Source organism: Corvus cornix, chromosome 9, assembly GCF_000738735.6.
Source record: "Corvus cornix cornix isolate S_Up_H32 chromosome 9, ASM73873v5, whole genome shotgun sequence".
Classification (NCBI taxonomy): Eukaryota; Metazoa; Chordata; class Aves; order Passeriformes; family Corvidae; genus Corvus; species Corvus cornix.
Genome location: NC_046339.1, coordinates 25,362,393 through 25,645,146, shown reverse-complemented (window position 1 = coordinate 25,645,146; position 282,754 = coordinate 25,362,393). Strand labels below are relative to the sequence as shown.

Below are 282,754 nucleotides of genomic sequence, written 5' to 3'. Positions count from 1 at the left end.
CAGGCCTGAGTGACAGCCATAGGGATTTGCTTACGGTCCACAGGCTGTACCACGGCCTGGTTTTGTGATCAAAGAGATGCCGTGTCCTTCCCTGAAAGAGACCCACAGCCACATTGACCTGTTTTGCTCAGCGTGTTCATCCCAGAGGCCAGAGACCGGGATGGCGGCTTTGGGGAAAGGCTTAGGGCAGGGAGCCCAAAGCTCACAGCTCTTTTTGCTGGGTCAGGAGTGGGGTTTCCCATTCCATACGTTTTACATTTCAAAGGGACACTGGATCAATCTCCCAGAGCTCGTGGGTGTCATCGTGATGTGGAAGAGTTGGGAAAATCCCTGAGCTCCAGGCAAACCTGAGTCACCCAGTGTGGAATTCAGTGGACTGGGTGCCACAGACTCAGGCGTTCAAGGGTTAACAGAGCTCATATCCTCAATGTTCTGCTGCCATGAAGGGCATTTCCCCACCTTTTATCCCCATTCCTGGATCACCTGGTGCTTCTCTGCAATGTCCTGCATTTGCTGTCTCCCAAGGCGTGGAGACGTGCCTTTTGGTGGCTGCTCAAGGGCCGTAGTGACTCAGAGTACCCCAGATCCACCCCAGCAGGTCGGGATAGAGCTCTAGAGGTATTGTGCTCCTATCAACTGCTCTGGGCAGACCAAACTGCCCCCGTTCCCCAGCAGGCTCTGGGCCTTTGTCCTGCTGACTTCTAAGCACGGACACAGCTCAAGAAAGACGTCACTGTCCCTTGTGCAGCTCTCCCAGGCCTGTCCCTTGTCTTCCCCCAGGGAGCCCTGGGATTTCTTTTCTTGCAATTTGCGATTGCTGCCTCTTGCCCTTTGGCAGTGCACCTCTCAGGAGAGTTTGGCTTCATTCTCTCCAGAACCTCCAGGAGGTGGTGGAGACAGCAGCTCCATGCCCCCCTCCACACCTTGCTCATCTCCACCAGGTTGCACAAGCACAGTGCCCTCCGCCTCCCCCCATACGTCGGGTGCTGCAGCCCTTATGTTCTGCCTGGCCCTCTGCCATAAGAGATCACCACCACCTCCCTTGTCCCTGGGGACACCAAATGGGGACACCAACCCAGATGTGGCTTCTGCAGTGCCAAGGAAAGGGCACCATCCATGGGGTGATCAGATCCCAGGCTTGTGGGGTGGGATCTGGAGATGGACAGTAAGCAACTCTCAGGATTAGGGGTGAAAGCTCCCCAGAGGACTCAGAGTGAAAGCTCTCTTGGGACAGACTTTCTCTCTGCTTTCCAGCCCTTCTGCCCCAAAGGGGGGTTCCTTGTCACTGGCCTGAGAGTGCAATGCGGAGCAGGTGGCATTCCCTGCACATACCCGGCCCTGTTCTCTCCAGGCTGCCATGTGGCATGTGCTCACCAGTGCAGGCAGCCTCAATGTCATCTCCTGGTGGTCGTCCCCCTCGAGGACCTGGGAAGATCAGCTGTAGGAGCCCTTTCCATCTCCTGGTAGCTCCCCAGGGGTGCAGGGCATCCCTGGAAGAGCTGTCCAAGAGACGGGGACCTGTCTGACAGTGGCAGTGTTCAGAGGACAATGGCACAAGGCCCACAGCTTCTGGAGGCAACTGGGAAGTTTGTTCTTCTCAGAGCGGGATCAGAGGACTTCCAGTGGTCTCTCCTAATCTCCATTATCCTGGGTTGCCCTGCGTCCCATGGGCCCTTGAGCAGCCACCGAAAGGCAATGCCTTTTGGAAGGCTGCAGCAGCAGCAGCAGCACAGGATTACACAGACGTACGAGGTGGTTTGGGACTGGTCCTAAAAGGTCTGGAAACGCCCCCGACAAAGGCAGAAATTTTGGAGGGAAGAGGCTATGTGCTCTGGTATCCCTGGAATGCCTGAGTCCAGGGCACCGTGTGCACTCATTTCCACATCAGGATGATTCAGGTTTGCCTGAAGCTCATGGATTTTCCCTACTCTTCCACATCACAATGATTCCCACATGCTCTGGGAGACTGATCCATTATCCCTTTGAACTGCAAAATGCATTGAATGGGCAAAGGGATGCCTGGCCCAGGAAAAAGAGCCATGAGCTGTGGGTTCCCTGCCCTCAGCTTCTTCCCCAAGGCCACCATGCAGATCCTGGCCTCCGGGGTGGACACGCTGAGCAAAATTAATGTGTGAGAGAATGGGTCCATTTGTCTTTCTGGGAGAGACGTAGGCACGTGCCTTTGATCACCTTCCTACGTGTTGATTTCCTTGTTCTCTAGAGGATCTCAGCTTCCCAAGCTGAGGCCAGAGCTCTGCTTGTAAAATGCATGAGGGCCCTGCTTAGTTTTCGAGGGACACACAGCTGTGGAGATTCCCTTAGACAAGTCCCTTGAGAGACAGTTTATTGAGTCCTTGGTTTTCTTGTCTTGGTTGTGAATCTGCCTCTCTTCCCCAGGCTCATGGGCAGCAAAAAGCAGGCTGTGGCAGAGACTGATAACAGAAAGCAAGGCCCTCGTGGTCCTCACTCCTCTCAGTGAGGAGCTTTCTCTCCGGCCCACAGTGATCCTACTTTGCCACTGAGTTTTGCCACAGCCCTGGAGAGGTGCGTCTCTTCTTCTCTACGGAACTGTGCAGCCTTGACCTTCCGCCTCACCTTACCCACCGTCTCCTCCTTGCCAAAGTGACCCCCGGGGAGAAATGCCTCTCAGGGCTGGCTTGTGCATCTGCACCAAAAGCACTTGAGGGCTCACTTGAGGTGTCTCTCATAGCTAAATTCTACCGTTGACAGGCGGGCACTGTCCCCATGAAGAGGGCAATGTGACAAAGGCAATCCGTGTGACACAAAGCCACCTCCAATCTTCCTCCACTCCAGCCTCAGACCTCTGAGCCAATTGGCCTTATGCTTCTGGGACACAGATGAATTGTTTTGATGTTGGGACACAGCCCACTCACTTGGCCCTGGTCCTGAGAGGAACTTAAACCACTCAGTCATCTGCTGGCAAAGCGGCACAGGGAACTGCCAGCAGTCCTGGGAACTACTAGAGTGTGTTGAGGACAACATCCTAGCACAGGGGATGGAGAGCCTGACCAGAGGACAGGCACTGCTGGACCTGCTCTTTGCATCCTTCTCTCTAAATAGGAGTGACGTGGATTTTATGAGGGGTGGCCAGTCAGTGCACATGGAATTGGATGGATGGCAGCACTCCAGGACTTGTGGTCGAGAGCTCGATGTCACACTTGAGCAGTGTCCAACCAGTGATGAGTGTGGGTTCTCAGGGTTTGGTGATGGGACCAGGAATATTTAACAGCTTGCTGGGAGACATGGGGGGTGGAAGGGGTGTTAGGGGGGGATTGAGGGCATCCTCAGCAGGTTTGTGGGTGACATTGAGCAAAGTGATGTGGTTTGTGGGGCCGGTTAGCCTGTGGTACAAGAGACAAAGAGAGTCCTCTGGTAAGACAGTCCCTAGTACCAGAGAATTCTTCCAGGTTAGGGTGAGAAAAGAAGTGTCTCCAGAATGCTTTGCGTTGCTATGCTAATGTACTCCAGTTCTGCGTTCCTGGTTGGCCGTTGGCCTCTCTGCCCCCTTGCTACCTTATATGTCCCATGCCCTAGAAAGTTCTCCACTCCAGGTTCCCCCATTGGCCCTTGCCTATCGCCACTCCCCTAGAGCTTTCCTATTGGCTCCCATTCCCCAGTCCCGCCTTTGTACCACCCGCCATGCCCTCAGATCATTGGTCTCTGATGCTCGTCACGCTCCCGTACTTAAACCTGGACTCTCCATTGTCTTTTGTCTTCGTCCCTTCACCCCTTCATGGTGCGGCTGCAATAAACCTTCGCCCATGGAACTCTACACAGAGACTCTCCCTGCCTCTTTGCCATCGACCGATATTACTGGAGCTATCAGTGTGTTTGTGCATGCACACATGTGTGAGTGTGTGCTGATCCTGCCGAGCGGCTTCGCTAAGGAGACGCTTTTGGAAGATCGCAGCACCTCGCGCTATGACACAGAAAAGCCGCAGCGCCTGGAAAGCGATAGTGGTTGGTACTCTAGAGAAAGGGATGCCATCCAGAGGGACATGGACAGGCTGGACAGGTGGGTCTGTGAAAATCTCATGAAGTTCAACAAGGTCAAGTGCCAAGGTCAGGGCAATCCCAAACATGGACACAGGCTAGGCCATGAGTAGATCGAGAGTGGCCCTGCACAGAAGGGCTTGCAGGTTCTGATGGTTGAAATACTGAACATGAGCCTGCACCACGCGCCAGCAGAAAGCCAGTCGTATCCTGGGCTGCATCCAGAGCTGCATGGCCAGCAGGTTGAGGGAGGGGATTGTCCTGCTGTACTTGGCTCTCATGACACCATAGCTGGGGTACTGCGTCCAGCTCTAGGACCCACAGCCTAAGAAACACACCGACGTGCTGCAGTGGGTCAAGAGGAGCCACAAAGACCATCGGGCAACTGGAGCCGTTGCTCTGTGAGGACAGGCTGAGAGGGTTGGGGTTGTGCAGCAAAGAGAAGAGAGGGCTCCCAGGAGACATTCAGTTTAGAAAGGGAGGGACACTTGGTTGGGGTGTGTAGGGATGGGACAAGGGCTACTGGTTTTAAACTAAAAGCAGGTATATTTAGATTAGATATTGGGAAGGAATCCTTTCCTCTGAGAGGAGTGAGACACTAGAACAGGTTCTCCAGAGAAGTTGTAGAAGCCATTTCAGGGTGCTCAAGCTAGATGATTTAAGATCCATTCCATCCCCAGGTGATTCTAAGGATCATTGCAGGATTCGGGGTTGTATGAAGTGGGAGCACAACATTTAAGATGAAAGACGAAGGGACTTCATCAGCAGCAAGGCCTTGCAAGTAGCCACTCCCAGGAGTTTGGATGTTTCACGAACAAGGAATGTTTGTGGCCCCACAGGGCTCTGGGACACGGCATAAAAGGCTGCGCTGCTCCAGGCTCTGCATCCTCCTCCTCTCTGGTGTGCCTTTCCTCGAGGAACGAGGTAAGCCTGAGTCCACTCCATCTCTCCCTGTGGGCTGAACTGCTGTCATGGAGGCTGTCCAGGCTGATCCTTGGGCTTGCCTCAGCTTGGCCCTGACACAGAACTGTTGAAGGGCCGTCAGCCTTTCCATGGGGTGGCTGGGGACAGCTGGGAAGAGGGGGCTTTGTTCCAGCAGAAGGGGATCAATGGGGCTCAGCCGCAGGGGGATGTGCCCAGCAGAATTTGCACCTGCAGTGGTGTAGCAAAATGTCTCCGGACATCTCTAACACAGCCATGTCTGTTCTGGACATGGGCTGTGACCCGTCTTTCCACAGGGGCCTTAAAGCCACTGTGCTGGGTCCTATTCCTGAAGTGGGGCGGCCTTCCTGTGGCCGTTCAACTCACAGGGCACGAGGAGGGATGTGGAGCTGAGGGCACAGAGCGTGTTTTGAAGACCGCATGTGTCCCTGGAGAGAGCTGAGGGACAGACAGGCTGATCCTGAGGCTGGTTGGCGCTCCCTGCCTCTGTGTTGCAGCTTTGCCTCCTGCGCGGAGAGATGTCTTGCTGCAGACCCTGTCCCCCACGGCCCTGCGGCCCCTGTGGGCCCAACCCCCTTGCAAGCAGCTGCAGTGAGCCCTGTGTCGCCCGCTGCGCTGACTCCACGGTGTCATCGAGCCTTCGCCGGTGGTGGTGACCATGCCGGGCCCCATCCTCACCTCTTTCCCTCAGAGCACAGCCGTGGGATCCTCTCTGTCAGCTGCTGTGGGCAGCTCCCTCAGCAGTGCGGGGGTTCCCATCTCTTCTGGGGGCTCCCTTGGGCTGGGGGGGTCAGGCCTGTGTCTGCCTTCCCCCCGCTGCGGTCTGATCTGCTGAAGCCGGCGGCTCATCCCCTCTGTCCTTGGCAAATGGGCCGATCTCTTTCCCTGCCTGTTCCCCGCACGCGTGTCCCTTGGTCTGTGTTCTGTGCCGCTGCTATTGCTCCTTCTCATTAAAGCCTTTGTGCAGCATTGCTGGAGAGTTGTGGTCGTTTGTTCTCCTCTTCCCTCAGCTACCACCTGCTCTACCAGGGAAGATCCTTCCTTCTCCCATGGCAACAAATATAACCCAATGATGGGGCACTGCCCAGTGTTGGTAGAGCTCCTTGCACTGACTGCAGAGCAATAGAACGAAATTGGCAGGGAGGAGAGGAAAAGCCGCAGAGGAAAGGAGCAAGAAAGGAGCAGGACAAAGGACAAAGGTGGGCATACAAGTAATGCCACACAGAGTAACCTGGTGTTTCTGTGGGAATGGTCCAACGTGGAAACAGCTGCCCAAAGAGTGTAGCCCAGTCTCCTGTTATTGGATGCGTCCAACATACAAGCAGAGAGTCCCAGAGCTGCCTCCTGTGCCTGACCCACTTTGAGTGGGTGATCTCCACCTCAGCTGCTGTGTGATTCATCAGAGAGCATTCCACAAGTGAACCAGGAGCAGAGTAGAGCTGTGAGGGTGTCAGCATGCTGAGGGAAGAAAAAGCCAAGGTCCACTGAGATTTGAACTCAGATCACTGGATTCAGAGTCCAGAGTGCTCACCATTACACCATGGGACCTTGTGCATAGGTGACCTCTGGCTCCTGTGCCCAGCCTTGCTCAGCCTTATGCCCCTGGCTGAGGCTGGCTGTCTCTCCATCGCCTTGGACATCCATCACCACGTGCAGCCTTCCTGCAGGGCCTCCAGGCACTCTCTAATCGCGCCACCCTTCAGGGCAGCGGCACAGCTTCTTCTGCTGGCCCGGCGTGGCCTCTCTTACAAGTGCCAGGCTCGAAACCTCACACAATCTTGTCTTTCCCAAATTGCAACAAGCTCTTTTGGACTCAGGGCAGGCCTTGGCAAGTCACCTTCACCCAGCAGAAGCCCCCTTGCCTTCTCTTCTCCAGCCCAAACCAGCCCCGCTCCTTAAGGACTAATAAGAGGGAAACATTGCCCCGTCTCTACAAAAGGTAAAGAAAGACCCTCTGCGGAACCCAGGAAAGGGGCTGGAGAGGCAAGCAGAAAGGACAGGTGAGACAACAAGATGTCTGCTTTTCTGCTGCTCATCTGAAGCACTTCCCATGATGGCATAGAAATTCAGTTTAAAACACAGGCAAAAAACTAAGTGACATGAATTCAAGACTGAAATATTCAACATTGAATCAACTCCAGCAAAGTCAAGCTTTGTATCCTGGAAAAACAAGTCAAACTAGCGGTACAAAAGAAAACTCTTGTACCAGCTGGGAAATGTCACAGAGAAAACCCTAGTGTTCTCCTATTGTGAAAGGTTTCACTTGCACCCACCTCCCTGACTGTGCCCCAGGCAGGTCTGATGCTGCTTCTGCTCTGTCCTGAGCTCTGGCTTTCTCATTTGTGTAAATTTTCTCATTCCTGTGCATGCAAATGTCTGGTGGCCTGGCTTTGCTGGGTGCCAGGCTCTCACCCAGTGCTCTCTCACTCCAGCTCCTCAGGAGGTCAGGACAGGGGAAAAAAATGAGATGAAAAACCTCATGGGTCAACATAAGACAGGGAGATCATTGACCATCACAGGTAAACCTAAACCCCACTGATTTGGGGAAAAATTAACTTACTTCCTTGCCAATCAAAATAGATTGGATGGTGAAAAATAAAGACACAACTAATACACCTTCCCCCAACCCTCCTTATTCTTCCCAGGCTCAGCTTCACTCCTTCATATGTACTTTACTCTTTCCATATCTTCTACCTCCTCCCAGCCCCAGGCTGTTCACAGGGTAAGAGGAATGGGGGTTGCAGTCAATTCATAACAGTTTGCCTCTGCAGCTCTTTCCTCTTTACACTTTCCCCCTCCTGCTCCAGTGTGGGTCCCCTATGGGGGCTCAAATATCATAATCTCAGACATTACCTGTGCTGCAGTTTAAAGTTGTAACTTTTTTATTACTTAATGACCTACAGTAGTGGGAAAGCATTGCAAGAGATAAAAGTCACCCCAGCAGGAACAGGTTCAGACTCCCTCCCCTGAGGCCAAGACTTACTTGAACAGCATTAATAGTTTATCAGGGTTTAAATGGGATCAGCATAGCAAGTGTTCCAAGGAATCCATCCCCTGCTTTTCTCCAGGTGATTTTCTTGTTTAAATCTGCAGTAGTAACTCAGAGCCAGCCTAAGAAGCTGATGCTGTGTGGAGCCTGTAGGAAGGGGACAACAGACTTCCTATACAACAAAGGGCTTCCAAGAAAGTAAGACACTGACCTCTTGGAACAAGTCCAAAGGAGGCCACTAAGTTGATCCCTGGGCTGGAGCTCCTCTGCTCTGGAGACAAGCTGGGAGAGCTGGGGCTGTTCAAGCTGGAGTAGAGAAGACCCAGGGGAGTCCTTAGAGTCCCTTACAGTGCCTAAAGGAGCTATAGGAGAGCTTAAGAGGGACTTCAGATAATGGTCTGGAGTGACAGAACAAGGGGAGATTGTCTTTAGCTGAAGAAGATTAAGTTTATATTAGATACAAGGAAGAAATCCTTTACTATAAGGGTGGTGAAGTCCTCACACAGGTTGCCCAGAGAAGCTGTGGCTGCCCCATGCCTGGAAGTGTTCAAGGCCAGGTTGGATGGGGCTTGGAGCAACCTGGGATAGTGGAAGGTGTCCCTGCCCATGGCAGGTGGTGGCATGGGATGACCTTTAAGGTCCCTTCCCACCCAAACCAATCTGTGATTCTATGATTCAATGGTATTAGAAGTGACCAGCAACAAAGTTTTGTTGTCAGCATTGCTACCCTTTACCTATTGCTGTCTGTTTCTTTCTGAGCTGGTACAATCCTTCCACTTTGGAGGTATTCCTGTGTTCTGATTAAAATCAGAACTTAAAATGGCTACTTAAGAAGTAGCCATTTATATTTCTATTAATTGTTGACTATTAGTCGTCATTACAGAGAGCAATTACAGAGGAATTCCAAAAGAATGATTTACCTCATCCATGAGATAAATGTGAAGAAAATATCTATTTCTCTCCAGTGGTTGCAGATTAATCTTCACTAGGTAAAAGGTAGATTTATGCATTCCATACTTTCAAAGCCAGACATGATATGGTTGTTTTAATATTTAATTACACAGTTTGCATTGATTACCTCTATCTGAATGCCTCTTTCTTAGAGAAGGGCCTAAGATATTTTTTTAATGAATAACAAAATCACCAAGAAAGTATGGAGTCATAAAGGGAAAGATAAATAAATAAATCAGCAAAATGTGAGCAAATGAGGTGACTATTTGCTTGTTTCTTTCTCCCTAAATGATTGTAGAAAAACTAAGTATTTTATCCTAGCCTTTTTTTTCAGATGAGTATGTGGGTGTTTTGTTCATAGTGAATCAGGAGCTGTGGAGTCCCTCAAGACAGAGAGACCTTACAAATAGATCTGGATAGACCAGAGAGCTGGACAACCACCAACTGGATGACATTCAACAACAATTCAGGGTTCTCCACCTGGAGCAAGGTAATCCTCGGGGATTAGAGTCTGGAGAGCAGTCCTGTGGAAAGATATCTGGGGGTTGGGTTAATGGAATCTTGAGCATGATCCAGCAGTGCCCTGGCAGCCAGGAGGCATCTAAAGCTGTCAGAGAGCAGCCAAAAGGGGGACATGTAGATGGTGAAGGGTCTGGAGAAGCCACACAAGGAGTGGCTAAGAGCACTTGTATTGTTCAGCCTGGAGGAGACTGAGAGCAGAGCTTGTGGCACTCTGCACCTTCCTCAAAGCGTGCAGTGGACAGGGAGGTGCTGATATCTGTGACCAGTGACAAGAGCCAAGGAAATGGCTGGAGTTGTGCCAGGGGAGGGTTAGGTCGGATATCAGGAAAAGGTTCTCCCCCCAGAGGGTGGTCAGGCACTGAGCAGGCTCCCCAGGTCATGGCACCAAGGCTGCCAGAGCTCCAGTAACAGCTAGACAATGCTCTAGTCATTTTAGGTCATTCAGCAAGGAGCAGGAGTTGGACTTGATAATCCTTATGGCTATCTTCTGACTTAAGATATTCTGTGATTCATTTTCAAAATGAACCTACCTCTGCTTCTTGAAAGGCCTTTTTTATTATTATTTGAAAATTGCTTTCCTTAAAGGGAAAAAATACACCGAAAATATTCTAATGATGCTAAAAAAATAAAAATAAAATGAAAACACTAATGCCAAGTTCAAAATAAAGTTTTTATTTTACCAGATATCCTTCCTCCACTGCTTTGCTTTTATTGTATTGGTTGTTTAAATCTGCTTTAGCTGGATCAGAACTTCCCACTACTCCTTGATGGAGTTTTTTAACTCACTGGGCAAAATAAAACCCTGGTCATGTATAGGAGAAGTGTCTATGAAGGATGCCTGGACTTCAGGCAGCTCTCTTGAAAGCTGTTTATTGCATAGGCGAAGTTACAGCATTTCAGGGAGCGGGTATCCAGAGCCAGCCCTACAGCTGCCAGCTCCAGCTGTAGGCATACCTGAAGCCACTTTCTGTTCAAGTTACAAAACATTTTATACTTTTCTTTGCTGAGTATCTTAATACATAACAACCAATAAGCACCTACACAATTCCTTTACATTTGCCTATAGCCTATCATAGCTACTACCATCACCATATTATAGTCATTATTATCCAATCACAAGAGTAAGTAAGTTACAATTTAAGCTTACAATGGGAAATTCTCAGACCTTTCTTCTTCTTGCTACATCGACATTTCTTGTTTGCCTGCAATATCTCTCTTTTTGGTAAAAACATGTTTTCTATTTACTTATGCTCTTCTTGAGACTTATTTACTTGGTGAAAAACATGTCTTTGTTTGTAGTCACATACCTTTGCCCTAATCATAAAAATCTCCTTCCAACTCATCTCCAACCTTGGCCTTCTCAGTTATTCAGTGCTCAGTGTTTCAGCAAAACATCTTTTACTCTATGTCAAAACTTGCTTTCATTTCTATCTCATCCTCAGTTTCTACATTCAGAGATCTTTCTGCCAAGCCTACATACCTGTGAAACTTTCTTACCAAACTTTCATCCTCCCCAACAGTCACGTTCACAAAGGCAGTTAAAAGTGTATTCCTCTGGAAACCTCATAATACCTATTTATGAGCAATCACAAATGGCTCTCTAAAAGCAATAAATAAACATACATAGATCATGATCGTGGACATTGGTGTCAGTAAGGGTAGTTGGGTGCACAAATGGAACAAAGAATAGGAGCAGACTTCTTGGGCTGAGTTAAGGTATTATTCATGGACCTTCAGTAACAAAAATGCCTGTACAATCATCATTCACAGAGAAGGAGCAACATGTGGAGGCGATGCATCCTAGGCCCTCCTTGCTGTGGTATGGTCATGTTATTTTTCAGTCTACAAGTGATTCCATTTAACCCTTTTGCATTATCTAGGAATGATAAGTAAAAATTGTGTAAATTGCTACATTGAGTATGTGTGGGGCTGGGGATAAAATGGTAACTTTTATCACTCTATGGGAAATGAACATTATAAAATTACATTCCTATCAGGCTAATGGGCAAGAGACTGAGGGCAGAGATTGTCTACACTGAGATCACTATTCAACCAGCATTCTCTCTGGAGCACCCTCGCCTTTCTCAGACATACATGACCACACACAGAGTTGTCCCAGGGACTTCTAACCAGTGACTTGTATAGTGTGATGCCCAAAACTAGGCAAGAAAATAAAACTCTGTAGTCGACTTGGCTACAGAGCAGGCATTTGTTTATTCAGTGCTGGGAGTGAGGGGGATCTCTCAGCCAAAAACTCACTCAAATCTTCTTTAGCCTTTGGTTACATTTTATAAGTCCTTCTGTGCAACATCACAATTACAACATATCACTAGCATACTCATATTTACATAAAACTGTGTCATGCTTTTACAACAGTTTGTTGCTTCTGTGCATGCGTCAGTTCCTTCTGTGGTGGCCATCAGTCTTCTGGCAGTCTTTTGATGAAGGCTTCTGTAGTCTTCCTCATGTTTGAACTTTTTACCTCTGTCTTCAATGTATGCCCTATGCTTTTTGTTTTTCAGTCTAACTTGTTTTAACTGATTTTGCAGTTTCCAAGTTCCATTATAACTTGCTATCTTGCTTTTGATGGCGCATGCTATCTTGCTTGCTTTCCTATCTTGCTTGCTTTGCTATCTTGCTTGCTTTACCTGCACATCTTGTTACAATATTACTTGTGGTTAACCTTTTGTTACATACCACTTAGGTTTCAAGTGGAAACTTTACTTTCCTGACCCTACAGGAAATTCTCTGCCTGGTATACGGCTGTGGTACACTTGCCTGTTTTCCAAAAGTTTTATATTTTGATTTCACAAATTCACAATTTTTTTTTTTCATTTTGGTAATCTCCTTCTGCTGATCAAATGGTAATGCAAAATCAAACTGAAAAAAATGAATTCAAGAACTAAATTTCTAGCAATATATTATTGAACATTTATTAGTAGAACAAAGGCATATCACAGCGCAGGAGCACTTATCATTACTGCTAGGGGCGTGGCTCCATTAATTTTACTGTGAACTTAAGTACTTCTTTAAACATAGTCCTTAAGTCCAGAAAGTAATTTACACTTCACTCAACTTTTCCCCCCCTCCTGTCTCTGCCCCCTTGTGCCAGCGCACGCCAGCACACCGCCGCCGGTCCTCTGGATAGCTCCAGAATTGAAGGCAGGCACCCCGCTCCGGTGCCTCCTCAGTCTCCAACCTAATTTGTAGTTGACAGATTCTTTGGGAGGTGTGAGTTTTGATGAGATAACAGACTTCCTGGGATGCATGCGGTTCATCTTCTTTGTTTCTTTAAGATGTCTTGGTTTCTGCTGACTTTCGGCGGGGGAAGGCATGCAGACAATCAATGTGATTGCTAAAGCAAGCTTAATTTATTAGCAATACAGAGGCACTTATATAGTGTGAGAGTACATGCTTATCAGTTCTTTAATTAGTTTAAACTTTCAAAAGCGCATTCTTACTTCTACATAATTGGGTTAGATAAAAGACTACATTTGGCAAGCTTCTATTATTTATGTTTTGACTTGAGAGATCAAAGATCTTCCTCCCTTCTCATGGTCAGTACATTTTATCAGCACAGGACTGTACCTCCTTAAAACTCCCTTTCGGTTCTCAGGCCTGTTTCTCACGCAGGCATTTTCTCATGGAGGCATTTTCTTGTGTAGGCTTTTGCTTGCAGGCTTTTGCTTGTACAGTTCTTTTATTGATCTGGTTTTATCAATGATCCATGTCCCTGATCCTCCAACCATTCTCCAACAGGTTTCTACCTCTGTAGTTTCTCAATTCAAAAGACATTTATTACCATGTATTTATTACTACATTTCTTAACATATTACAACTATTTTGAAGTTACAATTTACCTTAATCTTGTTTCTACTTAACTACATTTTACCTTAACACAATTTCTACATAGTATTTTATTATCATTATATAATACTATTTTTACATAGTATATTATTATCACTTATAGATGTTAAAATCCTATATGCAAAAGACAATATTCATCATTCACTCATTTATCACAATACCGTGGTGACTGAATTTCTTCTATTGGAACTTTCCAGCATTCCCAACTTCCAGATTTCACCATTTCTGGTGCCTTTATTTAATTATCTAATGACAGTGACTAGGAGTTCAGTTATTACACTGGTAAGGAAAGTTCACCCTCAGCTTCAGTCCTCCACATATGTTTGGGTTATGTAGCTTTTGTTTATGTCTGTTACTCCACAGTGACTGTCTCAAAGATGCTAAAGAACTTCCTGGAAAAGGAAAAAAATGTTTTTCTCAATGGCATTTGTCTCGGTTTAGAGACAAATTTAAGAGAAAATGCTCTGGAATGAGTGTTTCCTCTAAAGAGAAGGGCTTCAGTAATCCCTTTTGCCAATGAGAAAAATGAATGCCAGTGGGTGAAAGTGAAAAAAACCTGTTTATTGACAATCCAAAGTGCCTGCACGGCACGGGAAAAAGAATTGAATAAATGCTAGATATTGAACTTTCAGAACCTTACCCACACACACCCACACACCCACAGCAGAACCAAACAACTCAAAATGCCAGGGGAAGAAAACAAATACGACCGACCATGTGGCAAAAGGGGGGCAAAATGGTGGCCAGCCCCTGTGCCTCAGGGAAGGAAAAGAAAAAGAATTCATGCAGCAGCTCAGGGAAAAGAGATGGGAACCTGTTGAACTTCTGGCATTGGTCTCCTCCTCACAACAGATGAAGCTGGTAAATTTTGGTGTCCTTTCTCTTGTTGGTTGAGCTTTTCCCGAGGTCTTGGGCTGACTGGAGCGGCTCCCACAGGCTCCCGTTGGTCCTGGTCAATCGTCTCAGTGACCTCAGCCCAAAACCAAGCCACTACAGTTCAAGAAACAAAAACCAAAAAGCGCCAAAAGATTGCTGCTGCAGTCCAGGGAAAGGTGAAAAAAAAGAAACTCCTTGCTTAAGTTACCAAGAAAGAATGAGCTAGCTAAGCAACAAAGCAACCAAGCATGCCTGGGAGAGAGTCTTTGAACAAAGCCCACTCAGGCGCTCCGAGGCTTCCGCCCCTCCCCTGGACCCACCTTAAAGTTTGAGCAGCCATTTCTGGGCATAAAGCAGACAATCAGGAATAGCGTAGCATAATAAAATTACCCCAAGACAGCACTGTATCATTATTATGTTTTTCCTGTCACCTTGTGCAAAGTTTTTACGCTTTCAGCAACGGGTTATGACCAATATGCATGTGACCATATGACTGCTGTGCAACCCTTTCCTTTGCAAAGACTGTACCCAGCTTGGATCTGGGGTGTGGGTGGTAGGATTTATCCTCGCATAAACACTATTCTACTTTTTACTTTGAAAGGAATGAGATAGATTTGTCTTTACAAACAAAGTGTGGGTCTGGTGATAGGTAAAGATAGATACTGATAGATGAAAGAAGCAATGGGAAGAACCATAAATTCCATAGGAAAAGAAAAAGGAGGGTATACATTAGACGGGGTCTGTATTAGGCAATTCGGGAAGTCTGTACCTCTCAAGTACGTCAGCCAATGGGGGAAGAGAGAGGGAAATGTAGCCAGGAAATTGGGATAAAAAGGGGGCTGCATCCTCTAACAATTTGGGAGACCCCAGGGGAATGCCCCATGGCCTTTCCCTTTATTTGAATAAAGTAACAGGAGATTCTTCTGTCTCCTTTTTGGACATAAACCTCTGGTGTTTGTAGATTAATTTACCTGGCAAGTTTAAGCCTCTGTGAGCCCAATGGAGTCAGTCATTTCAGCAGTGAATTTCCATTCTTATTGGATTTGTGCTGCACTAAGGCTTTAATCAACTTTGATAGGCTTTGATAGACCAGTTTCAATCCAATAGATCATCTTAACACCCACTTTCAACTTTCTTATTTATACTCTGAAAAACAAGACTGTGAAAGAGACATTGAAAATTAAAAAGGAACATTTGGTTTTCAAATAATTTTCTGCATAAACCATAGAATCATAGAATTGTTTAGGTCGGAAATTACCTCTGAGATATTTGAGTTCACCTGTTCCCCCATGTCTCGGTTTTGAAAGACAGGTGTCTGCTAAGGAAGGCAGAGGCCCCCCTTGAAGTGGCAGATATAACCCCTTTTCCCTCCAAGTTATTATATTTTGAAATCAAGAGCCTTTAGGCGAAGATGTGGGAAATAGGAATAACAGTTCTTTACTATATATATATATGTATATAACCAGTCAAACAAAACAACAACAACTATGGCAGTAACAGCAATCACAAACCCAGTCCCAGCCTTCTCGGCTGTCGGGCCCTTTCCCCTTGGGTGCAGTTCCGCTCGCAGCCGGCAGGGGCGCTGGCGGCTCCCGGTGAGCAGGGCAGGTGCGATGGTTCCCCCGCGGCTGCAGGGGGCGCTCCGGGGCGAGCTCGGGGAGCACGCGGCACCGGTGCCCTGGGATCCCGGGAAGGGATGGGACAAAGGAGCTTCACAAACCCCTGGGCAGTTGATCCCGGGCTCTCAGGAAACAGCAGGCTGGAACGGCAGGGACGGACGCAAATCCCGGGTGGCAGACGAGATGTATCCAGATGGGAGAACCCCACGGAGGCCCAGGCAGGCAGGGCGAGCAGGGCTACAGCGTAGCGAAAGCTCGAAGCAGCAGCGGGGCAGGGCAGCCACAGCCCGGTCTCCAGCAGGGCAGGGAAAGCGGCTTTTGGGGTCCCGGCATTGTTTCCAGCAGGAAGAAAGAACGGCCAAAAAGAAAGAAGCAGCAGCTCCTTTCTCTGCAGCTTCTCTCTCCGGACGCTCCGAGCGAACTGACCCCACACCCAGGTGTAGACAAAAGAGTAGCCAGGCCCGCCCCACTCCCCTTTTTGTCTTTCTTAAGTACAGCTATTTGTCCCCTAGCAACATGCATATGGGAGAAAATTCCTTTAACAGGAAAAAAACTAAGACTAAACTAAAACCCCAACACCCCAGCACTGCCAAGGCCACTAATCCATGTCCCCAAGTGCCACATCCACATGGCTTTTAAATCCCTCCAGGAATTATGACTCCACCACTTTACTGGGCAGCTGTGCCAGGGCTGGACAACCCTTTCAGTGATGACTTAATTTAGTCCAAGTATGGAACCATCAGAACAGAAAGTTCTCGTAACAAAAATCAGTTCATTATGTTTGGCATCCCATGTATTCTAATTAACTTTAAAGCAATACCTGGAGAGCTGCACAGAAGAATTCTTCCCAGCAGAAGAATCAAAGAATAAAAAGCACGTACAGATCTATTTATCATTAAAGTCACTGGGTATATTTTCCCATTTCGTTGTACTTGCTTGGGCTGGTATAGAGTTAAGTGTCTCACAGTAGCTCACATGGTCCAATGTTTGGAAACATTGATGAAAAATAGTGTTGATAACACATTAGTATTGTAGTTATTATTGCTGAACTGTGCTTATACATTGTTTGCCCCACCAGTGAGTAGGGTGGGGGTGTGCAAGAAGATGGGAGGGGGAACAGCTGAGACACCAAAGGGATATTCCAAAGTTTTTGGGGGACTACCTTTGCTCAGAGACTGATTGGGCTTAGACCAACTGGTGATGAACAGTTGGGAGTTTTTTACATCATTTGTTTTTCTTGATTTTGTTTTACTTTGAGTTGTTTTGTTTGCTTTCTTCCCCCTTTTTCCCTGATTAAAATATTTCCACTCAAATCTTTTTGCATTTTTGCATTTTTACCCTTCCAATTCTGCCCCCCCCCCCCCCCCCCCCCATCCCACAAGGAGGGATCATTTTATGGAGCCAAAGTTTCATAAAAGGACTCAGGAAAATCTAATACTGCATGGCAGTGTGGTGTTTTATGTTAGGATACCTGGCTAACTGTTACTCAGTGATGAGAGGAACGGTGATGAGACACAGAGCACAACCAATCTCATTCATCTGACTCAGCCACCAAAAAACATAAAGGTGTTTCAGGATGTGAAACAATCTTCCAGATGCTATACAAGCTAAGGAGGACTGTGGCATAAAAGTTATTATGGGTGTGTGCACGTGGGGACAAATTTGGAGAACAAACAGGAAATTATTTCATACAGGATAGTTCTTATTGGGGCTGCTTGTAACTTAGGTACGCCCTCACCTTCCCAGGGACCAATGCGAGGCTGACCAGCCTGTAGTTCTCTGAGGCCTCTTACCCTTTTCAAAGACAGGAGTCTTTTGCTTTGTTTTAATCCTCAGGCATCTCTCCCAGTCACTATGATTATTCAAAGATTATTGAGAATGGCCTGACAATGACATCAGCCAGTGCCCTCAGCACTCATGGGTTCATGGGCAGGTTCATGGACAGGGGGATTGGAACTAGATAATCTTTAAGGTCCCTTCTGACCCAAACCATTCCATGCTTCTATAATTCTTTGATTCTATAATTTACCTATGTCTGTTATTCCCTGGCCATATCTTCTTTCACCAAGGATGCACCATTCTTACTCCAGTCTCCCTCTGATCTCTAGGGCCTGGGATTCCTGAAGCCTGGTCTTGCTAGCGAAGACCAAGGCAAAGGAGTCATTCAGTGTATCAGCCTTTTCCATGTCCTGCATCATCAGGTTCCCCAGCTCATTCACCAATGCGCTGTGTGTGCCTTTTGTCACGTGGATACGTACAGAAACCCTCCTTGTCTTTGACATCCCTGACCAGATGCAATTCCATTTGAGCTTTGGCTTTCATAACTGCATTTCGTAACATGCTCAGACAGAGCATGAAGATTTGAAAAATAATAATTCTTAATTAGTTTATGCACTTTTGTCCTGTAAACTGCCAACCAGATGCTTTAGGGAATATACCTATGTGGCCAACCAAAACACTTCCACCCACACCCAGGTGTGCGCAAACATGCATCACACACTGTAGGGGAGGATGATGGAGCAACTGTTCACAGCTATTGCAAAACAAACCAAAATCATTTCAATATGAAAGGAAACCGCAGGTGTTCATTGTTTTATTTTGACAAAAGAGCAAAAACTAGAACAACCAGTTGTACTTACAGAAATGCAGAGCTAGAGCAAGGCAAAACTAATTTTAGGGTTATGCTCACATAGCTTGGGAGCTTGCCAGGCCCAGCAGCATATGGGCTGGATGAGTTGAGCACGGGCATGTCCAACCACACAGCTGCAGCCCCTGACCTGTCAGGGACACTTCTGCCTGCCTGAATCCTCTACGTGGACCATTCCCCAAAAGAACCGTGGCCTGGAGACAGCCCACACTGGAGCAGATTTATCCTGAAGGACTGCTGCCCCAGAGAGGACATACACTGGAGCAGGGGAAAAATGGAAGGAGGAAGAAACAGCGAAGACAAACTGTTACGAACTTACCACAATCCCCCACTGGTCAGTAAAGGGAGGAGATAAAACTTTCAGGAATGAATCATAGAATTCTTTAGGTTCCAAAGAACTTCTAAGATCTTCAAGTCCAACCATTAATCCAGCACTGCCAAGGTCACCAGTAAGTCGTGCCCCCACCTGTCACATCCACACATCTTTTAAATCTCTCCAGGGATGGTGACTGCCCTGTGCAGCCTGTGCTAGTGCATGACAACCCTTTCAGTGAAGAATTTTTTGCTAATATCCAATCTAAAACTCCCCTGGCACAACTTGAGGCCAGTTACTCTTCTCCTATTGCTTGATGCTTGGGAGCAGAGCCTGACCCCCACCTGGCTACAGTCTCACATCAGGGAGTTGTGGAGAGCAAGAATGTCCCCCCTGAGCCTCCTTTTCTCCAGGCCGAGCCCCCCTTAATTGTTCCTGGTGTTCCAGACCCTTCCACAGCTTCATTCTCTTCCCTGGACATGTTCCAGCCCCTCAATGTCTCTCTTGTCATGAGGGACCAAAAACTGACCCCAGGACTGGAGGTGTGGCCTCACCAGTACCCAAGGACACTCACTGGCCTGGTCCTGCTGGACACACTGTAGCTGGTACAGACCAGGTGCCATTGGCCTTCTTGCCCACCCGGACACACCTGGGCTCATGTTCATCTGCTGTCAGCCAGCATCCCCAAGTCCTTCTTCTCCAGGCACTTTCCAACCACTCTGCCCCAGCCGGGAGTGTTCCAAGGCACTTGGTGTGACATAAGCACAGGACCCAGCATTCGTCTTGTTGAGCCTCAAACCACTGGCCTCAGCCCATCAATCCAGCCTGTCCAGATCCCTCTGCAGAGCCTTCCTGTCCTCCAGCAGATCCACACTCCCCCCAATTTTGCCTGCAGATTTACTGAAGGCGCACTCCATCCCCTTGTCCAGATCATCAATAAAAATACCATGAAATGGAGCCCAGGAAAAAAGGGAATGTAGGGGGAAGGTGATGTAGTTTTGGTTTTGTTTCTCACCATCCAATCTATTTTGATTGGCAAGGAAGTAAGTTAATTTTTCCCCAAATCAGTCTGGTTTGCCTACATGGTAATCAGTCAATGATCTCCCTGTCTTTATGTTGACCCAGAGGTTTTTCATCTCATTTTTTCCCCCCTGTCCTGTCCTCCTGAGGAGCTGGAGTGAGAGAGCACTGGGTGAGAGCCTGGCACCCAGCAAAGCCAGGCCACCAGACATTTGCATGCACAGGAATGAGAGAATTTACACAAATGAGAGAATTCACACAAATGAGAGAATTCACACAAATGAGAAAGCCAGAGCTCAGGACAGAGCAGAAGCAGCATCAGACCTGCCTGGAGCACAGTCAGGGAGGTGGGTGCAAGTCAAAACTTTCACAATAGGAGAACACTAGGGTTTTCTCTGTGACGTTTTCCAGCTGTGATGCACTGGTACAAGAGTTTTCTTTTGTACCGCTAGTTTGACTTGTCTTTCTAGGATACAAAGCTTGACTTTGCTGGAGTTGATTCAATGTTGAATATTTCAGTCTTGAATTCATGTCACTTAGTTTTTTGCCTGTGTTTTAAACTGAATTTCTATGCCATCATGGGAAGTGCTTCAGATGAGCAGCAGACAAGCAGACATCTACCAAAAGAAATTTTCCATTTCCAGAATAAATTGGACAAAAGCAGGAAAAAAAACCAGGTCTGTAAGACAAGTATTTACTATACAATTTCTTGCCATATTTAGCTAAGATTAGTAAGCTGTAAGAAAAAGCATTAAAGAATATCCTATTATTACTCTTAACAATTATATCACTTACAACTCTACATGCATAAGGAATAAGGGAATTTTGCCTATCCTACACTTAGACTGCTAGTATGTTCTAAAACCGTTGATAAAAAAAAGATTAAGTAACATACGATTTCATCATACCAACAAGTTGCTGTCTGGAGACCGGATCCTACTGGGAGCATATGAAAATTCAAATAGCCCCACCAGTTTCCTATGGAGCCTTTGGAATCAGAGAAGAGATGCTTCCTCTTAGAGAGGAAAATGAAGGGAGTTGGGTTTTTTTTCTTTCATTCTCTTTATTCATAATTTCTCTTCCTCTCTGCCTTTAGAATTATTGCTCCTTGAAGAGGAGCAATTATTTCTCCTCTTGAAGACAGAGACAAAACTCCACCACTTTTTGTAACATAAGGTAATATTTAATTTTCCGTTCCTCATTCTTAGTTGGTTCCTAAGGCAAAACCAAAACACATATGTGTTTCCATGGTTTATTTTTCTGATTGGAGCCTGGAGCTGCTATTAGATTCTACAAGAGAAATCTATTCCGCCTTTAAGCACCAGCAATATGGATTTTTACATCTGAATTACTCACTCATCCAAAAGCAACAGAAACATCTCTGGCATCAGTATGTTATTTTCAGTGTTTATGATGGAAAAACTTTAATTATACTGACAGTACACTTGCTTATTTCTATTGTCTATAGAAAACTTTGGCAACTTTAGCTACTTATTTTGCTGATAAATGTGTGGAACAAATGAATCACAGTGTCTATACTTTCTCCTCATTTTCTATTTTGTAATTGTTAAGGAAAAGAAAAAGGCATTTTCAGAAACCCTGAAAACCCAGATTCCAAAATCTCAAGCTGTTTTATCGTTATTAATGATGCAGTATAGCTGCTGTGTAGGAAGCAAGAGTTCTCCTTCATCTGGATAGAAGCCAAATCCCACTGGACATACAGATATTTTCATGAGAGTCCAAGCAATTTATTTTCATTATTTGTTTGGAACTTTTGTTGCACATATATATATTTTTATCTCATACATGTGAACCCTGTAAGAAAATGTTAATCCTTAGTTCTCTTAGAGTAAAACTAAACTCCAGGTCTTGTGGGCCACATTATCTTAATCCCAATGGTGTAAATATAGAAAAAGTTATGGTTCTATTGTTGTCTTTCTGTATCTTTCAAAAATCAGCCAAGTATATTTTGGCTAAAACAGTCCAGGAAGTTTCCCAGACAAATAATTCTCTTAGCAGATCTGATGAGATGGCAAATTCCCAGAAAAAGGCAGCAAGGTGTAGATGCTGGTGACCACTTTTATGTGGGCAGCTGTGTCTATGCTGAGCATCTTTTTATTCCCCAGAGCTTATCTTATATAAAAACTCAGAATATGGATTTTATATGATTTGACAAAACAAACAACCAAACACCTCTAGCAGCCTAAACTTGTTTAGGTTTGGATTTTACTTTTGCAGGGTTAAAATGAAATTATATATGTAGGTCACTTCTGCTAGAGTCAACCCAGCAGGTAGAAAGCCACAGGATCTCCATATCATCTGGCCCGAGAAATTAAATCAATTTCAATTCCAGGTATCCAAAAATCTAGTATTTGCATATTGCATACTCACTTCATTAATAATTATACCACCGATCCTTGCATCTTTGAACATCCATGTTAGAAGGAAAGAAATTCTGCATCTGTCTTATGGTATCTTTCTCATCATTAAATATGAAGTGAAGATATGTATCCAAGATATGAAGATATCTAAGCTCCCGCTTAGATGTCTGTAGACATTTAGATGCTGAAGTTAACTGAGAGGAATCCAGCCCATCCAAAGTGAAATTCTGCTGTCTCATCAAAGATACTTCTGTCACTCTAAGGTGAGCTGCCCTTTGGTGGCATCAATTTCTTTCTGTATAAAATGAACACAGAATGGTCATTTGAAATTTGTATGTCTGTCTTCTGTTCACCTAATTTCAGGAAGACAAATCCCAGCCTGTTACTGTTAAAGATGATCTTGAACAGGTTCTCCAGCTGAGATTTTTTTCACAGAGGTCACTGTCATATCCAGCCCAAGTTTCATGACGTGTTTTAAACCTCATTTTGCTGCCCATTTTGCATTTTAGTCCACAAGTCTGTCCCCAGCTGCTAATCCTTTTGTAGTGTGGTCTGCTTTTTTCCCTTTTGGGATGAGACCTGTTGAGGAAATGAAGCCGGGTAACCAAAGCAACACTATTCACTTCTTACTTTTGTATTACCAGGGGCCTAGGCCCTACGGTATATCACCGTGTCCCGCAGCCATAGGGAGGAGGAGGAGAGAAGATCCAGCAGGCAGGAATTGTGCAGCAAGATTGATTTATTTAATGATTATACAAACTCTTTTATAGATTTTTTAGAGGGATTCCTTGTGGAACAGGGGCATATGATCCCCCAGGAGACTCTGAGCAACCCAGGGCTGCTGCAGAAGCACCCTTGCAGGGGCCTCAGACTGCAGATAGGTCAGAAAGACACCTGGCAGCAGGCAGCCTTGAACAGCCTTGGGAAAAGATATACACTGGTCGGCTCCCCCGCTGCTTAGAGGCTGTCCTGTGGGAATAAGGCGTGAATCATCTTTGTAAAGTAGATATAAGGGTAGGTAAACAATAAAGGAGCACGATGCTCAAATCATATCGGTGTTCATATCGTGACTTCGGCCGGCTCCCCTGCACTCAGAACCCCCCCTCCCCCCCGCTAAAGACTTTTTTCTTCATAGTCTAATTGGACAAGGATCAGCCACCCCTTGGGGGTGACTGGCTAAAATCCTAAAACATCCATTGTCAAAATATTTTTCTACTGTACCATAAACAAGACTTTTCAAGGTTGCAGGTGGTTTGGTTGTTTACATAACTGCTACCTCTTCTGTGAGAGAAAAAAGTCTCTCACGGACTTAGAAACTAGCAAGAAAATCCTTGCTAGTAGCATTTTTGTATCTACACTTTTGGGGTTTGCCTTTCATGGCAAGACGCCGGTCCAGCTCTTCACACTGATTTGCATCACATTTGTGGCCACCTTGATAGGGAACTCTCTAACTGTTGTGATCACAACCACTGACTCTGTCCTACACATGCTCATGTGAACCTTGCCTTGACAGATCTGCTACAGGTTGAGCATTATCCCCAAGATGCTCTTGATTCTGCTGGTGGAGGAAAAAATTATTTCCTTCAGAGCTTGTGCATTGTGAGTTGTAGCTCATCTGCGTTGTCCTTTTTCTCACTTGAGAGTGTTTCCTCTGGGGTGCAATGGCTTATGACGGGCAAGTGGCAATATGTCATCCTTTGCAATATGCCACCATGATGAATAGGGATCGCTGCGTCAGGATGACCCTTGGGTCTTGGCTGTCTGGTGCCCCTGTGGCTTTGTGCTTCACCACATGGTTGTTCTCTCTGCCCCTCTGTGGGAGAAACATGGTCAATCATTTCTTTTGTGATGTTTTCCCTGTGTTAATGTTGCTGTGTGCAGACACAGCCTTGTTTGAACTACTGATTGTTATTGCTGTTGTCATAATAGTGATGATTCCTTTTTCTCTGATAGCCATCTCTTACCTTCGCATTATCCATGCTGTTCTTCAGATACCATCAGCTGTGGGCCAGAGACAAACCTTTTCCACGTGTGCAGCTCACCTGTTGGTGGTGGCTCTTTTGTACAGCACAGCTGGCATCATCCACCTGCAACCCAAGGCCAGCATGAAGAAAATGGTTTCCCTGTCCTATGCAGTTATCACCCCAATGCTCAACCCCATCATCTACTGTAGGGTATGCCCAGCCACTGCCCTGGAAGGACGTCTGCTGAGATGAGGAGATTGAGCAATCTCCCAGCAGGACCCCCTCCGGGAAGGCAGCTAACTTTGCAGTTATGGCGAGAAGAAGACAGACCCAGAATCCTCTGGGAGACCCTATGCAGATCTTTTGTAACCCATTGGCCTTTACCCTCTGACACCCACCCCCTGTATCCCTATAAGAGCTAGCCCTCTGCCCCTGCAACTGAGAGAGCACGTCCCAAGTCTCCCCTTCGCTTGGAGTACAGACCAGCAATAAAGCTACTTCATGCGGAACCAGCTACACGGGCCTCTCTTCTCTCCCTGGTCTGGCTGCCTGCGAGGCTGCCCTGCAGAGCTGAGCTGAAATCACGAGCTGACAATCACTAAAGCGCTGACAGCTTCTGCATGGGCCCTCCTGCCAGCAGCTGAGGGAAGACACCGGGCCTCAGGAAGGCGATTCCTTTTGGGACCATCTCTCCGGACTGGTCACAGCTTCCTCGGTCAGAGCTACTGACCCCTCACCAGCTGCCACAACTATCTATAGCTTGAGGAATCAGGAATTCAAGCAAAACCTGAAGAGATGCACTGATGAGTGGTTCCTTAGGAAGCAGGTGGCTGTTTTTCCACTGTCCAGGTGATGGATTCCTTGTAGCTGCACAGAACATGAGAGTTCCCCTTGTAAAAAAGTTAAATAAAATCTAAGAATTAAGTGAAATTCCTTTCAAAGAGACATCTGCTATTTTAGCAATCCTTTGCTCTTAAATCCATAAAATATCTGACCTCTTTTTACTCAGCATGTTAGAATACAGTATAGCTGTACCTCTGACATTGCAAACAAATGAGTAGACCTGAATCAGTGTAGGAACACTACAAAAGTGGATTATGAAATTCTTATCCTCCCCCACCAATCATTATACTTTTATCTCCCTAAGTACGTAAAATCTCTGGCATGGGAATAAGAAGTTTGTTTTCCTCTCTGTCAAAGCAAAAGGGATAACCTGGAACTCCCTCCACCACCATCTCCACCCCCAAAAAGCCCTCAAAAAACTCAGGAATGAGTTTAGAAACAAGCTGAAACCTTATGATTGGAGGGAAGATGTGTCTCCTGTGTGTCCTTCCTACCGATGTGAGAGACTGGGTCCAAGTCTAGACTTCATCTCATTTTTTTCCTCTCAGAGCAGACTTCTTGCACAAAGTAGTAACTTGCTCAGTTCAAACTGGAAAAGGTAAAGTGAAACATTGCCAGATACCTGCAGTAGCTTTGTTCAATTTTTACCCCTCTCATGTAGACTAAAAGCAAGCTGTGGGAGGGGACTGTTCATAACTCACTGAACCTGATATTTCTGACTGATCCTTCTCCTGGCTTGCCAGATGGAGAGTTCAGGAAAGCAAAATGTGACCTGTCTTTATTTTCCCTCTGCTTATTTCAGTGCCAGTTCTGGTCTTGCTTGTATCTGAGCAGCATTTTCTCTTCCAGTTTGTGTGACTAAAACCTATTTTACTGTCTCTTAGACTAGAAGTAATAAAGACACCGTACTACAAACACAAAAAAACACTATGTATTTTCTGTGTATTGGGTGTACAGGGTGAGGTTTTGGTAGGTGGGACCAGCAGCTCATGGAAATCTCACATTAGAGCAGGTTCATCCTGAAGGATTGCAGACCCAGAGGGACACTGGAGCAGGAGGGGGAAAATGTGGAGAGGAATAAGCTGCAGAGGCAAACCGTTATGAACAGACTGCAACCCCCCATTCCTCTTACACCCTGCACAGCCTGGGGCTGGGAGGAGGTAGAAGATTTGGGACTGAAGGAGGGAAGTTGAGCCTGAGAAGAATAAGGAGGATGAACCCCCCGAGCCATCCATAAAAAGTCTGGTGGAAACGATCTCTTGTATCTTTTTGAGAGACTGCCTTGCCTCTCTTGTCAGGGATCTAGGGGATGCTGGACCGCCTTCCCCTTTTAACAGGTTTGCAATAGGAGCTACATCTTCTGTGGTGAGTCCTAACCAGGACCTTAAATAATTCAGTGTCCCACAGATCTGTTGCACTTCCTCTAGTGTTTTTGGGTTATTATTAATGGTGACGGGTGTTGGGGTGATAGAGGTTTCTGTGATTTTGAGTCTGAGGTATTTCCAAGGGCTTGTTCTCTGCATTTTTTCTGGTTGTAATTCAAAGCCCTTGGCCTCTAGGGCCTCAATCACCATGTTAAGTGTCTGCTCAAGATACTGACTATTGGGAGTACATACCAGCACATCATCCATGTAATGTAGGATGATGGCTTTCTCTGCTTTGACATGGATGGGAGATAGAATTTTAGCAATATACTCTTGGCAGAGAGTTGGGGAATTTTTCATACCTTGGGGAAGCACAAGCCAATGGTAACATTCCATGGGAGTTTCACGATTAATAGAGGGCACAGAAAATGCAAATCGAGGGGTGGAGTGGAATATGAAAGAAGCAATCTTTAATATCAAGAACAGCTAAATGCCAATGTTGTGGGAGCATTGAAGGTGATGGCATACTTGGTTGAAGGGGTCCCATGTCTTCAATAACCTTACTGATTTCTCTAAGATCTTGGAGGAGCCTATATTTGTTCGTTCCCATTTTTTTTATTACAAACATGTAATTAAAAAAGTGTATTCCAGGGGCTATTAGTTGGTACAATATTCCCTTTAGCCAGTTGTTCAGCTACTAAAGTTTTGAGTGCCTCTAAGTTTTCTTCTTTTAGCGACCACTGGTTAACCCACACTGGTTCATCTGTTTTCCAAGTTAGCTTTTGTGGTTGGCACTCAGCTCCAGCAGCCGCAAGGGAAAATTTTGATGTCTAGGGGTGATATCAATTTTTGTTCCCCACTCAGACATGGCATCCTTTCCTCACAGGGTGAATTTGGTGTCCAGGACATATGGACAAAGTGTCGCTATTTGTCCTTCAGGACCTTCAATCTGAATGGTGTTTTTGGATTGCTTCATCATTTGGGTACCTCCAATCCCTTGTGTGATACCCTGAGACTGCAATTCCCTTTGTGCAGGCCACTTATCAAATGGAATGACAGACACATCAGCACCTGTGTCAGTCATTCCCATGATACTGATTTTATGTGATCCGTGATGGAGCTTACATTCTACTACAGGTTTATCGTTTCCCAAAACCTCAGTCCAAAGATGGCTGGGATATGACCATCTGTGGGCAGGTATTTGGGCAGTGGAATGGCCTGTGCAAGGACTTGACCCTTTGGCATAAAGTACGGTGGATATATACATTGTACAATTAGGTTAGAACACCCGTTCTGATCCACTTTCATGAGTGTGGGTGTAACCTCTATCCCAGCAGGTGTTTCCCGCGTGTCCCCAGTAACAAAAAGCTATGTAAAGTCTTGCATGTGGTCCACGTTCTGGAATGAGATGGGTATTACAGTCTGGTTGTTGTTGTTGAAATGGTGTGTTTCATCACAGGTTACCTTAAACCTGAGTCCAGAAGTCCAAGTTGCTTTGTCTGCAGCTCTCTTTTTGTCTGAACATGGAACTGTAACGCGTTGAGTCGCTAGTTTCCCTGCTGTTGACCTGGGGAAACAGTCTTTGGAGAGTTTTTATCAGCAGTTATAATCGCTCTGCAATTGTGAGCAACATGTCCCTTTTTCTGACAACGATAGCATATAAGGTTACCTCAAGATTGAGTTTCCCCTGTACCCATAGATTCTCCACAACCTCCCCCACCATCCCCACTTTTTTCAAAAAGGGAACAGCTGTGTTCAGCTGCACCTTCTTTGTACAGACTTCGAGGATGGTTTCAACAGTCGGGGTTGGGCGCAGAGGAAGACTCAGAATGACTTGTTTGCAAGCATCATTCATATTCACTTGGAGCAGTTCGAGTAGGAGCGCTTGTTGGAGGTCAGGATTAGGAAAAAGATAGCTGGGAAAAGATAGCTTCGCGCAAACAGTTATAAAAGTGAATAATATTTTCATTTGGCAATTGTTTGATGTTGGTATAATGAGATGCAGGAGTCTGAGATGGTAGTAATGTTAAGGCCTTTTCAGCAGCACGTGTGATTTCAGTAAGAACTGGATGAGGGATAAGCATTGCTTGTTTTTGAGGATTTGCCATATTGTCACCAGATAAAAGGTCTAATGTGATATAATTGTTGTCAAAGTCCAGGTAATTATGTGGAGTTTGCCACAAAATTTGCAATAAATCAGATAAAATTATTTTCCATTGTTGTTTCCACAACACAAAATCCCCAGGTGTGAGAAGAGTTTGCATTATTGTAATTAGATCATGAGGTGCAAGTAAGTGAGTTGCAAAAGTAGCACTTAAAAGGCTCTTAAAATAGTTACTATGCATCCCAAACTCCTTAATTGCCTTGCACAAATCCTTACTATTGGAATAAGGTTGTCCAGCCAGGTTTCTCTCCTGTGCTAGTACAAGAGAGTGTAGTAGTAGCAGCAGGAGTTACTTCCTGGTAGCCATGGGTTGCCGGATTTAAGGGGGGAGTCACATGACTGTGGGATTCTGGGGCAGGACAATGGGAAGCAGGGGTGGGGAGTGGAGGGGCGGGGGGGAGTGGAGGCGGGGATGTGGTGGGAGGAGGGGAGGGGTTGGGGGTGGGGTTGTGAGAGGCAGGGGCGGTACTTGAGTCATGGGTGGGTACAGAGGGAGGGGTGAAATGCAACGCTGTGGGGGCAGGGTTGAGGGCGGGGACAGGTTCCAACACAGGAGGGGGAGGGGATGGGGACAAGAAGGGATTTGTGGGATGGGGAGAAAGGGATTGTGGGAGGTGTAGTTTGGAGATGAAGAAACGTTGTATCCGCCATTATTGGAGACAAACTCGGAGAAAAGGGGTTGGGGGGAGGGGTTTTTTACGGGATGCGAGCGCATGGCAATGGCTGTCCCTGGGAACAAAGAGGTCAGGGGAGAAGGGGTTTTTACGCGCGCTTAAAACATGAGAGCTAGAAACTGGGGAAAAGGGAGTGGAGAAGAGGTTTTGGAAAGGTCCTGGGACGGGCTCCGGATTCCCGTCCAAGGCAGGGTGCTGAGGAAACACAGGTGAGCCAGGAGGATGATAGCTCTCCTGTGCTAAAAAACAGTCTGCTCTAGGTGTGTTTTCCAGCGTAGGGGAAGAGGGGTCAGGGACACAGGGGCTGGAAGAGTGTGTAAGGGAATTAAAAGAGGGTTTTTGCAGTGGCTTTTCATGTACTGTTTTTTTCTCCGGCAAAGTATAACTTAGTAACAGGAGAGGAAAAAATTTTGAAACTGTTTCATCTCCTGATCCTCTGAGAGAGGAGAGTTTTCTCCCCACCTTATCCCAAAATTCAGAAGAGCTCATATCCTCGGAGGTCAGATTAGGAAAGTACTGGAAAAGTCATTGTACAAAAGATTTAACTAGATTTTTAGGGTATTTATGCCCAGTACAAGAAAGGTAGCTTTGAACTTGGTAGTATATTTCTCTATGGTGTGCAGAAACCTCAGATCCCATGACAAACCTCAGCCCCAAATCGCGAAAAAGAGGGAAAAAAAAAGACAAAATTTGCACCGGAACCAGCTTAAGACAGGAGCCCCTAAATCAGCAGGGAAATACTCACCAGAATTCTGGATTTACCACATGAAAGCAGGTCCAGAGAAAAAAAAAAAAAGCAAATTGGGTCTTCCAATTTCCAGCTGTTCCCTTGCCATGTGGTGTGGGGGAGGGTACAGGCTGAGACTCTGGGCTTGCTGTTACGCAAAAAGTAACAGCTCACTACAAAGAGCTGGCATGGCAGGACGTGCAGAGCTAACTCCAGCAGACACTCGGCTGCAGTGACACCCTGAAAGTCTCTCAGAACCAGAGTTCAGAGATAGCACGCTGGGCGCCAAATGTGAAATACTCACAGCTTTTTACTGGCTAGCGCTCGTAGTTCAATGCCTTAGAAAGCCTCGGGCAGCCTAAAGAGGTAGCACGGGCAATCTAGCATTTCAGTGGCTCTAAAAGGGGCAAATAGTAGCTGCAAAGCTAATACCACTAGCAGAAGCAAAGAGGGAGAAATATAGGTCTTAGCTTAAGCTGTAGTTCGGCTTTCAATAAGAGACAGAGACACACAGATGTTCGCAGAAGGAATGCAAAGCCAAAAGGGCGGGTCCCCTCTCAGGTCCTTCTTTTACTCGGAAAAGGGGAAAGGGGAGAACTGGGGGCAGACCTGGGGTGACCGACCAATCAGACACTGCGAAAGAGTTTGAGTTACATTTGGTTTTGCCCGCGCTTGGAGCAAAGGAGTTCAGAGCACATGGCAGAGGCAAGTCCTGCCTTGTCTTGGAGAGGGGAAAGGGAAGCTCGGAGCAGGCAGCAACACATGACTTTTATGTGCTTCATGTCCACCCTCATACAGGTTTACCTGGTAATACTTGTGCTGATCTTACTGTCATGCCAAATGTTGTGCCTAGTAAGTTTGCTCAGGCTAAGCTGTCTGATGACTTCTTTCATCAGAATGCACGCTCTTTACAAAAGCAATTCCAATTGACTGCCTCACAAGCACGAGACATTCTGCTTTCCTGCCCCTCTTGCCATGGAATTGTTCCTGCTCCTTTGGCAGATCCTCGAGGCCTAACTGCTAATTCTGTCTGGCAAACTGATGTTACTCATGTTCCAGAATTTGGTCGTTTGAAGTATGTTCATGTAACTGTTGACACTTTCTCATGTTTTTTTGATGGCAACTGCCCACACAGGAGAAAAGGCTTGTGATGTTACTCGACACTGGCTGACATGCTGTCATGGGTTAACAAGCATAGTCGCGGAAGTGATTTTCTTGCAAAGAGGTGCTTACAGCTTCCTCTATGGCCTGACAGAACCCATCAGCTGGCTAGTTTGAATATGGACAATTTTTTAAGCCACTTAGAATTTTGACCGCCTCTGTGGTCCACATTTAAGAATGGACAAAGCCCGGGGGAGCTCTGTCTCATTTCCGGTGCTGGGACAGGTAGCTGCAGGGCCCGTACGGGGCCTGCAGGGCCCAGGCTGGGCCCTGCTTGGGCCTGGAGCCGTGCGGCCCTGTTCCACCCGTGGCCCCCCACAGCCCTGCTACGTGCAGATGGCGCGGCCCCCCTCTCCAGTGCGGCTGAAGAATTCAGCTGAAGCTGCCCCGCTGCCCAGCAAAGATCATGTGACCAACAGCGATAAGCGAAATTCCAGCTGCAAGATCCAGGTGAGATTAACCCTTTTAGTGCTGTGAAGAGTTGAAAGCCTGAGGGAGGAGAAAGAGGAGATGCTTAAAGCTGAAATTCTGTTGTAAAGTTATGGTGGTGATGGACTATGATATATCAGAGTACCCATTGTAATTTCATGAAAGCATGGGGGGTGGAACGTTCAACTTGTGCTGGAATAAGCAAATGCTGAAGCAGCTGTAATTTGATGAGAAGTTTGAAGAGGGAGAGATGGAAGCAATGAGGACTCTTGCTCCAGTTGGAAGGAGAAGACATCTGTTCCTACAAATACTTCCAGAGATAGTCCTAGAGATGAAGATGATGAGGACCCTTTTCCTCCCAGGGAAGGGGAGGGCCTCTGTTCTTAGAGATAAAATGCTCCCAGAGATGGGTGAAGAGAACTTTTGTTTCTGAACAGCTCAACCTTAAAATTGTACCCCATTAGCTCAAGATTGGACCCTCGAAAGCAGTTGTGGGAAAAGCTGCAAGTCGTGGGAGGGGACTCTCACATGGTGCGAGTGGAGAACCAGCCCAGGCGGCTGTCTCGTGATACTGAAGCGAGCAGAGAACCAACCCGGGCGGCTATCTCATGGTGATAATGTCTCCATAGCATGAGCAAATGAGCAGTTCCTAAATGAACTGAATAAGGTTATTATGGAAGTGGTAAACAGACTGAACATCTCAAGGGTTGTCTTTTTACATTGTCAGTGGGAGAAGGGAGAAAGGTGGGGGGAGGAGAAGTGTTCTGAAGGTGTGGTATGATTTTTTTTTTTTTCCCTTCTTTTAGGTCTATTCATAAACTTCTTTACATTCTTTCATGTTTTGTGCCTGCCTTGCTTTTCTCCTAATTCTTATCTCACAGAAGGTAAACAGTAGTGAGTATTTTGGACCAAACCACTACCCATGCTTTGCTACTTTGGGCCTCCCAGACACTATAAAGACTGACAATGGCCCTGCTTATGCTTCTGAGCAGACTCACCAGTTCTTACAGCAATGGGATATCTCCCACAGCACAGGTATCCCTCACTCTCCCACTGGCCAGGCAATTGTTGAACGTGCCCACAGAACACTGAAAACTATGCTTCAGAAACAAAAGAAGGGGGAGTTGGAGTGCCCACGATAGGTTAGCAAAAACCCTGTATGTTCTCAATTTCCTGAATCGAGATGAAGCTGGCCAAACAGCATGCGAAAGGCAATATTCTTTTGATACAAAGGCTCACCCAGGCCTCAGGTGATGGTAAAGGACTCAGTAACAGGGCAGTGGGCAGGACCTTTAGACTTGTTAACATGGGGAAGGGGTTATGCTTGTGTCTCCACAGGTCACCACGTGAAATAGGTTCCTACATGGTGTGTGCAACCCTTTGTTGCATCATTCTGATCAGTGAAGGCACTGCAAGTGTCTCACTCCCTACACTGGACAGCGCAAATGTATGTATCACCCTTGCAAATTCTATGCACACTGATACTATGTGCACCTCTATGACAACTGCTAGTGATCCTTTTCGCACGTGCTTGGTAGGGGTACCCATTGACAAGAAATGCTTTGGTAAGCTGTACAATGAAAGCATGCAGCAAAACTGCACGGCCCCAGGTATATTGCAGCCTCTGTGGTGGTGCCAGGACCCCCTGGTGGAAGACCGCAGGACAGGATGAGACATGGTATAAAGATCTGAGAAGGATGCATGACTTTCCAGCTTTGCCCTCACAGCCACAAGAACTAGACATGCTAGGGACTTTGCGTGCTTTGCTGTGCTTTTACACTGATGGTACGTTCGGTGTTTATATGAACAGTGTTAACTTTGATGTCTCTCCTAGAGGTATTTTCAGCAATGCTTCCTTGTGGTGTAATCGGACCGTGGAAAGTCAACTGACATCCAGCATCAGTGCTGTTGCTGTCCCCCCGGACTTGTTCTTAATATGTGGGGAGAGCATCTGAAAAGGTATATCAGGCAAAGCTGTTGGTGAACCTTGCACCATTGGCCAACTAACCTTGTTTCATCCAAATCAGACTGCTCTAATTGTTGCAGCACAGCGTTGCGTTAGGCGCAGCACGCAGGTTCTTAACGAGAAGTGCGATCTGATGGTAACTCTCTGGAACACGGCAGAGCGCATCTCTGCCAGTTTAGTACCAGCAATTGGTACTGCTCACACTTTGGCTTCTTTAAGCAAGCTTGGCTGCTGGCTCGCAAAGGAAGCTAACGCCACTAGTGCCACTCTTTCAGCTATGCTAATGGACATTAAATCGGTGTGACATGCAACACTGCAAAACAGGGCAGTCATTGACTTCTTGCTGTTAGTTCAAGGCCATGGATCCGAAGGTTTTGAGCATGTGCTGCATGAACTTAAGTGATCATTCAGAGTCTATCCATAACAGTATCAGTAATCTGAAGCAGCTCATTAAACAGTTACAGCAACATAATGAGGGTGATTGGTGGGGGGTGTCTTCATGGCTCGACTACCTTGACTTTGGCTTTGGGGCATGGTTAAAACACTTAGCAATGTATGGCATAGTTATCCTTGGTGTGTTCTTAATGATTATGGTATGTATCCCATGTATTTTATCTTGTGTGCAACAAATGATCAATAACAGTCTTAATAAGATAATGGCCATACTGGCACAGACAGTTTTAGCTGTGCAACACTTAAAAAACAAAGAAGGGGGAAGTGTCACCGATAGGTAAAGTTTTGTAAAGGGAAGGCCTGGTAAAATCATGGCTCTGGCCTGTTACTTAGTGTAAGTAGAAGAGGACTGTGGGAGAATGACTCAGCTAGAATAGAGGTAGTGAGGCATGCTGCGTGAATGTCTTGTGCCCGCACCATGGTGTATGGTGGTTGGTTAAATTTGGTTTGCTGTGCCTTAAAACTGTGTAAACTAACAACCAACTAACAGCATAAAAAGGCCAGGTTTTTGTAAATAAAGTTCCTCTTTTGCACCTGCCCGGGGACTCCTCGCTGCTCCCTAGCGTTACACTTCCTGACCCTGAACTGTTCCCTTCCAGACAGGTACACACCTGTCCAGAAGGTTTTCAGTGGCCTCTTGCGGGTTCTGAACTGGGAATTCCTGGATGCCTATGAGAACTCCAGCTCTCCAGAGTTCAGTGTGCTGGCCAAGAAGGTGAAGAGCATGGTAAGAGGTTTCTTGCCTACCTCCTTCTGCAAGCAAGGAATTTTTCTCTTGTTCCATGGCCATGGGCATATGTCATGTAAGATTCCTTGGAGCTTTCCCTGCTCACTGTGACACACTGGCTGGGAGCAGGGACCTTCCTTGGAGCTGGATCTTGACATCCCAGCTCCAGCCCAGTGCCACAGCATCTCCCTGTGCCATAGGAGCTGCCAGGGCATGTCCCAGGATCGTTGGATGAGTCAGGGCCGGGAACTGAGGCAGAAGGGTGTCTGAAGGAGGCTGAAGCTGTGGCTGGTCTTGCCTCTTCCCTCAGACTTGGGGATTCACTTCTCCCAGGGAAGCTGAGTCAGAGCAGGCTGTGATGGGCAGCCCTGGGCTGTGCTGGGGCTCTCAACTCTCCTTCTTCCTTTCTTTGGCTCTGCAGATTCCAGCACCCAGGGATGCCAGGTATGTGCCCTGGTTTTCCTTAAAAGGCCTCTGTCTTTAGCCTTTCCCTTTTCCTCACTTCTGGACATGATGAACACCCCTTTTTAACCCTTTCAGGTGGAGGAGACCTACAGGAATCACACTGATATTGGTCCTTACCACAAAGAGACAATGATCACTGCCTTCAGGTGAGTGTTAGGCACTGCCTGAGCCCCATCTTGGGTGCCAGGATATCACACAGCCATTTATTCTCATTCCCAAGATGCTGGGATGGAAGAACCCCCGTAGTCACCCTAAATGACACAGGAAAGGGTGAGCAGTAAAAAGTGGCCTGAAAATACATTTTGTTTTCTATCAGATGTCTTCAGAAAATCAATGTGTGGTGTAGTGAACTGCAGTGTTTGGTAACTGGCAGCATTGAGAGGGACTCCTGGGGCTGGCAGGGGCCTTTGCTGGGCACTGTTTGCGTAACTTGTCACTGAAACTCTCCCTTCCCTGTGGCTAGGCTCCAAAAATAGCTCATCAAGTACTCTGGCACCATCTTCTAGTGGTACTTGAATCCTCCCATGTTTGTCCTTGCCCTCACGCCACAATTGCCCTTCCCACAGTGAAGGCAGTGTCAGTGACTACCACTGGTCAGAATTCCTTGCGCCCAAGTACCAGGAGGAGAGCCTGGACAGGGCAATGGCTGACAAGCAGAGCCTGGTGCAGAGGTGGAACCCCTGCCTGAGAAACCCCATGCTGAAGGTGGAGTCAGTCATCGTTATCCATGAGTATTGGCTCTGTTGTCCCTGGGCCTCTGTGTGGGATATTTCTCTGGAGGGAGAAGATGCTGGTAGCAGCCCTCTCTTGGGAAAGCCAGCCCTGAGGGTGGTGGTAAGGATGTCACAGCACAGCTTAATGGGATGTACAGCCTGAAGGTGGCTGCACGGACCTGCTCCCCTCTGCTGGAATGCTCTTTGTTCTCCTCTGAGCCCAGGGAAGAGGGACAGGGATGAGTTCTCCCTCTTCAGAGAAGAGTTTTGTTACAGTGTGGATACACTGCAACATGCGTATCAAACAACGAGGCCCATGGAAAAGAAATATATATGGACAGATTCTTGACAGATGTTTCAGAGAGATGTTTATTTCTCCATGGCTGAGGATCTGCCGAGGAACTGAGGCAATCACGGGACCCAAGGGTCCTTGCCCGTGCAGAGGAACACAAAACAACCAATGGGGAACGAGGCTGACCAGGGGCGGGGAAACCCCGTGCCTCCCCCCAGGGCCCCTCTCCCAGGACCCCACGGCAGGGGGGAGGGCCCCAACAGAGTTTGATCCCTCAGTTTCCAGAGGCCAGGCAGAAGCAGCGTCCCCTGTCAATTTTCAAGGAGAGACTCCTCAAGCAAGGCCCGATCAATGAGGGTCCAAGAAACAACCTCGGCTTTGTGCCCAGGGATTTTGCATAGCCCAAAGGGTGATGCCAGCTCTTTTTTCTCCTGCAGCTGTGAACCCCAGCATAGCTCACTCTGCCTGGGACCGTAAGTGCAGTTCTTCTTCCATTTCAGTGGCCTCTTTAGGGTGGTGTTTCTCTTGCAGGATGGGGAAGGATCTGGAGAGAGGTGCTCTGTGTGCAAGGAAGACCCCAGTGTGCTCCTTGGAGCTGTTTTGTGGTTGGACAGACTGTGGCACTTGCTGTTATCCAGGAAGAGCCATCTGCCCTGGGATAGCCTGCAGGATTTATTCTCTGCATCCCAGGGAAAGGCAGGGCAAGCCTTGTTTGCCTTGTTAACTGTTCCCTACTCTCCAGGCAGACAGCTGCATGTTCTCCCTCCACACCAAGGAAGAGGAGGTCACCAGTTTCACCATGCTGGGCTTCCCCAACAGCCCATACCCCAACAATGCCCTCTGCAACTGGGCATTGAGGGAAAATGCCAGCTCCAGCATCAGCCTCACCTTCAAGACCCTGGAGCTGGAGCCATGCAGAGATGACAGTGACTACATCAAGGTGTACAACTCTCAGCCCAGATCCCCACACCTTGGTTAGGTGGGTGTTCCTGTACAACACTGAGTCCAGGGTGATCCTGAGATGTCCTGCTCCTGTCCCTGCTCAGAGCTGAGCTGTGCAGCAGTGCCTCATGGATTCTGTCCCTTGCTTCCTAGGCTTTGTGGGAATTATGGCCCATCTTAGAACCTGACCTTCCTGTCCTCCCAGAATGTCATGCTAGTCATGTTGACTACCAACAAGGAGGGGTGATTCCCTGGCATTAAGGCTGAGTTCTTCCAGCTCTCAAAGACAAAAGGTGAGGTGAGGCGTTGGCCTGTTTCCCCCCCTCTCCCTGCCATGGGCAGCTGTCTCAGTTTGAAAGACAGGTGTCTGCCAAGGAAGGCAGGAGCCTCCCTTGGAATGGAAAATATGACACCCTTCCCTCTGAATTATTACAACGTGAAAATTTAGGACCTTTCAGGCAAAGATATGGGAAAAGGAATAACAGTTCTTTACCAGTATGTGTATGTATAACAAGGCAAGCAAACAACAACAATGGCAGTGACAACAAACAAGAGCAGCAAGCCCAGTGAACGGGCTCTTCCCGCTCCTGGAGCGCTTTCCCCTCGCTGCAGCTCCGCTCGCGGCCGCCAGGGGCGCTGGTGGCTCCCGGCCGGGCGGGGCGGCTGCGGGGATTCCCCGCGCCGGCAGGGGGCGCTGTGCCGCGAGCTCAGGGACCTCACGTGGTCCGTGGCGGACGGGCTGGATGGTGACAATGGCTGCGGCAGGAACCTCGGAGCGGGGCCTGGAAGGGCAGGGCAGCCTCGCCCAGGATAGCAAGCAAGAGGTGGCAGAAACTCTGAAGCTGGGGCAGGAGCCCGGAGGTGTCCCAGCAGGCGGGGGTGCATGGCTACAGTGTAGCAAAAATGCCAGCGAAGTGGGAGAGAAACAGCGGGGCTGAGCAGTGGCAGCCAGGCTCCTGAACAGGGCAGGGAGAGGCTCCCTTGGAGGGGGAAGGGACTCGGGGATCCCAGGGTTTCTCACCTGAGGCACCCTAGCAGTGCCCACCCACACTGCTGCAGTAATTCAATAATGGCATTCAGTTCTTGTTGCATTTGTTTCATATGCAGTCCTTTTATGAGAATACAATTTATGTATTGTAAAATCTGTACCTCAGCAGGTGCAGTATGTGCAGTTGTGTCGAAGTGTGGTGTATTGCTTGGTGACAAAAGGTCTGTGTTTTTATCCTTGAGGCAGACATGTGAAGGTGTATTGGTTTCCTCCCCAGGTAAATGCAAACTGATCTTGAGCAGCAATGGGGAATAGGAATCGTGAAAAACGCATTAGCTACACCAGTCACCATATATTATGCTCCTGGATGTGCCTAAATTTGGTGTACCAGTGTAGTGACCTCGGGTGCAGCAGCTCTTATGGGGGGTGTTTTCTTGTTCAATGCTCTAGAGTCCACAGTCTTTTGCCAGTTATCATTTGACTTTTTTACAGGCCAGAAAGGACTATTAAAAGGAGAGTGTGTACAATGAACAACTCCTGCCTGTAGTAAATCATTGATGGTTGCTTTGATTTCTGCATCTTCTCCTGGGATCTTATATTGCTTGATCCTTATAATTTCTGTAGCTACTGGAATGTCTGTTTCATGTTGTGTAAGTCTCCCAGTGATGCCTCTGGCATGTAGCCACCACATAGTAGCAAAAGCCCAACATGTACCATTAATTTCTAATGTGGCACCCCATAACACATCCATGCCTAGGATATATTCACCGATTGAAGTAATCATAACAGAATAGGTATGAGGGTCCCAGTCCCCAATTTGTAATTTTAATTTGGTCATTTTTCTCACTACAGGTTGGTCACCTAACCCCCACATGTGAGCAGTCATCCCCCATATCTTGTCTGGGTTACCATGTATGATAGTGACCTCTGCCCCTGTATCCACAAGTGCACGGACTCCCTGTTTGTTTACATTTGACCACCAAATGATACATCTGGTAAAGGGACAGGGGTCTCATCGCAACACACTGCAGTCCAATACAGGGGCTTGGTCTACTCCCTATTCAGTTGTTATTTGTCCTTCTGCTGCAGCTACAGCTTCTTTAGCGTCTTCCCACGGATAAAAGAGTGTAGACAGAGTAAGCGCTGGGACTTTTGGTGTTCCCAACCCTGGGTATTCCACCTTCTGCACACTCCTACTCTGGGATTCCTTTATCACGTGGTGCAAGTTTTGTATAGGTAGTCTCTCTATTTCCTTCTTATCTACCCCTCTGTTAAGGAGTAAATGGAATAATTGGGTCTGTTCACTTGGCTCCCCTTTGCCACTTTCAGTTCTCCTCTAAGCCTGGACCGAATCCTCTGAGTTTAGTTCTGGTAACTCACTTAATTGATTTAATTTTTCAATAACTTGTTCAATTGGGTTCCCTTGTTCAGCTAGGAGTACAGGTATAAGATAGGCTTTCCACCCTTTTGGGCATCCCTCTAGGAGAGTGTTCTGCATTCCAGGAGTTAGAGGCTGAGCCATATAAAGCTCAGGAGACCCCATCATGATGTTTACTTTCATGTCTTCTGCTTTGAGCAGATTGCATGCTTGTCTTAAAGTTGTCCATTCTTTGGCCATGACCAGCCAAGCAGCATCATTGGTATACTGATCTGAAAATTTTTCTTCAACAACTCTAACCAGAGTGACACTGTTGTCCTCAATATGGCGTAATGCAGATTGCACGTATTTGTCAGAGGTAAGTCCCATGAACTTTTTAGCATTTCTACTATTTAGTAACACGGTATCACTTCCTTCTTCTACAAGACATACCAGCCAGTTTTTGGGATTTTCCCATGGCCTCTGTTTATATTTTTCCAGTAAATTTTCAACTTTTTTAGAGCTATAATTAGTAAGTTCATCTGTTTGAACAGTCTGTTTATTTTTTCCAGTTACTAGGTTTTTTTAAACACAGGAGCAGCATGAACACCTTTCTTTTTTGCGTCAGACTTTTCCTCAGCAGAGGAATCAAAATTCCAAATATTTCCATCCCAGGTTTCTGGATCCTGGGTTTGCAATGATTGCATGGACTTGTGGGCCAGCTGCCTTTCTATCTTTCTTTTTCCTCATTTCTTAGTAACCCAAACCGCAAACAGTTCTGCTAAAACTGCACATTTTTTCCTCAATCGTTTACCCTGCTCAACAGCAGTTACAAACACTTGCCTTCATAAGATCATATCTGCTCTAAGCTGCTCTGCATCCTTGGCCTGTTCAATTAACTGTTGCTCTAGTTCTTTATTTTTTTTCATTGCAACTTTGTATGCAAATAACAGGCAACCTGTCATTTGGCTAGCAGGAATCAGTTGCTCTTTAAACCATGTCCAAGAAGTTTGCGCAAACTCTCCCCAGTATTTTAACACCTCCAAGGGGTTCTTAGCCTCCCATGGTCCGATATTTGTACAAGTTCTGTCATAATGTATTCCACGGCTCCTGGGTCTACCCAGGTCACTCCAGTGAGGGAGCCACGGCCTGAGGCTTATTTTTCTGAAACATTATTATCACTGCACTCGCACAAGATCGTGATAATGACAACAAAAATAGTAAGGACAATAACTCTGTTCTATTGGTATTGTCTGGCTTCACCACAAACACAGAGGACTAAGGGATTTTTTAACTCAACTTTTAAAGTATTTCAGTCATGTCTACAAAGTCTACACTGAGCCACAACAACTGTATGACGCCAATTACACCTCAGACACAGATAAACACTACTAAGTTCTCACACGACTGGGTACCTGGACTAAATCTTGACTTCCCATATACCACACACACACATAGTACAGCGTCTCTCAGTGCAGTGACGTGCTTCACTCTCCTGGCGCAGCCCCACGCTTCGCTGACTACGCTCTACACACAGAGAACAGTGGTATGCTCAGTCCCCTGGTGCAACCACACAACCCACTGACCACAGAACAGCCTCTCCTGGTTCAGCTATGCGCTTCACTGACCAGGCTCTCTCACATAAACTAAACAGCATTGCAATTTTTAGCAGCCACACAAAAACACCATCGTTTGGTGCAGCTACACATCTTACTGCCCAAGCCCTGTTTTTTACGCACAAACAGCATCTTTTGGAGAAGCTGCTCTCCCAGTCCCCTGGTGCAACTACGTGCCTCACTGCTCAAGCCCCACCCGTGTTAATGTGCACGCACACCAGTGTTAGTTTGCCACACATACACACTCAAGACAGTGTCAGCTTTTGCGCTCTGGGCATCCCATCCTCAATGCTGTTTACGGGTTCAGGAGGATGCCCATGCACAACAAACTCAAGACGCACTCAGGACTGCAAAGAAAATTAATTTTATTAGTTTCATTAGCAATTAATACATACTGACCCCTGGATTCTGGAGAAGCTGCTGAGCAGGAGAAGGAGATGGAGAGGGAGGGGTAGGGAGGTAGCACACCTTCAGGGCGTCTCCTGGATGAAAATGGCGTGCATGTTGTCTTCCTCTCCCCTCCACCCCAAGACCACACCTTACATCTCCTCCTCAAGAGTGGCCAGTTTCAAAATCATCTCATGTGGGGCCAGTGCGTGAGATGAGGTCATAATGGCCCATGATAACACCTCCATGCTAACAACGGTTTTATCGTTATTATTTTCCTTTCAAAGGCTGAATCCTACCAGGTGACCGATACATAACTTCATTTCAGAAGGTTAAAGTCCTACCAACTAACAACAAGGTCTTCTTCCACATTATCTTGTTGACGTGCACAACAGCAGACCAAATATGGTAGGCCTTAGACACAGCTTTGGTCCCTGTCACACTCTGCCATCTGTAGCTGCTGCTTTTCACATCTTTAGAGAGGTGCAAAAGAACTTTCAAGGAAAGGCGTTGTTGGAGACTGAAATATTATAATTTATGGCTTAAACATCTTCATTAAGGACTTTTGCCTATAATAGCAAAACTGTACAAAAGCTGCAGAGAAAACCACCAAAACCCTGAATGGGGCCCTGGACTACTTGTTGATGGAGATAAGATAAAGTAACTCAAGTCTGGGCTGGGGGAGAAGATACATTCACAGCGGGATCAAGCTCATCACCTTCGGGGTGGAGACCACAGCCCCGGGGCTATTAGCTGCCAGGCTCGAACAGACCCTCACACCAAAGGAGGGGTGGAGGAGAGGTTTTGGATGTGTAGTGAAAAAGCCTCTGGTCTGAGGCAGTGAACACCCATCATCCACTGTGCAGACCAGTCCAGCTGCAGGGACTCCTTCACCCTGGGAAAAGCCGCATTCATGTGAAGGAGAGCAGAGGGGGTATCATGGCCCATCAAAGGCCCTCCCTCCCCCCCCAAAGGGTCCCCAGACCCTGCATCAGAGCACTGCAACATGATGCAATAGACCCACAGTGCCAAACTTGCTCTCCCCAGGGAGGCATGTGGGTGTTCTTACCTGGCCCAAACGTATATTAATCCATTGGATTCTATACTTTTCAGTGCAGGGACCCTCACCACCAAGAAGACCAGATGGAGGGGAGCAACAAGAAGTCATTGGGACCCTCAGAAGGGTGATATGTTTCTACTTAATCCCTGTCACTCTCTCCCTGTCCCCCCACCCATGCATGCCTCTTTTTCTCTTTCTTTTCTTTTTCTTTGCCTCTTTTACTATTAAATAAAATATATCAAGTTTTTTGACACCAACGCCTAATCTCGTTTGGTTTTAATCATGCTTTTTGGGTTTATGTTGAACCTTTCTGGGTTTGATCTGTTTTATTCACAGATACTTAGTTTTCTTTACTCTTCTGTGTTTAAACCAGTTCATAACAGGCATATTTGCTTGAAGAGGGAACAGGGAAAGCTGTCAGACAAGGGGTCTCTGGGGAGGGGGGACAGTTATGTCTCTGCTCCAGCTGTGCTTTGTGGAATGACTGCAAGAGCTCAGCAGTAGCGAGTGATGATAGTTCTTGGTTTTAACAGCTGGAAAGAAGATTGTGTCACATTCAAAATGTAGATCAGTAAGAAAAAGACAGTATTTCAGATTGATACAATTTACAGAAGCCCGCCCGGATGCAGGAGGCAAGAGGAACGGCTGTGGTGATGGCCCAGTAGCTGGGAGGTTGCTCAAGGTTGAGCGCTACCCTGTGCTGTGCTCCTCTAAGCACCCTTGGAAACACCTGGAGTCTCCCTTGCACATCCAATCTCAGTAATCTCTGCTTCTCCCTCAAGAAGAACTGCAAGGGTAGAGAGATGATGTATCAGCACTCAGAAACTGTTACAAGAGGGACTAGGAATGCAGAGAACCACTAAGATCTTGTCTATTACTGTGCACTCAGCCAAATCTGTTAAATTGTTCTTATTAGTAGTATCTATTACCCTTTCCTCAACTGAACATTAAACCAAAATAAAACCATCTAACTCAATTCTTCACCCTGGTTTAAGTAAGAAATAAAACCACCAGATGCTAATTTAACTTGTACGATTTTAAATGTTTACTGTAGGGCTGAAAAATGAGATTGTTTGGACACCAGAAAACAGAGAGCACAGACGGAGTTTCTACCATCACTCTCAAGATGCAACAATACACGCAGCAGTGGTGAGTCACAGCATACCAGACTATTTCACAAGACAAAAACAAAGTTTGAAATTGCTTTTGGGCAGAAGCTTCCTATGACATTTGGTGGATCACTTTACGTCAGAGAATGGTTGACCGTGGGCAAGAAGGGATTACATGTTATCAAAAACGTTGCATTTGGAGGGGCCCTCCTTGGGGAGTGCAGTCCCTCATCCTTCAGGGGCAATGGTTGCCATGACCACTTTCCAGAAGGCCTCCAGAGGTGTCTTCCGGACCCGAAGGGTAAAACGCCAGGAAGCCGCTTCCCCTCGCCGCAGGGGTGTGTGCAGGGATGAGCAGCCCACGGAACAGGCTGGAAGCACGGCTGCTTTGATCGCAGTGAAAGGAATGAGAGCCTTGTCTTTACAAACAAGCTCTGGGCCTGCTGGTTGATGAAATTAGCACTGAGAGATAAAGGAAACAATGAGAAGGGTTCCACTGACTGATGAATGGAAAGGGATTTGTCTCTACAAACAAACTGTAGGTCTGCTGATAAATGAAATTGGATATTGAGAGATGAAGGAAACAATGGGAAAACCATAAAATTCAATCAGAACTAAAAATAAGGGGGGGGTTATACTTTAGAAGGGAACCTTAGGTATTAGGCGTTCCAGGAAGTCTGTACCTCTCGCGTACCTCAGCCAATGGGGAAAGAGAGAGGGAAATGCGGCCGGGAAATTCGGATAAAAAGGAGGCTGTGCCCTCCAAAAATTTGAGAGATCCCAGGGGAATGCCCATGGCCTCTCCTTTTATTCGAATAAAATAACGGGACTCCTCTGTCTCCTCTTTGGACATAAACCTCTGGTGTTGGTGGATTAATTTTCCTGACAGCAGGAACAAAACCACGTCAGTGCGGTGTATGTCACTACGCACCAGGTAGCGGCTCGGCCAGCGCTGCCCCCTCCATCCCACACTCACAGTGGCTGCAATGTGTTTACTACCAGATGGGGCGACGCAGCTTCGGCGGCGGGACGGAGGCAGGCGCCGTGCCTCCTCCCCCTTTCCCTTCTTTCTCCCTCCTCCCCCCTCCTTCCGCTCTGTCGCCTCGTTATTCCGTATTTCTTTCCCTTTATAGGAAAAGTATGCGCAGGTCCGGGGGGGCTGCCCTGAGTCACCGCGGGTTGCGGTGCCCGCCCACGCCCAAGGGGTCGGGGCCGCCGCCGGGGCGGGGCGGGGTCAGAGCTGCCCGCCGGGGCCGCAGCGGCGGGGCCGAGCCGCCTGTCCCGGCCCGCAGCCCCGCGGCGGCAGCGCGGGGTTCGCCGCCATGACGGGCAGGTGAGGCCGGGCACAGGGAGCCGGGCGGGGGTCTGGGCCGTGCCAGCCTTCATCGCCCTGGGCAGGCCGTGACGTGTCGGGAACAGCTCCTTCTCGCCCTGGGTAACGCCATGGCGGGGCTGGTTGGAAGGGTCGGGGAGGACGCTTTGCTGCTGTGGGACTCGGGCGGAGCGGGGCGCGCTCCGGCCGGGGGTGCAAGCGCAGAGCTGCTCCGCTGTGCCTGAACCCTGCACGGGGACACAGCGGAGGGCAGGCCAGAGGCGGAACTGGGCGGGAGCAGCTGTAGATGTGAGCAGTGCCTGCCTGCTTAGCAGCCGGGCTCTCTGTGGCCGCATGGTGTGACCCAGGCTGGCAGCCTGCGCCCGGTGTGCCCCGCACCGCTGCCCCGTCGGGCCCTTCTCACTGATCTACACGCAGCCCGTCTGCCCACAGATTCACTTTCCTCTTCTTCGAGCTGGCCTTGGAGTTAACGAGTTCCGGGAGCTGTTTAAATCTGGAGTTTGATTCTCCTCTCATGCTATCTGACAGTGGAGAGCACTGTAAAGCAACTTAATTGACAGTTGTAAATGAGAAGAGGAGCGAGAAAGGCATTTACTGGCTTTTTGCGAGGGTTTGCACAAGTGCTTTAATGTCACTTTTTTCTCCCATCTGTAAAATAAAACCCAGACGTTATAAAGCAGTTTGTAAAAATAAGCTTGCTTTTGTGAAATGTCTTGGAGATGAGAAGCGTGAAGAAGCAGTACTACAATTAGCAGGGTGCCCTTTTTAGGATACTCATCCTCACGAATGCTATCTTACTGTAGTTCTGAAGCATTGCTATTCATGATTAGGAATACTGACATGGATCCAGAGCACTTTGTGTATAAGTATTCACTTTCCTTTTGTGTCAAGTTTTGATGTTTGTATTATGCAGCTTTTTGCGATTATTCAAAGGGGATCCTAATTAGTGAGTTGGGTGTGAGAACCTGCTGAATAATTGTGAATGCTCGTCTATGATTTGGGAATGTGTTATTTTTGGTCTCTGTGATGACAAATTGATGTTTGTGGGTGATTGTACATGCTCTTCTGGGTTTTGCCTCATGTCTTTAATGGTCCCTTTTTAATTTTTTTGACATGTGAAACAGGTGTGTATTTACAAGTTTACATTCATTTTCTTACAACTAGTGGAAGACTCAGGAGCCTTAAATGTTCACAGGTTATGGGTACCCATCCAGGTCTTAAATGGAGACAAGATGGGGAGGACTTGGCAAGAATTGTGGCTGTATGAACCCAGCTGATTTTATTTTTACAGAACTGTGGCATGATACTGTTTAGAATGACAGGCTTGGGTGAAATCACTCAGGAGGACAGTGGGAAGTGCTAGTGCACAGTAATCCTTGTCTTCATGCTTCCACTGAAACTTGCCTGTTAAAAGTGCAACACTATTCAGTGAGAAGCTTGGATGTGAAGTGTGAGCCTGGGCGGGGGGTGGGGGGAGGTTCCAAGGTAGCTGAGACACTGCAAAGTGTGTAGTTCCAAGTGATGCATGACTTCTGTCTCCTTCTCCTTGGGTTTACTTCAGAGGGTTGTTAAAATGAGCAGGCCTTGGCTTTAGCTTGTGAAAAGTGAACACGGGTATTATTTGATGTCTTCAGAAATGTTTGTCCTGGGAAGTTTGTCAGCTATGAACATTTCTAAAGCTATGTCTGCTGTCATTCCCAGGACAGGACAATTAACTGTTCCATCCGAGTTGTTTGTCGCAGCTGTAACTCAGCTGACTGTTTCCTTGTTAATAGTATCGTCCATTCAGGGTTGTAGTTTCCCAGCAAAGCTTTACAGCATCTGTGAAACATTGCACTGCTCAGCACCTTGCCTGGCCAATGCCGTTGACTAGCACTGTGTTCAGTGTTGTTTTTCAGGCTGGGACAGACTCGTATGGCATTGGAAAGAATTCAGCGTTGAGAATGTTCTTCCTTAGATCCAGCTACAGGTCACTCTGCTGAGTGGTACCCAGATGTTGTTCCATGTTTGTTATTCTTCAAGTCTGCTGACATTATGTGGTCAGTTGTTCTCCAGCTTTTGAGACTTGGGATTTTCAGGGCTCTGGGAGGAGATGAACTGCTTCACAGCTGGAGCATCCCCACGATATCCATCAGTGGGAACCTTCCTGAGCCAGGAACGGGACATAAACATGCCTTTGGTCTTGAAACTGTTAACACAGAGAATGACTGTGTTGTTTTACGGTGTGCTAAAGTGAGGAAGATTGGAAAACATGAAGTGCTGAAACAGTATTCTTCTTCACTTCACCTTTCTTGTAAAGTAGAAATACGGAAAGACTCTCTTCTAGGTACTGTGATTACTGATGCAGTATTAGTATTAAAATACATTAAAAATAACTCAATTTTCATCATGTTCTGTCTCATTTGGCTGCAGAGGGCATCTCCTGAATTTAAAAAACTGTGGTGATTTGATTTATTGACTTTTAGCATTAGGGATAAATATAACTCCAGGAAAAAGAAGTGCACATCTTTCTTTTTGTGTACTCATAGAAAAAAATTACTAAAATTAGGTGACTATTTAGCAAGTGAAATGCAAATCTTACACATATCACTAGTTACATTCTTACAGTGTGAGGACTGTGTTTTGAGATAATTGGATTTTAGAAATAGTGTTTGTGACTGCCAGGTCTGGGCTGGGTTATTGGGGAAGTAAAGGAGGAGAACCACCTCCCTGACCTGCTGGTCACACTCTTTAGTTTTATGAGGTTACATGTTGTTTTAACTACATTTAAAAACAAATTGTGTATAAGAGATAGTGTGTTAGATGTAAAACCCGTATGTTTCTCAGCAGTCTTTCTGTATTTTTCACTGTTGATAAATACAGTTGATGTGATTTTTGGAGCATTTAGGAGTTAACTATGGTGCTTCTTACCAATAAATAAGGGAAGACTGCTTCTAGAATTGTATTTGATGTATTTAGTCCATTTGTTCATTTTAACTTTTGCCTTTTTGACAATTGTTGGAGTTTGGGGTGGGGTTGATTATTTTTGTTTGGTTGGCTGAGTTTTGTGGTTTTATTTTTCTTTGTCTTCGTGATGGGCTTATTCCTAAGAAAGAGGATCTGTGAATGACCAGTGAGCAAAATGTTGTCAAATGCCCAAAGTAGAAACTAAACAAGAATGGAAGAGAGTTTCCTTTAAGACTTTGCTGCTGTGGTGTTGATTACAAAACCCAAAGGTAAAAAATGCCTGGACTGTTTTGTGTTGCCTTTAGAAATTAATCTAATACAAAGCCCAAGAAAAAAACATTTCCCAGGTGCATGTTTCAGAGCATAATTATTTTTGTAAGACATTTTTGTTATCACTATACTTGGTCAAATTGGGATCTGGATACGCCTATGTACTTCCTGTAGTTAACAAAAGAAGAGCAGCTGCATTTAGAGATACGCTTACTGACTGTTCCTAATCCAGTGGAGGTAAGAAATAACAGTATATTATTTTCAATTAGGCTAGCTGGTTAGATGCTTTTTTAATTCAGTAGAGAGCTGCTGCTGCTGTGCATGAAGCAGTTGCAAGTAAAATGGTTTGAAGAAGGAGGGAGTATAAAGGACAACATTACAAAAGGTTCTTGGCGCTGAGTAGAAAGTACCTGTATCAAATAAAGAGATATCTTGTCTCTCTGAGTTAGAAGCATCCATTTCTGCTCTTCTGGATTGAAAATGTGGTTTTAATCTTAATCTTTCAATCTAAATCTGCTCTCTGTGGCTCTCTAGATAGAAAGGTCCTTAGTCTGTTCTGGGGCCATAGAGGTGCTTCTCTGAGGAAGAACCTGAAAATGCCTGAAAGAAGTCTGGCTGCTTTCTTCTCTGCTTTGGCCCAGAAAGTAACCACCTGTAAGATTTTGGCATCAACCCTGTCTCCTAAAAGCAATCTATCAAGAGGGAAAGAAAAAACAAACCCATGCATTTTCACTCTTCATGTGTAAAGTGGCAAGAGAGGAATGAGTGAGTGAGCTTGTGTTGAGGGATGGAAAGACAGGATGTTTGCTGTTGTGCTCTTGTTTTTTTCTTTAATCCCCTCATCTTCCCTTTTGAAGAAGATGGTCATAGTTTCCATGGAAGAGTGGTTATTTGAAAACCAATAAAATCATGTCATATGAGTCAGGTAAAAGCTTAAGTGTTTGAGAAAGGAGGGTTTTTGTCAGATTGCTTAAGGATAAGGGAGATTAATGTTTTGGTGATTTAATGTTTTGCTTTGTGCTAGAAGTAAAAAGGTGATTTAATCTTACATTTAAAAAATGGTTTATTGCTCTAAAATTTCAAAGGTCAGCAGAGACACGCAGTATGGAGGACATTTTTCTTTATTCCATTTATATTATAAAATAGAAATGGATAAACCACACTTACAGTCTGAAAGAAATTATAGCGGCACATTGCTGTCAGGTCAGGAGCTGAAACTCCCAAGGAAATGTGAGGTGCATTGTAGATTTTAAGGTTGCTGATTTGTGGTTTTGAAAGTTTATTGTTCTTTATTCATGCCTGTTCTGCTGGGCCTCAGTAAACCTTTCTGTTTAAGAGTCAGAAGAGATTCCTGCTGGTTAATACTCATTTAGAACTCATGAAGTCATCAGTCTTCTCATTTTTTTTCCTCTGTAGCTTGCCAAGCTGTATTTCATGCTCATGCTACAAAAATCCTCTCTTTTTTTTCTTTCCTTTTTTTTTTCCTTTTTCAGTTTACTGAAAAGTGATTTGTTGGTAATGACTCTTATGTTATTTTTCATGGTAATGCTTGAAGGCCAGAGAGCTCTGGAGACTGGAATGCCAAGTGTGTTCTTTCTCCCTGCTTCCTGACTCTCTGCTGCCTGCCGGTGCTGCCAGCTGCAGTGAATCCGAAGAGCAGAAGTCTTCGCAACTTTGTTTCTTGTAATATGCTTTGTCCAAATGGAAGAAACAGCTCTGTTGTTTACAGTATCCTTAGGACATGGTGTGTGTCTTGGTTTGAAAGACAGGTGTCTGCCAAGGAAGGCAGAAGCCTCCCTCGAAATGGAAAATGTAACTCCCTTCCCTCCAAATTATTACAATTTTGAAATTAAGGGACTTTCAGGCAAAGATATGAGGCACGGGAATAACAGTTCTTTACTATTATGTATCTATATGTGTGTAAGCAGTCAAACAAACAGCAATAACTATGGCAGTAACAGCAAACAATCACAAACCCAGTCCCAGCCTTCTCGGCTGTCAGGCCCTTTCCCCTCGGGTGCAGTTCCGCTCGCAGCCGGCAGGGGCGCTGGCGGCTCCCGGTGAGCAGGGCAGGTGCGATGGTTCCCCCGCGGCTGCAGGGGGCGCTCCGGAGCGAGCTCGGGAAACATGCGGCACTGGTGCCCTGGGATCCCGGGAAGGGATGGAACAAAGGCTCCACAAACCCCTGGGCAGCCGATCCCGGACTCTCAGGAACAGCAGGCTGGAACGCAGGGATGAGCACAAATCCCAGGCGGCAGACGAGATGTATCGAACTCCGGAGCTGCGGTGGGAACCCCCGGAGGTCTGGGCAGGTAGGGCGAGCAGGGCTACAGCGTAGCGAAGGCTCGAAGCAGCAGCGGGGGCAGGGCGGCCACAGCCCAGCCTCCAGCAGGGCAGGGAAGGCAGGCTTGGGAATCCTGGGTTTTTTTCTCTGAGGCACCAGAGCGGATGGTGAAAAAGTCCCTCTTTTAGTGAGGTAGGGTGTTAGGGTCCCAGTGTAACAGGCGCCCCAGCGAGCAAGCTCCACTCACGGTAGAAGGGAGGCAGCAGAAAGCAGAAACCTGCAATGGTGACGAATGCTCTCCACAACGCAGCCCTCCTCTCCCTCTGAACGCCGAGAGAACAACAGAGCTAGGGGCTATACACAACCCCTTTTTCCCAGTTCAAATCTCGTGGAGTCCCCCACCCTACACAGAAAACTGCAGGTGAAAGAGAGTGGCCAGTTGGACCCCTCCCCCTGTGGCCAGGTCTTTTTTGTCTCTCTTAAGTACTCAGTAATTTGTCTCATGGCAATAGTATGGGGGAAATTCTTTAAGAGAAAAAGAAAAACAAAAGGAGAACTCCTAAAACCCCAACAGTGTGGTACAGCAGCTTACAGGGAAGCACATGGAGCTACCAGGGTCAGAAACTGATCTGCAGCAAACAAGAGCTGTCAAGAGCTCTAGTAATCTGCTTTGCCTTTCTGCATTTCTCTGTGCGTTGATCAGAAAGTTTTCTTTAATTAAGTGGCTTAATTATGTGAGGACTCAGGATTTATTTTTTTACCTCACTTATGCATTTTTACAGATGCATTCTGCAAGGCTAGCACAGAATGAAATGCTGATGTAGCCCCCAGTGCTGCATTAAATAGGTAATTACTAGTGGAATACAGGAAAGAGATTGTCAGATCTTTAAGAATATGGCAAAATGGCAGACAGGTTGTAAGAAACAGTGCTGGATTGGGGGTCTGTGCATCCTGCTTTAGCTCTTCTAAGATGTAAAGGCAACTCCCCAAAGGAAGGTGACTCATTGAGTATCGGTGCTACTTGTGTTGCTCCAGTTGTGTCCCTGCATTCCCCTGCAGAGGGGCCTTGGGTGCCATGGCTGGCCTGAGGCTCCGGGGGCTGGCAGCCTCCAAGCTTTATCAGCGCCGGCAGGATCGGCTGAGTGGCACAGGGTCACTGCTGACTCACAGGACAGACATGGCAGCTGGGATTCATGGGTATGTCTCTGAGATGAAGGGAATGGCATTGTTAAAGCATTTGCCAGGATTTGATAGATTTTCGGTTCTGGTGGTGGGGTGGTTTTACTTAAAGTGAGAATTGTTTGCACAGAGCCAGAGGGGATGAGGTCTGTTTTTTTTCATTTCCAAGTAGATTAAGAAGGAAAGGACTTTCCTGATGAGAAAGCTTTCAGTTTTTAACAATAACAGGAAAGCAACAATGGAGAACCTTTTCCATTTCGAGCTCTGTGCTAGATTGTTCAGAACCAGCATTAGTGCTTGTGTTGGTTTTGCATGGCCTGGTAGTAGGGGGGCCACAGAGGTGGCTTCTGTGAGAAGCTGCTGGAAGCTTCCACCATGTCTGGCAGAGCCAATCCCTGATGGCTCTGAAGATGGACATGGCACTGGCCAAGGCTGGGCCAATTGGAGATATTGGTAATGCCTCTGTGATAACAGATTTAAGAAGAACATCAAAACAAAGGGCACACAGTTTCTTCTAGCCAGAGAAGAGGAGGAGGTGAGAACATGTGAGGAACAACAACATGGCAACACCAAGGTCAGTGGAGAAGGAGGGGGAGGAGGTGCTCCAGGTGCTGGAGCCAAGGCTCCTCTGCAGGCCGTGGTGAAGAGCTTGGTGAAGCAGCTGTGTTTCCACAGGGGATGCAGAGATCCACCCACAGCCCCTGGGGATCCACGGGGATGCAGAGATCCACCCACAGCCCCTGGGGGAGGTGTCCATGCCAGAATGGGTGGATGCCTGGAGGAGGCTGTGATCCAGTGGGAGATCTGGCGGAGAGAGGTCCTTGCTTCCCGGCTGGAGCAGCCTGGCCTTGGAGGACTGCACCCCGTGGAAGACAGACCCATGGCACAGCAGTTTTGGGAGGACTTGTGCCCGTGGGAGGGGCTCACGTGGCAGCAGGTTTGGCAGGACTGCTGCTCGTGGGAGTGCACCCATGCTGGAGAAGTTCATGGAGAATTGTCTCCCGTGGGAGGGACCCCATGGTGCAGCAGGGGAAGGACTCCTCTCCCGGAGCAGCGGAAGAAAACCTCGGGTGATGAGCTGACCAAGCCCCCGTGCCCTGTCTCCCTGCGCCGCTGTCAGTGGGAAGGAGAGAGGGGTTGGGGGAAGAAAAGGTGGTTTAGGGTCTTATTTTACTTCTCATTATCTTCCTTCAACTCTGTTAGTAATAAACTCACTTTTTATCTCTGAGTTGAGCCTGTTTTTCCCTTGGAGTGTTTTCTCCCAGTCCTTATCTCAATTCATGAACCCTTTGTTTAATTTTTTTTTTTTCCCTCTCCTTTTCCCAGCTGTGGCAGGGGAGGGCGAGTGAGTGGCTGTCAGGGGTGCCTGGTGTTTGGCCCGTGTCAAACCATGACAGTGCTAGTGGTGTTATTGGTGAAATGTTTGAGCACTGTGGGAGTAAAAAATTGTGAAATGCAGTAATTTTTAAAAATGCTGATAAAATTCTATCATTCCTTGGGTTTTAGGGTTCAGTAGTCAATTCTTTACCTACACTGTTAGTAGCAAACTTGTTGATTTTAGTTTTTGTAAATAACTCCAATCCAGCAGAAACTAAAGCTTTCAAGTTAGCTGCTTCATGAGAACATGCAAACCAGAGATTCTTGAATCTGTCCAGACAATTCCATTGCTTGATATGATCATTACTTTTACCATGTTTCACATTAAAATTTTACTTTTGAATTTTCATTAGTTAATTTTGTGCAGGAGGTAAATTAACATGAGTTAAATAAAACTTAGTTTCTTGCATTCTGGGAGAACTGTGAGCTGCAGCAGCAATATTGGATCTGAAGTCTGTGTCACTGGAGAGAGCAGTGAGCATCCAGAGGAGATTTTCTTCTTCTAGCAGTTAGGAGTTCTGAATTTCAGACTTTTCTTAGCAGGAAGTAGGCCTGATGCTTACCTGGAACTGAGGAATTAGTTTGGCCTTTCAATATGAACTGTGCATCCCTTGCTAAAACCCTCCTTTCCCTGCTCTTTTCCTTTTAGCTAATAGCTCTTAGTTAGTTGGTAAATTTTCTATTTTTCCTGCACAAAGCTGTGGGTGTGAATGTATGAGAATTTAATGAGGAGGGGGACTAACAAGGTAGTGAAGGAAATGGTGATGCCATCGAGTGGAGACAATGCTGTTCAGGAGTATTGAGAAGCATGGAAGGGACCTGTGAGGGGAAAGAAAAGTACTGAAAAAGCAGATGTACAGCTAAATTGAGTACATTTTTCACATCATAGTTCCTGAAGAAAAGTAAACATAGAGCCAATATATTTTGGTTTTACTGAACAGGTGACAGTGCTGAAAATTTTAATCCCTTTGAGAAGTTTCTCTCCTGAATTATTGTATTTTATCCATGGGGTTTGAGCTAGTGATAATTTTTGCTTCTCCTTTCTGATAGGCCCTGATAGGAGATGTCCTTTCTTCAGGCAAAGGAGAGTAATCCAACAGTAGTGCTGATGCTAGTTGGTGATAATTGATGAATACATGTGGGGAATGATTTGTGTTACCAGTGCTGGTAAACAAACATCACATTTAAACTCCTCTGAGATAATGAAAGTGGAGAAGAGAAAGAGTAAGTGTGCATAAGGAGTTATTTGTCAAATAGATATTCTGGGTGAAGTGGTACATGCTTGATAATAAAAGGGTGGTTTTCCTGTGTAAGAGGTATAATTTGTTTAATTTCTTTGTTTCTTTTGTTTAATTTCTGTACATTTCTTTATGTTGTTGATGTTTGCCTGTGCTGAGTGAACACTGCTAACTGTGTGTCTTTTTAAGTAATTGGTCATGATTTACTGGCAATAAGTATTGCTTGGTATTGAGAGGGACTCCCAGGTACCCATGGCACAGATTTTTTTTCTGTGTGAATACCAAGAGACTTTCACTGCTGCTGCTGCTGGTCTCAAAGGTCTGCCTGATTGCAGCTTCCTGCAGGTCAACCATACGGACGTTGTACTCTGGTCTCAGCTGCAATATCTGCAATTTTTTTTTAAACCCCCCCCCCCCCCGAGTTTCTACTAATCGCAAATTGCTGTTGCTGGTAGGCCCAAGGAGAGATTGTTTTTTTCCATATTGTGGCCATAAGTTGCATTTGTATGTTCTTCTTAATTTTGGTTGTCCCTGTATTCTAAATAAGAAAGAAAAATGTTTATTTCACTGAGAGTTTGGGGGGCTACAGGATCAAGGAAAATATACTGAGAGAAACACTATTAATTTCTTATTTAGTCAGTGAAAAAATATTTAGAAGGAACTGAAAATTCAATACAAGCAGAAGGAGAAATGCTGAAATGTTAAGCTATGTGCATAGTTTAACAAATGCACAACAAATCATACTTTAAACAAATGGGAATTACTTTTTTCAAACACTTTATGACAAATTTAAAGAATTAACTAAAGAAGTCAATTCAGTTTGGGAAAGTTGTCCTGATAAGACAATTGCAGCAAAGAGATTTTGAAATGATAAGGGTAGCTGAGGGCTGTTTTTCAGTACTAGTTCGTGAACTGACGCCCTTCCTCTTTCTTTTGTCTTTGCATAAATCTTTATCTGTGAAATTAATCATAAAGTCTGGTATTGTCCCAGCTGATTTCATTTGTGTCTTTGTCAACATTGAGGACTTAAAGCCACTAATTCTCAGCTGTGCTATGGGGGTGGGAACCAGCTCCTCTCCTGGAGTGCTGTGATTTTTATCTTGGCTGCTGACATCTGTGACACACACAAGTGGTGATAGCTCTTTCAGTTTTGACTTTTCACTGTCCTATCTGTGTGTACATACATACTAGACATGTGATTGTATTGTGATGTTTTCTGTATACACTTGCTCCTACTGGTAGACCAGAATGAGCAGAGAATACATTTTTAGGGTTCTCCAGCATAGGTTTTGCTGTCTGCTGAGGTTTGGATAATGCCCTGAGTTCTTGTATCTCGAAGTATTGTCTTGCTTTCTTTTTGTAGTATCTGCAAGGTTGTTGGTCACTATTAAAGCAAATCTTTGTTCAACATTGTTGAACTCTATTTGACACTAAAACCAAAAAGCTTTCAAAACCAATTAAAGAAAACTTTTTTTTTTTAACTGGGCTTTTCTGACAGAAGCACTCCACCCTCCTGCAGTTCCTTGCCTTCTCAGGCAAAATCTGAGATTGTTCATCTGTTCTCCTGGTTGTCCAGGTGTCTGGTTCATTTTGTCTTGCAGCCACATTTAAGATAATTAAATCTGCAAATGTGATGGCGAAGGCTGGAGCTCCTCTTCTAATCTCTTAGCAGGCGAATTATTAAATTTGCTTCTTTTTCCTTAACCTGTCACCAGTGGTAGATCTCCGGGAACAAGTGTCTTAAAAAAGAGGTAGTATTGACTTCAGTGATAGAAGAAGGTAAAATGCTTTCAAATATTTCTATAGCACCTGTACATGTGGCACAGAATGGGTCTCCTAGATAATGTCCACTTTTGAAGAAGGATTTTTGTTTCTCTCTTTTTTGTTTCTTTTTTTTCCCATTTGAAAGCAATGGTGGTACTTTATAGTAAATACTTCTGAGAAGTCAAAGCATGAGAAACCTAGTTATAATGGTAAAAGCATAATTTCTGTAAATTAGGTACTTTTTCAAAGATAATTTGTTAAAAATACAGCACACAATGATGAAAGATTGGGAAAAGCGTTGTTTGAATGCTGGTATTTTTTGGGTTTGTGCAGGACAGGATAACTTCAGGATGTTGATCTCATTGTGTTTTAATAGCCTTTCCTGTCTTTGTGTCACCAGCTTATTGTTAAAACAAGATGTATTTTACTGAATAGCAAAAAACCAATGAGCAAACAGAATAGAAGAAGCACTGTATATTGGGGATTGTCCAATATAGGGAAAGATTAAGGTGTAAATATATGATGAGTGGTACAGCAAGTCAAACTTTTGTGGTCACTCCTGGTACCACTATCAAAAGGACGGTGATAGTGTTACTCTTCCTCTCCCCATGCTGCTGGGAGAAGTGCTTTTGCAGCAGTGTAGTAAACTGAATGATAAAATTGCTCTGAATTGGCACAGTGCTCTCTTCCTTCCAGCTTTGGTTAATTTTAACCTTGAGCTAGTTGAAAAAACGCTTGGTTTTGTATAAACAAGAGGGCACACACGGGTGTGTACTTGGGGGAAATTAAGAAATTGGCAAATGTTAAAGTAAAACCTTTGAATAAATGCAAAGTCATATCTTTAGGGCAAGGCTGAAGTGGCAAATTGTAGCTTGAGTACAAAACAATAAAATGTCTTCAGTGAAAACGGATGCAGAGTTATAAATGGAAAAAGAGCAGGGATGCAAAACTCTTGCTGTGATTGTCAAAGAGCCGCAGTTGCTGGTTTGCATTACAGGAGGTACATTGGTCAGGAGCTGATGAGGTTCAGTTGACTCCTGGTAGTCTGGCTCTTCCCAAAAGTTTCAGTTGGATTTTAGCTGAGGCAGAGAACTGAGTCATTTTTTGTACTGGTTCTTTCATTTATATTTTCCTGGACTAATAGTTTCTGTCATCTGCATAATAAGTCACACTCATTAGCTCATTTGCATGGACAGCTCAGACTTTATCATGCTAATCTTTCTTACGCCTTTGAGGAAATCTTAGCAGCAGCAGCATCACAAGGAAGTCCCTGTGTCGTCATAGTTTTTCTTGCCAGGACAGCCATGGGACTTGTGTGGGAGTCTCTCCCAGGACAAGTGTATTCCATAGTGTCTCTCCCAGGACAAGTGTATTCCATAGTGTCTGGTGTGAAGTGTCATGGCTGCACTGCATTTCATGCGGTAACGTGGCTGTGAAGGTTGCAGGCTTTATTTGTTGCAAAATGCTGTTGTGGAGGTGGCCGCTCTGGTCTAGCAGAGTTCACCCTACATGTTGGCATTGGCACTGGCAGGTCCCTTTGGAGGAAGAAAAAAGAAGGAAAATTAGGATTTTTTAAAATGTTGATTTCATATTTATAAAGAAAAAAACCCAACAAGCACAACATGAGATGGTGCTTTGTTGTTAGTGTCTAGCATGTAATACTTGCTGGTTTGCCTGGTTTTCTTCCCAGAGGAGATTTTTCACCATGATGTCAGTTTTTATTAATTTGGGCTGTTGGCTAGCTCAAATCTTGGAATTTACTGAATGAACTGAATTTTTCAACAGAGAAAAAGTACTTGTAGGGAAGATTATATTTTCAAGTCCTGGTACAGATTTTTGTGGTGCAGCTGAAAGAGTGGTGACTGAAAACCAAGCCGATGAGGTGTCGGCTTTGCTGAAAATACTGATATTTCTGTACTATTCCCTTGGTACTGTGTCAGGATAAAAAATGTTTCTTTAACTTATGATTTCTAGTTTATGAAATTGCAGGATTTCCTCTTGTCTGTAATTACAGTCCATGTCTCTTTTTTTACATCTCCTTTGTACTGCAATAAGGAAACAAGTTGCAACAAATTTTTGCTAAATTAGTACTCCATTCTTGAAACTATTGTGATCTCTCTTGGGTTTTGCCTCCTTTGGAATTGCAGCAGTAGAAAGAAAGTCTGTTTTTACTGAGGGGTCACGCCAGGTTACAGCCTAGGATATTAGTGCAGGCTGCAGAGGGGAGACACTTGGCTCAGCTCAGCCAGCTGGAACGCAGGGCTGGTTGTGTTGCGAAGTGGTGGTGCAATGTTTTATTGTATTTTTGTATGTTCTTTGTACCCCAATAGTTCATCCCTATCTCCCCCATTTCCACTCCCAGTTGGTTTGCCCCAGAGCCAAGCCGCTCCCCCGGTGCTCCCAATATGGTTATCCCAATATGGTTATCCCCTCCCTTTGTTCTGGCACCTTCCCTATCAATCACCCAAACCCCTCCCGGAGTTCTGGACTGTTCTTTGCCTGTCACCCGAGCCCTCCCTAATTACCCTTATATGGTCCCCATCAATCCCCCAAAACCCTGCCCCCTCGGATACCGCCCCTTTTGGAAATCCCCTAAACCTTGACGCCCCATTGGGACATGTGACCCCTCTCCCTCCTCCCACCAGGACCATTGGACCAGGTGTAGGTCCTCCCCCCCAGCGTCCCTCCCTCCTGATCCACCTATTGGTCCCTAGTCGGGTTACTCCCCTTGTTCCACCCCCCTTTATAAGGTGTAGCAGCACTGCAACTGTTGCTCATTCACCGTGGATCCCTTCAATAAGTCTTGCGTTATATCCAGTGCCGAGCCTCCCTGCTACTTTTATCTTTCCCTTCATGGCGGGCTGCTGACTGCTGCAGTGCCTGGAGCCTTTGCTCCCCAGGGTAGAGCAGAGGCTTCAGAGGAGCAGCTTTAAAGCTCTGCACCTCCGGCTGCTCCCCACTCCTGCCGCACCCCACTGGAGCCAGCCTGGGCAGTGGACAGCAGCGGTCAGTGCGACATTGCCTCACGAGTGTGAGACTGCTCCCTGCTCATTCTAGTTGTGCTCAGGACATGAAGCCCTGGAATACAGACAATGGCCTGTTTTTGAGGGGGATGTCTCTGACCAGAGGAAAGAGAATCTTCTGCTCCTGGAAAAGCTTATTGAATTACTGTTGTCCGTGAAGAGGTGGGGAAAGTAGCTTGTTGGGTTGTTGAGTAACACTAACAATGGAAATTCAGTTCAGAGTAATTTTGAATCTAAAAAGAAAGAAAAAAGACCTTGTAAACCCAGCTGTCTTTCATTTTATGCATACATTACATACCTCAGGAAGAGTACTATACAAATAGTTTGGAGATTTTTTTAAACGTGGTGGCAATTTTTTATACTTCCACCTATAAAACTGCGATCTTTCCAATCATAGAATTCAAAAAATGCCCAGAAGGCATAAAACAGTTTTTCTATATCTAAAAGTGTAATAATATCGAGGTTTTATACTATTGGATAGTCTGATGGTTAAAAGAAAGATCACATTGCAACAAGAAGCTGAGATGTGCCTTATAATTTTTCCCTCCCAGTTTGCACATGTGGTATACAATTTGAAAACTGCATTAACTTAGCTTGCATGATGGCAAGCACGTAAATTTTGTGAAAGAGGTTAGGGTGATTCCATGTTTTAGGGTAGATAGAGGAAATGTTCTTTACGTGATTTTTAAGTGTGGCTTGGGGGGGTTTTAGCCGCACTTTCTGAGGAAATGAAGCTGAGGTATTGGCCAAGCCCACCAGAGGGGCTTTTGCCTGCCCAAAGCTTTGTAACACTTTGACAGTTTCAACAAATTTGTTAGGAGGACAAGGGCCTGTAGAGAGGGAAATGCATTGTTGCTGCTCACAGTGAAGGGGAGAGTGCAGTGGGATACCAGTGCTTATTACACATCAGAAAATCCACAGGGGTGCACATCCTGAGACCAGAAGGCTGGAGAAGTCAGGATCTTTGGGTTTGCTGCTCTCCAAACGACTGGTTTGTGAAAAATTGTGGATATTTGCTATGAGCTATTAGCAGGATGATGTAATGGGTTGAAATAACGGTGAAGTAGCCAAAAGTGTGTGATCGGTAAGTCTGCTACATGACCTCATCTGCCACATATGAGTTGTCAGAACCTTATTTCTAACCAATGTCAGTGACTCATTGATCTTTTTTGTTTCATGTAAAAGGGAGTTTAAAGCAGCGGGAATGTTGAGCTCCTAAGTGTTCTTACTCTTGTCTTTATTCCAGTAATATGTCTGATGCTCTGGCAAATGCGGTGTGTGAGCGCTGCCAGACGCGGTTCGATCCTGCGGAGAGGATTGTGAACAGCAATGGGGAGCTCTATCACGAGAACTGCTTTGTCTGTGCTCAGTGCTTTCGGCAGTTCCCAGAGGGACTCTTTTATGAGGTGAGTTCTCAGACTGGGTGGCAGAGGTATAGCTCTGGTAAAGTGCAAGGAATTAAGTGAAGATTCTGGCAGAAATATGAATTCTCATCTTTTTTTGCATGTTTCTTAGCTGTAAATGTTTGTTGGCATTTTTTTTGAGGAGCTTCCAACTTAATTTCCCTTTTTTTCTTCTCATGTATTCCTTCAGTAACAGCAAAAGCTGCTCTTTGCATAAGAGGCATTTCAAAAAGAAAAAGTGTTTTGTTAATCATCACAGAATCACAAAATGGTTTGGGTTGGAAGGGACTTTACAGATCATCACATTCCAAACCCTGCCGTGGGCAGGGCCACTTTCCACTGGACCAGGCTGCTCAAAGCACTGTCCAACCTGGCCTTAATATTTCATTAGACATAAGTGAATTTTTGTCTTTATTTTTAGACATATTGTACCAAACTGTTCCGGTTGGGCAACTGAAATAAGTGAATCTGTTTAAAAGCTAGGTTGAATTTTTTTTACAGAATATGCACAAACACATATTTTGATTAACACATTATTTTAAACTTGCTGTACTTTATTTTGACATGAGTTTTAGCCTCATGTAGGAGTAGTAGTTCTGAACTAAACTAAAGCAAAAATGAAGTTAAAGGTAACTATAGGAAAAGGATTGGGGTATTCTTCAGGAGTTTTACTGTCTTGTAGCAGCATTGCTATTAACTTAGCTGTGCAAATTCACCATGAGGCTGAAACCATGTGTGGGTATTTCTTTAAGAAGACCCTTTAGGAGTTGAAAAACAGGTGTGTAGGGTGCTAGAACTGGTCAGCTTGACTGACCTTGACTAAATGGTCATATCAATGGAAAATCATGCCGAACATGATTTACATGTCAAGATGTAAAAGTAGTTTGGTTATTCATGATGCCTTCTTCTCTCTTGTTCTGTTTGCAGTTTGAAGGTAGGAAGTACTGTGAGCATGACTTCCAGATGCTGTTTGCTCCTTGCTGCGGGGAATGTGGTAAGATGTGGCAAATAACAACACAAGGGGTAACAACTACAGGGCTGTGCAAAATTCGCAGCATTGCTGTGACATCCAGCCTTGGGCTGGAATTGTTAGGGTCATTTTAAGGAGCCAGGAGCTCTGGATGGGTACAAAGCATGATACCAGGAGTGATTTGGGGTTATCCGGGTTGTGGGAATAATTGGGGTTTTTCCAAAGTTAGACTGTGATAGTACTTATGGAACTAAAGTGGAAGGACTGTGAAGGACAGTAGATTTTGATAAGACTATTTTCTGCATGCATCTCATGCTTTCCTTTTGCAGGTGAGTTCATTATTGGGCGTGTTATCAAGGCAATGAACAACAACTGGCACCCAGAATGTTTCCGCTGTGAGCTCTGCGATGTAACCCTTGCTGACCTGGGTTTTGTGAAGAACGCTGGCAGGTAAGATGGAGCAGGAGGTCAGAAAGTTTTATCCTTGTGTTATTGATACAGCAGTGAGATGCTGAGGGTGGTCAGTTAGTTTTACACTGAGAAGGAAAGCTTGAAAAGGTACAGAAGAAACTTTAAGGAATAACCTGTTAGGTGGGAAGTTCTTCATCCAATGGAACATGCAGGAACCTCAAATTTTAGTGGCTAGTGGATGGGTTCTGGAAAAGAAAGGGATTTCAGGCAGAAGACTGCATAGTAAGTGAGAAAAAGGGATTACATGATCTCAGGCAGGCTGTTTATCAAGTAAACTGCTGAGCAGGAAATCAAGATGTAGCAAAAGGCCAAAAGAATAGCACAATGATTGCAGCAAAGTCTTTTCAGCCTGTGATTCCACTTGTCTTCAGAAATCATTCATTTTAAATGCAGAAATATTAAAATGAATCCTAGAGGTTGATTAATGCATTTAATTCAGAAATAAGAAATAAAAACACAAAAGGGAGTTTATACAAAAACATACCATTATAAGAAAATAAAACAATCCAGCAGTTAGCAGAAAGTGTTGCACAATTCAGAGTGAATTCTAGGCTTTCATGTTACGAGCAAAGTCTAGTAGTTTCCTAGAGTTTATATTTTCACTAACTAAATGGTGAAGGAAGGAAGAAAAGGTCATATACTTGTACCTGTCCAGCAGAGAGTCCTATCAACTCCCTCTTCTTTTTCATACTGCATGCAACCTCTGTGCCTTAGTTTTTTGAGCTGGGCATAACTGATTTTCTTTTGGCGCCTAAGCTTGCTAGAAGGGGCTGTTGGAATAGCTTAAGGTGTTTGGGGAAAGCAGTCAGGATAAAAGCAGTTCAAGCAAGATAAAGTATGTTTGATTTTGAAATTTGTGGACCAAATCTAAAATGGTAAGGAACTTGCTCCCAAAAGCATAGCAGAGAGATAGGTGTGTGTATCTACATAAGAATATATTTCACCTGTCACATGATTTCCTATAATACTTATCTCCATAACATTGAAGCAGTCTTCTAGTAAATATTGTTGGAAACTCTTGAGTTCTTTTTTGCACTTTTCATTGTACCTGGTCTACCCTAGTCTGCCTGTCACTTCCAGGCATATTCCGCTAGATGCAATTTGTCTCAGTAAGAATCAAGATAATCCCTACTTTATCTATAGTGAAGGAATAGTCCTGCTAGATAAGTCACAAAAAAGAACTGTAAACCATCTTAAAGCTAGGAATCTTTTCCGTCTTAATTCCAGTCCTGGCTGGGTTCATTGCATCATTCTGGTCTTTTTTTTTTCTTGTCACCATTTGGTACCAATTTTCTATTACATGTAAACACATTGAATGCAGGGACTTGAACAAGATGTGCAAGTGTGGGGTTTTTTCATCAGGCAGATCTATCTCAGGAGCGCATCTCTACTGCTGGCACAATGTGAAATTTTAAATAAGGTGTATACATTGTGCAGAGGAAGCACTGAGTGCTTTGGGAAGTAAGTTCTTTAAAAAAAAAAGAAATACATAGGTCCATTTCCCTCTTTGCCCCCTTCCCTATTCCTAAGTGCTCAACCCTCAGTTTCATTTCTTGGAAATCAGTAGAACTGTCCTTCTCTTTGCAGTTTCAGGAATATAAACACACGTGTTCTCTATGGTCAGAGGGGTTCTTGTTATGGCAGTCCCATGAAAACAACAGAACTTGCCTTCCCAGGATGAGTTTGACTCTGGGTGGACTGTCTTGCTGCATATTTGTGCTCTCAACTGGTTTTGGTGGAAGAGAGTGTTCACAAGAACTGACAAGTCATGTTCACAGTTCAGATTTAGCACTTAGTGAGCTTTCATTTGTCTTACCCTCATATGTTTGAGGCAACATTACAGCCTTTTTGATACAGAACAGATTGCACAAAGCCTCACGGAATTTCTCAGCTACAAAAAAGTACATGACGGGGTCGAACGCCCCGTTGAGGCTGGTGAGGCAGGAAGTGATGCGGTTGCTGAGGGCCAGGAGACGCTGTGTTTCACAGGAAGCTTTGGTCCCGATGTAATGAAGAATATAAATGTAGCGATTGACATGATAAGGTACAAAGCAAATCAGAAAGATCATCAGGACCATGATGATCATTTTGACAGCTTTTTCCTTCAGGTGTTTCTCAACTCTGTTCCCGCTCTTCAGGCTTCGGATGATGAGTAAGTAGCAAGTCACAGTAGTAACAAAGGGGAAGGTGAATGCCACTGCTAAGGACACGAGGGCATGACGTGATGCCTTTTCTCTGTAGAGCTGCAGGCAGACAGTTGTGTTTTTCATCTGGACTGTCTGCACACTGAGCAGCAGAGGTGCCATTGCCACACCAACGATAACCCACAGAAAGACACATGCCACATGGGCATAGCGGGACCTGCGCAGCTTGATGGACTTCACAGGGTGCACAATGGCCAGGAAACGGTCAACACTGATGCACATCAGGAAGTAGATACTGGCATACATGTTGAGGTAAAAAAGGAAGCCAGTGAGTCTGCATGGGATCTCACCAAATGGCCAATGGTTACCAGAAAAATGATATACCAGCCGGGTGGGAAGTACCAGCACGAAGGACAGGTCAGCCACAGCAAGATGCATCAGGAAAACGTTGGCAGGTGTGCCTGACTTTTGGTCCCGGATGAAAAGCCAAAAAGCCAGGGCATTGCCAGCAAAAGCCAGGATGAAGTCCAGAAAGTAGAAAGTGGCGAAAAGCATGTTCTCAAGGTGTGTCTCTTTGCCACATTGCTCTGATGTTTCCAAAGCGAAATTTGATTGATTTGAGCAATTGAAGAGCAGGCTTGAATCTGCTGGCCCATTCATTTTTCCCCCACAGTTTTGAAGAAAAAAGCCCTAAATCTGAAAGAATTAAGACAATATATTACTAAAGAGCCTGGGTTTGTGGAAAACAAACAAAAAACCCCAACAAAAGACCCAAAAACCCATACATGAAAGTGAACAATGTCTCCTGTTTGCTAGCAGCAGTGTTTAGTATACAGGTCAGTCTGAATTTAAAACTTACATTAAAATTCTGAATACCCTCTGCTCAGCTGGGTTTACCACAGCAGTAATTTCTGTGGGAGGAACCCCAATGAAGAGCTGGCTAGCTGGTGATGAGCTTGTCTCCAACCTGTGCTGAGGTCACTTGTATAACCAGGTAGTGAGATGCTTGTGTCCCTGGTTAAGAGGAGTAGGAGTGAGTTCTGTATGTCGAACTAGAAAGTATTTGCTGTGTTTTGATTTGAAAGCCTGAGGACTGAGGAGTTCCTGATGAGTTAGCTTTTCTGAGCACAGGTATCTGTTGTAAGGTGATCTAGATTAGAATATCTGCCCTGTTCTTAGAATAGATAAAAGACAGGTTAAGTACTGCTGTTATTTTAAAAATCCACAGGGTTCCTGAAAACATTTGAACATTATTTTGGTCTAAAATCCTCTGATGAAGGCAAATACACCTAGTTCCAATATAGGAGGAAACTTTTCAGATGGGTAGCAAGCATCTCATTTGACACTGAATTGGCTCAGGGAAGATTTTAAATAATGCCCATGCTGTCAGTCACCTGTCAAAGTGTCGTCCTTCCCTGCAGCTTTTATCTTCCAACATAGCTCTCTCTTTTCCTCCCTCAAAAGCCCAAGCTCCCCTGTAGCTTATCCAGGGCCTTTTCCAAATAGCAGCTTAGTAAAACTGATCTTAGCTTTGCCGGTCTCTGTTTGCAATGTCCTGAACAGCATCAACAAGAAGTGTGATAGGATATTCTGAGCACCTACCCATGGCTTTTTATACATTGCTCATCTGTGGGTATAGGTGGTAGGGAAATGCAGGCAGTCTGAAATTCCAGCATTGTCTCTATTACTTGGATTCCTCAGAAGTGTTACAGTATGTGCAGCAGTACCTCCATTGTGCTGACCATTGCATTTTGTACTGACTGACCATTTCTCCGTGATAGTCAATAAATATTTAAATACAGCCGTTAAGCACTGCGTCCCACTCCCCAACAGAACTCATTGTTCAGATGTCTAAAAATATTGGGTTCATAGAGAAACCGAAATGGGATTAAGGACAAACAAATATATTGGAAAATGTAAGAAAATTCAAGATAATTAATATCTTCAGTTTGGCTGCTGCTACTTTCAGGTGAACAGAAAACTGGAATAGCTGGAGATTAATGTGCTGGATCACTTCTGTTTGGTTCACAGCTGAAGAGACAAAGTCAACAGCAGGGAGAGTGGATGAAATTCAGAAATTGGAAGTTCTTTCTATGGTGCTTCTTCATACATTGCCTGAATACCCTTCTGGATTTGAGTATTTGTAACAAGGTGCTATCTTGCCATTACTTGAAATTGCACGTGCAAGGAAGGCTGGAAAGCCCTTATGTCCTTATCTACAAAAATACATGTGAAATTGTGCTTTCACATACAAAAGGAGAATGCCCTGCTGCATTTTTTTTCTGTGAAGGTCACAAGTTTACAGAGGAGGCCACAATTTTTTGTTAATAGTATTCATTTGTCCCTTACAAAGTAAAACCTGCAAGTATTCTTGAACACAAGAGTTTAAAGTTTGTGTGGGATAGTAACATTGACTCACATACTTGCCCTCCCTGGAAAGAGTTAGTTTAAATATGTATTTTTCTGTTGCATACCAAAAGAGAAACACGCCAGACCATGCCTTTTTAGTGGCTGTTAATTTACAGTGGTGCATATCACCTCATATTCTAGCTATTAAGCCTTTTCTTGGTGTCAGGCCCATTGTTTAATTATGCTTTTCATCTGCAAAAAGTGTAAATCAGGTGATCTTTATGTCAGGGACAGGGTGGTCTGATGGCTAAACATTGCTCTATCCATGGTTGTGACACCTGAGCAAGCAGCAAACACTGCCTTGGAGCGCCTGAAAAGGCAGAAGAACAGATTGGGATGGCTCTTGTCTTACTGATAATGCTTTAAATCAGTTCCCGAAATGAAGGACTAGGCAGACTTTTCCCTGTTTACAAGCTAATTACTAAGGGTTTAGCAGCATAATACACTGAGCCAATTCTATTTGAGCTGATTTCCTAAGGAGGATCTTGGAAATTCAGATTCAGCTGCGTGTCAGTGCCAGACCTAGAATAGGCAAGACTTCAAAGTTGAGAGTTTTATCCTCACTGATGACAGCACTGAGTGTGCTATGGATTTCTATACAGACATGATTTCGGTGCAAAACGCTGTGGGTTGGAGGAGAAAGGAGAATGTCAGAGCTATCTGGAAGCCCAGGACGTCAGTGTCAGGAAGAGAGAGGCTTAGAACTAATGATAGAATTGAAATAGATTCAGTCTTTGCAAATGACGGCCTTCATAGGAGAGCTGCTGTTATCTAATTTACTTTTTAGAGCAAGGTGAAGTGAGATGGTTTTCGATACCTGGTTTGAAGTTATAGAAAAGGGAAGTGGTCCTCTTTCTAATTTTGCTTATGTTTTAAGTTAGAAGGAAATTTTAATTACAGCTTTAATTTTTTTTTTGTAATTCTACTTATTGGTTGAAAACAGTGGTGTAGCACTTGAGTAGGTTCGGAAAAAAGCCAACATGTCACTAGAATTAATTGTTGGGCTTATTTTTAGAATTTATATGTTTTCAACAAAATTCTACAGCTTTTGAAAAGTAATAATTCTCTGACAGTGTGTTCTCTAGAAGGTGTCAAAAGCCCTTTGCTGTTATTTGCAATTCCATGCCTATTCTCCTCAGGTTTATCCTATAAATTTAAAATAAATGTGTGTAGGTTTTTTATGCTTATAGACAAAGCACTGGGATTCCTATAGTCTGTATAAATGCTGAGAGCAAACTAGAAACCGTTCCAAATAACCTAGAATATGTAGTTTTTGTTAAACTGTATGGTGCAAGAGGCTTTCATTCCACAGACAGAAAACTCCTTTAGGAGTCTGGCTCATTATCCAACAATTTCCGCTTGGACTGCACTCTTGATGCTGTGTGAATATTTAGTGACTTACGTATTGCTAAACAGAGCACTGTTCTGGAATTAGCCATTATCCCAGGCCTCCCAGGGCAGAGCTGTAATGGGGATGTCAGTGCTCATTTGAAATGCATGCACTCTGACCATATTTCATGCCCTTTTTCTCTTCTGCTCAGAAACAAGCAAGAGAACAATCCACAAGGCTGTCAGTATGGACATAATGCAGTCACTCTTTCAGCAGATGCTCTGTCTGGCATTAATGAAGGAACTAGCAGGAGAAATCTTTAGCTCCTTGTACTCAGTTACCTAGCTAGTTTGCAAGGAGCTTTTGTTTGCCCACTGCAGATAAACTTGACCTATATGTTCGGGTTTGTGGTGGGTATCAGAAACTGCTGTTCTTGCTCTCAGCTAGAGCAGTTTCTGGTATGATTATACTGGTTTGTGCATTTTTATGATTATGAGTTTAGTGTTCTGTCAAATGAGCATTTCCTATCTTTCACTCAAAGTACTCTTCATTAGAAATAGTCCGTTTCTGGCTGAAGTTATTCTCCTGAAAATCACTCTCTGCTGAGCCTGTACTTCAGCTGAAATACTTGGTTTTTGTGAGCATGAAAGCAGTGTCAGAGAGCACTGGACACAACATTACAAATGGCACAAATGGATATACATTAGATACAAAAGTTTGGAAACCTTTTTTGTTTTGAAGGAGTGATGTAAAGAAAGGCGAGGAAATTATTCTTTGAAGTTCAAAAAACGCTGCCTATTCTTAGATTCAGACATTTCCGTTATATTCATCCACCTCAGTATGTGTTCTGCTCCTCACTGGCACCAGCTAAAACTAATGCCATTAGGAAAGCTCCTAAAAAAGGAATACTCCTAAAAAAAGTATGCTCCTAAAGCCCCTAGTAACAAAAGTTTGTCTCTTACCTCTTTACAATGCAGTCCTGTAGGTGGAGTATAGGGTCCTTTTGGGGAATATCTCAACGAACTCCTTCTGATGACAGCAAACTAGGTAGAAGCAGAGCAGAGCAAACAAGATGATCCCAAGAGAGTGCACAGTTGCAGAGCTGCTCTGGGCAGAGAGGGGAGCCCCTCTATATAGAGTCCTCCTTGCTCTGATAGCACATTATCAGCTCAGTCACACAACAGTGCAGGGGAGAGGACACCCCAGCACTGAGGAGCAGTCTTCATCCCAGCTGAGCTCTTGGCACTGGGGCTGCTGCTGTTGGTATAGATATGAGTATCCTGCATGAATATTCCAGTGTTCATGGTGCTTACTGAAGGCTGCTACTGAACCCCCAGCCCTAAACACAGAATCCTTGGAGTCCCCTGATTATTTTAGGAGGCTGGAGAGATGCATTGTTTGAGGGCAATCTAGTATTAATAGGCACAACAGGACATTTCAGAACGGGATAATTCCATAATGGTGGGAGTGGGGAGGGGGGAGGGTGAGGGAGAGGGGAGGCTGCTATGGTAACAGCTTAGCCTGTCCAACACTTCCCTTTGCTTCCAATAGAGAGGGTCTGTGGGAGGGCAGAGGGCTTGTGAGTGGGGAGGGGGCTGATAATGGTTTATCAGTGCAAACGGCTGAAGGCGTCTCATTCAGCTGGATGAGAGGGGTCTCCATGTCCAGCCCTGTATAATTACTCTGCGTTTGATAGTGCTGAATAAAATCGATGCCTTTATGCTGAGATGAGCACAGCTGCGTGTTTCCTTATAATGGGGTGCTGTCTGCTTTTTCTGGACTCCGTCTGGGCGGACAGTACTTCCAGCCCTGGACAGAGATACTTGCTGACAGGAGGGCTCAGATTTGGAGAGAATAATAATGATACTTAGCACTTAGGCGCCTGCCAGCTGAGAGTCATAAACGTTTGAGGCCTCACAACAACATCTGTGTTGTATTCTTATCCCCATTTCACAGATCGAAGGGTGAGTGATTCATCACGGCAGAATTTTGAAATGGGCCCTGTGAAGAACCTAATACTTCATCCATAAATCTGCCCTTTCCATTTGAACTTTTCCTTTTGTCTGATGTGTTTTGAGAATGACCTGTGAATCTCAGTGAGTGTTTGACATAGTGATACAGTGAAAGGAATTAAGCAGACTTGTTGGTTTTGGGACAAAGCAACCCACAGAAGTCGTTCTCTGTCATTTTTCTTTTATCATAAATTCTTCCCAGCTCACAGCATTGCAGCTAGAGGGATAGGTAATAGGCAACTAAACTGAACAGCTTCTCGTCAGAGCTCCTAAATATTGGGATAAAACTGGTGGCTTCCATCAGCCTTCACAAGTTTTTTACACCTTCGCCTGAGCTTTGCTGCCAGAAATTTGGGTTATCTGCCTGTTTAGAAGTGTACTTGTAATGTGTTCAAGAACATGTGCTAGGAACACACTGGCTTTTACCACATAAAGCTGCATAGTTCTTAATTTTCTTTGACTTAGGAGTAAAAGGAATTTGTAGGCAAGAAGAGGTCTCTTGTTTATCCTAGATATTGAAGACTAAGGAATCCAGCCATGGTAAAAGCAGTACACTTTGGTTTGATACATTTTATTCTCTCTCCTTGACTCCCTCCCAGTGCTGTAATGCCCCTGTTATGGTTGGATCCATTAGTAATAGAGAGAGGGTGTTGCCACTTTTCCTTGTCCAGCTATCAGAAAAGATCTAGAGGGTTGGAAAGGATCCCTGGAAGAATGACTGGGTGATATCCCTGATGGCATATAAATCAGTGAATGTTGGAGGAGTATTCTAAGGAAATACAACTGTGTGACTGCTTCATACTCATATTCTTGTCTGTGCAACTGGAGTGAAATATTGGATACCAAACTGAATTATGTTTAGTCTGACTTCAGAAGACAGTTCTGTTACATAAAGTACTTCTCACAGTATGCTATATATGTTGCTTTAGGAGAAAGAGTTTTTAAATATTTTCTTTCCTTTACTTTGTTCAACCAGGCATCTGTGCAGGCCATGCCATAACCGTGAAAAAGCTAAGGGACTGGGCAAGTACATCTGTCAGAAGTGCCACTTGATAATTGATGAGCAGCCTCTGATGTTTAGGAATGATTCCTATCATCCAGATCACTTCAACTGCACCCACTGTGGGTATGTTGTCATACTGTAAACTCTGACAAAAAGGAGAGAGACAAACAGTTCAGTCAGCAGTGCAGTCCTTCCCAAAGTCTAAACTTTGCTGCCTTCACATTGTTGAGCAAATAGAAATTGTGTAAGGAGAAACTGAAATAAGTTTGGAAAAAATACAGGAATTTTAGTTTTATTTTGCCATTCAATGTTCTCTTATTCTAACATTGGATAATGTTAGTTTATAATGAAAGTGAAAATAGTTCCTGAGCATGAACTTATCTGAAAGGTTGTGTGCAGATTACCATAGCAGAGTTTTCCAAAGATAGTAGATACCAGGCTGTCCAAAATAGTTTAACTTTGAATTCCTAGATAGAAAAAAAAAAAAGATGGCTTGATGAGCTGTGTCAGTTGTGTGGCACAGTCCATTAGCACGCTGATACCTGTCTGACCTGAATTACTTACCACGAAGGCATTTTACCTGGGCACAGTATTGCCCCAGAATGGGTAAGAGTCCAAGTAAATGTCTCAGTATTGAGCACTGCTAGGATGGTTCTTGTACCTGAGCTCTCCCATTCAAAGGTAATTCGAGTCTTAGCATGACAGTGCAATGTTCCCTGTAAGTGAACCTCATCTTTCTGTGGGACTGTGCAGCTGCAGACATGATGTCCCACATATGTTCTTGTCTGGCAAACTGAGAAAACAATTTTAGAAAGGTGAGATGACAATAACTGTGTTTCACTAGCTAAACTTAATGACTGCATTTGTAGCATGAATGTTACCTAAGTTAACTTTCAAATTTAGTCTTCCAAAACTTTCTCCTGGGCATTGAAGAGTTTCCCTCGGTGTTCTTACTTCAGGGACATGTTTGTGTTCCCAGGAAGGAGCTGACTGCCGAGGCCCGGGAGCTGAAGGGGGAGCTGTACTGCCTGCCATGCCACGACAAGATGGGGATCCCCATCTGCGGCGCCTGCCGCAGGCCCATCGAGGGCCGGGTGGTCAATGCTCTGGGGAAGCAATGGCATGTTGAGGTGAGGCCTGTCTGAAGCTCAAACTTCCTTCAAGAGCTGCTTTGGAAGAGGACTAGTGCTGGTTGGAAGCTGTAGACATGAAGGTGGTCTGTAATAGATGAATTCAGACAAAACCCAGTTGCTTATGTTTCAGATTGTCTTCACTTTTGTGAGTGAATGAATTACAGCAGGGCCATCAGGATTCCTAAGAAAGCTATGTTTTCACGACTGCAATAAACTTAATTTTAAAATTTGTAAAGATTCTTGCAGAATAGGGTTCACTGAACAGCATCTACTTACTAATAAATTTACATATTTTCTATGGTGTACTTAGAGTTATCCTCTCCAATTCCAGTTACCAGGCACATACAGGGTTGCAATTTTTACTGCAGGCTGAGCCAGTGCAATTTGTGCTTTTTAAGCCTTTTCAGCTCATTGTTTCTATAACTTTCAGCTGAGTCATCACAACTTGCTCTGAAGATTTTTAGTGATCTTTGTTTCAGTCATTTATGCCTCCTAGGGGAGAGAGATGCTGCTGCTCATTTAAAGTGTATTAATACCAACTATGTTTATGTTCCTGCTTCTCTTCCCTGAAACAAGCAAGATAATAGTCCACAAATCTGCCAGGATAGACACAAGATGATTGCCTATCCAGCTGGTCTTCCACCTATCTTTAATACAACTCTTAATTACTATAAATAGACTAAATATCTCTTTTTTTTGCTTCCATAAAGATCTTTCCTGTCTGTGCTTCATTAAAGCATTAAGAGGTAACAGCTTTAAATGGAAAGAGGTAGATTTAGATAGATACTGGGAAGAAATCCTTCCCTGTCAGGGTCCTGAGGCCCTGGCACAGGCTGCCCGGAGAAGCTGTGGCTGCCCCATCCCTGGAAGTGTCCAAGGCCAGGTTGGAATGAGATGAGCCTTAAGGTCCCTTCCAACCCAAACTATTCTGTGATCAAGTGTCATGTATTGAGCTACAATGTATTGCCATGTTTTTCCCTGGTCATGGGAAATTTGTTTTGCCTGCCATGGAATGTTTTTTTTTTTTTTGTCTTTTACAGCATTTTGTTTGTGCCAAATGTGAGAAGCCATTCTTGGGGCACCGACACTATGAAAAAAAAGGGCTGGCCTATTGTGAGACTCATTATAATCAGGTAAATTCTGCCATCTGTGCTGTAGGTGTGACTGGCAAATGCTTTTTTATGTTTTATATATGCAAAGCTATGCAGATTTTGCATAATCTGAATTTGTAGAGGCAATGAAATACTAAGAAATTAGTCAGATTTAACAGAAAAAGGACAGTTTTTCTTGGTAGGTAGAAAAGTGATGCTGAAAACAGAATAGAAATATCTTGGGGATACTGATTTTAATTTATGCCATTGAGAGAAAATCACTGGCCATGGGTTGTGATTAAAATCCCTGTAATTGTACTTCTAAAGTATTTTGTGGGCCTCTTTGGTAATTGCTTGCTTCTGTGGGCCTGAGGCAACTATTGTGTTATCTAAAACATAGAAAAATAGATCAATTAAAAAAACCCATAGAAAAGCCAATCAAACCCTGTTTTTTGGGTATGATTTGACTGAACAACTTTTTGGTTTGGTATTTTCCTCTGTCAGATAAATGGCTCTCTCATAAGAAGTAAGTGTTGCTGTTCTGATAGTAGCAGTAGTTTTATTTTGGTGTTTATAGTTAAGCATCAGGAGATGTTTGTCTACAGTAAGCATCATACTGTACCCATCCTTCCTTCTCCAACTGACACATATACAGGACTTGAAGATTGCATGACAGTACTAGAGTGTGAGGCATCAACAAAAAAGGTTTTGTAATATTTACTGGTATGAGATCCAAAGGAACACAGCCTATTTGGCAAGTGTATGAGAAGTTATTCAGAGGATTTAAATTGGTATATTGGGGGCCGCTGCAGTATCTGGGAATTCTTTGGTTATTAGCATTTAATGTTCACACCAGCTGTGTAATTTGGGCAGCATGAGTAGTCAGCAACATGAGTTCCTATTCTTATTTCTTTTTCTGTGCAGCTCTTTGGAGATGTTTGCTACAACTGCAGCCACGTGATAGAGGGAGATGGTAAGATTTGTTCTCTCCCTGTTTTTGGTTGCTGTCCTTGTTTCATTTGTTAGTGCAGCTGTTGCAGTCCCACAGTTGCAAGACATCAGTGTTTGTTTTCACATCTGGCCTCATTTGAATTTGGATGTAAATCTGAATTCAAGTAACCCGTCACTTTCCTCTTATTTGGTGCTTTTACTTTTGCAGTGGTATCAGCTCTTAACAAGGCCTGGTGTGTGAATTGCTTCTCCTGCTCCACCTGCAACATCAAGCTCACATTGAAGTAAGTCAGTGTTTATATTTTGGACCATGTGAGACATTTGCCCTTATGGCACGGTATCAACCTGGAGGAGCCATGAGCCAGTGCCTCTCTGAAGGCCAGTATACGTCTTCTCTGTGGGAGCAGGGGCTTTTAATTCCACTGATTTCAGCACTAAAAGGGATCTGACACTCAGCATCCTCTCTGATTTATTTCCCTTCATTAATCTATTCTGTGAGGAGGTTGGGTAAGATGGGAACTCAACCAGCAGTACAGAGGGAAGGCTCTAAACTTTGCCTGTCCTGAACAGCCTGCAGCCTCCATGTCTCTGGTTGCTCCACTCAATGACAATATTTGCTATTGCATAGATTACTTTGAAATAAAATACTATGCTATTTGCCTTAAATATCTAGAAGAGGGACAGCAAAAAAAAAAAAAGCAATCCTACATTTTTCCTTTCTCAGGTTCAAACCCTTATCCTACGATACTGGGTTGGCTCCACTGACCATATGAAGGAGCTCTGATTCATCCCAAAGGGGATCTCTGAAGTGCAAGGGACCTCTTGCATTCTACAATAACAAAACTATTATTCTAGATTGTTACATGCAAATATATAGCAAAATCTTGCTCCTTATTTACCTAGCAATACTAAAGACTTCAGTTCACTGATAACCCAGTCTCTGTACTTGCATCACCAGCTGAGGGAACGAGTCGTTTTATAAATGGAGTAGAACATTAGCAACAACACTGATGTAGGTACATGGAGATTTGAAGTAGTGAAGCATATAGTTTGCAAATACCATTTTAGTGACTGTTCTTTGTGTTAAAGGAATAAATTCGTGGAGTTTGACATGAAGCCTGTGTGCAAGAAGTGCTATGAGAAATTCCCTCTGGAGCTGAAGAAACGTCTGAAGAAATTGTCAGAGCTGGCATCCAAGAAGACCCATCCTAAAGCTTTAGATTTAAACTCTGCTTAAACACATCTGTCAGTCTCCTGATGCACTCTTAACACAAGCTGCTCCTCACTGCAGCTGTTGATTACAGAAGCAATTACTAAGAAGTGGAACCAAAGATAAGTAGTACCTTTCCCTGCTTCTGGTGATGTCTCTTGCATCTAGACTGTCCCTTTTCTCAAGCAATTGTCTGTTAACACTGGCAGGAAGAGGAGTATGATTTCTGCTTGAGCAGCATGCAGGCTCATTATTAATTTGCTACTAACATTGCATTTTGCCTTTGTGGAGTTATACACAGTCTTTCGTTCCTCAGTTGAACTGTACTACTCTTTCCACTCCTCTAGTCTAAGGAGTTTGGAAAAAGTGGTTGAGTGTAGGGCTGGAAGAAATGTCAGATTTTCTATTTTTCAATCAGAGTATCAAAATTTTTCTTCTTACTCTGGGTGAAGAAATTTTTTTTGTTTTTAGTATATAGGCAAATATTCTGAAAGTTGTCACTCTTTGCTGCCAGCAAAACATTCTGGTCTTTCTCCAGATTCCTACAGAGAATATGGGTGCCCTACAGTCCTTCTGGTTTGTAGGTTTACTGGACAAGCCCAGGAACCAATAGCTATGGCTTCTGCACTGCCCACTTAGGCCCAGTGTTAAGGCAGCTAAGAAGTTTGCTTTGCTGCTTCCCTGCTCACTAAGGAGATTTCAGCTGTCAAGGCCATGTGAGCCTGTTCAGAATAGCTGGGCTCTCCTTAAGGAGAAGGTGGCTGCGGGAAACTAAACATTTTATTAGAACTGACACTAAATTTCTTTGTTCTCTACTACTACATGGCTGGTAGAGTGGTCAGTATAAAGTGAGTCCTGTCCACTGGCATAGCTGATATTTATTGAGGCAGTGTGGCTGGAGCATTGGTTACTCTTTTGCATAAGGAAATCGAATGGATAATATGGTACCAATTTAAGCACTTCAGTTTTCCCATTCTCACTTTATTTGCAAGCCAAGTATATGTTTGTTGGTCACGCTTCAGAAAGCCCAATTACATCACGGAGTTTCTAATGTATGCCATTTGTAGCAAATGTGGTGCTAGGCAGAAAAAAAAGCCCATTTTTCTTTAAATTTTTACCCAAAAAAGAGTTTCCCATTCATCTTTCTTTTTAAGACCTGAGTATACTTAAGGAAAGAATCTCAGACATGACTCTAACATTCTCAAGCATATAGTCCTCCTCTGTAATTTTGCCTGTCACCAGTGAAGTTTCAGTGGTCTACTGTCTCTGCTACCACAACCCTAGGTGCTGAGATATCTACTGGTTTTGGATATTCTCAATACTTCTTTAGAGGTGAGCCATCAGCAGTGCTGTTTCTGAGCCCACCTGCACAATGTATGATCCCCGTGAGCTTCGGAGGCCCCCGGAGGTGACCCCCTTACTTCCTTGTGCTGAACCAAGCTGAGCAGCCTGAAAATCCCTTTCCAGGAACAGTTGTGAGACTGTTGCAAGGCTGACAAGCACTGGAGGATTACTGTCCTTTGCATGGTTTAAGTCTTCCGAAAAATGGCTAGTTTAGTCAGTCAAATGAACACAGCAGTTGGGCCTAGACAACACCCTGCAGCCCCAGGTGAATTAGGTAGCAAGAAGTTAAAGCTTCCCCACTTCATGTATGTGTGAGCAGCAATTGGATAGGGGCAATAATCTACTTTAGAATTGTGTTACCATGCTTGCTGGATCTACTACCCGTGGAACTGCACCAGTGATACCACAGCAGTGGTGGGAAATCCTGGATAACTGCGTGCAGATCAGAATCCCCCATGTGAGACCATCTTAGATCTTCACTGCCTTTGCTAACTCAGTTTCCATCAGCTGCCTTGCTTTTTGTTGCTGTAAGTTACCATAATCTTTTAACTGGGTTACAGTGTATCCACTCTAATAATGATGAGGGGATAGGCCTAATTTTAACAGTAAACTCTTTCATCTTTTCCTGCACTGTAGATTCCAATAATAGTAGCTGCTTGTGTCACTGCTTTAGGAGAACACATTGGCTATTCACTGTTCTCTCACCAGCCTTAAAATGGTCTTTTAGTTAAGGGCACAAAGAACAGCACATCTTTTGGTACAGTAGTGTGGCCCTGCAAAGACCCTCGTTTGCAATGAAACCTGTTGTTTGGCATTTTGTCATCGCATAAAACACTTGAAGTTCTAACCTAGGTGCAGCTCAGTATGTTATGCAGATTTGTCTCAGCATAAAGCATTCTGGTCTGTTCCTGTAATCTCAGTCCCAGGCCATGTTTAATGCTGAATCTGAGCAGCTGTGTATCCCCAGCCTCCTGGGAAGTGGTGGAGGAACACACAGTCACACATTCCTGGTAAATATGGAAGGACTGAGTAACTAGCAGCCAGCAGGTAATATTCTTTCAGCAGCCACTCTCACGTTCAGCAATGGAAAGTGCATGTATGTGAAGGTGAATGGATTTACTTCTGTGCTGCCAGTAAAGATTTAGTATGGGCTCTCGCCTTGTCTCATGTTAGAAATTTGGCAGACCTAGAAAGCTTCAGAGTTCAAAGGAGAGTTGATATAATTCTCTATTCAGTTCTCTAAGATTTGGAGTATGTCCTTATCTTCAGGATATTTCGTAAAGTTAGTTGGTGAAAAAAATCACTGTAATCCCTGACCTCTATATTAGTGGAGGGTGATACTCTCATAAATTTTTAATTTTTCACAATTATTTTTCTTATACATCTGCTGCCCATAGCCTGCAATGTGCAGAGTTACAGTAGTTTATATTACCAACATACCTTTTGTGTGAGAGTGGAATTGAAGGAGTAGGAGAAATAACTATAAATGTTTTAAAAAAATACATCTTCCTCTACTTCTGTCAGTCTACATTTAAAAACCAAGTAGAATATAGTGCAAACTTACAAGTTCTCCTTAGTGCCTTGGTAGGCTGACAGGTTGGGTTTTGTTTTCTTTATAATAAATATAGTCAAGGTGTCAGTCAGAAATAGGCTGCATGCTTTTTTCCATTGCTGTAAATAGACCTGCTGGCCAAATTCTTCCTAAGTATCACACCACTGGAGAGTAGAGATTAATATCAAGGTTGAACTTGGCTCAGAAATCTACACTTACTAAAAGGTGTTGTCTCATACTATTCACTTATAGTTTACATTCATATTTTTACATAATTAAAAGCACTAACACTCACTGAGTACACTTGAAAATGGTTTTGCTTTTAGAAAGCATGGTATGTGAAGCTTCTTTGTATTCAAAGGGTATGCTAATCACTTGCAGCCTTTCTTTATGGCACTAACCTGCTCTCTAGGATTTGTGTCTGATGTTTTTACAGCAGTCTGTGCAATGCTGGCAAACACTGGTCAGCCTTTTGTACAGAGAATTCCTGATGTGGCATGATTGGTGTTAGATGATATGACTGACACACTTTCAGAAGTGATTGGATGGGGAGGGAATAAATTGCAGGCAAGCATGTAATAAACATGGTTATACTAGTCTGTAAAGCACTGTTAAGTGCTGAGGGTATTAGACTGAGAAAAGAATTAGCAGTTCCCTGCCTTGATTCAGGCCTTGATGGGTTCTGCACCGTGTAGAGCTCTCATTTTATCACACTTTGTTTTAGCTGTCTAACCAAAACACGATTGTGGATTGAAATGCTGTAATACTGTGCCTTTGTATGTTCTTGTATTAAAGCTACTGTAATACATTTTAAATCTTTACCCAAAAAAAAAAAGGGAAAAAATTTGTATAGTGTACAGTTAATACCATATTTTCAGTGCTTAGCCAGAGAGCATTACCCACTCTGAGGAGCTCTGGTTTTGCCCAAACCTTAGGAACTGCTGTGGTGAATTCACATTTTGGACCTGTGCTGCTTCTGTGGTGATGTGTTGGTTGATGAGGATGTGCAGAAAGGGGGATCATCCTTTTAGCAGCTGTCTTGTACTAATTGTGTTGTGTATTTAATGAGCAGATGGGATGCTATGATCATTTACAGGATATAGTGGATATTTGGTAGATCTGGGTTACATGGATCTGGAGCAAACATTCACTTGGTAAAAAAAGGACATTGTGGTTGATTTTCTGAAGTCTTTATTTAAAAAACAGATACAATACAGTTTGGCTGCAAAATTTCTTTTTGTACAGGTGAAGTGCTGGACATTTTTCACTTATAGGTAGGTAGATAGATCAGACACTGGGTGACAAAACCACTCTGGGCAATTAGACTCCAGCATTTCCATTGCCAGCAATGGACATTACAGCAGGAACATCTAACTGCTTGCAAAAGGATCAGCTATTCTGACAGGTATGGCACTCATTTAGATGCACAAACGGAGTGGGGCTCTTGCCTGCCACCCATATACAAAACTCCCACCAGCATTTGCATTTTGCACATGCATGTCAGAAGGAACAAGAGAACCATTGTGCATCCATTGGCAAAGTTGAAAGCTCAGGCAGAGCTGCATTTCCAGCACTGCCAGACTGTGTGTCAAGGAACTTGGTGTAAATGATTTAAGACATATCCACGTTTCACTGGGAGTGAGGGAGGAGTACTTTTTCTGAGGGGGAAGCAGCTGAGCTTACTCCCACCATAGTGCATATCTGCTTTACACACTCACAGCACACTCTGGTTCCTGTGGCACCAAAGCTGTGTTTCTACAAAGCTCTGAGAGATGAACAAGTGCTGAATCAAATTTTACCACTCAAACTGTCTGCTAAACAGGAAACAGAAAAGATCAGGAGCAATTAAAGCTATTATTGTTGTCTTGTGAAAGAATGCCTGCATAACTCCAAACAGAACATTTTTGTAGAGCAGAAAAGTCTCTTTTCAGCAGAACTCTGTTAGACTGAGTTCTTCAGTTCTGATTTGCACTGAATAGCTCATCTATATCTTGAAATAGGAGCAACTAAAAGTGATGGACCCAAACCCCAGACTCATTTCAGCACTTACTAGAAACTGCAAGCAGTTGTTAGTTTCCAAGAGGATTATAACATGTGGAAGAAAGAAGACTATTTAATTTAAGCAAGGCCGTGGTAAATCAGGGGACAGCCTGCAAGTTTAGCAACATGCAGGAAGGACAGTTACGTTGGGACAGTAATTGGCTGTCAGTCTACTGTAATGTGCAGCATGTAACCTAGGGACCAGAGGATGAAACCATGCATGTTACCTTTCAAAGTGTCCAGTTATCTACTACTAAAGGGCATCTCTCCACTCTTAGAATTGCCAACAGGAGGGAAAAAATTACATTACCTTTGTTTCCAAAGACTCTTTGAGTTTGTGCATTTGGTAAGACCATATACAATAAGGGGCATTTTCTTTCCAACAGAAAGACAGCTCTTAATGTGTGTCTGTCTTTGAATGGAGGAGATTCAAGCTATTAGAAGGGGCCCTCACAGGGTTTCCCCACTCCCATGGAACATTAAAGTCCATCTAAACTTCTCTAAATCCAAAATCTGAATAGAATTCTCATACTACATCTAAGACAGAAAAGTTACAGATGTTTGAAAGCACATGCTTACTTGAGCTTCTCTTGTAGTAGTATTTCAGCAACTCAGTTCATTCAGTGTGTGATCTGAAGATTGATCATCAAGATTAATATTTTTTAAATGGCATTTCTTCTGGGATATGAAATTACAGGTAGTTTGGCACAAGTACAGGTCATGGACTCTATCCACTCTCAGGCTGGGAGGTTCTTTTGCTTGTTTACAGCATTCATGAGCAGGTGTACATAGGATGTTAACAGGTCATCCATTTTGTAACCCTGTCAGGAAAGAAAAGAGTCTTAAATCTCTCAGAGAGCTCCAGAAGCAAAAATAACTATCATTTCCTCCCTCATTTATTATCTTCTCAGGTTCTTCCTTGCATGAACATCTCCTTTCAATAGCTGTCACTGTTTTAGTTATAATTTATCCATTCCTCCCTCTGCTTTTCATAGATTTCCAAAACTTTACAGAGCATAGCTCTACTGTCTCCTTGGTATTCATTCTGTAGCTTGACTTGTACTTAAGATTCTTGTATTTAAGAACCCAAGCTTTTCTGTCAGAGAAGATAGCCTTTAAATGCTTTTGTTATCTTACAAACCTACCTTTAAATATTAATACAGTGACGCTTCTCTGACACTGTGAATAGTCTGAAACCAGTTGTTAAAAAGATGGTACCACTCCCTGGAAAATATGAAGTCTTACAAGGCTGGCATTACTACATAACTGGAGGCAGACATGCAAGACAAAAAGCCTCTTCTGTAGCTTTGCAGTCTTAACTTCTCAGATGGATAGAATTTTGATATATGGGAAGAATTTGGGAAATAACTATTTTCCCTTGTGTCCTGTGTCTTGCATCTTTGCATCAGATAGCATTATATATGAAAATTGCAATTTTATTGACACAGCAGTGAATGCTTTTTGTATCTGCACTGGTATTTATCTGGTTTTGCACCATCTTTTGTAGCAATCCTGGTTGGAAAGGAAAAATTAGGATTTCGTTGCATCTAAGTTGGCAAAACTCTTCTTACCAGAGATGTCTCACATAAGAGCCGGTTTCCTCGTACCAGGTTCCCTATTGTCATGTGAAAGTACGTGCTCCCACTGCTCCAGTTGGAGATTTTATTGAAGGGGTAGACTATTAAAATATCCTGTAAGGGGAAACAAACTGAACCATAGAACATCTCTCAAATGAAAGAAGGCTGTTACATGTAGACCCAGAGAATTCTTGTTCTTTCTCACTTCATTTATAAAAACAGTGGATCAAGGTAGTTCTTGCATCCAGATTACAATGGTATATTGTATTTTCACCAAACAGGTGAATCTTAATCACACTAATGAGACTTCCTTTCATTATATATTGAACTTTGCCTTAGCACACTGCCATTAGATTTACAATAATCTAAAACTCGCTTTTAATTTGTTTCATTATTAAAAGCAAATAGTGATACTCCCTTTTCCTGAGAACTTGGTATGACCAGACTGTTGGGGTTAGACTGCAGGTAAACATGGCCATTTAGCCTAATCTTTTAGCCAGCTGGAGCTTCCTGCAAAGCATTTTTCTGAAGCAGGTTCCCAGGTGCACTGCCCATCAATCTTCCTGATCTTACCCCCTTGCCACATCTATCATAATTCCTATGTCTTTTTTCAGAGATGCACTACCCCTATTCCTTTCCAGTGTAGAAAATGCAAAGAAGTGATTGGAGGCAGTAACATTTGCTTTGGTTACAGTAAATGGAGAGCCTCTATCCTCTCCTACCGTTCCTGGTCCTATCACTGTCCCTAAATTAGCAGGATCCATTCAATCCTTCCTTAGATGGACTTTTGAGAAGCAGCTGTTACCTTTGTCTTCGGGTGTATCAGCGAGACTCCTTGCTTGTTGATTGCAATCAATACAATCTCTGGGAAATTGGGCTCTGAAGCTTGCTGTAAATGAGTAACACAGCAAGATAAGCAGAAAATTGAGAAATTATTTGTATCTTGGGCCTAGTGACCTTTAACAGTGTCCAGTGCTTCGTGTTCTCTTTCCCAAATGAACACTGAAACATTTTAGCCATACATTGATGACTTGAGCAAATGCTACATGACAGCAGAATCAGGTCCATTATTTACTATGCTGTCTGATACTAGGGTTAATGATTGATTGCAAATCAATTAAGAGCCTAGTGAGGAGAAATTAAAGGTAACACATGGGAAATTATTCTTGGGAGATACTCCAGAATGAGAGCATTAGTACAATTCTGTTCTGAGGGAAGAGTCCCCCAGAGAGATACAATTTGGCAGCATTTTCTTGTGGAGAGCAATGACAGGACAATTAAGCCCCCTACATTTACTACACAATTGTAATAGAGGTATTATAACTAGAACAACGTTGTCAGTAAGCAACAAGCATAGTTCAGAATGGATAAAGAATCCATCTCCCAACTTGGAAGGATCTGAGTTTTCCTCAATAGATGACAGGAATCCAGCTTTATAATGTATTTTTACTTTCAAATATGGAATTACAGTCAGTCTGTATCCCTCAGTACTAATTACTACTAAATCCACTCACACAGGGCTTCAAACCTACCTTCACTTCAAAAAAGGCTGATCCAAACGTTGGCCACCGCTGTATCATTTTCAAGAAGGCAATCTTGGCCTCATCCACAGTTTTTCCTTCATGTTTACTATATGCTGCAATAATGCTCTGTTTAGGAAAAGAGGATACAAAGCCAGTTGAGTTGGAGACAGGCAGGTTTCCAATACCTAGCATTAGCACTAAAGACAGCATCAGCTCATCACTGCCATCAGGCTTTTTGCCCCAGCAACAGAAGACTGAAAATGAAAGCAGCTGCCATGCCATGGGGCAAGGTGAAGCCAGCACCCTCCAGTGTTCCTTCTTCCTGTGGTGGGTGAAGGAAGCCCAGCAGCCGAAGGAAATGGACTCAGGGCAGAGGGGCAATGTGAGATAAAACTCAGAAAGCCAGTGTTCAACACCCACAAACATGTATTACATCTTTGGCTGAAAAACGTAAGGTGAATTTGCCCTTCGTATTTGAAACAATGACCTGTGTTTCCCTCAGCAGACTAAGTGATAAGTACCCACTGAAACTTCCTTGCCCTTTTTGTGGATAAAAGAGCCTTTTGCTGTAAGTAGCATGGACACGGTGCAAGGAGATTGATTTGCTGCCAAGAAATACGAGGCACCTTAATTTTTCTGTTTCTGTGAATATCCTCAACTTCCGAGTCACATCACTGACTCTCCTATCTCTAACTCTTTTTCTGGGCACTGGAAATAGATTAGTATCTCTGAGAAAGATGCACACTTCAGATAAGCCATCCAGGCCTGCAGATATCTTTCAGAACTTTGGTAGAGTATGTAAAATCTGGATTATAAGAGGCAAATCCTCTTGCTATCCTGCTGGAAAATCCAGCAATATCCAATACCGTCCCTCCACAGAATTTTCAAAGACCATCAGATCAAAAATGTAGTGTGGCTCAATGTGTCTTGTCTACTAAAGCTCGGTATATGTAAATATGACTAATGAAAGCGAATGTTCTTACCTTTTTCCATTCATCTGGTGACACTGCTCGGAGCAGATTCTCTGGAACCAGCTCCTTCAGGATTTTGGGGATGGCTGCCAGCTGTGTGCGGTCATTGTTGAAGTGCACTTTATAAATCAGCCCTGCCAGCTGCACAGCTTCATCCTTGGAACACTTGTGGTAGCCTCTGAGGTACTTCGGCAGCTCCTGGAAGAGACCAGCTCTGAATCCAGGCAGAATGGGCCAAAGCAACACTGACTTTAGCATTCTGAATTTGTGAGGTCAGGATGCAAGTCTTGCCGAACACAGTCCAAGGACATCCCAAGAACTTTTGATTCCTTCTGAAGGTTCTCTGGGTGATCTTTAAAGATCCTTTGCAACCCTTTCTTGGATCACAAGATCTCTGCTTTAGAGAGCTGCTTACCTGGTGGTAATGGAAAATGGTATCAGCTTTCAGGTCCTTGCCAGGAGCAACATTCAGCCACAGCTTTCTCATGAAGTACACCTCATATGCTACAGACAGAGCAGCCCCTAAGGAGACCAGATCTTGTTAGTGTTCTCTGTGTCACTGACAGTTCTACAGTTTTTAAATGGCTTGTGAATTCCTTCAGAAAAGTAATTATGGTTTTAATGGTAACAAACAAAATTACTAACAAAACAACACAAAAAGCCATTTTAGATGACAAAAGAAATTACTGGTTTTCAGTTCCTGGACACTGCTCATGCAATGATCAGATGGAGGAGAAGTTGAGGGACTGCCATTGAGTGTTTGTTTTTGGTGCTCATGACAGCTGCCTGCTGGTGTGCAGCACACCCGAATGCTCTTACACTGAAGTGAGTACATCCCCTGATGGCTGTGCTTCTACAAATGAACTGTGATTTAGTGCACCCACATCTTTATACTGTGATTTTCAGTGCTCCTAGCAGCTACATCAGCTGAGGGAAGAGAAGTTAGAAAGTCTTAGATACATAGACAGAGCTTCAGGAAGTTGAACCTCAGCTGTTATGAAATACACAAAGGTCAGGACAAATTGATACAAAATTTGAGTGGAGTTTGAGTTTGATGTAGATTTCAAAATGTATATTATCCGGGGGGGGGGGGGGAGGGTAAGTGCAAGGAATTGCTGTTATTAGTGTTACATTGTTTTAGTCTAACAGGTGGTCCCTTGACAACATAATTTGTGTTTGGGTATCACCAGGTAATAACCTGGTTAAAAATTTTCTAACAACCCAAGGAATGTGAGTGACACTGTGTAAAGAACCTATTTGCATGTGTTGGCTGATTCTTAATATTTGAGGATCAACCTATCTAACTTGCATGTATCCAGCTGCATGTTTTGGATACAACAGGCCAAAAAAATCTTTTCTACCGATTTAAAATTTGTGGAGAGATCCTTCCACAGAAATGTTCTGGTGTTTTTGATAGCCAGTGCTTGGCTGCATCAGGTCACTGGATCTTGCTGCTGGTGCAGGCAGTAACCATGTATGTACAAACAAAAATGATGTGAGACTCTGCTAAACACTTCCCAACATGGAGTGAATCCTACTGGATGGATTAGCTGCTTTCCAGTTCAACACAGCATCTCATGCAGCTTCTTGTCATGCTGGCATTCTCCTTACCATCTTTTCCTGGTTTGTTCCTCCTGTTCCAGTCTGTCACCTGCCTTAGTGAGTCAAAGAAGTAGTCTGCTTCATTCTGGCTGATCACCTACAGAGGCCAAGCAATGAAGGAGAGAAAGGAGGGGTTAGCACATCATACCAAATACTAGCTGTGCCACATATCCAAGTATTGGGCTGCATTTTCTTTCCCTGTCTACAGTGAGAGGGCAGAATTATAGCAGGAAAGAAGTAGAAAAATAGGAGAAAGGCTCAAATTACTTGTATTTCATATGGGGATCTTTATTGCATCTTCTGTTGCTTTTTGCTTTCCAAGCTGCTTACTGAAGTCAAGCTGAAGATCCCTACTTTCTTCCCAGGCTTTTTCTCTTTGTAAAGTGTTGTTACATACTGGGTTTCTCTTTTTGGGAAGGCAGCACACCAGAAACTCCCTGTGCTAGGGCTCAATGCTGCTTTTGCCTTGATCACAGTTTCAAGGGGCCTCTCAGTGAGACAGCCAGCCCAAGCTTCAGCTCAGGCAAGGTAGGCTCCCAACAAACCAGAGTAATCAACTGGGGGTGGTTGCCCCTGCTTTCCCTAACACATCTTCTGGGCAAAGCCTGAGTGAAAAACAGCTGAATCCAGCAGTATGCAACCATCCTAGCAGGTGCCAGAAAGCCTACATCTTCTCTGCTTTTAGTGCCACCTGGGTAGTGACAGACTGATAGAAACTCTGCATCTCCATCTAGCCCCTTGAAGAGACTGAAAATAATTGTCAGGTGCTAAAAGTTCAAGTTTAGGTTGTATCCCCTCAGTAAGACAGAAGCAGTAATCACCTGCTCTGGTCCTTGGCTTCATATGGTTGCTTAGGTGGTCTGGTGAATAAGTAATAGAGGAGGGGCAGTCTGGCTACCCTGCCAGAGTCAAGAAGGAGTTACCTTGTCTGCAATCTTCACAAAGAGGCTGAAACCTTCCCAGGAGTTCAGCTGCAGTTTGGAAGCGATGTTCTGACACAGAGTCCGGATTTTTGTGTTTGTTCCCACATCAAATGTCTATGAGATAACAAGACTCTTGTTACACAGAGGAGAGGGAGAAATAAGAATATTGAATGTCTTCATACATGCTCCTGGATGAACACATCATGGCTGGAAAAATGGTCAAGGCTGGGAAAACAAGTAAATGCTCACCTGTTCTGTTTCATTGGGGAAGCAAATCTTGTGTGAAATCTTAGTGTTGTTCTGTAAGATGGACTCAACCTCCACAGGATGAGGTGCCCACTTCCTGCAGCCACTCCTGGAAAATGCCACCACCATCGTAAGAGAGATCAGCTTAATCACAGTATTTCAGCTGAACAGCAGACACCTTCCAAAATTCCAGTACTGTGTGATGAGGTGGGCTCCAGTGGACCTCCACCCCAGTGCAAATTCAGTGTATTAACAGCAAGAAACTGAGGGTCTTATTAGCATGTAAAGTAAAAGTCTGTTCTACTCTGCAAGGTGGTTGCATGAATAGGGCACTTTTGAGCCAGTACCATTTCCTCTTCTATGGATTCAGCAGCATTTTTCCTTACTGAAGTGTGAATATAATGGGTATAAGGAGAAATACATTTTATTTAATTCCTGCATCAGCAAAAAGATACGTATTCGGATACAAAATTACTTGGAGCCCAAGTACCAAAAAGGTCTGGAGGGCTGCTGAAAAGCATTACATTTTATAGAAAGAGCTGGAGTGCAATCACTGACTCAGGAGGTGCTTAAGCTGTACAAACGCAGTTCTTCGAAATTATACCTCAGAGCAGAGCTGCCTTTTAAAGCAAAGGAACTGGCCCTGAAGTCTCAGTCATGCCAAAACCTTGAGTTAAAGTGAGAACAAATCTAGCAAATTATCTCCTGGGGCTGGTAAGTTCCTGCCCTCCGTGGTACAGAGCAGGCCGTTCAGATATTTTGAACACCCAAGCTTACGGGCCTCTCACACTGGATCAGTCTCTCAGGAGGAGGTTAGTCTGGATCCAAGCTTTAATTGTGTGGATTTGAAAACTAATTTTTTTCCATTCAATAAAGGAGCATTTCCATTTGGAGAAGGAAAACTTGACTGTAACCAGGCTGAACAGCACATGCTTTGTACTGTGCAGACACTGTATGAAGTGTGGACCTGCCCCACTCAGTCATCTGTTCCTGAACTGGCATCAGAGGGAGGCCCTGGGAGCTCAAGGAAGCGCAGCAGCTGGGCTGCAGAGGCATAGGGGGCTACCCACCTCTCCTTGCAGCCTGAGCAAGGAATTCACCGCCAAGGTGAGATCTGCTTAACACCCATCAGGGTGGTTCCTTGTCCAGGATTCTGGGGATGAAGCTGTAAAGTGGTTTATGGAGGAAAAGGTGTGTACCCAAAGGCTCAGTTGGCTTCCCCGGTATGTATTGTAGGTCAATCCTTTGAACTGCCTGCTCTCCCCTTTCCAAAGAGACCAGGTTACTTACAGGGAGAAGTTGGGCTAGATGATCATTGAAGATCCCTTCCAACTAAAATAGTTTATTCTATTCTATTATATTCTATTCTGTTCTAAGCAGGTGCAAGTTTAATCTTAAGAAACGAACTCTCTTAGAAGACAAGATTTGTCTTTGTTCCTCTTCCCATCCCCCAAGCTCCAGATCTGGGGCAGTTTAGCAGATAAAATTCTCCTTCCAAACAGCCCATTCTGCTTTCCCCTTCCTGTTTGCTCTCTCTGAAGAAGCTCTGTACAGCTCAACAGGGCTTAGAGCAAGAATATCACATGATATAGAGAGGCAGGAATTTTTAAGTCTTCTCCGTAGAAATAAACAATGAATAGCATTCCTTGCCATGCATTTTTCAGGCACTTCGAAAGTGAGTTCAATGTGTGGTGACATTTCCCCAGCAGTGCCAAACCCCATCCACTGCAAGGGGGATATCCACTGTGTTAGTGTTCCCCTTGAGCCTGACCCGTGGGGCTCACAGACCAAATGGGGCCCAGCCTGAGAGAAAGGGGAGGATGGAGGAGCTGGAAGGAGAAATCATTGGGCAGATTCTTTACTGATGAGGTCTGTGGTGGTAAATCACAGCACCCATCAAAAGGGAGCAGGCTGGATTCAACCTTTGCCAAAGCTTTGTTCTCAGAGTGGCTAGCTGGGTAATGCCAGTGCTTGGAGGAATCTAGGGAAGCCTTTCCCCTACAGTTCATTTGATCCTTCCTGAAATTCTGTTAGCCCTCCCCCTCTCTCCGGTTGTGTCATGTCCCTTAGAACAACAACTCATTCAGAAGCTCAGGAAGCCCTGTGGTTTGGGGGTCTTCTTGCTTCAGCCTGTTATAATGCCAAGTGGATGGAGAAGTGCCTTGCTGTGAGCAGCCAGGTAAGAGGGCTTTGCTCATTTGGGTTCTTTCAAAGAATAGGAATTGATTGTATTGATCCTTCCAACAAGGACATGCTGCCTCACCAAAGAAAAGTAAGGTCAGGATATCATCAATGACATCATTCCAAGCTGCATGCCCTTTAGGATATTTGAAATACCCAGCTCTGGGAGTGATTATGTGTGATGATGAACTTTTAAAAATGCTGCTAACTCTGTGAAAGAAAAAAGTGAAACTGTGGCATAGACCTCTCTTTAATGGCTCAAAGTTCATAAAGAAAGTTAAAAATAATGTCACAAAAAAAACCAAAAAACAAGATGTAAAGAGGGAAAGGAGAGTGAGAGTGACACTATTTTAGCCCATGTGGTTTTTGGAACCTGATTATTGATATCTGAACACTTTGAGCTGGTTATATGCGAGATTATTTACCTCATTACTGTCTGAATCCTCCGACGGCACCCCAGGGCCAGTGTTTCTTTCTGACGTGTCTCCATGAACTTCTGGGCGTGTTTGAGCAGTGACTTGCTGGGTGGGAAGAGGCCGGTGCAGAGCCAGAGGAGCTGCCAGCCCTTGGTCTCGCTGTACCTGGGAACACAAAGCCAACAGTTCTGCTACAGCCACATTAATTCTCTGTTTGATCACGCACCTACACACACTCTGTTTGACTACACACACTCTGTTTGACCACACACACCGCTACAGGGAAGAGAAATACACTCCCATCATGGTCCCATTCAGCAGAGAGCTGCAAATCAACATAGGCTCTGGCATTCATTTGCTGTGCAACAACCACAGCCTGCATGTGAAAACAATGCCAAGTCCTGCATAAGAAATACCCATGACAGATGCAAACCTCATGAATAAATTTCAGTTTAGCAGACATCTTAGCAGGAGTGACCCTGGTGCCATCCTCTTGGAAAGACACTGTTGACTTGGTGTTCAAGCTCACATGTATTCAAATTGTGGTTTCTCAATGGATGTATTCTCAATGGAAGTGCTCAGGGTATGAGCACTTTGCATGCACTGGCTTCCCCCTATGTGTACTCCTGTCCTGTTCTGAAAAATGAACATGTCAATAGCATTATGTAGTGAGGTAGGTGCAGTTCTTAAATGCTCCAGGTCAAGCTGGTACTATTTTTCCGGCAGCAATCCAGTTCTTCCAGCCTCTGCATCTGTGAAATCTGGCAGTTGAAGCTCTTCTGGTACCTTGCCCTCACCATTAAGAAGGGCTCTGCAGCCTTAAAGCCATTCTGCCTTAAAGCCAGGAGCAGAACACACTTCAGCGGTGTCCCAGGATTGCTCTGAAATGCTCACTGGTGTGAAGTGATTTCGGTTGGGAAAGTCAGCTCTGAAGGGGCATCAGACTTCACTGAATAAAGAGGTCCTGGCTTCTTTATTCCTGCTTACTGTTCTAATTTTGCATATGAAGACACACTATTTTAATCCCATTTATACTCTATAGATCAGTGGTGTTTGTGTCTATGTGAGAGTGGGACGTGGTCCACAACACAGCAGCCTGGGAAGGATGAAAGATTTGTTGCTCTGGCTGTTCTAATGAAAGTATATGGAAATAGCCACCTTTCAAGCGTTGTTTTTTTCACATCAGTTATCCCTCTCACAACAGCTACTAAATTGGTGGAATACATCAGGCGTGGCATTGGCACCATGGTTACAGACTATGCATTCAATAGCCTGCAGGATTCAGTGCATGCAAGGGAATTTACCATTCAACACTGACACACATGATAAAAGTTCCACTACGTGTAATATTTGTGGAACAGTAAGAAAGAAAGAAACACAATGCATCCAGAAACAAACAATTTTGTTAAAAATTAATATTATTTTAAGCTGCTTTTTGCAATTCAGTTTCCCTGGAAGTAGATCAAATTATCATTTTGTGAGTGGGGAATAAAACACTAGCCTGTTTCAGAGACTTTTATGTGGGCAGGTGCCTCTGTAACCAATCTGTTCTGCAAGGCAGTTATGTAACGTAATTAATATAACTACTCAAAAGTATTTATTCACTGGTGGTGAAAATCCAGTGTGAACTATGTTTTCATGAGAGGGGAATGCTGCCGTTGGGAAACTTAAGTGGAGAGTTGTCAGGCCAGTCACTGAAAGGATGCAAGGACTATGCAGTGCCATTTCCCCTACAGACTGCTTCAGGAGCAGGGGAGCCTCAGTGACACCTTTCCTGCCTCACACCGCAAGGAGATGAGCATGGAATGCTGATGGGAGCCAGGGAGTGGTCCTGAGCGCTCCATAAAGGTGAGCCCCATAGCACTAGCTGGCAAAAGGGGGAAGACAAGCTGTTACTCCAACATTTGTTTATCCTTCCCAGTGCCCCCACTGCATCACAAGTGCAGCAAGGGTTCCTGATGCCCCTTGCACTTTGAGGCCTTGCTCTGCAGGAGCAGGGGGTTTGCACCCAGGTAAATACCTGTTTTTGTTCTCAGTCAGTTGCTTCATAATCTGACAGTAAATCTCATCGCGCAGGACCTCCTCCTGGATAGCTGGCACAAATATCTGGTCAGTGACTTCCACGGAGGAGTGTGCCTGTTTTGAGGGGTAGTCTCCCATGAATTTCATGATGGGTGAATGCGCTGTTAAGGGGGAAAGCAGGCCAGTTTTTGAAGCTAAATGGGAAGTTTCATCTGGATCCTAACATGTTGGTGACTTTGTTGATGTCTAAGTGGCAAATACTGGGAGGAAGGTCTGGGGCATGTTCCCTGTCTGTCCTCTACCCCCTTTTCCTATGCAGCAGTTGCTGCTTGGCTGTGATCTGTACTGTGCTAGTAGGTGCTTTCTCTGGGCATGTGCAGTAGATCTCACTCACTCCTAAAGCAACATTCTCACTTAAGCGAGCCATTGGTAGTTGTGGAGCACTGGGAGGGAATAGGAGCCTTTCCTCTGTAGACAAGGGAAACAGATTCAATCCACTTCATCTTTATATGAATGTATCCCCTGTAAGCTGGCTGAGGTATCTCAATAGAGGTAGTTTAGTGGACCTAGCTAACTCTTCCTTCTCCTGAGTGTTCTCAGGTCCCAAAGAAAGGAGAGAAAGGATATCAATGAAGGCCTGACAGGCCAAATCCCGAAGATCAGGGTCTGTGCATGCTCTCTTCAGCAACGGCTGTTTCAGAGGCTCCTTAGAGTGTGCCCACAGTTGACTGTGCCCACGGGATTTCTGAAGAACAGCTTTGCTGATGGATTCCTTCTCAGGAGTCCTGAATGAAGACAAGTGCAGGCAATACAAAATTACTGGATTAGTGTTGCTATGAACAAAGGAGGTCGTTATCACAAAGTCATATCTCTAGACCTGTTCTTTCTCAAGACAGTGATCTCAGATCTTTGATTCTGCAGGTCAACAAGAGCAAGGAAATGTAGTTTCCTCTATAACCAGAAGGTAGGAGGCTTGCAAAAAGAAGAGGGCTTTCCAGAAAACTAATTAATTTTCCCCTTACTTTCTGAAGCCTGAGATGTTGTATATCCTCACTAGCTGGTAAGTGCTGAAGATGGGGTGAGAAGTAAGAATAGGGTCTGCTGGAAGAAGTCAGTCTAACTGGGGTTCTTCTACCCACCCCTTTTCATTTCTGCAGACTTAAGATACAATAGGCCAGAATCTCTGCATATCCAAAGTCACAGGGAACAAAAAGAAGAAACCCAATCAGAAGTGGGAGATGCCATTACATAATAGGCTTTAAGGATTACGGATCAACAAGAACTTTTCTAGGGTGTACTCTACACAGAGCTTCACCTGAAGTGTTCGTAGGAGAACTCCTCCAGGGTGTAAGGCTTCACCTTGACATCCTCTTCATCAGGTTCCTCCATGAAGGAGTTCTGTGAAGCTGTCCTCCTCTGGTCTGGAGACATCATCAGCAAACTCTGGAATAACACAGCCACATAGAGATGTCACCTGAAGACAGGTCTCTGCACGCACTGTCAGGTGTTACTCAGCATATATGTGCAGGTAGTACTCTGTGCTGCCTGAGACCTTCTGTCTCAAAAGCAGCATCTCCAGAGACTCAAGAAAGACCTGGGAACAGTTGACTCAAAGAAACAATTTACACAGACCCAAGTGGACATTGAAATGTATGTGATTATCCAAAGCACAACGCATTTTACAAAGCACCTGCTTCTCTCTAGTGTGTTTTGCCACCAGTTTTTCTGCTTTTTACCTGTTAGCACAACATCCAATATACTGAATGCCCAAAACTGAAGACAAAATTATTAGCAGAGGTGTTAATGAGAAACCTTGACTCCCTCAAAGACCATATTCTCTTAAAGTAACCTGCTGCACTCAAAGGTTCCCTTGAGGCATAATGTGATCACCACTCAAGCCCAGAGTGAATGCAGGAAAATTCAACTGCGCACCCATACCCATTAATTGCTACCAGTTGCAGGCACTGGAATCTCCCATGGTGGATAGACTGGGTTTTGGGGTTTTTTTTAAGTCATTGCTTCTGTGCAGCTGCAGTCTTCTCCTTAGAGTCTGGGCTAGGTTTAGTTTTATATTCAGACAGGACAGAATGAAATGTTTTATTTCAATGGGAGGTATAGAACTTGTCTGACTTTGGAGGGACAATTGTCTTCCAGTTATAAATTCAACCATATTTAACATTTTTATCTTCTTCCAGTCTTTTCACAGAGAGTGTTAGCTTTCCTTACCAGCACTTGACTAGAGGGTTTTGTGAGAGAAGGAATGATGTAGATGTCTTCCAGAAATACATTCCCTGTTTTGCCTGTCCTTTCATTCTGGGCACCAATCCAGCCAGGGTCTGCATCCAGCCTTTTGTCTTCAGTGAAGATTAGCAAGTCTCCCTTCTTGAAGGACAGGATGCTGGGATCTTCTGGAAAACAGAATAAGGGAGTACTATTCCAGCTTGACAATCCAAGAAAATGCAAAGGGATTGCAACATGAAAGACAAGGGAATTGTATTTTGAAGGTCTGAATTCAGTTAGCAATAGAAAGTGATTTGTGTAAATATGGCTAATTTTCCAGTAACACTTCAGAGAAATCACTTCTGTTTCCTCTGACACCCTGATTTTGATCCACTGAGGGCAATGGCAGAACTCCGTTTGATTCACATGAATGCTGACTTTGTGTCTAGACTGGCAGCAAAGCATGGAAAGGAACTCAGTAGTAGTAAGTAGCTGAAGTTAATGTTTACATTTTAAACATATATGTCTGTTTGAGCCACCTGTATTCCACATAAAATTCCAGTTTACTGCCTCTGTAAAATTCTTCTTCTGCAAAGTGTTTCCAGAGAGCCCAGATCCAACTTCCTACTATAACCAAACTGAATTCCTGGACACTATACTATCTAAATAAAATATATAAAGAAGGAGAAGGAGGAAGGAAAGGTTATTTGTGTGTACTGAATCCAATTGCCTTATGCTTGGCATTGCTGTGCATCCCCCTGGGAGCAAAGGGACTCTTGTTGAAATTCCCCCTCTCCTCTCTGAGCACCTTCAAACAAGTGCCATGGATTCTCTCATGATTTTCTTCCCCACCCTGTAGAAAAGTTGTGAGACTTACCCTGGGATTTTTTCTCCTGCATTGCCACGGCAAATCGTGATCTTTTCTTCAGTCCTTCCAGGAACATCACCACCAGTTCAGCAATGACAACGCTATTTACAGATGTCAGAACAAACTCCTCGGCACGAAGCGTGATAAGAGTGCAACTCTGTCCAAATGACTTCACTGCCCTATGTATTATCAAACAATTTGTTACCAGAGCATCTGAAAAACTTACAGACCTATCTGTAAATACAGCCAAGGCACCCACACCTCCTTGCAGGTAACTCCTTTTCAGTGAATATTGGTAGTTCCTAATTTGCCTTCCCATGAACTGGTAGGTGTGAAGGACTGAAGTGGTTCAGCTTTACCGTGGACTCCACCATGTTTTGTATAAAAGTGCTTCCATATAGACAAAAGAACACCCTTCTTCTGGAGTAACTTGACAACTAATTAAATCTCTGGCAGTCCTCACAGGGGTTTTTTTTGTGTATGTAAGACTCTTTTTTCCGAGTGATCTGATGCAAGGATGTGTGCCATGAGCAAGCAGTGGTTAACCTCTTTTCTCAGTGATCCTGTTCTGGTCCATGACACCCGAGAAGTGTGTGAACTCCCAGTATACACAACAGACAATGGCTTCACTGTGTCAGTTATTTCGGCCATTCTTGTCTCGATGCCTGTCTGTGCTTTCTTACACCTTTATGACTGAGCAGGATCACTTTCCACCAGCTGGAAGGATCCAATCCTTTCAGTATTTCCTTTACAAGCTGCTCAGAAGTTTTTCCTTTCTGTTTCCCAGAACTAGGCTAAACCACCTTTCCAGGGACAGATCAAATCACCTAAGGAGGTGGCAGAGAAGGTACACCCTTTCTGAGTATGGAAGAGATGCCTTCTTCAGATCTTGTCTTTCTGGGGCCCTCACCTGTTGGTGTGGATGCCAGTTATCTCTGGGAAGGTCAGCTCAAGGAACCGCTTTTCTGACTCATCCAAGAAGCAGATGCCTTTCCAATTTACAGCAATGATGAAGTGGTTCTTAGGCAAGCTGGGTCCTGAAAATACGGAAAAAAATTCCTTTTCAATGCTATACAAGTCTTCCCCTATTGATCTTATATCTGTCCTCTACTCCCAGGCTCCAGGTATTACCTGAAAACTTAGTGACTTCAAAGAATCTGGAAAAAAGCAAAGGCCACTGAAAGCGAGCAAAATCTACAAGTTGCTCCTTCACAGTCTGAGAGGAGAGATGGTCCTGTGTGTATGGGGCCTGCAGGAAAAAAACACACCCAAGATTTTCTCAGTAAAATCTGGTTTGCATCATCTGCAGACAATAAAGAACAAGCCTGACCCCAGAGATCCCAACAATCCTCTGCTGTTACTGGCGTCAAGGGAACTTGGAGAAAGTAAATCAGGAATGGTCTCCAGGGACCCACGTGCAGCTAATAGTGCCCACAGGCATCTGGATTCCACATTTCCCTCAAATCCCCACTGACCTGTTCAGAGTCTAACACATTTTGGATGGCATGGAAATAATTCAGGTAATCCATTTCCAGATCAAAAGCAATATTCCGTCCCATGCCCACCCTAACTTGGTTGTCAGATGGTAAATAGAGCCTTAAAAGCTACTCTATTTAGAGATTTAAATGTACTTTTTCATTCTTCCCCCCTGCTCTTCATACAGAAGAGCGAGTGGAAAGGTTTTCCGATCCCCCAGACCTAATGAGCTATTTGGGATCTACAAACTGAGCTGGTTTTCCTTCTTCCCCTACAGATTATTCATAAATGGAAATAGTGAAAGAAGCAGAAACTGGTGCTCAAGAGTAGTTACCCAGCAGTGCCAGACAAACCTCTTACCTTAGCATGTGCATAGGTTATAAGGCTCACCCACTTTTCCAGGGGCTTGGACTTCAGCTGTTTCACTGGGATACAGTCATGGAGCACCTTCTGCACAAGTTCGTTGTGGATGGTATCTCCAAATTTGATATAACAATATTTTGCACCTATCTCCACCAAATCCTCCTCCTGAAATAATTAATACATTAAAAGAGGCCTAGAAGGATGTCACAAAGGCTATAGATAGCCTCTTTCAATCTTTGAACCATTTAGGTTCAAACGGCTTTCTCTGTTTTTGTCTGGATAACTCTTAATAGTCATCCAGCATAAGGAGGGATGAACTTCATGCAGTCATAACATCAGAGAGATTATTAGCAAAGACATTTTAAGGTATGACCCAATTTGCCCCTTTGGACATGCCTCCAAGTTCCCATGTGAACTGAAAGTTGCTGGGAAAGAAAAATTATTCATTAGAGCTGCCAGTGTGACAGCTGGCACAATCACCTGGACAGGGATTGTTCATTAAGAGGGGAAGGGTTGTTCACATCCACTACAAACTCAGTTCATATTCCTGCTTTTTAATGTGGTAAGTATTAATATAGTTTGTCTCTTTGCGAGAATGAATCAGGAGACCCACCTTCTCGCAGCGGTACTCTCCGAATCGGATGCCACGGATGACTTGGTGGTAAATGAGATCAGTGCTGACAGGATCCTCCTGGGAGTTGTGCCAGGGGGTGAAGATTTCCTTCCGGAAGTAGAGGCGCCAGGGTGCGTGGCGTTCATGTGTGCCCCGCTCCTTCACCAGCTGCTCACACTGAGAGATGGCATCCAGGACATGGTCTCGGCCCCCGCCCAGCGACCAGACCTGCCACAAAGGGACCCTGCATTTACTGGCATGCCTGCTCTGGGTTTGCCTGAAGGACAATAAACACAAAGCTCCTGGTCTCCTGACAGCAAGAAAAACTCCCAAAAGGTAAGCAGAATATGCAAGCTGTATGTGGTAAGTGGATGTATTTTTACTAGTCAGCTATGTGGCAAAGGAAGCCTTACAGGGCTGCAGCAGGAATTGCTGAATGATGAGCCAACAGAAAGGCAGAAAAGAATTATCAGGTCCCAAGATCCAGCTGGGATTCAGAACTGATTTGGTTTCAGTGCAGGACTGGGTTGAGGATGTTCCAGAATTCAGAGGGAGTCCTCAGTGAGTCTGGGTGGGCAGCAGCAACTCCTCCACAGAAAGAGAAGGGAGCTTTCATTCTATTTTTCTACACTTTACCTTATCAAACACAGCAATGTAGAGCGAAAACCCAAAGGCATCCTTCAGTTTGGTTTTATCTGCTATGAACTGACAGATCTCTTTGGCAGTGGAAGCAGAGTCGGCAGGGACAGTGATGCTTTGGCCATTCATCAGGGTGACATTAAGCATAATGGGTTTCTTCTGCTTTGTTGCCTGTAAGTCAGAGTTAAATGAGAGAAACAGATTATGGGCAAACCTTACTCTCTTCTGAAGAATGAAGAAGGCATTTAGATGTAAAAGCTCCACACACTGCACAACCCAGTCAACAATCTTCAAGTGAATCTCCAGCACTCACACAGTTTCTTCAAAACGTGGTGAGTCATAAACATAAATTACATCCCTGGAGCAGCACTGGACTCAAATTTTCTCCTCCTCACAGCTCAGGAGAGCTGATAATCACATAACAGTGCCAACTGATAGACTTTTCATGAGCCACATTTGTCCTGATGATTTGTGGGAACAGCCTTATGTGCATCAGTGGAGAGATGGCCTGCAGCAAGTACTTTGTCCAGGAAGATGAGTGTTAAGTAATAGGGTCCCTGAGATTTAGGGAGGAATTGAACTGAGGTCTTTATTTGAAAGGGGGGGCATGTGGTTTTTAATTACTAGGGTGACATTTAAAGGAAGGGGAGGACAATATAGCACCCTCTTACTCCCTTCTTCCTTTCATTTTAAAAGCATAAGCCTTCCTCAGTTCTTTCCAAAAGTGATAGTAAGAGCTTTCCTCAGGAGGTTGTTTCTGGCCTGTGGTTCCTGAGTGGATGGAGGTATCTCCCTGCAAATCATCTGCTGCTGCTTACATCCTCTTCTGGATTTAGGGTAACTGAATAGCCAGAAGAGGTGTATCCAAGAAACTGCCCAGACCAAGGTGGCTGGTCTTCAATCTCCTTGTGCCATTGATTTCCATGATTTGATTTAGGAATGTCTGCTATTACAGGTTAATGAATGTAGTATAACTACAAAGTAAGTAGTATGCTTACAAAAACCAGTATAAAATGTCCCAGATCAATATAATTAAGCCAAAAGGGAGCTGCTACCTGAAGTTCCAGCCAGCTGGGAGGTTCAGTCCGGGCCCCGTTGCTGTAGGTACGTCTCAGACGCTCAGCACAGTACGGAGCGTAGCCTGTGGGCCCATGGTGGATGAAATTCAACAGGTACTACATGCACAGAGCAGGGGAAGGAGTTAGGAAACATTAGTCCTCAGAAAACAATAAAAACCTTCTGCAGCTGATACACTAGATTAGAGTGATCCATTAGCTTTTGATTCACCAGAAAATATTAAAGATAAGGGTTGGAATTAGTGTCTTCAAAAAGGAGGCTTGAGACACTTAGTTTTCACTCATTCTTCAGAACTTTCTGTCCAAAGGGAGAGAAGACTTGTGTCAGTCTATTCACCATGTTTAACTACATGAGTAGTGGAGGCTTTATTCTTAATGCTTAGGTTAGAGCAAGAGTTAGTGTTTTCAACCCAAGAGCCTGACATTCTGTACAAATGGAAGAGCTGGGAAGAGGGCTAATGGCAGATTAGGACTAATGATGATTGATACCTTTAGTTTTACCAAGTTCTCTGGCAATATCAATAACTTAAGTCCATGATTAAGATTGGACATTTGAAGAGATTAATTGGATAAACTGAGGTTTTGGAGTCTTTATGGCTCTTGGATGACACGGACTTGTATTTACATATCTGTATTTAGTGCAAGCATGGGTCATTCACCTGGTTATTTTAATGATTAAGAATACTCCTGGAGGTAGGGTATGGTCATGTCTTTCATTAATTCTGTATGGTTCCAAGTCCTTGGACGAAGACTGGTGTCGAAAGATGCCTATGGCTTGTGACTGATTTGTTCCAATCAACACTGGACACTGATTTGTGTCCATTTATCAGCATTTATGATCTGATTGATCATTTGAACTGGGGTGTTAGTAAAGCAAGGCTGAAGTTTCATGCACATCCATGGATCTGTTTGCCTCTCAGATTTAGGAGGAAGCCTGATGTCAAGTTGGAGCCACAGGTTGAGTTTTTATCCTGTGGTGAAGTAGATTTATCATCCATTTAAACTTGGAAATTAATGAATAATTTAGAAGTCCAAATATCTAATGTACTTTTTAGGGCTTAGAGATATAGGGTAAGGACTGATAAAACTTGGGAGTGTGATTTTATACTGCCCTCCTGAGTATATTTAATCACTGGGGTTGTAACTGGAGACACCTTTTGGTTGCCTTTGGTTAGAAAGGCAGAATTGGAGAGGTTAAAATTTGCCAGATCCCTTGCAGATTATAGATCTAAAACAGAACAACAGAATCCAGACTCTATGACATGTAATGAAAAAAAATAAATGTGAATGCAGCAATAATTTATTTAAATTCCCAGATAAGAATAGGAGATGAGAAAGTTTCTGCTGAAACTGCAGCACCAGCTGCTCTGGAAGCCAAACATTTTATGTGGCTGTCAGCATCAAAGCATCAAAATACACAAGACACCAGCTCAGCTGAGGCGTGTGAGCTATTGTAGGAAAGGTTAGCAGTGTACCTTCACAAACGTGTCTGAAGGAGGAAAGCAGCCAAGGCAAAGTGACAGAAGGATCCAGCCACGAGCATAGCTGCTCCTGTTGTTGTTTTCGGTGAGTTGTTTGCAAATTTGGCAATAAATCTCATCTCTGTAATGAAACGTGAGAACAACAGATTCACTGTCCGAACTGTCTTTGGCTACATTTCAACTGCAAGCTTGGCAGGATTGCAGCATGATGAAGTAGATCTGAGCTAGGTTTAAACACAATAGCTTGGATAGCACCTTTAATGCACCACAGGAAATAAGTTTGTTATGGAAAAGGCTCCGGGCATGCTTAGGGTCTTTTGCCACCCCTTCTTACTCGAGCAGCTCAAGTGCAGTTCCCATGCTGGATTAACTCCTGCGACAAGCAGGGGACTGTGGAGGAGAAACAACTGCTGGGTCATGCAGCTGTGAAATGGCATTGCTGTCCAAGAATCTAGATGTGTAACTTGCTCTGAGCTCTCTTCAGCATGTGGCTTGTAGCTCATGGCTCTTGTCTGTCTGCTTGTAGGTGAATTTGGGGATAAGGATGGGGGACACCCTGCTTAATTTTATATATATATATTTATATATTTAAATATATAAATATATAAATTTATATATTTAAAATATTTATATATTTTATTTATCTTTATATACAAACTTGGAGGGAATCCTGGTACAGAAATGGAGAATAGAACACTTCAGAGTAAGCTTCTGAAAATGAAACAAGGACCTAAGGGAAACAGATGCAAAAATCTGCATACAAAGAAAACTGCTATTAAAAAATCATCTTAATTTTTTCTAGACTCTTGGAACACACATTTGTCAAATCTGATGTAAGAGGACATAAGTTTCATGAGTTTTTTGTTCCCTGATATGATGATATGATGAAACACAGACTAAGGGAATAGGTACTTAGCCTGTGGTTATTATGATATATGGATTGAATGCAATTTTTGCTGGCTGAGAATCTGCTTTAGGGAGTGTCTTGACTGAAATAAAGTGACTGTGGAGAGAGGAATGCAGCCCATGACTGGGGTCAAGGCACAGCCTGTGTCTGTGGGCTTTGTTACAGAAAAGTGCTTAGGATAAAACAAAGGAGAGGATTCATGGGATCAGGTCAGAATCAACGAGCTTCTGTCTTATCCTCACACCATGCTTGGCCTAAGGTCCAGCCTCACACTGCTTGTGGTCAGGATTTCTCCTTAGTGTCTGATACACTCAGCAATCCAGACCTTCGACCATCTCCGATGTGAGGACAATTGCTTGAGTGCTCAGCAAGAGGCTATTGGCAAATCTCTCATCCATTAACTCCGTATTTCTTACTCCTCTGAGTGACTCTTTTCCCTCATTCAAGGGCTGTGCTCCATCTTCAAGTGTTATTAAGTCACAGCCCTGAGCTCTGCCCCTTTCCATACCTGTGGGGTATTCAGAAAGCCATACATGGAGGCAGCTGGCCTAAACTGCAACATGAAAATACCAGAAAAGGCAGTAAGGGAGTCATTCTCCAGGACTGTGGAAAAAGGATGCTGGATTTCCTCGATGTAATGGGCACCTGGCCCTAGGAAGGAGGTATACATTTCCTACCTGATGGCAGGACGCAGAATTGCATTGCCAATAATGAAGTGTACTTTTTCTAGGTTGGACATAGGTCTCTGAGAGATTGAGGTATCCTCTTGGAAAGCCTCTTCTCCACTTCGCAGCTGGTCTGTCACCTGAAAGAAACAGAGTGGAACCCCAGAGTGGTCTAGAAATCTCCCTCTTAGCAGGCAGCTCTCCCAGAAATGAGAGACATTCCTTCTCTATCTTTCTGGCTAAAACTCTTCCTGCTCAGTGCAGGAGAACCAGGCCATATTGCCCCCTTCCCTCTCAAGGTAACTCATTAAACGTGCTGTTACAGCACTATCACTGGCTAGGAGAACTTTCTTGTACTGTCCTGTACAGCCCTAAGCACATAGTTCTCAGTCTGCTTAGGCCCCTGGGCAAGCTCTTCTGTAATGCCAACAATTCTCAGTAATAAATTTCTCCCTATGTCCTCTGCCAGAGAAGAGATGACATCAGTGCACATGGGGATTGTTTCCGAAGAACACTGCACCAGGTGTCCCACACGGGGCTGTCCTGGCTTGGCAGGGGAACAAGTTCTCAGCTGGGAGGTTGCTCACATAACATCTGCCAGAAGGTGAAGACAGGACTGCAGGCAAGAAGAAAGGAAGGCAATTTATTTCCACCTCTTACCTTCCCTGTCAGCTTGGATGACCGTTTCAGTTTCAGGGATGAAATTCCCTTAGAAATCCTGTTATCCCTTCTGCCTTCTCTCTGCAATACACATTACCATTATAGAAAATCAGTTTATTGCACAAGCAAGAATGATTCATTAAGGACAGAAAGATGCTCAAGTGAAGATGTTTTTGTTTTGTCCTCTCCTGCCAGAAGGAGCTGAGTGTCCTTCCAGGACTGACTGGTGCCCTTTTGCACTTGTGACATTTCAAGTACAGTAGCATGAAAGAGTTCCATTGCTTTTCTCACTCTTGGTAGGACAGCACAGAAACCAAGGAAAGCAAATGAAAACTTTGAATGAAATGAAACATAGCCTGCTTCTCTCACCATATTTGGGCTGTCATTCCTCAGCTGGACCTGGTTTTTCCTGCCAAGTGTGTCATATATCTGTGTCATCACAGAGCTGCTCTTGGTCGTGGTATTCTTGGCAAACATTGCTGGCTCTGGCAGATCCCCCATGAACCTCAGGATGATCACCCACACAACTAGAGAAGCCTATAGTAGCAGAAAGCATAGTCAAACAGTGCCAACAAAACCGATGGCTTCATGCCATTTCTGCCTGTTTAGATTAAGAGCATTTTCTTCCTTTACCCAGTCCAAATTGTTAAAATTCCCATTTCCTCTGGCTACTTACATGAAGAGTTTGGTTTCATACCAAACCACATGACAGCAACACACAGCACTTTCCTGCTAAAGGAAGAGGGTACAGCTCTGGTGGGAAGGTCAGATTTCTTCTGTGATTGCTGAACCCTCACCATTCCCTTTACTGGCACCTTGGAGGTGTGCTGTGGCTGGAGGGAGGTGGAGAAGCCTTGGCTGCACTGCACTCTGCATTTGCTCACCTGATGAGCAGTGGAGTGGAGTCTGCCAGGACCCCTCATGCCCAGAACTAGAAAGCCAAGTAATAGCAAAGTTCTTGATGCATGGGGTCCTCCCTTCTGCCAGGATGCTTAGAATCAAGGAAAACACCCTCCTCAATCCCCCTCTGGTTCAACAGGATATTGGAGGCCTGGCCCTCCCCCTTCTGTCCTATCTCACAGATCAAGCAACCCTAGCAAGAGCAGAGAGATGGGTAAGCTCTCACGCTTTTTCTCTCCAGTCCATTTTTGCCCCCAAAGGATGTCTGGAGAAGTCAAAACACACCTCCGAGTTCTCTCTTTGGGCAAGACCAAAGGTGACCAGAGATCCTGTGTTGGGCAGGTGATTGTGTGAAGTGCCTGCATGCAAAGTGCCAAAAAATGCTGATGAGAACTGCTACTTTCAATATAAAGGCTCGGGACTATCTCCTTGGCTCTGGAGTCTCTTGTTCCCAGGGCTGTGCCAGAGCCAGGACCCAAGGATGAGGGGACCTGAAAAGCCAGGGCTGTGGAGAGAGCAGGTTCAACAACAACAACAAGGAGCAAGATACCAGGACATTGTCCTTGTCATCATGGTAGAGCAGTGGGTGCCGCAGCTGTCTCCGGATATGTGTATGTGTAGAAGACCCCTGAAAATAAGTAGCAGCAAACTTGGGGAAGGTGTACTCTTCCAAACCATCTGCTTCCTCTTCTAGCTCCACACTCATGGGAACCATGTCCAGGTCCACTTCCTCCAGCTTGTTAAGCTTTGTTTCCAAGTCCTGTGCAGAACATGAGGAAGAAGCATATTTTCTTTTACTGAACTCTGATGTTCTTATGTTTAATTTTGCTTTTTTTTTTTTTTCCCTTGGCCATCGGTCTTCCAGAATTTGCCTTTCCAGCTAACCCCAAAGCCATTTACAGCTGCTACCAACAGATCATTTTGACTCAGAGCTTGTCCTTCTGAGATGCATCCATTCCATATGGTCTTCCCATCTTGGTCCTCAGCAAGAATATTGCTGCTAGAAAATCCAGGTGTTATGGTTCACATCCTGTACTAATCCATACAATTCTATTCTGCACACCTCTTCCTACAGAATTCCAACCTCCGCAGCTATCAGGACAAGTATATCCCAAATTTTACTTTCAAGAACATGATATAACTTGGGTCATGAACTTTCAGCTTGTTTCAGGGAGAAAATCACTGAGAGCACTGTCAGCAGAGCATGAGGTTGGTGCCAAAATGCAGAAGATGGCACTGTTTTGCTGGGCCAAAGAAACAAATGTGCAGTCTGAAGCTATATAGTCCCTAAACTTCATGTGACCAAAAACTTTTGGGAATTGACCTCTGCAAGAGATGCCTCAGTGACTGGATAACTAATTTGGGGGATTCTTTCACTGTACAGAAGTACAGTAAACAGAACTGACCACTGATGGAATTGCAACAGTCAATTGGCTTACACAAGGAAAAGCATGACCTGTTACCAGTCTGCAGCCCTGTACCTCAAAACCCAGAGGAGCCTGTCCTTCTTGGCCTCCAATCACAGACGGTAAAAACCCAAAAATTTTGTCCACCATTTCTTGGTCGCTGATAACATCATGATTTGTTGGTTTATTGGCAAGCACGTTCCTCCTTTGTCTTGCTTCTGCCTCCTCTCTCTCCTGAGTTGGCAGGTGTTCCTTTAAACACAGAAATAGGTTAGGCATGACTTAAACATGAACATCATGAATGAACATCATTCTGCTAGAGTGAAGGGGTATGAAGATGAAACACTTTTACAAAGGTGTGTGACAGTGAGGTCCAGCTCTGCCAGTACAGTGTTGAAACGGGAAGTTAAATGTTGCTTGTGTCAAGCAGTCACAAAGACCTGGCACGTCAGCAGCAGGGCCCTGCTCTTACAGCTGTCTTTATGGACTGTTGGCCTATTGATAATAATGTGGAATTATTCAAGAATTTTATCAACAAGAGATAATACAGGAAAAACACAGAATTGCTAACAGCAGAAAACCCCACGATATTTAAAATTTTAAAATGTTTTGTGTCAGGAGACTTGTAATAGCACTGGCATATTTGGCTAAAGTGCCAGCTTATGCTGCAATCAGAAATGTGTATGTGTTTGCCTTGTTCTATTTTCAAAGCATCATTACAAATAGGTTTACAACTATGTCTTCTCTTTTTTTAAATACAGCAGTGCTCAGAGGTTTGAGCAAGTCCTCAGGTGTGAGCTGGGCAACACTGGCCAGTGTTCCTCCACCAGCATATCTACCTTTTGTAACCTAACAGCTTCTTCCCTTGCTTTTGGATATTTCTCTTCTTCCAAGTGGATATTCCCGGCTTTCAACTTGTTCTGTGGACAACAGGACTATTCTGTGACTGTTTTTACAACTGCTGAGCCAACTCCCTTCTGCCAAACTGTTGTCCAAACTGGTCCCAACAGGACTTTGTCACAACAGAAACTCAGTTCTAGATTTGGCATTTTAGGGAACAGGCCACAGGCAGAAATCTGCAAACTGGCTTTGTCCTGTTTGTACAGCATTAGTAGAGAAAGGAAATCAGGGAGATGCCTCCCATGTGCTTTGGACTGCCAAGGGCTGGTAGCACCTACCAAGACACACTGCATTGGGATTCCCTTCTGAATGGATCCCTGAGTGCCACTATCAGGCCCTGCTGTAGAAATTGATCTCCCTTTGCAGGACTGGCTGATACACACAGATCTTATCCTTTCTCCCTTCTGTCAAAGCCACTGCAACTGTGTCAGTGAAGTTTTGATCCATGATAATGATCACATAAAACAAATGTAAACAAGATCAGTCTGCTTAACACACACTGCTTTTGTACTTGGCAAAAGTTCAAAATAAAATACCCCAAAATGAATATCCACACCCAATGCTATGTTAAGGCAACACTTGCTGGTCATAAAATCTCTATTGGAATTTCATAGAAACAATGTGTTCACAAGGTATCTGTGAGCATTACCTGCCCCTTTATCCTCCGGTAGGTTTGGCGAGCAAACATGCCCCTTGCGTATGCCTGTATGACACGCACGGCTTTCCTCTGCTCCGCCACCTTCTGGCGCACCAGATAACCGCGGCACATGGCCTGGAACCTGATGATCCGAGCCCGGGTGGCCTCGTACTGCTGAGCCAGCTGCCGGCTGCGGTACAGGGCCTGCAGGCGCCCGAAGCCCAGCAGCACCTGCGGGTGGTGCAGAAAGAAGGCGTCATTATGGTTCCAAACCATCGAGACAGGTTGGGATGTAAGCTGGGATGAGTAGAAGACAACAAAATTCAGTAACTGTTTCTAGACACTGGAAGTGTCTAATGTAATATTACACTTTATGCTTTGTTTTCTACCAGTAATACGCCTTTAAAACTAGTATATAGAGTTATTTGGGGGGTCTGTTCTAGGGAGTGGCTCCAGAAAGTGACAATGGTAGCCTGGGATTATAACAAGGGAAGGAACAGAGCAGAAATGAAGCCAAGTGAATGGAAACAAATGAACAAACCAATCAGAGAGGAATTGCATCACTGATGCAGAATATAGAATGTTTCTGACTGAAACTGGCAGTTTCTCCTCCTGCCCATCTCAAATGGGATGTATGGGATATAATAATAATAATAATAGTAATAATAATAATAATCCCTCCCACACAAATACACAATCTGTGAGTGCCCCCAGTTTTCCTCACCCAGAAAATGCACCATCTATGAAAGACCAGCCAGTATTTTTCACACAGAATCACCCAGAATCATCAAGGTTGGAAGAGACCTTCAAGATTATCTTGTCCAGCTGTCAACCCATCACCACCATAACCACCCTTAAACCATATCCCCAGGTGCCACATTCAGATGCCTCTTCAACACATCCCGAGATTGTGATTCCACCACCACCCTGGACAACTTATTCCAGTGCCTGACCACTCTTTCAGTGAAATTTTTTTCCTAATATCTAATCTGAATCTGAACCTCCCCTGGAAAAATTTTTAATAGTGTGAGATTGATATAATGACTTTTCTGCTAATTTTTTACAAATTCCCAGTTTTCCTGTAGCAGTTGCAGAAGACACTTTGCTCATAGCATGGTGGTGATGCACAAAGGCTATGCTTGGGTTTCTGACTGTAAGAGGTGTGGGACCACTCATATCTTAGGCCTCTGGAGCAAGGTCTGCTGAAGGTGAGTTGGGTTCCTATTTCACTAGAAAGCAGAAATGTCACAGGATCAGGTAGCCCTGAGAGGTCCCAGAGCCCTCCTTGGACTTTACATCCTCCTTTACACTCTGTCATCTTGTCTCTTCTCCCTTCAATTGTGAATATCTTAATTTCTAATACTTCACTCAGTCTGGCAGGGCACAATATATAAACACACACACAAATATACATTAATTGATACACCTTCACCTTACCATTCTGAATTCCTTCCGGCAGCAGTAGCCTCTCCAGGCTGACTGAATGGCTACAGCAGACTTTCTCTGTTTCAGGAACTTCTTCCTAAGCAGACAGACATGTGAGGTGACAAACTGTAGGTTATCTCTGATGCTTCTTATGATAGTAGTAAAGAATAAGGTGGCTTTTTTTTCCTTTTATGGGATGTTCACAGTCTTATGTCAGCCTTGTTTGCTGCAAAAATACTCATGGCAACTGCAGACCAAATTGATTGCTGTGGTCAGAGAGCTCTGTAAGAACTGAGAACCTCTCACATCAAGACTGGATAAGTTAACTTCCCCACCTAATAACCTCTCGCTCCCCAGTGTTTTGTTGCCAGGACAAGGAACCCATCTGAGCAAGATGAACCTCCCAAAGCACAAGCTGTCATGCTGCAGCTGAAAAAGCAGCACGTAGGTCTGATGGTTTAAAAGTAAAAGCAAGTTGAGGCTTTTGGTTTGGATACTCTTCTGGATAGCAGAGTGTGAAAAACAAAGGAAGTTTTGGGGCATTTGTGTCATATTTTTTAGTTCTTCCTTCACTATGGTCAAGAGTATTTCTAAACCAAACCCAGTTCTATATCATGGTTCTGATTGAGGGGATACAAGATCAATGAGTACAAATTATGATGCAAAGCATCTAATGAGGACAAACATTTATTTGACAGTGACTAAATTTCATTTCTGAAGATATTTCAAACTAAAGCAGACACAATGCAAGAATTAGGTCTCTTTGGCAAAGAGAAGGACTAGTTAGTTTCTATCTGATTCTTTTCAACATCTTGTATCAAAGAACCATCCTAAGTAAGAGAATTCTTGTAGCTCTGAGAAGGGCATACATTCCATGGGGATTTCCTGCTTTCCAGATGTCTACTGTTTACTAAAAATAATTAAGAGCAAGTCCTCCTTTCAAACCTTCCTTTTCATACATGCCACAGCCCTGCATTTTGAAAAACATCACGAAAATAACAAAAACTGAGCCAAAACAAATCTTTGTCCAACATCTGCATAGATACACTGTGCATTGTTACATGACAAGCATGAAATTTAGGGCTGGTGGAAGGTATAGATCGATACATTTCATGCCTAAAAATGCTGCACAGAGTGTGTCACGCTGCACCATAAAGATCAACTACTCTAAACTAAAGTGAATTTCCTCCTGTAAGATGACTGACCTGTCCTTCAATCCTCTCATCACCTTCTGGATAAGAAGAACCTTATCTGTGAGCACATTTTGGCGTTGCAGCTCCAATACAGTGTCATGATGATCCTGTTAAAAGAAAGTGTGGATATGCCAGCTTAGCAGACACACCTACAAACTCTGGAAATGGGACACATGATCTGAAAAAAGACCCAAAACCAGCATGATGTAGCATAATGTGATTAAAATGCATTTATGGGACTGCAGTAGGAAAAGTGCACACCACCTGACCAGACTCGGTCTAGCTGTAGCCATAAACGAGCAAGAATCTGCCTGCAGCAAGACTGTTTTCACCTGGGGGTATGCTAGAGGCAAGGGTATGCTACAGGCAAGGTGGACCTCTGCAACAGTGCACTGGTATCCCATTCTTTTTTGTGCTCCAATACATTTCACTGTGCTGTTCCAGCTGCAACGTTGTAGCACAGAAACTGGATCACCCGTATGTTGGGGTTTTAGTAGTTCTCCTTTTGTTTTTTGGGGGTTTTTTTCTCTTAAGGAGCTTTCCCCCATACGCTAGGAGACAATAACGACTGGACACTTAAGAGAGACAAAAGAAGTTGTCACCGCTCAGGGGAGGGATGCAGCTGGCTACTCCCTTTAGCTGAGGTGTCTCGTGAGGGCAGAGATACAGTGAACTTTGGACTGGGAAAACGGGGTTGCATGCAGCCCCCAGCTCTTGTTCTCTCAAGCATTCGGAGGGGAGAGAGGCTGCGGTGGCTGTGGGGAGAATTGGTCACCACTGCAGGATTCCGTCTCCTGCTGCCTTTCTTCTACCGTGAGTGCAGCTCTGTTCGTAAGAGCGGCCGTTGCATTGGAACCTTCTTAACAGTTTACCTTCACTAAAAGAGGGACTCTTCACCATCTGCTCGGGTGCCTCAGGTGAGAAACCCCGGGATCCCGGGCCCTCTTCCCCTCCACACCAGGGAGCCTTTCCCTGCCCTGCTGGGAGCCAGGCTGCTGCTGCCGTGCCGCACGGGTTGGTTTTTTTTTCCCACTGCTCCAAGTTTTTGCTACACTGTAGCTCTGCATCCCCTGCCCTCCCGGGAGGCCCTGCGGTTCCAGCCCTGCCTCCCCGCGGTTTCAGCAATAGCTGTGGAGTTTCTGCCACCTCTTGCTTGCTATCCTGGGCGAGGCTGCCCTGCCCTTCCAGGCCCCGCTCCGAGGTTCCTGCCGCAGCCATTGTCACCATCCAGCCCGTCCGCCACGGACCACGTGAGGTCCCTGAGCTCGCGGCACAGCGCCCCCTGCCGGCGCGGGGAATCCCCGCAGCCGCCCCGCCCGGCCGGGAGCCACCAGCGCCCCTGGCGGCCGCGAGCGGAGCTGCAGCGAGGGGAAAGCGCTCCAGGAGCGGGAAGAGCCCGTTCACTGGGCTTGCTGCTCTTGTTTGTTGTCACTGCCATTGTTGTTGTTTGCTTGCCTTGTTATACATACACACACTGGTAAAGAACTGTTATTCCTTTTCCCATATCTTTGCGTGAAAGCTCCTAAATTTTCACGTTATAATAATTCAGAGGGAAGGGTGTCATATTTTCCATTCCAAGGGAGGCTCCTGCCTTCCTTGGCAGACACCTGTCTTTCAAACTGAGACAGCTGCCCATGGCAGGGAGAGGGGGGGAAACAGGCCAACGTCTCACCTCACCTTTCGTCTTTGAGAGCTAGAAGAACTCAGCCTCTCCTACACCAAACTCCCTTCATTGAATTATTTGGCTTTCAAGAACAAAGATCCACCCTCAGGTTCAAGGAAGAATTGGTAAGATAACCCAGTCCTCCTTGCACAAGCAGACCGAGCTGTATTGTGAAGCATCCAGTCTTTCATGAGAAAAGACAATAAACTGTCCTTTTTACTTACTTTAAGGAAAATCTTGGTCCTTCCAACTTGCCAGCTTTCATCCTTGCCCAGCACTTCTTTGGAGATGCTGATGCAGCTCTGTCGAACATCATTCTTCAGCTGATGTGCAAAAGCATAATGATGTTAGGGATTGGCTGTGAAACACAGCAGCTGTAGTATGCAAGGATCTACTGCCCTGCATTCCAAAGGGCAAAGAACAGAAACAGATGAGGTCTTGCAGACCTCTGGGCTGACAGTAGAATGAATCAAAGTGGTTCAGCTCAAATGGTCAGGAAGAGGAGGAACGTGATTGCATTCCAGAGTCAAAGTGTGAGGAGGCTGTCAGAGACCTGAGAAGTGTGTGATTATGGAAAAAAAACATCTGAGGGCAATGGGAATGGGGATGTTACCCTGCCTGGGATGTCTGCATGGAGCAGGCCAAGGACAGTTGGACCTCAAAGCAACTCTGCATTTTCAGTTAAGGTCGAAGGGAGTACTTAAGTATTTAGCTTTAATTCTGTGCTGACAGCTCTCTCAACTCTGCCAGCAGTAATTCAAGACCTTTCTGGCAGGGGAAAGACCAAAGCCTCATAAGGAAAAGTTAGATTAGCTTTAAATCATGTTTTTGCTTGCACACCTGTTGTCGAAGAGACCATGGCAGAAGAACTCTGTATCTCTCAAAGAACTCCTCAAAGCTGTAGCGAATGGGGTACCCAGCTTTCCTGATCTGAATGGTCTCCATCATCCCTGAATATCGCAGCTGTTTGATACATAGTTCCCGATCAAACAACTGAAAGGGAAAGCAGATGAGGAGACTTAGCACTGAAAGAAGGTACACATGCAGTATCTCTCAGAACATGTCCATTACCCTCCAGCCTCAGAGGGCCTGCAAAATGGCCTACTGTGCTTTTTTTAAATTGTGTTTTTCTTTAGTGCACTAAATTAGTTCATTACAAGCATAAACAAGTCACCCCAATGGCTCTACCAAATTTGTGTATGTCAGCAGTAAAAACAGTCCATTAACTTCAGTCTGGCTACCATTTTTCATTCTAGAACTGTAATTTCAGATGAATGGTGAATTGATCATATAATTTTGCAGGGGTGAATAACTGCAGTAGCAACTTAGGCCTTTGGGCATGCCATGCAAAGCACAGCAGGCATGCTGCTCTTTTCTTCTTATTATTGTTTAATCTTGCCTGAGGTTAAAAACTGGCTCACTAAGCCACATGCAGTGCTTCAAAAATTTTTAACTCACTTGACCAACACCATACAAAGTTTTAGAGTAGAATCAGGTCGAAAATCCCCCGAGTTCCAGCCACGTGTCCTAATGACAAACTGACTTCTCTTCTCTTGTAATGTCAGATTAAGCCACATCACCCCTCTCACAAAGTCCAAAAGCTTTCCTATTCTCTCTCAGGCTATTTCATAGTATGATCATTGTTGATCATGTTTTTTGTTTTGTCCCTTTGTTGAGGAGTTACAAAGTCTTCAGTTTCGTCTTTATCTTTACCGAAAAGGCTTCTGTAACTCTGCTCAGGAATACACCTGTCTGCTTTTTTGCTATCCATTACTCTATGGTACTTTTTTGAGATGCTTTTGTAAATTAACAAAGCTATATCCTCCTACTATGTTTATTGCAGGAATAGCCTGTACTCCAGCTCTTCTTGGATGCAGCCAAGTACAGCTACAAAATGCTACACAGCAACTGAGAGCCTTTTCTCATTACAAACTTTACCAAAGGCAAGACTTCTTATTGTTAGAATATTACCAGTGGTTTCTTGTAGTCATTTGGCTTGATGCAGCGGATGAAGTATGGCTGGCACTGCTCAAGGATTTTCATTAGTTTTTCCAGGGATTGCTTGAACTGTCCTCCCAGTGTCGAGAGCCGCTTGGTGGTATCCAAGCCCTGAGAAGAGAAAGCACATGCTGACTGCAACATCATTCACTGTCAGAGGCCAATTAGTAAGCCTTTGTATTTTTGTACAACGTAATAGTATCACACAACCACCAGAAAAACATTATTTACCTACATGGGAGCTAAATTGGCCATCTGCACCTTATTAGTTGGGGTTTATTCTTGTAAAGAAACCCCCCACTAAGTGCTTTCACCTACTTGGGCACTAAGTCCTCGCAATGGGGGTGGCTGTGGTGGAAGTAATTCCACCGAGAGAAGCCCACATGCGCCTCTTTCTTCCAGCCAAGGCTGCGTTTAGTGCCAGGCCTGGGTGCCAAGCTGTGATTCCTGGGGATGTGCCTGAAAGCTTGGTGAGAAACAGCCACTCCCAAAGCAGGAATAAACTCCAGGCAAGACATTTTGCTGCCATCATAGCTAGGAATGCTAAAGATCCAGAACAGCCCATTCCTTAGGGACTAGCCTTGCTCATTAATACTACAGTAAGCAGTAAAAAGGCAAACTTTTACTGGAGGATAATGTATGAGGTACTTCAGATTTCCCCAGCCTCTCTGACAGCACAGTTACACCTGTGTCTTTCACGCAGATCACCACATTAGGCCTAAGTTTCTACATCTCAGTATGGGCAAATTAAATTACAGTGACAACAGTACAGATTCCAAATAACAAAAGGACTCCACTGGCATTTTGCATACAGGCAATGAGCTGATCATTGCAGCACAACACAGCTGCTTTGTTTGTTTGTTTGGTGGGGGTTGGTCCATTGTGGGGTTGTTGGAATATTTTTCTAAGTAAATAATTTAAAGTTGAGTGGCTCCCCTCACTTCCATGGTCTTTAGGGTACCTCATCCTGCTATTCTTACATCTAAAGTGCCCTTTTGAACACTCCGATTTCCACCCTCTGCTTTAGCTACAGGGCAAGGCTGCCCTCCAGTGATCAATCACTCATGTCTTTGGAAAACAGCTCCTGGGAATGTCTCGTTGCAGCTCTGATGCATCTTAGGGCTAGCAAGCATCCAAAGTGGGTATGATAACAGCATATATATATTTTAGCTGTGTACGAGTTAAAAGTGATTTTCACTCTCAGACTCTTTCTGCTGTACCATCAGTGGGATGGCCACACAAGGCTGAAGCTCATGCCTTCATGATCTCACACATATAACATTGTTAAAGCAGGGTTTAAATTTGTTGTTGAGTTAAGGGTGACTTTTCTGTTGTGATGTGTCAGGAAAGGAACTCTGAGATCTCAGGACAAAAAAGTGTTTTCTGGCACATCATTCATTGTTCTTTTCTGTAGCCGGCTTCTTAGGCTTCCCAATGATGGTCCCATTTATTTGAGCATCAACAGCTAATTTCTGTGCATTTTGACATGGGGTAGCCCACATTTGGTATTTCCTTTCTTGACATGCTGCTATACTTTTTTTTCAATAGTTCAGCCTTATTTATAGGGACAAGACCCATTAGAGTATTAGAGCAATGTAGATACACCGGATATTTAATCTGGAGGTATTCATAGCATTTAAGAGATGCAAAGCCAGCTCTCTGTTGCTGCTTATACCACTTCTGACATTCTTTGCCCCTGGGATGTTTACCTGTGCGTGGCCAGGTGTTCTGGACAGCAGAAAGCCACACTGGGACAAAGACGGAGGAAGAAAGGACAAGATCAGAAAATGCTAGGAGAATAGACAGACAGTAGGTAAGATAGCAAGCTGACTGTTCTGTATCCTGACAGGAAAAATCAAATATGTAAACAATAAAAGCAAAAGTACCTTCACATACTGGTGACACTACATAGTTAAATGTTCAGAAATCAAGGTATGTGGAAGTTGGAGCAGGACAGAAAACCTGAACTGTGCCCCACACTGTTTCTAGTCCACTGCACTTCACACCCTTATTTTCACTAGGCACAGACACACCAGGCACAGTGGAGTCTCTGATAATGACCCATCATGAACTTTGGCCCAAAGTGACATCCAGTTGATGACAACATGTGGGGAGGCATCATGACTCGTGGTTCTGAGACAGCCTGCAGGCATGGCTACACACATGTCCAGGGACGAAGACCTGGGAGGCAGGGCTGACATTGCACTTGTTTACAGCATGAACACCAGACCCTGACTTTTCCTGCAGCCCCCTTGGCAGAGACAATTTGAATGAAAGAGATAGGGATTTGCAGAGACAGTGCAAAAGAAAGAGAGCGTCAAGAACAGCCAGAGCTTTATAGGAGGGAGGAGAAATGAGTTGTTTCTGCAAGACAGTGCCAGTAAGCCAACCTTGTAGACCTGGTCAGATCCAAGATGCCGAATGGTCCCGCGTCCCAGACTAGGTGGGGTTGTTTCCACCTGGAAAATCTCTCTCAGGAATTTGTTTTTGGAGGAATGGACCACTTGCATTACATTAGCACTCAGTGTGTCACGATTTTTCTCCAGGAAATCTATAGGATGGAAACAAAATTAGCCTGTCACCTCTGCATCCTGCTGGCTCTAGCACCACTCTGTCTAGCTAAAATCCACTTAATTTACAGTAACTTGCAGATTGGTTTAGAGTAATCCTCCTGACCTTCTGATCAACTTCAGATCAGCATTACTCTGGAGAGCCACATATCCAGGGCAGGTGGATATGTGGCTCTCCAGGATATTCCCTTCACCCTCCGCATCCAGCAGAGATAGGCTCACCTTTTGATTCGTAAAAGACGACCCCAGCAAAGTGGTTGATGCCAAACTTGGTGTCATGAACACTCTTAGGTGGGATGTAGACTTTACTTTTACCGTGGAGGGAATTGATTTTGACGAGCATGGTGGCATCAGTGCCCTAGAAACAAACATAAGTAAAAAAGGATGGTTAAGCAGATTGTCCCCACCACTGGTCTGTGCTCAGCAAACAAACAGAAGTGGTGCTTAGAGATAACAAAAGCTCAAATACTGCCCTTATGTGTGGAATAGATCTGGAGGAAAGTAGTGCCAAAAGTATCTTCCCTTTTACACAGACTCCTGTCTCAAGCATCATGACAGAACACACCATCAAGCACAGGGCCTGGTGTTCTAGCGCTGTACACAAGCCCCCGTAGCATTACTAACGTCACCAGGTGCACTTAGAATTTACCAGATCTTTGGACCTCACAAGCAAAGGCCCCCACCAACCTTCTCATGCCCTCCTACCCAGGAAGCTGTAAGGGGTGCCTGCTCCTTCTCCTGGGCAGACACAGTTGTTCTTGCACTCCTCAGCTGGTGCAAGACTCAGAGATCCCTGGAAGAATCCCAGAGCAGATCCCAGTCAGCAGGCCCAGACCATGAATTCCAGAGGCAAGCCAATCAGCTGGGTGCTTCTCTTCAAGGGGTGCCATCATGATGCCATCCCCTCATGGGCCATGTGAGCTCTGTGCACTGGCCCATGCCCAGGGCAGTGGGGGCTGTGCTCTCAGAAGTCACATGCTCCTGGAATCATGGAAGAGGTGTTTTCTTGATCTAACTGTGGGACTACCCTCTTCTTAGGCAAGAAAGGGAAAAGCTGTCTGCCTGTACATGATCCTCTCAAATTGTTACCTGAAGGACTACAGATGAGCTGAGGCAGGGGCTTGCTTTTCTGGACACCCTCCATTGTCATCTGATTTCTGCACCAACACTCCAGCTTAGCCTCACCATGCTCTGCAGACTATGCAAATGCTCTGTTGGGATGTCTGAGATCAAATGGTACTTTCATCTCTGCTCTTCTGTTTGAGATGACTGGCCTTTGCAGAATAACATTTCACAGAATCACAGAATCATGGCAGACAACAGCCACAGGATCTCCCTCATGCACTCAGCAGGTCAACTTGTCATGGAAGGAGATCAGGTGAGTAAAGCAGGGCCCTTGCTGACTGGGCCTGATCAACTTGTTCTGTACCTGCTCTGTGATGGTGCTCTAAATGATCTGTTTATGACTTTCCCTGGCACCAAAGTCAGCTGCCAGGCCAGGCCTGTAGTTCCCCTTCAGTTTCTCACAATGGTGACATTGCTGAATTGAGTCTGTCAGCAAGGGGAAGAAAGAGCAAGCTGCAGTCTAGACCAACAGCAGAACAATACTCAAACAATAAACTATTTCAAAGATTTATGAAGAAGCCCTTGTAAAATGATGCAGACTCCTTCTTTCTCTGTCTGGAACAGCTGTAAGAGTTTCAACAGCAAGGCACCAGGAAGAGCACATTCCAGCAGAGAGTGAAGCAGTCGTGTAGTGAGCTAATTTGAAAGAAACATCTATGGGGAGAAGATATTGCCTCTTCTAACGTATCTGAAAGCCACTTTTGCACTTTTGTGTGTCTAAACCCAAATGTCACCTGTGAGCTGTGTGCAAAGCCAGGGATTACAAGTGAAACCAGAAATTTACCTTGGGGAACCTGCTCTCTTCATCAATGAGGGAGATGATATTCATGGGCTTAAGTGCAATGACTTCCAGAGCCTGGCGGTTGTCAGTGAAGTCAATGTTGTTCCAGGCAATATGCTCTGCAAGGTATTCCTCTTGCTCCAGCTTGAAGACATGGTGCACGAAGAACTGCTGAAGGTGCTCATTTGCAATGTTAATGCACAGCTGCTCAAAGCTGGGGAAGGACAAGATGAAAGCCCATGGTCATCCTTGGCCAGTGCTGCACTGGTCTGTGCTATTTGTTTAGCCTCTGCTTTAAAGGCATATCCAGATATACCACTGCCATATTCCACAGTGCTGGTGACCACCATCACTGCACGTTGCCAATCTTAGCAATACAAGGGAGGCATTTTCTGCTGTGGCAAAGACCAGCAGCAATGAGCCAGCTGATGCCTGAATGTTGCTTAGTAGGCAAGAAAAGATCTCTTAAGTGTTTCAAGAAACTCTAGAGATAAAGGGAACATGTAACTGTGAAAATTGCTTGACTTATGAGCATGTGACATGTTTCTGCTTGCAGTGGCACTTCTGCTTCTTTTGTTAGTTACTCCTTTATGCTGCACCTGAGTATCATTACCTGGTACTTGCTGTGGCACACTGTGTGGGCCTCTGGGGTGCTCACCACAGTGAGGACCCATGCGGAGTGCAGACCCTGGGGAACAGCACAAAATAACAGGAGAGAACACAAAAGATAGAAGACAGACTGTAGAGATCCCAGATTCTGTTCCTAAAGTCACTGAGAAATATTATCTGGCTGAAGGCAAGAGGCATCAGTTGAAATGGATTGCAAAAGATTGCAGAGTATGTGCTGATGGTTTGCTGAGAACTGATGGTACCTGACAACTGAGAGAGCTGCTGTCCCCCCAGAGAGAAGGGCAAACAGAAACGGTGCTTTGGGAATGGAAACACCAGTGGAAGAGACAGCAGTGACACGCAGTGACACAGTGGTGTGCTGACCAGGGGACCAGGGACTTAGCTGACCTGCCCTTAGGAGTACAGAAATGAAGCAGTCAAAAAAAAAAAAAAAAAGGGATGGGAGAACACTGAGAAAGATGTAAGCATGAGCTGAAATGGGAAACACAACACAGTCTTGTTTGTACAACATGCCAAATGTATCCCAAGAGACATTGTAAAATGCTGTGGAACAGGAAAGTTTGGTACAGAGACACAGGGATATACTACATCCTCACATAGTGGCTGCCTGCCACAGTAGCTCCATAGCTATCTCCCCTTAGAAGATTCCTCAGGTTCTGGAATAGACATGTGCATCCTGGAATAGACATTTAGTGCAATGGCTGCACTAAAATGAAGGTTGGGGAAGGAGGCAGAAATATGATCAAGACTGAAGGAAAATGGAATCTGCATGATCATAATTGGGAAAACCCAGTAATGAAATTTTCACCATTTTTCTGAGAATCAGGATGATGTTGAAAGAGCATGTGTCTGTTTGTTTTTTCATTCTTTCCCTTTACATCAGCAGCTTTTCAGCTTCCTATTGCATTGCATCTGAAGTTTCCCACCTGTTGTTGCTGAAGTTTTCAAACCCAAAAATGTCCAGCAGTCCAATGGATTGACGTCTGTCTTTAGGCTTCTGAGAAGTTGGGTTGAAAATGGCTGAGTTTATCTTGTTCACGATCCACAAGAAAATCCGTCCATATATACCCTGAGAAAAAAAATGAAAGAGGAATTGGAGCACATTATTAGAGACTTCGGATGTAACTTACTGGTTGCTATTGTGCTGTCAAGCTATGCCTGAGAACTGCAAGGGCCTGGAGCCCTCAAGGTCAATCACATAAGGCTCCTCAGCCAGGAAGACAGTTCTGAAAGCATCCCCAGTCTTTAAACAAGAAAGCCATGAGCACCAGTACCTTCACAAAGGCATCCCTCCCGTCAGCAGCTTGAACCACGTTCAGAGGCCTGGACACACTTTCTCCTCGGACAATGATGGAGAGGTTTGTGAGGCTGTTCTGGAGTTCACTAGAGTCTACCTGGAGAAACAGTCATAGCAGCCTGGTCATTCCAGGAGAATAAAGGAGATCCAGCAAAGTTTGTATCAGGAGGAGGGCTATGACAAACTAGTGATGTCTAGCAGCATCCACTGGCAACTTGCTGTCCCAGTTAAAGATCTCCTGGCTTGGAGAGACATCTGCAACAGCATGACTGGAGTGTCAGCGAGAGAGGGGGCATGCCTGTTGAATGTATGTTCCTACATACACTCCAGAGATGTGCTCTGCCAGTGTGCTCAGGGAACAAGGGGGAAGGGAGAACCAGCAAGAGAAGATGAGAGTCCATTACCTCGAGCAATTTGGTGGCAATGGAGAAGTGTGGTGAGTCCATCACATCGGAGCAGTCCAAGTTGTCGTACACGGCCGCTGCAAGGAAGAAACAGCCAGTGTCAGGGGGTACCATCACTGTTGTTAATATAGCTGTATTTCTGTGACCCCACAGCACTGGGAGTGTGGCAAGGTATTCAGTTCTCATTTGAAACTGATGGGTTCAGTGATTTTACCAAGGAGGGTCCTGATTTCACCCAGGGATCCTGGGATCTACAGGGCTCTCATGCCTAGAACATCAGGCTAAAAACAGCAGCCAAACTGACAAGGCTATTCATTTAAAATAGCTACTACTGGGGATCTGGGGAAGTGATATCTGACTCCAGAAAATCTGTTTCTGGAAATAATTTTTCCTGTGTATTTGGCTTGAGGGAAATTTAGACAACAAAGGGGAATAAAAGAAATCTCTAATTTTAGTAGTCAGCATTAATCCAAAGAATCCAGCTGGCATCACTGTATCAGGCCCTCTGTATCACAAAGCAAGGAGTTATTTTCTAAAATGTGAGAGCTTCTGGCATGTGCTGGTGGGTATCACACTGTGCCTGTCCATACCAGAAGAGCACCTATGCAGGTGAGTAGTCAGCAGACTTAAGCAGGAGCATGACTGCTATTATCTCCATGGCAAACATCACTCCTGTGTCCTCTGGCTTGTGTAGAACAACAATCAGCAAATGTAACATGGCATTATACTCTGTTGTTTCAGTTTGTGTGATAAGGGCCTATGTACAACCATGGAGACCTGACAGCATGACAAAATAATAATAAGATACTGTTTTTCAAAACACTTGGCAGTGGAGTCACATATCAGAATTTCATGGTGCTTATCTGCCTGCCTTTCCAAGTCTGTTGACCTGTTAATAGAGGGCAGAGCAGCACAACCTAATCTGTGCAGGTGGAAGCAGGAAGCACCCAAGGGAAGCACCTTTACCATCGAGCCTGAGGAAGGGTAAGCACAGGCAATATTGAGTTTACCTTGAAACTCTACATTCCCTAGGTGCAGGATTGCAGCCAGCAGCTTGCTGATGTCCCAGTGCTCAGAGTCTGAGAACATGAGGATCTTCATAGCCGAGCGAATGTGGGCATAATCCTTGGCATCATTCCGGCCGTCGCAGGACATGCAGTTGCCCTGCAAGCACCACACTGACAGGTAAGGAAGATCCTCCTGCTACCCAGACAAGGAAGAAAGCACCTGCAGACTAACAAGCCTTTGTACACAGGGTGGCTGTCCTGTGAGTCCACAAGGACGCAAGGTAAAAACCTATTTAGACATTCTATATCTTCTTCCCATGGTTGTATCTTCCTTCATCTTTACTCTCAAAAAGTACCCATTAACAGAGGGCTCAATAATGCATTTCTCCAGCGCTAGACTGAATGCTGGGGATGCCAAAAGGAAAAGCTGAGGGGAAGGCTGCTCTGGAGCATAAAAGGACAGGAAGCTTTGACAAGGTTACCTACATTTACAAGGTCATTTACAAGGCCTTTGGTTTTCTCTGTCTGCCTTGTCAATGGAAAATTAAGAGCCCTCATCCCAAACCAAAGCAAGCTGAATTGGATAAGTACTAGAAGGCAGAGCTCAAAATAAAAATATTAGGTCCTAACGGAAGGCAAATGGAAGCATCCAAGGCAGCATCAGAAGAACCTTCATCAAAGCCTGCACAGCAGGTCCTAGGATGCTGCTCCTGATAGAAACTACTTTCAGCCCTAATGGAGATGGGGAAATGCCTTTTTTATCCTTGATGTTTCTGACAATATAGCATGATAATTACAAAAATGAAATATTCCCAGACATGTCAGTTTACAGCATGTAAACATGCCAGCTTGTGCCAACAGCTGACCTTTATAAAACCATGGATATGTTCTCCTTTAATCCAATCCTCCTATCTCACTACCACACTGCCCTACTGCTGACCCAGTGGCCTTTTTATGGAATGGCCAATGGATTAATTGCACTAATTGCACTCATCAGCTTTGCTGTAAGATCACTGATATTTTGAAAATATTACATTTGAAAAAATCTCCGCAACTTTAATGGTTTTGCTTTTGAGACTCCAGAAACAGATCATAGACTTGTTTTTATTTCCTAGAAATTAGATGCCCAGCTCCAGCTAATTTCAGTAGAGGCATTTTTTCCACAGCTGTAGAACAGCCCAAGTCAAACCAGCTGGCGTATGTAATACAAGGTATATACACAGGCTAAAGGACAGGATTTTCATCATGGCTTTCATGTCCTAAACCATTCAATTAGCCATTTTCAAAAATCTCACCTATGAAGATCCCACTTCTGCCACAATGGCATCATAAACCCAGACATGGTAACATCAATTTTGGGAGGTTACGCTGAATGCCAGCTGCCTGCATTATGTATATAAGATTTATTAGATATAAGGACTAGGATTCTTATTCATATTCCTCTAAAGTACACATATCTGATTACCATTCTCCCTGGCATGAGATCCCTTACATTCCTCTGGAATCTGAGTGTCTGGGAAAGTGGGGGATGTTGTCCACATTCTTTATGTTGTCCCATTTCTTTATGTTTCTTAAGTCTGACTTTGACAGAAAGCTTTGACATGCCATGAGCTGCTTCCCACTGGTGGACAATATAATAAGTGTCTGAAACAGATGCTCACAGCACTTTTGGTGTTACTGCTTCTGGTACTCTAAGGGAAGCACTGTTCATATTTGGTAAGTACCATCTGCAGCTCCTAGTGATTGCAATTGCGCACTGGAAGAAGCAAATGGCAGAGGGATAATGGAGAATAAAGCAGAGATAATTACCATAGTGAGATAAGTGTACTCTGAGGCAGTGCCCAGATTCAGCATCTTTTTCTGTTCTGTATTCATCCCCATTAGCATGCAGTAGAAGATGTGATAGTTCCTCTCCTCTGGAGCCTAAAAAAGAAAGAAATAGGCCAATGGACAGCCTTGTCAGGATAAGCTTCTAACACAAGAGCAGGCAGAATGTACACCTGCCAGTGCCCTCACCTGCCGGCAAACCCGGGACTTCTCCAGGAGGAACTGTTCTATGCGGGCTCCTTCTATCACACCATTTTGGTTGAAGTGAATATCAATGTATTTCCCAAAGCGGCTTGAATTGTCATTTCGAATTGTCTTGGCATTTCCAAAGGCTGATGGGCAAGGGACAGAGATAGTACCTGGATTATTGCAGTTCATGATCATCAAGCCTATTTTTTTGCCTTTCTACTTTGTTGCTAGTATTTTACACGTGTTCCAAATGCCTGCGCTCAGAAGCACTGGAGCATGTCTTGTCTCAGTCTGCCTCCTGAAGAGAGGGGCAGGCATACTGTGCATCCAGATAATTGGGTCCTAAAAGACATATTCAAATGATCCAAATGTGGTCTATATCTGGCCAGCCAAGAGATCTGGACAAGTCTGAAGACCTCCAGAAGGATTTACTGGGAACATGTTGATCCCTGTACAAAGATGGGTGTCTCAGGGTGTCTCATGGCTGTATCTATAGGCTCCCCTATAGATACATCCATGCTTGGCCAGTCACTTTGTCACTGTCTAGGGTAAATGCTAAACCAGGGGGCTTTGCCTTGGGCTCTGCATTCCCAAGGACTCTTGTGCTCCCAGCAGTTCCAGGTTACATACTACAGTGGCACCTCCTCCTACAGCGTGAGAGCAAGGCTGCTGAGGACTGCATGGGAACATGGCAGAGAAGTATAGAGAACATCTACAGTGCATCACCAGTGTTTCAGGGGGGTTACCAGTTAAGCAGATACAATGGTTCAAAGATCTGGTTTTGATTTTTTTTTATTCTGAGGTAAATGTGGTAAATCAGCCATGTTTGCTAAATAACCCACCTTCCAGAATGGGGTTGGCCTCTAGGATTTGCTGCTCTATCCAGGAATGCTGGCCACTGACAGCTGCCAAAAACTGTAGTATTAGCTTTGTGCTTTCAGTTTTACCAGCTCCAGATTCTCCACTGCAGTAAGAAACAAGATCATTACAGGCTTCCTTACTTTTTTTGGTAACATGGCAGACCTAGTTTAAAAAAAACCCCAACCACTAAATTTACCCTGTAAATGGTAGATCAGACTTTCATAGAAGGCTGGAAAATTTGAGTCTTTCATCATCTTATCTGCTTAAATTTAAGTTGTTTTTTAGACTTAGGCTGAGAACTAAATCCTCCCACCAATTAAAAACAAGCAAATCCATGGAAGACATTCTGTACCTGTGCAAATTAAATGACCACTTGCTTTTCTTCTCTATTGCATTACCAGATTGTCAATGCCAGTGTTAGCACATCAACTGAGTTGACTCAGCTATAATCAGATACTATTGCAATGAGACTATCTGGTTCTTCACATTGATGACAAACAGAAAATGGATTCTTTATAGGACAAAGAAAGCTTTCTTTCATCTTCGGGTTATTTCTCTTTGGGAAATGTCTGTTCTCAGGAACTACATGTAACATAAATATCTTGTCTCCAAGGTAAGAGATAGCCCTATATCACACATGCTCAGGTGTTATGTTTCTGTGTGTAGTGACCACCTGCAGAATGTACAACCACATTCAAAGATTCTGGGGGAAAACAATGGACTTTGGAAATCCTTTGCTTATGTTCTACCTTTTGCAGCCCTAACTGAAAATAAAGAAGAAGGGAAGAAAATATTTCCCTCCTCTTGTCTCTAGTCTTATCTGTGCCCTTCCATTTGGAAGGTCTCCTGTGTCCACAAAGGTGCCCCAAACCATGCCAGACTTAATTTCCGCTATTATCCTCTCTGAGTCCAATCACCTGATCACACAGCACTGGTCTCTCTTATTCCTCTTCATATTGAAGTAACAGTTGTCTGCAATGGCAAAGACATGAGGTGGAAGCTCTCCAATCCTCTTGTTACAGTACAGTCTGATCTGATCCACTGTGTAGAGAGGCAGCAGCTGGTACGGATTCACTGCTACAAGGATTGATCCTGTGTAAGTCTGGAAAACAGTTGTGAGCATTATTGCTACAGCAAACCTGCAAACAAGAATGCAAGCAAAGCCACTCACAGTATAAATCTAAACAGAGGCAGGAGGGGTGCCTGGGAGATCATAGCAGCACTTGGGTGAGCTGAGAGCCCAGTTCCTCGCTATCAGCTGCTGTTAAACGTCCCAGGATAAGGAGGGTTTTGCCCAAGGAAGAATGCTAGGTGTAATCTCCTTTCCAAATCACAGTTCTCTGTCTCAAGCTGAAATACACAAAAGTCCAATTTGACCTGGCACTTTTGTGTTATCCTAAGGTGCTTTGCAGTGTTTTGTTAAGCTGCTTTTGTATTCCAGTGCAGATGTAGCTGAACTTTGCTAATGGGCCAAGTCATAGGTGTGCTACTCATACAGTGATTTAGAAACATTTGTATGCAGCACCACCAGTGAAACGAAGGCTGTTGAAGGCTGTGGAGATGCAAGGCAATAATATAGTTCAAAAACTACATGAAACAACTGCAGGCTGCTAGAGTCTAATATAACAGGTCTATACACACACCTTGGTAGTTATAACTGCAGCATCTATAAAATCAGTCCTTTTTTACACTGAATATCATCACACCTGTGTTGTAAGAGGCAACTTCTCTCCAGTACTGTATATAACATGGGAGGCAAAGCATGGAAAAACTTGAATATTCATTATAATATTACAAACTGGAAACTAAGGAAAAAAGAAAATAAAAATGCCAAATTGCCCAGTTACAGATAAAACTTTCAATGGACAAAATATCCAGATTATTCATTAGCGATCTTATTACATCAAAATCAAGTAAATGTTAGCTTGGACTGGGGGACAATTGAAATCATGTCACTGTGTACTAGTTAGGCTGATCCTCCAGGTAAGAGCAGCACTAAGCTGTAACATGGGCTGGATTTAGTTCACTGTCAGTAACTGGTGGCAATGACTGCTCTGGGAGAAAGTAAGTGGGGCCACTACCTGTGCCAGCACTGTGACTGAAGGGCTGCTGGTAGCTCTCTTCTTCACAGCCAAAGTACTCGAGTGAAAGAAGATAAAAACTATGTTGTGTCTCTTTGGCACCCTCAGGCAGTAAAGAAATCAGAGGGCCTCACGTGTGAAAGGCTCACAGGCTGCTCAAGTCACTTGCTAAATGTAGAGGCCATTCCTGGAGGTGACCTGGAAGCGACCATGGCACTCACATAGATTTTGTGCTCCTGATGTCGGATGAGGAGGTTGTGCACCATGCCAGCTTCATGGAGATCCCCGAGGCGGATCATGTCCTCTACCCCCTGGACAGAGGAGGGGTGCATCAGGTGCACCATGTGCATGTTCCGAGCCGTGATCCAGTGTTCCTGACAAAGGCAAGGCACAGACTTTAACGTGTGATGCTGTGGCTCAGAGGCAAGCAAAGGAGAGCTGGGTTAGACTAGAGTGAGCTTCAGCATAACACATGCTCAAGCAAGCACGTTCTAACACACAGGTGACTGGCCTAGAAGAATTAACTGGTTTGCTGCTCCCCAGGACTAGATGGTTAAAAACACTGAATGAAGCCATTCAGGTGGGTTCTGAACAGCACCAATTTTAACACTGTTCAGAGTGCAACTCTGTCATCACAGGCAGAACATTGTATGAGGTAGGGATTAACTGATTTCACTGGGATGATGTTTCCACCTAAAGCTTCACCAGATTTAGGGATTGGAGCCCATCCATTTCCATTTCCTAACCACGTAGATATAACTGCTGTCTCATGAAGCTCTGAATCTTCTTAGTGCTTGGACCTGGAGATGATGGGTGACCACCCTATACTTGCCTTATTTCTATAGTCTTTCTTTCAGCATATCCTACCAGACATTATCAAAGTCAGACCCTCTGGATAGATGGAGCTTTGGTATGACCCAATAGGTCCTTCTTTTGTACTTTGCACTTTTAAATTTTATGTTCATCTTTTACAGAAGGTTATAGCATAGCCCACCTTGCCTTCATCATCCTCCAGCAAGATCCGTCCTGAGTCAGATTCCTTTACAACTGCCCCGATAGGGACATTAAATTCACTGTTTGGTTGAGTGTCCAGCCACACGTGATCACCCTGGGGAGAAAAAGCTACTGTCAAGTACAGTGACATACTTGATGCCATGTAGCTCACAGGCAAACACCTCTTGGTCTTCCTTTTTTAGTGATTTGATTTCTTTAGCAGTGTTTATCTGGATATGTTCTTACTGCTTGCCGGCAGAACATTCACAGACCTCTGAATTCTACTCCCAGCTCCACAGCTGATCTGGAACATGACTTTGGACAAGTCATCAAACCCAGCTGTCTCCCAAGAGGAAATGATGCAATACCTGTTCCAAGGACAGCAATAATGCAGCTCCACTACCTCTCAGAGGCTGGCTAGGGGCACAGGGAATGCTGGGGAACTGCCTTGGCAGCTTCACATGAGCTGTGATATTCTCTCAGAAGAGATTCTTGAGAACATAGACTTTACCAGCAAAAAGAAAAACAAACAAATGGATGTACAGACTGGATGCCTAGAAATGTAGAGGCCTCTGTTTAGAGAATTTTTATATTTATATTTTTCCTGCTATAGCTGAAATGTGAGTGCATCCATGACCTCTCTTAGGAAAAAAACCCACCAACATTCTTTATCCAGTCCAGTTCCTCTCTTCACATTTGTAGAGGCTTGGCAACACCTGGAACCTCTGCAGAGCAAGCAAGAACTGCTCTGCTGTCCCTGGAGGAAGGGGTGAGCCCCTTCCTAGGAATGAGCAGCATCTTGGTGTTGCCTGCACCAGTGTCCTGGTTATACTCCCCTACTCCAGGCCCTTGAGAACACCTTCTCTTGCTCCAGGCCCTGATACAGATTCAAACAGAAAGATGGAATAAAAACTGAACACAGTTGTAGGTCGGTGGACTTTCTAGCTGTGTCTTGTCATATACAACTTTTGTTACACACCGCAGCATTGATGGTCTTAGTTTCAACATTTTTACTGAAAAAAATATTTATTTTTCCTCTCAAAATGCTTTGTGGCTTACATTTAAAACCAACCAGTGTAAATCATCTATAAACATTGCACAAGATAATGAAGAATGTTACAGACTAACAGCTCTCATTTGTGTTGAATAAAACTCCAGAGGTAACTTGTGTGGTTTCAGTGCCACACCTTGTGACAGAGGTCACCTGCACAACAAGAGCATGGCCTGGCGAGGCAAGACACCTCTTCTTCCCTCATCCAGGCTGAAATTATTTTATACCTTGTTGATACTGGGTTATTGCTACTTTCTTTTTGACTGAATTATGATGGCAAGGTAATTTTTTCCTCTTTGTGCCTCAGGCTAATCACTCAATCAGAGCAAAGAGTAGGACTTACCTTTCTGAAAACCACCATTATGTTTCAGATCACTGTATGCAACCTGCATGCCAAGAACATAATGTTAGGCCAGAAAAGAGCTTTGATGAGAACAGACAGCGGGGTTTTCTTGCATAAAAAGAACATCAAGATGCCTTAAAATAATTATGTTAAAGCAGAAGAGATCATAGTAAGATACACCCAATGTAGAAACAATGACACCATCTACACAAAGCAAAGAATGTGCAGCACTGGGGTGGTGCTCTGAGTTCTACCACATAAGCCTGGAGACACTCTCAGCCCTAAAGATTTCACTGTGCACATTTTCATACCAAACAGTTCTCTCAGTCAAGTGCTAGGCACAGTTATTGGCTGAACTTCAAGGCTGGCTCACTAATAAAAAGACCCCACAGTGCAATGTGATGTGATGCACAATACAGTTACCTTTGGCTGGTCCATTGACCCAGCAGCTCAGTGACTATCCCAGAGGCACAGGTTTAATTAATATATTCCTGAGCTGAGTTCCCTCACACCCTCCAGCTTGAACCTACCACCAAACAGAAACTGAGGCCTAGAGTTCACCTACCTTGGCTGGAATGGGAGGGATTGCAATCAAGGCATGAACAGCAAAATAAGGGACTGGAGGGAACCATAATAAAATTAGGAACTCACTGTCAAGAACATAACAGTCAAAATATCAGTGGCCAGAAATCTACAGCAGTGCTTTAGTTAAGGGATGATGCAGTTTAGGCTGTCCTAACCAAGAAACTGAAGTCTTCAAAGCCACTTTCTGTCCCACAGACAGAGCTCGATTTTGGGAGTGATTCCATGCCTAGGATGATTTGCCATCTGGTCTTTCATATTCTATTGTTCTTACGGCAAAGTCCTCATGTTCTTGTTCAGGATTCAGAGACAGGACCTGCATATCAACTTCAACACTGGGATGGCCTGTTGCTGTGAGTGGTGCAGGGTGGCACAGCAGCACAGTCCTTGGCAAACATAGGCTAAAGATGGGCCACAGTCAGTGATTCACAACTGACAGGCACTTTTTCACCTGTACCAGAAACCAGAATATGGCAAAAGAGTAGAAATGTTGACCCCTAACAAGGAGGGAGTGGCAGATGCACGGAGACAGCAGTGTCACATCAAAGGGACAGCTGGCTCTGGATCCGGTCTGACAACAGCCAAGAGCGGACGTGTAGGGAGGAGATCCCATATAATCCCAGGATATGCAGTTCCAACATTTAAAATGCTTATTCCCACAGAAGCTGTAAGTGGCCACCCCCCTGCACCTGGTTGCATGGCCACTTCGTGGCCAAGCCTGGCTCTCTCTGCTGCTCTACTTGACAAAGTAATGCTGCCCATAAACCAAATCACACCCCACAGGATGGGAATTTACCTCTCCAGAAGAAATCTTCACTGTGTGGCTTTTGCAGCTTAGCTCCCTCTTTTTCATAAGCATTGGAGTAACAAGGGAAAGGAAGGTGAAACTGGCCCTGGTGCCATGAAGTGCCAGTTCTCTGCTGCACAAAGGAGGAAGTGACTGAAGGACGGTTATTTATTACAGGACTTTGCTCCTAGTTCAGTGTATATGTCATTTCCAGGTCAGGTGTTCCAGTGAGCACGAAGCATAATTCTTGCCTGGGTGAACCTTAAACTTCAATCCTCCATTTGGCCTGTATCCTTTCAGATTTCTGGAAAGCACTCCCAGAAGAAAATTCTTTACCATCTGGTCTTACACTGCTCCAATACAACTGACTGCCCTGGAACTGTCTGTCTCCCTGTTAGGTATGAAGAAAATCAGACCCTCATCTCTTCATCAAAACCTCCCCATTATTTTCCATAGCTCTTTTCTGCAAGAAAATGCCCATCAGTCTGTGTCCTGTGTGGTCTGTGTTTCACAGTATCTACAGCTCAGACCAAAATTAACTTGTCACACTTAACCGAAATTCATATACACACCCATATAATGGGACAAAACGTCCTGGTTTCACTATCATTAATTTATCTCTCAACAAACACTCTGTCCCTGTGTTCCACAATCTAGGTGCATGTTAACTCCCTATTTGTCCACTTCTCTCTTTCCAAAATAGGACAGAATGGCCAAGAGCTTTCCTCTTTCTCTTGGCTCCATATGTACTCTCTGTGTCCTTCTTGCAAATCTGGTTAAATTCCAGTATGGGAAAGAAACAGAAGTATAGTACATCTGTAGAGAGGCAGATACAGGGTTTCTCCAGCCAAAGCAAGAACTCAGGAGTCAGGAACATTCCAACCCTTATGGTGAGCCCAAACAGTGAGGATGAGATTTTTTCCATGTACCCTAACCCAGCCGTGTCACCTTCCTCCAGGGTCCTGTGCACAACACTGTGCACTAGTCTGTGTGCCCACTATTAAACATGCAAATGTAAATGTGCAATAATTGTGAGCATGTGCTAGTATACCTAATATCCTAATTCTTATTTTCTTGTTTCCTAAGTTCAGTGTGGCTGCACTGTATGATGGGGCCCCTGCTGTAGCTCCATGTCCAAATTAGAGGTCCAAATTAGAATACTTATTCAGGCAAGGCAATAAATAGTGAGGAGTAGCACGTGTTTATCAACGTCACATATTTGTGTTTTAATGTCAGCCTCCTTACCTGAATTTTTGTTTAAGTCTTACAGCAGCAGATACAGGTGCAGAAACAGAGTGTAGGCCCTTCAGGGCTCAGAGACTTTTTCAGAGAAGCAGAAAGCCACAGAGAGCTTTCTTCAAGTTTCTAACTGCAAATCATTCCTACCCAAAGATTTTGCCTCAAAGTAGTTCTTTAGCAGACTTATTTTTGAATCAGTTTTTAGAAGTCTATATGCTGTATGTGATTAACAAAATTCCAAGTACTGATTTTATTAGGTAAAGGTCAAATATTGGCAAAGAAATCAAAGTACATGCCTTTATATTGCCAAGGCAGATATCTAAACCCAAAGCTTTTTGTGTAATTGGACAAAAAAAATGCCATGCATATTCCTTCAGCAAACAAAACATACCCGCTGAAATTCCAAATGGAGCACTGTTTGGGGGCAGAGAATCTCATCCTAAAAATAACTACATTATTAACACTTGTGCCCAAGATGCAGTGCCTGTGCTACTTCAGAGAGAAGTACAAGATTTATGTCCTATAGAAACTGTATGAGATGGAATCATAGGGAAATTGAGGTCATCTGAAAGAAAAGTACAGCTCATTGAACAGTTGAAATATGTACTGGAAGGGAGATTGATTTCCACAGTTGACATATTCAAGAGGTAGAAAACAAAAGCTGAGGGAGCAGGTACTTGATATACCAAGGGGAAGCAGCCAAGATGCTCTGTGCAGCACATGCAGCTAATGAGAGAGGAGCAGGCTAAAGGTGCCTCCAGAGAAGGGCCTGTGGGTGCACAGGGGCAGCTCAGGTTTGGGCAGGCACTGAGCTGTGCAGACGGGGAAAGACGGGAGAGGAACTTGCCAGGAATGAGCAATGCAATGTACTGCTGAACACAGAGTTTGGTGAGGGACTGTGCAGAGCACAGGAACACTTGTAGTGGTAATTAGGGGTAATCTGTAGCATGGTCTATGCTGATTAATTGTTGTAAACTTTCCTGTAAGCAACTGCTGAAGGTGAAGACTGTGAAGTCACATCTTAAGTAATAAAGCTCAAAAAATTATTAAGTATGTAGCAAGACACTCGCACAGGCTGCCCAGAGAAGCTGTGGCTGCCCTATCCCTGAAAGTGTCCAAGGCCAGGTTGGACAGGGCTTGGAGCAACCTGGGATAGTGGAAGGTGCCCCTGCTATGGTGGAACAGGATGAGCTTTAAGGTCCCTTCCAATCCAAACTATTCTGTGGTTCTATGATGAATGCTGCATTGAGAAAAGCAACAAAATAAAATTGGATGAACTCAGGTGAATTCAATCCTGCTGTTGCTCAAAGCAATAGATCTGTCCAGATAGACATGTATTAACAAAACTGCCTCGTCCTGACACCTTCCTAATTAAGAGACTGATGTCAGGATCAAAGGGTTTAATTTGCACATGGCACTACCCTTCATATTTTCTCTCCAGGTAAATCAAAGTGGCCTTGTCATTTCTGCATCACCAGGTCCTGGATATCAAACACCATTTTATGTTAAACTAGTTATTTCTCTGAGGTTTCTGAAGCGAGGTGGATTGGATATAACAATTTGCAATTTAAACTGTTCATTCAGCAGTCCTCCTGCCTACACTAACCTCCTTCCCTTCCTCTAAGCAGATTTGTAGCTCTAAGTCACTGATGTCTGTTAACTCTGAAAGGCACAGTGCAGGAAACAAAGCGAACTAAATAAGAAGCACATACCGGTAAAGGATTTCCAAGTGCATTGCATGGTTTTCTTGAGCATTCTGTTCCTCAGGGAAAGGCTTATTTCATTCCAGCCAGTTCATGGAGTTGCACAGCGAGGCAGACTGCAGGGGCTCTGGGCACCTTCACACACGCCAAGTGGGCGCTGCTTACGCTGCTTGGTAGAAGACAGGTCATTCTCCCCCACTGTGCAATCCCATTATGGTCTGACTGTCATTCCATCCTTCCGTTTGGGAAGCAGCCAGGATGGTATTACAAGAGTATATTACAGACTGCTATCTGCCAGGCTCTGGCTCATGAGGAACAAAGGCATGTGCACGTTAGTGTGCACACGCATGTTACCTGCAGAATGAGGGTTGGGATGGATGCCCAGTTATTCAGCATTGATGAGGTGAGGTTGTTTCAGACACAGGTGCTCCCTCCCCTGTGTGATGCACAAGCATGTCACAACTAGGTTAGGAGGTTTCATTTCAGAAAGATGGGAATTCATAACAATTAGGAAGGAACCTCTGTACCTCCTTCCACTCTCAGTAAATGCACTAAATCTTTATTCTTTCATCAGTGCGGTCTCAGTGCAGCTGGAATTTGGGACAGTGGCTCCCTGCAGAACATGACACATCTATAAAGGACTAATTTCCAAGGCAGACTATCATCATACTCTGATCCTCTTCAAACTTTAGTATGGGATAGATTTCTGTGTTTTCTAGGCAGCTTGGTACAATTTCCACATACCTTGGTACACATTATCCAACCTTTTTTTTTTATGTTAGTTTCTGATTATGTTTTCCCTTGTCCATTACTTTTTGTTACACTACTCCCAAGTTATTTCCTTATTACTTTATTTATTGTGTTGTAAAGTTGTCATCCTCCCTTCTATTTAGTCAGTTGTGTAAAGCCATTCCATTTCTTTATGGAAGCTAGAGAAGTGCAACAACAGGAGCCTCCCATCACATACTGGCACACGTGCCTGCTCCTTCCAGAAAATATCTCTGTGAAACCACAGAGTGCAAAGACCTAAAAGCAGTAAAAATCCTGTGGGATCAGGAAAAAAGGACATGATACCATTAAGAGCATGGTCCTGAGGCTCACTTAAGGAACTTTGTGGCTATGTGGAAAAGACCAGTAGAGCTGTAAACAAAGAGATATTATCTGTGTTTTATGTCAGCTGCTTTCAGGGGAAAAAAAGGTTTTCTGCGTTTTTGCTAAGAATTTAGGATCGTATCCGAGAAACATCTGACTCCACTACCAATTTCTCCTTCTAAGTGTTCCACTGTAGAAGATGTTGAATAATGACTCAGTCCCGAGAGTTCAGCTGTGTTTAGCCTGGTACACTGAACTCCCTGCCTATAACTGTGCTTGCTCCTGGACGGAAAGTGTTAGTTAATAATGGCTTAACCTCTCTGTCATCCACTGCAAGGTGCCTCTAGCGCAGAAGAAGTAGACCTCTTCTGCCCCAAATTCTCAACTTACTAAATTTTGATGACTCTGAACAAGAGTGTAGCATGCAGAATTACAAAAATCACTGTTTGTTCAGAAATACACCAAAGGACACATGCAGCAGTTTTCTATCTGTCTCACACTGACCTGTATTTTCCTAGAAAATGAAGGTGTTGTATGACAAACCAAGGGGCAGGACACCAGCACCGTACACATTTATTAGACTCACATTTTTAAATGCTGCATCAATGACAGCAGCCATCCCTAATAATCCTCAACTTGCATATCATGGGTGTGCCAAATTCTTGAGTAATGCAACTACTCAGAGGATAGGGGCTATTGAAACAGAACACAACAATCCCTGAAAAATACCAGCATTGTTTTGCCCTGCCTGTGTTTACTCCAGAAGTCACCATCCCCTGGGACCTCAGGGTGAACTTTCAATGGATCCTGAAGGCTAAATCTGGAGGAACCGCCCACACATGAACTAGATTGAACTGGAGCTTCAGCCAGGACAGTCACACCTAAATTTGCTGAGAGAACCTGTCCTTCCTTTCCATGGCCATGGCGGGTCCAGCCAGCTGCAAACATGAACAGTGCCAACCCTATTGCAGCATCAGAGCCCACCTGTGTGCGTGTGCCTGACCTCAGGCTCTGCTTTGCCACCTTCTTGCAGAGATGCATGTTAATCTTGCTGACTTGATAAATTTACCTATTATTTAAATGGCAAAACCTTTTCTGCTCTAGATGACACTCCGGATCTCGCACCCTTAATCACTGTGGGAAGCATCGCACCGGATGGCCCTCGGTCTGGTGGAAGGGAGATGTTGGGAACTCCGGTGTAGCTCAGGCCTGTGGTTCCGAGCAGCCATTAACAGTGTCAGGGCTTGGTTTGGTCTCCTGGAAATTCCCGCAGGGCTCAGACAAGGAAACACCTTTGCCAGGATCGCAGCCACGTCACCCTGCAGCCGAGCACTGCCGTGGTCACCCAGGGGCTACAAATAGCCTTTTATCCTCCAAGGCTCCTTCAATTTCCCCAGCGCTTCAGTTATCAAACTGAAACCAAACCATATTCTACGGGAGGGAAGCAAAAAGGAGAGGCCAGGACGTTCCTGCTCGCTGTGGCACAGCCCGAGCCCACAGCGCGGGGGCGGCTGTGACCGTGCAACGCCCCCTGGCGGCCGCTGCCCCGGGAGTCTCGCGAGACCCGGCGCGCCGTGCGCGCGGGGCGGGTGTGCTGCTGGGCGGGGAGGCGCCATCTTGTTCCTGTGCGAGGCGGCGGGGCCGGGCCCGCGCTGAGGGAGCGCCCGGGGCAGCGCCCGCCGCCACCGCGGGGCGCGGCATGGACACCCACTATTACGGCGGGGAGCAGTCAGGTAGCGGCGCGGGGCGCGGGACCCTCCGGGGAAGGCATCGGTCACGGCGGGGCGCGCGGGTTCCGGGGGACAGCGGGCGGGCCTTGGCCTGAGGGCAGCACGGCGTTAATTCCTTCAATAGTCCGGTGTGTGGGCAGTGCATCAGTCGCTGCCCGCATGGTGTAGGCGGTTTTGTGCGCTCTCCGGGGGTGTCTGGGGTGCTTTGTTCGGACAGCCCCGTTTTCCTGCCCCGTTAGAGCGGGAGCCCGCCCGGTTCCTGTGCGGTTCCTTTAAACGCTGAGTTTTACTTTCTTTTTTTAACCTCGGGATAGATGATGGAGGAGCTACTCCGGTGCAAGACGAGCGAGACTCAGGATCTGATGTGGAAGATGAAGGAAACGAGCAGCATTCTGGATCCGAGAATGGAAGTGTAGGGCACCATTCAGAGGTACTACGGGAGCTTTATCTAGATAAAGTTTACTCTTCTCTGAACTCTTTTTTGTTGTTGTTTAAAGTGGCATTCTCTCATAACCGAGGCATACGTATTTATTCAGTTCTTCTTAAGGGTCTTATCGGGGAAAACTTTACTTCCATAAAAATGCATCGATAGTCTCTTGACAAGTATGTTGGCTAGGGTTTTGATTTTCTTCTTAATTGTTATGATAGCACACATTGTTCTGAACCTGAATAAGCTGTACTCGATTACCTTCGATTTCACAAAGATAAAATTTTGGAGTTTGAAACTCTAAGCAATGGATTATGAGGAATTCGAAGTTGCACCTGAAATTCTGCGCAGTGATGTAAAACTACATGCTTTGGAGGTGTAGATTTCCTTGCCAGAGAATAAATGCTCTCCCAGCTTCCATGTCAGATGGGGGCACTGACTCTTGAGTCTGCCTTATGCTGGTTTTCACCTTGTAATTCATAAAGGAGCAGGTGTGCATGTGGAGCAGGTTAAGGTTTCTAAATGGGACCTGTTCTTCCTCTGAAGTGGTTCCCATTTGGAGAAACATTCAGCATGGAAAGGCTTTGGTCCAGGATTGTATCTGGACTTCATTTGTGGATTGACTTTTTGGGCTGAGAAGAAATTGTGATAAAAGAGAAGGCTCCCTTTAGACTTCTAGGACAGTTTGGAAGTTAAGAGTTAATTTTTAAGAATTGTTTGTGACTCACAATAGAGTTATATCAGGTCTTAGTCGGATGGAGTAATTCTGGCCTGTGAACTCAGGTCTTCTAGCCAGCAAAGTTACAGAGAACTTTTTGATACTCATAAAAACTGTAATCAAAGCCATTTCATAGTGGTGTGCGTATTTTATGTAAAGATCAGGATTTACTCTGGCTGGGTTTTCAGTGTTACACATTTTAGAAATTGCTTAAAATGTGACATAGGCTGATGTGGGAGAAGGCTTGACTCCATTGTGGCATAACTTGCAATCCTTTTTTTTTTCTTCTTTTTTTTCCCCGCCTTTATTGAATTCATACTTCCCTCAGAGTTAGAAACTGGATGAAGATTTTGTATTAGTATAAAGTGAAAGTTCTTCCCATGTATTTGAACTTACCTGTAAAGCACATTTGGAATTTACTTTTTTTGAAAGGTGTTGATAAGTACAAGGGAAGAAATAGATTTGGTGTGAGGCAGCGTCTCCTGTTGTGACAATTACAAATTCAGTGTGGCAGGAAACATATTTCTCAGCCTGGGAAACATAACTATCTGTCAGGAGGGATTTAGTACTTCTGTTTTAATGAAAGAAAAGTGTGATGAGTATGTGAAGAGTCATGGTGCTGCTACAATAATATTAAACTTTTTCTGCCATGTACAAAGGCTTAATCATTGGCTCTTACTTTTCTATGCTTCTCTGAGATTTTACTTTTACTTACTGTGACAAGGAAGTTGACTGTTGTTTACATCTGCAGCATGTCTTCTTCAGATTTAGGTAAGCAGAAAGTACCAGTTATCATTGTTTACTGGTCCTCTTCATGTGCTGCAATATTTTAAGGGCTTTGTTCTGTGGTGGCAGGTGAATATTCCTCTATAGATAAAATACTTCAGAAAGTCAATTAAAAGAAAAGAGCCAAGCTAAGCCACCTTTCTGACCAATACTAAATGTGAACCGTCAAGTCTTAATGCTTTATTTGATTCAGCTCAAATCAAAATCTGAATATTTTGTTTTGCTATGAAGTCTTAATTTTTCTTGCCCTGCATTGAGTTCACTTTGCACTCAAAAGGCAATGTGGAGCAGCCATCTCTGAAAGGAGTAGCTTTCAGTCATTTGTCTTATTATTTACTCTAAATATTCTCTCGTCTTATTTTCTTCATCTTTAGGAGTATGTGGGAGAAATGACACTCAAAGGTAATAAAACCTTTGAGACAGCCTAATCAGTTAAGTCTATTTAATTACTATTTTGTCTCTAATTTAGAACGCAGATGTAAAGAACTAAAGTTTTAAAATTTCAAACTTTTCTTTCAGGTTCTTAACTTTAAAGAAAAGGGGAATCCTGAGGAATTACTTATGTAGGTCTCAGGTATGTGGGTTTTTCTTCTCCACAATTCTTTTCTGGCTTTCCTTCCCCCAATCCCACTTTATCTATAAATGTTCTCCTTGATGTCCTTACTGATTCTGCTTTAGACAATTAGAATTAGTTTTAGTACAGTAATGAATCTGAAATCATGTTTACAGTGTTTGTCCAAGTCAGGGTCATAGGGAAATCTGTAATAACTTAGTTCTTACACTTCCACCAAGTTGCTGCTGTTTCATGAATTGAGTTCTGGTTAGACTGTGACTGTTAGCAAGCACCAATATGTGACACTTCTGAAAAAAGGAGGAACTTGCTGATCTGCCCATGATGGTTATGTAGGTCTTAGTTTAACACTCATCTTTCATGAGATTGTAGTGGATGGGTTCCATTTTGTTGAAGTTACTAAATTATCAAAGAAGTAGCTCTTAAAAGTGGCTGCATGTTGATCCAATAAACTGCTTGGTAGCTGAAATTTTTACATAGAAGTGTAACACTGTAAATTTGATTTTGATGTATTCTTTATTTTATACTGTACTAAAGCCTCATGTTATAGAGCTCTTTCATTTAAAAAAAAAAGTTAAGGACATCTCAATTAAAATGTTTATAGATAAAGAGGAGGAAGAAAAGAAAGCAAAGGAATTAGAGAAAAATGCAGTAGCAATTACCTGAGACCTACTTGGTTTTGAGAATGTCTGATCTTTCAGTTAAGTATTTGGAAAAGGGAAACTAGAAAAGTCAAAAATTACATACTTAATTTCTTTGAAAACACTTTTTTAGAGATGAACTAATACAGTTTAAAAGGGGTGGCGAAGACTATCAAACTTAATCCAACAGTGTTTAGTCATTTTACTGTGAAGTTGGTACACTTTTTATATCAATTACATTCCAAAACATGTGGATTCATTAATTGTATGCAGAAGTCTTTCCCGCTGTGGGCAGCTCCGGCCCGTGCAGGGTCTCAGCTCTGCTGCAGAAGGTGCTCCGTGGTGCTGGGTGGGGGCTGTGGGGCGCTGCTGCGCTCACTGACACAGTGCTGCTGCCTGGCCTAGCCTCCCACACCGGGCTGGAGCAGGTGGTGCTGTGTGCCCAGAGTGTGCAGGGACACCTCTGCTACCTCGGTGCTGCTTCTCCAGGTGGTCACACTGCAGCAGTTGAGCTGCTCTGAGCGCTGGGCGAGCCTGCCAGCTGTGTGTCTGCTCTCCCTCCCCAAACATCTTCATTCTCAGGAGTGATTGTCAGTTTGCAATAACAGAGTAAAGGTTTGGAATCTTGTAATAATCTGCAGTAATAATGCTCTATAATTATAGTGTCCTCTCACCAAGCTTTTGCATAAGAAGTTCTTTGTAATTTAGTGATTAATTCTGAACAGGTGCATATATAACTTGCAGCCACACTTCTGATCTTAGAAATATTGAGGCTCATTACTGATTCTAGTTGGTTCTTAAATTTGTTTGTTCACCAAAGAATTTCTAAACTGGAAGCTGGGAAGGTGATGATCCTAATATCTTAAAGAGTAGTATTTTAATTAATTTCCTTGGGTTCATTTAGGAAGATCCTTTATTACTGCTGGCATAATTATCAGTACTATTCAGCATTCACCGTCTGACATTGAGAGAAGACAGACAAACCTACAAAAAATAAAATGGTAGAAAAACAAGGATTAAATAATTTTTGTTACTGTAGATACCAATTTCATTTCAGTGTTTCTCAATGACCTTACCTGTAACTGCTGTGGAATCTGCTTTCTGTTCTGTTTGCAGCTGCAGTTTTCTTTAATCTTAAGTATTACACTCAGGGAAGATTTGTCACATGCACCTGTGATTGGTTTATGTGGGACATACTAGGAGATGGCAATCAAAGTGATTTTTTGGTAGGGGAAAAAAATAGTAAGTAACAAGCTGAGAGCAGTTGAGTGTACATCCTCAATTCTGTCACTTCCTAATATTCATATTGTTTAAAATTCCAGATTCAGGTTTTAACAGAACCATGTTTCCTTTCTGTGAGGAGAAACGAGAACTACTGGATACAAAAGATTCAAAAGATGCATCGCTGTAGAGACAGGAGCAAGCAGCAGAGAGAAAACAACTCAGATTGTCACATCAGCTGTTTGTAATTAGGATTAAGCAGCATGGAAATAGTGAAGTAGTATTTAAAGTGCATGTTTTAAAATTGCATAGTCCTTGGGTTTTTTTCGTTGTTCAGTAACTTTGTTAGTCATTCTGCAGTAATTTAGAAGATCTTTATCAAGTGCTAGCCAAGGGAATAAACATATAAAGTCCAAAGTCTTAAAAAGCAGTGCTCTTTGCCACTTAGAATAATTATGAAGGAAGTAGTTCCTAAAAGCAATTGAAATTAATTTTATTTAAAATTCTTCCTGCATCATGCATTTTAAAGATTAATAGTATTTTTTGTTGTAGGTGTAGGATAGCTACACCTATGATTTTTTCATGGCTCTGAATGTGGGAGTAGAATGACTACAGAAAATAAAAATAGATAGAATGTCTGTTTCCAAGGAAATTAAATTGCAGAAAAGAGAGATTTGGAAACTCCAGCACATATAGGTCTTAAAGCATCCCCTAGGACAATACTCAGTTTGGAAGTAGAAAAAGTTTATAGCTGAGACAAAATGACTGAGGTAAGCCTGGCTGAGGCTTTGAGTTGAGTATGCAGAAGTTCCTTGTGCAGTGTTGTTTTCTGCTGAAAACAGGATTATGGTGAGAGTAGCTGTGAGAGCTGAGTTAATGGAGCGAGTGTTCAAGAATCTAATTTCGTATTCTCGGGTAAATGCAATTGAAATTTTTTTCCCAAGTAGAAATTAGATGTTGGAAAGATAAAATATGATGCTGTAAGTAATTATATTTAGCAAGATGGCTTGTGAGAGGTTCTAAAATGGAGCGTATGGCTCAGTATTTTTTACTGTGTAGAAAAGTCAAAGGATTGTTTCAGTTCTAAAGTTGTCAGGTGGGTGTATTTGTGCATGGGTTATCTTGGGTGTGTGGATGAGCACGGGAGCTGTCAGCATAGGGGAGCGAAGTGTTGAAACTCTTCTGGTGCATAGAAACACAAAACTTGTTAACAATAATACTCTGAAAGGTCTGACTAAAACTTAGTTCCTGGTTTTTGGTAGGCTTTTTGTCTTGACTTGTTCTTAAATAGGTTTCCTGGACAAAGAAACAGGCGCTAGCTTCACTTGGAGAGTAATGCTTGTGCTGTTTCAGTAAGATGTATTTCACAGAGAAAACATCTCTTTGAGATTTTCAGGAAAATAAAATGATAGATGCAAGATACTCTTTCTTGCTTTATTACTGGGTATGTCACCTAAGCCACTTTGAAGGCCTGACCTATTAAAATAAAAGTACTAAGCCTTTACCCTTGAGCAACTGGACCCTTCTTAGACATGCTTAAAGTGTTCTGTGAGTTCTGTTACCATTTTCAAAATACCATGGAGCTGCAGGATGGACATACTTCCATTGATCTCTTAATACTTTTCTTAGTATAAAGTATTAGATAGTCTTTTGATGTAAATTGTCTAATTATTTCTACGTAGAAATTATTTCAGTTTGCAGCTCCTTGGATAATCAGATTGCAGGAAGGACAAGCAAAAATTCAGAACATTTTTTCTTTACTTTTTAAGGTGTTTTTGCTTAGTTGCCTGAGATTTTTTTTCTGTTTCAGAATGAACACAGTGATGGAGAAGATGACAGGCAAGTAGGAGAGCCTCATATGACAGACTCTGAAAATGAAGATATCCCAAGGCAAAAAGACAGTGACTCAGATAATGAGGAGCCCCCAAATCACAATGTAAGTGATTCAGAAAATGAAGCAACGCATGGAGGGAAAGACAGTGATTCTGATACTGAGGACCATCCAAACCGGCATTTAAGTGACTCTGAAAATGAAGAGGCCTTAAATCATCGAGCGAGTGACTCTGACAATGGAGAACCTCCGAGGGATCACAGCAGTGATTTTGAAAATGAGGAGTCACACAAGCAGCCAGCCAGTGACTCTGAGAGCGAGGAGCTCCAGAAGCAGCCAGGCAGTGACTCCGAGAGTGAAGAGCTCCAGAAGCAGCCAGCCAGTGACTCAGAGAGTGAGGATGTCTCCAGACACAAGCAGATAGAGTCTGAAGATAGCGATGGGGAGGACAGGAAGGAAGACGTGCAGAATGACTCTCATCATTCAGATAATGAACATGTAAGGAAAGGATTTCAGGGCTCTGACAGTGAAGATGAAGCCCCTAAGAGACATAAAATATCGGACAGTGAGGAAGATGAGAAAGAGGAAGAAAAGACGGTGAAGAGGAAAACAGCCATCCTTTCTGACAGTGAGGATGACAGTGAGAAAACACGTAAGAAACTATACTGTGAAAACCTGCTGTGACAGGCAGTGGTGTGAAAGTTAAATTGTTGCTTTTATGTGAATAAAACATCTAAGTGAGAAACCATAAATCAGATTTGGTTTTGGAGCAGAATTGCAATTGTAGTGGCTGTTCTAACTGCTTTGCTGTGTGAATGTGTATCTAATACTTCTGAGTAATAAGTAGGTCTAACTCAGACTAACAGAAGACTGCAGGGATCTTACTGGCATCTGTTGACATGATAGTTTGTTATTTATCTACTTCATTGCTGTTTCTCCAGTAGTTTTTTCCTGTCAGTTTTTTTTCATATACTGGGGGTGAGAGATTTAAAATTACAATTTTTTTATGGATAGACATGTATGGAAGCTCCAGTTGCTGATTTAATAAAGTGGATATGCTTTTTAAGAAATGGCAATGGTCTGGTGTAGGAAGACTAGACAGAGAATAGTTTGAGAGTAACAGTTGTCCCCTCTGTTACTGGGACAAGTAGTAATGCTCTTTTCTGCTGGCAGCTGCAAAAAAGGTACGAATCCTTTCTGATGTTGAAGAATCAGATAGTGACGCTGCTTCAGAGAAATCTGACAAAAGGAAGAAAAATGTTGTGTCTGATAGTGAGGAGGAGGACGAAGAAGGAAAAGAGAATGCTGGGAAGAAAAAAGAGAAAGATCTGTTTGGCAGTGACAGTGAATCTGGAAATGAACAAGAGTAAGTGTGAAAGAATATGAATTATTTTGGGGTTGAAGACTGTGGGAGTGATGGTGAATAGAAAATGGATAAATCCCAACCAGTGAATGACTGTCTACCTTCATTGGTGGCATGAAGAGGAAGGTCAGTAGTAGGAGACAGAATGAAAAGGGGATCTTCTCACATTAGAGATTTTGCAGAAAAGACACATCTCATTGTTGCAGTCCAAATAGATAAATGTTGCTGTTACCTTCACAGGAACCTGATCGCAGATATATTTGGAGAATCTGGTGATGAGGAAGAGGAGGAATTTACGGTAAGTATTATTCTGGATGTTTCCTGCTCACTTGCTAGATCTGAAGAGAATGTATATGCTGCATCAGGTCAGTTTTGTATCTGCCAGACTCACTGGGGAGCAGTCTTTGGGTTAAATAACATTTACAGCTCATCTTTTGGGAGAGTTGGTGTGACAGTAGTCACAGGGGGAATTAAAAAGACTGTTCATCTTGCTAGATCCTCTGAAGACTTACCTGAAGCTTTTTTAGTGTCAGGTACCTGCATAGATGCTCAGTCCTGATCCATACACTGATTTGTACTGTCTTTGCCCATCAGGGTTTTAACCAGGAGGATTTGGAGGAAGAAAAAGGTGGCGGAGACACGAAGGAGACAGCAGATGAATCGGACTCTGATGATAACATCAAAAGAGGGAAGCAGTAAGTCAGTGGGTTGTGTATTCCTTTCTTAATGCCAGATTTTGGTGAAATGGCATTGTGGACCCTGGATATTACAGGTGTGCACATGTTGGGTATTACAGCGAGGTCTGAGGGCCTCTGGGAGCCATTGGAGTCCTTCGGTAGTTTTGCATTTTGCATACTGAGAATAACTAATTATCTCACAGGGACCTTGAGACAGTGTTTGTACACTACAGAAACACAATTATTTCCTACCAAGGACCATCAGCAAATGCTGTGGTTGTGTTTCAGCATGGACTTCATGTCAGATTTTGACATGATGCTGCAGCGGAAGAAGAGCATGAGCGGCAAGCGCAGGCGGAACCGTGACGGGGGAACTTTCATCAGTGACGCAGATGATGTGGTCAGTGCCATGATTGTGAAGATGAATGAAGCTGCTGAGGTGAGTTTTCCAGGTTCCAAAGATACCTTAAAATTCAGTTCCCTTCTATGGGCAAATCTTGTGATGAAAAAGATACAAAAATCTGGCTTGTATTCAGCAGGAGTAATCTGTACACTATGGAAAGCTTCTAATGTCTATATAACAATTTAAATATTTATTCTGTTGAAATTTTGATAAAATACACATTTTAAAAATTAAAATTAGCTAAATTGCTAAACTTTGATCAGCTGAGATCAACTTATATCAAAAAGGATATATAGGTGCTCTATAAACTGCCTAGAAGTATATTAAATACTGAGAAAGGGAATGTGCTTTAATTCCATTATACTGTTACTGGCATGCGTCATACTTTGGTATTTGTTCCTGAGAAGAGCCCTTTTCCAAATTGTTTGAATGACAGTGCTGGTAACGATGTCAGAGGAACAGATTCATGGGACATCCTGTCTTGGCAGCCTGTGTTCTTCATAGGACATTCTGTCTTGGCAGCCCGTGTTTTTCAAGGAGAAATGTTCTAATATGTTGCTGTGGAAGGTTTATTGGGATCTTGCCTTTTGTCAGATGTCTTCTGTTTTGTTGGAGTAGCAATCAAATTAATAAACAGCACAGCAAAATGCATTAGAACCAATTGAGGGATATACAGGATTTTAGAAAGAGGAGCTTTACAAACAGTAAAAACAAAAAAATATCTTCTTGAGAATGAGATCAGAAGGATAATGAGTTCAGAAAGATGGGGAGAGTGAGAAAGCAATCTGGAAGGCAACTGAAACTTCATTGGGCTTGACAGGAAAGCCTTTCTTGGACAAAATGACAGCCAGATGTTTTGAGTGAGGTGGTAAAGTTCGGAATTTGGGGGCAGGAAGAGGGAAGAGATGCAGTAGAAGAATCTTCCCCCTTGCAATAAAACAAACACTGCACAGAAAGAGCCTTCAGTGGATTAGGATGAGTGGAAAGGAATTACCACATCTGGACAGAAATCTGTTAATTGCAGTGGGTGTTTTTGATATGGGAGACAAGTACTGAACAGATAGTGACAATCAGGCCTTGGATTAAAGTAATTTTGAAATTGCAGAGGTGAAAATACATGTTCTCCCTTCCCACTGTTCTGGTTAGCTTTTTCTGCTTTTTAGGTGAGGCTTTACTAACAAAGTGTTGAGTTACCTGTGCACAGCATAGAGGACCTCCACTTATTGTAGTCAATCTAAGTCATGAAGTGGAAAAAAATTGTAAATTTAGGGGCACTCTCCTAATGTGATGCTTTTGTGGGAAATATTAACTAAAGTGATGACCCTTTTTTCAGAGAAATTATTGCATAATTGTTTGTGAGCTGTGGGATGGTGGGGCAGGAGATAAAGTTAGTGTAATCCCTCCAAAGTTGCACTTCTAGTTTAATAGACTAGTCTTATTCTTGTAAGTGTTGCAAAGAATGAGAGTTGCTGATTTCTTTCTTTCATTAATTTGTGCTCATTCTTCAACTCTTTACAGGAGGATCGTCAGCTGAATACACAAAAGAAACCAGCACTAAAGAAGTTAACTTTGCTACCAACTGTAGTTATGCATCTTAAAAAGTGAGTTGTCATTCTTTCAGTTAACTGTAAGTTTGGGGAATAGTAAGAATTTTTAAGATTTCATGGAGTTACACTACAGCTGTACTGAGTATGGAGTCAAACACTTTCTTTTTATTCCAGGTAAATGCTGAAGCTAGGTGACCTCAAAAACCTAAAATTATACATAATTTTCCCTCTTAATTTAACATGAAACAAACTCAAATGCACTATTTTCCTGAAGGAACATCACATCTTAAGATTTTGCTGTATTACATGACTTCAGGGCTTCTCTTTAAACCTTTTAGGCAGGATCTCAAAGAAACTTTCATCGACAGTGGTGTTATGTCTGCCATCAAAGAGTGGCTTTCTCCTCTTCCAGACCGAAGTCTGCCAGCACTAAAGATAAGGGAGGAGCTTCTGAAGATCCTGCAAGAGGTTTGGAACTGACTTTTAACCATATTTGATTAGTGGCTTCCATGGTTTTACAGTCATGCACTTTAGGGAAATGTTGGGTGATAAATGAACTGCAGCTGTTGCCAATGGGCTGTGCAGGGAAACACACAAGGAAAGCAACCTGCACAACAGGTGTAAAACAATTTAGATGATTTGGCCCTGCCTGCCTGTTTCAGGTTTATATGCAGATTTAAGTGAAGAGTTATTTGCTGTGCATCCCTGAATTTTCTTCCCTTGTGGTCCCTTCTCTTTTCCAGTCTGTTAAAATGTGCAGTGCGTGGGAAGGCCCCTCACACTCAGTGTAGGCTTTCAGTGTCTGTAGCTAAGCTGATTGCTTGAGTGTCTTTGCCACGTAAGTTTTTATCTTTGTAGAATGAATGGTTTGAAGGCAGTAGCACAGTTTTGGGGTAATACAAGCTAAAGAGCATTCGGAGCAAAAAGTTCTAGAAAGCTACTTAATTTTGTGTATAAACCTAAGAATGTTATGGCAAATTTCTAGGTTTAGGTGTTTGATACTTTAAACAGTTCCTAGTGGGGCAATGAAAAACATTAATTTTTCCAAGGATATTTAAGTGAAAGGTGAGTTTTGGTCTTTTTGCAAAGTTCAGCAACACCATTAATATTCAGACATCATTTATTGCTATTTTCTGACTTTCCTTTACTCTGCAGCTGCCCAGTGTGAGCCAAGAGACCCTGAAGCACAGTGGCATTGGACGGGCTGTGATGTACCTGTACAAACACCCCAAGGAGTCGAGACCGAACAAGGACATGGCTGGGAAGCTGATCAGTACGTAAACCTGCCTGCCTGAGATTCCACTGATGGGGAATGGAACTTCTGCATCAGTTTCTGATGCACTTCTGTTGTCTGTAGAATAGATTCTGCAATGTAGGAACCTCACTGATCTGTTCCATCACTTCATAGAGCTCTTAACAAACACTGTTACATTAACTACTGCATGCACCTGTTTCATTCTTATCCTAAACCAGAGGGTGGCATTTGTTTTGTCCCGCTTCTCTCTTGGCTCATTGTCCAGATCTTGTGTATATGCTGCAAAGGCAGGAAGGTGCTGCCAGACGACTATTTATTCCGTGGACTTTAGAGAGAACTTGGCTGACTGAATGTTTACTACTCAACCAGCTGTACTCCATGTGGAGTGCATTCCATCCAGAATGGCTGCAGACTGATGATAAACTTAGGTTCTTTAGGGACTTTCCTGCGTATTTCTAAAATAGCATTCCTGTGGTGTGCAGGACAACTGACACTGAGTATTCTGAGAGCTTGGAGACATCCTAAAAGAGCAGGCAACAGAGGCTTTGGAGATGAAAGCTCTTGTTTCTATTAACAAGGCTACTTTTCCATTAAATACTAAGGGCTCAAAAATCATTTGGTTAAAGGAAGCGTAAATACTAGCCACAAACTTTCAAAGCTGTACTTTATCACCAGTGTGGTTTGAGAGAAACAAAGGCCTGGTCTTTGTTAACTAATTATTTTTTTAATAGATGAATGGTCTCGACCCATCTTTGGCCTTACCTCAAACTACAAAGGCATGACCAGAGAAGAGAGGGAACAGCGAGATTTGGAACAGATGCCTCATCGAAGGAAATTGAGCAGGTAGGAGTAGCAGGCCGAAACAGGAAATCCTTCTTTCTAAGACTCCATCAAGAGAAACAAAGTGGTGTGTAAATACTACAGGAAATAAAAGGGTAGTGAGTTACAGCCTCTTTCTTTTAACGCACTTGATTGTCTTTTAAAATTTCTTTCTCTTTGTATAGATGCCTATAAATACTTACTTTTCTTGCAGCTCTGGTGGTCAGACTCCCCGCAGAGACCTGGAGAAAGTGTTGACAGGAGAGGAAAAGTAGGTTGGAATTTTTTTTTTTTTCCTTTTAAATAAATTGAGTAAAGTATTTTGGTGGCACTACCACTACGGAACTTGTGTAGAGGTTTTAGAGGCAGTGGTATGCAGTGTGTTTCAGAGGAGAGCACACTGTGTGGCTTTACTTCTTTCTGGATAAGATTTGTCCATTACAGTCACATCCTTTTTTTCCATAGGGCTCTCAGGCCCGGGGACCCTGGTTTCTGTGCCCGTGCGAGGGTGCCAATGCCCTCCAACAAAGACTACGTGGTCAGGCCCAAGTGGAACGTGGAGATGGAGTCCTCCAGGGTAAGCACTGGCAGTGTCCTGGTGATTGTTCCTAAGCCTGGTTACTGTACAGGAGGGTAGTTCTTTTAAGGGCCTCCTCTAGTGAGCATCAACAGTAAATTCTCTGATAAGTAGGCTGCTCTAAGCTCATCACGTGTTTTCACAGGAAAACATCTTCTCTGACCAAAGAGAGATTTTTGAGTTAACTTTTCTAGAATTTCTCTCTCAGGTGAGAATCTGATTTACAGGCCTCTTGCTTTTAAAGCATTTTGAGCTCAAGCTGCAGTTCAGTCCTTGTGTCGCTGCAATGATGTTTTTATACCTCTCCCAGCTTTTGTATCATGTTCTGGTAATGTTCCAGTTTGGGAAACCTTTGAGGTTTTGGTAAACATGAACAGCTTCAGTGGAGGCCTTTGTGTTGCTTTATGTGTTCATCCATTACTCATACAGTTTCATTTAAAAGGGGTATATGTGGTAGAATATGTGTAAATGGAAGAAGTAACAATTGCTGTGCTGTCTGCTGTTCTCTCTCCTTCTGTCCATTAATTGAGATGTTGTTTCTAGCCCGGGACTATTAAGAGAGGTATTAGTCGCTTGGAAAAGCACAAGAGACGGTTTGCTGAACAGAAACGACTCAGCAAAGTGCATCGGGCCATCAAGTTCAGCATTGAAGGCAACAGGATGCCCCTGTAGCCATACCACTGCCTTCCCAAGTTGGAGAGGTATCCCTCGAGGGAGGTGTGAACAGTGCATGTGCTCCAGCTGTTGGCAGTTTGCACATGCAGGACAGGAGTGTGTACACCCTAACTTAAACCTGGAAAACTCTCCTTGAATTCTCTCGTGTCTGTACTGTGACCTACAAGGGAACTTGTACAGGACTAAACAGGCTCTAGCACGTAACATCTGCCATGGCTCCTGCCTGCACAGCTTCAGGGTATCCGAATGACAGGAGTTCAGTGAAAATACCTGTGCTCAAAACCAGCTTTGCACCACCTGTGGTTTTGAATGCTGTTCTGATACAATTAGGTTTTCCAGGTTCACCTGAAGCGACATACGGGAATTCTTAGCCCTTGGTACAGGACCTCATGTCACTGCATGCCAGCGTCTGCCGCTGACCTCTGACTGGGGCACAGTGAGGTGTTTTCACACCTGCTCGTTCAAGGAAGTAGAATGATGTGAGATGAGGGTGGTTGATGGGAGGTACAGAGTTGAGACCAGGGGGAGAGGAGTCCTCTGCTGTGAGTGTGCGTTGGGAGAACATGCATCAGTCTGGGAATTGTTTTCACAATTCCTGGTCTGCATTTCAGTGCTGTGAGCAGGGCTGCCACAAGCTAACAGTGACAGGAAGAGGTGAGCACAAGTCATAGATAACTGTTGAGTTCAAGCGTCATATTTATTTGATTTTTAAAATATATTTTCTTAAACATCACTGTGAAATTTTAGCTATAATTTCAATGAATAGTGAATAGTTTTATGAATAAAGCTTATTTAAAAGCGCGTCAGGAGCACCTTCCTTAGCCATGGGAACAGGTTTCTAATGGATGTGTTTTTCAGATACTAAGTAGCATGTTCTGGATATCACTGTTTTCTCCCAAACTTAAAGGTGTCATGTTTCCATCACTTACTGTTTCTGTTGTCCCGTTAAGGAAAATTGCCTTCTAGGAAGCACTGGCTATGGCTTGGAAGGTCCTTGCTGTTTGTCTTCAGTGGTGTGTCAGCACAGCATCACTGTATTAATCTGTGCGGAGTAACTGTTGCGCCACCTGGTTTTCATTTGCAGTTCAAATACAGAGATGAAATGCAATAACTTCTAATAGCTTGTATAGTCTGCTTAGGCATTTCTTTTTGCTACCCCCTACACTGCCTTTGTCCAGTAATCCCTTGCTTTCTAAATACTAATCCTTGACTTTTAAAATAAATGGCAGTGTAGAATTGATGTGTCAGTCACAGTGTATCCGTGTGTAACTCTCCTGCAGGAAGCCCTAGAGGGCTGACACTGGTGCACTGTGGTTCTGACAGAGCTCCAGCCAATAGATACCAAACTTCCAAACTGTATCCAGCTACACAGTGATTGACCCTGCACTGTGATGGCTGTGAGTGCCACTGCCTCTGCCTGGGCCCTGCAGATACTGCAGGAAGCATTTTCCCCCTCTGGGAAGAGAAAAGACAGACCAGCTGGGCCTAGGGGCTCCCCAGCTCCTTGCCCGGGTGCAGCCTCGCATGCGCCGCTTGCCTTGGACCTCTGGGGCGTCTGCTTTTTTTCAGTGGTAATTATTAGTTTTATTTTTAAGTTCCAGGGGACCTCTAAGAAAGGGGTGAGTCGACTGGACAAACAGATGCGGAAATTCACAGATATCAGGAAAAAAAGCAGATCGGCCCATGCAGTGAAAATCAGCATTGAGGGCAATAAGATGCCATTGTGACCCTTCACAGAATGCCCCATGAGCTCTGCTGTAAGACAATACACCCACAGACTCTTTGGAGACCTTTAAATTTTTTAACTTGTTTGGGGTGGGTTTGGTTTTTTGGTTTGTTTTATAAGTGAATCCTTAAATTGTTGGTTCAGGTTCTGGTAGAAGATGTTGTCCAAGGACTGTGAATATGGGGACTCCTTTCTCCTGATTGTATTTAAACTGGCCCTGTTGTGTCCTGTGTACAGATCATGTATTTGTTGTATTGCAACACTTTAAAAAATAAAACATCTTCTGGGTTTTTTTGGGAGGGGACTGCCTGTTTATTGCTCAGAAGAAGGTATGCACAGACCACCTGGAATGTGGAAGAACTGAGGGGTTGACTTTTTGTTCACCTGTGTCCTTTTTATTCATTGCTTTATTAATCAGTTGTTACATCTTTGGAGATCTGCATCTATTGCTTTTGATTTAGAAATACTGACCATGCAAAAGATTTTCTTTTCATGAAGACTAATGTAAAGTTCAGGAGAAAGCCAGCAGATTGACCACTTAAAGTTCCAGCAGCTTCTAGGTAAAATGTTGCTGTAGCTTACCAGTAATTTTGCAAAAGTTTATTTTACCAGTGGGAAGGAGAACGTTCTTTTGTAAGGGGGGATAATGCTGTTTCTTTGTTCCTGCTGCTACAGAATGACAACAGAGTAACATCTGGTACTGTGGCTTCTTTGCCTCTACCTCTGAAAATGGCTGTCTTTGCTGAGCTTGCCTCCAAGAAGAGGACTCTTTTGCACAGGTAATTGGCAGTTGGTATTTCTTCAGTAAAGAAGTCATCTTTGTGCCAGAGGAGCAGAGCCTGTTTGCTGTAATGAGTAGTCTGTAATTCTGGGGATCCTGGTGTTGGCTGAGTTACTGCTGGGACCAGTCATGGAGAGATTGCAAGTGTGTGGAGGGTCACATGTTAAATTTGTCCCTGTGAGAGTGGAGGGAGTGACAGTAACATAGAGCTGTGTGCTGGGACACCAGCTTGAAGCGAGAACTGAAGGAGGACACCTGTGCTGGCTGGGGCACTAAAGAGCTCTGTTCCTGTTTTCCCCAGGTATGCATATAATGCAGTAACCATGTCAGGTGTGTGTTTTTAGTGTGCTGAGCCCTTCAGGGGTTTAGGGTTTGGTTTTTTTTTTTTTTTAATTCATTTCTTGAAAGCCAGGACATTCTTTACTGCCATAGTGGCAGATGCAACCCTGTGAACTGTGTAGAGCTGTTCAGAGCCAGAGTCTGGCCGGAAGGTTCAAGGGTTAGAATGGATTCTTTTTTCATCTCCCAACTTTTTTTGTAGGTCTTATGCTACAATCTGGTCCTGTAGTTAGGGGGGGTGCTGGGGACTACTTCTGAGACATTTCCCTGAAGTACTGAACCTGGTTGGTCTTGTGCAATGCCTAATGCAAATTCTTCCAGCCAAAATTAATTGTAATAGCACTGCTTGTTCTCTGATGAAAACAAAGATTCTGTTGTGGAACAGTAAGAATGGACTTTCACAAGTTCTGAGGGTTTGTAATCATAATGTCATAGTCAACTGTTAGAAAGGGTCACAAAATCAAAACTTTTGACATGAAACACAAAGATCAACTCTTCAGAATTCTATGACAAAATCCTTTTATCCTCCTGCAGAAGGTTCCTGCTCAGTTTATACACAATTCCATACAGCCACTGGTTTTTGTACTGGAAAACATCTGTAATTTTAGTAAACTGATTTGTATTTGAGGTTGTACTTTGTGCCAGAACTTTGGAGCTCCCTCCCTATGTTGAGCACTGCCTTCTGACGGACACCATTAGCACAACTGCACTTCATTCAGTGAGCACTGAATTCACACAGGGCTGTGGGCCTGGCTGTGGTAACACAGGTAGGCTTGAGGCATAGAAAGTGCTTGCTTTCTCTAAAACAAATCTTCCAAATTCACATTAAGAAAAGTTATCTCCTCCTTTGTTACTTGCAGATAGTTCTTTATTATACACAAGGACTTTACTCAGCAATACTTAGCAATTTATGCTTTTCAAAACTTCTTTGAGGCTAAGTTGATTTTACACCATTAAGGATGGGAGCAAGCATAGTGTCATAGGCTGAAACATTGTAATAACAGAATTGCTCCGTTCATAGAGGTGGTATTAAGAAAAGTCAATTGTAAAGTCTTCTGAATCTGCTACACTTTCAACCACCTCTTTGATCCAAGGGATGTAGTTGGATACTCTGGTGTATACGCCGTATTTCCCTTGCTCAGCACAGCCCTCGCCCCAGCTGACAATGCCCAGGAGGAACCAGGTGTTGCGGTGGGACACAGTGAAGGGCCCCCCGCTGTCCCCCTTGCAGGCATCGGCCGTGGCCGTGCTGTGCCCTGCACAGAACATGCTGTCGGTGAGGAGCCTGTCCATGGCCTGCTGGCAGCGCTCCAGGCCCACGATGGGCAGCCGCACCTTCATGAGGAAGCGCAGGGTGGAGCCCCTGTCGTGTGTGGCTCCCCAGCCACTAACCATCCCCACTCTCCCCTCTTCGGAGAGCAGTGCAGCCAGGTTAGGGCTGGGCAGGCAGATGGGAATCACGTACTCATTCAAAACAGCAGCACTGCTCAAGTAGAGCAGGGCAATGTCACCGTTGTAGTTGTTGGAATTGTAATGTGGGTGCGTCCAGCTCCGTTCCACAGCGATCTTCTGTTCCTTGAACTCTCTCTGGTATTTGTCAAAGTCTCCTGCACTCAGGACAAGTTAAACCATTAAGCAAACTGAACAGCCTCGGTGATACTGTCACAGGGAACAGGAAGGATAGGGGGTTATAATGCTTTTATCTTTTGTTCCAAGGTGGGACAGCCCAAACCAAATCCTGCTTGTGACACTGATTTCTGATGCTGTAGCTGTGATCCTGAGTCCAAACTGTCCAGGTGCCCTTTAGAGGCAGGACAGAGCTGGAGCCTGGATGCTGACACACTAACAGAGATTATTTATTTCCCATAAATACTGTCAGTTATTTTTAATAAGCACTGTTGTGTCTAAACTTCCATGTTTTCCCCTCAGGAACATGACATGACCATTAAGCTGCAGCTGGATCTAAGGCTGGAGAACTGTTTCCTGTCACGTGCCCAGTGCTGGAACACTGTTTGCTCCTCCCACTGCTCCCTCTCTGCAAGGGTTTAAGCACAAATTGTGTTTGCAGCATTCCCACTGCAAAGGGTCCAGTTCCTGTGGCTGGAGCTGGCGAGAGGAGCTTTATGCTCTGACGCAGTTACAGGCTTAGTGGAAGAGGCAGCACAGGAGGAAGCTAATCTTAAGGCTGACTGAAACCCCAAATGGCCTTGAGTGCAGACTGTCACCTGCAGAAACTCTTCACCCTGAAGTGTCCCTGAGATGTGCACAGTGAGTTTGCCAGAATGGGTCTGTGCTTTATGCTCTCAGGTTCTCAGTGGAAACAAAAGGGACCAGCTGCAGCCCTTCAGCCCTTGCATGGTGCCAAGGCCATGATGTGTTCTCTAAATCCCAGAGAGGCTGGGCCTGTCTCAGCCCTGCCTTCTGTGTCACACAAGGCCCAGCTGCAGTCAGAGGTGCCCCTTGCTCACCCAGGGTGACGTGCTGGGGGCTGACGAGGTCTAGGCAGTGCGCAGCCGTGAGCACCCAGCGCCGGCTGATGAGGCTCCCGCCGCAGAACCCGACGTTCCGGCTGTTCCGGAGCAGCACCTGCGGGAGGGGAGAGGCAGAACCCGGCACCAGGGCGGGGCCAGGCTCTTGCACACATGGTCGGCTGCAGGCCTGACCCTGGGTAAGGGACACGGCTGGTGGGAACGACCCCACCAGCAGACCAAGCACAGGTGGGGTGAGAACAGTAATAAAATGATTGCACTCCTGGAACAAGGGAGCAGAGTATGATAAGGAACTAAGCTTGACAAACTCAAATCGATTGCCTGTTGCAGTGGCTGGCATTCTTCTGAAGGAACATGTATGACTGAGATTTTGTTTCATGTGGTTTGAAAAGTTTTGGGGGCTAGGAACAGAACTGCAAGGTGTAGTTCACTGGGACTCTGTTCATCAAATTTGTAATCATCTACACAGTAGCAAATGGAGAAGTTAAAACATGCTGCTCTGTGTTTGATGTCCGTCTTGTCTGTTCAAAGTTATAAGCTCCATCAGTGCCTCAGCATCTCCTCAATTAAACTCTCTAGACCTGTAAATTAATGTGTTAAACTCAAGAAAATATATATATATATATACACAAAATTAAGTTACAAATTGCCTGCTGTAATGAAAACTTGAAACTTCCATGATGGTAACACTTCATTTCAAGAAGAAAATGTATAGGTTGGGCAGCATTCAAACTACATTCCCATATAACTACTCAGAATCAGGCTATAACATGGTGGAAACCCCTAAAATTGGCTAATAGTGACATTTTCACTTGTCCACCTCTGATTTTTCTACCTGTAAATACCTCCTGACTTGTGGAATTGGGAAATCCACTTGTATGACAGCAGTAAAAGAGACTGATGGTAACATGAGGGTTTTTTAGATCAGAATTTCTGTGCACAAACCCCCACCCAGCAGTAGGACACCGACCAGAGACAATAGAGTGAAAATTAGCAACAAATAAGGACATGCACAAAAAATGCCCCAAACCATGATTTAAAATCCAAAACAAGACAATGGAAACAAACACTTCAGTTATCCCTGTTTGCCACATGCACTTGCCTTCACCTTTGAGGCCTCAGTTTTACCTCCCTTACTGTAACACCTGTGAACAGCTCTAAGGAATCTCAGCTGGCCATGGAACCTGACTTGTGAAAAGTACCAGCCTTCCAAAAGGAGGCAAAGCCTGGCTTTTCCCCAAGGACATGCAGACACAACCTGAATGAGAGCACAGAAGATGTGACTGACTTAAGAGAGAGGGTATTAACATTCCAATCCAAAAGCAAGATAGGGGAAGAATGATAAAGGTATTTAAGGTCCCTATCATCAAAAAGCCCTGCAGAGGACTGAGAAATACCTGTGGTTCCATTGCTCTTGACCTGAAACAAACAACTTTATAATGGCTTGATGAACTCCGCTCCTCCTGATGGACCCAGTGATGATAAAGTAAACAAGCATTTAGGTGTGGTGTTTTATGGTGAGACTGGAAGGAAAGTATTACCTGCCAGGGGCAATGTCCACGATGACACAGTGTTCCTCCCGTTACTCTGGAGTCATACTGCTCCCAGGTAGAGCCGATGTTTGCCTGGGAGGGCTGAGGGGCGGGCTGAGGCGTGTCCAAAACATCTCCCCCGTCACTGCTCTGATGCAGCCCCTCATTCCCATGCTGAACAGCTCCTGTTCCGTTCTGGCCAGAGCCCTCCCCTTGCTGGTTTTGCTCCGTAGTATTTCCCGCTGTTCCTTCCCATCTGGCCGCAGGTGCTGTGGTCTTGTTCTGCCCTGCAGGACCCTGGGTCGGCTCACCCTGGGCAGCCAGGGCTCCCCTGGGCCTACCAGGCCTGGCGGTCTCCTCCACTGCCTCGTAGTGCTTAGAGACATCCAGCTCTTGCCCCACGGCACTGTCCCACAGTGGTTTCTGGGTCACAGAGCCCACCTGTGTCTTGTTCCAGCTGAAAACATCTGCCATCCCCGTTTGTCCAGTGTCACCCTTTGTGCACACGCTCTGTCCAAAAGCATCCTTTAAAGTCTCCTTTACCCCAACATCACTGTGTTCCAGCTCTGTCTGCCTAACCATGCCCTCTGTGTTCCCATTCCACTTGGGCACGACATCCCTGTGCTCCCATTGGCCGCTGCGGAGCCATTTCGGCCCCAGCCGCTGTTCCTCCAGAGCCCACCTGGCTTTGATCAGGCCACAGGGAAACGGTGCTGGAGGGAGGAATGACAGAAACAGCCTTGAGCTTAGGGTATGTGGTGTCATGTTGAACTCAACGCAGCTTTTCCAAGGATAGGACTCAACCTTCCAGTAAGAGCCCAGGAACAACTCTGACAGCGTGATGTTCAACAGCCCATTGGCCAGCACCCGACTGAGGTTTGCAGAGCTCATTGCCCGGAAACGGGCCCGCGGCTGTGCCTTTTCTGAGTCACTGGCATCAGCCAGCAGCAGCCTGCCCAGGGCCCTCTTCAGGACAGAACGCAAACTCAGCGCTCCCTTCCTGCCTTAACAGCCAGTTTTAAAGCCCCCGGCCTGTCCCCTCGGCACTTCAGCATCATGACACTGTTTAGCCCGTGTGGATGCAGAAGGAACAGACCCAGAGCTGACTGTCCTGCTGCTCCTTGACCCAGTACCTGTTCACAGGGGCACTGGATTACAGACACCTGATAGAGAGGAACCTTAACATTTAAAAGAGATAAACATTTTAAATAAGACGGATCTTTTCATACACTAAGTGGAAGCTGCAGTAGCTGCAGCGTCTGCAGCTCTTCTGCAATTAGTGAAGGAGAAGTCGCTGCCTGCCAACTTGCGCCTTGCCTGAGGTAACCCGAGCCGCCCCTGCTTTACCTGCCTGCACGCATCTCTTCCCATCTTCGTGCAGGGCGTAGTCCCTGGCGCAGGAACACACCACGTGGAAGGCGCTGTCGCCGTCCCTGCAGTACTGCCAGCAGCCGCCGTTCTTGTACCAGCACTCCAACTTTTCTGCCAGGAAAACACCGGCACCGCGCGGTCACAGCTGCGCACGGGCGCCGGGCAGCTCCCAGAGCTACCACTGCATCAAGGAAAGTAGGAAAACATCTGCTGGAATCTCACAGGGAAACAGAAGGAACCACCTCTTACAGTTCTAGAAACCCACGCTGAGTTGCAGCAAACCAGACTTTATGTTTGCTGTTCTGTTTAAACTATTCTCCTGCTATTTGCCAACTTAGTCCTGAGCCCACAGCTGAGCTCGGGGCCTTTCTACCTGTGGACCAGGGGCAAGAAAAGGCCTAGAAAAGAAAACATTTCTAAATACACCTGGTTTTGATCCATCTGCATACCCTGTCTTTTATATCAAAGCAAGTTTAAAGCACAGGGCATTTTAGGGGCAGGGGGGAAATTCTCTGAGAAACTGACTGAGATTTTTATTCATTGTTACATTAAAAATAATCATGTTTAATTGTTTCACTGTACAGACAAAAAGTTGACACTTGGAGGAAAAAAATTACTTATGATTCATAGTTTCCACATTAGTTTAGCTTTTGCTATTATTTCATGCCTCAGTTTGCAAACTGGATACAGCCTTTCAGAGGATCAAAAATCTGACAAGGAAGGCAGTTTTTCTCCTTCCTTTCCCATTATTCATATATGACAACATAAATATAATAATTTTTTTTTGCTTACAGTAGGCTTTGTCTCATTTGTTTGATGATTGACTCAATAGAAGAGAAGAGCCTCACCATGACTGATCTCCAGTGCAGACATCTATGGCAGGAGTTACTAGAGTTGTTATCCCTCTAAAGTGATAAAAAGGGGTAATTCCCTGTCATTTCTTGAAAGCAGATGGGAGATGACCACATGCCATCCTTCCTTCAGAATGAATGTCAGTGTGTCTGCTCCTGTACTCACCTGTTTCACAGTTGTGTCCTCCAAATGCGGGGGGGCAGATGCAAAAGTAACTGTAGTGTCTTACTTTGCACACTCCACCATTGTTACAGGGATTTGTACTACATGGATTTAAGCCTACGGAGAAGAAACAAGGTAGAGTGTAGCTCCAGGAATTAAGAGAAACCTGGCTCTAAATTGCTACATAATTCTTTGTACCCAAGAGGGACACAAGAGGTACATTTTCTAAAAATTCCTTTTTTACCTACCTTTGTAATTGAACCAAAATTCCATCTGCAAGAAGAAATCACAAATGAAGAGAACAGTCATAAACGGTCATATTGATTACTGAAGATATAATTTAGAAAACTCTTTTTTTTAGGGTCCATGTAAACTAACATTTTGATTAGAACCATGAATGCACTCTCAGAGCAGATCTCCTGATCACCACCATGCCACTCACTTTTGTTTGCACCATGGACCAGCCCTAGAGTGCACAAACTGGGCTGTCCTGGAACCAAAATGAAACTGGAAAGCTCAGGTCCATAAACCTTTTAGCCAGTGTCTCCTGGCCCAGGAGTTTCAAATGGCACCACCATCACCTGCACCACCCCCCCCAAAATGTGTCAATGCAAGGCCTCAGCACCAGCTGCCTTGCTCTGAAGAGCCACTTCCCCTGCACTGCTCTACCTGCTGAGGAGACATCACCTGGCACCTTGGGCTGGATCCAGGAGAGCTCAGGCCCCTCTGTGAGAGCTCTGTGTGACACCCCTGAGCAGAAGGCCCTGGCAGAATGCCCCAGCCCTGCTCCCAGCAGGATGCTGTTAGGCCCTTGGGAGCAGGATACCCCTCCTTTGTATTTGGAGGGTCTGATCAAGCAAGTGACCTCTGAAAATGTCCCAGTCATGTTGCTGGATTGATACTCACACAGATATGGGGTTTAGATACTTTCAAGGAATTGTGTTTAACATTTACACAACAAACTGAGCACTCAACAAAGTGAAATCTCACAGGTGCCTTGAGTGACCTACCCTGAAGGGACTCAAGCTGCAGCGTCCATAGGCACACACCTACCAAAGCCACACCAGATGGCTCGGGAAGGATTATTTATACCCCACTGCTAACTTTCCTCTATTTCTCCTAAAATCAGGTTTCTCACTGTTTTCTCCTGTGACTGGAAGATCTCCTTAGCCTCCTCAAACGAACACTTTTCCTCGTTGCATTCTCTCTCCAGGTTCCCTGGGCGAATCTCTTCTAGGAAGTAGTTGGCACGTTTATGGACTTGCAGCACCTCATGGGCTTTGTCTTTTCTCATAAACACTAGAAGAGCAAAACTGAACAGTTGGTACAGGAACACAAAGCAGCAGCAGCATTGTTACAGTCACAGTCAGACAAGTATTCAGTGGGCTGGTATAAATAGGGGGAATGGAAATTTACACAAACAGCCCAAAGGAAAATAAAATTATCCTGTGTTCCAGCAAAAGATACCAGTAGTTTAAGCTTTCTTTCAGTGAATCAAAAGAGCCACTACTGAGACCTGCAGATAAGTGCAGAAATAATTTTTTATTCCACAAGACTCCTGAGTATTGCAGCTTCTTCCGTGGAGGATGGTTATATTTTTCTGCTCAACCATCTTGATTCACAGCAATCATTAGTTTGGTATTTGGTAATGGAGACCCAGAGTTTTCCAGGTGCTACCGTGGCCACAACAGGACAGCCACCAATCCTCCATTGAGAGAAATATTAAAGTGTCAGATCTGTACTTTTACCTAGGTCATCTCAGCTTCACTTCACTAAACTACCTGCCCTTCTCCTGTGGTGCCTGAAGCTACTACTGTAAGTTAAGGGAGGAATGCAAAGAGGGAATATGGCAGTAAGGTCCCCCCCACACACCCCCTGCTGCTTCTAAAGGTTTTTGCCTTTTTGTTACATCTCCAGAAGTGTGGCCCAGTATCCAAAGCCCACTCAGCAGATGGAGAGGCTGCTGCTACCAATGCTCTAAGCTGAAGGCTCAGGCTGTAATCCCCACAAAGCCCACAAAAAACCACGTAGCAGTGCACCTAACAGTGCTCCATTTTCCAAGTCAAGGGGCAATGCCCTGCGCAAATCAAACCCTTGGACAAAGAACCCAGTTTTGGAGATGGACTGTGAAAACACACATTTCCATGTAGCTGCAGGAACAGTATCTACAGCAATGCCTGAAATTCTAGAATGATATTAAATTTTCCCACTTCTAGGCAATTAGTAACAGCCCATAAAAACTCTTAGTGGAGAAAGGCTTTGGATAGATCCTGCTGTGTGTTAACAGAAAATATCTTTCATGAGTGAAATGTCTTTCATGAGTGAAATTCCCCCTCAGCACTCCTTGTATTCTGGGGTAACCTCAGAGGATTTACCTGCTCTAAGTAGATGTTGCACACAGAGGAGATGCCTGTGGTGAGCCTTCTGGTGTGCAGATACACTGGCAGCTCTGCTCTTCCTCCTCTGCAAGAGCAGCCACAATGATCCCCGAGATCCTGCACACTCTCGTGCCTGTTTTACAGCTCTCTGAAGCCATTTCCAAACCTTGTGTAAAACAGTCAACACAAGGTCCAAGGATACATGTTGAGAGTGCCTCATTTTAGTGTCCCAAATTGGAAATCTTTGCCATGCAAAAATCATGATGATTTTGGGTTCAATATCACAAGGAGAATATTTTTCAGCAGGGGTGCGGGCTAAGTAGAAAGCTAAGAAAAGCTGATTTCTCTTGGAAATATATATATATACAAATATTATTTTTTTCTTGTGCATTTCAGGAAGTGTTTCTTCAACCCACAGGACTTTGTGTTCAGAACAGGAATGTAGTTTCAGTTTAAATGCTGAAATTGCCACAGTAACACAAGTTAAAAAGGTAACTCAGAAGTACTACCTGAATATGAAAACGGGCAGCTGCTGTTGATGGAGCACATCAGGAGGAGAAATATCGCAAGTAAGGAGCTGCTCCCCATGTCAGTGAGTATTCAGAACACTCTGACTTCCTTCAGAGGGAAAAGAAGAATCAAGTTAGTATGTTGTCACAAAACCAGCCAGCAACAAAGATGAAGTAGAAGCAAAAGGACAAGAGCAGGGACAAAGAAATCAACATCTCCCCAGTTCATTTTGACCTGGTGTCCCTTGTTTCTCCAAGTCACCACAGCAGGAATCCCCACAGGCAGAGGCTGAGCCAGCCCAGGATGTGGTGCAGGGTCTGAGCCAGAGGCCCCACAGAAAAGCCATGGGGAGCATGGGAGTGCAGGGGCCAGACCCCAGAGGAGCAGGGGCCGCTCCCAGTCACAGCCCAGGCCCCGCTGTGCCAGCTCTCGCACCAAGGGCAGATGCACAACCAGCCACGAGCTCCAGCAGTCCCAGCAGTTCCAGCAGCCACTGTGCAATTCCTGATGGTCTGGGCAAGTAAGATCATCCACACCAACCCCAGCCAGGCACCAACCAGCACATACCTGGGAGTCACAGGTACAAGACAGAAGTTTGGATTTCTTGGCATTACCTTCCCCCACTGAATGATTTACCAGGATTCGACAGCGCGTACTTCTCTGCTACCTGCAGCATGTTTTCAAAAACACAGGATCCAGAGTGAGTTCAGCTTACACAGAACCATGCAATTATACTCACTTTTTTTTTTTAGGGGAAGACAGGAAAGAGATTTGGATGTACACCAGGAACAGCCATGAGGTCAAGAGATTGATCATTAACCTGTCACAAATATTGACAGAGGAGAGACAACCTGGATTCTATGAAACACATTAGAAACCCAAAATCAGAACAAAATTGCATGTGTTTCCACATATGCACAGGTGCATTAAAAAGAGAATTCAAAAGGTCTTTAAAAATATCCTTCAGTAATAAAAGCCACCTTTTGCAACAAATTTATTCAGGAAGATGTGGAAATTTCGAGAGCACATTTCTGACATTCCATCACCTTTCAGCAGGTAAGACCAACCAATTTGGAAAACACGCAAGCTGCTCTGTTAGCCCTCTGTTGAAATATGCGAAGCTGGGAGTGTGCAGGAGGATTCACAGCAGTGACCTGCAGGCAGGCAAATATTGCCCTGCCACAGTGACAGCCACCCCTGACATGACAATTTCTGCTGTTTCTCAGATCTGTGTTTTACCGCCTTTGAACACAATTGTGTTTTTCCCTGCGAGTCAGTGATACAGGTTCCCTCTTCCCAGTGCAGGCCTGGTGGGAAGGCTGCTGTTCAAAGCATTATTCTTTAGCATTCATCCATCCCTAAATCCTGTCCCAAGGCAAAAAGAGGAGGAGAAGAGAGAGACAGAGCCAGCAAGTGACAAAGAAGCCCTTGGCTTGACTGCTACTTCTTCAGTGCATGACTCAACATCCTCACTTGGGTAATGAGCACAGAGAGGCAGCTTCTGAGGGAACAAGCTCACGAATTTAAGAGGTATTAAGCCTCCTTGCTGATACCATATTAAATTTCTCACAAACCCTAATAAAATTTTGTGGTACCTGGGGTTTTTTTGTTTAACAGTCTCATCACAAGAGCAGACTGAAGTTCTTCACTGATCCAAACATGTATCCAAGCTCATCGAGATGTTGGAAATACAACACTACAGCAGAGATAGTTTTCCTTTCTCTTTCTACAGGATTAATTATGTTTAACAAGTCTCAAGTACTAAGATGAGAAACAAGTACAAATTGTGATATTAAACTTCACTTGGACTACTGCTACTTCCTATAGACTTACTGGTGCTGAATGTCTTTATCTTTTTACTGATACACACACAGACAGAGATGCAAACAAACACATATTTCTCAGTAAAAGCACCAGCAATGCTAACACAGCCTGCAGTCGATTGCATTCACCAGAACAGGAATGAACAGAATTGTTTGCTTGCCTTGTTAATTAGAGGACAATTACAGACCTCATGATAAATAGAGCCGGCAAAAGCTTGGAATTAAATTTTGTTGGTTTTTTTTGGTTTGTTTGTTTTGGGGTTTTTTTGTGAATAACACTAAAGACAGTTCCCATTCCCTTTGAAGGAAGTTTGGTAGGGTAAAATCAGGCATGAAGTGTGCAAAGAATGAAAAATACAGATAAGTTCCAGTCACCTGCTGAATCAACAGTCTGTGAAAAGATGTGAAGAACTGGAGGTAGTAATGATATAATAAAAATTTCACTGAGTTGAAAGAAAAATTATACAAATACAGAGCAAACCAAAACAGCTACTGTGGGTAATACCTTGCAGTACAGCTGAAATGACAGAGCTGCATCTCTAGGGTTATTTGCAAAACACTTTTCTCTGTCCCCTCCTCCCTTCACCCCAACCACTTTAGACATTTTAGATCTCAAAGACGGAGTTGTCTGACCATGGACAACCTTATTTTCTACAATGCTGTATGTATGTACAGCATCTCAGCTAACAGAGGATTTTTTCTTGCCTGTAAGGCCTAAGTAGGACCATACCACAAATAAATAACATAACCTGCAACAAACCAGCGTAAACAAGAAAGAAAAGGAGGGAAAAAAAATAGATACCAAGGAAAACAGCACACAAGGTTAACACATACTCAATATTTAATACTGAAGATCTGACAGTACATTTCACTGCATACTGTCACTGGCACAGAGCCACAACATTCCAGACCGTGGATCAGAATCAACCCTTCGAAGGAGCTGACATATCTATGTGGTGCTGGATCCACTCGAGGTACTGACTAACTTTGGTGTAGACTCCAAATTTCTCCCTTCTTCCACAGCCTTCACCCCAGCTCACCAGTCCTACCAGAAACCAAGTATCCTTATATCTAGTGAACATAGGGCCCCCGCTGTCCCCGCTGCAGGAATCTTTCCTGTCTCCCAGGCTCCCAGCACACAGCATGTTGTCAGAGATAGGGAAGCTCATGGCCTGGGCGCACTCGTTCCGGGCCACGATGGGGATTTCGATGTACCTGAGGGAAGCAGCGTAGCTGTTGTTGCGCTCGCTCGTGGTGCCCCAGCCCGTCACCACCATCTGCTTCCCACTCCTCGTCAGCTCCTGCTCTGCCAGGCTGCGGGTGGGCAGGCAGATGGGGAGCGCATATTTGTAATACATCACGTGCTCAGCCAAGTGCAGCATGGCTATGTCATTATCCGAGGTCTTCTTGGTGTAATTCTCGTGGGTCACCCATTTATCAACCCAAATGGTTTGCTCATCTGCCTCAGGACGGAAACGGAATTTACCTGGAAGAGCAAACAAGATGACAGATGCTGCCAAAGCTTCCCTTACCTTGAACACCCAAGTATCTGGATTACACCGGGCGTTAGGACTGCACTCCATGTTTTTACTTCTCTTGTAATACAGACAACTGTTTATGTCATAAGTTAACAGTGTTCTTAACAGATGGACAAATCTGTAAACTTTTCATATTTATGGAAATCATGAATACCTACAGAGCCCTAGAGCTCTGGTCATCAGCTGAGAAACAAAAATGCCCTGTGGTGTTTGTATTTCAGTACACTTGTGTGATGTGAGAGACCTTCAGGAGGAAAACAACCTTCTTGGAGCCAGCATGAAAAGCTGGGAGAGCAAGCACACCACAAAACAGGACATTAACAACAGGACATGAGCTTTAGGCTGCACAGCCAGGGCCTGGATGGCTGAATGTCAGTATTTGTAAGATAAAGTTGACTGATGGGTAAGGTTATTCCTTTCTGAAATCTTACATCTGTATTTTAAGGAATTTTTCACTGCTTAAGACTCCTCAGTTGCTATTTGTTCTACATGATCATGGCTACTTCATGGGCCAAGCAGCTATGGAACAGCAAGCAAGAAACTAAGTTGAAAAGGGCCAGAAAGGCAAGAAGTCATTTGTGATACACTGCAATAGGAAAGGCAGAGCTAGGTCTTTCTGGCAGGCTGTCAAGGAGGTCTTGCAGGTTTTTTTCTGTAAGGAGTGTCTCCAAGCACAGGGACTTATGAGCCACAGTAGTTACAGAAATACATTCCCAGCAGATCCCTTAAATCCAGCTTTGGATCTTGGACTTCCAGACCACTTATTTCTGAGTCTCCCTTCTCGTTCCTCCACAGACAGACAATGGACAGTTCACCCATGGCCAGAGCAGACAGCTGAAACTGCTCTGATGTCTTGTACTAAGTGGCACCAGCCCCTGAAGGACTTGCTAGTATCGAGTCAACAATCACAAACCAGTTTTTCTCTCCTATCACAACCTCTTTTCCTTGCAGTGACAGTGTCCACAGCACCCCTGAGGCAGTCTGAAGCCGCTGCGTCTGGAGGCTGGCTGGCAGGTAAGAGGCAGGGCTTTATTCCTGCCTTCACAGGTACAGACTCTGCTTTAGGCCTTAGAAATAACTCTGGACTCGAGCAGTGTCTCCTCTGAGGAAAGCAGAGTGGCTGTGCAGGAACACACTTGCTGTGGGGTGACACTCTCCGTACACCAGCACAGCCACCAACTGTCCCCACCCTGGGGCACTCATCAAGCAGTGGATGACACCTTTTGCACTGCAGGTGAGGGACAGATTCCCTCACCCCAACCCAGGGGGACACCCTTTGACTTCTGGTGACTATCCACCCCCAGAGTTTCAAATTCCAGAAATCCTGGATGTACACCTGGATGTACTGAACCCAGAGGCTGTGGAAATGCATCCAGTTCCTTCTACACAATAAGGAGCATCACAGTGTTGCTGCTGGCATGAAAATATTAACTATGAAGGCAGAGGCAGTATTTTGAATTGAATCATTACATCCACCTATCTGCTCTATTTTCGTGGAGTTCTGAACACACTTCTGGATGCTCTTAGGCTGGTGATGCAGGAACAAGAGCCACAAACAGAAATACTGTGTTGTTCTCAAATCCATCTTCCAAAACTTCAGCTACTCTGAGAACTAACTTTCTACTTCAGACACTAAAAAGCCACATGAGTCCCGCTACAAGACTTCTCCCCAGGCTGAGTGCAAACCCAGATGCGAGTTCCCCCTCCAGTTTAGCTCCTGTGGGTGGCAAGCTGCAGTGGGACAAGTCCAAAAGGGTGTGGGGTATCCTAGCCTGACAGACACAGGCTGAGTACCACCTGTGCAGGCTCAGTACGAACACTTTCCTGGCTGCCCCCATGGACATGGCAATGTCCCCATCCAAAACTCTGCTCCATGTCCCTCACAGAAGTTTTCTGATTGAGAACTGCTTTTGTGGTGGCGGGTGTCTCTCTGTGAAAAGGTGAATATTCTGGCACCAAGACTACATCACACACTTTTCAATTCATTCTTTACGTTGGATGTACATAAACTTATTGTCTCTGCTCTCAAGCACCTGCACATCCACAGCGTGTATGGAACATGCACACAGAGCATCTATTTTTAAGGCTATATACACAGATGATATATTGGCAGGACTCTCCACAAATACTTGGAATAATCTATCCTTTCACTCATGGAAAGCAAGCAGTTGAGCTGTTATGCCTCAGCATCAATGGTAGATAGAAAACACTGTTCGAAAAAAAATCTATGTAAGTGTGAATGAAACACTAATTATTTTTGTCTATTAATTCAGAAGAAGCACTTACTTGACATAGTGACATTTTCTCATGCTCCAGAGCAGCAGAGCAAGTAAAGGCAGTGTTGCCATTCTGTAGCACCTCTCCTTCTCCAGTGAAACATTGAAGTAGCAGTGTTTAAATGAATGAAAAGGCAAGAAGAGTCCCTGTGACATTCTCCTTCTGGGATCAACTTTTTTTCAGTATTGGGATGGGCTTAAATATTTTCATCACCAGAAAAACACAGGCAGAAGAGACCAAGTCTTTCTACTTCATAGACCAGCAGCAGTGCTCAGAAGACATCAGCTCACTTCCAGAGTAAGGTTGAAAATGGCTCAAATGAAATCAGGTTTTTGCTAAACTTTGTTTTAAGCTAAGGTGCATATTAAATACTACCTAGACAGACTACTCCTACAGCCAAGGACTTTTGTCTTCAGAACCTGCTAGTCTTTTCCCTGAGATGATAAATGTTGGGGATGAAACAGTTATATTTAAAAATCACAGGGACAGGTGCTTTTCCATACCAAGTTTTACTCTGAACCCCTTTTGTTCCTCAAGGCAGTGTGCTGCTGTTAGGACCCAAGCTGGATGGATGAGAACACCCCCACACAGAAACTTCCCTTTGGTATTTTGCAGCATAATCTGAAACAAGACAAAAGAGGTGTGACACTGCATGGAGCATGGCTCACAGAATACTGTACTCATTCTTCTTGGAGGCTGCCAAATACCCAGACTTATCAAGCACCAAAGCATGTCACATTCACTGAAGCCAAAGCTCTACAGGGGGACAAAAGCTCTATGAACAGAGTCTCTGTGTAACACCTACAAAAAAGTTTCGAATGTTCTTCCTGAATGAGGGCTGGCTTCCTCCAAATCAGCATGGGGTGATGCTGGTCATTGCAAAGAAGCACTTTGTACTCAAAGCTTTGAAATACAGAGCACAAATGAGGGCTGTGTCCCACAGCAGAGACAGTGCATCATCTCAGGCTGCAGCTCTCACGCTAAGGTGTAAAAGGCCCTTTAATATCAAAGGGAACCTGGCCCTAATTATTTGCATTCATTAGTTCCATGGTAAGCTCTGTGAGATCTCCCTTTTCTCTATGATAACCCAACCTGCCATGGCATATTTTGCTGATTAAATCTGCTAATTTGAATTTATGACAGACAAGGCTTGTAAGACAGGGCAGGAAGATCACCTCCCACTGGAAGGCTGTTGCGGGAGCTGAAGTACACATCACACAGCACGAGTTCCCCAGGATGCAGCAACAGAGCAGGTGAGTGTCATCACCATCCTCTATCTTGGCAGTGTTGCAAGGTAAGGTCAAAAACTTGGCAACAGCAACAAGGTCAAGAATCCTCACAGACACTAAATTTTTTTTTTCCTGCCACTCCAACCTTTGGGATGCTTTGAAAAAGCTAGCTTCATATGACACCACCAGTAGCAATGCAAGAGCATTTCTGGAGCAGAGAGGCAGGCAGAGCAGTTTAGGAAGAGCCTGAACTATTTGTGGCAAAGAATCCCTTTCTCCTCACCTGCCAAGGGCTGCCTCCCCTTCTTCCAGCTGTTCCATCAATGAGCCGAATATTGAAGTCTGCTTTGGCTTCAATGTAGTCCATCTTCACTCTTCCACAGGGGAACTCCACTGTAGGAGATGCAGAGAAATTTACCAGCAAAGCCCAGGTCACCCAATACAAAACCTCTTTCTAGAGGATTCCCTCTGTCTCTCTAATCTAGGCAATATTGTTCAAAGGCTTCATGGAAGTCCCTCAATGCTTGGCAGAGGAGGCAGTCTCCTGATTCCCCTCTGTGTCTCCATAAGGCAAACATGGATTAAGGGCCATAAAGTGGGTATGGAGTTGGGAAATGCAGGCAGAGTTACTCTTCATGGAATAGATGTTTTGAAAATGAGTACAAAGTGCACTGCAGACAAATCTCCCCTAAAACTCTTTTACATCAGTCTGAATAATCCTCTGTCAAAGCTGGACTACAAACATCCTGCTCTTACCTACAGGGTCACACATGGTGTGGTCATCCTTGAGCTGATACCCCGATGCGCAGCTGCACAAGCGATGCTGCTCGGCAGGGTCCTCCCTGCAGAAATGTTCACAGCCGCCATTATCCACAGAACAGTTGCTGTATTTGACCTCTGTGAGAAAAACAAACAGCAAGAGAGACGTGGAGTTGGGAAGTCAGAGTCACAGAAAGGTAAGGTGGCAAAATGACATCGTGCTTCAAGTGGGCAACAGCTGTCAATGGATTTGGGACGACAGCTGTGGGCTTCAATGGCACTCGGGCCCCTAGACAGCAAACAGACCTAGGTCCAGAATCAGGCAGTGGGCAGATGGAGGAAACAGATTACTGTCAGGCAAACTGGAGAACAGAAAATTCCCTGTCGCTATGTGCCAAGTCACATGGTGGAAAGTGTTGATGTCACATGACATACAATGCTCATCCCTAAATATATTATCCAGCTTTTGTCCAAGGAAGGAACTGCCACAGTAATAAAATATTGGCAGTGGACTGGGTCCTGTATTTAAAAACAATTTATTTAAATTGTCCCCTGTGTGGACAATTCTGAAGTAAACCCCTGCTTTACAGAGTTATTTCCAGTATTGTCCAAAATTTAGATATCTCATATCTCTAAAATTCTCCCGTGACAACACAAAGTTAATTTTGCCTTAGATAAGCACAGATAAACCTCTTTCCACATCAAGAAGCAAGAGGGAAATCACATTAGTAAAGAAAGTGAGTATGCTGTGCAGTGACTGAGGTGTTGATCCCTATTGCACAGAGATCCCTGTCACAAAGGATGTTATTTTATAGCAGATTAAATGCAGCGTTACCATAATTGCACAAAACCCCCTCCCAGCCTTTGTTACAGATGCAGGAAAATTTTCCAATATTGTCCTTGCAGATCCCGTTGGAACAAGGATGTTGCTCACACTGATCTCCATCTGAAACAGAGGTAGGCAAACGCAGTTGCTGAACCATACAGAGCTCACAGATCAAACTCCAACACGAACAGACCCTCCCCAGAATCCCAAGTATCAGCCATGTTACTGGCACTTAATGGTGACACCTCCGTGGCACTCGGCCAGAGACAGGGCCATCAGTTCGGGTTCTCAATCACAGCTGCAGAGCGAGTGGAGTGGGCAGAAGAGGAGGAAAGAGAAAAGCCTGAGGAAGGCAGGGCAGCAGCAGGTTACTGCTGGACCACATCGGGCAGGGTTCCCTAACTCTGCAAAGATGACTAGTGATAGGTACAGGTGCACCTTAAGTGTTTTAGGAAGGTTGCTTGTATGATAGAACAGGAAAACATTCTCTGCACACCCCATATGAGAGAGAATGAGAATTTGAATCAGTATGTGACACCAGGCAGGAGGAAGGCTGAGTACAAGTAACTCCTGAGGAAGCACAGAGAAGTGATTAGGAAAGTCTTTACTTACCTACATACTTGCTCCAAAAATTTAGCTGTGGAGAAACAAAACTTGTATTATGGCAAGAAAACCATTTTTAGCAAGTGAGGGATTTAAAGTGTTTCGTGGTCTTGGCCAACAGGACATAGCACTCGGGTCAATAGCATCGGTCTCATTCTTCTTGGCAGTGTCTCAGTTTTCTTGGCAGTGTAGTGACTGGCACTACAAACTAAAAAAACTTTCCAGTGATCCTCCTGTATTGTCTCTACTAAGCACAGACTCCCCTGCTCTGCTTGCAGGCTTTGTTGGCATTTACTGCCAGGTAAGTAACCCAGTTCACCTGAGCCCAGTTAGACAAAACATGGGCATTCCAAGGACAGCTGCTCTCTCCTTTGGGGTCTGAGGGACAGCAAGGACTAGCTCATTCTATGCTTTGAGCCTACTCTGCTCAACATAGCAACAGAGATGGAGTGTGGAAAGGGGCAGGAATCAGCAGACAGTAAACATAGTGTGCAATTCAAATTAGGAGTTCGGAGAAGGAAAGAGAGAACATAGTGACGAGAGAAATGTTTGTCAGGCACAACTGGGAGACTTGGGAGATACAGTGAAAAGCAGCCAGGACTGGTGAATGGACAACAAAGGGAAAAGACTGGAAGGACTGGGAAAAACTTAGTGGCAGCAAGAACAGCCAGTGGGGTCAAGCAAGGATTGGAATTAACTGTCTGGGACCTAAACCTCACTAGGTGGGTCAGGTGGGACATGCCTGAGTAGCCAAGCTTCGTGGCCCATACAGAGGTAACCTGACAATCACTGTAACACAGTGACACTCAAAACCATGCCTACACCTGAGGAGTCAGGAGAGATCCATGATCTCCTATGCCCTGGATACAGCAAATATTTTAAGAAAAAAATTGATTGGCTAAGTTCCCCACTCATCCTTAAAAAAACCAACTTACTGTTGCTTCCCTGGTTTCAAATATCTCACTGGCCTCCTCAAAGTCACAGAGCTCTTCAATGCACTCACGCTCCACAGAGCCTGGCTTGAGCTCCTCCAGGAAAGTGTTTGCCCGCTTCTGGATTCTCAGGACTTGGTTTGCATCTTTACTGCTGTAAAATACTGCAAGCAAAAAAGTGAAAGCACAAGCAGAGAAAAGAGCTGGCTGAAAACTGGTAGTGCTGCTTCCCAAAGGACACTTCCGAGAGCAACAGCCCCTCTCCAGCACAGCAAGAGAGGCTGCCCTAGACACCATGTGCTGTCTGTGCTGTGCTGCAGAAGCAAGCTCCAGCCTCTGCCCTGTGCTGCTCTGACAGCTCATGGGGCTCAGCAGGGCTCTCACCAGGCAGCTACCATGGCCCCAGCACTGTCTGTCAACCTCTGCTAAAGGAAGTCAAAGCCCCCTAACGGGAACTATTTCAGCCACTCCCTCTGACTAACAGAGGAGCAGGAAATGCACTTGCAGTGACTGGGAAAGGGTGAAGGCCATCTCTCAAAAGAACACTTACTTGAGGTGCCACAGCCCCATGAAAAGCAGGCAGCCAGCAGCAGCCCCACAGTGAGGAGCTTCCACATCCTGCAGCAGGAGTTACCTGAGGAGGAGAAGGCAGGTGTAAAGAGGAGCACACTGCAGAGTGACACAAGACCCTGCTGCAGACAGCTCCCATCCATCCAGCTCAGCCAGGTTGCTCACTTGCTTTTGAGAGAGCAGCTTCCCTGCTGAATGCTCTGCTGTGCCTCGTCTCTGACTCCAGCTCTGGAGAGGCTGTTCACTAGAGTCCCTCCAGACTGGTTTGCTCGTTCCCTTTAACACATCAGCAGCTCTCCCAGAACATTTCTGGTCTGTCCTGACACCCTCCCCTTGTCACTGGACATTTTTGACAAGCTTCATGCTCCAGTAAAGCAAGCTGTACCTGGAAATCTCAAAGAATACAATACTTTCGAAGCACTTACTGCTTTATTCAGTGGGAATCAGCGTGATCTGTTCTTCCTCCATGAGCTCTGCTGGAACTTAGTTAATCCATAACTTCAGATATTTACTCTTTGGAGTGACATGAAGTGCTTTCTTTTAAGTTGTTAAACAAACAGTGCTCAGGCAGAGCTTGACCATTTACCTGCATACAGGGGGAAAGTGAAACAGCTGAGGCACCCACTCTGCCTTTCTCAAACTTTTTTTTTCCCTTTTGATTCTTTGTTAAGCAGAAATGGTTATATATAATTTGCAAGTGTACATACCCAGTGCTGAGGTCTCTTGAGAGATCCTGCCCTCTTCTCACAGCACACAATCACCCAAAAGGGACACATACTGCAATTTTTAAGTCCTCCCACTTCACTTTCTCATCAAAGCTTCCACCACAAAACAGCCAAGGGAACTCCCCCGACGGCCATGAGCAGGTACCAGATGCTTGTACCAGCATGTTGTATCTTCTGGTGTCCTGGGCTAGCTCTCATCAGAGCAAAGTATTCTACTGAATTCTGAACACGTAAGCATTTAGAGAAAACCCCTAATCCTTTTCAGAAGTTTTCTTGCATTTGAGGTGGTAGGAACCAGCGTGTCCCAGTTCTCTGAGAACAGCATGTGCAGTGGCACCTCTGTGAGCCGTGCAGCAGAATTCCAGAATCATTCAGGTTGGAAAAGACTTCCACGACAATTGAGTACAACCCGTGACTGATCCCCACCTTGCCACTAGCCCAGAGCACTGAGTGCCACGTCCAGTTGTTCCTTGAACACCTCCAGGGATGTGGAATCCAAACCTCCCTGGGCAGCCCCTTCCAATGCCTGACCATCCTTTGCAGGAAGAAATTCTTCCTGATGTTGAAGATGCAGCATCTTAATCCAAATTACCTGTGCACCCAGGAGTCCTCTGGGGTCCTTCATCAGGCAAAGTGCCACCAGAGGTTAGGGAAAGATGGGCCCCCCCAGGATCTCAGCTCACATCCCATGACACTGATTAGGAGAGCTCTGACTGCTTATAAACCTTTTATTTCCTTTTCCCCTCACAAACTTGGCCAGGGACTTTCTTGAAAACAAGTTCTCTTTAAACAAAGTTCATCCATTTGGGACTTCAGCTAAAAAGATTGCTGCATCCATATCCCAGCTGGGGAAGATGTGTGCACTGCAAAGCTCTACTGGTATGGTGTTTATCCTCATTTCAGCCATTCAACAAGAAAACTTCAGCTGAGATTAATGATAACAGATTTTTGCTGCAAATTAAATTTATGAAACACACCTGAAGACAGGAAACATAAAATAGGAAACCTAAATAGAAACATGGGTAGTACCCTGTATTACATGTATTTCTCCTATTTGTAGCTGACCTGGCTATTTGCTACCACGTAGGTTACATGGTTTTGAATACATGTTTGTTTCTAAGATTTGGTATAGTCTTAGAAATAAGATTGGAAGTTCAGGACACGCACCCCAACTGCCAACCTCAAACATCCACACCAATGTGTCAGCCTCCTAAAAACTTTTTTTTTTTTTTTTTAAACCCCTGTATTGATACTTAGTAAGAATTAACTTACTTCTTCACCACCCCTTTTGTTTTGAGGGCTTTATTTTCCTGTTTTCTCCTGCCACTGCAGTAAAGAAATAAGTATTTTAAAAGCCAGCACTTGGGCTCTCAGGTGATCTTATGACTTCAGGTGCAGAGGATTGAAGAAAAGATGCTCCAGGGTACTTCAAGTTTTGCATGCCAGGGAACAATTTCAATCTAAAAAAATCACAGTGCTGGGTTCACTGCTTTCTAGTTCACCTTCATTTTTAAAAAATAGGGATTCTTCTAAGGAGGGCTAGAAGAGCATAAAGAGGAGAAAGGCAAAACCTCAGAAGAGAATGGCAAGACAGAAGCTCCATAAATTTAAATTAACACTGTGGAGACTTCTGATCCAGTGTGTTATGAACTAATATTTGAAGAAATCACCTCCTTGAAGTAAAAAAGCATCATGGATGTCTCAAATTTCACAGCTGAAAGATACTCCCCCTTACAGCCTGAAGGGACAGAGCACACCAGAATGTTTACACACCCCAGTGTGAAAAGAAAGCCAAAAGCTTTGGTTTTCCCCTTTCTACAGGAAAGCTTCTGGCAAATTCTCAAATATGTTCTCAGCCTTTAGCCTCTTAGCCAGGAGTACCAAATCGCTCCTCTCAAATGTTCCTAAATTGAAATAAAAAATGTAAATTTCTGCAAATTAAATTATAGACAGATGTAAATTTTGATAGAGAAGGAAACTGAAGTGGGAAAAAAAAAAATCAAAAAAATGAAAATCCCCAGCTCTTCAGTGGTCATCCTGTGCTGCATTTATCAGTGCTTCCTAGTTCATAGCTTTTAATTCGCAACAAATCTGAACAATTCACTGAGCAATAAAAGCACCAAGCCTACTTCCTACATGCTCACTGGAGCCTCTACCTGCTAGGGCTCTACCAAAGTCTCCCACTCATCCCAAGTCCAGATTTCTTGCAAGACTTGAAGAAACACAGTGTTCTGTGAACCATCATCTCTCCCTGTGAACTGTCTGAAAACAGACAGCAGTTCCAAACAGGCATTAAAAGGGGAAAGACAGGCTCATACACACATCACCAGACAAACAGACTGCTCCTGCTTCCTTAGGAAACCCAAGGAGAAGTATTAGTCTCCTTGGGCAGCTCCTCTAAAAAGAAAAGGTCCTTGGAGCCCAAGGTTTTGCACAGTTCAGAGGAGCACTGGAATATGTGCCAGAAAGGCAAGAACCTCTCCATGGAGAACCTTTGTGCTGCTGGGAAGTGCTGCTGTGAATCCAGTTTGTAGCCTGGGAGCAAGAGGAATTGGACAACCTGAGCAGGTATCAAGCTTCTCCCAGCCTGTCACGTCCCTGGTTGGGATCTGCTCACACCTGAAGTGCTGCTGGGGCTGCAGATCTGCACAGCCCCTGCCATGACAGACACCGTCCGCAGCCCACCAGTGCAAACCAACCTGCTCATGGAGGAGGACACGAGGGCTGAGGCCACCCCTTTCCCTGCTCCCATGAAGAAAAGCCATAGGCCACAACTGATTTGCATTTTACCAGGAAGTCGACCAAAGGGGTCTTCTAGGTCATATGCAAACTGCCCCAGCTCTTCCTTTCTTGTAAAGGTCACTGGGTAAGCCAGCAAAATGCTGGAACTCTTCAGATGGAAGTTGCTGGAGGACTGCCATGACTCTTTTAGCTGTCAACAGGGAATGTCATTTTCCACAGTCTCAGGACCTTTTCTTCCTGCCCACATGAGAATTAAACACCTCAAGCTACCCCAGGCCCAGCTAGGGGGTGCAGTTATTAATAATTTTTTATTTAAACTCATTAGTAGAGATCTTCACAGCACACTTTCCTCCCAACCCACTCCACCCTCCTGAGATCCATTAGGTAGTTAAACCAAGAGGATGGCAGCCCTGAGAAGGAGGTCTGACATTCAGTAATGACACACTGAGTGAGGCAGTAAGATTTTTTGCTATTGGCTTCTGCCACATTATTTAAAAAAAAAGATCAAAATTAATAAACCTGTAATAAACCAGAGGAAAAAAAAATATCTTCTGTTTCCGCTGTTGCTTTCTTTGCATGTTTTCTGCAGTGCCACTTAAAGCAGAGCCTGATACTCAGGGCCCGTGTGAGTAAACACAGTAACTTTTTTTTTTCCTTATTCTGTCTCCAGGTAACTAACATCGTAGTAATCAATTTTACCATTTTCATCATGCAAGAGTATATAACACTAGAATGATGTTCCTGCTCCATACACTATTCTCTCCATACTTCTGTTTAATTATCAAGTACAAAGGTGCTTTTCACACAGAAAATACTCACGACCATTGTAACTTACTTTCCATCCACTTTGCAACAGTACTGTGGAACTCTACAACCATCCTCTCAGTTTAAATAAATCTGCTGGAAGTTTCCTGTCAGCATCTTATGAACACACCAATCTGTACAGATGGAAGAGAAGCTTGTCACAATCCCTCCATGGACTGCTCACCCGAACACCTCCAGATTTTTTTGTTTCAAGTTTACAGGTGCCATTTATGGCATTCAGTTTCTACATTTCATGAGAAAATTCACTTCTCCCACATTCTTGTGAATGCGTTTTCACTTTCTTCAGTCACTGTACATATTGCCTGCAATAAACTGAGAGCACAGAGGCCAAGGTGGAGGAGAGAACAACGGCTCCTGTCTCATCCTGGCACCGCAGCACTGTGGCCAGGAACAGCCACCCGAGGAGGGGGAGTCACACATTTCCCATCGAGCTGTGGGTTTGCTGCCAGCAGAGCTATGATCAGGATGAGCACCAGTAGAAGCACCACATTTAAAACGTCTTTTGTTCACTGCAAGACACAGCTAAAAAAAATTAAACTACCTAATGTCCTCTACTCCATGCCAATTAAACCAACACAAAAAATGCTACAAAACTAGTCTACAACATTTAAATTTACCATTTCACTCCTCTCTAAGGAACAGCTCTGAACTTCTGATGCAAGCCAGGATAAAGCCATTTAATCACAGCACAGATTTTTATTAGCTGGTTCCCACCAGACGGGCACAGTGGCCCTCTCAATGAAATCAGTAACAGAGAATCCTTACTGGAAGCTCAGAAACATGTTTACTTTATATACAACAAAAACATATTTACAACAAGTAAACTATGTACAAAAAAAAAATACAAGAGACATTTCCATGGTAATCACTGTATAAATTAACAAAATAAATAGGAAGGAAGCAGGTCCCATTCTTAAGGCACAAAACCTTCTTCCCAAGACTGTACAGGGATTCACTTGCTTCCCGACGCTTTTGATAGGATCACAGGAATGGTGGGGAGACCCCTGAGGAACAACGGTCGGTGGGCAATGATACAGACACACAGTCACTGCTGACAGTTGTAGAAAAACATCATTTTTCATCCTTTCCTTTTTTTTCTTTTGACAGTACACACACCTTAAGATACAAAATAAGTCTTGTAAACAGCCTGTTTTATAAATCACATCACTATTATGCATATTTTTAAATAACACTAAAACAATGAACAAAGCTTTCCATACAATTTGGGTGCAGAAACAGTTGCAGCACTGGCACTTGAAGGCCTTGGCAGTGCTGGAGGCTCCCAGGTGCCAGGCCAGCACCTCCAGGCACCCAGTGGCACAGCTGCCCTTGGCCGCCGTGCTGGCTCCTGCTGACATCCCACGAGCTACAACAGAGAGGTTGTACCAGCCCTCCCGAGGGCAGCCCAGGGCAGGGCACTGCCAACAGCCAAACCTCCCTCCAGCCTCCACTGCATGCAATCTCACCTAGCCTGAACATCATTCCTCAGAACCTGCCATTAAATACCCATGATGGTGCCAGAATGTGAGAGAACGGACTGAAGCCTCCTCCAAGCAGAAGAAACCCCAGGCCCAGCTCACTGCAGCCACTGCCAGGGGTGAGGGATGCAAACAGAAGGTGTCGCACAGCTTTCACAGGAGTTGCATTTCTTCAGGGACTGAACACCTGTGTGATATGTGCAGTTCTAGCTTCTCTCAGGCTGGTGTTCCTGAGACTGCTGGACAGTCTCTTTTTGGCAAAGCAGCAGTTTTTTTACTAACTGTCTTTCCTGAGTTTCTCTCCCACAAAAAATTATCAGATGCCAGAAGAGAAACTCAGAATAATGTAGCCAGGACTTCTACCTGGCTCCCTACTTTGCACATAGCTCTCACTGATGTTCAACACAAATTGTCTTCATCTATTCACAAAAATCTCTGCAACAGAAATCTGCACTATTCCCAGTGAGACACACAGAACTACAACCCTTTCAGGTTTTTTAGATCTATACCTTAATAAATATTCAAAGGCACTCAGGTTAAATGTAGATCCCATTTTCTAGCTCTTAAAAGAAGGTAGAACTCCTTCCCTGCCTCCGATAAGTAATAGACAGGAATATAGTGGCTGTCAACCCTTTGATAAATGTGCACGTGCACAAAAAGAATCTGAAGGTATTGACACACAGATCATAAAAATGATTGACACACAGATCAAAAGAAATGAGATGGGTCTGTCCAGGCCTCATCACTCATGCAGATGGCTAAAGGCCATGAGGTCTTGACAGATATGGCATGAATTAAGGAACACACCTGAACGTAAAAACTCTTTGGATTCCTCTGTTGCTCTGGGCAGGAAGAGTAGAGAGGAGCTGTTTCTATGGAATCAAGAATTTAATCCCTCAGGGATTATGCAAGCAAAGCAAGTGCTTATTGTTCATGCATCTTTAACCATGAGGCTGCCTGGGGAAAATCCACAGCAAGAACAGTTCCTTCACTACATACAGGAACAAACACAGATCTCACCTCTTCCCAGAGTTATCACCTGCCTCACCCCCCCACTGCACTCTCCTGGGAAGGCACATGGATGTCCCAGCCACGGACAATTCTGGGACAGGCATTGGGATGCACACACTGTGAGGTCACTGCACACCCACCACTGATGGCTGCATACTGGGGCTCTCCTAAGGAGGTTTCTCCTCATTTTCATCCAGACACTGGTCTGTGCCTCAACAAGCAAGTGGGACAATACAGTATGTCTGCAATTCTTACTTACCTGATACCTCAGGAATTCAATATAGTAAGAGGGGGTCTGTACTGATAAAAAATACAGCTATGGAAGCAACTGCCAACATATAGATAGGAGAAATAAATTCAGGGCAAGGCTGGACATATTTCCTGCTCAGGCCCCAGAGTCTTTATACCATTAGTGTTTCTAGCTGGATCAAGAACATTTAGTCTTCTTTTACCTTCTCATGAGCAAACGCTGTCATTTGCCAGGCTGAGAGGAGACACATGGGTGAACGTGTCTGGTTAGAACAGACAGGCAGAGTCAGAATTACCCTTGGTGAAATACTAGAGAATTCAGTGGAGTTTGGCCAGCTGAAACAAAATCAGCCCAGAACCTTTATAAGCTGCCAAATCTTTACATAAACTAACTTGACTGATAGTTATTAGACTAGAGAAGTGATATCAATTTGATAAAAATCCTTACATGTAAAAAATGAAGAATGATGTCCTCAGCAAATTATCTTTTATTCCACTGTGTATGTGGCCTTTTCTGTCTGCAGCCATAGTCAGACAGGTGCCACTCTAAAAATAAAAAATAAATACACAGAAGATGACAGAATAATTAAAAATTCTTGCTGTCTCTCGAGTTTCACAGCAATGACTGTTGCCAAATTCCCCTTGAAGTGATAAACTACGCATGCTGGTTTTGGGCTTTAACAGCCATCCAGCTGGGGTCAGCCATCTAGAAACTCTGATTCAGAGGCACTAATTTTTCCATGCTTCACTGTAGCTGGTACCAAAGGCAATGTATCAACACACTCCAGTTTTCATTATGATGCTCATTTAGTTGGTAACAATCCTCTTTCTCTCAGTGCTCTTACAGGAGCCCCAATGTTTGACAGCATAGGGAATTTCTCTTAGGGGTACAGCCCGGGGAACTGAGTTACCCTTATCTTTTGTATCACCCTGGAGTGAAGCAGCAAGGCAGCAAGAAAGAGAAGCAAGGTAGAAAAGCCACTAAAACCAAGACAGGTGAAAAGATGCAGGTACTAGACACAAATAACGTATTTTGTGACAGAAATAGTTTCCTACACTGCAAGCTGAAGTAAAGAAACAGCTCTCGTGTTTGTGGCCACAGAAGTGGCACTAAATGGGCAGGAAGCTACACCTGGCCATTGACAGTCGTGCTGCTGCCTCCACCAAGATGAAGTAAGTTGTCCTGTATCTCCCTTCTTGTGCAGCCCAAACAGCTCATTAGCTTTTCCCTCCCTTTTATCTGGTCTCCCAAAGATAAATTCAGAACAAATGTCAGAGCTGATCCCCTGTAACCATTTGGCTCTCCAGAATTTTCTTTTCTTACTGCCAGGAATTTCTAAACAATTGTCCGTGATGACTCAGCACCACATTTTTTGTGAAAACCTAAAGGTTGTACCACTGCCCCTGGCTGGAAGAGGAGAGCAGGCCCAGCAGAAGGCCCCACCAGCTGGTGCAGACCCTGTCTGAACCACGTGCACTGTTTGCTGCAAAGGCATGAGTGAGTGAGAATCACTGGATATTCATCGGAAGAGGCCTGTACTGGCTTCCAATTTCGGATGCACATTGCACACAACTACAGATGCATTAAAAAGGGATTAGTAAGACACAAGGAGAGGCTTTGTCCCACTTAAATACACTAAATACAGGTGCGACACGCAGATGAGCAGGAAAGTTTTGGGTCTGAAATGACTGTCAGATGCTCCTGAACTAAGACTGGCCAATATATCTTTTGCCCTGAATGATTCTACTGTGATGAAGTTAACCAGTAAAGGTAGCTGTGTTGCAATTCTCGGGATTCCTGCACTGTCCCTGGAGCCAGAACTTCCCACGTCGGAGGACATGGCTCTTCCAACAGCGAGTGAGTTCTCTCCAGGAGGTTCTGCCAACCGCAGAGGAGGTGCCTCTCCACTGGGTGCAGCCATACCCCACAGGAAAGAAGTAGCACCATGCTTGGTTGATATGAGCTCTGAACAGCTAAAATTTGGCTGTTCAGCAGAGACAGTTGTGAGGACATCTGCTTTGTGAGGTGACTGCTGTGCAGTTAGGGGGAATGGTAGACACAGGCTGTGAAAACAGAAGCTAAGCCTCGCTGGCAGGAGTACTCCGGCTCAGCTCCTTGATCCCGTGCAGTATCCTCTTCATGTGACCCACTTTGGTCACACCCAGGTCCTGGAAGAAAAAAGAAAACCTTACATTAAGAGAAAGGCAGAAGGAAACTCCAGGTGGCCAAGCAATGGTTATGAACTAGTCAGCCAGCTACAAAGAGAGGAAGAAACCAACCAGAAAAATTCCAAACCTGAGCGTTATATATAGAGCCTCAAACCACATGTCAAAAAGCTACTACGGAATGCAGAGTGGGCACAGAGCAATGCAGAGAAACAACTGCAGACTGTTAGCCAGAACCACAAATTGCTTTGGCTGTCAAAGGCTGAGAAAACAGAAAGAGCACACAGATGTCAGGGACCTAAACTAGTAGTCAAAACATGCAGGAAGAACTAACCAGTCACATCTGATAACTGGGTACCATGCAACAAACACAGGCTGTAGGTGGATGACATGCAGAGAGCTCAGCTACAGAGGTTACAGCAAACCTCACCATAGGAAGATGGTTAAAACAACAAAGATTCAAGGGGCATTGAACAAATGCCATGCACTGCTTAAAAAAAACAGTGTTCTCCTCCTCTATGCAAGTCACCAGAATGATGACACAAGTCTCTTGCACATGCAAGGAACCACCACTTTCAATTTCTCTCAGTAGAAACAATGTCTCCTGGTGAGGAGAAGAAAAGTTGTGCAATGTGGTTTCTAAGCACTATTAAAAAGGATTCTCTCCATCCATAAGCCTCATCAAAGTGCACAATCATGTTTTCTTGTAACAAAGTGTGATGATCTATTTGTCCAGTCGCTGCATGGTGAGAACCAAATCTTCCCAATCAGAGCACCTGCTGCAAAGATGGTAAAGTAGCTGAGAAAAACTTCACCATTAAAACCAGAGACTCTCAAGAGCACTATTGGCAATCTGTGTGCTGGACTGCATCACATCTCCAGGAAGCTGTGGCAGAACTGGACAGCTGGTCCCTCAACCACCTCTTCTACCTCCCTGCTATTAAAAACCAGGTGAACTGAAACGGTGAGAAAATAAAATGAGGCTGTAGTGAACCCGTCCATCTTGCCAAGGCACCTGGAATGAACAGCAGGCAGACCACTTCCAAGCACATTCAGCACAGAAAGTCATGCAGATGCAGCTGGCTACTTCTCATGAGCCGACCATGAAAGTACCTTGAGGTCCCTCCGTTCGAGGTGTAGGAGCTCAGAGCCCCGGACGTCATGGCGGATGAAGATATCCTTATACTCACAAAGACTGAGGTGCTCAAGCCACGCCGCAACCTCCTCCGTTCCCCAGAGGTGAACTGTTAGAGATGGAAAAGCAGGAGTGCATTGAGTACCCAGAATCCCAGGAGACAGGGAGAGATGAGGACACCACAGCACTCAGTGCCAGAGGAGGAGGGCAAGCAGGACCACAGCCTCTAACCAAGGGGAGGGCAGCACAACCTTCAATCTCGAATGAAGGAGGAAGGGCAAAAAAAGGTAAGAGACGTTCTCTTAAGAAGAGGCCTGCTGCAGTACAGCCAGGAGGAAGTGCGTATTTGTTTTGATGGGATGGGTTATCCTTTGATGGGCATAACTTTTTTGAAGTTTACCCCCATGTTTAAGAACAGTTAATTCATTGTGTAAATTCTGTGTACAAAACAACAGATTTGTAAAATATATGATGGAGAATCACAGCACAGATTAGTTTGCATATTATCATGTACAACCACTTGTGCTCAGTTAACAAAATGGCAACCTCTCTCCCCCTTGTCTGAGGGAGAGAGGAAGTGTTTAGACTTCCACCTTCTTGCAAAGTCTCTAAATAAGAGAATAATACAATTTCCCAGTTCTGGGAGACAGCGAATGAACACCAGCCCGTCAGACAGGAGACTGTACCCACAACTCCATGGCAGAGGACAGGACCCAAGAGCCAACAAAACAGGTCATACTTCTGAATTTTGGAAGAAAGCCTTCATAATGAGAGCATAAACCAAAAATCAACTAGACCAGTTTAGAGAGAAAGTGTCTTGAATGGCAATTTGTTGATTCATAGCCAGTTTTTATCTACTGACCAATAGGATTAAAGGTCAGGGAGCACCTGTGGTGATGCTGATCCCCAGCCAATTAGACAGGAAACTTGATTAAAGCCTGAAGGTGAATCAATGAGAAAAATATCATTTACTGTATCATAGAGAACAAGCAGTGAAAAGACCGGAGTTATGTGGACTTGGGCCCCGCAGTCATTTTTATACTTAAAATGCCAAAATCCTCGAATTCACTTCCCTAAGCACCCTCTGAAATATCCCTGAAAATCTGTACAGTGTCGGGAGAATTCTTCAGAGGGTACTTCCTGCTCAGGAATGTTCTGCATGGTACAGGGGGACCATGACTCAGAAGGGAACAATAAGCTACTCTACCACATGAAAAAGATCGACTAGACCTGCAAGAAGAGGCAGATGCAGGTGAAACAGAAGGGGAGGACGTGTGAGGAAACAGACCAAGAAAAGGTAGTGGTGTGACCACACTGATGTGACAAAAGACACCATGAATGAGCAGACTTGGTACCCGGCAATCCCACGCTACTGTGAGTCTCCTTATTTTTGTTGTTCTTCTCCTTTTTAAACTTGGTCACCAGGCGGAATTTGCCACTGCGGCTGCGTTTAGAATAATCCAGCATCTGGTTCTGCAAGAACAGAAAGGGAAAATCAAGCACACAATCATAAACTGATTGGAATGGACCAAGAGCAACAAGCACTGTCAAGCTCAGCTCCATGATCTTGTAAGAAAGGAAAAAAAAAAAAATCATAAGCTCGTTCTGATCAAGACAGAAAAGGAAGCAGAGAAAGTTGATCCCACGTTAGGCAAAGGATCTTAGCAGGAAATTAATTTCTTTAGCCCTAGGGAGTCAAGTTTCTTCCTTAATAATTATTTCTCACATCAGTCACATAGTAACAGAAGTCAAACACACAGCCAACTAGGGAAAAAGAGAACAGCTAGGGAAAAATAGCCTTGATCCTCCTCACCTCCTCATCACAGGGCTCCATAAGCTGCCACAGCCAAGGGATGTCTGCCAGTTTCCTCAGCTGGAGGTCCATGTCTGCCAGGGCTGCCTGGAGCTGCTCCTTCTGTGGAGGATCTAATTGCTGGATCAGGAATAGAAGGAAGGCAGAGTTAAAAGCCACATGGTAGAACACATAGCCAGGCCCTTGCCTTGAAATTCCTCACTAACAAAGCAGTTCCTCCTTTTGAAAGGAAGTGCACAGCAGGCACTCTGCCCAGACCAAGTTAACAATTCTTATCTTTTCTGAGCTCTAGGCTCCACAGCATGCCCATGAAGCAAAATCTTCTGTAGCAAATGATTTCTGGATGATTAACATCTAAACTGACTTACAGAGTCCAAGACCAGCAAAATGCTAGGCCAAGGCAATAGGAGGAGAGGGGAGGAAGTGAGTGGCTGCTTTTTCCTCTTGCTTTGTGCTCCTTACCAGTGCCATCTTGCCCGCCAGCAGGAGCTCTGTCTCATTGTGCAGGGCTCTGACATTATTCACCATCTCTACAACAAGGCTGCAGTTCAGACCCTGCAGGGAAGCAATTCATGCACAAGTTAAGCTTAGAAGTGCAGAGGTCTGAGCAGTCAAAAGGAAGAAGTCTTAGACTAGCAAGGCCTACTTTTGGTCAAGCAGAATGGAAAACCAAGGGCTATGGAGCAAGGACAAAATGGGAGATGCCAAGTGAGTGCAGTACCTCTGTAGACTTGGATTTAGCGTAGACTTTATCCATAGACTTGGAGCTGGCATTGACAGCATGGGCAAGCTCCTGTTCCATGTCCTGATAGGACTGAGCTATTTCCCGAATGCTAAAGAGAGAATTACAGATTGCATCAGCATATGCTCAAAGCAGGAGATCTCTCCTGACTGGACATCCCATTTTAACACCCATCCGAGCAGCGAGCCGAGCTCACGGCAGGGGCACAGCCTCTGGCAAGGCAGGCCAGTCCTCCTGCCACACTGAGCGTGCACAGGCAAGGAAACGCAGCTCTCACAGACACAGCATGTTCAATTCTGCACACAGACTGGGATCAGTTTGAAATACAACCCAGACATTTTAGTATGACCAGAGTGATGTGAAAGGCAGCTGCACTTATAGCAGCCTTCTCTAATGACTCTGGGAATTTTCTCTCAGAAGCCTGACTAAAGGATGAGCAGGTAAGCACACATTCTGGGCTCTGTACAAAAATTTCTGCTGGGCATCAGGGTTACAAGAACCCAGGTTGTCATCTGATCTCCCTGAGAGGCCTTTCTTTCTTTTCTGAAAAAATTAATTTATATTCAAAGGTAACAGGTTCTTTCAGAATTAAAGGATCCATGTTTGCCCATGAAAGTCACATTTTTTTGTTCAGAATGGCCTAAGAAAGTTTTATTGAGCTTCAGTCCTCGTTCAGCTGGGACACTGAACAATGAATGATGCTACTCCCAGTGACATGGACCAGTAATGCAGCAGGTAAGACTGAACAAGAACATCTCCAGAAACAGGAAGCAGGACAAGAACTTCAGGCCCTAAAGGAGGCTCTATTCATCAAAAGCAAGTTGAGTCACACCTGTGGATCAGAGCACCTGCAGCTTGACCAAACTGGATGATCTGGGTGGATTCTTCTTCAGACATGATCTCTGGTTGCAGAGAGAAAGAGGAGGGTCGTGACAACTCACACTTCTGTTTGTCCTCCCAAGACTTCAGGGTGCTCTCAAATGCCTAAAAACACAGCAAGCAAACTATAAGGTCCCTTGTAAAGCTCCTATAAAAACCCAGTGACTGTGCCTATGCCTGTAAAACATGTAGATCTGGTACAGGCACTTTTCACTGCAGGGCCCAGTAGTTAAGTTGCTTATAACTTTGCTAACTAGCTGGCTGGGATGGAGTTTTCCAGGTCACATGCTTGCCTTGGCTGAATTTTTGCTTAAGCACAGTTTTAGTCAAAATTACTGGGCCAATTCTGAGGACCAGACTAGCAAAATCCAACAATTCCCTACTGGTAGCAGCCTTTTATTTGAGCAGCTGTATCACCTTCCCACTTCAGTATTTCTGTGACACTTCAGAGCTTGAAATGAAAAATGTTCAAGGCTCCTTCTTATCTGGAAGTAAACTGGGCTTCCCTAGGAACTGGTGGGCTAAGCAGCTGCACACTCAGAGCTAGGACCTGTCCCATCTGCAACCTTACTGATATTCCTGTGGGCAGCAGCTAATGGTGCGGGAAGAAGACAACAGATCCCATGTAGAAAAATCAATATTGTATATGGTGAGAATGAAAACTATGGAGCCCTGTGGTAAAGCATTCCCTTCCCCTACTGCCCCTCATACTGGAAAACCAGGCTCTGTCAGCATAGTGCAAGCTACCTGCTGATCTCACTCTTGCCGATGACTCTTCAGTGGTCCAGATGAGGCCAAATAAGGGAATTTGAGTTTTTCCATCTTCAGTTTAGGAAACTATATATCCCAAATCACATTTAAAAAATGTTACCAAAGGTACATGGTCACATGCATGAAGGGAGGACCCCCCTTCATCAGCTGAATAGGACAGGTTTGCTCTGTGAAAGCAGGGGCATGCAATGACCATCAAAAGGACAGCAGGAAAAACAAGAATAAGTTGAGACAAAGTTGAGTGTGCAACTGAAAAATTGGAACTTCTTCCTCAGTGGCAATTCCATGACTGCAAAACCAAGTTGGCAGGCAATTAGGAATGGGCTGGCACAATCAGAGCTATGGCTTCTGATGGTCCAACACATAGCACACTCACAAAGGGACTGCTGTGTCCTCTCTATCTCTTGTGCTTCCCATCGCCTTTCCCACCATGCCCATACGTAGGTTGCCTCTCCTTTTCTCCCTCCCTTTACCTTTACAGCAGCAATCCTGATCTCTCATGCTGTCTGTGCTATCTCCTTCAAGCACTCTCCCTCCAAGTGTCAGTGTGATGCTGCAGAAGCTCTCTTAACCTTCACAAAAGATGGTGTGCACTATTCCTGTCTCCTCTCCACAACATTCACATCATAGCTGATAAGACTCTCTTCAAGCTCAAATAAGGATAGATTCAGACTAGATACAAGGCAGGACTTTATACTATGAGGGGGATGAAACACTGGCACAGGTTGCCCAGAGAAGTGGTGGATGCCCCATCTCTGGCAACATTTAGACCACAGGCTGGATGGGGCTTTAAGCAACCTGGTGTAGTGGAAGGTGTCCAGCCCCAAGACACGGGGTTCAACTAGATGACCTTTGAAGTCCCTTCCAACCCAAACCATTCTGTGGTTTTATCATCAACACCCACTGCTCTCCCAGCTAAGAGGTCTCCAGTGCCCTGTCCTACCATGACAGGGGTTTGTATGCCCACCTTTGCTTTCTTTTCATACTATCATCTTTGTAACTCCCTGCCAGGCAATGTGCCTCAGGCCTGTACCAGGCTGCTTTCCCTTTTTCCCTTTGTTGTACTCCTTCCTCTTGTGATTCAGCAGGTGAGTCCTTTGCAGAGGACTTTGATTTGCTCTGGAAGCTAGGTAAAGGGGTGTTACCCTGGAAAGTATGAAGAGCTGCTATCAACTGAACTGTTTATGCACGGACAGTTACAGAGTTAGGCGGAACCATAAAGCCTGTCTGTGCCACAGCAAGGTCTTTATCCTTTCCTTTGTCTTACCACTGCTCAATCATACAGCAAAAGAGCAAAAAGGCTTCCTTATTTGCTGGTACTCATCAGATGTATTTGAAAATTATCAGATGAGACCAACACACACTTCTGAACAAGGCGTAAGACGCTGCTTTACATGGTCAATGAGGTATAAGCCACATACTGAACAACAATGAGAAATTAAAACATTGACCGTCTGAATTTAGACAATCCACAGCACTTGGCGAGGCAGGCATCCTGTGGGAAAAACAGCATGCAAGCATGTTAAGAAACACTGTCACAAGACACCTAGAAAAGGAAGTAAAATAAGCTTGCATAGAGAATCTTATTTATGCCCTTTCCCAAGTGGTGAATGAAAGTTTAACCACATTCTTTCCCAAAAGGTTTATGGTGTGTAACAAAACATGCTTCCTGCATTCACAAAGATAATATTCACACGTGGCCCTTGCCACGCTCTCCAGAAATATGTGACATCAAAACACATGGGTACTGCACAGGGCATTCAAGATGCTCTTACCCTGTCTCGGGTGAGGGTCTGTGCCCTGTTCTTATGAACAATCCAAATGTAACCTGGAGGCTGGATCCAGGCTTCTCCATCCACTTGTACGGGAACTCCCTCTTCTCCAAGGATTGCTATCTTTACTGTCCGGCACTGCAAGGAGTGACTGGGTAAGAAAAGCTCTAAAATGTTGATTTTCCAAAAGCATAAGCCAATTTCTGTCTTTCCAAAGCCCCTCCCCACATGCTGTAGCTTTGGTGCTACTTGAGGGAAACATGTCTGAGCAGCAGGGCACACCTCACCCGTAAGCAGTGGGGAACACCTGCTGTGTCTTTGGACTAATCTGTATTTGAGTTGTTGGTCTAACTCCTACTACAGTGAATGCTAGCAAACAATTCCATACTCAAATGTCTCTTGAGCATGCCCATTTCCAGCCCTGGTGGATGCTCTTTCCATGGACCAGAGAGAGCAGAAAGAAGAGCCTTACAAAGTCACCAGCTGGAGAGGGGGGCAGGTGGGAAGAGCTCACAAAAAGCAGCTGATACCTGTGCAATCCGGTGATGCTGTAGGTTTATCACACGTGACACTGCCATCTGCATGCTACCAAACACGGCCACCACCTCCAAAATCTTGTCATCGAAGGAAGGGGCTGTAAACGTCTGCCACATACAAGGGAGAGAGAATTCAGCTGAGGCACAGCTCTGTTGGAGAGCAACATTAAGTAGAAACATTTTTTGGATGGCCTTAGAGAATACTCACATCATCTTCCTTGGTTCCCCCCCAGAAATTGGTGCCTCCTGCATAGCTGGGAATGTTGAGTACAGCAATCCCCTGGAGACTGGGCAGAGGGATTGGCCTCCCATCGCACTGCACAGAAACGAAGGCAACACTACTCTCAGCCCAGCAAGAGAGAGACCCTCCTGCCAGAGCACATGCTCTGTGAACAGAAACAGCCTGCACCATCTTAGTAATACATTAATTCAGGTTTTGTCCTGTTCATTCTTGGCCTAGAAGAGTAGAAGTTATCCACTCAAGCCTCATGAGCCACACATCTTCTGGCAAACACAGATTTTAGAGAGATACCGTTGCTTCTGTTTCTCTAACAGGAACAGGGCACACCTCAGAGCCTTGGCAAAGCCTCTTGATTTATTCCTCAAGAAAGGGGAATAAAACTCCTGAAACATCCATATGATGAGAGTCTCCTCCTGCAAGTTACCTGTTTATGCTGTACATGACCTATACAAAAATATTTCTTTTCCAGCTGGATGCACGTTATAGCACTGTTAAATTCAGAGCTTTCCACTGCACCCACCATCTAAAGTGATGTGTTCATGTGAGATACCACATGTAATATAACAATCTTATCCATGCTGAACACTGTGTTGCGAACAGCAAATACTTTCCAGCAGGAAGACACTTCTTCCCTCATGGGCTGAGAATACAAGTTATGCTCCAGAACCAAGAAAAGCCACTTTTAGTTAGCTCAGGGTGACATATAGCAAATACATTGTTTCAGGCAGGCAAATGGCACCAAGTCAAATCACCATGCCAAAGTCACAGTGCCTGAAGGAGATGGAATTAGGCATCCCAGTCTTAGGAACAGAAGAGCATGCTAATCCCTCACCTCCAGCAAGACCTTCTGCTCCAGGTTTCTATATGTTCTGTGCAGCAGCTCCTTGGTCCCCAATACTCCATACCACATCATGTTCTTAGTACGACTTCTAAGGGAGCAAATAAAAAGAGAAAAAGTCAGCACAGCCATTTACCCTTTCACTAAGAAGAAATAAAAACTTCACACTGAAATGGTACCTGCTACATCCTAAAACACAAAGGTGCTTTGCTTCAAAAAGGGTGAAACACTCCAAGTGGTCACTGTTTGTGCTGGGAAACTACTTCCCTTTAAATAAATGTCAGGTAGGAATAGAGCATGAGTAACAGACACTACCAGAAACATACACAGCCTGCCCTGGCACAGAACTTGTCCATCTCATACACCAGGACATCAACAGTGCTTGGTTGTATTAGCTCATATACAGCAAATGTAGCCAATCCCAGGCTACACAAAGCATCCTGTAGTTGCTCAGGTATTCAAAAGGCCAAACCTGTGGTTTGTACTGAGTCAGGATCAACCAGCCTCTGTGGCATTTAGAATTGAGATGTGCTTCTCTCATAGCTAAATAGCAAGCCCAGAAGAAAAATCTGTGAGTGAGATGACATAAATAGAACCAATGTGCTAAATCTGCACCAATGTAGCTACTTAAATACCTTACAGTAAAATGAATCAGTAATAAATCAGTAACTAATCGCTTCCACCATGATTTCAAGCCTTGAAGAAGCATTATGGAGACAATACACCTATTCAGCACATTGTACACAACCAGCTTCAAAACCACACAGAAGCACCAAGTGGTTCAGTCGCTTCTGGCATCAATCCAAAGGTCAGTCAAAACCAAACCCACCTGCATTTCTCTGGGTGCTCATCACGTTTGTTGTTGAAGTCCAAAGAAATCTTTGCATCCAGTCCAATTCCAAAGTAATTATTCATGACACACTTCTCTGTGTAATATTCACTGCCAAACAGAAAAACAAAACTTCCATTTGTACCATTTGGTGCGTATCTCACACAGAATCAGAATCATTTAGGCTCGAAAAGACCACCAAGCCCAACCGTGTCAGATGTGTCACTGCATGTGTAACTCCATAAACTGATCCTTAATCCCTGGAGCCCAGCATATGGATCCATTTACGTAACTCCAGGCTGCTGCAGTCCATTAGTTTGGTCTATAAACTAATGCCCCTCTCTGCTGAGGTCTGTTTGCAAACGCCCACTCCCTTCCTTAAAGCTCCAGAGCATACTCACAGATTTTCAGGCTCAGAGTTAAAGGGATCAGCATGGATCAACAATCGGCTGATGACAGAGCTCCCAGGCAAAGAACCTGACATGCCAGCACGGATATCTGTAGGAAAATTGACCATGGAGAAGAGCATGACAAATAATAAGCAGAAAACAGGTAACTTCAATCCCAAAGACGAGATAACAAGAGTTGATACATTCTTCCCTGTCATTCATGAAGAAAGCAAATAGCACTAGTGCTTTCTTTCACTCCAGAGGTTAGGTCTTTTGACAAGGAGAAGGGTTTCTGGGGCTGCCAGCAGGGTTTTTGACTGACAGTGAACTGCCTAAGGCCAGCAGCACAGTTGTACAGAAACACAGAAAAGGGAAATAGGAGTGTACTCTCTGCAGCAGCTTTTTTGTTCCAGGGCGAGACACACAATATCCCTGCTACAGTGAATAGAGAAAAAGGAGTAGGAGTAAAGCTATGATCCAAGTTATTCAAGAATTACTGTCTCCTGCCTCTTAAATTATTAACTGGTGACCCACAAATAGTAGGTTTGTCAGAGAGAAAGGAAATTACCTGCTTCCAGAAGGAGCAACTTGAACAAATTATTTGGGGGAAGAGATGGAAAGATACTGCCACAGTGATGGGGAGAAGTTGCTGTGCATCATGTGGGAGGTGGGATTCTGCTGGGTCTGTGCACTTCCAGTCACTTCAGCCTTCACATAAAGGGACTGCTGCTCCCAAACCTATGGCTGTCACTCTTCAGAAACCTTCCTCAACAGCATCGTCTCCCCCTTCTCATGGTTATTTTGAGATCAGTATGTCCTTGCAACTGGCATCTAAATTCTGCCACTTCACAGCATTAATAAAAATCTGTGTCTAAGTCTTAGCTACAAACTGGAAACTACTACAGTTCCAAGCCTCCGCTTGCAGCTACCCACAAAGGGATTTCTCTCACGGTCGACCCTGCACAAAAGGGCATCTGGCAGGACAATTTCGTGTTTTCACCCATGCTCCAGTTGGCTGCCTCGGTGGGAAGTGCTGGGTGTTACACTTACTTGGGTAGAGGATTTTTGTGTTCAGCATAGGCAAGTTGTCCCGGTTTCCTGTCTGGGGAGGAAGGGATGCAGAGCTGCCCAATGACAAACTTCCTTTGTTTACTAGTCTTTCACAAGGAGACTTGGAGGCTGTAAAACACAACACAAACTTGGTTATTGACAAACATAGTGCTGTGATTCAGACCAGCACAGCCCAAGCAGAAAGACTGGGTTAGGAATCACTCAACAGCAAAACACTTGAGCCCCCAGAAAACAAAGAATTGACAGAATCAGTCATTAAGAGACAGAGATGTCACATATGTGCTGCTGGAAAACCTCAGAGATTGGAAGTATCAAAATGCCACATGAAAAATATTAGAAATGGAGATGAGAAAAAGCTGGTGCCAGCAGCACAACAGACAGGGTATTTGGCCCCAAATCAATACTCAGGAAGTTCCACATGTATCTGGAGTGATCAGGGATCTCTAACAAATTACTCACACAACACATTTACTAAAGCAAACTGGCTGCTGTTCTCTGTCATCTGCAAAGGATGACATGAAAAATGCTCAAGACTGTACTTGTCCAAGCACTGAAAGCCAAGAGAACCCAGATTACTGGTTAAGGTGCAAGAAAATTTCTGAATCCTAGGCTTCATATGCTAAGATCATGGAAGCCATGAGAATGTAGCAAAAAGTGGGGTGTACAGCACAGGCTAGAACACAGAAACGTGCAAGGCCTGAAGAGCAATCATGCAAAAATTTGAGAAGAACAGAACACAGAGGGTAATACACATAACACCTTCCTTTTTTACAGCTAACAGAAATGTAATCCACAGGCAAGACCTGCATGGTGGCAGCCCCAGAGCAGTACCTTTCCTCTGGCTCCTCCCCTTGGACACTCCAAAGCTGCTGCTGTGTGATGACTGCATGGAAATCTTATCCTCGTTCCTCAGTTCCTTGCCCTCCTCAGAGGCTGAGAGACTAAGGAGGAAGCCCTCTTGCTCCTGTGTCTGGGCATTCTGCTCATCTACAGCTGTATGGAGAGATAAAGCAGGTGAGTGCCTCACAGCTCTTCTGGCAAGGAATACCTCCCACTCATGTAAATAACAACAGGATGGGACTCTAAATGTCCTGATTCCTTAAAGGAAAGAACAGGAATAACACAAAGCTTTCTTTTATCATTTGTCTCAGCTCTGCTCTGAAGAGATTTTGGAACCAGCCTGGCTCAGCCTCCTTGTTTACTTTGCTGAGCTCTTTAGCAGTGAGGCTCTAAACAGAAGTGTCCATTTTTAATGCCACAGGTTCTCAGGCATCCTGAGATGTAAACTGTGCTAGAGGTGATCGGCTTCCATTTATTTGCATTTAGATGTTGCCAGGAATTCTAACCAGATGGACATGAAATGATTAACAAATTTCCTGTTTGTTTGAGCTGTAGTGGTGCAATAACATAAGCCACTTGAAAAGGGAACTTAGACACATATAATCAAGAAGGAAGAAAATAGCAGCTGGTAAAAACCAATACAAACAGAGGAAAGAATCAGATTGCACACTTTAGAAGAAGAAAAACAGTTTGGAAAAGTTGAACAAATACATCTGAAATGTAACTGGAGTTTGCTTGAGAGCTGGTAAAATTTAAATGTTAGCATGCTGCCTAAAGAAATCAAAACTGCCTTTGAATGCCATCAACAGGTCTTTTCCTCCCCAGCAGCCCCTGCCAGGGACACAGCTCTGAATGCCCTCAGCTGCTCTACCAGCTGACTACCTGCATAGCTCATCCCCTTCTTTCAGTCTCTTCCTCTCCCTTGTGTGCTAACCCTGTAGTTCATCAGAACTGCCCACGAGGCAATCCAACCCACTTGCACAGCAGAAACAGAACACTTCTGGCTGGGTTAAGCAAATTTCTTGGGCGCCAAAAGAACTCCACAAACATCAAACTGGCCTAAGGTAAGCAGCAGCAAAGTGAGGGAGCAGCGAGGTCAAGGCCTCCTACTTCATCAGAAGCAGGCTGTTTGCTGAACTTCCACTACTCACCTTCAGCAAAGGTTGTACACAATGCTGCAGTGCTGGAAATCCAAGCAATATTGCAATGATTCATAACTCACTATGAGTGAACAACTGTGAGTTGTTCATAGTGCACACCTGGGTGTGCATGAAGTTACATCTGCAGCTTCAATGCTTTTATCTCCAGTAACAATCTGTTAAGTACTTCCTTTGGTCTCAGTTAACCCCCAAGTTTATTACTAACACCTGGAGACTGACGCCTTTCAAAGGAAAGGGAACTTGCAGCATTGGGGGGCGTGTGCCTGGAGAGAGACAAGGGTCAAGATGTGGAGAAGAGGGTCACCTGCCTAAGAAGTTAATGTCAGAACAGAACTGACTTGCACCAAGGTGCAGTGTTTTAAGTTCTTTCCACGGACAAAGCTCATTTAAGAAGTTCCTGTCCTTTCCTGCAGTTGTACCACAGCAATGTTTTGCTGGGCTCTGCTATAAAGAGATTGAAACAATTCAAGTTAAAATACTTAAAATCCTTTCTTCCCAAGTATTTTCAGATCTGTTTTACAGTAAGGCCACACAAAGAGCTGCACTGACACAACTGTGGTATGGGTGGGGACAGACAGGAAATGCAAAGTAACAGTGTGGGAGGGTAGGAACTTCCTAAAGCAGCCCGCTGGGAGAGAACACACCTTGAACTTCAGACTCATTTACCAAGCAATGTTTCCAAAAGGTGGGCTTGGCAGAGGTGACACTGAAACTAAATGGCCAGGCTTACTGAGTAGGTTATCTAGCTCAGGAAAGCTGCTTTCAAGAAGGAAGCCTGCTGCCCCCAGAACAAAGGAAATTTTTACTTTCTAAGAGGCTGTAGGAAGCGACAAGCAGGACTCCTGACAGGTTACCTTTCTCTGCATGCTCTATTATCTGGCGAATGGCTTTTTTCAAGCTGTTAGCTCTGAGCATGAGCTGCTCTCGGGGACGGAATATCTGGGGCCTTGCAGTGCATGCCGAGCCCACCGAGCGCTCGCTCGAAGAGTCACCAGCACTGCCCGACCCATCCCCGTCCTCCGTCTCCTCTGCAATGGTGGGAGGAGGGTTGGACAGAGAGGAAGATGCTTGAGATTCATCATTCAGTGTCTTCAGCAATGAGTCCAGCTTCTCCTTCAGGACAGAGCACTACATGAAGAAGAACAACATTTGAGTAAAACTAACAGTTGCCTGGGTAGCTCATTCTTTAGTACTTACTGAACTGCTGCTATCCTAGTTCTATGAGAACAGAGCATTTTTACATTGCAGAAGTAGAAACCCAAACATTTTTTCAAATTTTACCTTCCTGGCCATGACCTCTGATTCCTCTGAGCTTTCTGTTGCCTTCTCATAGGCTTTCCCTACTCGAGCCACAAAATCCTTCACTGTCTCACAAAGCACCCTAGACAAAGGAGGAAAACAAAATCACACAAGGATTGTCGCAGGATTTTCACAGTGCAACTTAGAGCAGTTTTCCTCTAAGTACTCACTTGGCTGAGGAGATCACCACTGAGTGTTGGTCAGAAGTCAAAATTTTGGACAAATGAGCAGCCACAGAATCTTCATAGCAGAGAATCTTCTGCACCTGTTGACAGTCAGAAAGAAGCCACTAGGGTGCTGCTTCCCAACATAACAACATATGCTGTGAAATCCTGGCTCCTCGGGGAGTACCTATCACTCTACAGATTCTTTTTGCCCTGAGAAAGTTCCACAGACCAGGCTCTGTTACTCACTGAAGATCTGAATGTGATGAAGAAACTAATTCTGAACGTACAAATCATCAGCAATGCAGTTCTTAGAGTCTCTGATCAACTGCAAATCTAAAAGCCCTTGGTTGTTTTGTGACTGCTATGCAGCTTGCCACTATTTCAACAACTTGATGTCATGAAGCAAATAAAAGGCAGTACTTTCCTTTCCGTCCCGTTCCAAAGTATCTTCTCCTCATCCCTCACTATGGTTTGTTGACTCTTGTAACCCAACCTCCATCCTTCTCCATAATACTTCATTGACTTAAAGCCCCAGATCTTTGCAGCTCTGGCTACAACCATGCTCAGGTCTGCTCCACTGGAGCTCAACCACTGCCTCCTATCTGGTGTGCTCCAAGGCTGATGCTCCAGACCCCTGCCCTCTGCATCCTGCAAGGTACCTCTGAATCCTCACTGAAATCTTCAGTGACTGTGCAAGTGGAGGCCTGGCGAGGGAATTTGGTTTCATACACCATGATGCTCCACCTGTTGAAAATCACACTTGTCACTACAATGCAGATGGTTTCCTCTGTTATCCAAATGTAACAGCTTAGAACCTCAAAGCAGAACAAACTTTGGGGAGCCATCACTGATATAAAGAAGCCACAGAGTGGCAATGGAAGTACAGAGGGGCTGAACTGGGGGAGAAGGAAGGGTGACACTATGAACAAGCATTCTACAGCACAGGGAACATCTCTTTTCCCTCTCCACAAAAATTCCATGGGCATTACTTGATTCAATGTAAGAGATGCCAAGATGCAACTCTAAAGACATGAAACAGTTTTAAATGTACAAAGATACACAGGATCTATCAATACTAAGGGTAGACATCCACTTCTGCATTTGGCTTCCATTTCTAAGCCAAGCTCAAGATAAATTGATTCAGATTTACCAACAAGAAATTGCTTAAGAAAAAAAATCATAACTTTAAGGCTGACAAATTCAATTAATGAGGACTCTGGGACAGAAGAGAGAACACTCTTGTTTCACTTGTTACTGTTCTGCAGCAGCAACATGGAAAGCCAGACCACTTTCTGTTGCTAGAGGGTGACAGTAGATTATCAATGACAAAAGGTTATCTGGCATTAGTAAGAGGTCCAGAAGCTTGGCAGAGTCAGGACTGCCCCGTGCTCCTGAAAGGATATTTGCACACAACTTTCAAAGAGCAGACGATGTTAGTGATGGTTACTCACCTATCCAGCATTTTGGTACTGGCCCTCTCCAGCTTCTCCAGGATCTGAGGGAGCTGGGTATCATCATCACAAGCAGAACCCCAGCCTAAAACACGGGCAAGGTCGTTCCCTGTTCCCAAGGGCAGCACTCCCAGCTGGCACTGCATTAGAGAAAAGGAAAATAAAAGTGATAGTCAAATGGGAAAACACAAGCCGGGAACAGCCATGAGTAACATGACTGATTCCTTTACACACCAGTCACTGAGAAACAGTTAATCCCAGGGTGGGGACAAAGTAACTGGATGGGGAAAACAGCCAGAAAGCATACAAATAAGGAAAAATTTCCTCTACTTTTGGTTGCGATTTGAGAGAGGAGCATTTAACAGCTACCATCTCAAGGAGCACCTCGTTATAGTAAACCTCCTAGAGGTTTGTATCTAGCCATCAGGTGGTGTCATTGTGTTTCTGTAAAATCAGCAGAGACAGCTCCCAGGCAAAACACTGTATGATACCTCTACCCCAGTGAGGTTTCTGCCTATCCCTAAGACTCAGATACTACACTACGACAATTAAAGGGAACAGAGCACAACCCATGTGCAACTCCCAAGTTTTCTAACCACAGCCCTTTCAGAGCATGTCTCTGCTGGCGATAGAGCAGGAATACTCAGAGCTACTCCAAAAGCTGGATCTTGTGGAGGAACACTGGAGACAGGAATAAAGAATTAATCCATTACTGGATTCATTTCTTGCAGAAAACTAGTGCAAGAGCACTGCTACGGTAAGCTTTCAGCAGCTTCAGTCCTGGGGCAAACGACATCTGCATGACCAAGGAAAGTTCTCTTCAGCCCATGCTGTTGTTACTACATTCCCTCATCCAACCAAGCTCTTGGGGCAGGTACCTGCTTGTGAAGGTTGAGGCTATCAATTTCAGAGAGAACCCAGCCAACACTTCCGTCCCCACCACAAACTAGAATCCGGAAAGTGTCAAATTTCTGGAATAAGCGTAAACTACAGAGAAAAGAAAAAAAAACAAAGCAAGGGGGAAAAACAATCAGCTGTTACAGAAAGAAATGATAATTCCTATCTAGGTAATAAACATGGCAGCTTTGCTTAAAGTAGGCTCTGATTTCACAATGAATGTGGGTCACTGCCAGGTTACAGATGAATTTAAATGGTTATAATTAAGGGATTATAAATACAGCTAAGCAATTTACAATAGCTATTCACTACAGAAGTATCTCCCAAGACATACTCATCTACTAAAGCAGAGCACTTTTGTCTGTAGAGAACAGGAAACAAGCATGTGATAGCTGATTATCCATTGAATTAACTCCTTGCAGCCTTGCTGTGTCCAGCCTAACACTAGTTATTTGTCACTGGTCTAAGTGCTCTGATGTCACTGCCTTTGCACTCATGGCCACACCAATTAAAGCAAAGCTTCAACAGGGGGCTTTTCATGCAGCCAATCAGCCAGGAGACAACTGCAAGAAGACATAAAGCAACACAGGCTTTGGTCCTTCTGGGAAAGCAACATAAATCACTGTTCTGGTGCCTTGTCTGTTCCACAGGCTAGCAAACAGCTCACTAGTGTCAATTTCTCCATTCGCCCTTTCCAGAATAACAAAAAACAACCTCTCCTGTTTGAAACCGTGCTTCCTACTGAACATTTTTGAGATCTACTACCTGTTTTTATTTTGGGTTTGTATGTGTGTTTTTTACTATTGTTACCTAAATAGGATTTGCTGTAGTACACGAAAATCCTTATTTTATCAAGCACTGCTGACACACAAAAGATGACTACCAGAAATGACAACATCCTATGGTACACATCTGACTAATATCAGCTGAAAATATTCAAATTATCAAGAAGCAGCTTTTCTCTGTACCATCACTCCCTTTCTAAGTGAATATATAAGAGCAGCTGTTTTAGAAGTGTGCACCACAGCTCAAGAAGGTAATTGATTCCCTCCCTTCCATTCCTGCTTAAAAGCAAAATTCCTCACGACAGTCAGTCCAGCTGGGGAGGGGAGCAACGAAAGTACTCAATTTTACAAGTCTTTAGTAAATTATTTTTCAGCCAAACACATCCCCTGGACAGAATACTGCAGTTTTAAATGCCAGTGTTTTGCAATACGCTATGGCAAAGAACCACAACAGTTCTCAGGACCCAATGATCACTCATCCAGGGATGGACACTCCCAGATTTAGCCCCCTGCATCTACACATCTAGTCAAAGACTTGGAGTCATAGTTAGGAAAAGATGAGAGAAATTCACCTTGTATGGGCTCTTATTATAAGGAGCACCAATTAATGACAGAAGTTACTCAAATCTGAAAAACATTTGGAAGTGGGCAAACTAAAGACGAAACTTTTTTTTTAAGCGAGAGTTGCAGAAATACACAAAAATTTATTTCACAGCACTCACTTTTTTTTAATATCCACAGATATTCTAGCATAATCTGGTTAAAAGTCTGAAATGTAACTTAGATCCTAGGGCAGAACCAACTTTACCAAATGCACTCATAAAAGATCTTTCCACAATATCACCACAAAGTCTTTGAGGGATGGAAGCTTCACAGACTTCTCAGGTAAGTTATTTCTCAATACATCTCATCTTGACAATATTAATTTGCTATCTATGACATCCATCTGTTCACTTGAGTTAACTGAAGTTAACTCTTCTTAGCAGTACATCAGGATGTCGGTTACAAGACTGTTTGCTGACAAGTTTTCTTATGGATTCAAGCTTTCCACGCTTTGTCTTCTTCCAGGGGAATGTTTCTGGAATTTCCCCAAAACGCCTCAAGCTGTCCTGCTATTACTGATGAATAGATACAATAACCTTTTTGACAACGTTTTTGGTTTTAGCTAATCAATAACACTACACAGAGAGAGGAAAACCCATAAAAACCTCATGTGTTCAGTTTTCTCTGAGGAATGGGTTCCCTGTTACATTTGAGGATGAGCTTAATCAAATAAATCCCTTGTACTTTGCAGGTATTTACAAGGAATTTCTGTTTCCATAGAATATCTGCCTACCCAAGGTGAGGTCCTCCATTCATGAGGTCAAAGACCTGGGCTGGATTCAGCAGCTGCTTGAATCTTCGTAGAAATTTTACGCCTTGGTTGTCTCCGCTTTTTGAGTTGACAAAGACCAACAAAGGGCTTGTGCAAGAAGGGGGACAAGTAGCTTTCCAGAAACCTGTTGGGGCAAAGGGAAGTGAGAGGGAGCAAAAGCCAAGAGATGTGAAGCTTCCCATGGGGATGAAAAGAGAGAAAAAACAACAGCCCGCACCCCAGCCCAGCTATGAACAACTAGTACTTTCCTTGTGCTTATGGCACTCACTGGGTGAATGCCAAATGTGCACAGCCCTGAATCCAGCATGAACCACACCTCATGCTGCTAAATGTCACACTTATTTCCTAGCAGTATTCCAAAATTTTCAGCTTCTCCAACCTTCCCAGAGCGCTTCTGCAATATAGTCACTGTCAATAAATAACCAGCTGCAGCTTGGCAAACACTGACATTACAGGGTGATAAACTGAACGCAAAAGCAAAGCAATCACAGTTCACTGCCATACTCAGCAACGGCTTCCAGTGGGGAGTTTCAGCAACAGCAAAAGCAGAATTTTCAGCTGGCAAAACATGGCATTAGTAGTGCCAGCCGAAGCCACTGAGACCGAGAGGAAGAGAAAGAAGTGCTACTTACTAGCAGTACTTACCATCTGAATCAATGCTGTTAAGGGCAGTAGGAGGAATGACAGACACTTTACAGAGCCCAAGAGGGCACTTGCTTGACAACAACTCTTTACATGCTGTGTGTACCTGGAAACACCACCAAGAAAGAGTAATTCAGACTCTTTTGGACACTGTGGTATAACTCCTAAAGCCACCCAAAAGAAGTTGTAAGAGGAAGAAAGGCAGAGGGGCTGAAATCACCAAAAAATGTCAATTGATAAATTTATTGATAAAGTTATTTTAAGAATGATCTAATCAGAGCCTTCTACTAAATCTCTTCTTTCCATTAGTATGTACTTTCCTGCCATTTGAATTTATGAGACCAGCACTTTGGCTGCTGAAAGAACCAGATAACAGATTCTGTGGCTTTAGGAGCCTTCAGGCATTCTGCTTTCAAAATCCCAGCCTCAGCTGAGAGATCTGAAATAGCAACTAAAGAAAAAGCTGGGAACTCAAGAGAACAAGAAAGCAAAAAACAAAGCAAGAAGACATGAGGGACTTAAGAGGTAAGAGAAGACGAGATTAATGAAGCCACCCAAAAAAGGAAATACAAAGTAGAGCAGGGCTTTTCTGGTACATAAAGACTGCAAGATAGAGGGTTTCCTTGGCATTTGAGCCCCCCCATTCTAAAAACATTTTGTGATACTTCTCTTACTAGTATTATAGACAACTGGAAACATAGCAAGATCTGCATCACTTCAGTGGTTAGGCAAGAGCAATCTATTGCAATGGAAAGGAAATTGCTATTATTAAAATAAAGGAGTATTCTTTATAGTTTGTTGCACCTTTTCAACCTGTAGAAATAACAAATTAACGGCTCCTTAAAATCCAACATATGCCATGTCTGAAGCATTGATTCATGTCTACTGTAGTTAGATCCTTCTATGAAAGCTCACTCAAAATAAAATGAGCTTGGCTAGAAGCTGGATACTTTTTTCAGGCCTTGCTTTTATGTATCACAGCAACACTACTGAGCACAAATTAAATTTCTATTTCTTGCAGAACAATAAAGTCCTCCACGGCAAACACAGAGAGCTTGGTTAGAGATTTTATTCTAAGCAAATGTCATTAAAGGAACATACCACAGAGCTGATCAAAACCTGTCCTTTTACTGCAATGATCACACTTATTCAACTCACCATGGCTTTGCACCACAGGCAGCGCCAGTCTTGCAAACGCAGGACACTGCCACAGGTTTTATCACACACAGTGCATTTGGCACTCACGGGCAGGTTTCCTTCCAGCCACTGATGTGGCATTGAGATCTGCAAAAGGTACAGAGGGACAGAAGCTTAAAGGAGGCACCGTGGCTCTGAGACACACAGAGAAGCAACTCTTTATATGCGCTATTTGAGGACAGCAAAGGCAATTTCTAGAAGACACCTGAGGACCAGTTCTGGCACTTTACATCATGCTCAAGCACCAAGAGTCCAGGTGACTCACCCCAGGCTACCCAGAAACACTGAGTTACATCAGACATTCCAATATGCTAAGGTGCTGTTCCAAACACTCATTTATTTTTCTTTTGCCAAAACTCAGACCAGGTTCCCCATGCCTCCAATTATTTAATCTCAACTCCCCCAGTACATAGCAGTTTATTCCTACTAAGGAGTCCTTGCTACCCTGATTGGACTTTTCACACAGAATCTCATGCTCTGACAGTAGAAATCTTTTCCGTGTAAAGGCAGAATCTGCTATTTATGAAGTGAAAAAAAGCTACAGAACATAAGACAGTGCTTCCAGATCAAGGTAAGGCTGGAAGAGTTCAGACTAACACCTACCCCATCTTCATCCTCAATGATATCCTTCCCAATAGAGGCCAGAGTTGTCCACTTGCAGTTGTTGGTTGCCCGCACAGCACAGCGCTTGTGGGCTTTAAACTTGCACACTAGGGAGGAAGAGAAGAATGTATTAATGCTGCCTCAGGAAGTCTGATGTGGCAGTGTGTATTTGGCTCCAGAAGAAAGCACGGGCACACTCTATCCTTTTTAGCACCACCAAAATGATCAGCTGTAATAGTTCTGATCTAGCTATTAATTCTTGCCTTGTCACTTTTGCCAGTTGCTTGTACAAAGCTTAGTTATTACCTTGTTAAATTTAACACGATTGACACTCCTCCACCCTTTTACACAGAGTAGGTGTCACCTCATTCATGTTAGAAGCATGAGCTGTGCATGGCCAGGCATTTCTGCTAAGCCAAAGCTGAGAAAGAATAATCTCCCGGCACTCAAACACTTAACAAGGATGTTCTTACAAATACAATTATTCTCGTGAACAGGAGTCTTCTTATGAATATTCTCTCAGATACCTCAGAAGCGTGTATCTGCTCACATGACTTTAGTAAGAGATGGCAGTATTTGGGTATATGGGCAAAACCAAAAATAAAATAAGGCTGTCCCTCCCCAGGCAGGGGACGAGGGCACGCTTACCTTCACAGGACAGCCCATGTGATGTGACCCCGGACAAGGCCTCCCGACACACGTTGCAGTACGTTGGCCGGGCATGGGAGCAGGCGTACCAGTTATGCATCCCTGAGAAATGGTCCATGCTGTACTGGGTAGACTGATGATATAAATGTATTACAGCAAGGTCTAAAGTATAGCAACGAGACTTTTTTTCTCTGAAGACTTGCATGAAGCAGTCAGAAAAGGCAGAAACAGAACACTTTTTTACTAGGAAAGAGTAGGCCACATGCAGTTTATACACATTAGCTGCAACTCAAGAAGGTCTCTAAGGCGAAAGAGACTTCCTGAGGAAGCCACACCTTCATTACAGCTCCTGAACCACCTCTCATCCTTGTCTTACTACAAGTGTGTGTAGGGAAATGAACTGGAGCATTTATCTGCTGGAGAATTTATCCCCATTTTTTTGTCAGATTAAATTCTCAGCAAGATCAATTCCCCAACCTGGCTCATTATGTAGCAGAGAAATGCTTGTGCTAGCATGCGGGAGGCAAGCATCAGAGTGGGGAAAACACAAGACAGCTTCTTGTGGTGGCTGTGCTGGTCTCACTCAGCCCTGGGAAGCAGGCAGATGCACTGAAGCTGGCAGAACACCAAGCAGGCAAGATGTGAATTAGGTCAGGGAGGATAACTGAAGAATGAAAAGAGGGTGGGAGGGGAACTTTGTTTCATAACCTACCCATACTCTGAAAAGTTCTCTACAAATTTTCAAGGGAGCATATACAAAGCCAAACTTTCTTTGGAGAATCACTTCAGTGTATTTGGGATCCATTTTACAGAAGGTCCTAACACTATTACCCATTACAGTCAATAAAATGACTTCTACTAACTTCACTGGAAGCTGACTCCCAAAACAAGCTGTGATTTAGCAGAGGAAGCACAGAATACAAAGGTACACACTTTCCTAGTACCTCAAAATGTTCACGGTTTTGTACAGTCTTCAGTGCTGCAATCCAATCTTCCATCTCTTTTCTGTTATCAGCACAAAGGATGAGCTTCCGACATGGAGTGATAATCTGAAGAGAGAGAAAATGAGGAGTAGCCATGACAGTGAGAGACAGCAAGAGAACACCTTACCACTAGTGTAGTCTGTTGAAGCTCTTTTCAGAGCTGCACAAGAAAAGTTATTTGCACCTTTGAACCATGTTTCTCTTCCACCACAGCACACCTTAATCTCTTCCTAAATGTACAGAGCCACCAAGATTTTAGCTGTCATTCCCAATACTGAACTGAGTAAAAAAAATCTCACATAGCTAAATAACAGCACATCACAAATCAAGCGCAGAGCAGCAGGAGTAATTATGTGCAGATCTTGCATAAGTCTTTTTAAAGGACTTACTGTACTTTTAGAACTGGTAAGAACATTGAGACATTTTGTTAATAGCATAATTTACCAGTTTCTAGCAATGAATGAATCAGATAACATACTCTGATATACAATAGGATACTAAAAATTTGTTTAGTCTCCCTTATGGGGAGGGGAGAAATAAAACAAAAATAAGCAATTTAGAAGAGAAATCAAATAATCTAGAAGAGAAATCACTGTATTTTGAACCCTCATGTTTCCTGAGGGCTTGTTCTACGTACCTAAAGATATTCCAACAAATGTTCCCCTATCAGGCTGAGGCTGTGGCGAGTTTGCCTCCCTCCAACAATCCTCTCCTCAGTATGTTTGTACCCTGGGCTAATTCCCACGCATTAGTTGCCCTGTGTTAAATAAACAATGTTTTAACAAACCAGCAGAAGACACACAGGGTGGCAAAAGTTTCCTTCTGCCCAGGGAGGCACCAGGCCCCTGTGTCCTCTAGCACCAACTCCCGCTCCTTCAGTCAGCTGGTGGCAGCAGAGGGAAATAAAAGCTCTGCTCTTCAGAGGACCATGTCTGCTGTTCCCAGGGCTGCTCATACAGCTGGAGTCGACTTGACTATGTATCAACCTTTATTCTTCCTAAGACAAAAGGCTTTCTTCCCTACAGTGTAGTGATCTCACTGTCTCTTTGTGCACACCTCTGTATTGATTTCCATCAAGCTGACTTAAATTAGACCAATACTGAAGTGTTTGCAAGACCTGGATTTAAGAAAAGCTGCATTAAGGTTGAGCACTGTTAACAAAAATCAAAAGGCTTCCTTTTATGTCAACTCTAAAAATTTCCAGCTGTCCAGACTCTCCTGCACTCCTCTACATATTATACATGGGAAAATTTGTCTACATCATCTGCTTTTCAAGCAAATTGTACCTAACATCTGAAAGAATGGATTAAAATAAACTAGGATTGTATGGATCTCATGAGGCCAAACCATTCAGCCAAAGTTTTGTTAATGAACATTAAAACACCCACACACATCACCCCAATACATGACCCCTGTTTTCCCGTCTGTTTCTCACTTCTCTCATTATCATTCATAAAACAGATTAAAAATAAAAGCCTCTCAAGTTGAACACCAAACTTTTAGTCGATGCTGAAGTGCCTCAGAGCATCTGCCAAGAAATGTGGGTGTAATGTCAACAAAAAAGATACACCTGGAAAGTGCTGTTTTATTTTAAGCTCTTCAATTTTTAGACTGTATTTCTTTTCATTGACAGACTGCAGAATCACTTGCAGTAACACCACCTTACCCAGAGGCATGACTAATACCTAGAAATGGGTGCTACAGACACATTAAGTAGGCAAGGAAAGGAGCTAAATCCCTTTTTAAAGAAGGGACTGGCCATTCATATTAGAAACACAGTTTTAGCATTTGGAGCATTCTATCTTGGACAAAACGATCTTATCTGTACCAACTGTAAGCACACAGAAGTAAATATTTACACTATTCTAAAAATAAAACTTTGAAGAACTCCTTCTCTCTTCCCTCACTTTCCTTTCAACATTTCCAGCTTTGAAAAAAATTATTTCCAAAGAAAGTAATCACAGGAATGTTTCTTCTTCCTTGTGAAAACAGGAAAGTATTTAGTTAAATGTATTTCCATCAAAAACTCTGCTATGTAAGAATGAAGCAACCTTAGAGAAACTTCTTCCAGAGCGTGAAACACTGATGTAAAAAATCAGTGTGAAGTTAGAGAAGAACAAGGGGCATGTCTGAGTCCTACTAAGAAGTAGTACCTTTTTTACTTCCACCAAGGTTAACAAATTTGTTCAGACACCACTGGGCCTCACTTTCTTCCTGGCAATAAGGCCAAGAACATCTATATTTGCATGTGTACAACAGGAGCACATACAAAGTCCAAACATTGCAGGATGAAGCATCCAAGGACCTTTCATGGCTGTAAAACCAGCAAAATTCTGTAAGGAACCACCAGTTCATTTGAGTCACTGCCATGCTCTAGGGCACTGGTGAAGAACAGCTTCAGAACACTTCTACTCAGTGCTGTCCCTTTTCCCATTTTTCTGCCTTTTTGGGGGGAGGGAAGGAAAATGCAAACTATAGCATAGTTTTTAATCACACTGGAAGACAAGAAATTTAAAATACTGACATAAAATTCAGAAATGCAGACACTCCTTTGATAAGAATGAATTTCTGAGGCTACTGACTTCCTGGATCAATGGATGGATCATCCAATATAGAAAACAACTAATTCCTTCTTCAGTCACCTACTGCATCATCTTAAAAATCCCCACACTCAGTGTTAGACAACCCTCTGCTCAAAGAACAAAGTTTATAAGACAAGAGGATAAATAAAGAGATTAAAAGATTTTCATACATGAATCATCCAGACAAAGAGTCACAGATTTAAAACAAAGGGTCTATTGTGTAACTACAAATAAAAATGTAACTCTGCAGGATAAATATATGAAGAGCATTCCCCATTTGTCAGTTCAAAAGCAACGTTTGCACTGGGATTTATTGATATTACCAGAGATGGGAAATACAAGAATAAATCTCTTTTAAAAGCTTGCTCCTAAGGAGAACAAACTGGGACAATTCAGTCTTCACTCTGAAGGACAGACAAGATTTTAATGTAATTAGTGCAGCAATTATTCGGGGAAATGAAGAAACCGTACAAACCTGTTTTCCTGATTAATATGCAGCAGTATTACAGTTAAACATCTTAATGAGGATAATCAGGAATCCAGAAACATGTTAACAGGGCCCCTTCCTTTGCAGAGCAGTTCAGCAGCTCTGCCGTTCACACACCCCACAGCCACCAGCCCAGCCCGGGTACCTGGGGACCCTCAGCCCCTCGTGCCCGCCCTGCAGCACGGCAGCCGCCCGCCCGCTCCTTCCTGCACAGGCTGGTGGGCAGCACGCGTGCTACGGCACTGGGCTGAGCCACAGAAACGCTCACTCACACTCCTCCTACCACTGCTCCCTCCCTCTCCTTGAACCAGCTATTTCAGCTCCAGATACCCACCTGCTGAAGGATACTGACAGAGGGGCAAAGCTGTTACATACATGGCGTTGTCTGAGCAAGAGCGATGATCAATCTAACATCTAACCAGTGCAGCAGAAAAAATAAAATCATTCTTGTCATCTCAAAAGAAGCCACAGCAATCTTCCTTCTGGAAAGCTGTCCTTTCCCAGCCAGGAGTCCAGGGAATTCACTCTCAGCTACAGCTGCAATGAGCCAACACTCTGGAACACAAGGCTTGGTTATCCCTGTTGGCGAACATGGCTACAAATGAGCACGGTCCAGCTATTTTTTTATGTTCCGGCTACAGCTTTTGACTAACATCCTGGAACAGTATATTCCACAGGATGACGACGCACTAGGTGAAGTAGCATTTCCTTTTATTTGTTCTAAATTTACAGACTAGTAATGTCACCAGTGACCTCTTGTTCTCATAAACGAAGAGCACAAAAACAACGATCTAATTGCTTCTGAGTTAGGATGAGGGCTGCCTTACTAGGAGTTAAGAAAAACCAACCCAATAAAAAGTCTTCAGATTTATTTTTAATCTCACAGATTTTTGGCCTGTTTGAGGATTGGCAGAACTCTGAGTATTAATGCCCCAAAACAGCTCTGAATTTTATCTAGATATGAGCAATTACACTAATTAAAAGTGCTTGTTCTGCCTAAAAAGTGAATATTAAAAACTTTTTTGATCCTCAATGCTACTGAACTTCTGGGTGTGGTTCTTTAGATTTCACTCATTAGAAGAAACTGGGTGCCCAGAGCTCACCACATTGTGACATGACTGACACCTAATCCTGACCAGAAAAAGAGCTCCGCAGCCATGGGGGGGAAAAAAGGCTGCCAATCCCTCTAATCACTCCTGGAGAGTCATAAGGATACACAGGAACGGCAGGAAGGGTTAAAGAGATTTCAGACCACAACACAGGTTAATTACGAACTTCTGAAACCCCTGAAATACATTTTGCAGAAATGGGGGTGACAGTCAGGTCCCCAGCAAGTAGTTATGTGCCCTCCATGACTCATCTCAAGTCTATTAGAGAAATTCTCAATTTTCAAGCTTGCCCACTCTAAATCTAAAAAAACTTAAATCTGAAAATAGCCATGCCTTCACTGGCTGTCTTGTGCAAACACAGACACTCTTGACACTGAAAATTTAGCTTTATCTCCTCTGTCTCTCTCTCACATGGCTCATTCCCTCTTACCAGCTGTTAACCCCCACCTCTCATGTTGACCTACACTCCTCTGTCCAACACTAACATCAGTTTACCGACACTTCAAATCCAGCCAGCTAACAAACAACAGAGCCAACCAAAGAAAATTCCTCACTTCATGTTCTAAAAATGGACTAATGTCCCTGGATGTCCTTTCCTGATGAACAGCTGTGAATAATCAGATTAGAAAGGCAGTCCAAAAAAGACTCCTATATTAGACCAAATTTTAAGCAGAAATCTGCTATACTTCACCCTTTGCTGTACTGAGCAACCTTCCTCCCAACATTCGGAGCAAAACTTCATCCTCTGGTCTTGCTGCCACCCAAGACAACTTTATCATTTCTGCTCATGTGGGGCATTTTCTGGCTGCCCAGAAACTTCTCAGCAATAAAGTGACAGTCCAGCCAAGCATGCCCTGGAACTGTTTATTATCAGGGTACATCTGGTGAGCTCAGTGACCACAAAAGATGGCAAAGCAAGTTAAGATCACACTGGCCCAACCACAGAGCTGACAGAAGAAATGCTGCGGTGGGAGACGGGGTCGGGGGACATTGAACTTCACAAAATATAGTTTTCCTGATGTGTACATTTCTCAGAATGGCCAAAAGTGGGAGTATGAGAACACCTGCTCATTCTGACTGCTTCCTTTTACTCATATCCTGTTCAAATATAGTCTTACATTCAAAGGTGCTAGCCCTAAATCTCCCTAGGAGAAACAGTTGATGACTTGAGTAAAGAGACAACAGGAATTTCTGGAGCTGTAGAGACCTAGAAACGAGAAAAAAAAAAAAAGCTGCAAAATCTTCAGCTGGATCACATATGGCAAAGGTAGGGAACCATCCACCACCTGTAGCTAACTGCTACGTCTGCTCTGTATGGTGGAGAATGCTCTCAGCATCCTGAGAGCCCAAGACTCAGGAAGGAAAATTGGGTGAGATTCTAATGAGGACCCAGCCATTTTTCCACTTCAGCTCCTGTTTCAATGACAACAGTAGTGAAATGAACGCTGGAATATAGTAAAACACCTCGCCTGTATTCATCAGCAAGGTTCACAAAGCAGCAAATCCACTGTGTTTCAAACACAATTACTGAACTCACACGGGGCAAAATGGATTAAGCGTGGATTAGCAAGTGCAACTCCCTCAGCAAATACACAAAAAAGAAGACTGTGAAAAAGGGAAGAAGAAAACACAAGTTTGAGATTCAAACCTGTCCTTAGAATCTTGAACGTCTGTCTCACTGATGTCTATTTCTGAAACAATCTGGAGCTCAGCATCAGGCCAGCAAAGCCTTAGGCAGCAAGTCAGTATGACTTTAGTAGGTCTCTACAGTTTGGAAGAGAGCAATAACATGAGTATCAAAGACTCATGAGGGCCCAAGCCTTGCCTTCCTCCACAGACTACAGCCCTATTCAATTCTGCAATTCAGCTTTCACCCAGTTTTGCCAACAAATTCCATTAAGTCACTGCAGAGGTCAGTTAGAGCTCTCTAGAACCACACCAATTATCTTCCCCCAAAACCCAGATGATATGGGAAAGAAGAAGTAGCTTTTTATATAACACTGGAGAAATGCACCAGTTTTGTATGTTTTTTTATAGTGTGAGATCTTAATTTCCTGCTAAAGTGACCATCTTCCACCTATGGAAGCTCTCATTTCCACCAAATAAAACAAGTCATTAATGTTCTTATAGTTGTACCAAATTTTTTTTTTTTTTTTTTTTTTCCAAATACCAAGATTTTCCTCAAAGCCCTAAGTGCCCAAATCTCTGTCCACAATACACTGGGTATTTTATCCCCACCTTCCATGTGGCTGTTTTTTCAATCTGTAAAATCCAGGACAGCTCATTTCCATAGGAAAGCAGGTCCAGCATGTGCTGTGGTCTCTTTAGGACATTTTTACATTATTAGGTTCACTCACCTTGCAATCTGTCCCTCCTGAGCCAGGGCAGCAGTGCATTTTCTCTGAGCACTGGCACTTACAGCACTGTGCTGTGCCACAGGTCAAGTTCAACTCATGCTGACCCTCCATCTGGGATTTCTCCCAGTCCCTATCCTCCCCCATGCTGCAGCGGGAAACTAGACCAGACAAAGTGTTCCCTGGGAAAATTATCATCTCTCATACCAGGGTCACATTCCTACAGGCTTCTGGAAACTGTCCTAAACAAGGCACATTCTTGTTCTTGGCAATTGGTAAGAGGAGCACAGACAAGGCAGGGATTTTAAGACTTTAGCAATAACTTAACAAATGTAAAAACCTAGAGTGTGCAAGGTCCTGTCCGCTGTCAGCAGGTAAGAAATGCAAACTATCCTGGTAGTTCAGGTCTGTTAATCCCTAGAGATCTCCATGGATGGAGCAGTACCCAGTGGGAGTGGATAGGGTGGCTGTACCAAGTGCCAGAGCACCTTAGCACAGCTCCATTACCCACACACCCTCCACTTCATGCAGCAGATGCACATGCATCCCTTTACCTGTTTTCCAAAGGACACAGTCCTGCCAGGAAGAGTTCCTAAACAGAACCACTCTCTTCAGAAAGGGCAGCTCACTTGGGAAGTAAAGGATATTTCAGAGAAAGCCTTCCACTCACTCAAACAGAAGCAAACCCATGGAGAACAGAGGGGCAGGATTGTTCCCCAGTGGTAGAGCTGCTGTCTCAGTAAATCACAACACTGGGCAACAAAAGGTCTTGTCCATGGTAGGAAAATGACCTATTACTGAGAGCTTATTGTTAGCAGCAGCTCCTCACAGCCCCCGAACTTCAGCGGTGTTGAACGCAGGCTGTTAGCTAGCACAAAAGGAAATTAATAGCTTTCAACAGCTTGATGAACCCAGGAGCTTTCCACACTGGGTCACCAGGCAAAGACAAGTCCTGTTTCACACACCATCACAAGCATCAGAAACAGGGAGGCAGCATTTCTGCAAGTACTGCTAGCAAGCCTCTCCCTGCATAAAAAGGAGCCTTTTCCTTCTAGAGCAGCTTCCATGTAAAGCTGAACATGTTCTCCAATGACCACACATTGTTCTGCCTTTGTGCTCCCACCTGGAAAAGATGCTGAAATCTGCAGTCTTGCTCAGGAAGGCAGGTGAAACCCCAACTCAGCCCAACAAAGAGCAAAGAGATTACCAAACAAAAGCTTCCACTGTTCAGGCACAAGGGCAGACACGAATTTCGAAGCTGTAAACTTCCCTCTCGGAAAACAAAAGCTTTTCACAAACAGTCGCCTTCACTTTTCAGCTCCCTGCCTATCCTGTCCTACAATAAAACAGACAAAGCTCAGTCTGACTTCTTCTTACAGTAGTTTCATCTCTCTCAAAACCTCCTGCATATTTTCGGGTCACTCTATAACGCACAGTAGCAATTGCCAGATCTCTCCACCCACAGCAACTTCTTCCAGACTCTCTAACTCTGCTTCCATGTTTATCTTCTCTTGGATAGTTTTTCTCCAGATTTTTCCTTCTTTTGTGACAGCAGACTAATGACCACCTCCCACAGGAGGCTGGATTAAGAGTCCCAAAAATCCTTGACATGAAAGGATTTTAAATTATTCTTTTCACTGACTAACAGTGACTCAGAATGGTCTGTTTACCAAAGGGCCTTTTCTCAAGGAGAAAAAAACTGCACTGAAGTCTGGATTACAAACTACTAAAATAGCAAAGTATTTTGAAACTGCAGTGGTTCTGACAGGAAATGGGGACTGAGCTGCACTTAATGAAGGGAGGCAGAAAACCAGCAGAGTGATTCTAGACACGGCAATACACAGCTCTACTCATATTTTCACTTGCTTATAAAGGAAAATTCTGACTGCTGCCAATATAAACAGAGTACAAGCACTAGCAAAGAGTGCACAATTCCTGAACATGTACACACATGGGTGTGGAAAAGACAACAACCCCCAGCAAAATCTGAATTTCCAACACGTGCTCTAATTTTGCCCAATTTAGAAGAGAGAGCTTAAAAACAAGGAAGAACCATCCTGTTCAGAAGTCCCTCTTTTCTAATCTTTCCCTTTTCCAAACGTTAACAGGGCAATCCATGATTGTGTGAGAATTCAGGACACCTGGGACTGCCCTGTGTCACTATGTCCCTGGATCAGTCAGTCTTTTTGCCCAGCTGATGCCTTCTCTCTGGGCCCCTTTACCCCCCTGTTGAAGAAGCAGGGGAGAAAAATCCTCTCCCTTGCTAGGAAGCCCAGTGACTCCCTGGAGCATATGTTCAATTCCATTTTTTTTTTCAGAGGGCTGAGGCCACATAGGGCAGTTTTGGGAATCTGTGCAAGTGTTAAACCACGCAGATTTTCCTGATCTCTATCAGCTGAAGCTTGAAGTCCAACTATGACTTCCTGCAAACAGCTTGCAACAAAAGTTCTTATATTCTTTCTCCTCATAAAAATAAGTCACATGCTCTTTCTTGAAACCTGTATTTCAAACCAGCACAACCAACCTCTGATCTGGGTTCCTCTTGTTCCAACACAGCTCCTATGCTAGGCATGAGCAGCAAACTTTCTGTAGCTTGAGCAGCTCTATCTTCTTTCAAAACCAAACTCTTCAGAGAAGACATCACTGCCTTCTCTGCTGAAAAGGATGTATTTTAACTTAAGAGCACCCATACCAATAATTCAACTTGACACAAAATCATGAAGAGGCAAAGGCACTTTCACTTCATTGCGAATGAACCTGCTAACATCAACAACATACTCTCCCCATTAGGAAGGACTGTCAGTACTTCGATTTTTTTATCCAAGTTCAAGCACTTTGCCCTCTGTTCATAGGAAAAGTTACTTACCCCAAAATGAAAATTCATGCTATTTCCCAACACTGTCAATAAGCCCTGGGACAATACAGCAAAAATACACACTGTGGAGGAGATCAGTAACATAAAACTTCACAAGACAGAAACTGGCAACTTTGCTGCTGAATAAAGTCAGTACTAAGTAACAAGGTCATAATAAGAAAAAATTGTAGCACACCTCAGGCTTCCATACAGCTGGAGAATGACATCCATACTCCTTCTCAGAGATGATTGCTCTCTCTCATTCAGGGGCACCAGCAACTCCCTGTTCCTCAGCCTACCACAACCACTGTCGCCTCCAGTCATGCAAGTGCTCTGGAAGAGAGGTATTACTCTAACCTCAGTATTTCCTCTCTGCTGGGACATTGGTCAGGGTGAATCATCAGTTAATAAACAGTATTTCTTAACTGGGTGCAGCATTTCCAACGGCACTGCAGGCACATTTCCCTTTAGTCCTGTTCTAGAGAACACATCTACATAAATCCACTCAGGAGAGAACACCTGAACAGTAAGCTTGTAGCAAACATATTCCAAAGAACCTGAACTCCTGCAATCTGTTACGCTGGCACAGGTGCCATGTTTCCAAGTGCTCAATCCAGAAAACTCACGCTCCTGATCTTACCTTTCATGTTCAATCTTCCTCTAAACTAGTGTCCAGAGCAGCCTATTCCCTCAGAAAAAAACCTAAACAGATTGCTTGACATGCAATTAATAGGATTAGTCTCGTCTGTAGTCAGTTTCTCTGAGCTATGTTCCACTTGCCACAAGCTGATTAGCTGCCTGCTTAAGGAGGAGCTGGGATAAGTTTCCTTCTGACAGCAACGAAGTAGAGAGGCAGGCGCTGACTGTAATAATACGCTGTTTCCTGTCTGCGGCTGAGCTGAGAGGTACTTCCCAACAAAAAAGGGTTTACAGGAGTTCGGGAACTCAAGCTCCACCTCTTCCAGTGAAGAGCCTTTAACTATTGAGGAAGGGTCACTAACATGGCTTCTGGCACTCAAAAACATGCTCTGAACCACCTTCCATTTCACCAAAGCATCAGAAAGAAGAAACCAAACTACACAAAATTCCCTCTCCACACAGAGGAGCCTTCTCCTATGGGATCTCAAAGCTCTGAATCAGATGGCATAAGAAGTAAATGTTGTAATTCATGTTATGTGAATGAGGGTGAAAGTCCACAACACCATTTAGTAGCAATAACTGGAAAACATTTACCAATCCACCACGTGAGAATCATATCGGAACACAAAATGTGTACCTGGAAAGATATGATGTCCTTTCCAGGCCCTCTCCTGACAATGACAGGCATTTTTGACTAGTGTTAAAGAATACATGCTTTATACAAATCCTCCACGAAGCAGAAATGGGTCAATGAATTGATAAGGACTCACTTCTTTAACCGTACCAACCACGCTGAAGGCAGCAGGCTTAACCCAGCTGGCACCTTCTAGAAGAGAGCAGATCTTCAGCCCACACACCAGTCTGAGGAGGAAGAATTTGTTCACCACACAAACCTTTACAAAACTGGGCCAAAGGAGATGACCCAAAGTCTTTTCAAAGACTTTTGAGGGGACAGCTGTGGTGGCAAAGTGTTGACCTGAGCAACAGGCAAGAGAGTGACTGGTGTCCCCCAAACCTTGCAGGTGTCACAGGGGAGAACAGGCACGATGGGTGGCTCAGGTCCATGACACAGGTAAAACAGATCATTTTGAGACAGAGATCAGTAAAACCTAGGCTTCCCAGCATCATCTTGAGAAAACACTATTCTAGGTTAAAGTATGGAACTCATCCTCATGGCAGATTTTGTTTAAATGCTCCTAACACAACTGCAGGCTAGTCCATTACATGGGCACCTTAACAAATCACGTTACTGCAGAACTGCACTGTCCAAGAAAAAACTGTTCATGGAAAGAGCTAAAGTCTCACTGGGAAGACCAAATGTACCCACTGTCACCCCAGATCATCTGCTTTTTAGAAATCACAAGAGGTTTTGAGGGTATGGCTGAGAAAGCGCTGCTTAGAAATCAGGGCAGGCTCTGACCTCACCCATCCAATGCTGCTGTGATCTCTATTTTGTTAGGAGCACAAATATAGCACACACTGATGGCAAGAATCCAGGCTAAAAGTTGACTGCTCTCGTTGAAATAAAGGGTCCTGAACTACCAGGACAACATAGTTATCATTGCATTTGTGCCACAGCAGATCTTCTCTAAGACCCCGTGCAAGATAGCAACCCTAGGAAAAGGGACTATTGAGAGACCTATACACCACTGTACCAAGGGATCATACGTGGAAAGCACCTGTCACAGTCCAGGCATCCCAGAAGAATTTACCGTGCAGACAGGTGACTCTCAAGGACAGAGATGGCAGAGATGTGACAGAACCAGCAAATACCTAGAGGCCTAATGGGAGAAGAGAGCTCTGGCATAGGCTTCCCAGAGGCTTCCTGTTAAATACCTCTGCAGCCACACTGCCTGACCTAAAGGAACAATAGCTAAATATAAAGCTCTTCATTACACATCAGGGAACGGAGCTGATGTTTGTTAAGAACATCATCTCAAGCTCAAAAATGCCCCATGTCACATGCTCCCAGCCGATTCTATAGTCATCTATCCGTTAATTCTGGGCAGCAGTCCTGAAAACTGTCCCCATTGCAAACACTTACTGAGGAAATCTACGCAAGATCAACCAAGTAAACCATGGTGGAATTTGTCATCACACACTTTATTTTTAGAGGAAGAGGTCTGTGTCTTAAAACTCACTTTTCTTGCTCTCCTTCCTGCTGAGAGCAAACAAATTACCTGTCAGACATACCCATGTAAAAGGTTTACTGGCAGTTATTTTTTAACCTTACTCCTCTATCCATGCAGGACAACCTTTGCTGGCTTTGTGCTCTGGTTTTCTTCTCTCATGATGCTGCCTCCTCATGCTTCTCAATGCACTTTCAACAGTTTCTCTTCTGACTGGTCAGCCCTTATTACCTGTTTGTCTTGGATACACATTTTTCCTCCGAGGGGTTTATATGATGTTTTTGTTGGTTGTCTTTATGTCAGGACCTTAGGGATATCATTCAGGCAACCTGACCTGCAGAATCTATACATTAGGCAGTACAGACGCCTGGAGAGAGGCTGAGTTTTCTGAGAAAGAAACCACTCTTTTATAAATCCACAAGTACCAGTCTCCATTGAAAAAAAACCAGAAAACCAAAAAGAAAACCAGAACATCTAAGACTCTGCTTACAACACCACATGCTACATACTTTCAGTTTAGGAGAAAAACTCAATCATACGACTCACTGATTTGAAACAGGGAAAAAATGCATCAAGAAACTCTGAATTTTGGAAAGGAAGATACAAAGGGGAAGCACAGTGCTCTCAAAGGAAACCAACAGAAAACTGCATGACTGCAAGGAATCCAAAGTACTGACAACAACGATGTAACAGAGCAAAGAGCAGCAAGACTAGGCCACCTTCTGATTTCCTCAATGTTTTTAGAGCTCAAGTTAAACGAGTCAAGCACCTCCATAAGCCACAAGAAGAAAAAGCAGATAGAAATTAAGAGGAAACATGTTTTTCTTGAAGTTTACCTAAGCCCCATGATAGACTGCTCAGCTGGAGACAGTGCAAACTGTACCTGCTTGAATTTCAAGGTAATCCTTTACCTTTTACCGGCTAGGGAAAGCAGGGACTGGCAGAGCCTGATACCAGAGTCTTGGAAATAACTCTTCACTCTTGGACTCGGATAGGGCAGTCTGAGAGAGAAAATACACTGCTTCCTTCTGTCCCTAACGCAGTCTTCATGATGGAGATTAGATCTCTCCCAACCACAACAGTAAGCAGCACAGTAACAGTATGCTTACCTGAAAAATCTGAAGCAAAATCCAGGATAAAATGCTTTATTAACAGGTAAATAACATCACATTCTTGAAAACATATCCCCTACTCAAATCACTGCATAAACCTTCTCTTTGTTCTCTCACACTGACACCTGATATCAACATTTACTTACCGTACCCAGATATGCCTCCTACTTATCCAACTATGGATGTAGAAAGTGTTTTCAAGCTTTGGGAAGGTGTTGGGGTTTTATCTGGACATAGACACTGCAAAGCCAAAAGCTACAGCTACACAACAGAAACACCCTTTGACAGATGTTTAAAGCAGCAGGTCACTCGTGCTGCAGCACAAGGCACACTGCTCAGTGTTGGTCACCACCTGCAGGATCAGGAGGGATTCCTCCCTCCACCTGGATTGCTCCCCACTTCACCTTGCCTCAGAGCAACATTTCCTTTCCCCAGGCGCTCCTTTTCCTCCATTCTGAGCCCCTCAGGAGCTGTGTGGAGGTTTGCTGCTGTTCACCAGCTCGACACTCACCCTGCAGGGCTGACATTGATGGCTTTTTTTCTGCATGCCAGGTACTCCCCCAAATTGGAGCTTGCAGAACACCTGCACCTTAGAAATACAATCATTTTTCCTCCTAGTTCTTGAGCCTGGAGAAAATGAAGCAGGGACACCACCATGTTTCCAGACCGCAAATACTTAGCACACATTCCACATGTAATGAGTATCCTGAACCAATCCCACAGTTATTTCTCTCTGTTCCTCCTTTTGCTTTCCCACTATATATAGCACGCATATATAAACACACACACAGACACACACAAAGTCAGAGAAAGAAGTTTACATATTTTAATGCCTCTGGGAAAAACTAAATTCCTTTAGCAAGATCTCCAGCATAAACATGAACATCACCTCTAACTCCCTCAGCAGAACAAATTTTTCTGTCCCACTGTGCAAACAGGTTCTATCAAACCATCCTAGCTTATAGGTAAGAAAATCCCTGAATGCCAAGTCTTAGCACAATACATAGTAACCTGAGGTATTTCCCTGAGGTAATTCTCACGTGCACAAATATGAGTTATCATATTGTAAAAAAAAGTAAGTTTGTAATTTTTTAATTTTCAGTGAAAGATGCTGTGAAGATTGTTCAGATGTTTTTCAGCTCTGCAAAAGAGATGGGATGTGGGGAAAAGATGCAAGAAGAACAGAAAATAATGCAAAAAGTCCTACCGTGAAGCTGTTGTTGACATTCTTTGTGCTTGATTCTGCCACGCTGGCATCTGTCAGATCCACCTCATCAAAAATAATGGACTGGAAAGAAATTCAAAATCCCAATAAATTCTTGAATCCAATCTATAAGCAGCAGACTCAAAGGGAGTCTGCCTAGCATGCTCTATATCACAGCCTTTTATGATTTGAAGGAAAGACACAGCACCAACAACATCAAGGACCTGGAAGTCTAGTTCCATTCATTGGGGATCACTCTGACCTATCTTCAGACAGTGAACACAATGACTTTATTTTTATTAAAGGATTATTTTAAAAGAACACCAAATAACTGGAGGTTTTGTTCTTGTGAAAGGAGACAGTTTTATGTCTAGTTGACTATCAACATACTAAGCCAGGTGGATAGCATCTCTGATTTGATAAATTCTAGCCTTGCTTGTCTCCTCCACTTTCTCTTTTCATTCATATTTTCTCCCTTCTATTGATTCAGAGTCCATTCCCTACTAACATGCACCAAAGGGGGAAAAAATATGGAAAAATCAGTATCACAGGTCCGCATGATGCTTCACTTCGAAACCAAGGATTTCCAAGTGTGAGGCAAAACACATGGATCTTCTAGTAGCTACAAAGCCTGAAGACCAGTGCTTAAAGAGCTCTTTTCTCTGCTGAGGCTGCCTCCCCACTGACACCCATCTGCCCAAAGCCTCTCCACTGACTTCCCTCCTTGGCCTCACAGGTACTCTCAGGACCTTACCTTAGCAGTTTTTGCATAGTAGAGCGTCCGTCCTCGCAGCTTAAAGTATCGTCTCTTCCAGCGCTGGAAGGAGCTGGTCTGTTTCATCAGCATCCCCTCTTTTATGACAGTCTACAAAAGCATCAGAGGAGAGGGGTGAAGCACAGGTTTTACTGACAGGCACCCAGCACACACCCGTAGGGAAACAACTGCAGCTGGAGACCAATAACCTCAGTGCCCTCTGCTGGAAGCGTTGCACAGATTCATTCAGCAAAACTGAGCAGCCTTCACAAGATAAAACTCTCATGAACACACAACCCACACTGCGGTGCGGTTTTACCCTTGTCTCCAGTGCTATCACGACACCAAAGAAGATAAGTAACTTAAAACTGAATGAGCATTTCGAATCTAACAGTGACTCAGGGAGTGTAACAGTTAAACTCACCGAGGTCGGATTTCAGTCACAGGTAATTGCACCTTTCGTTTAATTGGCATCTGATTACCTGCACATACACACCCAGGATATCTGTCTCTACCTCCAGCTGTGCCTTCTGAAACTACCAGCATCTACCTGGCACAGAGGTGGCAAGCTGCAAGCCCAGGGGGTGAAGAGTGAAACCAGAGCAAAGAAGGAGCTATATCCAACCTCAGCACTTGGTATTCTTCAGATAGTCTTGGCCCTGCCTCGGTACTCTCTGGCCAGCTGCCATTTCCCAGGGCTGCAGTGCCAAAACTGTCTACGCACACTGACTTTTTTTCTTTAACTGCTTTATAACTAAACTGACATACCAGCACACACAGGCTCATATGCTCGTTCACATACTGTGCATATGTGGGGGTATGGATTTAATCCACATGCACTTCATTCTGCATTGTCAAATCCATTTGATTCCTTTACTGAGGACAGGTTTGAATACCAACAGCTACATGAAAATAATCTCAAAAACTGCAGCTCAGAAAGACAAAAGGCTTGTCAGGGCTGAATGTCCAACCCCAAATTCCTGATTTTAATTACTGCCTAGGAGCTACAAGCAGTGCTATGTCATGCCTCAGTACCACAGGAAACCTAGTCGCAGGAACATACTTCTTGCTGAGAGCCCAACGCAATAAACACACAGTTAAAACACAGGACACAAATGGTCTGACAATCTTGTAAGACAGGTTATTCTGTATCTTGGTGCCAGGAAAATGACACAGCTTTAACATACCAGAGGTCTCAGTGGAATTCGGGTTTGTAACAGTCAGGTCGCTGATAAGGATCAATTAATTCACAAACACAGCACCAAATGGACACTGCCAGGCTACTAGAGCACACAAAATACACACTCTTACTGATCCATAGGGTTTAGTTCATTTTAGAAATCCTTTCCAGAGCATTAAACTTGCTCTTAAAATGCTATATATATTTCTTATGTGTGACTTTAGTTTTTGAAACAGCTGCGGATATTAACATGTTCCACATACACTGGCCCTTGCCAAGCTCAAAGCTTCCTCAAAAACCACTTTGAAAAAAATGCTGACTATAAGGAGAAACATCCATCTGACAATATATGCTTCTCTTCTGCTAGACTGAGCCATCCTCAAGCCGGCCTGAGAGATCACAGGGTCTGGACCACCATGGTGAAGCCTCTACTCACAAATCAGCTGGGAAAGAGCAGGCTCCAAATTCCACCAGATCCTAAAGAGAGCTGTCGGATATAGAAGCCACTATAATCTTCCTTCACTGTGTTGGGAAAGAGAAAAGGGGGACAGTTCCCCCGTCTCCTGGAAGAACATCATCTACCTTGGATCCTGGGCCCTGGCCAGCTCCAAGGTTAGCAAACCCCAAGCCTCAGCACTTCCCAGTGGTCTGTGTCACAAAGCCACCTGCACCATGGCAGAAGTACCTGCCAGTGCTCAGGCAAACACCAGCTTAGTGTGCCTGCTTCAACTGGGAATTGTCAAACTCCACAGTACTTCCAGCAGAATGAAAAGAGAAAACGAAAATGCACAATCGAGGATTGAGCTCCTATAAGGAGTCCCAGACCAGCTCCCCACAGCTCTGAAACAGTCACTGAAAGGCATCTTGGCAGTCGTTTTCACAGGACACAGCAGTAGGAATGCACTCTAAGAAGCATGAAGTATCTGGGAGTGGCTTTAGGGTCCGGAAGTTAAACACACTATAGCAATACCCAGAAACAAAATGTTAAACCACCTTGGAGCTGGTGTTACGTAAATAATCCAAAATTCAGACATTATCTTAGCTGAAGCTTCAGCACACGAGAAAATGGAGTGCAAAAACCGACTGAACAGCATCCCTTGCTGAAATAACCCTGAAGGCAAGGCCAGAGCTGAAGGCACTCATGTGGAACCGGGAAAGATGCATTCATGCTCCTATTCTGCCATGGACTTTTTATGAATTCCCAATAAAGGAACTTTCACTCTGTGTGTCTCCATCCCCCATCTGTCAAGTGGAACAAACAGCACTAACCAACTTTGTGGAAACCCACTAAAATATATATTTCTCTCACAACCTCCAGCACCTGAGTATCAAAGAGAAATGTAAAGTCCCAGCATCCAAGTTACCACACTAAAGAAATCACACATCTCTGCAGCTCATTTTTTTAAAGGGAAGAAAATGGGAAAGTGGCAGGAGATTTTCCAGATTAAGACAGAAACATATAAATAAAAAATGAGACACAGCAAGCAGCTATTGAACTCTGCAAAGCCCTGAACCAAAATCAGAGAGGAACTAAAAATCTTGGGGAAGACTCCTGGGATGCAAAGCCCAAAGATATCAAGTCAGCCAGAAGGCTGATCAAAAAATAGCAACTTGCAGGAGGAGATTTCAGAGCTCTGTTGCTATGCCTATTTACAGCTACGGTTAAACTGGGGTCAGCCAGAGCCCTTACACACCCCAGGATCAGGCAGCATCACTTTAGCCAAACTCTTTCCCAGCCCACCATCATGGTAACTCTCAGCAAAACAATGCCTCTGCTTTCCCTCAGCTCCCACCTGCTCCCTCACCTCAGCTGGGCTCACTCACCTCTGCACAAGACGTGCATTCCTCCATTCCTCTTTTAAACCTTTTTTTTTTTTTTTTTACCAAAAGGCAACACTTGCAGAAGTCACCTTGCCCCGCCCTAAGCAGCAGCTTCTGTCATTGCCAGGCTCTAACCTATAGCAAACCTCTCAGCTACCCTGCTCAGACATGAAAGGCCAGAGCAGGAGCGCTCGCTCTGCTCACAGCGAGCATGTGTCTGGTTCAGCGCTGCCCATCTCCGCACGAGAGCAGCCGGGCTATTTATAGGCACTCAGCTCAGCACAGTTTGGTGGGTTTGGGCGGAAATGGCCAGAGATAAGATCAAGATGACTTTATAAAATGATGCAGACATCGCTGCCTTTCTCCTCATCTATTTTGACTTTACAGCCAAAGGACTTGCTACTTGCAGAGGAATGCAGCTGAAGAAAATGAACTGGGGAAAGGACCTGACTGCAAAGTGACACAAAGGAAAAAAAACGGGAGAGGTGAAGTTACTTCTGCTCCCCAGCCTCTCTGCAGATTTTTAATTGAAGATCTACTCTGATCAGATTACTGGGCATGTAATTCAAGGTAAAAGTGAAATTGCTTCTCCCATAATGAAAAGAGAGTGTTAAGTCTATTTTTAGTATCATATATTGGATTCTATGGGAAAAGCTACTGCCCTGAAACATTATGAGATTTGATTATGTGCATCCTATCCAGGATAAATACAAAAATTGTTTGCAGTGGAACTATGCAGACTGTTTTCTTTCCAGCTGAGTCCCTTTCCAGTGTGGTGTCCTGTGGCATGGCATTCTGTGGGCAGAGAGATAACACTATGAAAAAATGAATTATCTTCTTGGATCAAATGTAAAATGATGTGCTACTGGTTTCAACACTGACCCCCTTTTATCATATTTCAAATCAGTGTAAAAAAGGTTACCAAACAAGCCGACAATTTAAAGCAACACGGGACATAGCAGAGAGTCTTAAGAAGTCTGAAAAGATAGACAGCTGAAAGGCAAGGCCTAGGCAATTTCTAGCATTTTAGTATTTATCTCTGGCCTTGAAGAACAGCAACTTCCTGCAGAAAAATACTCAGTTCATGGCAAGCAATACACAACCCTCCCCCCAGCTCATCCCCTTTCAAAACTTGATATTTAGGAAGAGACATAGTATCTTCTCAGATTTGTCCTGTCAAAACGGGTGCAGGGTTCAGGCCTAATCCTGAACTGACAAAGAAAAGTTTTGCCACTGACCTCAACAGAAATAGTTTCAAACATCTCGGAGGACTTAAAAAAAGAACTTAAAAGAGAGCCTAATGCTTCACTGCTTCCCCTTCCCACCCTGTAAGAACAAGAAGCCAAAAGATTAACAGGAGCTGTTCAGAAAACCAGCAAGACACAGCTGTGTTTTCGGCAGCACGGCTCATATGAGGTGTCTTTGCACCCAGTAACCCATGTCAGGAGGTCAGAGACAGCCTACACAGTTTTAAGTGCTTTCTACACTGATAACATGAGTGATTCTACTAGAAGTTAGGAAGCATCATGTCAGATTTCAGCTACTTTCCGATTACATCCCTTGTTCTCCTGCACATAATAGTGCTCACCAAGTGAAACACAGGAGCAGACAATCCTTTCTGAAGTTTAAACCTATTGCCCCATTTGGAAGTAGGGCTCTTGATAAAACTAATCTCCTCATCTGGAAAACAAGCCCTATTAGCCAGACTGAGGGTGACTATCAAGCGTGTCCTGCTGTCAGGCTGGCAAGTGTCCCTTGGCACAGAGAGGCTCAAAACCACGTTTGATAGAGACAGAGGAAGAACAATGCAACTTATTTCACTGCTGAGATCATAACATATTTTCAGGGGCAATTACTCAGTGCAGAGTATCTAAAACAAGAATTATGCTCCACTGACACTTCTTTCCAATGAGGAAAAAGAACTATATACAAGGTAACAGCAAAATGATTCAAAGCTATCTAAATAGCAACTAAAGAATCCCAAACCCGAAGCTCTCAGCATCTGGATTTCTGTTTTCCATGTGTCTTCAAAATCTAAAAGCTTTAGGACACACACTGTTTTTATTTGTATGTACCATAAAACACTGATGCCAAACAACGAATAATTGACTACACAAAGCACCAAATGCAGAGAGGAAAAAACAAAATGCAAAAGCATATGGGGAACTGGGCTGTCTTTATAGATGCTTACTAGGGAATTTTACAGGCAGCTGATCCCCAGGGACCAAACAACCTCATCTAGTCACTGATTTTGGGTAAGCCATGGAAAAAAGGATAGGAGTAGGTCTGCAGGCGCTTAAACACGGCCAGCCAGCCTTGCCGTGCTAGAGCAGGTACAAATCTGAGTCCTGTACCTTGTTGTGGGTAAAACAGCTTTAGTAGCTGGTGTCATAAAAGCTCTCTGTGGTCATAAACATGAAACTAATTAATATTTAGAAATCAAATAAAACACAGTAAATCCAACAAAGAAACTACAGGAATAAATCTAACCAACCCCACAGAACAAGACATGAAAGGTCAAAACAAGGGGGTTAACAAGCTAATCTGAGAGCAACATCCTTCCACCAGACAGTGGTCACACCCTGGAAATGAACGCCAGGAAGTTTGGAGAGGTGAAATCTGATCAGTAAAGCAATTCTAACTATGGGACACAGAGAGAGCTATACAGATCTATAGGGGAGCACAAGGTAATTACCGGCTGTGTAGCCCTGTTTTGGAATTCTACAGTAAATGCACTTTGCTCTTGAAAAAGTGAAAATGGCATTAAGATTTCTTTCACTGGTATCAAAAGAGCAAGACATTATGAGAATTCACAGCAAAAAAAGGACTCCTGAAGAGGAGAAAAAGAAAAGAAAATCAGAGCTGGAATCAAATGTCAAAATAGAAGCTGGGGCAGTGAGTCAGAGGCCCAACAACAGAAGCCGAGCACTACAGCTAATGAAGGGGGTTACAGCACAGACCTTTGTACAAGCACACGGGAAAGCCTGCGAAAACTCTCCTAACAATCATCCTCCCAATTCTCCTCTTCTGTAACCTCCAGCCCTGCTGAATGAGCTGGACTCGGCACACCCAGTGAGAGACTGGGGCGAGCACGGCGAGCTCTCCTACAGCCTCCCTGCAACTCCCGAGACAGCAGCCTATCCATGGAGTAGCTGAGATATCACTGAAACAGGAAATGCAAGCTCATTCTCCAGATCCGCAGGAAAAAACAGGAGTTTGTAGCAAATAAATACTGAAAAGGCTTTAATTTGCCTTGGCACAGATAAATGGTCAAACACTTCATTCTTCATTAGTTAAGGCTGCAGCCAATAAACAAAGAACAGGTCTTTGAACCAGCTTCTTTCAATACCAGGTTCAGCTGCTACTATTATGAACAACTCTCCTAAAAGAGATGTACAGTCACAGACCTAAAGTGAACAAATTAACAAATGAAAAACAATTTGAAAGAACACAAGAATGTATATGGGGAAGGAAATACAACATACAGCATATCAACGCACAGCTCCTTAGTAAAATGAGCTCTGTCAGAGAGCTCCAAGCAAAGTACTTAAAACAGATGAATACTCTGGTCAGCTACTTAGAAGGGAGAATGAAAAACACACCAGTACACGGATTCAGGATGAGTTAGGAGCTGGACAACTCCTGGCACACTAACTGCTTAAGCCTCAGGATGCTTTCCATAGGCTCCCAGCATCCTTCCCAAACACATTTATTACAAGAGGGAAACTGAGTATAAAGCTCCAGTCAAACTATAGCAAAGCTGGATGATAAGGGCTCAAACCCATGCACAGAGGTAACTAAAGCCAAAAAGGCAACAGTTTAACAGCTACCTGAAAATTCTGGAATGGAATAAAATTTTAAAGGGTACTAATTAAACATGAGCTTTATACATTTAAGGACAAACATGAAAAGTTTGACTGTTATTTTTTCTACCATCGAGAATTACACATACATGACTACATCCCTTCCTTGGGCATTTTTCCCATACACAAAAAATGTCAAAGCATGCTACCCACTATAAAACCTTCAGGTCTGAGACACACCTGTCACAAGCTATGCACCAGCACCACAGAATCCCGTCTGAACTCAGAAGCCCGTGGCTCTGCTGCTGAGGTGCAGCAATAGAACCTCATTTGGAATCCCAGCTTGTACCCAGAACCCTCTAACGCTGCAGCCTGCACCACCACAGCTTAAGTCACACTCTTATTCGTTCAGAGAAACAAGTTACTACCAAAAAACACGTGTCTAAGCCCCCCCATCCACTTCACCAGCAGGCAGAAGGAGCCAGGCACTCACCACAGTGGGCTGTCAGGGCCATTTGACATGAAAGTACCAGGCTGGGGAGTGTGACCAGTGCGAGCACAGAAGAGCAAATGTAAGGGAAAGCACATGCAGAATACAGCTGTGGATCTCACCCTCACACTCATAACCACCCCATCCTTCCCACACCACTGAACGTCATGGAGACCTTGGCCAAGTAGGAAGGAAAAGTCAGCAGAAAGTACTGGTATGAGAACTTCAGGACACGGGAAAGCAAAAGTTATACCTTGAGGAAGAAAACTGAATCCTTTGCCCTTGTGTTGAGGAGACTGAAAGAAGACAGCTTCCTCCCACTGTGTCTGGATTCCCATCACCTCTGCTACTGAATTCTGCAAGGAGCCTTGTTTGGTGGGGACTGGCAGATGCAGAGCCAAATCCTCATCCTTTTACTCCAACTGGTATTCAAACAGGTTGAGAGCAGAAAGCAGCTTTTGGCCTTTGGCCATTTAATTAATACTCAGGTATCTTAAAATTTATTTTTATCTCCTCTGTAACAACTGTCGTAATCAGATTTTCCATATTTATGTATTAAACAACCTATGCTTTAAAGTTTTTTTTTTCCTCATCTATTTAACGTAGTTTTTAAAGGATACTGCAAAGTTTTAATTTGTTTTTCCACTTTCCCTCTTTTAATGTTCTACAAATACCTTTGACCATGCCAAGACTTCTTGATCAGCACCAGCAACAAGAAGGAAGATGAGCACAGCCCTGGGAACACCATTTTGTTAACTTTCAGCTGAACAGAAGGGGCTGGCTCAAGTTCCCAGAATAATAATTTTTAATAAAACCTCAATGATAGATCTACGCATTCTAGACAGTGCTCTGCCCTGCCTCAGCCAAGAGCAGTTCCAAGAGCAGGCAGCTCGCCCTCCCTGTTTTATCAGACACATTTCTGTCATTCAAAGACCACTGAAGGCGGCTGTCCCACAGGGTATGACATTACCTGGAGCTTGCACCACCTGCCTCAGCTCCCAGGTCTGGGGATGCCCTGGGTGATTTTATGCATTTGATATAGGAAGTATGTATCTACATTTCCCCTGTAGGAAACTGCAGGTGGTATCACCTCTCCTCACTAGAAAATTACATGGCTAAATTTACTAAAGCTTGCAAGACTCAAGTGCAATTTGCTCGATGCAAGCATTATGTGATCAAGAGGGCATTTCCTTTCTGAAAAAAGCCAAACCACAACATCAGAACAGTGATCAGATGTAAAACTTTTCAACTTAGCAATGAGACGATGAGGAAACAAAGAGATCTCCTCTAAAACCAAATGAAGCGATCCTGTATAATCAATCACCTAACTCAGAAGTGGTAATGTAGCCATCAAGCCAACCTTCTCCTCTCTGGACAAGAGCAGCCAGCTTTAGACCTCCTTCTCCTCTATGTAAGCACTCTCATGTCCAGGTGTGGTCCAGGTCTGGTCCAGGTGTGGTCCAGACTGCAAGCTCCATAGCCTGTGGAAGCACTGCACTGCTGCTGCAGAGGTGCAGCACTACTGAACAGGGCATGCACGATAAGCGCATTGCTTTCTGGAGTGTTTTATATAAAATGCGTGAGAAGGGAGCACAAACCATGGCAGCTGCTGTGGAACAGTGCTGCTGCCTCAGCTATTCTGCCTAAAGCTCAGCTACCCCTGGATAACTATCCCACAGGGCTGCAGTACCAAACAGAAGCACCTTCTTTCTTCAAGAGACACATAAATTCTTAGTGAAACAAGAAGCAATAACCACTTAGTGAAGAAAAAGCAGGGAACAAACTGTTTCAGTGGAGAGTTAATAAAATAGCCTTTAAATAATGGTTGGTGCATATGAGATCTTGAAAAAATGTGTTCCAAGAGGAACACTTACTCACTTGGGACAGTAGTGTGCTGCGAAATTTCCAATGACGCTGTCCCTACATCTAGGGTAAATCTCAAGCTTTCCAGGAACAGGGAACAAACCCTCTCTGTTTTACTTGTGCTTTCTCTTACATATGCAGGTATAGCTGCTATTTCAGAAAGAATCAGACTGGATTTGTAGTTAAAGAAGGTAGAGTTATACAGTGTCTTACGTGGTATACTGGGTTTTCTAATCAGGTAATTTGGCGACAGACATTTCACAGTTTTCATTTATGATCCTGTACTCCTCCAAAGTAAAAACTCAGTAATTTTTCCATAACTAGAGGTTTTAGGGAAAATACACCAAATATTTGACTTAAGTTTTATTTTTAAAAACCAAGCAATCAGACCAAAACATTCATTTGTCTCTAATTTTATTAGAGAGAAGAATTAGTAGCCTGGAAACTTTTTAGCGATGTGGTCTAAGTAAATCCATGCTCTCAACACATGCAAAAAAGTTTAATGTTAGCTCTTTAGTTCCTGGAACCTGATCTATAGTTAGAAGGAATGAGAAACGCTACAAGTGCGCGTGGTTTTGTGCTTTGTTTCGTTGTGCAGTAGGGTTTTTTTAGTTTGGGCTTGTTGTTTTTTGGGGTTTTTTTAACAAGGAAGTAACAGCTGTTGCTTTCATACAGCATCCAAAACTCTCCAGCAGCAAGGCACAAGTGGAAACAGTGCTGGGAGGCTTTCCAAATTGTCAGAACAGATGAGTCTGAAGTGCACATGAAACAGAACGTAGATTAAGACAGAAACATTCATACGGCCTAAAATCCTACCTTTTTCCTTAGTGCTCAGAGAAGAAACTAGCATGCTCATGCTGTTAATCCAAGAAAATTCACGTCCTTAAACCTATGCTCAAGATGTTCAGTTTCAGTTCAATCATGAAAACTTCTCTTTTGCAAAAGTTCTCTCTCTTTTTAGGTGAAGAGTTCCCAGTTTCTACCTGGATTAAAGCATAAGCCACCACAATTTATAACATGAAGCTCCTAAAACGTCCTCTTTCAGATAACCTGTTAGAAAGCAGCAAAACAAAACCAGAAAGACATTTTAATATGTTTTAGTGGAAGATGCCACAGACAGAACATGAATTAAGTCATGAATTCCTGAAAATTCCTTCCTCATTTCTTGCTTATTTCTTTTACAATGTTGCTTTACTGAAATGCTTTGCTTCTTATCATAACACTTCTTTCAATACTTGTATTTCAAACTAATAAACTTCTCATTTTCCTCACTCTCATCTCAGGAAATCTTAAAACATTTGCACTACAGAAATAAAAATAACACTTCTTTACCTATAAAATGGACATTTTATCTAACAGGCAATACAAGAAGAAACAAAATTAGCTTTCTTCAGTTGCCCATGCTGCCCACCATGTCTCTGAGGACTCAGCATAGTATGCTCTGGAAACCTGCACAAAAACCAGGAGAAACGTTTTGCTTCCCCCTGTTTTTCTGCCTTTATGCTGCAAGGGGGCTCCAAGACCTCAAGGCTATTCGTCAGAAAGAAAATCACAACTTCCCATAGTGCAAAAGGCATCACCTATACCTGAGAGAAGGGAAATGTGCTAGTTCAGATACTGAACAGCCTGTCCACTGCAGCATAAAGCTCAACACTAGTTCATTTGTACTGCTTTTCAGAATATAAATGAACCTGACATATCTCTGCTACTGGAGCTAGACAGCTTCCAGTATCCCAGAAAGTTTGGAAAGAGGCTCACTCTGTTTGCAACCCTGGTGAAATAAATACTGCAAACTTGTGTTTAAAAGTTCAAGGCAATGATAAATGCTTATAAAAATGAAAATATTACAGAGAAATTGCTTGTGAAAGTAAACAGAACTTAGATGGAACTAGTCTAAACAAGAAGTTCTCCTGATGTCACCCAAGGACGCTGCTGAAATCCTGTCTGGTAAACAAACTGAGAGCTCAACACACCAAAGCTGGCAGGCTGGAAATTCCACAGAACTGATGAATGAAATGGGAAGATGGCCTGTTCATCCAACCTCCTGCTTTCTGAGGGTTGTAATGTGATGCTGGAAATGAAAGGTCAAGTTCAAAGGAAGAAGCACACTTCATTGTCAGAGCTTATAAAAGGCGCTGCACTCCTTGGTTTCACACCCTCAGCTCACAGGACCACTTTGGATATTCCTGTGCCTCAGTCCATGCCGAGTGAAAACAAGATGACATTACCACTTCAGCTGGCCAGCTGAGGTCTCAGCACTGCTTAGGAGGTGGGAGCAAAGTCCTGCTGTTGCCTCTCCTCACACACGTCTTCCTTCTCTTAGGTCATTTCATCTCTTTCCTAATTCCTATCCATTCAAAAATACTTAATCTTAGCTGACCAACAGTTTCTGCAGCTGCACCAACACCAGCCTGAGACCAGAGAGGAGCTAAAAGCTCCTCTGAAGCTTGATGCTGGTGCAAGTCTGTCAGGTCTCGAAATGGCTGATCAAGCACACAGTGCAGCCTCTGCTTCTTGGCCAGCTGAGACAAGAGCACTCACACTACCTGCTATACCTGATCATGTGAGGCTTTCTTCTTTCCCCATAATAATAATCAGTAAAAGACTGTTAAACATGCTTCCTTTATACCTTCTTCTCTGCCTCAAAAATTCTTTCTAGCTAAAAGCAAGTAAGTACATTAGAACACAGTACTTCATTTTCCAAACACTGAGCCTTCCACTTCTCCTTCCCCCACAAGGGACTGGTTTTTTAGCTAAAGAGATATTACCTGTGATTTGCCTTTAGACCCTGCACATCAACACCTCAGTCCTTAAACATCCAAACAATTCCGCTTGCCCACTGCTACACACCAAGCTACTTCAGTCAAACATGGTTGGACAATCTCTGGGCTCTGAGACAAGTTCACTGAAGTTTTATGGTCTTGCAAGCAAGCAAGCAGCTTTAATTTACAGCATTTCTTAGGAAAACAAATGGCAGGACCAGAGGAAGGAAAAAGTACCTTCCAAGTGCTTGCAGCTGTGACAAACAAGAAAATTCTGAGGAATTCCATGGCCACAGCAGACTTCGTGCTCAAGCTGTGATAACCGTAAGCTTCCATGGTGATTTAGCTGTACTTACAGGCATGGTCTTAAGCTAACTGCAGCAAAAGATGTGATCAGAAGAGATTTATATCCTCAGGCCACAGTAAAAGTCTGCCTGCATCTCTTACTGTCACTGACAGACCTGTCCAACAGCTTCTACAGCTTGCAGCAGTCTGCACTCTATCATTCAACAGACAAATTCAGAATTAGGTCTGCCTTTACAAAGGAAGTGAGCTCCTCAAAGTCTCATCAAAACTATGATTACCCACAGAGTTGTCTTTGCTCCTTGCCCTGAGGGCAAGGAAAGAGTATACATGCAGCAGCATGCAGAAAAGATGATGACAAACCAAAACGACAACAACAAGCAATAGAACAAATCAATCCGGAATACCATAATACCTGGGCTTAGTTGGAAAATATGACACTATTTAGTCAAAGGTTTTCTGCAGGTTAACACACAGAAGGCTTACTAGCTGTAGACAATATCTGTTTATAATCCTTGTTCTTAATACGCTTATGTTCGCATATACAAGTGGCTGGTTTCATCTTTTTCCAGCCATGCTGACACGGGAAGTGATGTAAAACAGGGAAAACTATTAAGTAGGGACAGGAGGACATGTTCTGCTATATTCAAACAAAAATACAACCCAATGCACCTTTCACCTTAGCATATCTAACATCCTGCTATAAGCAAGAGTTCCCACTCTAGCACTGGAAAAGTCTTTGTATCCCTGCTCTCAACACCACCATGGAGGCATCCTTCCTCCCTTTCCAAGAGACCCCTTCCAAAAGTGGTGTTAATAAATCCCAAGGTTCATCCAATCTCCAGCAAGACAAATTCTTAACATTCAGCACTCCAGGTGCAGGAAAATATCGCTAAAGGCTTATTTTTTTTCACAGCAGAATAACAGACTAGCTTAAGTCACCTGGTGCTACAGCACAGTTGAAATCTGCTTGACACAGAACATCAGCAGATTTAGAGGGCTCCAGGGTCTCCTCATGTGGTCAAAAGAACCATCTCACAGCCCAGCCCCACAGTGCCTCAGCCCACAAAGCCAGTGGCAGTGCCAGCAGCACCTCACAGATGGAGGAAGCAGCCCCATCACGGTCCTCACATAACAACTGCACTTTGTCACAGGGGTTTCACAGCTGCAACCAATGCAGTCAAACAATGATGCGCAGCAGAATGATGGCAGATCCTGTGTCTGAAAGCAGGGCAAACCAGCCAGCATGAAGAAGAGCCCTTTGAGCAATGCTTCAGACACTGCACCATGCAGAGACACTTGCTCTCCTTTGATATGAGTACAAGAGAAGCAACACTGAGCTGCAGCACCAGTGCTGAGCGAGCTTCTGCATCCCCAAAGCTGCACCGTGCTTGTCCATGCTGCAGAGACAAGGTGAGCACAAGGCAGGTGATGGCAGAGTAACTAACCTGGTATTTCTAAGCAGAAATACATGACACAACAGTCCAAGAGTTACACAGGAGCTTAATAGCTACAAAGAAAAATCATGCTGCTATAATAAAAATAGTACAGAAAAGGGAAACTCCCTATGGGTGGTTCCCAGTCTAAGGTTGAAGGAAACCTTCACATCTTCTCTTACAGTAACAATACAGAGGAACTACAGCTGTGGTTGTAGTTGCAGAATGTTGTTACTGCCCCTAAAAAACGGTGTTATTGTTCCAGGATGCACCACAGAGGGGTAAAACATGACTGGGCCAAGGGAATCTGGGTGGAAAGGACTGTTACCTTACCAGGAAGACAAAGCAGAACAGACAAAGCTGGGAACAAAGACTAACCAACTGTAAGATCACTGCTTGGCCAGACAGAAAGTCAAATACTGCTATATCGCTACAGAAAGGTAAAACAGCACAATGCAAGATGGGGAAAATTAGGATGCACAAAAAGGAGGAGAAGATGCTGAGGGAGGCACACGCAAGGACTGCAGGAAATAACAAGGGCTGCACCTTCCAAAGCAGAGCTCTGATGATGAGACAGTGACTTGTGCCAAGTACAACAGGACGACAGAGGAGGGAGGTGTTGGAAGGTGATATGGAACAATGTGACAGGGATCTATGGCTGGGATGTGCAGAGGTTCTCAGGGAAGGTATGGGGAGGTGAGGAAGGAGCCCGTGGCAATGGTGACATGGGGAGAAAAGAGAAGATGCAGCTTCATGGAGTGAGGATGCCCTTAAGGACTCAAATACCAGGTAAATGGGGCAGCACTAGGGAGTAGGAGCCCAAATCTGACCTCCATGATTCCAAGAAAATATTACAGGGAAAGAAGGTAAGGAAGGAAAGAAGTAAGACAGGGTTCTACTGAGCCTGGGTACACTGATCACTGAGCTGGGTAAAGCTCCCTGGAAGGTCTGAACCTTGGCACTGGGAAGAAGGTGGCCTGAGCTGGGCTACTGGGGAGGGGAACTGGAGAGGTTCAGAGAGGCAGTTTGGGGATGGCACCTGCCGGGTGGTCGGGGCAACTCCAGCAGCCCCTGAGGGCAGTTTGTGGGGCGCTGGCAGACGCTGAAGGGCATTTAGGGGGCAGCTGTTAACGAGCACCTGAGAAACAGTTCATTATGGGGATCCCTGAGGGGCATTTTGGGGTTCACAAGTGCCTGGAAAGCTGTTGGGGGTGTTGTCAGGGGGTCTCTGCTGTGTGGATTGGAGATCGCCAGCAGGACCCTGAGGGGTGGTTCGGCTGTCACCGAAAACGACGAGGGTAAATAAAACTAACATAAACACTATTTGTTACAATTAAAGATTTTCCCAACAGGGGCAAAGGGGGAAATGGCCGAGTCCTGAGGGGCGCTTTGGCGGATGTGAGGTGGTCACCGGCAGATCCCTGAGGGGTTGTGGTGAGGGGAGAGAGGCAGGATGTGTGGGGGATCGCCGGCAGCTCTCTGAGGGACGGGCTCGGTGACAGGCCGCCGGAGAAAGCTTCGGGGGTCTCTGGCAACTCCCAAAGCGGCGGCCCGGGCTGGCGGCGGCGCGGACCGTGCCGGGCGGGAGGGAGGGGCGGCAGCACCGAGCGCAACGCGGAGGCAGCGCCGGCCGCAGCGCCGCCAGCAGCCCGAGGCCCTGCCCGCGGCCCCTCCCGCCGCACGCACCTTCTGGCGGATCTGCCCGGACGTCGAGACTTTGCGGATGAGCTTCTGCAGGGAGCCGGGCTCCTGCTCCGGCTCGCTGTCCGACGACTCCTCGGGCGCGGCGCCGGCGGCCGGCTCCGGCTGTGTCTGCTCAGCCCCCGCCGCCGCCGCCGCCGCCGCCGCCATGCTGCACGGACCGGCGGCGCGAGCGGCGCCCCCTACCGGCCGGCCCCGCGCGAGCGGCGCCCCCCAGCGGCGGCCGCGTCACAGGGCGGCGGCGGCGGAGGGGCGGGAGGGGCCCGGGCGGGGAAGGGCCCGGCCGCCGTAACGGGACGGTCACGGCCACCCCGCTGCTCGCTGCGAACCGCCCGAGCGCCGATCGGACCGGCCCAGCCGTGGCTCCGTGGAGCCGAGGCAAAGGTGTTCAGCGCAGCCCTCCCTGCTGAGGCGAGCCCGACAGCCCGGACCGCGGTCCCCGTTTCTCCCCATTGTTTGTGGCTACTGCAGCACAGCATCACAGAATCATTCGGGTTGGAAAAGACCTCTGACATCATCGAGTCCAACCTATAACCGAACACCACCTCGTCAGGCAGACCAGAGCACTGAGTGCCACGTCCCGTCGTTCTTTGAATACCTCCACGGACGAGGACTCCCCCACATCCCTGGGCGAGCCCTCTCCGTGTTCCAGGATTTAATGAAATGCTGCGAGCACGCCCTCCCGCCCAGGCTCCACCTGCCGTGCCGCCCCGAAGGGCGCTCCAGGGGCGCTGAGGCCGTGGGACGCCGCCGAGGGCGAGGGCCGGGCCGCCCCCACTGCCGGGCCTGCCCCGGGGCCGCAGCAGCCCCGGCCCGGCCCCATTCGCTACGGCCCGGTCACTCCCCCGCCTCTCTAACACCCAGCAGCTCCGGGCACTGCCGCGTTCCCGCTGGGATCTCACGGAGATGTGCGAGGGGAAAGCATCTGTTGCCAAACCCGTCCTGTCATGCATTTGCTCTAAGCTATCTTCAAACACAGCAGGTCCAGGGATGCCGTCGGTCCCAGAGCGCATCCCTCTCCGGGAGCTAGCAAGCCCTCTACAAACGGAGTCCCACCACATCAAAGCCACGGAGTCAGGAAATTGGATCTGCTGTCCCCCAGCTGTAAACAGGAGGAGCAGGCCACAGGTCTGACTCGGTAGATCAACATAGTACCAGAACCAGAAGAAAGGGAAGATAAAAGGCAAACAGTTCTAGCTAGAGACCTATTTTCTGCTCACAGCAGTCAGCATCTGCTGGTTGAAGGGCCGGAGAATAAAAGTCCAGCTTGTCCTGCAGGACAGGGAATTGCAGAGACCAGCAGAAAGCTCTCATTGCTCTCTGAGCAAATGTCCAGCATGAGCTAAACAAACAGTGTTTCAAAGTGCTTTCCCAAGCCCAGACAAAAGAACAGATTTGATAACCATTTAACAACTATTTCCTCCTCACTGCACAAGAGAGTGCACTGTGATTTTGTCACACTTAGCTTACAGAAGTCATCACCACAGCTGAATTTGAGAGGAAAGTCAGGCAGCGACAGGGGCCCCTCACAAAGCTGACATATAAGAAATTTTTAAAAAAGAAGAAAAAAGAAGGAATCAGATCTCGGAGTTTACTAGTCTCATACTTACAGGTCCAGTAGTCAGAAGCACTGAAGGAAACACCTCGCTGAAGAAAGATGCACTTTGAAGCATAACAGGGGAAACCCTGTTCCCCCTCCTTCTCTTACATCTTTAAAGGATTTTCTGAACACCTGCTCTCCAAGACCAGCATATTCACAACCAGCAATTTGTTCAACCTTACTGTATCTTCTGTGTGTTCTCAAGCCACCAACAAATTAGTAACAAAAATACCAGGGAAAAGCCTTCCCAGACACTCAGGTACAAATGCCTGACCCTCCCCCAAAGCTGAAATCACACAGAAATTACCTGGATCACAAACACCTGGAGCTGGCTGGGTTCCTTTAGCAGCAAAGCACCCAGTGCAGAGCAAACATTGTGCCTCTTGCAATTCAAGCTAAGGTGAGACACCTGTGACTAATGGACAGCACCAAGAAACAGGTGCATTGGGGAGAGCACTGATGGAGCCCTGAAGTCAGCTGTGGTCTTAATTAACTGCTTCCAGCATCTTAATCAAGACCAGTTTACAGAAGCAGAAGGATATAAGTATGAAGTTCTTAATTTCATTTTCCAGAGTGTAAGGTGGGAAACGTAAGTCTGTATTAATAAACGTGGGGCCTGCATTCAGACTTTCCAGGAGAATTTAAACCAGGGACACTGAAAAGCAGATTTAAAGCAAAAATGAGAAAAAGAAAACACCCATTGTTTTACATGCAAAATGTAATTAGCTGATGCAACTTACTTCAGCAAAAACCTAAGTGAAATTTAGGAAAAGATCTTACATTTACATGGATAATGAGAATATCCAGATCAACAAGAGAAAACAGTTTCCAGAATGCAATCTCACTTTTTAGAGCATAAACCAACTGCTGGCAGATGGATGTTGGGAAAGGCTCCTCAGCTTATGGCTGTGCCATAATTTCCTCCTTAGTTTTCCTGCACCCTCTTTTGAAGTAGTTGCCTACAGGAAACTAGAATAAATACAAGCTCTGTCTGGACTTGTATTTCTGTTTGGGGTTGTATATAGGGAGCTTTAAGCAATTTATGGACAGTGCACATTTATCTCATCTTTAATACCGTGGTTGTTAAGCATATTGCTAGAAAGCTAATACTGTGTATCAGCATTGTCTCTGCTAGGGGAGACAACTTGTGAGACGTTTACTGGTACAGAAAGTGGATGTAAAAACCACATGGGCAAAGTGCAAGCACTGAAAAAATTCACTGGCTGAATTTGGTAAAGCATCAACACAAAAGCAACCAGAAGGAAATAAAATCAGTTTTGTACAGTCTGCTGAGAAACTTTGATGAATCACCCACAGCTGCAAGCCAGCCTTCCAGGCTAGGATTTGGTGCACTGGCACTTCAAAGTCACAAACTCTGACACTGAATAAGTCCAGGCAGGCTGCATAAACCCTCATTTAAGCTCTCACCAGTGCTGAAAGCAACCAACCTTTTTATTAGGCAGCCCTGAAAGCAGAAGTCATGACATGGCAGCTGTCCCATCTTCCTCTGGTAGCTTGAGTAAGCACCAGGTGCTGTGTTTGCCACATTCCTCCAGAGGTGACTCTTGTAATAAGCAATAGAGATTCCTGATGTCATGTCCACTGACTCAGGGCTAATCCCTGGAAGACCATGCATGAACTGAGAACATGCAGATTTACTAGAAACTTAGGTCCTACATTTCTAATTGAAGCCAGACAACACAGCTCCTCTGTCAGCCTGTTCTTTTAATCACTCATCAGTTGAGGGTGAATTCTTGTCCTCTTCATCAGGTGTATTTTTTAGCTGCTGACGAGCAAACTCCTCGAATACCAGCTCTGCTTCACTGCAATGGAAGAAACACAGGTCTTTCAAAATTATGTTACCCTATTTTTACACCAGTAGACTAGAGGCAACACAAAAGAGGAAGGAGAGAAGCCCAGAGCAGGCTGGTAGTGTTTCCTTTGTTTCCAAAGGGATTGGGACCACATTCCCACAGGCACCATGTTCACTGGTGCTATTCTAGCTAAAATGAGAAGTTGATTGAGCAAGTCAAGGCACAAACGGAGGATATTTTCATCTGTACTGAACCATGTCCATTCCAAATACATATTTATCAGCTAGCTGAACAGCCTAGAGCCTGCAAGGGGCTTTGTGTGAGAATAAAATGTGAAACCTTTCATCCTTATTCCTTCTATACTAAAAGAGAGGCACATCAAACCTATTAAGTTCCTTAAACTCAGAGCTACAGGGCATCAGCTCTACACAAACACACCCCTCCTGGGTGTGTTTGCACTGTTAGGCAAAACAATCTCTTAATCTATCTTCACATGGTCAGTGACTGCTATTTAACTCAGAGCAGCCACTTGTCAGACCACAGTAATTTTCTCACTTTGGATTTTGAGCTGGGGATTTTTGGACAATTTTGAGGAGTTTTTAAGAGTCAATGCACAAGTATAGCTAGAATGTGAAATACTAAAAGAAACTTACCCATCCTTCCCTGCAGTTGTGAGCATGCAGCAAAGGAGGAAAAAAGACACACCGGGCAGTTAGAAGAGCAGATGCTAAAACATTTGCAAAATATTTAATGCAAAAATGTACAGACTGACAAGTCAGAGCAGTGACAAGAAGCAGGATCTGCAGCAGTATAAGCAGAATTCCAGAAAGTCTCAAAATGGGTATACATACACCTGAGGAGGCAAAACTTTATGTCCCAAACGGAAAAGCATTCCAGCAATGCTGCCCAAGCCATCTGAAGGGCTGAGGAGCAAAGACAGGTTTTCCCATCTACGCTTGCTGGTGGTCACAGCTGTGGGAGACCTCTGTGCACACAGCTGGACTCTGAGCTGACAGTGCTTGCATGACATGATGTCAGCTTTAATTGCTCTATTGCTGTGATTGAAGAAGTCAGCTGATGAGAAGACAATGTTCTTGTTCAACAAACATGAGAGTATTAAAATTAAAGGTCAAAGTACAGAGACAGCTCAGGGGTCTCTCATCAGATGGGTTAAGCCCTTTGGGGCAACACTCCTGATTTCATCTTGTCCTAAAAATGGTCTCAAGACCTTTGGCATTTGTGTTTCCTGAGTGGGATCTTTGCTAACCACACTACAACAAATCCTGCTTGCTAGCAGGATTCCTTGGAAGTTGTTTAAGCACAGCCTAAAATAAGCAGAACAGACTTTATTTGCAGGGATTTTATTGTTCTCACATATTTTAGCAAGGCACAGTCACTTCACTGGCTTACTTCCCATGGCTTTGGAGTAGGGAGCAAAGCACCCTCGTTCTACAGAAGTCAGCAGGAATCTGGGGCACTTCAGTGACTGGATAACTCACTACCTGGAGAATTCCCATCCACAACACATACTGCAATCAAGGGCAACCAAGTCGTGACAAGCACTGCTGGAAAAGTCAGCATTAAAAGTGTGCCAAAGGCAGCCACTCCAGCCAAAATGCCTCAAAGGATGGGTTGTGTAAAGACACTCCTGATGGCATCTCTCCAGACCAGGATGGTTTCAAATACTCACAGAAGCCAAGATGAAGTCTGGAAAGTCTCAGGGCATGTGTGCTTGATTGAAATGGATTTAAAATGAAACATTTAGAACTTCTAAAATTTCCAACATATAAAGCATCATTCTCATTCAATTTTTCCTCCAATTTTTATTCTTTAGTCTGCTCTCTTTCGCCACTTGGAGGTACTTTCATTAGTATGGGAACAGTGATAGCAGTGACGTGGGTGAAGCTGAGCAAGAGCCCCACCAGCGATTTGAAACTAATTTTACAGAATGGAGTGCAGGGGGAAATAGGTATTGTTTCAATTGGGCATATGTTTTACTGTCAGATAAATGATTACTGAGTCAATACATAGATAGTGTGGCAGCAGAGTAGTGCTTGTAATATACCTCAGATGGAAGATTACATTTGGAGATGCACCACTTCACCTTCAGGCTGCAACACTATCTCCAACATGCTGCACCATAGCAGGGAGTTTGGTCCACTCCAGAGTTCTCTGGCTGTCCTGTGGCTTATTTAATATTAGAATATTGAAAAATTCTCAGAAAATGGGTAGCCTTTTGCTGCTTCTAATTAGCATTCCAGCAATTGTTTTGAGGGTTGGGATGGGAGGGGGATCCATGAGGGTCCAAATTACCATCGTCCTCTCAGCAGAGGGTTTTCTGGAAGCTTTTATTATGCAGCCACAGAAATTATTCCATATAATTAAAGTCATAGCATGTGGTAATTTTCATTATAAACTTGCTTTTAACCTCTCTTAACTTGATTGGGGAGAAAAGAAAAAGAGAATAGGTTTTGTTATTTTCCAAGACATTCAATGCTTTAAAATTTCCTAATTTCTGAAAGTCACAACACCAAAACAGGGAAAGTATTGCTTTACTGTTAGAGGGACAAAGCACTCCTGGGTTTCTTGAAAACAGCCCTTTTGTGCAAGTTTAACTAGGGAGGAGATAAATGGTCATTTGTTGAACAACAGCCAAAACAAAGGCCAGTAACCAAGACATAGGCCCACAAAATGTAAAACATCAGGAGATTGGCAGGAAAACCCCAGACCAAAGAACTCATGCTGAGACCACAGCCTTGAGGAAAACCCAGCAGGAATTTCTGGGTTAACTGCTGATCAGGAAAGGTCTTGGAAGCATGAAGAGGTACAGCCCAGTTTGAATCTACCTTTAAAAGAAACAGATCCCTACACATTTTTTGTCAACAGGCGGAACAGAGAGACTGCCAATGTGACAGGAGCTGCTTTGCCTAAAAATAACCACATGTGAACCACATGGGTCCAAAAACAGTCACAAAACCAGCACACATGAAACATGCAAATCCTGGCCTAGCAGAAGACCAAGAGAAGGAAGCAATAAATAAACACAGGGAAGGAAAGGTAGCAAGCTGTTTCTTTTCTGTCTCCTCCAGGCACAGGGAAGAAAGATCAAGCAATCTGCAATAGCCATGCACTGTGACAGACCTGCTGTTTACTGAGTGATGAATGCTTCAGAGCTTGCTCACAGACAACTGGAGAGGGCAAAGCCATCTGCTGTGAAACAGAGCACACAGCACTTGCTCACGCTTGCCCTGGTTTGGCCCTGAAAAAATTACATCACGTTCTTGGGAAGCTTATGTTTCTGAGGTTCTCTGTACTCAAGTCAGCCCTGCATGATTAAATGCATTGATGCTACATGTTTTACTTCTGCCATAAATCACCTTGGCTAGAGAAAAGGATATTCACCCACTGCAAAATAAATCATAATATGTGGCTTTTTTTAATCCCACTCCAGCTTTAACTCCATAAAATGGTTGCTCTGACTTCTTTCTGTTCTTCCAGCTATGCCTTAGGACAGTCAAGTGAGCAGGAAGGTGCAATAGGCAAACTGATCACTACTGACTCGTCAGTAAAAACAAAAGAGAATGGAAAAAGAAGACATGGAGTGATCTCAAAACTGCCTGTGCATGCACCTCTGCGTGCACCCACTGCAGAGGCTGCTGAACAAGCCAACAAAGAAAAATTACATCTTCTGGTACCTTTGAGAGTCTAAACACTGTTTGTTGAAACTCCATCTCTGCAATTAAGTCTTGATTTGCTTGATTCCAAATTAGATGGTATTTCACTAATGAAACACATTATGTTTCTCAGAGTTCATGAGCTAAACTGGTAGAATAAAAAATTTAAAAGCCTGAACTCACAACTGGGAAAAGTGATGAAGCACAGTGCATGGAAAACTACCAGCCAATAAAGCTGAAAAGTTTTTCAGTTTACCAGCTTCATATGGGAGACTGTTTTATTCCCTGTAATGAGCTCAGACACCACATTCCAGCACAGTTTTCAAGTCAGCTATTCAGGCTTCAGAGGAATTTTCTGTTGTGTTAGGGTATCTTTTTTTAAGAGAAAGCATTTATTTCCTGAGTTGACCATTTGCAGGGCTTTCCCATGGGAGAGCTCCTGAAACTACCTGCATTTTTTTCAGTTTATAAGAAACCTGGTATTCCCATCTGTACAAAATGCATGGACCATAGCTGACACTTCTGACAGCAAGCTCCTAGAAGACTTTGATGTAGCAAACAACATATGGGTGGTGCCTCTTGTAAGAGGATGTGCTGGGGAAAGCAATCTGAGAAATATTGCAGCTCTCCATTTCCCTTCTGCCCACATCCTTTTGAGTGTACTGTATAAAGGAGTACATCAGCCCTCCTTTGAAATGATCTTAGAAGGGAGAAGTGTCTGACTTCCATTTTTCCTCATATTACAAATGCTTCTGCCAGAAGTATAAAGTAATAAAAAGGGAGTTGTAGCATTTTTAACACCAAAAAAGTAATGTAAAAAAAAATTCCCACCACTAAAAATGTAAAATTCTTTATAGCTGCCTAAACCTTTGGATGAGCCTTGTTAGAAGTTTTCAAGCTTTCCTTGGTGTCCATGAAAGCTCCTGAGCTGCCCAGAGGCACTAGATGGCTCTCACCAGTCACACTGCTGGGATCACCAGTGCCATCCCAGCCCCCCACCACTTCTATGCCAAGAGAATGTGCTGGCACTGCTCACAGCACGGGCTTTCCCAAGGAAAATGAGTTTCCTGTAGTGCAGCTGTTACAGGAGAGATAAAACCGACCTTTGTCCACTCCAGCACATCCATAATTAGCAAAGCCTGATTCCCGACCAGAGCAGCTGAAGGTGGAGTAGATCACCAGCTCTCATCACTCACACTTGATTCCTCCAACAATTTCACACAGTAAGGACTCAAGTCACCCCTTTCTAATGCTTCCAGTATAGACCAAAGCATCTATCTCAGGGTAAGTCTTCTCACAGGTTCCACCATCACTTTCAAGTTTCATGTTCTTAGAAATAGCAGCTTTAGATCAGTTCGGGCACAAAGAGAAAAAGAAAGAAAGAAAAAGCCACACAAAAGCAGCCATGGCTTTTGTTTGGAGCCCATGAAACTCTGTCCCAGTATAGAGCGTAGGACAAGATGGCTCATCTGTAACAGACCCAGCATGAAAGGGCTGGTGTGTCTGGTGGTCAAGAGCAGCTTCAGATGCTGTTCAGGAGCTTCTGATTGAGTGTGAGCACCTTGCCATCTGTGGTGCTCACCACCGGCAAACAGAGCCAGTCAGGGCCTGGGGAAGTGGGAGGATGCTCCTGACAGCCTGTGGTTTTGGCATCTGATCCCAAGCCTCAAGATGCCTGGGGAAGGCTTGCTCCTTACACTGTTACAGAGTTCCCCCACTTCCACGTAGAGACCTGACATTGAAGAGATGCTCATCTTGGATAACCACTGAACAAGAAGGCCACATCACAGACACCATGGCAAATGCCACATCAAGGTAACAGGGACTCAAGAATCATCAATAGTTTTATCACCTCTTCACCTTGCTTAAAACTATTTGACTTTGTACAATGGTCATGTGTGTTAGGTGTTTTCTGTGTCAGATTTTTTTTTTTGCTTATACTGCAGTCTGGCTGGGAATTGCTGACAGCTTCATGTAGGATATTTTGCACTGCAGTCATGACATTTAACTGTGCAGATCTTCCTCAAACCCCTGTTCTTTGAGCTGTGATTCCATACGTTAAAGATGAAAGGGAACATGACTCATTTCCATTTTCTCCCATCTTAGCATCCCTGCTCTCTGTTATTTCATGCCTGGAGGTTGATACATACATAGATACATACACACACATCTATATACACACAAGCACACAGAGCAGCTCCATACTGGAGCCTTGTATGCTCTGAAGGCTTCCTGTAGCACAAATCCCTCTCAGCCTTACAACGGTGAGATCTCACCAGAGCCTCTAATGAACAAAGGCAAAAACCAGGTGTAACTGACCTGCTGGGTTCTTCTCCTCAGGTTTGCGGTGCATGAGACGAAATGGCAGCTCTGTGCCCACTTCACTTTAGGGAGAAGAAAGAATGCTTCAGATCCACAGCTCCACACACATGCCTGGTTCAGCCTCCCTCCTCCTCAGGCCAGCCTGAGCCCTCAACTCCAGCTTCACCCATTCTTTCATAGTTTTGTAATCATAATTTTCCCCTCAAAAAAAGTTAAGCTCCAATTTTTCCACAAATATCCCAGGCATATCCACTTTCATAGACTGGGTTTCTTGTGTGCTGAAGATACTTGCATGTACATAAAATCAAAAGATATTTTTGTAATTGCTTCATTTTCACAGCTGAACCACAAACTTCTTGCTTCTAACAGCTTAAGGGATAGTTACTTTTTTTAGGGAGATGGGAATAAGAAAGAGCATAAAAAGATGAACTAACAACTAGGACTGCATGGTCTGCAGAGGAAGATGACATTTACCTGGAAGTGAGGTCTCCCAGCATGCTAGAAAAGAAAACAAGGAAAAAAACAAAGCATATTTAATGCCTTTCCATTCTGGTGCTCCAGCAAATGCTGTTTTATTGGTGGACTACTGAAATCTCTTTTCTCATATACTGTTCTATACTTGTCACAAATTCAACTGACTTTGTTTTTAAAAAAGATAGTCTTACTTTTTCATGTCATTCCTATGGAGAAGGAGTCTAAGTTTTTGAACTCCTGACCAAGTGCTGGGCATGGCTCCTTTTCCAAGAGCCAGAAGGCAAGTGGATGACCACAGAAGGCAGCAGGCATTTTATCATGCTTTTTGCAAATCTTTGATGCATTTTTATGGACAGATGAATGAAATACAAGTGTGAACAGTGACTAGAATCAACTGAGAGTCACTATCCTTGTCCTTTTTTGCACTGTATCCTGGAACTAACTCATGTTGATAACATCAGCTTTATCCAGAAAGCTGGCTGAGTACAGAACCTGAGCTACTGTATTTATGACTCTCAGGCAGATATTTTCACCTATTGCTCTGGGAGAACAGCAATGCCAACATAAAAGTTCACACAAAGTTTCACCTCACTTCTCACAAAATAGGTTATGGCTTTGAAACAAAAGATTGCAATGCAAACCAGAGGTTCCTACTTCAACCATAAAGTTATACGGTATCTAAGGAGAGGAATACAAACCCTTTGGCTCAGGACAAGTTCTGTGGATAGGCCAAGATTGTTTTCCAGGCAATTTATGCTTTAGAGGGAGCCTTATGTCCTATAACATGTGCCCTTTGTCTTGGGGGCGGACTGTTCTGCTCTCTCCTCACCCATCAATGACATAAACACACTCCCCCTCCCTTAACTCCAGGCAGATGTAGCAAAAAGTGTGTTACACTTACCCTGGAACAGTGAGCTTCACTTTGACCTTGTAGGAAACCAGAATCCCCATCACTGCCTTGTCTATTCCATCCTTAATGCTGCCAGAGAAAACAGAGAGCAGCGTGAGGTGGCAGAGCAACATAGCAACAACACATGCCTGGAGCAAGAACTAGGGGAACATCCTGGAAGTGGGAGGGCAGGCAAGCCTCAGGTACAGCCAACACCTCTCCAGATCTGTGATCGCTGTTCACCCGGAATGAACACGATGGCAGAAGCACTCCTGCTACACGTACCCATCTGGGCACACCTTTACAAAGTCTTGAGGGAAGTGTCTGCTCCATCCTCCCCTCTTCTCTGTAACTCTCCCACTACCTGGGACCATTTAAAATTCCACTCACATAGTACTAGAAGCCAAGTTGGTGTCCTCATCCTTCAGTTTTCCATCCAGAGCTATTTCCCTTGTCTCCCGGTTATTTGCAAGCAAGGGCAAAAGTGTCAGTGTCTTGGTCAGGCTGCTGTTGGGCTGCACCTTCTCCCTGAAAATAAGAAGGGAAGTGATACACAGTGATTTGTTATACACCCTGCTAGGAGAATTTCAAAACAGATTACAAAGCTGCCCAAAAGGAGAGGAATTTATCTGTCCAAATCCAGTTGTCAACAATGCAGATGTCCACCTCTAATCTAATCAGCAAAATTCCCTTTATAATCAGCAGAGAAAAACAAGCACTTACAGAAAATGCTTGATTTCACATTAAGGCAGAAAAGTAGGTCAAAACCATAGAATAATAGAATAGTTTAGGTTGGAAAAGCCATTTAGGATTATCAAGTCCAACCATTAACCCAGCACTGCCAAGGCCACCAGTGAACCATGTCCCCAAGTGCCACGTCTATTTTTCCTAATATCCAACCTACACCTCTCCTCAGCTGCAACTTGAGGTTACTTCCTCTGTGCTGCAGACCTCTGAATTTGGACAGAATAAATCCTAGTTGAGAATACCAATACTGAATGGAAAACATGTCCCTAAGCTACAGAGCAGAACACCAGACAAAGTACCTGGGTGTGCCCAACCCTCCTCACAGAGTGAGGTTCAGAGCTGCACTGCCAGTGCAGTGAAAAAAAGCAAGTGGTTCTCCATAACATCTACAGGCTCAAGGTTTCCGTGGGCTTTCTCAGGCCAGAAGAAACCACATGAAATGCTGTTGCTCAAGCAAGAGGGTCCATGACTTCCACTCAAACAGCAGCACCTTTCAGAAGTGTTGCATCTCTATTTGAAGATTTCCAGCAACGGGGAACCTTCCGCCGCTGCCACTAAGCTTGTCTAGCAGGTAATTACTCTTCAAACCTCTTCTGCAACATCCCTGTTCCCTGAAAAAACATGAGGATCTCTGCTGCTCTGTGAAAAGGGGACCAGCTGCATCCAGAGAGTATGAGTGGTGTGGCACACACGAGGTAAGAGGAGAGAGCACTGTAACAGCAGGAGACTGTCAGACTGTAATTATGAGAACCTCCCACTACTGATGACGAGGGTAATTAAAAGGGTGTGAAGGAGCAGGAGCATTCACTCACTGTGCTTCCTCAGCAGCCACCACTTTGGTATAGAAGTCACTGGAGTACAGCACCACATTGGCCACCTGCTCCACTGAGGGAGAAAGAAGAAAGCAGACACTCAGGTGTCCACAAACAACACAGTTGCCCCCACCCCAAGTCCCAGGAGTGGGAAACATGGTGAAGACAGCAGAAAACCCCATCCATTTAGAGCCTGAAGGGACCACCAGGTCAGATAGTCTGACCTGGACAGAGACCAACAGCACACCAATGGCCAAAGTCTGTCTTCCCTGAAAGGCATCTTGCCTTGATTTGGAGACAACAGAAAGTCAATAACCCACAAGAAGATTCTCTTGGGATCTTCTCTTTCTATCACAGAGATCTCCTTCTTCCTTCTCTGTTTGGGTCTGCTTTTATCTCTGGTCCTGGTATCTCTTGTGTGCCTACAGCCCATGCATGTGGAGACAGCATCAGCACAGACTGCAGTCAAGAGCCTGTGGTAACAAATGGCTTATATTCTTATTATATAAACCCCAAGGTAATTCTGACTGAAACACTGAAGACGAGAGAATCTGGGACCAACGAGGTCTTTTTAAGCCTAACAGAGGAGTATCAGCCTAAAAATATTTGGGAATCACAGTGCATCCCAGACTGGCACTGAAACAGCTTTCTCTGGTATAGTTCTGTAGGAACCTCAGCCATTTTGTTCCCCTCCCTGCCTTCTTTTCTCTTTCCTATCCTCTGTCTTTCAGACTGTCTTCCCCAGCTCCACAGCTTGTGGGATGAAAACATGTAGTGTCACAGATAAAACACTGGCACAGCATGGAAGCTCAGCCCCTGTCCTCAGCTTCTTGAGGAGGAATGACACCACTGCTGGCAGAGCGGCTGTTTCTCACACTGCCAGAGGTTTCTGGAACACCAGACAAAGCTGTATGTGATCTAGGCACATTCACAGTTAGCAGGAGCATCACACTGACAGGGAGCCCTTCCCACTGACCTCCCAAAAATGTGGATTTTTCTCCACTTTTCCCACACCTGCATTGCCCACTGTAGGTGCCACACCCTTTCTCTTTTTCTAGGGGGGGACAATCTGGTACCTGAAATTAAGACATACAAGTAACCACAAGAATCAGGAAAAAAGGTACAGCACTTCACTTGACGAACAGCAAAGAAACAGCAACGCACAGGGGGAGGGAAAAATTCCTGATATCCCCAACTGCCTTCTTAAACTGCTACAAGCACTAAATTCTGGCTCTCTTTCAGTCCTATTGTGCTCAAAGAATCCCAAGCAACAGTAAAAACATACCCTGGACTTTGATCTTCTTCACTGTTTTCTCTGTGCAGTTGTTGATGGTGACAGTCACTGGAATGGGCTCGCCATGGTAGTATAGCTAGAAGGAATGTGATGCTCTGAAATCCAGCCAGGAGACTTCTTCCAAGCCCTAAACCCATCTTAAATTCCCCCAGATTACACCTCACAGAGCCCAGATAGGGAAAGATGACCCTTCCCAGCAATTCATGACCTCAAATGTGTTTGGTAACAGGGTTTCAGCCACCCCTAGCAGTAGCCACTGACTGAAATTACATTAGAGCCCTTGAGTGCTGGGACAAGTCAGTCTCAGCTGGGAAAGCAGCAAAATGCCCATTGGCCTGCAGATATCATGATGTCCCCAGCCCCAGGGCAAATGCCCCCTGACCTCTTTACTGAGGCAAGCTTTCAGGTGCAGTGGCTTGTTGGACATGAAGAACTGCCAGGTGGTCTCTGCACAAGGCTGCGGTCCCGGCTTCTCCGGAGCATACTGCATCTTACGGATCAGCAGACGTGCAGAGTTCCTGGGAAGTAACAGAGGACAACACGGTGACACCTGGTGCTTGGCAGAGGCAGGAGTTCTGCATTCCCATGTGCTCACACCCGAGAAGCCACTGACAATGGAGGCAAAGCTGAACAAGCACCGAGGTGCACCACTGGATCACCCATCCCCTTTAAGGCAAAGCTGAAGAGAAACACATCCTGTTACCTCCTATGAATTCTCTCTTCCACATTTTCTGTTGAGAAAGCTTTCACCTCAAAGTCCACCCCACAAGTCTGCCAGAGAGAGAGAGAGGACAGCTGTGAAATCAGGATCATCTGTAGATGTTTCAGCATCTTTCTGCACACCAGAAACTGGCAGACTCCTGCCAGCTGCAAATTCTTCTGGCCTCCCACCATTGTCACAGACACCCCTGACAACTGGTGTTGGCACATCCACCTGTTCCATGGTGCTTCTGATAAATGAGGTTTAATCCCAGCCTCTGAAAGAGGATGTCCCTGCTCCTGAAAGGCTTCCAGTGAGAGCAGTGCTGGAAAGGTCACATCGTAAGACTGACCAGTGTGCAGTGCTCTCTGGCCCCCCCTGGGTTTCTGAACTGAATTTCTGAGTTGGCTTTGTAATGCCAATACCAGCATCTAAGGAGTGGAAGTGATCAGGCCAAGCTAACCTTTGCTTTCACAGGTTTATAGCATTGTGGGACACCTGTGCGAGTCCAGGTAACTCTCTACAGAGACATTTTTGATAGAATATCATTCCCTGGCATAAAACACAGCTTATCCTTTTTGCACTATATTATACAACCCTCATTCCACTTTGCCTGGCTGACTGCCTAGTTCTGCTGTCCAGACAAGCATCCAGTAAAGTATAAAAGGAATCTTTTTAACAGTATCAGAAACCTTGCAGAACATATCATTATTTAGTGACTTTTACTCCAGGGTTGTTCTGTTTACACATATGTACAAGCCAGCTCTTCTCTGCATTTAATTCAGGGCAGGTCTTAACACATGTTATTTATAGCAATCTGTGAGATTTTAGGCACTCAGTCTCCTTTTCTTTCATACAGCCTCACAGCCACAATCATTTTATGTGCAGCCAACCCACAAATCATGTGGTAGTCTTAAGGAAGCTACAGCACTGCAGATTTTGTAGTCTTGCTGCTATTGGTCTGGATTCCCTTTCTTATTTTGAGGATTTCAACTCCAATTCTGTGACACCCACTTTTAGCCCTTAGCTCTTGACATTTGTGGTACAGCACAGTAAAATCAGTATCACCTTCTCCTACTCCCAAGCTAGACAAATTGACATGATTTTTTTCCATCTGACTTTCCTTAACCATGATAAGCGTAAGTGTCCCACTGGTCTCACCTTATCAACATCACGAGGTGCAGGCTGCAGACAGACCGAGCAAGGCAGGTAATCGGGGAACTGCGTGAGGAAGAAGAGGAAATGCACCAAAGCAATAGTACACAGACGTTCTAGGTAACATACTGCTCACAAAAGCACTCCTGAAGACAAGGGGTCACTCCTTGTAATGCAGTAACCCTTTGGAATTCTGGATAGTACACTTGCCTTGTATGAACAAATCCCTCTCTGCCAAAAATACTTTAAAAGTCAAGAAAGAAAAAAAGAAAAAAGTCCACGCACTACATGAATCTTCCTCAGGAACACTAAGGCAGACGTGACTGACAGTACTGGAAGGATTTCCTGTTAGAATTTGGCAGTCAGCTGTCATTTGCTGACAACATCTGGTAAAGAGCTTTTCATCTCCTTATTTGATCCACAAAGTTTTTAAAGAAAAAGGATCTAGCACTGGGGCAATGGTATAAAGTATTCCAGCCCCTCAGGAATGGGAAGGCAAGGATATATAGGGCTGTTGCTAGCATAAAGCCATTGCAAATTCCCTTGCCTTTTTAAGGAAAACAATTTTCACAGTGCTGTGACCACTGCACAGTTAGGATGCTCTTGCACTTTGCCTCTCGGGATTGCAAGAAGGAAAAAAACTATTGGTAACACCACCTGTCACTCAAAATTGGAACTTGCAGAACATGAACTCACTATTAATTCCCATCTTCAGTCCATCACCAGGCCTCAACAGCCTGGTGAGTACAGACAAGAATAGAATCAGAGGCTCTTTCTGAGATACTTACTGTAAAGAAAAAGGGATAAGCATTTTTCCCCAGCTTCTTCAGCAGAGATTCCTGCAAGAGGGTGAGAGACTCTGGCTTGTCAGCAGGCGGGTACACCTGGACCCTGGAGAAGAACAGGTCCCGGCGGAAGGTGAGGCCAATCACATCAATGTCTTCCTGGCCATAGCGGAACGCGCAGGTGAGCGACACGAACACTGAGAAGAAGCACAGGACAGGTGACACATGTGGCAGGATAACAGTGAAACATCTCCTGCCTCAGGGAGACATGGAAACTCATTTCAACACTTGAATAACCCAGTGAGTATTCATCCCATGTGTAACAACAAGCATTGCATTGATAAGAAGCCCATTCACTGGGGGAGAGTTACATTTGTACCCTTAAAAGAATAAAAAGGTTCTACCTCAGCATCTCACTCAGAAAGACAAACAATTTCTGAGAAATACATTGCATAAAACCTCAAACCTTTTTTCCCCTTGATAATAGCAGGATCCACCAACACAACACCATCTGAAAGAAAGGAAAAAAATCAAGATTAACAGAGGATAAGCAGGGTTGAGAGCAGGAAGAGCAGCACATAACCTTGTGGACTTACCTACAGGCTCCACACTCCCTATGTTGTCAATGAAGTCCCGCTTTCCCAGGTAGATGGTCAGCTGTGGGGAGAGGATGACCACAGCTGAACTATAAAATGCTTGTGGTTGTTGAGGGAAGGGGGACACGCACATCAGGGAGCTATAAATCTTGCAGAGATCAGAACAATTCCATTTTAAATGGATTTTTTTTTTCCCACCAAACATGCAACCCACCCCCACCAGACTCAACAGGATTATTCACGTGCTTCAGGACATCAGAACTGAAGACCTGATCTAGACCAACTCCCAAAGGTACAGCAAAAATACTTGTGCATGGGACAAAGAAGTGTAGATTTTAAGATTTTTGGTGCCATCAGGTTGGAAAGACAATGAATCAGCTTTGTTTTAAACATTTACCAGCAGAAGTACAACCCAGGAGGAGAGTGAGGTGAGCTGCCTTCCTCTTGTATTATAACACATGAAAAGTTTGCCCTAAAAACTGTTTACCATCATCTGTTTACATCATCTCCTCAAACTTAGTGCTAAATATGGCTCACACTCCTTTGTCAGACAAAAAAAAAAGGGGACAGGAAAGAGCTTTCTAGTAAGTCTCCAGTCTGACTATAGGTAAAACTCAAACCTAAATAAGCCCACTATTACCATACTCACAGCTTTGTCACGGGTGCTTTTTCTGAAGATAACTTGTTTTTGAGGAGAATCAGCATTCTTCCCACCCATCCCAGTCTTTTGAGAGTCAGGGCAGCTCATGGTCAAAGACAGGGATGCAACTGTGGGTGAATGAAGCTCTTCTGTCCCAAAATGTCCTGTCCCAGATGCCTGGGAAAAACAGGTGGATGAGATTAAAGCAGTGGGTAAAGCACTGTACTCCTGTGATGTTTCAGAACCCCTCACACATCCAAATGGTGTCTCTGTTTAAAATCTACTCAGGTGGTTTGTGTTGATAAGGAGTCAGACCAACCCCCAAATGAGACCTCATCTGTCCTGCTGCATTTTCCTCAACCAGAACCCAAAGCAACCCATTATGGGCAGAATAGCACTGAGCTCAAACCAGAATGGACCTTAAAGATAGAAGAGTCCAGCCACCTGCCCAGAAAGGCAACAATTATACTTAGAGGTAGGAAACAGCTTGCATCTGAGTGGTAAAAAACAGATGGAATACAAAATCTTCAGGAGGAAAAAAATAATGAGGGAGAGAAAAGGGGGGGGGAGGGGAAGAGAATGGGGGAAAAAGAAGAGAAGCAGTGGAAAAAAGAAAAGGAAGGAAGAAGAGAAAGGAGAGACCACAAGGGCACAAGAGATACCCAGACAGAGAAGTCCAGAAAACCTATGTCGTACAAAGCAGAGAGACCAGCTTTTCATTTTGTTGTGAGTCATAAAATAGCATCCAGGTAATCATCAGACAGCAAACTTAAAATAAGGTGAAGCATTTCCCCAGTTAACAGAAGACTCAAGGTGGCTCTGGAAATCATCAATATGAATTGAATCACAGGATTAGACACATTCACAGGGAAAAGGCCTTTGGCAGCTGCTGGACAATGATCCAGGAGCAACCCTAAGCCAGTAAGATTCTGAAGCAGAGGAGCAGCACCAGGAAAGGATGAGGCCACATGTACCCCGTCCTTACACTCCTCACCATCAGAGCTGTGTGAATGAGAGCACTGTGTTAGACAGACCCCAGCTCTGATGGAGTATGACTGTCCTTGCAGATTGCTCCCGTTCTATTTCCCTGCTTACTTTCCCATTTTAAAACTGCTTCAAGAGTAAAACAGTTTCTAGGGCCTATTTGCAGACAACAAACCATAGAAAAAGGAAACACTTGGCTTCTTGGAGAGCTGAAAAAAAAGGTAATGCAGACATTAGAAATAGACCATACACATGTAAGCATTCTATTTTTATGAAGTAGGTTTTTCAAGCCCAGACCAGTATTTGTTGCTGACTAGACACACTACTCATGCTGTAGACTCAAAGAAACACACCAGCAAATAACATTAAATACCTTGCTGTGTTCCAAATGGCACAGGAGCTTCCACAGACAGCACAGGGAACTTCTAAATTATTGAAGAAAGATGAATTTTCCAACGCAGCTGTGTCCTATGCTTCTTTGCATCTACCAGAGGGAATCACTGCCCTCTTCACAAACAAGGAAGACAATTTGTAGGGGATTTGAAAGCTCTTCTCTAGTTGCGTCCATCCAGGATTTCAAGAATTAATCCTTCTCCAAGAGCAAATATTGTACCTGGGCTAAGATTCAACTGGGAAGTGGTTAAGTCAGCAACATTAAGCATTAGCTAAGGACACTCAGGTAGTCAGCAAAGAGGTCTACAATGTCCTACTCACGTCTTGCAAAGACTACAGACTTACGTAGCATAGGACAGCTACTAAAAGCAGCTTTATTTATTCTAAAGCTGTATCTCCTCCTTCCTAGGGCTGCAAGACATCCAGCCTGGTAAGAAACTGAACAGACAAGAGCCATTTCTGAAGTATATAAAACAGTAAAATGCCATTTTGATGAACTGTCAAACATTGAGAACAATGCATTATTCTCATGATCACTAAGCAATTTATCTATTAATTCACCAGCATCCAACTGACATGCTGATGCAAAACAATACACTGCTGGCTTGTACAATCCCCTCCTCAATTTACTTACAAAAGCACAACATCCAGGATTAAAGAAATACAGATTTTTCAATTAACTTGAGCTTTTCTGTTCATTTATCTTCCAAGAGTAGCTTTCCCCCACCAATGAATTTGGCCCTGGTATTTTGCACAACAGGTATGTGTTAACCTTGGGCTTGTGAGCTGCAGGAACAGCTGTAGGTTTCCTCTGGCTGCATCTGTTCATTTGATTACAAGAATCACAGGATATCCTGTCCACTTGCCAGCCTAACAGCTCCCTCCAGCTCAAGCAACCTTGCAGTCACAAATCAAGTTTGCTTTTCACAATCAATCACCAACATTTCCCTGAGTATAGTGGCTGTATATTCCCAAAAAATGAATGACAGAACCCGTGTTCCTCAGCTCTTTCAAGGTCCCAGTAACATTTTATTAACTGGAGGTGGATTATTTGGAGAGCTTAATCACTACCCTAATCAACTCTGGCAAACACAAACCAACCAGGCTGGAACCACAGAAATTCACATGTGCCTGTGCTGCAGAAGGAAAGTCAGGTCTTGATTGTAGGAAGTAGTGAAGAAACCCCAGACATGTTCTACTCAGCCACACTTTGCAAAAGCAAAAGGGAGGAAGCTGGTTTTGTACAAATCTGAGCTGCAGCCACTGCAGGGTTATTAGCTCTCCAGACAAGGATGAGCATTCCTGTTGGTACATGTACCATTGCAAACACCTTCAGGGGGTCTTGGAAACAGCTTCTCCATAACACACGTTCTAGTGCACCCTTAATCCAGAAAAAGATGCCCAACCCACCCCCAAATCCACTTGAAGGGCAGCTCCACCTCTGGCAGCAAAACTGCTACAGCCACCTCTGCACTGCAGGTACCTTCATTTGCCCTTCTGCCCTCTGCAGGCTGAAGCAGAAAAGGAGGCAATGGAAGTAATCAAAATATAGGAAAAAAACAAAAGCTAAAATTGCTCACTAGAATTTCTTACTTACCTTGGTGCTAAGGAACTTTAATCTAAAATGCTTAAGGACTTAGCTAGCTGGCCCTTATCCTTCAGCATTATTAACCTGCTTTATACCAGCATCAATGGGCCAAACAAAGCCCTTTGTGTAAGATCTGTGGCCATGCTGTAGAAAAACACAAGTGTAGCAGCCTAAATTATAAACATCCTAAACCCATTCTCATCCTCTTCAGCAGTCCTGCAGTTTTTATTATGCTAATCTCTTAATAAACTTTCATCATGCTGACTTGCCACTTCATGATCTGCTTTCCTGCAGTAAGCAAGGTCACCTGGACTAGTGGCAGGTGCCTTTTCAAGGACTATCTGCCACTGCAACAGGCAGAAGAAAAAATATCTTGCCTTTAAAAACAGTTCAGGATGCCAACTTTTCATTTTTGCTACAGTTCTCGCTGCCATGAGCTGGATAGAAGCTTATTTTCTTATAAAGGAAGGAGGGTGGCCAGTGATGGCTCTTAAGTTATGAAATTTGTACAATGAAGAGCTGAAGACTTTGTTTCATTACTCTGAAGCTGGAACCAGAACAACACCTTCAACACGGTTTTTGTGCAACTCCTATTCCTGACTTAAAAACTTGACAAGGTGGGAGTCGAAGTCTCACAGCAGAAAAAGCTGCCTATTTTCAGCTGTGTTTGACATATAGATCCTGATTTCCTCAGTTCAGTAGTTTATCTAAAACATCCAAGAACACATCAACCTTTCAAGGACAGAGACAGAGGCACTTGCTCAATGTGGCAAGACTTCCTTCAGTCTCAAGGCAGGACTCCTGAGACAGGGCAAGCCCAGGCTGCACCTGTGGGACATCCAGCCCCAAGCTAAGAGCATTATCCTCTTTCCCCCTCTACACCAAATCCCACAATGGGGGTGAACACAAATCCACAATTCACCAAGGAAATGACATTTCAGGTTCCCCTCTGCACTCATTCCAAACAAGATCTCGCACACAGATGCACAAATAAATGAATCAGAACAGTGTGGGGTTTTAAAAGCAGAACACAGGTTTATTTACAATCAAATTCTTATGGGCAGCTGAATAAATAAAAACTTTGCCCCATATACTCTAATTTCCCTCTGCAGAAAGTGTCTGAACGAAAGGCTGGGTTAGAGGGAGCCTGTCAGAGCAGCTCTCCCAACCCAGCCCCTCCAAAGAACACACTTCCATAGTAAAACACTATCAGGAAAGAAGAAAATAAAGTGCAAATAAAAAGGCAATAAAACGCTGGTGGCTTGTCTTGAGGCCCAGACAACGTGGAAAGGTTTGGCTGGATAAAGATATGCCAGGTAGCTCACACTCAGTCACATCATGGTTTGGGGTGCCAGAAGAGGGACAGAGCCAAGACACCGCTCCGTACCACAGAGCAAATGGGAATATTGCACGTGTGCTCAAGAATGGGGCAAGTGGCCTGGAATTGCCAGCACCAAAACAATGGATTTGGGATTTGATGCCACTGCTCCCCTGTGTTCTACTGACAGCCGCCAGGACAGGACGGATGAACAGAAAAAGGAACCAAATGTCTGCATTCCAGGACTGAAATCACAGGATTACTACATTCCTCATCACCGCAGCACAACTTCTACAACAACCTCAACAAGCCGAGCTCTCTCTTCATGCCCAGTAACCAAACTTTCTGTGGTATAAAAAGATGAAAAACCTCCTATTTTGTGATGCCCAAGCTGTTGAAGCTTCTTCAACACAAGAGTGCAGAAGTCCCGAAGAACAGAACGTTGCCTCAAGAATTGATACACAGGGTTCACACGACAGTGCTGGAGAGCCTATGCCAGGACCAGAACAGATCCAAACTGAGCTGATGACTCAAAAGGCAGATCTGTCAGAGCCATGGGAGACTCTCTTTAAAAGCTGTTCCAACATTTCAAACTGCCTAGGATGTGTTTCAGGATCTTCTCACCCCATGCCTGAACTAGGCCACCAGAACAGAACACAGGAGACAGAACATGCTTTAAGTCAGCATACACAATGACTTCTTTCCAAACTTTCCACCTCAGAAGTGCTGTTGACACATTTGTGTGACAGGATATTTTGGCACAGCTGTCTGGTGAGGAATCCCGCTAGGTATCTTCAGCTCCATGTGGTGCATAGATACTGCATGTAAAGGCATGACTAAGTAGCATTCCCCATCCAGAACAGCTAATTCCATGCTGAGCCCGAGTGCCACAGTGCAGTTACGGCCATGAGAAGTCTTTGACTCGGGCTCCTTTCTCCATTGCTTTAGAACTTCGCTCTGGAAAGCAAAGCCCATGTGCTTGTCAATATCCTGATGGATCTGGGCTCAGGCCTCCACGCTGTGCAGCCACGGACCAGCACCACCACACACAGCCTTTCACCCTCCGTCAGTCAAAACTCAGACCACAGCACAGCCTTGTTTCCTTTGTCCACACTGACCACGTGGGCACCCGCTGGCGACCACGCGACTGCATTGATAGAAGAACTGAAAGGGAAGGCAGGAGTAAGTTTACAAGAAAGCTGAATTCCACAACAGCACTTAGCACTGGAATGAAATACTATAATACTCTTATTACCAATAAAAAAGCCCCCCAGTTTCTCAGATCTCAAGATCTTGGGCTTTTACTAAGCCTGAGGGAGGTACCATTTATTCAAAATACATTGAATGCACTTTATTAGAATTATATCTCAGTTTAACAAGATAACAATCTAATCTAATTCAACCTGGAGAGTACTGCCATGAATCCACAAAGACTTTGCGTATTAATAATTTTCACATGCCAATAAAAGTTGCAAAGCTGTACAACTCCAACTTTTTCATAGCTCAGCAAAGAGCCACAACCCAGATCCCCACCCTAGGCTGCATGTCCCACTTCCCCTCACCTGTGATGCTTTGCAAGCGTCCTCTCCAATTTCCCAGTAAGCACATTCCAAACGTAGAGGGCCCCATCAGCTGAGCCAGCAGCCACATAGTTACCATCAGGGCTGTGGGATCACACAAGGCACAGAGGGCAAAGAACAATTTTCAAGTCAGCAATTTTCAGCACACATCATCATTCCACCCACAACTTCCTAAGCAAGCAGCTTGGCATTAAATAGTCTTTTAGGAGTTATGTGTTATCACCTGCTAATACTAAGAGGTGAAAGCACTTTAAAATCAGAGCTTTTCCAAGACATTGGATCAATATCTACAGATACACTCTGGCTTGACCAAGAGGTAACCTTGGGCAAATTACAAACTCTGCCCCTGTTTTTCTAGCTGTAACTGGGGACCAGTGCAGCCAAGCATCAGGACTCACTCAATTTAGCTGGGGAAAGGTTTATCAGGTATCTTGTTTATGTCTGAACTTACCTGAACACAACTCTCGTCCAGTCGGAGCCACATTTGAATCCCTGGGCACTGGAAAGTTAGAATCAGATAACCATTAGCTCATTTATTAGAAGAGATACTTACTAAAGACAATATTAAGGATTTCTGCATGGTTCAGAATAAACTCCAGCATCCCTTTATCCCAATTAATGTTTCTCATATACCCTTCTCTCAATGGCACCTGAAGTAATTCTTTCCCTTAGACCACAGACTTCTAAATCAAGCTGCCTTCTTTAAAGAGACACATGAGAAGATCCATTAGAGCAGATCTTTGCTATTTCTAGACATTCTAGAGAACTTTGCCAGCGGGTAGAAAAAAAAGCGAGGAGACTGCTCTCTCCACAGAGGTCCTGACAACCACTCCAGCACTGAGGGTAACCCACAACACAAGGTTCTGAAATTGACTGTACTCCTGTGAATAATACACTCACCTGAACGTCTGCTTGACAGCACTGACCCGCAGATCGATGATCTTGAGTAGATCATCACGGGAACAGGTCAGAAGCTCTGTTCGCTCTGGATTCAGGTCCAGAGCTGTGATTCTTCCAAGCAGCTCCAGTTCTTTCACTATGCTTTCAGTCCTACAGACAGAAAGAGAAAAAAAAAAACCAAGGGGAAGGAAAAAGAAAGCAGTGAACTAGGGTCCAGAAGCCAAACCAGTGCATCAAAACCTTGATGTGTCCCAATGTGGAAGAGGAGAAAAAGGATTAACGGTTTATTCTTACGTTTTCTTTTTTTCCCAAGCTAGATCCTGCCTTGTGTATAGCATTTCCAGCTAACAGACACTATTTTCCTCACAACCCCACCCTAGAACAGCAAGTACTGACCAATGAAAAGTATTTACCAGCAAGCAGGCTGCCTTTTCAGAAAATAAATAGGATCCCCCCCCCCCAAAATCCCAAACCTGTAATACCAAACAGCATAAAAGTAGTAACAAAAGTCTCTTTAATGGCCTTTTGCCACCTTTACAACAGTCTCCCCAGATGCCAAGCTCAGGAAGAAGAGTTCCCTACTTCAGATTAACCTGACAGCAAACCCATAACCACTCCTACACCATAAGCTCTCCTACAATAGTTTTACCTGATGTCCCAGAAACGAATTTTCTTATCAAAATGTCCACTCATTACACACTGCTCAGTACACACAATGTCATTGCAGCTAGATCCTGCAAACACTGTTTTTATACCTAAAAAGAAGGAACAAACAGTGACACTTAAATTCACATTGTCCAAACTGATGAAAATAGAGACAGAAAACAGCCCCTAAAACAACCCCCACCCCACATACAGTGGCCACACAGAGCAGTGCCCAAGGAGAAGCACAGGGCAAACTGTCTTAAAATAATCCTGATTAAGTCTTCAACCTCTCTGCCCTTCTCAATCTCCTTTGCTGGGACTTTAAATGTTCCCATGATAGCTGCTTCATTTCCATTTCATATTTAGCCAGATGTCATGTGCTGCTGTTAAACAACATGAATCTGTCTCCTTGACCTATGTTTGCAATTCAGGTATCAAGGTAACTTTGAATCTCAAATGCTCTCTCAGTGCAAGCAGATTTAAGAGCCCACAACAGGAGAAAAACCAAGGAAATAAGGTGTTTCTCCCAAAGAAAAGCCTCAATCCTAGCAATTCCTTCATTTGAGATGTTGAAATTTTTGGTGTGTTTTCAAGAGACACTTCCATCCACCTCCAGGTTAAAAACCCAGCCTGGCTCCAAGTTTTTAGTGGAAGACTAAAATACCCATCCCCAGACTGGTAAACGAAGAACACTCGCAAAAACAGCTGCTCTCAGTATAACAGAATTAACAGTGCTTCCTGTACACACAGGATTTCTTATTCCAGGTTAACAGGCAGAAAGAATTCAGTTACTGAAAGAATAACAGAAAATGGGATAACTGCTAGCTTTTTCTGCTTTTACACTGGCAAAAAGATTCAATAGATTCAGTAATTGATCTGATGCCAGATTGCCATGAGCATTCAGCAGAAGCACAGAACATGAATGAAAGACAGAAGTTAGGCTTCCTTACAAACTTTGCTGCGGAGGTCCCAGAGCTTGAGGGTCCGGTCGTGACTTCCCGAAACAATACGTGCATTGTCCAGCAAGAACTTGGCTGACAGGACTTTACCACTGTGACCTGTCAGGGTGTGCTGTGGACAGGAGATTGACATGGTGAAACTGAGTATTTCCACTTGCTCAAATCATAATTTGCATGTCTCCTGTACTGTTTGGAGGAAAAAACATCTATTACAGTTAAACAGAGATCAACATTGAGTAGGAGGGTTAATTATCACAGAGTCCAGCCCAGAGCTGGGAAACACAGGTCACCTTTGGCTGCAGTTTCTCCAGTTACTCAGGAACCTGCCAGCTCCTTCCTCAACACTCTGTACACCTACACTGCACGGACAGATGGCAACTGCAACACAGCCTTGCAGGACAAATTGATGAGAAGGGGTAAAAGCATGCTGAAAATGGAAATTGTGCCTTCCTGCTTTCATACAGAGCTTCCCACAAGGACACAACAGGGTATCGAGTCTCAACTGTTATTACACCTTAAAGCCTGAAAGCTGAGACAACCAGGCATTTCAGAAAAGCTGCCTGCAGCAGCTTCTCTAAGTGTAGAGGGAGGCTCTGTGGGGCTGACAGCACGAGCCACATTCACTTAGAATTGCTCAACATTTACACCGTAAATCACAAAACAGATAATGAATTACTAAAGTAAGAGCTATGACAAACAAGACAGAAATCTCTGTATACAGTTACATTTTTTTAAAATACTCAATGGATTATCAGATTACACAAAGCAACCTGGGCTGGGGGAGACACAAAATAAAAGCCCTTAAGAATGGAAAGAAATGGGAGCAAGGTTTGGGGAAAAACCCCAAACGTGATACACAACACAAACTCAAAAGATCATCCCAAAAAGACCACCTTGCCTCAGGAAAGGAACACAAACTCCAGCAAGGAGGATCCATCTTTCACTCTGCGTATCTCTTCTGCCCTTGCTGCACAGACATCACACAGATATCTGCATTTAGGCAGGGAGTTTTAGCAAAGTTTACAGTGATTTCAGCTTTACTGCCTCCTGCCTATGTGCAAGCCATGAAAAGTCCACACCGCTCACACTCGAAACAGAGATCACTGTTTTATCTCAGCAAACAATGAATGTACTCCAAAGAATTACAGGAAGATTATATGAAGCCAGGTGAATGTTAGCAGGTGTAACTAACTTTTTGCAGTGAGTAATCTGTCTGCTAAACTTGTATTCACTATTATCCAGTAGTAGGTTTTGCAGCCAAGGAGAAGGTGCAAAAGAACTGATAAGAGACGTCACTTTCCTAGCTGAGACCTGACATCTCCACAATGAGAACTACCCAGAGAATTATAGTGCATCTATAGTGCATCTAGTGCATGTTGGTTATAACCAACACTGAAATGTCACAAGATTTGAACATCAAAGTAGCACCTTCCTAAAATAAAAAGTTGAGGAAATGTACATAGGAAATGACAATTTTAAAAAGCTCTTGGAAAGCTGTGAAGAAACTTTTGGTCAATCAAAGGATAATTTTCAAATCCCAGCCAAGTGTTAGAGAAGAATATGAGTACAAAGTATTTGAGAGGAAAGGAGGAACCTGTCAAAAGACATTGAGGATGATGTCCAGCATGTTGAGGCTTGCTGCCTTGGACAGCCAAGCAAAGGGCTCCTTTTCAAGAATGCTGCTCCTGACTTAAAACTAAAGCTCCTCTTTGTCTTCTGCAAAGCCCTTTTCAGCAGCCTCCTTTGAGTGAGGCTGAAACATTGAGGTGGCTCTCCATAAATCTTAAGAAGCATTTAAACTTCCCCAGAGGGGTACACAAAAGTGCACTTTACGTGGCAAGGTTTTTCTAACTGGGAGGTTGTATTGGGAGAATACACAATAACTGGAGCTGGAGATCAACACTGCATTTTAGGTCTTGCTGTGAAGACCTTCACGAGATAAAGAAGCTTTCAACAAAAAGAACTGTTCAAAGTGTCTGTAAATGCCCAAGTTCCAAAATTGCCGTGTCCCCATTAGACAAAACTGGGAATACAAGACAGAAACAACCTGCACACTGCTTTGCCTCACAAGACTCACCCGTAATCGATTGTCATCAACTGTCCAGATTCTGCTGGCAAAGTCATTTGAAGCTGCTAAGAGGTAAGAACCCTGTGAACACAAGATTCCTTTAAAATTCCATCTGCTAGTCAATATGCAAACCAAACTCAAATAGTTCAGTAAATCATTAAAACCATATTAGTGCTATTTTGCCAAAGGAAAAAAAGAATAAAATCAAAACCACAGTAGCAAATGCCAGTATGGAAAGCTAATGTAACCTTCCCAAAGGCCTATGGCACCTGCTTCGCACCAAAATGGGAGGGTTTGTAGTATCATGGCTATAAGTAAAACAAGGTACTTATTATAACAAGAATAATGTATACCAATATACAATTAAAACAATAACCAGACCAGCAAAGGGACATTCGTTTTTCCCTTCTGCTGCAGTGAGGAAACGTGTTCTAGTTTACCCTCATCTGTTGTGGAGTTGTTTTCCTTTTTTGTTGTGGTTTTTTTTTGGTTTGGGTTTTTTTTGGTGTTGTTTTGGTTTTTTCCAAGGGAAAAAAAGCCTTGCATCATCTACTCCCGCTGCTTAGACAGGTCTCAGAGTGGAATTAGCCTGATTCTTGCCATTTTCATTAGAACTCTAACTAAGCTAAGATTCCAAAAATGAAATCTGCCTGAGGAGAGAGAAATCGACCTGTTCATGGCTTTAGGCTTAGGGCTCCCACAAGTCACCCATGATGGAGAATGGCCACCACAAAATTTATGCTTGCACTCCTGTCCATCTCAAAAGACTTTCCTGAATCCTTGTAATCCTTTTGGCATTTCACCCAGGCAATACTCACTGCAAATGTGCTCAAGCAACTTGCCAAACTCAGGACTATTTTCTCCTGCAGATTAACAGCACATCTCTAATGAGCTGGTCAGCTTCCAAAAGAAGGAACCTCTTGGGTGTGCACCATAATTTAGCACATAGAATCACCAAATGGCAGAAATTACATCAGCTTTGTGTTATGGAAGAGGTCTCAGCAGAAAAGTCAGATCACATGTCCAGTTAGACCACTCCATGACCCCAAACTCCTTCAAGCAGGACTGTTGGATGCTGATCCCAGTCATGTCTCCGCTGCTCCAGGTGAACATGACCTGAGCACATCTCCCACTGTCAGCAAACACTCTGCCAGCCACACCATTGCTGTGCCATGGCTGGGGAGAAACTGCTGGGAGAAGAGGGCATGGAACTGCAAGTCTTAGGATAATCAGACCTTTTACTATTCATCACAGACCTCTGTAAAGCACTTATGGAATTAAAACTTCACAGAAATACTGCCTTAGTGTATTCGCTTCTTCTGTGCCGTTATGCCAGCTTCAGTGGAAGGCTGAAGACTGATTTCTTACTTTAAACAAAAATCTGTAACAGCCAATGTCTGAGCCACGTATCATCATCTGAATTGTAAAGCAAGGATCAGAATTACAGACTGCAACTTATCAAATAAAAATCTTTTGTACAATTTTAACAACTTCCAGCTACTTTCATGTTTTAACTCATTTCTTAGGTAACTTTTCAATTAGAATGGAAACAATAGTAGAGAACAACATAATTCCATAATTCCATTAATTTATTCCAAATTACAGTGGATACTCACAGCACTATCAAATTCTATGCTTGTAATCCCAGCATTACTGCCAGAGAGGGAACCTTTGGGCTCACACCTATCTGCACAGAGAAAGATGAACAAAAACTTGAGCAATGGATTAGAACAGAAGTTGACACAAAGTGACCCGTAATACAAGTTTATTTAGCATCCCATCATACCCCAAAACAAAAAGGTTTACCTCCCAAGACTTCCCACAGCTTAACCCTCCGGTCCATGCCTCCTGTTGCTAGTAACCGGGAGCCAGGGCTGAACTGCACTGCATTCACCTCCCCATCATGTGCATCCTGAGGAGGGGGAGGAACAGAACAGCCACCCAAAAGGGAATTAGCACACACCCACAACCCACAGACCAGAAAGCTACACAACTTAAAGGTTACACAGAATCACAGCTGCGCATCTTTCAGCAGTACATAGGAAATACAGCCACAGACTGAAACTCTGCTGTGGCTGGTGGTGTATGGACAGCAAAAAGGCTGATCCTTATCTGAAGGAAAAATAAAGGCACATCAAGAAAAACAGCAGCAAGGACTCAGCAGTGGTAACAAACTACCAAAAGCCTTACCATGCTTCCTAAGCTTAGGCTCTTAAGTCACACCAGAAAAAAAAATACGGAAAGGACAGGACAAAAAACAGTAACAGGTGATGTGCTGTAGAAAGAAAGTAACTTTTCATTGTTCCACCTGTCCATAGACAGCCATGGATCCAATCAGTTCATGCAACCACAGAACACTCAAGTCAGGCTTGAGTTGGGCAGGTCTGCGAGGAAACAGCACAGCAGATGCACTGCATTCACCGGGTGTGTTGGTGATTAAGCAGTACCAGTACAGGTGTGACAGCACCTGCTTGCTGAGGACTTGGGCTTAAGCTGTGCCTCCTCTCTGCAGATGCAGAGCCCCTAGCACCCCTGATCCTGACAGCTCAATGTTCTGAATTCCTAACCTTTTAAAACCTATGAGAATTTTAAGATTCATTCCTTTTTTATTCCTTTATTAGTTTCATGGCTTTATACTACTTACCCACACAGTATAACCACCACAATCTTAACCATTTTTTAAAGTATTTTCAGTTACTTCTCTTTCCAAACCAGCTTTTCTGGAAACTTGTATTTTTACAGAACTTGTTCCTTGAACGGGTCTGCCAGCTCGTATTTAAGGCTCATCACACTTCAAATCTGATCTTTCTGCAAACACAGAGAAGCCATTCACAACAAAACTGGTGAAAGGCCTTGCCTAGAAGCTATGCCTGGGAGTGATTCCTGAAGTGACTACCTTTTCCACCTCCTACTCTCCAGAGGTGAGCCCAGTCGGCTCCCTGCATCTGCCAAACCTCTGCCACAGAGCCCTTGCATTAATTCGTGGAAGGCTCTGCCAGACCTAGACATGTCTTGACCCTCCACCTGGGCTCAAAACACTGGAGCTCAAGCCTAACACCTCCTTCCCCGATGCCCCCTATTCAAGCCAGCTCCAGCTGCCACTTCAGTCATGACCCTATTCTCACTTGAGGTGACACTGCTACTCCCTCCATCCCACGACTTCCACTACAGAATATGGTAACAGGGCAGGCAAGAATACACAAGCCTCCTTGCTGCAGTGAGCCACACTGATACTCTGGATGAAAAAAAGTAAGTAATTTCATACCCATGAAAAATCCACATCCAGCTCTGGAGTGCCCAAGAAAGCTCCAGAGGCATGTTCAAACAAGCAGCTGCATTACAAAGACAATTGCCTTTCAGTCAAAAGACCATGCCCTGCACAGAAACTTAAGTTTATCTTTTTGAGGCCAAAGAACACACAAAGGAGGTCTCAGCTTGAAAACCTTTGATCATGCACAGTAAATGAGGACACCCCACCACCATGAGCTCCTCTTTACCAGGTCTGTTGGATTACATTTGGTGCCACAACTCCCTTTACTGTGGAGAACTGGAACTGAATTAATCCCAAACTGTCAGCAATCTCTTCCTCAATCACAGCTCTACTATGGCATGATTGAATAGGAACTGCTGGGAGCAAGAGGGTAATGGGGTGAAATTTCCCTGTGCCCTCAGAAAACTTCTTTGTCATCATCGACCTCATTAAGACAGACATCAAACACACTGGCTCTGAGAAACATTTGGGCTAAGAATTAAATTGAATGAATGCTTCTACCAAACCAAGAATTGCTTCCTGTTTGGCAGTGCTAATAGAAAGTTTCAGGATATCGGTTCCCACATAGAGGATTCTCTTCCTCCAAAATCAGAACAAAGAATGGCACAGCAGAGAATTCCTTCTGTACTCACAAAGACACATATGGCAGTAGTGGGCACTCTCACTTCTTTACTGGCACCTGGATGTGGCTCTACATTATCCTGGGGTGCAGGGAATGAGGACACAGAACGCCTCCTGAGATGAAACAAAGCAGAAACATTTTAAAATGAGAAATGAACACTGTTTCTCTGGAGTTCATCCTGATCTGTACCTGTCACTTAACTACTCTGCACAACAAGTAAAAAATGGGGGAAGGTGCTTTTAACTTTTTTTTAATCCCATCTTTCAAAAATTACATTTGTCATATAACACTACATTCACTTGTGGCTTTAGATATTTCACAGTTCACCACATAAGTTACCTGAACTGATTACTGAACTCATTTTCGAGCAGTGTTTTAATTTTTTCAATAGGAAGCGAAACATGGGACTGACTGCAGCTCCACCGTTATGTCTAGGAAAACTCAACACCATTGCAGCACTACATCCCAGGCAGCAAAATGCTCTGTTCCAAAGCTTGGCCTGCTCCATTTAAGCAAAGACATCCACCTACTGCAGAGCTTAGCTTAGAAGGAGTGGCTCCACTCTGGATACTAAGCACAGAACCCAATGACTTATTTTGAACAACCCTACTAAAGGGGCAAAGCGCAGTGGAAAGTAAGAGCAAACCCCATGTATTCTCTCCACAAAGAGGGGCTCACTGCCTCTCTCACTGTAGACAGTTTCTAACCAGAGTTATCAACTGCAGAATCTGATCAGCACAACGCAGCTGGGTTCCATGTTACTTCAATGGAATACAATCACATGCCGGACTAAGAGCGGATAATGTTTTCACCTGGCAGTATCAGAAGACTGATGTCCCAAAAGGGGAGACTCAGACAGACTGGAGGGAAAGGTCAGAGGTCAGCACACGGCAAGATGGAAGAAACAGGAAGTTGAGGAGAACAAAAAAGAAAAAAAAAAGAAAGGCAGAAGCTAGAAGGAAGGCTGAAAATATTTGCTGCATCACCAAGATTTTGGTGTACATTGAAACCAATATACAAAACAAGGAGGTGAAAGTGTTCTAACCTACCCAAAGATATTACTGATAGAGTCCAGAAGGCCTCCAGCTGGCTGGGAGAGTCGCTTACTGAAGGAGGGGAGGACAGGTTTAAACCTTGTGAATAGCTTCTCCACATAAAGATCAATACAAACACATTTCATAGCAACACGTCTCTGGAAAGACTCCCTCCCCTCAGACCCAGCCCAGAGACAGAGAACACCAAGGCAGGCATCAGTGCAAAAGTCATCAGTAACTACAACTCAGAACATGTTTTGTGGGTGAAGTTTCTTCAGTGTCCCTCAACTTCACCCTGTGAATTGCTGGGTTTAGATATAACAGTCTACCAAGTCTGAAGTTTCAACCAAATTAATCCATAATCTCAGGTAACTACCTCTTACTTTCCACTCACTGCTATTTTAGAGAAAGAACAAGATGCATTTAATCTAGGTGAAAATTATTTTCAGCATTTCAGCTAAACCCAGCTATTTGCAAAGTCACATTGATATCTTGTACAGTAATGGAGGCATAAAACAATAGGCATTGTAACACCCACTTTATTAACTATTTAAACATTTATTTTAAAGAGTAAACAAATATTTTTCAGGCACTGGGGTAATTAAGTTAAAACAGCAAAGGAAAACCAGCACATGAGTTTCCTACTGCTCTGGTAGAAGCACTAAACTGTGTTCTACCTAAAGAGAACTAAAACCCTAAGTTACATTCCCAACATAGTTCCAGCTCTACCATGCCCCTTGCTCCTCCTCAGTGACATGCTACAAGAATCTCTTGGGCACACACCTGGATGTCCGGCTGACAGCTGGCACCGGAGAAGTTTCCTCAGCTGTGTCAGAGGTTTCATCCGCAAGCACTTCGATATCATCATCCCTGCTGAAGTGAGAGAAAACACCTCCTTTTCAATCAGCCACTGACAGCATGAACTGACAGGATGGCAATGTTCCAGGGCCTGTCAGTGTCCATGCCCAGCCCACCCCAGGTTTATGGAGCTGCAGCAACACACAGGTAGATCCAGACAACACAGATTGATGCAGCTGCCACTGCCAGCCATGTAACTCAACACGCAGTGTCTGAAAACAGATACAGACAGCAACTAAATTTCAGGTTTTTTCCTTCCAGCTGCCAGTTCCACTTCACTGACAGCAGGGCTGGATTTCCACATCCCCCTATTTCTGTTTTCAGACCTTCTTTCCAGATTCTCTTTACTACAGGCATCCTATTTCAGCCTGTAGCACTAACAAACAACCCACCACACCTGAGCAGGGCTTCCCTACAGAGTGAGTGATATTTGCTGGAACAGTTACAGAACAACAAAAACACGAGTTACTGCAACACCAAGTATAGGTGATATCAGTACCTTTTTTGCTGTTTCAAAACAAGCAAGTGTTAAAAAAAGCACAAGAGTTTGATTGAATTTTCCTGCTTCACCTACACCAAAGACACCCTGATACTTTCTACACTGTTGTACTTCAGGTGCTGCACCATTAAGTGTGAGAGCAGTTTTTGTTCACTCCACTAAAGTGTTGGTGGTTGACTGAACACAAGTGTGAGGTTCCAACACATGTACAATAAATTATTCCAGCTAAATTACTCAGCTAACACTGAAGATTTTTCCCCCATTAGTCATCATGGGCTGTGACAGCCTAGTATTTTTTCCTTCAATGATGATTTTTCCTCCACTGCTGATTTTGCAGACAAACTATTTTTAAACACACTTTACCAACCCAATGCTATTTGACTGAGCAGAAGTTTAAATTCAGCATTTAAATAACCAATTTGTGCCACCAGATAACACTCAGCTGCAAAAGCATTTAAAAGGATGAGACCATTTGTAACCCCTCATTTCAGAACACAGTTGCACTTTCAATTCTAAGATTTTGGAGGGGAGTATACATGAAAAGGCTACGGAAAATATACTCACTGATTGAATGTATGAGGCTGGAGTTTCAATAAAATACTATCAAGTTCTGCCGACATTTATTTTTTTAAAATCTAAGGTTTCTGCTATTAAAACTACGTGTAGCAAAAGAACTTTACAGGTTAACAATGTGATTTTAAGTAAATACAAATACCAGGGCACCCCCCCGAAATGGTGCAGTTTTTCCCTTCAGTAAGCAGCACATTTACACAGCACAAACCCTCTCAAATTTTAAAATCATAAAGAAGAAATCAAAACCACCTCTGCAGCAGAGTTTGAGTAGTTTACAGAAGCAATTATGCTACAGGGTGTCCCATACTCCCTTTCCATACGCCCTTCCTCCCTCTCCCAGCCTTTCACGTAGCCTCCCTTCCACAGGGATGCACTGCTCCCGTCCTGCGCAAGGCCTTGCAGCAAGCACAGCACTCAAGATGACTCTGTGATGTGAACATAAAGAGAAAAGATCTCCAGAAAAAGCCTGCAGGCTGCTCTGGCACCAGTCAGCAGGGCCCAGGAACAGAGCATCAGGTGCAGCTGTTCTAGACCGGGCAAACACAAACACCCTGACCAGCCCAGCTCAGAGCACCCACAGCTCACACTGCCCACTTCAGCCACCTGATCCAACACCACCCAGGGCCAAACACAGCAGGGCAAGGACAAGGGACTAGAGGGATTTCTCTTCTGCTTACCAGGTAAAGGACTCCACTGGTTTTCCCTTAGACAATAAATCCCTGCCAGTATGGAAGCCATGTATTTTCACCCAGGTTAATTAACTCAGTACCTGTTCCTACAGGAAATCCTTGAGCACATTCGTAGTGTAACATTTTAAAACCCAGGCATCTCCAGAGCAATTGTTTCATGGCTTCCCTGTTTCATGAAAAACTACCTTAAAGACCAAAGGCACATATCTCAGCATAAAAACATTTGTTATAACAACATCTATTGACCATACGAACCATTCCTGGGACTTTCAGTCCAAGCATCCATTTTCAGTCCTAAAAGAGCTCCTTCTTCTGTAAGTTCAGGTAGGGAGAGTTACTGCACATTTCTGACTTCATACAAGAAGTTTAAACACTCCTCTACATCACCCAATTTAGGAATAAAAAAGATACCATTTATCATGCATCTACATGAACCTGAGGCATGAACTGATGAAAGAGACTCTACAAATCAAGACTGCTTACGGTTCAACAGGCAAGGGCTCTTTGGCAGCTTCTGCCAGCTCCTTCTGCAGCCTGGCCTGGCGTCTCCTAAGAAAGAGAACCCAAGGTTATTAAAAAAGAAAAACAACATTTCCTTAATCCCATTCCAAAGGCTACCCTGCACAGTTCTGATGGGCTTCATAAGATTTTTTTAAAAAAAATAATTTAAAAAAAAAAAATCCCATTCTGCTTTTCAAGGTATTCTGAGCAGGAGAGGCAGTTTTCTTACTCTGAGTAGCAAAGGACAAGATCACTCAAGTGAGGCAATGAGGCAAAGTGGCTAGGTTTATGGCCCTTTATAATCCAAATGAATACGGATCAGCTTGGAGGGCAAGAACTTGCCAAAAGAATGATTATGTTAGTGAAGCTAATATAAAACTGCCAGCTTGTAACTGTGAGACTTGTAATATAGCTGGGTCTCCAGGTATCGTCAGCTGGCAAGTAAGCTGAAACAATTCGGAAGAAAAATTATTTTGCAAGGAAAAAAAGCCATACAAACTATTTTTGCAATCAGGTTTACATAGCTCAGTCTCATGGCAGATGCTCATTCTAGAGGAATGCAAAAAACACTGAAATAAGTCAAGTCAAAAAAGGATAAAATTAGGAGCAGTATAAGCTGCAATATTAACAAGAGAAGTCCAAGTCTAATGCCAGCAAAACCCCCCAGTTTCTATCTGATTTCTGATATTCAGCCTGCAGTGAAATGTTGCTGAAGAAACAAAAGAACATGTTTTATTCATTTAAAAGACAGAAATGTTTTTACAAAGCATCAGTCTGTGTTGGCTGGAAAAAAGAACAGGAAGTTCTGGACTCTCACTGTCTTGTGCAAAAATAGAGATCTCAGAGGTCAAAACTAAATCTGGTTGTATCCTATGCACTCATAACTGAAAAATATCTCAGTTTTATCAAACAGAGGTCATGAATCTCACCTTGAATCCTTTTCATTTTCTGCATTCAAACGATTGGCTTCTTGTGCTTTCTCTGCCATCCAACGTGAGACCAGCTCCTGGTTGTCTTCAGTAGTTTTCCTTAGTTTCTCCTCCAAGGCATTGAAGGTGATCTGGAGAGCATCATATTCATCTTTCAGTGTCTGATTAGCTCGCTCAAGATCTTGCAGTTTGCTACGCAATTCCTGGCACTCTGTTTCCAGTTCAGAAATCTTTTGCAAATACTCTGCAATCCTGGAATGGCAACAAAACATACAAAACAATGAGGACCTCCTCTGGGACCTGTGCCATCTTCCCTGCGCTGTTTGCACAACGCCTCACGAAGGCATTTTTAGCTCTGGGCTAAGACTCCTAGAGAATATTATAACTCTAATAAAGAACTTCACCAGAAGTCTGGTCACAGACAAAACAGTGCCTACTCACTTGGCTTCGTTCATCTGCATCTCCTTGTCTTTCTGCTGCATTTGGTTGTTCAGATCAATTACAGACTGGGCCAGCTGGGGAGAGGAGAAAACTGCATTACAAACTGCAGGGATGTCAGTGGGTAGCACACTGAGCAGCCGTCAGTGCAAGCACAGACTAATCTAGCATTAAAAGCATGGATCACACCTTTCAGGTCTTTTTTACCCCAGCTTTCTAGGCAGATCTGCTACAGATCATTAAATCAGAGAATCCACGTTCAAAAATGAATTGTCAAAAAGCTTTGATGTCTCACTCTCTTCCCTCAAAAAGTTTCATTAATAGTCAGATCAAACAATGTACAATAGGAAGAAATTTTAGTAGTGGAAAAATCAATACAGAAACTGAGAACTGTCAAGTAAGTAAACAACAAATGAGTACTGACAACCAAAAAACAAATCACCCTGTTATGGCCACAACAGCCATTTCAGGAGACACACAGCTCACACTGTGAACACAGGTGCCACCAAGAGTTTTCTCACAAAGAAAGTTGCTGGTGGAGTGCCTGCAGAGCACAGGGAACAGAGGGGCGGAGGCCAATACTGCCGAGCTGCAGCTGCCAGCTCACAGCTTAGCCAGCAGCACAGCCTCAGCTGCCTAGGAAGAAGGAAGACTGATTTTTGGGAAGAGTGGCTGCCTGTGTAAATGGTTTTAGGACACGAGGTTAGGAGCAAAGAAAGTATTGTGAGTGCCCTGACTACTTGGTGCACACCTCCTTCAGAAAACAGTCTCCTCTTTGGAAAGCTCAGAATTGCTCACACTGGAGCTTCTCCACACCTTCAGTAGGGTGTGATCAAAGGAGCATTTTCCAGGTCATTCACACCTTTTCCCTATGAAAGTGTGCAGTTCCATTCAGCTTCTGGACTCATTCAGGCCACTGCTGTGCTTTTAAAAACCCAGTTGTGCTGCTGAAGCTTCCATATCTCCTTATCAAAAAAAACCCACAAAACACAAACCCAAGACCCCCTGGCTTTTCCTCTCTTCCAGGTCCAAGTCTCATCGTTACAGAACTCCTGGGCTCTGAACCAGCACTTCCTTTCCAGCCTAGCACCATGGCTCTTTCACCCTTGGCTGGTGCTTGTTTATTTTGTCCACTGCCACAGAAGCGGTGCTGCAAAGTGAGACCAGTGAAACCACACACAGCCCCCTATGCCTCACTCATTTTAAGTCTTTTGAGGTACTAGTGGTCATACACAGCTCTGTGGCCCAGATCAGTTCCTTCCTCCTCTAATACAACTAAAAACCTACTAATGAAGCTGAAAATTCAGCACTTAAAAATCATGCTATGCTGACAAGGTAAGCTCTCATCTCCTGGTGACAGTCTTACAGACCAGCCCATCTCTGGTTGATTTTAATAATCAAAAACTGGGGAAGCTTAAAAAGGCTCTAGACAAAAGCAGAAAAAAATGATAATTAACGAGCCTGGTAAAATCATGGTCAGGCTCCCAAAAGGATACATATGGACCCACAGAGAACATAAGAGGACTTTCCAACCTCGCCACGTTTCTTGTGCAGCTCAGTCAGCTCCTCTTGGTGCTTTATCTTCAGCTGGGCCAGTTCCTGCAGCTGTGCATCGTTCCATGTGCCATCATGTCCTGGGCTGCAATTGGAAAGAGACGAGATGTCCCAAACTAGAATCCAGTTGCTTCTGTGCCTTTGCCAGGGTCCGGACATTGCCTCCCTTGGATGCTCTGTACACCAGGGACACAGGTGATTCGTAACAAACCAAGCCACAGCTGGCTTCCACACCACGCACTCCTCACCAGCCAAAAGGCCATCACACAGTACTGGAAAGTTGCGCCTCCTGAGGACTAGATTCACTTTTTGTACATTTCTAAACCAGAATTCAAACTCCAATGGAAGGTAACTAGCCTTTGTTTAAATCTGCATGAAGACAACTGAGTCTTAGAAGTACACTCTCTAAATTCTGGAACAATTACAAATATTTTACCACCCCAATTTGTTCTGGAGGGAGCTGGTGGATCTTGAAGATGCAAGATGTCTGGAGAGGGTACCGAACCAGAAGCTAGGAAACCAAGGGTGTATTCCCAGGCCCTTGGGTTTACAGTCCCAGGTGTGACAAGTCACTTCTCCATTGGCCTGACTATACACTTTTTGTGCATAAGTTTTGAAGTGGTTACCAACTGTGTTTTTCAACACTATTACTGTAAGATAATCTTGAATTTCTACATATCAGAAAATTTATATCAGCCTCCGCCCCAAACAACTACGGAGTGTAACATTTTTCACTCATGTCTCTGAAAGCACAGGGGCAGGAACAGAGAAAACCAAGTTTTTTTTAAAGCACATACACACACAGACTCTGAGCACACTATCAGCTATATTTTGAATTACAGTTTTTAAAAAAATCATTTTAACAGTTCTATCAGACAAACAGAACAAGGTAATTGCATCCCTTTCTGCAGTCATTTTGGGTTGTAACAGTCCAAAGGGAAACAGATAATCCATCCAAAGGCCTGACAGTGGTATCAGTAACCTAATGCTCTTCCCAACCAACCCCTCAGTGAGCTAATGCTACACTAACTGCATTTCCAAAAAACGTGTGCACACAGACAGGAAGCCAAGTCCTGTGGTAACAGCCAACACATCCTATAGCTCCAGCCATGCATACCCCTACAGCCAGAACTAGATACTACTCCTTGGCCCTCAGGGAAGTAAAACCACTTTTCCTCAGCTATCTAGGATTAGAAAAGTAGTTCTGTTTCAAAGACCTGCCATATACTGAGCACAGTATCAGCGTTCAGCTGAGCATTTACTTTCAGATGCTGCTTCTGTGCCTTTCTTCTCACCCACATTTAGTCCAGCCTCATCTCTAAGAGTTGGCATTCAACCAGAACATGATTCCCGTAAACTGAAATGGTTCTAGACAACTGCAGCCATTAGAAAGCTTTTGAAAACTTTCACATGGGTATTAACTCCAGCCTGCTGGAGTTTTGCCTGCAATTCCTGTAAACCCAGGCATCCTTCCTTCTCTGCTACATTGATTTGTTTTGTATCCCAATTGGACATGCTCATACAGTTCCGTGCTGTAGAGGGGTTCTGGTTTCAGGACAAGAGCAAAAAGGACTTCAACAGAGGAAGCAATTCTTACAGAAGTAGGAACTCTTAGCTCCTTGGCCCTGCCTTCTCTTCAGGTACACTGAGGGCAGAGCCTGCCAGTTGTCACCTGTGGGACAGACAGGCTGTCCAAGGGACACTTCTGGCACACGGGTTTGCTGTGCAGTCAAACACCAGCAGAACCAGCAGCACAACCCCTGCCTGCAGCACCAGAGTGCTACTCCCAGGTTAGGGAGGAAGCTTCCCAAGAAATCCTACTAAAAAGCAGGCAGAAAACACCTTCCTTTCGGCATCTGGTGCTTATTTAGGACCAATACTTCACAATCATGGTTTATTTCTGTTCTCCCCTTCCACGTGATGACACAGATCAAAAGAAACTAAGCTATTACACCATCCCATACTCATCAGGAGGAGCAGGCAAACAGACCAGATGCAGCAGCTCATTGTGGTCCCCCTCTGCTCCATGAGCTTGTGATAAATCAGTTTCCTTCCCAAACCTGGCCAGACCTTTCTGTGCTGCACATTCTAAACATATTGTAACTTTAGCACAGGCTTAGACACAGCTGTAAGTTATTTTTAATCCAACAGAATTCCAGCTTGTTGTGTGCCAAGTCACTGCAGGGATGCAGGAGCTGTTTGTGTGAGGCATCAAACAGTGGTTTAGGTTACAAGGCGCACAACAGACAGCTGCTGAGAAATAGGAGTGTTACATACCTGGACTCATGTCTACTCTGCATGTCATATTTTTCTGCTTGAAGCTTATCAGCCAGCACTGCATGAAGGTCTGACTTCTCCAGCAGCTTGTTATCTGCAGGAGCAAAAAGTGCACTTATGAGAACCAGAAAGCAAATCCAGATTCCCACCTTCTCCTGCCAGCTGTGATCTAGTCCCTTTAATTACTCTGACACAGCCAAATGCTACGTGAGCCTCCACCACCTCAGTGTGTTCTCCCTCCTCTTTGATCTCAACAGGTTAAGGCACCATCCACCTACAACCCCAGGAACTCCTCATTAATCCAGATGCTTTGTGGGATTGGTCTTATGAAAGCTTAATAAAGAGAGAGTGACTGCTCAGGTGCATTGCTGTCTGCTAAAACAGACAGAGTTCAAAGTTCAGACTCTTTACAGCCCCTCAAAAGACGGCAACCAGGAGAACAGGCCTGGCAGAGAGGCCAAACCCATCTCTGCAGGGTCCTGCCCAGGACTGTTTGCTTTCTCCCACAGTGTGTGGGACCCCCCCCCTTCCATCCTGGCACAGCTGAGGCAGGAGAGGGGCAGGGAGGAAAGCCCTGGACAGACAGTGCTGGCCCCTGGATAGCTCCAAATTTTACAAAAGACCATGAGCAGGGTCAATAGCACCATTGTTCTCGGTTCCACAAGCAACTGGGCAGGAATTGTGCAGACAATTCAGACATTCAATCTCGTCCAGGGCACAAAGCACTTCAGCCTCTGAGAGAACTGAAACAACCACTTATTTTCCTCGAAAAAGCAGAAATGCCAGCTTTCCTGTTATTACAGACATGTCCCAAACAGTCCCGTGGAAATGGGTCGGGCGAGGCCCCGGGGACCCTGTGCCACCACGGCTTTCCCATTTCTGAAGAAAAGGAGGAATCCCAGAATGATTCGCGCTGGAAGGGAGCGCAGCGGGTCACCAGGTCCCACCTCCCCGCTCAAGCAGGGTCAGCCCTGAGCACATGGAACCGGATAGAACCCACTTCTGGAATATCTGCAACGAGGAAAACTCCACACCCTCCCCATAGAGCAGAGTCCCCCCGCAGATACTGATGGCCATCGGACAGGGAGAAGCGCTACTCGGCCGTGCCCCCGCCGGGCCCCGCTTACACTGGGCGATGATCTCCTCGAAAGCCTGGCGCTGCAGCCGGTCCCGCCGCCGTAGCTCCTCCGCGATGTGCCGCTTCCAGGGGGGGAACCCAGCGGCGCGCAGCCCCGACGCCATGTCCGCGGCAGAGCCGGGGCGGAGCAGGCCGGGGTGGGCGGCGCGGGGAGTCGGGAAGCGGCGGGGCCGCGGGGAGGCGGCGGGAGCGCCCTCAGAGCCGGGCCCGGGCCCGCTGCCGCGCCCCCACACCCGCCATGGCGCCGCGCTACGTCAGGGGCCCTCGCGTCTGAGCGGCGCGCCGCGACAGAGGCTGCCCCGCCGCTGCCTGACGCTGTCCGCCCGCCTCCTGCCCGCCCCCGGCGCCGCTGACCCCACCACCCGTGTCCCCAAGCCGGAAAGCGCCGCGCGAGATCGCTCTGCAAACACGGGCGCGGGGGCGGGCCCGACTCAGGCGGGAGAACAGGCGCCTTCTGAGGAGAGGAAGCCTCGCGCCGCGCCATTTTGCGTCCTCCACGCCGGCGCCATCTTAAGAGTGGCCCTGCCGCCATCTTGGGGTGCCTGAGCCGCCATCTTGAGAGTGGCCAAGCCGCCATCTTGAGAGTGGCCAAGCCGCCATGTTGAGGCTCCGGCCATCTCGCAGCAGCGCATGCGCGCAGCCGCCCGTGGGGGGCGGGGCCGGGCCGGGCCGGGCTGAGGGCTCCGCATGGCAGAGCCCGAGCTCGCCGCGGGCACAGCGCTCGCAGCCCGGTGTCCCCGCAGGGCCCGCAGCACTGGGTCATGCCAGTGACACTGGCGGGGCTTTGGTGAAGAGAAGGGCCGGTGCTCGCGTAGCACCGGGACTGTCCGGCCTCGGCAGCCACTGCCACACCTCTGCCTGCCATTGTTACCGTGTAACCGTGAGTGAACATTAAGCATTTATTAAGGGCTCCACAGAGAGCAGAGGCAGCGTTGTACTACACTACGCAAATACGACACACCTGCAGTGCCATTTGTTGAGTGGTCTTTGTGCTCTTCCCCCCCCCCCCCCCCCCCCCCCCCCACAAGACACCGCTGCTTCCATCGTCGCTTGCCGGGAATCGCGGAATAACGGGATGGGTCAGGCTGGCAGGGCCCACAGTGGCTCATCAGGTGCCACTCCCTACTCCAGCAGGGCCATTCCAGAGCACAGGGCACAGGATTCTGGAATATCCCAGGGAGGAGGCTCCAGCCCCTCTCTGGGCTCTGTTCCAGCCCGGGCCCTGCCCAGGGCAGCAGTTCTGCCTCCTGTGCAGGGCAATTGCCGGGCTCAGGCCCTGCCCGTGGCTCTGGTGCCGCTGCTGGGCCCCGGAGCAGAGCCTGGGCCTGCCCTGAGCCCTCCCTGCAGCCAGGGACAGCCAGGGCTGAGGGCCCCTCTCGAGGCTTAGCAGCCCCAGCTCAGCCTTCAAGGAGGGTGGTGGTGAAATGAAATGGGGCTTGAGGCTTTCTAGGAAAAACTACTTAATTTGGAACATGGCAGAAGGTTCTGTGCAGCCTTCCCTGCACTCCCACCTCCTGCCCAGCCTCACAAAGGAGCCACATGTTCTCTGGCAAATGTAAAAATCCGTAACAACTCGCTCCATTGCTCTACTTTCAACTGCCTGACTTCCTAAGTAATGTGTTAGGTAACCACATTAGTGTAACTTAATTTGAAACTGGGCAGGACTCGTAACGCTTTTTGTCTTGGACTGCCTAAATTGCTTTGTTTCTCTTTTGAGTAAATGAATGAAGATGCAATTATGAAATTTTAACAGTGTGAAACAGATGATTCACTAGATTATTAGACTGGAGGAGAGTGCGCTGCTGGTTGAGTTAATAATAGTTGATGCACAGCTCTGTCTTACAAAGTATACAATGCACAAGGTTATGTGCATTCTCCGTAAAGCTAATTTGGCCAAGTGTAAGCACACAGCTTATTTCATTCTACCTATACAAAATCAAATTAGTTGTTTAAAAACCTAAAATTTAAACAGGTTTAAAAACCTGTAACTGTAAGGTGAAGTCCTAATTCTACAGCTATAGTTACTGAACTCCGGAAGGGCAGTGCTGAGAGAAATTCATCGTGTCAAATCTTCTCTACATCTTAATCCTTTGCAGAGAAAGAGGAAAGCAAATGAAGCATGAGAAAAAGGGAAAGGCAAAGATTCAGAAATACAGGGATTGGACTCAGTAATTCCTTTCCTGAGGCTTTTACCTTGGCTTTAATATACAATCAGCCCCAAACTGCCTCACTGCCTTTGAACTGCCACCCCCCTGGTTTTTGGCCCCTCTAAAAAAAAAAAATCCTTCAGCTCATCTTTGGGAGCAGGCTTTTCTCACTAAAACTGGGAGGGAAAATAATTGTCCCCTATTTCTTTTAGCAGGGCCTGCCTGCTGAAAGGATCAGTGTAAGTAGAAATGACATTAAAAAAAAAGTGTCCTCAAGCATCAGATAAAGAAATTACTTCAAACATTGCACGTTTTACTGTTTACAGCAGCTGCTAGAATGTTCCAAGGGAAGGACTTCAATTGTCATCTGTATATGTTTGAATTTATGAAAATCACACTGTGTTAACAGATGTCTGCCTTTCTGTAATCTGAGATTTCTTTAGTAGGCAGGACATCCTGATTTTCTTTACAGTACCTGCAAACAATGTTTTTTCCACTCCAATACAATATTCTTAAATATATCTGAGGTTTCTGTCAGTCTTTCCAATAGCACATCCCTGCTCCATGTCATCATCTGTCATCCTGCTCTCCTTTTATATCCACAAGAACTGTAAGAACACGTGATGAAACAGCTCGTTCAGCCTGAAGGTGGCTTCTTCACTTGAAGCACTTTTCTGCCACCAGCAGCATCAAAATCTGGCAATTTGTTAAACACTCTAATTCAGGACTAAAAATTTCAGACTACCAACAAATTAGCCTGCTTTTCAGAAAGCACCTTCTGCAGTGAAGAAGCAAAAACTGTGTCTCCAATGAATGTTGCACTGCACATCCATGGAGGGAAAAGCAGGGCTCCTGGTGGAGATGTGTCCAGCTTTAGCCACCACATTTCAGGAAGAATTGAGAATGTCAAAGTAGGCCAGCAGGAATGACAAATGTATACAGGAGATTTGATCCAGAAGAAAGACTTGGGCAGTTGGAATTGTTTACCCTAACAAGGAGAAGACTTATGGGAAGCATGACAGCACCATGTAAATATGCATGTCAGGAAGTTAAGACAATGCCCTGGTCTGCTTGTTCATGTGGGACAGGGTTACACTGAAAGGGCCTAAAGTTTACCCAAAAAATGGCCACTAGAGATGAGGAAGGGCTGGTAAAAGCTGGTGAAGCTCAAAGCAGGCTGCTTGAGGCAGACAAGAATCCCTCACGCTGGAAATTTATAAGGCCACTTGAAAACATGGTGAGGGATTTTGTAGTTTACTCTTTGCTGGTGTGGTGAATGGGTTACAGGGTCCCATCAGGGCCCCCTCCTGCCAAGTTCAGATTCTGAGCTGGCTGTGTTGTGACTGACATTTGGGTGACAGAACGGATCCCTGCTCCAAGGTGAGTGGAGCAGTTTCCAGTGGGATGTTTCCCTGAAGCTTGGTGCTCAGATTCGCTTTCTTCCTTCACTGCTTCCTGACTGGGAACCAGAAATGTTCATTTTCCAGGAAGATGCTGATCACCAGCATTTGTCCGTCCCAAAGTTATGTTCAAAGCACCATTTTCGAATTCAGCTTTGTTTTGGATATTCAGTTTACCTTTGAAAAGAGGGAACACGTCCCACACCCGGTCATTTTCTTTGTACTTCAAGCTATAATGTCAAAATACAAATTACTGTGAAATATGGAACAGACAAATTCTGTGCTAACTCTCCATCCTTTCTGTTGCAAAGGTCTCTTTATTTTCCAGTCTCTTTGCTGCCTTTACTTTCTTCCCTTGTCTGACCTGTTTCTATGAGAGAGAGCTTTTACCCACCTCCCTTCTGCTGGATTCTCTCTCATTCCATTTGTTGGTTGCTTTTCTGCAACCTTTCTGCATTTTGCTGGACACCTTCATCCATTTCCACCCATGCATTCTCTCTGGAGCCCAACATTTACTACCCTGTTCTGTGCCATCTCAGTTAGTTATGATATAATCTAATACTTCATGATAAGAGAGACTAATTTATTTTCTGTGTAATTTAGACCAGCCCTTGGGAAAAAATGCAGTAAAGCATTAATAATAACTATAATATGTAGCAGATTATTGTCCCTGGCACAGAATGGTCTCAGTTAAATAGAACCACACAGAAGTATGGAATAGCTGAGTCTGGATGGGCTTCTGGAAATTCTCCAGTCCAAGCCCCACATTCAGCAGACCTGTGTCTGGTCTGGTCTTCGTGATAGCTTCTGCAATACTGGTAAAACAGTTCTGATCAGTTTTCTGATAGCTGCAGAAGAATGTCAATTAGTTTTGATCTAAAAGGATACACTGAAGTATCCTTTAGCTTAGCTGATTTGGGAGCTAGAGCAAAGATTATCTGCAAATAAAATTAATGGAACAGAATAATGGTAATGAACTGAGAACAGAAGTTCAGGGAAATTTGGTGATGTATAATGAGATAATGCTTTGTGATGATGCATAATAAAATAATGCAGAAAAAAATATAGCAAATTACAGTAGGCAAAAAGAAGTCTCTCTTCTGTCAACCTGGGATTCAACTCTGAAAGAATTTCTGAGAAACTTCAGTAGTTTAACATAAATGCAATCTTAAAATACTTATTAGAAGCTTCATTTGAAACAACACCATGCACACACTGTGGAGTTAGGAGGATCTTTTTCATATTCATGTGAATAATAACTTGATGTTTGCTTATATATATATATATATATTTAGAAAGAACATCTTGTACCTCTGCAGCTAACACCTTTCCTGCTCGAGGGAGATCTGGCACATTGAAAGGAGTATTTGGATTATTCTGTAGCACTTGCATAACGAGTCCTTCCGTAGGCCTTGCAGGAATGCCCCGGGGACTGCAGCAACCCTTTGCTGGCAGGTGTGACCAGTGTGTGAGACAGGGCCAGCTGGGCACAGAGAGCAGGCAAAGCCATTGACCCCGTCACTAAATACTTCAGCCGCAGCAACACGAGCACCGCACAGATGCAGCTGATGCAGCCGATGATCGAGAGGCTTTGCAGCACCCGTGCCTTCCCCAAGCCCAGCCCACCGGCTGCGCCTCTGCTCTGTGTTACCAGCAAGGGCCGTCACTAGTGACGGCAGGGACGGAGTCTCGTTGGCAAATGTCCCACAGGGGACAGTGTCGATTTCTCTGTCTTGGGGCGATTTTATGATGATACTCTATTCCACAATTATCTGCTTTATGCCCAGAAAGGCTGTTGTAGCTTTAAGATGAACCCGGGGCCGGGGCCTGGGAGCCCCGGGCGCGGGCTCTGTTCAAACTCTGTCCCTCCGGCGCTCGGGACAGCGTGGAGCGGGATGCTGCACTGTTCCTCTTGTTGCATTGGTTTTTGCTAGCTTGAAGCAAGAAGTCTTTTTCCCCTTCCCTTCCCCTAGCCTGGAGGCTGTACCGGGAATCCTCTCAGCAGCTTTTTTGAGGTTTTTTTCCGTGAAATGTTTCGGCTTGGCTTGTTTTTCTTTTCGGCCCGTCCGGGGAACCGGTGGGACCGCCCCGAACTCGAGACCTCGGAGGAGCTGAACCAACAAGAGAAAAGGACATTCAACTCCACCACCTTCGCCTGCTGCGAGGAGGAGACCCGCGCCAGAAACCCAACAGGTTCCCAGCTGCTGTGAACTCTTTTCTCCCCCCTCCCAGAGACGGAGAAGGGCAGCCGCCGTCTTTGCCTCTCGGCCACGCGGCGAGGTGGGGGTGGGTGTAAGGTTCAGTTTTCTCTTTTTCCTGGGCCTTGTGGGTATCTTGCTTTGTTAATAAACAGTTTTACTTTTTTTTTTCTTTCACCCCTGGTATCCATTTCTCTTATTGGCAGAAGAAAACGGAGTTATTGAAGCCCTTTCTCTTTAGAGGAAATGCTCATTCCAGGGCTTTTTCTCCTGAAATTTGTCTCCAAAACCGAGACATTCTCTCAGGCAGAGATTACGGAAATAAAAACTAAATATCTGTGTATTTTCTATTTCCAGTCCAACTGCTGATACTGGTTAGGAGATCTCTGGGAACTGCCCTGTGTCACCTTGGTCAGTTAGTCCCGACACCCACAGTTTTTTGTTCACACATAAATATCTGAGCCTTCACAGTGTTATAAAAATAAGGAGCTTGGTCTGTGGGTGAATCAGTTCATTTCTGGACAACACGTCCCTTCAATCACATGGACTACTTTTGTATTATCACAAGGACAACAGGAAAACACTGTAAAATTTTAGCAAACCTTTCATTTTAAAAACAAGTGGGAGGATAGTGACTAAGCTGTACAGGGAAAGGGTGCTTGGTCCCAGTAGATTACAGGCTTAAGCAACATAATTTCTAACATCAGAATTATCCCCTTGCTATTTTGGAGTGAGTAACTCACCTTAATTTGGTTTTCCTTCTGTTTTTCCTCTTCC

At 44.4% G+C, this 282,754-nt stretch overlaps 10 protein-coding genes, 3 non-coding genes and 1 pseudogene across 39 annotated transcripts; 4 read left to right on the top strand and 10 right to left on the bottom strand.

Annotated features, from left to right (window-relative positions):
• Window positions 1-2,050: 2,050 nt before the first annotated feature.
• LOC120410444 lies at window positions 2,051-5,928 on the top strand. Of its 2 annotated transcripts, none has more exons than XR_005602575.1 (3): window positions 2,051-4,036; window positions 4,695-4,938; window positions 5,454-5,928. XR_005602575.1 is itself a non-coding variant. In XM_039556592.1 (3 exons), exons 1-3 carry the CDS (start codon window positions 3,540-3,542, stop codon window positions 5,610-5,612), a joined length of 741 nt encoding a protein of 246 aa, XP_039412526.1. In that variant the 5' UTR covers window positions 3,245-3,539; the 3' UTR covers window positions 5,613-5,928. The 2 variants fall into 2 exon arrangements, 1 of the variants encoding a protein (XP_039412526.1); XM_039556592.1 differs by having other exon boundaries at window positions 3,245-4,036; window positions 4,854-4,938.
• Window positions 5,929-6,432: 504 nt separating this feature from the next.
• TRNAQ-CUG lies at window positions 6,433-6,505 on the bottom strand. The gene has a single exon. It is a non-coding gene; the product is annotated as a tRNA-Gln (tRNA).
• A 12,714-nt stretch (window positions 6,506-19,219) lies between these two features.
• LOC120410451 lies at window positions 19,220-37,062 on the top strand (annotated as a pseudogene).
• Window positions 37,063-44,771: 7,709 nt separating this feature from the next.
• On the top strand, window positions 44,772-79,157 carry LIMS2 (LIM zinc finger domain containing 2). Its single transcript, XM_039556862.1, has 10 exons — window positions 44,772-44,875; window positions 60,203-60,362; window positions 61,287-61,353; window positions 61,659-61,779; window positions 70,672-70,821; window positions 71,678-71,828; window positions 72,872-72,964; window positions 73,847-73,895; window positions 74,082-74,157; window positions 74,963-79,157. The coding sequence occupies exons 1-10, from the start codon at window positions 44,865-44,867 to the stop codon at window positions 75,108-75,110; spliced, it is 1,026 nt and encodes a 341-aa protein (XP_039412796.1). The 5' UTR covers window positions 44,772-44,864; the 3' UTR covers window positions 75,111-79,157.
• GPR17 (G protein-coupled receptor 17) lies at window positions 63,027-69,062 on the bottom strand. The gene is made up of 2 exons (XM_010390583.3): window positions 68,646-69,062; window positions 63,027-64,640 (listed from the first exon to the last, which is right to left on the bottom strand). The coding sequence occupies exon 2, from the start codon at window positions 64,602-64,604 to the stop codon at window positions 63,573-63,575; it is 1,032 nt and encodes a 343-aa protein (XP_010388885.1). The 5' UTR covers window positions 64,605-64,640; window positions 68,646-69,062; the 3' UTR covers window positions 63,027-63,572.
• Window positions 79,158-79,159: 2 nt separating the features above from the next.
• Window positions 79,160-132,315, bottom strand: MYO7B (myosin VIIB). 2 transcript variants are annotated; one of them, XM_010390582.4, is made up of 50 exons: window positions 132,050-132,315; window positions 127,730-127,772; window positions 126,337-126,450; window positions 125,564-125,716; window positions 124,179-124,363; window positions 123,243-123,364; window positions 122,401-122,543; window positions 122,194-122,307; window positions 120,388-120,541; window positions 119,378-119,454; window positions 118,951-119,070; window positions 118,603-118,745; window positions 117,050-117,260; window positions 115,363-115,498; window positions 114,961-115,121; window positions 114,280-114,318; window positions 112,544-112,681; window positions 111,413-111,565; window positions 110,797-110,895; window positions 108,922-109,016; window positions 107,729-107,813; window positions 106,304-106,522; window positions 105,594-105,674; window positions 104,830-105,006; window positions 103,899-104,108; window positions 102,818-102,985; window positions 102,449-102,529; window positions 101,801-101,928; window positions 100,211-100,337; window positions 98,715-98,834; window positions 97,657-97,830; window positions 97,021-97,248; window positions 96,405-96,572; window positions 95,700-95,817; window positions 95,479-95,605; window positions 94,578-94,747; window positions 93,707-93,888; window positions 92,796-92,923; window positions 92,108-92,265; window positions 91,479-91,632; window positions 89,468-89,623; window positions 86,865-86,970; window positions 86,616-86,729; window positions 85,702-85,789; window positions 84,506-84,612; window positions 84,103-84,288; window positions 83,129-83,245; window positions 82,402-82,485; window positions 81,591-81,710; window positions 79,160-80,840 (listed from the first exon to the last, which is right to left on the bottom strand). In XM_010390582.4, exons 2-50 carry the CDS (start codon window positions 127,745-127,747, stop codon window positions 80,757-80,759), a joined length of 6,540 nt encoding a protein of 2,179 aa, XP_010388884.3. In that variant the 5' UTR covers window positions 127,748-127,772; window positions 132,050-132,315; the 3' UTR covers window positions 79,160-80,756. The 2 variants fall into 2 exon arrangements, with proteins under 2 accessions (XP_010388884.3, XP_019136144.3); XM_019280599.3 differs by lacking the exon at window positions 105,594-105,674.
• Window positions 132,316-134,744: 2,429 nt separating this feature from the next.
• On the top strand, window positions 134,745-162,575 carry IWS1 (interacts with SUPT6H, CTD assembly factor 1). Of its 8 annotated transcripts, XM_019280608.3 has the most exons (17): window positions 134,756-134,865; window positions 135,177-135,292; window positions 137,168-137,224; window positions 137,313-137,367; window positions 141,037-141,709; window positions 142,231-142,423; window positions 142,661-142,718; window positions 143,015-143,115; window positions 143,386-143,536; window positions 145,019-145,101; window positions 145,386-145,515; window positions 146,203-146,320; window positions 147,034-147,145; window positions 147,336-147,392; window positions 147,587-147,698; window positions 150,775-150,878; window positions 160,400-162,575. In XM_019280608.3, exons 5-17 carry the CDS (start codon window positions 141,085-141,087, stop codon window positions 160,446-160,448), a joined length of 1,893 nt encoding a protein of 630 aa, XP_019136153.2. In that variant the 5' UTR covers window positions 134,756-134,865; window positions 135,177-135,292; window positions 137,168-137,224; window positions 137,313-137,367; window positions 141,037-141,084; the 3' UTR covers window positions 160,449-162,575. The 8 variants fall into 8 exon arrangements, with proteins under 8 accessions (XP_010388896.2, XP_010388901.2, XP_019136152.2 ...); XM_019280610.3 differs by lacking the exon at window positions 134,756-134,865 and having other exon boundaries at window positions 135,205-135,292; window positions 137,168-137,195; XM_010390594.4 differs by lacking the exons at window positions 137,168-137,224; window positions 137,313-137,367 and having other exon boundaries at window positions 134,745-134,865.
• Window positions 151,257-160,613, bottom strand: LOC104683672 (coagulation factor IX-like). 6 transcript variants are annotated; one of them, XM_039556861.1, is made up of 9 exons: window positions 160,513-160,527; window positions 160,001-160,169; window positions 158,764-158,924; window positions 157,874-157,898; window positions 157,629-157,742; window positions 156,592-156,792; window positions 155,250-155,953; window positions 153,688-153,805; window positions 151,257-152,826 (listed from the first exon to the last, which is right to left on the bottom strand). In XM_039556861.1, exons 3-9 carry the CDS (start codon window positions 158,917-158,919, stop codon window positions 152,249-152,251), a joined length of 1,896 nt encoding a protein of 631 aa, XP_039412795.1. In that variant the 5' UTR covers window positions 158,920-158,924; window positions 160,001-160,169; window positions 160,513-160,527; the 3' UTR covers window positions 151,257-152,248. The 6 variants fall into 6 exon arrangements, with proteins under 6 accessions (XP_039412795.1, XP_019136156.2, XP_010388893.2 ...); XM_019280611.3 differs by lacking the exon at window positions 160,001-160,169 and having other exon boundaries at window positions 160,513-160,613; XM_010390591.4 differs by lacking the exon at window positions 160,001-160,169 and having other exon boundaries at window positions 156,588-156,722; window positions 160,513-160,613.
• Window positions 162,576-163,159: 584 nt separating the features above from the next.
• PROC (protein C, inactivator of coagulation factors Va and VIIIa) lies at window positions 163,160-171,630 on the bottom strand. The gene is made up of 9 exons (XM_010390590.3): window positions 171,496-171,630; window positions 171,051-171,134; window positions 170,504-170,664; window positions 169,578-169,602; window positions 168,975-169,085; window positions 168,137-168,277; window positions 167,664-167,773; window positions 166,655-166,772; window positions 163,160-163,822 (listed from the first exon to the last, which is right to left on the bottom strand). Exons 2-9 carry the CDS (start codon window positions 171,115-171,117, stop codon window positions 163,260-163,262), a joined length of 1,296 nt encoding a protein of 431 aa, XP_010388892.1. The 5' UTR covers window positions 171,118-171,134; window positions 171,496-171,630; the 3' UTR covers window positions 163,160-163,259.
• A 4,404-nt stretch (window positions 171,631-176,034) lies between these two features.
• On the bottom strand, window positions 176,035-234,053 carry DGKD (diacylglycerol kinase delta). 7 transcript variants are annotated; one of them, XM_039556859.1, is made up of 31 exons: window positions 233,898-233,912; window positions 232,224-232,285; window positions 218,554-218,664; window positions 217,803-217,883; window positions 203,291-203,395; window positions 202,347-202,479; window positions 201,699-201,805; window positions 201,057-201,182; window positions 199,902-200,004; window positions 199,218-199,380; window positions 197,078-197,186; window positions 196,200-196,339; window positions 195,408-195,492; window positions 194,752-194,846; window positions 194,564-194,663; window positions 194,137-194,410; window positions 192,114-192,275; window positions 191,262-191,390; window positions 190,224-190,320; window positions 189,823-189,933; window positions 188,988-189,084; window positions 188,123-188,230; window positions 187,909-188,022; window positions 187,382-187,516; window positions 184,789-184,940; window positions 183,936-184,047; window positions 183,677-183,769; window positions 183,215-183,334; window positions 182,757-182,874; window positions 181,380-181,510; window positions 176,035-180,269 (listed from the first exon to the last, which is right to left on the bottom strand). In XM_039556859.1, the coding sequence occupies exons 3-31, from the start codon at window positions 218,644-218,646 to the stop codon at window positions 180,180-180,182; spliced, it is 3,483 nt and encodes a 1,160-aa protein (XP_039412793.1). In that variant the 5' UTR covers window positions 218,647-218,664; window positions 232,224-232,285; window positions 233,898-233,912; the 3' UTR covers window positions 176,035-180,179. The 7 variants fall into 7 exon arrangements, with proteins under 7 accessions (XP_039412793.1, XP_039412794.1, XP_019136148.1 ...); XM_039556860.1 differs by lacking the exon at window positions 232,224-232,285 and having other exon boundaries at window positions 233,898-234,053; XM_019280603.3 differs by lacking the exons at window positions 232,224-232,285; window positions 233,898-233,912 and adding an exon at window positions 225,851-226,168.
• A 2,144-nt stretch (window positions 234,054-236,197) lies between these two features.
• SAG (S-antigen visual arrestin) lies at window positions 236,198-252,971 on the bottom strand. Of its 2 annotated transcripts, XM_010390604.4 has the most exons (16): window positions 252,772-252,969; window positions 251,424-251,591; window positions 250,775-250,835; window positions 250,645-250,689; window positions 250,182-250,375; window positions 249,400-249,459; window positions 248,242-248,309; window positions 247,921-248,056; window positions 247,530-247,614; window positions 246,245-246,317; window positions 245,076-245,213; window positions 244,698-244,775; window positions 243,797-243,820; window positions 243,320-243,384; window positions 237,980-237,989; window positions 236,198-237,335 (listed from the first exon to the last, which is right to left on the bottom strand). In XM_010390604.4, exons 2-16 carry the CDS (start codon window positions 251,520-251,522, stop codon window positions 237,242-237,244), a joined length of 1,230 nt encoding a protein of 409 aa, XP_010388906.1. In that variant the 5' UTR covers window positions 251,523-251,591; window positions 252,772-252,969; the 3' UTR covers window positions 236,198-237,241. The 2 variants fall into 2 exon arrangements, with proteins under 2 accessions (XP_010388906.1, XP_019136186.1); XM_019280641.3 differs by lacking the exons at window positions 236,198-237,335; window positions 237,980-237,989 and adding an exon at window positions 238,960-239,057 and having other exon boundaries at window positions 252,772-252,971.
• A 2,418-nt stretch (window positions 252,972-255,389) lies between these two features.
• On the bottom strand, window positions 255,390-276,480 carry ATG16L1 (autophagy related 16 like 1). 6 transcript variants are annotated; one of them, XM_019280637.3, is made up of 19 exons: window positions 276,222-276,480; window positions 275,095-275,188; window positions 272,797-272,902; window positions 271,267-271,340; window positions 270,826-271,077; window positions 269,879-269,944; window positions 267,560-267,649; window positions 266,792-266,848; window positions 266,555-266,602; window positions 265,753-265,855; window positions 263,656-263,761; window positions 263,466-263,536; window positions 261,859-261,930; window positions 259,773-259,893; window positions 258,827-258,932; window positions 258,178-258,327; window positions 257,729-257,776; window positions 257,260-257,361; window positions 255,390-256,861 (listed from the first exon to the last, which is right to left on the bottom strand). In XM_019280637.3, the coding sequence occupies exons 1-19, from the start codon at window positions 276,334-276,336 to the stop codon at window positions 256,768-256,770; spliced, it is 1,875 nt and encodes a 624-aa protein (XP_019136182.3). In that variant the 5' UTR covers window positions 276,337-276,480; the 3' UTR covers window positions 255,390-256,767. The 6 variants fall into 6 exon arrangements, with proteins under 6 accessions (XP_019136182.3, XP_010388909.3, XP_010388910.3 ...); XM_010390607.3 differs by having other exon boundaries at window positions 267,560-267,646; XM_010390608.3 differs by lacking the exon at window positions 266,555-266,602.
• On the bottom strand, window positions 262,844-263,106 carry LOC120410506. The gene has a single exon (XR_005602708.1).
• Window positions 265,276-265,545, bottom strand: LOC120410507. The gene has a single exon (XR_005602709.1).
• Window positions 276,481-282,754: the final 6,274 nt, after the last annotated feature.

What these genes read in the sequence shown, in the direction of transcription:
- ATG16L1 (XM_019280637.3), bottom strand. Translation starts at nt 276,336, where the DNA reads ATGGCGTCGGGGCTGCGCGCCGCTGGGTTCCCCCCCTGGAAGCGGCAC. An exon ending in CAGTCTTCTGATACTGCCAG is followed by an intron (nt 265,856 to 266,554) that starts GTGAAAACATTA and finishes GTTTCATCTCAG; the next exon opens with GAGGCGTTCTGTGTCCTCAT. An exon ending in GGACCTCCGCAGCAAAGTTT is followed by an intron (nt 258,933 to 259,772) that starts GTAAGGAAGCCT and finishes CCTTCTTTTTAG; the next exon opens with GTATAAAAACAGTGTTTGCA.
- LIMS2 (XM_039556862.1), top strand. An exon ending in CAGAGGGACTCTTTTATGAG is followed by an intron (nt 60,363 to 61,286) that starts GTGAGTTCTCAG and finishes TTCTGTTTGCAG; the next exon opens with TTTGAAGGTAGGAAGTACTG. An exon ending in GGAAGCAATGGCATGTTGAG is followed by an intron (nt 71,829 to 72,871) that starts GTGAGGCCTGTC and finishes TGTCTTTTACAG; the next exon opens with CATTTTGTTTGTGCCAAATG.
- PROC (XM_010390590.3), bottom strand. Translation starts at nt 171,117, where the DNA reads ATGTGGAAGCTCCTCACTGTGGGGCTGCTGCTGGCTGCCTGCTTTTCA. An exon ending in TTTTTGGAGCAAGTATGTAG is followed by an intron (nt 169,086 to 169,577) that starts GTAAGTAAAGAC and finishes CCTCTGTTTCAG; the next exon opens with ATGGAGATCAGTGTGAGCAA. An exon ending in GGGGGTTTTGTGCAATTATG is followed by an intron (nt 168,278 to 168,974) that starts GTAACGCTGCAT and finishes TTTTTCTCACAG; the next exon opens with AGGTCAAATACAGCAACTGT.
- GPR17 (XM_010390583.3), bottom strand. Translation starts at nt 64,604, where the DNA reads ATGAATGGGCCAGCAGATTCAAGCCTGCTCTTCAATTGCTCAAATCAA.
- DGKD (XM_039556860.1), bottom strand. Translation starts at nt 218,646, where the DNA reads ATGCTGATGAAACAGACCAGCTCCTTCCAGCGCTGGAAGAGACGATAC. An exon ending in GAGCACCCAGAGAAATGCAG is followed by an intron (nt 189,085 to 189,822) that starts GTGGGTTTGGTT and finishes TTGCTCCCTTAG; the next exon opens with AAGTCGTACTAAGAACATGA. An exon ending in TGGCGGGCAAGATGGCACTG is followed by an intron (nt 183,335 to 183,676) that starts GTAAGGAGCACA and finishes TTCCTGATCCAG; the next exon opens with CAATTAGATCCTCCACAGAA.
- SAG (XM_010390604.4), bottom strand. Translation starts at nt 251,522, where the DNA reads ATGAGCTGCCCTGACTCTCAAAAGACTGGGATGGGTGGGAAGAATGCT. An exon ending in GAAGAAGATCAAAGTCCAGG is followed by an intron (nt 246,318 to 247,529) that starts GTATGTTTTTAC and finishes TTTCTCCCTCAG; the next exon opens with TGGAGCAGGTGGCCAATGTG. An exon ending in AACTTGGCTTCTAGTACTAT is followed by an intron (nt 244,776 to 245,075) that starts GTGAGTGGAATT and finishes TTTCTCTGGCAG; the next exon opens with CATTAAGGATGGAATAGACA.
- IWS1 (XM_010390594.4), top strand. Translation starts at nt 134,832, where the DNA reads ATGGACACCCACTATTACGGCGGGGAGCAGTCAG. An exon ending in GTGTAGGGCACCATTCAGAG is followed by an intron (nt 135,293 to 141,036) that starts GTACTACGGGAG and finishes TTTCTGTTTCAG; the next exon opens with AATGAACACAGTGATGGAGA. An exon ending in GTAGTTATGCATCTTAAAAA is followed by an intron (nt 145,102 to 145,385) that starts GTGAGTTGTCAT and finishes TAAACCTTTTAG; the next exon opens with GCAGGATCTCAAAGAAACTT.
- LOC104683672 (XM_019280611.3), bottom strand. Translation starts at nt 160,591, where the DNA reads ATGGGGAGCAGCTCCTTACTTGCGATATTTCTCCTCCTGATGTGCTCC. An exon ending in TCCAGTCACAGGAGAAAACA is followed by an intron (nt 157,899 to 158,763) that starts GTGAGAAACCTG and finishes TTCTTCTTGCAG; the next exon opens with ATGGAATTTTGGTTCAATTA. An exon ending in GTGGACATTGCCCCTGGCAG is followed by an intron (nt 153,806 to 155,249) that starts GTAATACTTTCC and finishes CCCCTCCCGCAG; the next exon opens with GTGCTGCTCCGGAACAGCCG.
- LOC120410444 (XM_039556592.1), top strand. Translation starts at nt 3,540, where the DNA reads ATGTCCCATGCCCTAGAAAGTTCTCCACTCCAGGTTCCCCCATTGGCC. An exon ending in GACATGGACAGGCTGGACAG is followed by an intron (nt 4,037 to 4,853) that starts GTGGGTCTGTGA and finishes GTGGCCCCACAG; the next exon opens with GGCTCTGGGACACGGCATAA. An exon ending in GCCTTTCCTCGAGGAACGAG is followed by an intron (nt 4,939 to 5,453) that starts GTAAGCCTGAGT and finishes TCTGTGTTGCAG; the next exon opens with CTTTGCCTCCTGCGCGGAGA.
- MYO7B (XM_010390582.4), bottom strand. An exon ending in TTGCCACCAAATTGCTCGAG is followed by an intron (nt 119,071 to 119,377) that starts GTAATGGACTCT and finishes CTGTTTCTCCAG; the next exon opens with GTAGACTCTAGTGAACTCCA. An exon ending in CATGGTCTCTTCGACAACAG is followed by an intron (nt 110,896 to 111,412) that starts GTGTGCAAGCAA and finishes TTTGCACATCAG; the next exon opens with CTGAAGAATGATGTTCGACA.